This window comes from Pagrus major, chromosome 18 (genome assembly GCF_040436345.1).
Source record: "Pagrus major chromosome 18, Pma_NU_1.0".
In the NCBI taxonomy this organism is placed as follows: domain Eukaryota; kingdom Metazoa; phylum Chordata; class Actinopteri; order Spariformes; family Sparidae; genus Pagrus; species Pagrus major.
The window spans coordinates 29,272,449-29,560,806 of NC_133232.1; the positions used below are offsets into that span (position 1 = coordinate 29,272,449).

Consider the following 288,358-nt stretch of genomic DNA (forward strand, 5'->3'; position numbering starts at 1 on the left):
TCAGACATTTCCTCCGAAATACCGTGTGCAGCTCGTGTTAGCACCGAAACAACCAGAGGCAGGAGGTGATCAGATGCACCGATCTTATCTGACATTAAGTCTTCTTTCTGTTTGTCATCAGCAAACAAACAGAGTAAAGACACAGAGGAGGACACATGCTATGAATAAAGTAAACACTGTGCAATACTTCTTTTTTTTTTTTTTTTACTCCACTGGCATGCAAGCATTTCAAACTTAAATTCAGACCAACAATACAAGCTCTCTGATGTTTTTCATATAAAGCGTTTTAAAGAGATCCATAAAAAACAAAAAAACTAAGTAAGAATTTTGTTTGATTCTTCGGACTAATCCACAACACATGACTGACGCTGCCGGAATAAAATGCCACTCTGTTTTTGTCAGTTTCCCTGAAGTGACTTTAAAGTTCTTGAAACTTCAGCTACATCACAAAAATATTAACTTAAAAAAAAAAAAACACAGGTGGTGTAAATAAATGTTTCATAAGTTTCTTGGTTATTTTCCCAGCAGCATGTCTCAAGGGACAGCAATGTCATTTCATATGTTAACAAATATTAAATAGACTTCCATGAAACCTTCCCCCAGAGGATGAATGTTACTCACTTTGGTGATCCTCTAACGTTTCCTCCAGCTGCCAGTATACAGCCGTAAGTGACTTTTGCGGTTCTGAGGAAAATGTTGAAAGGATTTCCGTGAAAACTGGTGCGCACATCATGTCCGTTCATACTGAAATATGATGTCTACTAACTTTTGGTTATGACTCAAAGCTGGAAGCGAGTTTGCATTTTTGCACTTCCGGTTCCCTCATTTCGAAGTCAGTGGGTTTTTGGAATTGGTTTTTGGTTTGATACCTAAAATAGTCTGCTGTTAACACAAGTTTAAGAGGCTTTCATGTTTTATTGTATTATATAAAATATGGCAGTAATGAAGGTCCAGGGACAGAGGATGTCGTTTGTAAAGCACGCTGAGGAAATCTTGGCTTGACTTGAATGACACTAGAGAGGTTGTCTGGGACATTAAAGGTACTTACGCTGTACACGGAGACTCGTATACTCACTATGTAGTTGCAAACTATTCCAACTCTACATTACAACTTGTAGGTCAGTTTATAGTACACACAGTATGTGTAGTAGGAAGCTTATTGGTGGTGGCCTTTAAGTCATGCATCAGCAATGTAGTCTGTTTATAGGCTAACATTAGTGTTACAAGTGGTGTTCATCTGTGATGATCATCTTGCTTAACTAAACTTGTAAGATTGTTTTTGGCAGGCTCTTTGCAGAGGGAACCAGGGCGATGCCATCAGCCCAGTCACAAGGCTACACTGTTAGCAGTTAGCGTTTCTGCAAACCACGGACATTTGTACCTAACATGGTGTCTCACATTTCACATTTTATGCTTATTTGCGGGCTTTCACATCAGGAGGTGGAGGGGACGGGGGCGGTGTTAATATGAGCCACAAGGCTGCCGAGCGGATGACCGCACTTTGACTCTGTGGGGAGATTTCCGGACGTTTTTGTGGCGACCAAAACAAGTAGGCTGTTTTAAGCCAAACCACGATGTTTTTTAATCCCTAACCAAGTGTTTTTTGTAACTAAACCTAAGCAGAGTGTAAACACAGTGTTGTGACAAGAGAGAAAGAGAAAATTAAACCAAAACAACGTACTTCTCTAACGTTTACTCCGCCGATTGGGTTGTAACTTCCGGGTTAGCCTGCAGAAATACATCATCCCCTGCAGCACCTTATAGCTTACCTGCCAGGCTATGACATTCCCATCAGCCCCAGCTGTTCTTTGTGTTTATGGGCAATTAGCCAATGTTAGCATGCTGCTGTACACTTGTGATAAACATTACGTGATAGTGACACTGACAGTGTGGACGCGGGCAGAAAACATGGAGAGAAAGTGGATTAACAACATGCAACAAAGGCCCCGAGTCAGAACCAACCGCCATCTCAACCACTGGCCTGCTGGAAAACCGCCAATAATATCTGAGTGACCAAAACACAGCTTGTTGATTCTGTTTGTTGCCTTTATTCTACACATGACAATATATCATGTTGCTGATCTGATGTTTGTTTTTCGCCCTTTGAACCAGAGCGCTGCTGAAGCCCGTTTCAGAAGCGTCTTTATTTAGCTGTTTGTGTTGTTGGCCCGGTCTTTTATTTTGCTTGTTAAAGGTGGACAGTATCCGGCTCATTGTTGTACATGTAGGTGAGAGGCGCGGATGTGGCCGACCCTCCATTCACCTTCTTGGGCAGGGGTCTGGGAATAGCATTGTATGGTCACTTAGAGGGGGGGACCTTTGTACTGCTCGTTCAACGGCCCCAGCTCAGTGTATGATCGGATTTCAAGCTGCACAGATTCGGCTGGATGTTTTTTTTGTCGTCGATTCAGAGGTTTCCTGAATTCATTAATGCCTCTTTTTCGGTGATTGATTGCGTGATGTGCAGCTCTGTTTGCTTTGGGAAGGAGCTGTGGAAGCATTGAAGGAGGAGAGAGGTCATTTTCATAAATGTGACTGTTAAATGAGGGAAACAACACAGACACATACTGAATGGGTGTGGTGCTTGAACAAACAGAACATTTTGGGGTTATTATCCCATATATCTACCTCTGTTGCTCCTCCTGATGTTTCTCAGTTTTTTTCCTCTTGAAGTTAATTTTTTTTTTAGTTTTTTTCCTCATTGAAACTGAGAGTCAGAGGATAGAGGGTCCCATATGTTGTACAGATCATGGTACATTTTGAATATGGCCGATATAATTCAACACAGACTTCACTAAAGTCTTATAGGATCTCAGTTTAAGCCAAAACACAACATTTGTCTCATTCCATCTCGACTCATATCTTGCGCCCGACTCTCCTGGTGACAGATTTATATCCTCACATGTTTCATTAGTAAGACTTCTGATCAAAGGACAATAATAACGAGGAGTTATCTAAGTCACTGCATTGTAATTTCCTTAACTTCTTTGTTCAGTGGTGTTTATTTCCCACCTGGTGATTTTATTACATTCGACACAATTAGAGGGTATTTTCAGATTTTAAGTCTGTCTTAAAGCAAACCTCTCGTGCCCATGTGTGCAAATGTTTCAAAGTTAGACGAGTGAATGTATCTTCCAACGCTTCACCCATTTGCTGCCACTACGTCTTATAATAATGAAGATTGTAAATTATGTATTTTATGGACCCAAGCACAGCAGCAGAGGTGGAATAATTCATTATAAAGGGGGAAAAAAACTACAAGCAAAAGATGAATTCTTCATCATAAGTTTCCCATCTTTCCTGATATATAAACACTGCTGCTTGACTTCAGTGCAAAAGTAATTTGGAAAACTTGGAGTATTTCCAAATTACTTTATACTTCTACTTCACTGCAGTTCAGAGGGAAATATTTCACTCATTAACCTACTTTTCCACTGCATGTGTCAACTATTCAATCAGGAGAGATGTTGTTCTTAATGAATAAATATTTATTGCAACGTGTGCATCAGATGAGAAATATGAGGCGGTTAGGCCTCATCGTGACGTCCATCCAGAGGGAGGGTGAAGCTGTGAGCAGTGCAGGAAACCCGCCTGACAGAGCCAAGGTGCTGGTGGTGGTGACTGGATGAAGATGATTGGCTAAAGATCTGGATGTGATGAGCTGGACTCATTGGTTGTTTTAATCGAGGCAAGGTCTGGTTGGTTTCACTGGAAGAGTAAACGGTCTCAGTCAGCTGATTAAAGGTGCACTACGTAGTTTTGAGGGAGACATTTTAATCAGAAGAGAAAGAGCTTCCTTGACTGGATTTGTCATGCATCAAACCGGCACGCACTCGCAAAGAGTCTTTACAACAGCAGGCGCTGGTCTCGCACCGCTTTTGTCAAATGGGCCCGCTAAAATCAACCAAAACTGAAAGTTCCTCGTAGTCACTTTAATGAGGTAATAATACAAACTCAGAAATATTTATCTTTTCCATAAGTGAATAAACAAGCTGTTCTCTGAGGAAAGTAAGGGCCCCAGAAGACAAAACATAAACAAATTAAAACAGTATAAATTGTGTTGTCCTATAAGGTCAGTTTGTTTATTCAGTTTATTCAGAGAGTTTGTTTATTTAGTTTGTTTATGCATAAATAAAAAACAGTCAATGAAGATCTTTCTCTTCTGATTAAAATGTCTTTCCCAAAACTACACAGTGCTCCTTTAAAGAATAAAAGTACTATATTCACTTTTTTTGTATAAAACTGCATCTATTGATTATTTTTTTATGATGGATTACTGTTGTGTATTCTCTCCATTAATTGCTTGATTGTTTGGTTTGTAAAAAATGGAAATTGTGAGAAATGCTGTCACAATTGCAGATGATCAGTTAATTGACTGATTGTTTTATCTTCAATTTTCATGTTTCAGGTTCCTAGGTTGTCCAAAGTTCCTAATTTATGAAGTAACGAGTAACTTAAATTAGCAGATGGAGTAAAAACATTTCCCTGCTGCTCTCGGGCACCTCAGGACCAGAGCAGTCGTCATATTTCTGCCTGTATGGAAAATCACTGTGTGCCGGTGCAGATACACAAACCTGTTTGTTACCAAAAGAAAAAACTATGACAGTCATGAATCCCCTCCCCCTCCAACATCCTTCCCTTGTTTGTTTGATCTCTTTTTCTGGAAATAGTCGGAGGTTGTTGGTCTGTGACTGGGTGTTAAGTTGTGCACAGTAAATCCACTGAGGACAAGCGGAGACAGTCGAGGGCCCAACCTGTCCTGTGGCACGTTGTCCCGCCTGACACACCCAGTGCCGGTAAGCAGGGGCACTGCGCCCCCAGAGGAAGCCGTGTGTGTGGCGTCCTCCGGTCGTGACCAGGATGATTAACAGTTCCTTCCTTTCCTGCTCAGAGCGGCATTGTCAGACAGGCTGCCGACAACTTGTCCTGCAGAAGGAAGTCTCTCGCAGTCCAAGGAGCAGCGGAGGGGCTGGACACTGATGGCTCAGTCCAATATAAACAAACCTTTTAATTAAGGTTTGACGATTCAAATGGGAATAATTCTGTGAATCAACTTGATTGCGGTTAAGAATAGTTTGGAGCCTCCGGTCATACTTGCTTTTGGTTCCCAACGTGGGCGTGGGGGCCCTCTGAGAGGTTGTAGGATCCATCTGAGGGGTCATGAGATGATCTAAAGGTCCAGTGTGAAGGAGGATCGAGATCAGGGGGAAACAACTGAATATAATAAACAAAAGTGTGTTTTCATAAGTGAATAATCACCTGAATTGTGTTTTTGTGACCTCCACCTGAACACACAAGCCAAACACTGGCTCTCGAGAGGGGCTGTGGTGTATTTTGTGTCTTTAGCAGCCGCCGTTGGGGAAGACGAGGGGTGTTCAGTTTGGTTGCAATTTGTGACCTCACCACTAGATGTCACTAAACCCCACACACTGGACCTTTACAGGAAACCAAAGGAATAAAAAAATACTGTATTTCCACAATACAAATCATTTTTGTTATATTTTTGATTGTTTTAATGTGAACAACTGGATTCATTTCAAGACTTTAATTCTCTGTGTCATCCTCTGGTGGCACTGCTGGGAATGCAACATGTGATAAGGGGCTGTAAGCAGATGTTGCTTTTCTGTTTGTGTTAAGGTCCATTAAAGTGACTGTGTAGTTTTAAGTTTTTATTTGCCTGCTGTAGAGTATCAGGAGTGATGTGCACTGAGCTCTCTTCACTTGATTAAAGCACATGCTGAACATTGTTTTTGTCTGACTGAATGAAGCAATGAAACCGTAATGTTCAAACCATGAGTTGTTACTTTCCTCTTGTTCCTATTGTTGACTGTTTCAGCTTCCCTGTGTAGAATGATGTATGTGCAGAGTTTGACATTATGAGCATGATTTGTGACATCACAAGCCAATCCTGGTCCAGTATTCAGCGTACACAAGTGTGATGTGGACACTTGACGCCTTCAGTGCACAAACACTGAGAACGGACTTCACAGTGAAGCAGGAGACATCTCATGTCGAACAGTTAAAATGATAAAATAATAGAAATATCTGCATATTCAGATATTCTTGAATTTTTAATCATTTTAAGGATTTTAATGTGGTAAACATACATTTCTTTTTTTTTTTTTACTGCAAAAGTCGTGTCAGACACACATTAAAATATATGTTGTATGTCTTAATACATGTGTGGAGATCTTTCAGTAAATGGTCATATCATAACAAGAGTCTACCAGCTTTGTGAGGCTGGAAACAAACTGTTCAATAAATTAAAATTTGACCGTAAACCTCAAATATCAAGCTGATGGTGGAACTAGAAGAAGTCAGGGAATCATCAAACGTATTAGGATCCATCCTCTGGGTATCATGAATATCTAATATATATAAGGATTTCATGCAATTATGAGTCAAGACTGCAGGTAATGTATAAATATATAAATCTTTATTCATTTATTTACTTCATATGCTCAGTTAACAGTGTTGGGGAACATTACTTTCATCAATCTAACTTACAGGCACACTACAGGAACAAAACAGGAAAAGCTCGGAGGATGTGAGCTGCTGCAGGTCTTATTACTCACACTGGTTCTGTATGAAGAAATGCAGTAAAATCAAAAACACACTTCTCTTTGCAACCTCTCAGTGTAATTGTGAAAGCAGTAACTAAAATTAAACACAGGAATGTAAGAAGTGAACATGATGAACATTATGATGTTAGGATGGCAAGAAATAATATGGCAAGTACTGCAAATGTTAATCTATGTAGTTAAGAGTTAAATAAAAAAAAAAATCTTTGTAACATGTGACCCTCAACACTGTTTCACAATAATATACCTTTAGAATACACAAATTATACTTGATATAAAGTATCAGTGCATAATCACTTCCTCTCCACAGAAACAAAACAAACTGGTAACAAACAAAACAACAACAAAAAATCCACTTCATACTGTCGTTTACTCACTGACAAAATACTGTTTTCTTTAGTGGTCAACAAGCAAAAACTAGCTGCATTTCTACAGGGTGTGTGTACGCTAACACAAGCGTGAACAAGGTTTGGTCAACAATACGTTAAATGACAATAAAATGCTGTTACAACAAGGAGATTTTACACGTTGACAAATAACATAACAGTGAACTGAAGCAGACTGGTGCTAAGTTTTTGGAGCCTGCCCTGCAAGCTTTGCTGACACTTAGCACGAGACGAAGGACTTGAAACTTTATCCGCGTACGTGTTTTCTGCAGGAGCACGTTCCCTCAGCTTTACAGCAGCACAAAACAGCATAAACATCTGGAGTGAAATGTTGGGATATATCAGGAAGACTGAGCTTGAAAATCCTTTGGTTACCTTTTTCACATGAAACCGAACTGGATTACTAAGTAACAGTGTTTACAATCTAAATAAATACACAATTCATTTTACTAGTGCTTTTTGAATAAACTGTTCCTACGAAGACTTGTTCTGATCTCTTCTCACCTTATTTATACTTTGACCCAACAAAGACAACTTCTTCACTACCAGACTGGGGCAGGAGGAGGAATCTACATGTTCAGTAACTCTTCATTTAAATGCTTTTCGTGGTCGAGCTCTTACTCTCAGCACTACCCTGTTCCCTCCATTAACTTGTGATTTTTTTCCATAAACTGGAGAGCTTCAAAAACATCCACCACTTTACAGGAGCAATGACGCCTCAAATGAGACTTTGACTAAAAAAAAAATACAAATGTTTTGTTGCTTGGAGCAAAGCTTAATTTTAGCTGACCTTCACATGAGCGGATGAAGATACATTACAAAAAATATCTTCTCTGTAACTTTTTTCACAAATTGCTTTCCAGTTTTCACTTTTTCAATAAAATTAAGACTGATAAAAAAGTATCATTACAAACTCAGCTATCCTCTCTTTTTCACTCATCATTAAAGGTTGTAGTTTATTCAGATCGGTGGTAAAGTTGGAATCATGTGGTTTGTTTTCACAGTAGATGAAAGAAATACCTGAGCCTGTTTTCAGCTGTTAGATATATCACAGTGAACGTGGAGCGAACCAGCAGCAATAATGTCAGCCTACGTCTGAAAACTGGAAGAGAATCAACAGTCTGCAGGTTTCCTTTCTGCTGCACAGCAGACGCCCTGGATGTTGGCAGATGCAGAAGTTAACAGTCGAGTAGATTCATTTCAGAGCGTCCTTTCTAAACACTTTCAGAGGGAATGTCACGTGTTTTCCTCTCAGACTTTGCTACAGTCCAGAGATAAGAGCCAAAACAGAGGAGAACGAAGCAAAAGGCTTCAAGGCTGCCGGTCAGATTCTCTTGGGGCGGAGCAGGAGGTTACACAGGAGGGGTGGAGTAGCGCACCACGTAGTTGTAGTCAGGCGGCGGGCTGTGACACTCCAGACCGGCGTCCAAGGCCGAGTCGTCCAAACTGAAGTCCAGAGAGGGGACCGGAGGGGGGAACTTCTCCTTCTCTGAGTCACTCAGCACAGACTCTTTACTCTTACTCACTGCCTTCATCCTGAAAAACACACAAGAGATACGAAATGAATAAAACAGGCAGATATCACCACTAGAGTAATGAAACCATCTGTGTTCAGATTGCTTCTCTTTAAACTTCTCTTTCACTATGCTAGTTGTCTGTCACCGGGCACAAAAATGAAGGCGCACTGGCGCAAATTTTTCTCTGCTTTCACGTTTCCACTATCGACTAAATGAATGAACAAACTCGTGTTTTGTCCTGTGTTCTTGGAGTTGGAGTTGCTACTCAAGAGGAAAACCGAAAATGATCCAACAATCATACCACTTGGAAACACTAGGGAGGGAAAGTTTGCTGTCTGCTTCCACTTTAAAGCAATTAGTTGATTAACCAATTTGTGGATCTAAATAAAAATGAATTTTCAGCTATTTCGATAATCATTTTTTAAAGTCCTTTGACTTTAAATTGCCGAATATTCTCTGGTTCCAGCCTCTCAAACATGGAGTTTCTGAATATTCTTTGGATAGGTTGAACAAAGCATGACAGGAAATGATGACAGATATCTTTCACCATTTGTAACATTTTAGAGCTTTAAAAGATCAATTTATAAAGAAAATAATCAATAGTTGAGTTCCAGCTTCTTTCATGAGCTTCTGTTCATGAAAATAGACCAAAAGTCAATCAAGAATAGATTATCCAGTCACTAAAAAAACCTAGGATCCGGATTTTTGGAGACATGCAAGATCTTAATGTGAGCTTTGATGAAAAAGGTGTTGGTAGAGGGTACTCGGGTGCTTTTTCTCTTTGTATTTGATTATTAAAAATATCTTGATAAAAATGTCACTAAAACTAAGAAATCTAACGCAGACGTTATTGAGTTATTCTATTTTTGAACCTTTTTGTTTGTTTTCATTTATTTTCGGTGCCATGTGTGACAAATCCGTGTTTGGTTTTGTTTCTGTTAAAGGCTCTCTTGTTTGTTGTTGCATGTGTGGAATTATTGTGTTGTCTAATGTTTATGTTTGGTTTGTAATCCATTTTCCTGTCTCATTGATACTGTGTGATTTTAATGTTTATGTCTTCAACTTATTGTGTTTAAAAAGGACCCCAGCAAGATTAACAAATATTCTGAGGCAGCTAATGGGAGATACTACTGAAGAATAAAAAATAAAGAGACGCAGCAATGTAAGTTGGCCACATTATCGGACTTACACCGTAAACAGACACTCCTAATTGCAAAAACAGACAACAAATCAGCGTGGCGTGACGGGACGAGCAGCGAACATCCTGACCAAGAGGTGACACAGAACCCAGAGGGCTTTTTCTCTCAGCATGGAAACTGGAGCAGTAAAAAGGGTAAACAACTCTAAGTAACTGTGCATTATATCAAGCTTTTTTCTTCAACATCTTGACTTGATCGCTCTCACAATAGAGGACTGTTTTGATACTCTTTGACTTAAGAAAAAAAAAACATGTCAAGCCGTACAATCAGACAAAACTCTCCTTATTCAAATATGATGTAATCCATCATCCTGAGTGTTTCTGCTTCGCTTGATGCTCAGAATATGAGTAATTGCCTCTTATTGTCTTTGGAGGTTGCTATGGGTTTCCAGAGCTCCTCTCTCGGGGGCCCAAGGGTCAGCACCCAGCGGGGGTAAGTGACTCCGCTGTACTGGAATGTTGCCCTGATGACTAACTACCTGCTGAACTAGTCATCAAAAATAGTTCACAATAGTACAGTGTTGCTTTGCCAATGCCAAGCTGCAGGTACAATGGGCAATTAAGCAACAGGAAATAAAACAAGGTCAGCTTTGTCAGCTTTAGATGTGAATACTAGCTTCTTTGTCTTTAATGAGAGTGAGATGAATATCTTTGGGGTTTAGACTGTTGGTTTGTACAAAGATGGACGACCTTTTTGCAGTTTTGTTTACTAAAAATCTACTCAATCGTTGCTGAGGCAGCTTCTTCTGCAAAAATGTTCAATCAAAGTTGTGTTAGTGGTATAAAGGAGTCCGATCAGAGGAGTGGTGAAGGCCAGCGGAGCAACAGGTGGACTTCAGAAAGACAAAAGGAGTGCAGCGCTACAGCTAACAGGGGGAGGCCCTTGTAAACCCTTCTAAGTTCAAAGGTGGCAGTGATTGAGTGGTTGCCCAGCGAGGAAGTCCTCCCCTCAAAATGCACATCATTCTCCGCATGCCTGGGTCGACTCTTTCTTCCACACCGAGGCACTGATGACATAAGCAGGCCTGCAGTGTTGTAAAACTTCCCGACAGCGTTTTTTTTTTTTTTAAATGTGACTGCAGATAAATTATTTTAAAAAATGCACTTCTTTCGCTCTGATGCAACATGCAAACTGCAAAGTAACTAGTAACTAAAGTACCCAAATAAATGTAGTAGAGATGCACCAATTGATCGACCTGCGAGCAAGAGTGTCAGACATATCGGATTCTGTGCCGGACATATTCACCCCAACAAGAACGCCAGCCCAAACTGTAAGAAGGAAACTAAATATTTCATGTTTTTTACCCAAAATATGTGCATTCATTGCAGGGACAGGCCATTAAAACAACTAACAACGTGTTTGTGTATCCAGTTAATTAAAGGTCTTATGAAGAAAGGAAATTGTGGAGTAAAGATTACAATATTTGCACCCAAAATGCAGTGGAGTGGAAAATTTGTAATTCATTACAGTGCTTGAGTAAATGTACTTAGTTACATTCCATCACTGCAGGCCTGTAATGAGTCTTGCTATCCTAGATTTTTAACTTTTGCGATCTAAAAGACGCTGTGAGTGGGTGCGGGTGTCTTTAGAAGTGAGTTTGATGAGCTGTGAATTAATTAAATTGCTTCATAGAGTGTCATAAATCCCCAGAAGTTGTTTACATGTTCCCTCTTTATAATAAGAGCTTTTATATTGTTTTCACAAGTTTAAACTCTTTTCTCTGAAGAAGAGATTCAGGAAACATGTGAAAGGACAATTTACTTTACCGCTGTTCCTCCGTTAAATCCTTTTAAGTGGAAACCACGGTACTTTGAAGCAGCATTAATAACTGCTACTGTGCAGGGAACAGCAGAATAATACCACAAGGTTTAAAGTGTAATTACTGAGTTCAGAGGTTTGACCCTGTAAATTAACCCTGACACTGAGCTGCTGTAAACTTCATATGTAAGCCTTAAGTCACCTACAGAGGCCCTCATAAGAAAAAGATTTACAGAAATGTGAATCAGATTTGACTTTATCCTCGAATAACTCCTAAAGTGAGAACATATTGTCTGTGTTTTTCTCCTTTATGATCTTGCCCTTGCAGCATCTTTAAGTCATCAAAACAATCCGCACGAATCCACAGTAGAGACTTTAGTCCAAGGTCACTCATTTGAGGCAGTGTGTGTTTGTTACCTAGCGCTGCATTATGCCAGACAGCCATGACTCATACGTTAAATCCATCTGGGAGGTATCTCATTCAGGACTATTCAGTGAAAACAAAGAGGTTTTAGTGTGCGCTCTTAAAACAGCCAAACCTCAAGTGACGCAGCCGCTCTGCTTTTGTGCTCAGTCCTTCAGTTTGTCACCTTCAAGCGTTTTCTCTCCCTCTTCTCTTTTGTGTCGATGTCCGTACCTCATGGCTTCTCCAGACAAAAGGGAAAACTAGCTGCTGACGTCTTTTTAAGGCGGAAGAAACGTGTGTCTGTGTGTGTATGACAATTATAGCGTCTACATTCCAGCACAGAGAGGAGGTTTCCAAGCAGGTATTTTGCAGGCTCTTTAACTGTGATTTGGGCATGTGCAGGGGTGCTGTGTGGTGCAGTGTACGTACGCCAGAGCCATGATGCTCAGAGGTCGGCCCGCCAACGATTCGAGACGCTTCAGGGTCTCGATGTTGTCAGACGACAGGCCCATCCCGCTGTCTGACTGACCGCCCTGAAGATGATGATGCAGAGACAGACGAAGACAAAGAATGAATAATTAAACACCAAATGTCATCTTTCCTTCTTTGTCATCTGAGGTGAACAAATCACAAACATGTAAATGTAAATAAGTAAAAAAACATGGAACGACTAAACATAGTGAAATAAATAAAATATATAATAAAAGCATTTGCCTGTACAGGTGATTTGTTGGGGGAAATTTTCACTTTTATATGATATTTGACCATTTAGCGATCAGAACATCTGTTAAAGATTAAAACTAATCTCTTCACCTTTATGTACGTAATATGTTTTAAGAATGTTTTAATCTTTTAAGTACGGTAAGGATTAAGTACCAGAACTCAAAAAAGTTTGAGGCCATTCAGTCTTTGATGGCAGCATCCAGATTGTTGGGATTTTCCTGACTAAATGAGATGCGTCATTGGAATAACAATATTATGTAACAGTGTGGAAATAATGAATAATATGGCCAAATGGTAGCAGATACAAAATAAATAAAACCCGGGCCAAGTACAGAGCCTTGTGGGACTCAACATGACGTGACAGCCGGGGGAAGAAATAAAGTTAGCTTTCTTACTTTGACAGGTATTATGAAAACCAATTTTAAGCAATTTTAAAATTTACCCTGAATTAAAAATAATGTTATAACCTCTCGCACAGCTCAATCGTGCCATTACAAATAAAGACATTCGTGTTCCAGGCTGAAGTTTCTAGCTAACTGTCAAATGCCTGTCATTTAACTAATTGCCTGGCTGAGGATAAGTTAGAGTGCAGATTGTGTGTTTATTCCTGGTTTAGCTCCAGAATAAATAACTCACCCCGTGGTTCTCATTTGTCCCGTTTTCCATGGTAACCTCGTCAAAGGTTTTCACACTAGCAGGACGGATCTTGATGTTCCTGGCAAGAAAATATTTCCAGGGTTAGTCTCGAATATACTCATAACTGTTCTCTTTCTGTTTAGAGAATACTTTGATTACACTGGAGCCAAGAGGCAACGCTCAGCAACAAAACTGCAGGAACTTAATCACTTGAATCAACAATGTGTGGCATCTATGACATTGTACTTTGAAAACACACCTTGTTTACTTTGCATTTCAACACTCAGAGGCTAAAACGACTGCTTAATTCAGCTTAAGGGGTAACTGTCATTACTGCTTTTCAACACCTCCTCAATAAACACGCTTGGAGGACCTGTGAAAACCCAAGAGCTCAACAAATATTATTTTAAGTGCACATAAATCTTGAGGCTGGCTTTATGGTGAAATTCCTCACAGGAGCTACAATACTGAAAGCTCTCTGTCCGGCAAGCTTCTGTGTGTACACTTCTTATCAAGTGTGAATCTGGTCTCTCATTGTCCTCAGGTCAGACGTAAATGTTCTCCTGGTTGAGTTTAGTCTGAGCGCTACAGGAACACTAATTGTTTTGGATATTATTCAGCGCAAAGAGGGAAAATAATTTAGCTATTTCCTTTGCAAAACAAATTCAGCTGTGTTTGCCTGAGGATAGGTTTACATGTCTTTAAGATAAGATGTTCATAGCCAAGCTGGCAGCTTTCTGAAGGCTGTACTTTGAGCTAAATGCTAACATCAGCATGATAACAAGCTCACAACGACAATGCTCACATACTAATGTCCAGCAGGTGAAATATTTAACATCTTATCTGATAAAAACATCATTAGTTTTGCAGCTATTTGGTCAAAAATCAAAACATTAGACAGATTTAAATCTTGACCGGATGATGGTGCTCGTTGCTTGTCCAAAATTTCACGTCAATACATCCAACAGTTGATGAAACATTTCACTTAAAACCACAAACGCCAATCATGGTGGCGACCCCAAGATGCACTGAGGATAGATCTGAGACCTGATCACTCAGACCACATTCAGAGATAGTCTGGCAGTCAGTGACCACAATCTTGCAGCAGTGTGTTAAAACATGTGTCACGGGCCACACTGAAGGACCGTCTACTCAACTTGACGTGCTCCGGGAAACAACAAGAAGCCACAACAACAGGCAGAACGGATTACACGCTGTCTGATTTTTATTTGCTCCACTGTAATGCAAACTACGTGTCTTGGGTCTCGTCGGCTGCAAATGTTAGCAGCAGATGTTTGTGAACACAGCGTCTGTTTCAACTGATCTAACGACTGAACTAGTAAACACAACCCCCCCTGGCCTCCTTAACAAATCCTGCAATTTTAAGAGTTGTTGAGTAAGGAGAAACGAAGTTAAGTCGGGTAAAACCTCATAAACTTTGTGAAACGCTGCCTACAACAAATTATTAATTATTTGGGTGTCCCCGGGAAATTCAGTTACGGTTGTACGTGAAATTTTTTCTTTCTCCTTGTTAAAAACATTGTGTCAGTTTGTCCCAGTGATGTACGTGTTTATCTGCATATAGAGAAGGGAAGGGAGATCCGCTCGTAAGTCCACACTCGCATGTCAATGCCAGGCGTGAAGTGATGTGACTTAGAGCTGTCTACTTGAGATCAGATCACTCAGGACGAATGTGGTCTGTGGTCATTAAACCAGTGGTTCTCAAACTGTTTTTGGGCATGCTCGCCTTCAAAAGCTGAAAAAAAATCACCCCCACTCAACAAGCAACTGAGAAAAAAGGATCCAAGTTGAATTTTAGTGAGATAAAGATCAGCACAAGAGCATCACTCTGTATTTTCCACCTGGTCATCCTCACCCGCCCCCAGTTTGAGAATCACTGAATGAGATCAAGTGACGATATTTCCATCCAGCATTTCAGTCCAGACCAAACCAACATCAACCTTGCCAATTAGATATGTCCCTAGTGCGGCTATAGATGGAACAGCAATAGTTGTAAAAGCGGTGTCCATGTTCTCACCAGGTGTTCCCTGAGTCGCGGTGTGAAGCGGGTCGAGTGGGCGTCTCCTCTGACAGCACTGTGTTGGACGGGTCTCCCACCTTGGCCAGCAGGGCTGTGTTGATGGGTATGTAGTGCTTCCCCTCCTAAATCCACCGGACAGACACAGAACACATCAGAGTACAGCCTTTTACAGCCACGATGCAGATTATAAAGAGGCTGAAGTAGGTCGAAGCTGTGCGCATGCTGTACAAACACACATCCACAGGTCGTGGCGGGCAGCCAAAGAAACTAAGGTCATACCTAATAAATCCCACACAATGTTCTTAAAGTTGATGGAGGCGGCAGAGACTGTGACCGGCCTTCCTGAGCTGTAACAATAGCTTTATTAATAAGAGTCAAAACCCCTCCACTTTTTTTTTTCTGTGCAGTCTGAACAGTTTTTCATGAAGATATCTTCAACAGACTCATTTGTATTGCTGCATGCTGTAGTCTCCATGTGATGTGATGTGTGGCCTTGTCTTTATCTCTTATTACTTCATTGGACAATCTACAGTCCTGTGTAGTGTTTGCAGAAGTAGTGAAATATGATTCCTTTTCTTTGTCTGCAGTAATGTACAATCTGGACAAGAGGCCTCTTCTCCTCAGTGGGAACATGACTGTGGGTATCTCCTAGATTATGATGACTGGAAGTGATCTGTTCTTGTTGGGGTTCAGTTTCCTGAGGTCAGTGGTCGTGTCCAACTTTCTTCAATATCCATCAAACATTTAGTTGTTTTTTTTTACCAAGAAATGCGTTCTTGTGCTTAAATAATGTTGGTGGCTCATTCAGTGACACTGTATTTGATCAACCTTTATGGAGGTGAGGCTTCAAATACATTGTTCATATACATTTTAGTGGAGACGTCTTAAAGAGTCCACCTGATGCATGACATCGAAAACAGAACCAGACAAAGCCAGACTCAGCTCATGAGTCAGGTCTCAGAGACCTCTAACAAATCAAAGTGTCTGCTGTGAAAAAGGCCTGTGTATTATTATATAGAACAGAGCCTTTCAGTTTAACATGATTGCATAATATTCCCTTGGTGCACATTTGTTGGCCTGATTAGAACAAACTGCAGTTAACCTTTCTGACAGCCTCATAAAACCCCGACAATGTTTTGGTGCATCTCACTAACAATTACATTGCTTTTCCATGTGTTTTGAAGTGTGGTTCCTCTGACAGGAGTGATTGTGCCATTTCAAAGAGATCCAAGTGTTTGTGTTGAGTGTTATTTCCCCTCTCAGTTACTCTAAGCACCCCCCCCTCCTCCGCTGAAACCTCTGTAAGCTGCAGGACTCAGATCAGCAACGCTGCTTCCTGAGTATTTGCCGTTTTTGTGACTCATTCTGCAGAGCTAGTGGCCTGAAGTATGCAGGGATTGAAGCTTGAAAGATAAATATTGTTTCAGTATTCGTCAGTCACTGTTTGGAGGATCACTTTTAGTTTCAGACGAGAGCTCAACAACTTCATTCCTGCTCATTTTGAAACAATCCTGTCACACATTTCAGCCTGAACTCTTCCATGTGGTGTTGAAACAATCCTTGTTTTCTATCATACCTGTTGCACACTGGCCTGGAGCAGATCTCCCAGCCTCTCCACCAGCTCAGTGAAGGTCGGTCGCTCCAGTGGCTCCCCCTGCCAGCAGTCCAACATGGTCTGATATCTAAGAGCAAAAAATACAACAACAGAGGAAAACCTCAATAAAAGATTGGAACGTAAGTAACATGACACTCGGTACAGCCCCACTCTTAATGCTATGGTTGATGTATTATAAACTGTGACCAAGCACCTTTATGAAGTCAATTAAGTATTCTCAGTGCGGATAGTCCTTTGTCTTTTCATCTTTAATACAGAAACCTCTGTGCATTGACCTCCCACATCTGGTCTGCCTCTAAATCGACTGTCATCTAGAGCGTTCGTCCTGCTTTCTGTTTCCAGGTGATCCTGAGCCTCTGTGGTTGTATCTGATTCTCTCTCGGATTTGGGCGTGAGAGCACGCAGCCTCGCTCAGGTCGCTGACAAGCTGTCAGCATCTCGGTCCATGTGGGAAGACTCAGAGCCTTTGTGAGAGTTTCCATCACACAGGCCTGTCTCATTTTGTGAAGGATTTTAGAAACAGAGCACCACGGCTGCTGTTTAAGTTACGTTCACAGCATGTCACTGATTGGGATTGGACGGTGATGGATCCCTGTTCTGTTACCACTTTCCCCTATAGATATCTTAAGTTTTATGTACATAAAACTATTATGACTCCCTTTTGGCATCATATTTAGTCAATGAGGACTGTTGCTGCTGTACTGAACCCACTTCCTCTCCACCTCTCTGCCCCTCAGCGCTGTTCGGCCGGACTGAAAGAAGCCAAGCGTCTGTGATTCTCACGTTAATGAACATATCGTCCAGGTGGTAACCCTCCTAATGGTGACAGGATGTGGAGCGTATGATCACAGCCTTTATGCATATCATTGTGTATGAGTTCACAATTTAAACCACATTTCCTGCCAGAATAAATAGCCTGCCCCACATGTTTTGGGTCTTTTGGGAGCGTGGTGTTTCTGAAGGGGGGGCTGGTGTGTGGAACTGAGCTACTCTGTCCGGTTGGGCAAGTGTGGTAGGATGGGAAGTAAGCATCCTATTTATTGTCCTCCCACTCTCTGAGCAGCATCCGCTAAATTCCTCTGCAATGCATCAGGACGGGGGATCTTATTAACAGACAACATTCCTGATGAATCAGTGCTGCGGCGGCACAAATTAATTGCTCAACACTGCCTGGTGCCTCATGTGCTTTTCATCATTCATATATTACGAGGTCAAGGTGTCAAAACCTGGGCTTACAGACACATGTGATCAACTGCAGACCTCTGCAGGGGATCACCCCACTGACTCTGAGTGCATTACTGTGAATCCCATTTAAACTGATATCGGCAGGTTTTATCTTAGTTTTAAATAAGCGGCAGGCCTCACAGCCATACAGCCACGCAAAATATATAATCTGGCAGGGTCTGTTTTTGCCAGCGCACCGCCTGAACCGAGATGGAAAGTACAAGAGATTCTTGGCACCAGCAGGTCTGCATCTACAGACCCTCTGTTCATGACTAAAAACTACAGTCTGGATTAGATTTTATGTATCATTTCCAATCAGCGTCTCCTCTGCAAAGCGGATGAATTCATTCAGTTAGCTTGACTTGGCACGAGCTGTTGGACCTTTTGATATCACATCATTATTAAGGAGAAGTGCAGCATTATGCTTTCAAAACAAATAAGATTTGTGAACTTTCAGAGTCGCTTGAAAATGAAAACCAGACACAACGTATGCACACATGTTGGAGTGAGACTGTGAGTGCTGAGATCTCGATCAGCTGCACATTTGGTATTCCTGTTACAAAAAAAAAAGGTTTGTCTAGCTGCATCACTGACTGACAGCGCTGATACCAAAGAAGAGGACTCTCTGTTCTCCCACAGATATTTATGTCCATCACCTTCCACTAGAACCCCACTCACAAAAAAAAAAAACATCTCCAGTCTCTGGCTCTTGTCAGTGGGGTAACTTGGACTCCAGACATCACTTTTAATCGTGGTGCTCAGTTACATCTGCAGCACTGTCAGTCCCAAAATGCTTCAGAGCTTCAAGCTCGCCGCTGCAGAGCTAATCAGTAGCTAATGTTTCCTTGGAGCAGGATTACCCATGATTCTTATCAGGCACCCCTGACCTGCTGGTGCAACCGCAAAGAGGGAGAAAGGCACAATGTCTCCTTTTAGTCGTCTGCCGATATGGGAGCCTTTTACTCGCTGCCTTTATATTGTGAGGAGAACATACAGCTGAGGATATGGAAAACAAGACTTCTGTAGCTCCATGAATGATTGACTCAAGTCACCTTCCCAGTTCTCTTGAGATGGACAGCATGCAGATATCTTAAACTTGTGGTTTGCTGAAAGAAATTTAAAGTGAATGCTCACATTTCAGAGGAAGAGTATTCTGGTGCTCTCATCCTAGTCCCCTCTTTCAGCCTGCAGCAAAATTCTTCGTCAATTTGGACTCCAGGGTACGGGGAGGCACCTGGGAGAGGAGAGAGGGGTACAGAGTTATTTGTTGTGCACAAAAACATTACTTTACATTACTACGTATATGATATTAACATAATAAAATCCAAATGTAGGAATCTTATCAAGAAAGTTTAGTGCTCAGTTGAGCCATTACTGTGGTATTTTGTGGTATTTTTAAAGGCTCCAGTAAATCCTTGGGGCGTCATTATTCATAAAGCTGGTTCTTCTCTCTAATTTCCCAAATCTCACTTTCTTTAAAACATTTAGATGATCAACAGACTCTCAGTGACTGACTGACTGACACGTTGAGGTTTTAAAGGATTACTCTGCCTAATGTGCAGTTACAAAGACAACACCTGCCCGGTCTCTGCTTGCATTCTTGATTCCCTGCTGGGAACATTAAACTCTGTTTACTGGTGGGTGCGAGAAGCTTTCCAACTCTAATAATCTACAGCATCTCACAGATTTGTTTACGAGCTCTTGCAGACTGCGTAACAGCTGCTGTATACATACGTGTTTACCCAACAAACTGCTAGAAAAATAAAAATATGACAGATTTTTTATTAGATTTGGTTGGATTATGTAACTATGGTCCCCTCGTGACGTACAGTAAATGTGTGATATTGTTATATTTGGATTGCCGAGTCATGAACCTGCCAAACGTATCACTCACCAACCAAAACCACAGCTAATTTGTATTTGCTTATGAGCCGTAATGTTGGTAATAAAATTTTAATTTGGAGCCAAAGCCTACTCCATGTTGGCCTGCTGTGAAAACATACAGTCACACGCTGAATGACTGGGATCCAATAACTGTTTCTGTTGGTTTTGGAAAATAAAGCCAATTTAGTGTTATTAACACAATTTCCCGAGTCATTAAATCATATTTTTATTTGCTTGAATCCCCCACGGACAGTATAAAATATTGTATTTATGGCAACATAAATTTATATGGAAACCAGGGATTCAGCTGCTTCTGCTTGAAGCATATTTGTAGAAGCAGCTGATTGGACTCTTTTCACATAACTGCAGCTGTCAATCCGGCCAGATTTATTGTGATCTTCACCTTTTTAAAAATACTTTTTCTGTGCCGAGGTGAAGGCCATGTTGGTGTTGGTGATGTATGTTGAGCTGAATGATATTTCACCATCTTTTATAACAAACCCTTGACTTTCTTGACTTGCAAAATTATCTTATGTGTCATTTACGGCACAACTCAAACGGGATAAAACATTTATTTGACTCTCCCAATTGACTACTGTACAATTTTTTTATACCCAAATAAGGTCCTATAGGGGACACCAGAATCGGCGGGACTGTGCAAAGTTCAGGCATCAAAATAGGTATTAGTCAGGAAAAATGATATTCGAACATCTCAAATTGATAATGTTGTACAGCTTGTGTGACAAACAGCACACAGGCCTGGTTTAACACTTTACTAAGAAGCAGTTTTGTTTCACGCAATCTGAAAAACGCACTTGTGTTACTCTGAAACTTTTGACCTAGAAACACAATCAGACTGGACTTCTTTGCCATGTTTCTTGCTCATTTTGTATCCTTGTTTCCTGATTTATTTTTCTGAGGCCCCACTAACACTACCCAGATGTGTAAGTGTTTCTTTAACGGAAAATGTGGTGAGAATGTGTCGAGAGGAGTGAAGAAGAGGGAGAAAGAGAACAAGAGGGAAGACAAAAGGCAAAGTGTCATAATGACGTCAGCGTGCTTTACATTTAAAAGAATATACAATTTGACACACTTTTCTTTTAACTGCCGTGGGTGTCGACACAATATGGCAGCGATTCAACAGCAGCACCGTCAAAAAGTACAGAACAGCAATACATCCAGCTCTGCTTTTTTGCACCTACTCTTATGTTTCCCCTGCTTCCCATGGTGACATTTAACATACGATATTTCACGTTGAGCCTTGCTATAGAAACGTGTGGCGAGCTCTGTGCCACGGTGCACAGGCAATCATGGGCCGACACACAAAGGCTGCAGTGGTTTCACAGCAGGGAGACACTTTTACACTGCTTGGTTACAGTGAGTTTGTGTTGCCAGCTGGGACAAATCGGATAACTTAAATAGGAGGTGTTCTCTCATTTTAATGTCCCGTGCCTGTGCTTAAAACCCTCCAACTTTACTAACGCTTTGTTTTTTGCACGAGCGGCCTGAAAATAGTTTTCTCAGGCTAACAATACAAGCCCAGGCTCTTTGTCCCAAAGGCACAATTTCACAGTGGAAGAAGACAGTTATTACCCAGTGCATCTGGTGAGGCTATACAGCCGAGGGGCACCGAGTGGGTCCACCAAGCTCTCACTGAACGTCTCTGATAACTAGGGCTGGCCGTCATGGCCTTAAAATAATGATTTTAGGCTGTATTCCAAAACATGATATTTTAAAATTTCCTCAAAAGCAATAATCAAATATCACAATACCTTGATATTGTGACAAAATTGTACAAATGACTATTGGAGCTTTCACAAAAAGTTGGTAAAGGCAGGATAGTTTGGTAAGTTACTATAAAACGATATCCAAAATCTGAAGTCTATAGTCTCATATCACAATAACTATATAATATTTATATATTGTCCGAGCCTACTGATTACAGAGAACCTTGAGAACCTTATGGATGTTAAGAATAAACAAAAACTTGCATAAATGTAATCACTTAAATGCTTCACATTAACGCAGATCTCTTGGACTCAATCCTGCACATCACAAATATTCTTTAAACTTAATTCTATGGACTTTTGCACATTCCTGTGCAAAACTGTACAGCTCTATCAATTAAAAAGTGGTCACATAGTACATATCTTAAGTATCATATCACTCAGGCCTCTGTAGCTGCTTGACATTCAACCTAATATGACCCTAATATTAGTAGTAGTGTTGGAAATTGATATTTCAACATTTAAGTCTTTGCATCACTTATATTTATTTCATTATATGTAGATATTTGTTTGTTTTTTTGATGTGTGATTTTTGTGTAGTTCATTCGCTCCCATGCACGTTCAACAGTATGAACTATAAAACCAGAAGTGGTCGATGCTGATCCATTACACTCACCCAGAGAGAAGATCTCCCACATGAGGACACCGAAGGACCAAACGTCGCTCTGAGTCGTGTAGATTTTGTCAAAAATGGCCTCGGGTGCCATCCATTTGAGCGGCAGTCTAGCCTGAACAGGTATAGAGATAAAGAAACATTTGTATTGCACTTGAGAACAAATCTACAGTACTTGTAAAACAGCTTCTCAGCTTCATCCGAGCTGCAAATGTACTTTTGTACTACATCAATTACTCTTCAGACATATGATGATACTATAGGATATGATTGATTGTTGTGTCATTTTACCAGTGTTAAATATTATTGCTAGTTCTACTTAAAGAGTCTGAGTACTTTTTCCACCACTGCCTAACTCCATTTATCTAGTATTCAAACAAACACAATAATCTCAATAATTTTTTGTAACATGCCCAAGAACTGCCAAATTGATTTAGTCCTCATTTTTTCCCCCTGCCAAGTCAGTGGTAGCTTCCTGTTTTGCATGATTTATATTAATAAAAATGATTTGGAGCATGATTTTGCTGGAACACAATAAATACCAGACAGCTGGAAAATAAATTCTAGACTTTAATTAACTCACATCTCCTTTGCGCACGTAATCTGGGTCTTTGTAGATGTCTCTGGCCAGTCCAAAATCACAGATCTTCACAACGTTATTCTCAGAGAGCAGGATGTTTCGTGCGGCCAAATCACGATGGATGCACTAATGAAAAAAAGGGAAGAAACAAAATGTTATTCAATGCGACATTTGCACATATACGTTTTCAGCATTTAATTGACTTCACAATGGTACTCTACGGGCTACGAAGAATGGCTGCTGGCAGAGCAACACATGGTCAAGTCATCAGTGATATTACAATAGGAGATGATGCGTTCCATACTCAGGCTAAGGAACGGTCTGTAGCAGGTTATTTACAACAATGGCTTCATTCTCTAATCAGTCCCATCCGGCCTCAACAAAATTATGAATGACTTGAAAAATGAATGAATTCCAAGTTGATTTAAAAAACAAAACACTGGAGTAACAGGGACAAACACATCGATGGTTGAGTAAAGAAAAGGGGTTCACACTTAGATAAAAGAAGCCAAATCTTTTAAAAACTTCATGCATGAGATTTATGCACGGCAACATCAAAAGATTTGACTCCTCTCAAGAGTATTTTGCGTGTAAATCAGTTTTCTGCTTTAAACATACCAGTTAAACGAGGTTGAACATAGGGATCCTTCACTATATGAGCAAAATGTTTCCAAATCTAAATCAAAATAACGTGGTCTTTAAATAAAAAACAGAACAATTCCAACATAAATCAGGAAGAAAAAAAAAGTACCTTGCGTGAAGCCAAGAACTCCATGCCTTTTGCAACTTGGAAACTGTAGCAAATTAAATCTTCCAGTGTCAGGACTCTCTTGTATAAATCCTCCGATTCTGTGAAACAAAAGAACATAAAGCTTTCCCAGTGAGACTTATTTTTCAAATTGGATGTATGTGGCCTTTAGATCTAGAACAATAATCCTCCTCATCTTGCTTTTAAATGCAGTCAGCGTAATCAGCAGCTCTCTGCGCCTGTCAGATAAATCACATAAGATGAAACAGCAATGATTCTCAGGGGGGGAGTGTAAATGTAAAGCCCCGGACTAAAACACGCCATCTTAACAACCCATCCTGTCCTGTGCATGTTTCCTCCTACACGCTCTGTCTTTAAAACATCCTTTACAGACGAGAGATAAAAACAAATTACAATTCCTTCTATTTTTCAGGTGATACGTGTGGTTAAGGGCCCAGTGTGCGGGTCGGGGGTCTGACAGAGGAACTTCCGCTGGCCCACCTGAGTAAACAGCTTATCAAACCAGAAATAACACGTCAGAAACAACATGGTTGACGTGCCGTGCCTGAGTATAAGCGACATTCGGGTCAGGACAGGAAATAAACAGACGCCTCCCCAGACTCAGTGGGGTGACAGTGGCTCCTGCTGCACTGATTGTACTGCTGAACAGGAGGAGGAAACGTCCCATCAGACTTGGGCTAGAAAACAATCTGAGGGGAGCTTTCGTTCCCCGGGCAGGAGGGGTGGAGCAGAGGTGGGGCGTGGGGGTGAGTGGGGGACAGCAGGAGGGACAAACAGGGAAGGGGGGTTGAAAGGAAGCAAGACGTGCTTGGCCTTTACCTTCTTCCTCTTCCTCTGAGTCGCAGTAGCTCTTATCTTCGATGAAGCCGGAGCTGGCTGAGCTTCCGGTGCTGGCTACGCTCTCCAGGCGGCGCTTCATCAGCTCGCTCAGCTCGCAGCCCGATCCTGATGACACCACCTTACCGTCCTGGCTCTACATATATCATGTCAAATGAGATGAGGTTAAACGTTACTGCTGACATGCACAGGACTTTCCTATATGGTTGTCAAAACAGCCAGACTGCTGACAAGCTCATAGGGAATGATAAGAAAGCAAGGGCGCCAGAAAGTCTTGTGACTCACCTTGTAGACGAGGAAGTCGTCTCTCTTGCCTCTCAAATAGTTGGACAAGTTGCCGTATTTGCAGAACTCCACTATCATCATCAATGGGCCTGTAAAGATGGTATATTTCTTATTATTCCTCTGGCAATATGCAAGGACCCCTCATGTCTTTTTCTTATACATTATATATTCTATACCCAACAGCGGGATTACATTTTGTAATTGCTTCAGTAATAAAGCTCACCTCCAGGCTTCGTGCAGGCTCCCAGCAGATTGACCACGTTCAGGTGATGGCCGATGTGGATCAGGATCTTTAACTCTGACATCAGAGCTTTCCGCTCATTTGACGTAGCGCCTCCTGCAATTATGGAGGAAAGGTGCATTTGATTTTGTTGTAATTAATTCCTGATTGTTGGTGATGTTGATGTTGTTGTTGTTGATGCTGCACTTGTTTTTGTCAGACAGTTGCCACAGACACAAGGAGAATTACAGAAGGGACAATATCTAAAACTTTTTTTGTTGAAATCAGTAAAAAGCTTGTTTAAGTCACCAACTATTAAATGTCATACATCTCAAATATATAACTTTGTTTTTTTAAGAAAATCTGTACATATAAAATCTGATGTGATGATATTTTTTACATTTCAATACGAAATTCGGTCTGAGAGAGAAAGCAGGAAAAAGCCTGAACCCTTGTGGCTGGATTACTGAGGAATTTCATTTTGCGAGTTCATTAAATATGATGGAAAAACATTAAATATTGCTTCAGCGATAAGAAGCAGTGTTGATGGAGGAAATCCTTAAAGTTAAATGCCAACAAAATTAGAGAAACAAAACTGGAGGTGCTCACATTACATATCAGATCTTCACCTTGAATCAAGAAAATCAAAATTTAGAGGTTGTTTTATTGTTGTGGCTTCGACCGATCAGATATTTATGAGCTAGCAGCTAAAGCAGCCAGGGAGTCTCGCGCTAAACCACGGTCAATTTGAGGAGACCTGCTGCTTTCCATTAAGTTTGACCTAAGACTAACAACGGACTCAGAGAGCTTGTGATTTATGCTGAGACATGATAAATGGTATGACACTGACTACAGCCCTACATTTCATCCTTAGTAATACATCATCCCCATGTCACTTCTCGCTGATAGGTCTGAAGTGAGACTTTTTGAAACTTCGATTATTTTCACACATACAGCTGTTGTGAATGAAATAGCTGAGCATCTGCAGTCCAACCTTTTTTTTTTTTTTTGCTTGTTGGTTTTCCTGTTTTCATTTAGATCCAACTTTTATGGTTTATTGTGAATATTTGGAAAGACTTGGAATGGGATTGTAAATAATTCCTCTCTAAAAGAATCGAGACTGAGGACAGTTTCCAAATGTTATAATCTCCACAATGTGTCAAATATAAACATGTTTTCATGGCTCATTTTGTACTTGAATCTTACACTTTTGAACTCTTGTTCACCTGCAGATTTTGAACATACTGATCTCAGCTGTCGGATCTGCATACACTCAATCTTTTCATCCAGGAGGGGGTTAGAGGTCTCTAACTGCACTTTGCAAGGATCAGACATTGCATGCTTAGCTTTGAACCCTTAAGCCATACAAACATTAATTGTAGGCACATGTGGTGCTGTAGCTCATGAGTCTGTAATGTGCACAATAAATAAATCCTCTGCAGAAATGACAGAAAGATGTAATTCGTCTGATACTCATACAGCAGCAGATACTGTGCTAATGCTGGTCTGTCTGGTGCTTCGAGGATGAACCAGAGCCAAGCTAAAGTTATGTGAAAAAGGACAAGAGGTTATGTATATAAATGCCTATTTTTCATTAGTTTTTGACATCCTACCTTTCAGCATCTTGACAGCAACAGTCTTACAGGTTGAGAGCTTGTCGATCCCAAAGGCAGAGGCCTCCACCACTTTTCCAAAAGCTCCGTGGCCAAGAGTTTTGCCTGGCAAAGGAAGAAGGTATTTGATAAGTGGGACGACATCAGAGCTTCCTGTCCCTCAGGGGGAAAATCAGACTGGATTCCCTGTCAGTCAGGCAATAATGGGTCTGTAATTAAAACAACATGCTGGAGCTCTGATCGCCAGGCAGCTGTTTCTAGAAAACATACTGTTCACTGAAGACTGGATGACAGCATAGGTCACTGATAAGTAATGGAGGGGTGACGCTTTTTCCGTGTACCTTAATGTGGCTGTATAAATCCTTAGCATGAACCACTTTTAAAATGAGCCTTTGACCTTTAAAAAATCATTCTTTTTGTCATCTGCGAAACGTTCATATAATTCAATAAAGTGTGTTTAAACCAGAGATTGTAAATTCAAGATTTTAGATTCGAGATTAAATTTATTGTCCCACATTGTAAGAAATTTGCACTGCATGTCCGAATTAATATAAAAGACGAGGTGAGACAGAGGAAGAAACATACACTGATATTAATAGCTAGTAACCTATAGTACAATAGGTTACCTATGGGAGAATGGTCAATTTTGGTCAAAATCACTAGCAAAGTAGGGAGAAGCACATTTCTCTACACAGGTGGGGTCGTTATTCTGGCAGATCTGGAGTCTTTGACTATGTGATAGCTTGTTTTTTGATATTCTTTCAAACTGTGCCATCTTAACAGGGCTCTGCTTCTTGACCCGTTACAAACAGTCAAAATCACAACAATGCAGTCGCTGACGCCGTTGCCTTCATTCGGCTGATTTATTCTCACTTAAAAACAAAAAAACATTTCTTCATCTACCGACAGCTTTAACGAAACTTTTTCCAAAATTAAGTATTTGGTTTGGTAGGATTACACAGTGCTCACCTAGCCGAAGGCGGTCACGGGGAAACTCCCATTTGCTGCTGTCATATTGAAGAAAATCACTCTGCTCCTCGAGGGGACACTCGTCAGGGTCAATGATGATGGACGGACCCATCTTATACTGCGCTGGTTGCTGAAGGTGTTAGAGGACAAATTTCATGATCATCACAAAAAAAACTGAATGACATTCATGGCACGACGCAAAGTTTTGCACTTCTGTTTCATTTGAAGTAATCAGTTAGATGTGAAAATGTTAACATGACGTCAGATTCTTGCTCTATGTCGAAGGCACAACGTTTCCTCGGCTTCATCTCAGAAGGAGCACATTCTGTTCTCCTTTGAGGCCATATTGTACATTCAAACATGAGCTTTGCTCTTCCCAATTGTCAGGAAATGTGGAAATTATAAACACTGGCTAAATTTATCCTCCCATTCAACTGTATTTCACAAGATATATGAGTCAGTCGCTTCCACGAAGTCACTGGAATTCATGGAACAAATCCACAAAAATAAAACCTGATGTAGTTTCTGAGAAAAACATGCCATGTAACACCTTACCTTCCTCAGCTTGCGGATGAAGAGGATAAGCATGAGCCAGAGGAACGTGGCTGCGGCTCCTGTGCACACCAAGATGATTACCTCAACGTTTGGCTTCCCTTCATCCCCTGGAAAGAGAACAGCTATTGTAAACGACCAGAAGACTTCAGCAAAAAAGAAAAAATCCCTTTGTACTTTTTCATGATCTCACAAGTTGTCATATAAAATTGACAAGGATTTGATCAAAAAGAAACAATCTGTCACAAATGTGTAAACAGGGAGCCTGTTTTTGACTGAGAATGCAGAAACCTTTAATCTTTATTATTTTTTTTATTTCTGTGATTGATGGTACACAAAAAGGAAGTGGAAACACACATTGATGTTTATTTCTGGTTTGTTTGGGACATGGATACAGCGATTTTTCCATTACTCTTTTCATCCAAAGACTGTTTTTCTTCCCATCCAATGTCGACACTTTGAAAGCTAATACTCTTTGCATCTTCACAAAGCTTTCCTGGCTCTTATTTAATGCGATCCTTGACTAAACAGTCAAAGCAGAACTTGAATACAGCTTATTAAGGAAGTCTCTTTGTGGTGAAAATGGACAAAACTGGCCGCATGATATCTCTCCTACATTGCCATCCCCAACTTCACATGTCAACCTGCCACCAGTTTCACATGTAAAGTACACAGCCCTTCTCCTGCAGTTATCTACGGTGTGTTTCCAGTCCCTTGGCTGTTGCAGCAGTCAATCTCTTTGCACTCATTAGTGGACCTCTTAACACTTCACAGAGGTCATGTCCTCAAGGTAAGGACTCGCAGCCAGAGCCTTGATCATAAAACCCAAGAAGGAATTCACTTGGCATTCCTGGCAGCCACAGATTTTCTGTCAGGGGAGACTTTTCATACTGAAGCCAGAGCAGACCTATTTGTCATGGTGACAAGAAAACATGAATGCCAAGAAAGGCCTCTGACAAGCTTTGATTGGAAATGAAGAAAATGCAATGATGATAAGTGAATTTGATGTGATCTGTAGCCGAACACACACAGACACACACCACGTTACACTCAGAAGCCAGTATTGTAGATGCAACAGCATGAATTAACTACCAATTAACTCATTGTCAAGTCAATGAGGTAAAACATTCAATATATTGTCTTTGTAATTTTCAAGTGAGTATATGTCAAAAAGGATTAGCAAATCACACATTTATGTTTTACACAGAGTTGTATGTAATATGTCAAGGTGTCTGAAGGACTTACCGAGCACAGTAACAACAGCACTTGTTCTCGCGACACCCTCGTTGTTCTCGGCTGTGCACTCGTACAGACCCTCGTCATCTTTCTTTACTCTATCGATGGTCAGAACCCCGTCCCTTCCCAGTGTGATCCCTGCAACACACAACCTCTCAGTCAAAATGATACCATGAAGTTTTAAAAAGTCTGGCATTTAACACCGAGACGCTGAAGAAATGTTATTTTCTTCAGGCACTTTAGTTTGTAAAAATTGTGGATGACCTAGCTGACTTTCACTGCACTCTTTGAGCCAAAAATAATATTTTCTGTTGGAGGGGTTTCTGTTTGGCTTACTCATTTTCTCACTGTGTTTGGATTAGTTTGATTATTGTGTGCATGTGAATGCAAATATGAGTTCCTGAATGCAACTTTGTTATGATGTAAATGCGTTGTACTGTAATACAAGTAATGGCGAAGTCACTGCACAAACGTCTCCCAAAGGATCCTTGTGTAAATCGCTACGCATATGCAGGTAATTCAGCTTAAGAAGGGGCATCATCTGCTTTCTGAATCATAAACATTGTTTACTTGTGCTTTGGGAAAATATGCCTTATAGTGAAGAACTGTTTTCTCTGTCGGCGTCTTTCAAAGGGACTGACAGCTCCACCTGCTGATTATGTAGCCCTACTAATAAAGATTAGTAGCTTTCAGTCCTTCATCTACTTTGTACAGGGTACCACTGGCCGCCAAAATGGTAAAAGTATCATTTAGAATATATTATATGATCATAGCACACAGAGAACAATTCTCAGCTTACCAGGTTCTACTTTCACCGGAACACCATTTTTGGACCATGTGATGTTGGGATAAGGAACTCCCAGAGCGTAGCAGGCCAGCGTCAGGGTGCTGCTGCTGTTCACATCTTGATTTGTCAGGTTTTGACTCAGCCAGGGGCGTTTTCTCACTGCACAGAATTAAACTTGTTTAGACAGCAGCTTATTAGGAATTGCAATATTGTTTCCTGTGTACTAATCGTACAGTAATATACAAGCTATCACATGATTACACTTCAGCAGAATGACTAATTTCATGGAAATCGTGTTGCAATTAGAAACAACTAAAAAGTACAATCAGCTTCTCTTCTAACTTACCATCCACAATAAGCGCAGCTCTCTTGAGTTCAGCCTTCTTGTGAAGCTTGTACGCTTGACACTTGTAACCTGCGGTGCTGTTCTGGGACACATTATGCAGATGGAGAGAAAGAGAAATGGCGTAGCTGCTGAGCTGGAGACTGGACACGTTGGATGTGATCGTCTGATTCAAAGAGTCCAACCACTGCAGATCTGTGTAGAGGTAGCGAGCTGCCCGACAGGTCAAAGTGACGTCATTCCCCTCGATGGCCTCCTGAGGCCTGATGGTAACCTCCCCGGGCTGATCTAGAATGACAAAGTAGAGACCATGTCATCTGTTTTACATGCATGTAGAGAGACACGTATGCTGCTGGCCCGAGATCTTATTTTGGACACGTAACTGCTCGTCGCGAGGCCAGGAATGTCAAATTTGCAGTTATTTCCTGTTTCATCACTGTTAATTGGAAGCACGTTGCCGCTGGACAGAATTGCTGATGGCACTCCTGCACTCGTCCAATTGGAGAGGAGCTGTGTCTGGGCCCCAGGGGAACCAGACTGTGCTTGTTTATTCAGATTGCTGGAAAGCAGTCTATGTTCCGTAAGAGAGGACAGCTGTTATTACAATTCTGTCCTCTTTTCTAGCTGCATTCCTTCATCCTCCGTCTTCCTCACCTCTGGACGAGGGCACATTCCTCTTGGTAATTCTCCCACCATCAGAGACTAAATTTTGGTACTTGGCCTCCTCTCCTCAAATATGGGTTCACCTACATCCGTCCCTCTCCAAAAGCAATCCTTCTCCCACAGGGAGTTTGATTCACTGAACTTTTAAGGAAATGTGATTCACTTTGTTGCACAGTGAACTCTGCTTGTGTGCAGTGACACCTCATCCTCACTATCATTGCATAACTGTCTCGATGGATATTCACTTCGGGAACATTTGGAAATGCTCAGCGGCACATAAAGAAGCAAATTCTCATAGCAGAAGGCTCACTGAGAGAGAGGAATGACCTGCTGGCACCGGAGCAGGAATGTAGTTATTCATAGCTGTTTTTAAACGCGTGCCATTATAGCACTCCATATGGCTCAGGACATGTTTGCCTCTCTTCCGCCCTGAAGCTGCTCCGCTACAGTGGAAGATGGTTTCAATTAATGCCCCCCTCTGGTTTCTTTATTGCACAATACAATCTGCACATTCCTTCGCTGTTCTTGCAATTCATTACAGCGTGTACTGTGTGTAGATCATTTGAAAGAATCCGGTGCACGGTGTAATGTGCTTTGCAGTTACTGCAATGAAACTCAGCAGTATTTCTGCATGCACTTAAAGTGCAAGTCCACCAATTTTACACAGTAAAGTGTGTTTACAGGTCTTGGGGAGTAGTACTGCATAGGTGCAGAAAAGGTGTGTAAAGCCTTTTGTGGCTCCAGAGGAAGCTGCACGTAACCTGATAAATCACCTCCAGTGATGTCAGTCGGTGGTTAAGGTGTATTGTGGGTAATGTAGGCACCAGGTTTTAAAAAGCAGTCCACTGGTCTAGCATTGTGACCGATTTGTGTGTTCTGCCATTACTGCAGTGGCAACTCAGAGTCAACGACAATAGCCTGAATAAATAAGAAAAATTAGAGAAAAAACTTGAACATCTGCCACATTTGTGATGAAGAACGATGTTATATACTAACATTACTGTTAGGGGCACTAATGAAGTACAGGCTTGTCTATTTCACATCTCTATCTATTATCTACCTCATAAGTTGAAGTTTGCCACTACTGTTGGAGCAGCTGAGAACTGCACTGGTTTTAACATCGCTGTAAAAATCAAGTTATATAGAAAGTAAAGGTAAAAGTAGCAAATTGTTCACTTCCTCGGACAGCCGGCAATCAAACGTGCAGATACTGTAGACGCCAAGGTAGTAATGCCAACTTTTCTACGTCCGGTAGTTCCCCCCGATTTATGTGTAACACTGTTGGACCCATTATGGAGGGTTTAAAAACAAATTATCAAAATCGATACAGCAGAACCGGAGATAAAAATATTTTATTCAACCCTTTTCTTTTCAAAAACCTGGCACCTACATTACCCACAGTGAAACTTAGTGATTTATCAGATTACATGCAGCCCTTCTGGAGCCACAAAAGGCCTTACACTGCTTTTTTTCACATGTGCAGTAGTACTCCTCCAGACCTGTACGCACACTTTAATACATAAGTTTGCCGGAGTTACCCTTTAAACAGTTAAGCTTTAAATGTTGACATTTCAGCTGTTGTATTCCAGTGACCCACTTACCATCAACGAAGAAAGGAATCATCATTGTGCTGTTGCCAGCTTCATTGTGCGCCACACAGGAGTAATTTCCTGACACGCTAGCCTCTCCGATCACCAGGGTACTCACAGTCTAATTGGGATCAAAAAGGTGATTATTAGTGATTACTCAAAGCAAAATAAAACAGGTCGGGATAAACAGCAAATACTTAACTCCACCGTGACTTTTAGTGTGATTTATCCTTGGGGTTTCAATCACCATCAGAGCAGTGAGTTAACAGGCGGGTGAGAGGTCTGGAGCGAGCCTGGTCTGTTTTCTACTCTCCAGTGCTTCACATTAATGAAAGGATACATCTGGACTTTAAACCCCACTGAGTCTCCTTCAGACCTGCGCTGTAGATCTACTGCGGTGCATGTCCATTTCCTGGAAAGCACTTCTAATGCCACACTCAATTGTGTCACCACACCACTACAACATTTTAATGGCTTAAATAGACAAAATAATAAGTGAGACTTGGGTGAGGGCCAGACTGCGTGGGGTTCTGTTTAGTGTTCGTAGTGACATCTGTTTTTTGAGGGCAGTCGGCTGCATCAAAGAGAGTGAATGATGTGGGTGTATTGTCTGGGTGTATGCCGGACTAAACTTCCTGGGCTTGTCGGAGCGATTGTGTCGACTCTCAGACACACAGCTGTAGTCATGAAACGATTTCAGCCTCCCTGTGCATTCAATGTTCACCACACAAATATTCAGGCGGTAAAAGAATAAGTGTTAAAAAGTTATCATATTGTCCAATTCACACTGCTCTGACATTTGTCAAAACACTGATGGAGTGGCCTTATGGTATTATGTTACGGCTATTACTCACCATAATGTAACCCGAGCTCGAAAACAGTCATTTAAACGATTACGCACAGTCCCAAAGAGGAGACCTGACCAGACGCACTGTGACCTTTGTGCCCACGTCTTCACCCTGTGTTTTTCTTATATTATGACCCGGGCCAGTCTCCCTCTCTACTGGGCCTTCAGAGGCCCGGCCCCGACTACGTTCTTATTCACGGGCCAACACGATTTATGTGAGGTGACAGAGAGGAATTCACTTCCAACAAATCCTTCTTCTTTTAAACTGCTGCTTGTTATCATTGACCCTTAGTCCCAACCCTCATAAAGCACCAGCGTTTGGCCACAAGTACTTGTAAATAAAGTGGTGCCTCCCTATTTATGTCAGAGACATATTAGAACTGATGCCCTGTGAAAATGGCTAAATTTACAATTACTCAGCTGATATGATTCTGAGTTTCTTCATCTCAGAGCAAGAGTCAATAAATCACCCGGTCTTGCCCAAGAAACTTCAGGTGAAAACAGTGTTAGATCACTGATTCGCTCTCTTGCAGAATACTTGTATGCCGATGTATCTGTGCCCTAATTTGACCCAGCCTGCTGTGATGGGTTTCTTTAAACTTATCCTATAGACAGACTCGCGATGTGGTGGAGGCCTGCTCTCAATTATGTTTGGGGTGAACAGTTTTAGTAACAGGCTCCCACGGGACATTTGCAGAAATGTCTACAGTTTCCTCATTGTGTGGCATGTTTTGGGGTTAGCATGGTAATATGTGTCTAATGTTTCCTAAGAAAAACCGATGGACTGACAGAGCCCACGTTGTGTATAAATATACATATATATATATTGCAAATGAAGGTTATTCATCAATATGGCAACTTCTTCTTCAGATGTAGCAGATAACATGTGTAAAACCAAGTGATTTTCACATTTTATTCCTGGTTGCTTATTCCGAAAATAAATCCAGCCTTGTTTTAAAGCAGCAATGAAAAACAAAACTGCTTTCATGAGTTTTGGTCACAGTTACATAAGTCACAACTAATGCAGATAAAATGAATCCTTTTCAGCAAAGAGAAGCATTGAATCACTGCCAATAAGAGGAAAATTGTCATATTTATGGATGTCAGATGTTGAATCTGATTTTCAAGCCCCAGTCACGGGAGATTTCTGCTTGAATCTGAGCGAGCTGTTGGCCATTCAGGGATCTCTAGACATCTTCTAGATCCAGTTCTCATCAATCAGACTGTTGAGTTGGTCACTGTTATTTGTCCACCACATTTCATGGTGAACAGAGTATGCTACAAGTGCAGCTGTTTTAAAAAAAACATGTGGAAACAGTACATTCAAATTTAAACCACATACCTTGTTTTTTCCTTTAACCAGTTCAGGCTTGACGTTTATGCTCTTAATCCAGTTGTGGGAGTAATTTCCTCTGTTATCACCATTGACCAGGATTGGCTTGGTGTGATTGGCAATGCAACTGCAGGACAGACAAAAAGGCAATAAACCTGACCATCCAGTCATGCTGTCAGACAGAGGTACACGTTGGACATTAGACGATACAACACAGAAGAAAACTGCAGACTTTCATTTTTCATTGGGTGACTTTAAAACACATCCTGCTCAAATCAAACATTATAATGTACAACTTGCTATCCAGATCCTGAAAGGTTGAGGGTATTTGAACAGACCACTTAGTCTGATCTGAGTCCAGGCCTGGACCAGCTTGTCTGGGTTATAAAACCTAAAGAAAGCCTTGATTTGACCCCCACCCCTAAACCCTTCACCGCCCGTGGTGGGGAACAATCAGCCTGATGAGAGGAGAGGCAGAGAAGGAAACAGCAACAGCGACAGGAAGGGCTGTGCTGTGCGTCACCTCGTACAGGAAACCCCCCCTCCAGGTTCTGGCCAGAGGAGATAAGGTTGATCCTAAGACCTTGGCGGTCAACAAGGGACAGCTGATAACTTCTCAACCTGGTGATAAAGACACCCCATATTTCTGCCCCCTTCACTATCAGCCTCATTCCACATAGAGAGCTTCTCTAACCTCTAAACCCTCCCCACACTCAGCATTTCCCCTGCTCTCCAAACTCACAAAGATTTAGATGAGATACGATCTTGAAGGGCTTCATGTTGGATTTACAGTGACAGGTACTTTACAGGGTCAGGGCGGTATAAAACAAACATTTTGCACAATTGGCCTCCCACCAGGCTATGGCTGTTCCTCTGTCTCATTAGCTGCCTGCCATCGCCTGGCCACTGTTCCCAGTGCCAGCCCTGATTATCTTTATGCCTGCAGAAAGAGTTGCTTTGACCCAACTAACGCTCTGCTATTATTTATCACAAATCTGGCAAGTACAAGTGGGTGTTTGAGATAATTTAATGACTAAAATAATGGAGGCACGTCATGGATTAACATCAGCGAACATGAAACATAATTTGTTCTCTTTCTTGCGCAGCAGTCCACAGTGTTGTTTTTGTTAACGGTGTTGGGGCCTGATAACCCAAGGGTAATGGCCCATTGTTTTTCTGATCTTACGACTGGCAGGTCTCCTGCTGTCATTGACCAACCAGGATCTCTTTGTGGGTTCACTAGCAGGCCGGTATTCCTGCACGCTCAGTCATACATTCAGTTCTATTTGGCTCTGTATGAGCTCGGGGAATCTGAGATTAATATATTTCCCCTGTGATCCCCCGTCAATCTACACACCCACTGACCACAGACGAGAGGGCAGATCTCAAAGGCCGCGTTTCTTTGATTAATGTGTCACATTCTGGGCCGGAGTCAATCCTGTCAATGTAGATCTGTTCTCGAGTGGGAACCCCGGGAGGGTCTGGTGCCTCTGAACTCTACACCTCTCTACTGTTAAGTCTGTGCGTTTGTGAATGCAACTCCGGTACTGAGGCAGTCCTTAAAGCAACATTATGTAGAAAATTGGCATTTTGTGCAATTTGGCGCCCACCACAGTTTCTGAGTGCAACACCACTGTCGTAAATACAAATCCCAGGTCTCCCAAGTTAATGTAGGTGATAACTACAAACAAAACTCATTACGTCATAACAGTGTTATGTGTTGAAAACTTGTATCTGCCAGATGCTGTCAACAAGTGACAATCAGCATGAGACATGTGTTTTAAAAATGATTTCTCCTAATATCACTGCACAATTTGTGCAAATGCTGTGCAGTTAAATAAAAATCATATTTACAGCAGTAGACACATTTGCATTAAGTTACAGGAGCTAAGATTAACCTGAAAACTGGCAGCTTAAACTACAGTACACAACAGGTAAATGAGTGAAACACCACACTCACTGCAGGACCACTAAATGGTAGCTAGTGGCATGTAATAGATTTTTGAATTGAGTTATGTTAGGTATCCTTAACTAATGAAATTTGTGCTTAAAATCAGAAAAAACTTTCCCCTCGATTTGCTTTTACTTCCTCAAGATTGGATCAAGCTAACGGAGCATGAACACAGAAAATCTAGTTTAAACATCTCTGGCAACAAAGGGAGGGGGTGGTGACTCACTCTGTAAGCGTGGGGTCTGATTGACACGGTTGCCAGAGCCAAGTGATGGTTGGCAGGGGTAACCCGTAAGCAGTGCAGGTTAGCTGATGCTGCTTGCCAACCATGTAGGTCTGCACGTTCACAGAGGGTAGCTCCGCCTCTGAAATGGTTGGCTTCACTGCGAGAGGGAAGTTCACACACACAAAAATACAGAGAGAGAGAGGCAAAGAGAGAAAGACAACAGGTTAGATAAACCATCTGCCAGCCCAGCTCAGTGTGGACTCTCATAATGTCTTTATAATGAGATGCGACAGTCATGATGGATAGCCATGAAAAGGGTGCCATTGACACCGGTTCTCCTTTAGACAGCGTGTAATGGCAGGATGATTGGCTAGCCCCGGGGCTGTAGGTCAAAGAACAACCCCGGTGTGGCCCATGCCCAGGTCAGCAAATCAACCATGTCAACAGACAAAGATCCTAGTGCCACCTCAGTCTACATTACTTAACCATTTCTCTCCATTTTGAACTGCTGAAATAGTCACACTGCACATGCACATCATGTAAAACACATTCATAATTCGGAGCACTGCACTGTGACAGCTCTAAACAACTTCTGAACAAAATTTTAAATAGTTCCCTAATTGATACCAGGAATCTCTCTTGACTTTGTTTGTTTGTGTCTCTGAGTGTGTTTTTTTTTTTTTTTGACATTCCAATAAAGTGAAGTTGTGAGAAGTGGGACAAGACAGCAGGACCAAAAATAAAGCTTATACAAGCCAGAAGGGGGCTGATTTTTCCACGTTTTGGCATGCTATTAGGATTCCTAGATAATGTTTAAAGAATGCAGGGAAACAACAAAATAGCTCTGCCCCCCCATGGTAAACTTGAAGTTACTGACACACTTCCTTGAGCAGACTTCATTCAAGTTTACACCTAAACAATAAAAGATTTATAACCTCTAGTGTTAACAGTCATCAGTATTCTTTCTAAAGTCACCATAACAATGATTACACACTCCAGTCCTTGTTTATCTCAAGTTGTTCACATACTGTAAGGAACATGTTGTTTATATGAGCTGCACTGTATATACACATGGTGAGGATGCAAATAAATGCTGGTGACTAAGGGGGGCCTGGAGCGGCTGGAGTCTGCGTGCAGAATAGAGCCCGGGCCATTTACACACTGCGCCAAGCCCCTTCAAAAGAGCCCCAATAATCAACAACAGCTGCCCCTGCTACGTCAATCCAGCCCTGGAATCAACAAGCCCCCAAATTCCTCTCATTCTGGAGCTGCTACCTGCCGTCCAGTGAACTGTACTGAGAGCAGCAGCAGTACAGAGCTGCAGCCGAGGCACTGCTTCATTTTCTTAGGATTGACGGTCATTATCAGGTTCATGGCAGAGGCTTACCATTGACTACCAGAGTGTAGCTCAGATTCCTATACAAGCCCTTTGCTTGGTTGCCCAGGCTTATGGTGAAGACCCCAGCATGTTGCTTCTGCTGGACATCAGTGATGAGCAAGCTGAAATTAACCATCCTGTAACAGGTGGAATTCTTCTTGATAGCGACTCCGTCCTTATACCTAAAAGTTGGAGGCATGGAGAGATTTTTGAACCATGTTTAAGCAGTAAAAGGTACCCTGTCACAATAACTACTTTTGTTGGCGATATGCTGCCCCAGAAATAATTGCGATAAATTATGTAGTTGTCATTTTAAGACCATTTTATAACACTGATATTATAATAATAATAATAATAATAATGCAACTTTTTTTGGGTCTACACAAAAAGTTAATTTGGTTTATTCAGGGCAGAACAAAATCTAAACCATTACTTACCATGCTATCAGTTCTGCTGGTGGCAGAGCGTTGACCTTTGGCTCAAACACAAGCTTCTTTCTACCTTCTGTGACAGTCACTGTACCCGGTCGCTCATGCTTATAGGAGACATTGAGGAACGGATGCTCTGGAACAAAAGATTAATGACATATATTGAAGTCCATGCCAGAGGGAAAATGGATGTGAGCACAGTCATCATCATTTTGTTGTAATATCACTACAGTACATTTAGTTGTATTTTTATAGCTTGTGATAAACTTCAGACTCACCGAAGACAATGACTTTTGCTGAGACATTCTTGTGTTTCGTGGGTTCAATCTCAGCTCTGCAGCGGTAGAGCCCCTTATCCTCCATGGTAATATTTGGCAAGACTAAACAATTGCTCATTACAAGAACCGCAGCAGGGTTGTCTTTGGTCTTGATCATCTCATGCCGATTTTCCTGAAGGCAAAGTTAATGCCATGAACTCCACTACTACAACATCTGAGGATACATACAGTTTATCAAAAGTAAAACTTCTACTTACTTTCTTCTTTGGAAATTCCCATGTAAAGTTGATTCTTCCATTATAGGTGGTCTCACCAGTACAGTTGAGGACGAGGGTGTCTCCAACCAATACTCTGACACGATCAGGGGTGATCTTCACATTTTTTAGAACAGATGCTGAAAAATGGAGACGGATATAAGGAGACAAAAGTGATCAAGAAACAATGAACGTATATCAGTGCAATGCTAGGTGAAAAACAAAAATAATTACGGAGCTGAGGGAGAGGGAGAATATTCTGAGAAAAAGTCAAAAAGTCAAAAACTTTTTCCCCCCACAAATTTATGACTTCATGATCTCAAAGAATATTCAAGATCTTTTAACATGCATTTTGTGAGTTTATCTTGTAAATGTATCATTTTAATCTCAGAGACTTTTCCTGTTTTTTCTTGTAAATTTACTTTAATCTTGGACTTTTTTCATAAATATTCACCCCCTCTCCCAGCTCTGTAAAAATGTTAGTTTTTCCCTACAATCACCCTGATACGCCATCGTCAGAAGCAGATACGTCAACACAAGTCTGTCTTTTTTCATTTAATAAGAAAACTTGAACAGAAAGACTCACTTTGTCTCATTGGAATGTACATTGACTTGAATCCACGACCGTTGACCGTGGCGTGACAGATGAGCATATTATACATAGTGGAGGGACCGTAGGGAATCGTGAATCCCACCTTTGGATCCCAAGACATTTCCTTAGCAATCTTCTCTGATGCGGGTTGGAACTGCAATGATAGAAGAGTAGAGCAGCGATTTTTTGTCAGTACTCAGAGACATTTGGTGACACTTGTGATCTTCATTAAAGATCACTGAGCCAGACAGATTGGAGTGTAATGCTGCACTCAACTTCATTTAACATGTATCTAACGCTCTACTGGGCTCAGCTGGGGACAGACATCTGCCAGAGTGAAAGTCCAATTAGTTTGCATTGTTTTGTGATGTGTAACCTCGGTAATCATTTATGCAATGGAGCGCAAAACTTTGCGGATTCGGAAAAGGATGTACGTGCCTGCTGATGTTTGTTCTCATGCCAGAAGTGGGACTGGGAGAGGAGGCAAGGGAAGGGAAGGAAGGAAGGAAAGGGAGCAGGAAGGAGGAGTGCCAAAGATTTACCAACCGCAGGAAGGTCACACAACTACTATCTGTGCCATCTGAGTCAGAAGCGTTTGTCCACAGTCCACACTATGCCACATGTTCTTATTGTTGGCATGGCAACCCAACGGGGAGGTCTTCTTCACTGACGTCTTTTTTTTCCCCGTTCTGGTTCCTACAGCCCTCATGATAAGTTACCTGTTGTTTCGTGAGACTGGACATATTGTGCGCTGTTTGTCTCCGGCATTTCCTGATGTTTGTAAAAGTAGGGGGACTAAATTTAGTCAGGGAGTCTATTCTGAGAAAACACACTCTTGGAGCACCTTCCTGCTCTTACAGGAAGCAGACAGAGTGACTCCCTTCGCCGCCCCTGAGCTTCCCTCAGACATGCCACTGTCCCTGGTCTGTTTCTCTGTGCTAGAGGGTTTTAATGCACAAGGGGTGTGAGAACCGGTGAGATGCCTTGAGCACAGAGTGGAAACACTTTTGTTTTTTTTCCAAGAAAACAAGTAAAGATGCCTTGCTGTGGTATTAATAGCAATCTTGACTTCTTAGAGGTCATATGTTGTGATTTATTTCAAAGTCCAAGTCCTAACAGGTCTATATACCAGGCTCAGGCAATCGGGAGCACTGGGAGTATTCCTGGTCGCCTGGCAAGCTGACTGACCTGGAGTGTAAGGCCACTGTTAAAAGGTTAAATTAAATGTTTAAATCAAAGAGAAAACAGCACAGGGCAGGTACAGTACCGTCAGCCACCTGCTTTAAGCCTGATGGTATGAACGCTATCCGTCACACGCAATTAGCCACATTAACATACACATCAACACAACGTTCAGTCGGTGCACGGAGTGTGAGTGGTCACAGTATGGCAAAGAGATAGATGGCACAGGAGAGCGAGGGAAAGAGAGAAAGAAACTAGGATCGTGTTTTAAAATAAATAAAATATACTGGCAGGGCCACCCTCAGCACCCTCAGTCATGCCACAAGCCTATCATGAAGGAAAAAAAAAGATGCTTATATATACACAGATATAACCTGGACAATAAAGACCTGTATACTCTTCTGTCAGGTGGCGGTACCTGCAGTTACTCAAAGCTACCATCTTCATGGTGTTAAACATAAGTCCCGTCAGAGCTCTGAGGAAATGTCTCCAAAAGTGCACAAAAATTTTAAATACTGTATGAATATTTATTCCTTATGATATCCACAATCAACAATGTTATATAGTCTTTTATCACAATAATGCTCAACCCTAATAAATAGTACCATAAAACAACTTAACCTACAAGTGGAAGGCACAAGCAGAACATATGAAATGGTTGTCTTGATGAGGCCTTACCCCTGTCAGGGATACATTAGTATCAGGAGAAGACGTCCGGCAGGGGACCACCAGGCTGGTCTCATACCTGTAGATTCCCAGGATGTCTGGAGTCTGATCATGGGACTCCACAAATGGTCGCTCGGGATCTGTGGAACAAAAAAAACCAAACCAAAGTGAGTGAAATCTAAAATACAAGTCAGTCAGAAATGGCCCCTTACCTCTTGCCCTTTGTATCAAATTTACAGCTCCGGCCCCTGAAGAAGCTGTTATACTACAACTGAGTCTGGCAGTGCAGTCGAATAAGGGTAATGTGAGGGCATCCAACACAGAAATCAAATCTCGGATCAGTTCATTCTAAACTGATGAGGCAGCAGAGCACAGACAGAGCAATTAGACTAGTGGTGTTTTCCTACTGGGCAACCAGGCATCACACGACCGCTGTGGGAACTTCACGGCTACACAAATAGTCTGCGATGGGGGTGAGGTCAAGCAGTAGTGGTGCTGATAAAGGAACTATTACTTAAAAAGTAAGCGTGGAAAATGATGAAATAAACGGCTGAAGGGCTTTGAAAAGAGTATTAGAGTAAACACAGGTACAGCAGGCTGCTTTACAGACAGACAAACTGGGAACCACAGTCATGGAGCACCAGGAGAAGGAACATACATCTATATTAGACTAATATTTCATGATCCTATTTGATGTCTTTAAATTAACTGTTTTATAGTCTAAAAAACATCTAAGAAGAGTCCAGGTGAAATGTACCTTGTAATCAAAATTCGCTCTCCTTATGCTGCCCAGCACAATCTCCATTTGAATAATAATGTAACTGTAACTGGTGCCATGTGACGCTTAAGGGGAAACTTAGGAAAACAGTAGTCAGTGCAGGAAATCACAGTCAATGACCAGGGCTTCCCGTGCAATCAGGCTCAACCTTCCACCTTCAGAAAAGAAACCAGAGAAATCACTTCCTCTCTGTCTCTCTGTAGCACTTGAGTCTGACTACACGTAGATTAAAGTCAGCTTTCTGCAAGTCAGGAAAAACTATTTTTTCAACTTCTTTCTTTCGCTCTTTCACCCCTTCTTCTTTCTTGTGGGAAATATCAGATTACTCACCGACCATTTCATCCTGCCTATTAAGAGCCATTGTTTGTGGGCTCATTTCACCACCAGACCCGTCCACTGGCGTCAGCAGATTAACACACACCATGTCAAAGCCTCTCTTTTATCAGAGGTCTTTCAGAAAAAACAAACACAGTTAAATCCTGTGTCGAAGAGAAACAACTCAAAAAGAAAGAACTCTTATCAGTGTTTAAATTTATAGGCCAAATCTTTGTGCTTCTAAACAACATTACACTCAGTTTTTCTCATGCTGGAAAATGACTGACATTCTTGACTGGATATAATGTCAGTGTCATTAATCTAAGAGAGGTTTCTGCTCTCTTATTCCCACTGGTTCACTGACTGTATTTGATAAATAAATGAGCTATAATCTCAGAGCACTTTGCAGGCCTCACCTTTGACAAAGACATAGGTGGAGGTGCTGTGGTCGAAGCCATTTATGAAATATTTACAGCTGTAGCTTCCTGTGTCATTGGCAATCAACTGGGTGATGGTCAGTTTGCTGCAGTGTGAATGAGAGTGATGTCTGGAATCACACGGCTCCACCTTCACCCCCTCTGATGAGATCGATCGACGGGGATCACCAAGTGTCCAGTGCAGCACGCCATGACCTCTGACAGAAGCAAAGAGGGACAGTATTAGTAAAGCTCAGGACAATAGTGAATAAAAAGGCAGTTCATTTTTTTCTCCCTCTTACCTGTAGTGCTATGTTACCATCTAGATTGTTCTGGTGTGAGTTGCAGAGTTTTGGAGATAGCGATCGTAGAGATGAGAGTTTGGAGATTTGGCCAATATCTCCAAATCTCTGCAACTCACAACAAAATCTAGATGGATAAATAGCACAACAGGTACGAGGAAAAATATTCACATTTTGGGGTGAACTATTCCTTTAATCACATTTTTGTTATCTAGAAACAGGCACTGGATCCAAAACGTGGATTTTTTCTGAGAAAGTGTCACAGCTGGCAATTGAATTCCTAATCTTTTTTTAGCTTAGGATGGCAGCGGCTGCTTCTCCCTTTGGGACTTTTTGACTTGATATTAATTTTAAGTTTATTTCAAGTTAATCCGAGTCATCCGATAACTTGAACTTTCACATGGGAACATATTTTTTGTTGAATGATGTGCTCAGCTAACACATTCTTTCCACACAACATCAATTTTAAAAACTCTCATTAAAGAGATCCCAGAGGAACATCAAACATGTCTTGCATACCACTGCCTTCGCCTGCAGAATTCTGGGTCAGGCAACCTCCAGCTCTCATCCAGTGATAGACAACAAGACAGTACTGTATGGGCCAGGCCAGTATATGGCCTTGTAGGGAAGCATTACATTAGATAGACATGAGTTCCTGAACATTCCTTGCACGCTTACAAAATGATGCTAGACTCTCTAAATTCTTAACAAATGTGAATGCAGCACACTTGGGTCCCACCACCCCCAAAGGAAATTGCAACGGGCTGATAAATGCAGACCACCACCACTGGTTCCTGTTCAGGATTGTCCCAGCTTCTTTGTAGCCAGCCAGTGTTCTGAGGCCCAGCAGGCATGTCCCGTTTATTTTCCCCTGGCCTTTCTGACTTGTAGTGAGAGCGGAGTCTAAACATAATGGCTGCAGTGACAGTTTAGAAACAGACTCCTCTCCTGCTGACTGACCTCTGATAACTGACCAATTAAGGGAAAGAAAAATTAAGCTTGTTTAATTGTCACAAAAAAAATATGTTTAGGAATTTCTGGGTGACAAAATCCTATTTTTTGTCACACTAATCATATATCATTACATATTCATCAATAAACACAAATAGTATTTTTTAGAAAAATGCACTTAAAGGTATAATATGCAGGATTTTTGTATAGATTGGTTGTAACCACCAGGTTATATTGCTGTCTCTCCTCTGCTCTTGGTCTGTCATAAAGAGCTACAGGTCTGTGTGTCTGTTTGACTGAGGGTGGGACTGAGCTACACACATACACACATACACACACACAGGCAGGGTGGAGAGACAAAAAGTGGACAGGATGACGCTGGCGCCTCGGCTGCATTCATACAAAATCGGAGGGGTTGTGCAAAGGTTTGCTTTTTGTTGCTACTGCATTAACATGTGAGGAGCACTGCTGCTTGAGGTGGAGCCACTTTTAATATCTTATATACTGTTGGACAGTTTAATCTGTAGCAATGCATCAGAATTTGTAAACTCAAAATATGAATTTGTAAAGTATAAGGAAATAGTCAAGCAAAGTACAAGCATATCGAATTTTAATTGAAGTACAGCACTTCCACATATTGAGCCAGCAATAACAATTAATTGGTTCACTTGACATTGACTCAAATTTGTGTGTTGTTGCATACCTGCATGTGAGGCTCAACAAACCATCCTTATGAAGAACGAGGGGATTCTCAGATGGCAGAATCCTTGGCAATCTCTCTCTATCCCAATGACCTGTTGAAAACACACACACATTGTTGGAATCAGTACAGTGCTCTGCATGTGGGTTCGCTTTGTGCTGACAAGCTTCTGCCTCTTATGCAAGTCATTCTCCGCTGTGAAAGCACTAGGGGTGTTTCCGGTGCTGGGAGGGCAGGTTGTTGAGATGAGTAGTGGTCTGAGATGAGCAGACAGAAAGAAAGAGAGACGGTGGGATAGAGGGACGAAATGTGGAGCAGCTGGGCCACTTTGCCAGTAAGGTCAAGCCAGTCAGAATTGCAGAGAACTCAAGGCAAACACTGATGCGTTTCTTTGCATGCGCTTCCTCAAAAATCGACATATCAACCTTGTTCAGTGGATCCCAACTTCCTCTCTTTTAGCAACAAGTAATTTTTTCATGTACCGCTGGCCTTGCACTCTAAATGCTATTGTTACAATATCACAGGGGAAAATACGAGGTTGAGATGCTTGATTCAAAAGTGGCCTCTACTTGGTGTGCAGCCAGCTGTGTCTGTTGAGGGGTCTCTCTAACAAGTGATCAACATAGGAAACACAGTGATTCTCCCTGCTGTCCAGGAGGTGTCACAGTCCCATTTGTGACTTCCTTCTTTTCACTGAGCTCCCTGAACAGCCTTGTCATTGTGGTCAGAAAATAAAGTTTATTAAGTCGACCCTCCACATGTGACAGTCTTCAGGGAAAACTTTATTCATGGCCCAGAATCAAGAAAGACAACGGAGTTACACAACAACTTACTGCCAGGCTGGCATGCTGATACACAATGGATACACACGTACACATGAACCACAAACATTTACACAAGTACAGCTGCATTTATAAATGCAAACACACATACACAGAAAAACACATGCTCACACGCATTTTACTAGTATTTGCCTATTATCCAGAACAGCTGTTGTGCTAAGAATGAGCTGACGATGCCAGTGTTGGCAGTAGCACTCAATATCGACTTCCTCACAACATGTTAGAACATCATTGTTTTATTGTCCAAGGTTATGCAGAGGGGAAGGGATGTGGCTCATACTCTTTCATGCTGTGATGCCATGTGCTTTCAGCTGTGTATGAGATTAATCTGAAACAAGGTTCCTGACTACAGCTGAACAATATGCAAAAAAAAAAAAGTAAAATGTATCTTGATTGCGATGAGTCACGATTGTAGTGGTGATGGTCATTTTTGCATTTCATTTTTAATGAAAATACATAAAATTATGATTGTGATGATTATGAATTATTGTTTTTTTTTTACTAAACAAGCATGTTCCCTTACATTGGGAAAATGTGATTTGTAGACATGGGTATCTCTGTAGCACCGCAATGCTTCATACATAATGGTGACAGATCTTAACATTTATCAAAAAAAACACTTAGCCATACTGGGGGATTAATTGTTTAACCTTATTCCTAACCTTAAGAATCTACAATGCACAAATGAATATCTGTTGTTGATTTGAATGATCTAATTTTGGTTTTCTTGCATCACATCTGCAAAGTAGAAGGAGGTTATTTAATTGAATTTCTGGAAATGAGAACTTTGCAAATAATCAGTCGGAAAAAATTTGACCCCTGGGACCTTTTAAATACAATACTGGCAAAATAAAAAATAAAAAAGAATCATATGCTGTCTGTGAGACACATTATTGCATGTTCAAAAGGTCAATTTTTTTACTCATGTCAACACATGAATATGAATGCTGGCATCTGCTTGCAGACAACAACTGCAAACATCAGCCTGACCTTGAATTGCACCGGTTGGCAGCTTAGCTCTAAAAAACTGGCCAAATTTTCCCCATTCTCCCCAGTAACTCACTACAGATGGATGAATCAGCAGGGGCCTGCAGCAGCCCACTAAAAGAGGAAAAAAAAAAGCGGTTGTCTCTCTCTACACCCACGCCCTCAAAAACTCCCACCTGCCCCAGTGCCTGACCAACGCTGACCTCAGCAAGCGTCCCAACACCCCTAACCCTCCGTAACAGCTGTGTGCCGCATTCCTCCAGCAGAGCGTCTGAAAAATGCCAGAAATTGTGCTTATTGTGTTGGTTCAAAGAGCCCTGAAGCTGGTTCTCATTAGGAGCCATTAAGAAGAGGACAGGCATGGAACAAACAGCCTCAGGGAAATAGAGAAAGAGAGAGAGAGAGAGGGAGGCTGAGTGACTTCTGGTTCAGCTTCTCAGTCAACTGATGACTGACAACATCACACACGTTAACTTCGATTAGACAAGGATCACTTTTCTACGTCCTTGTCCTCACTTGGCATTGACGAAGGGAAGCGGGACAGGATGCAGTGTGTGGAAAACATTTGTGGCAGGTTCATTAGCAGTCAGGAAATAAAGACTAAGAATTCAAACAGTGTTGGATTCCAGGATCTTCTCTACACTGTTATGAAATGTTTGTGGGCCAGAAAATGCTATTCAAATATTTAGTCTGAAAGGATGGCCTAACAATGACAAAAACACAAAGAATTGTTCAATTAATCTTCGCCAGAGGTTCAGCAATGCAGCTTGCTTTTTAAAGGATACAGGGTCAGGAAAATTGATTTTGATCCAACATGGACACAAGATATTTTGAGCCCTATGTTGAGATGAACAGAGAAAAAAAGTCCATAAAAGTGAGGTTGTCTTAGTTAGTTATTACATTATTATAATACTTCTTTTTGGTATAAATTTCTAATAATTCTAGACTGATCTGAAGAGTTTTGATACTAATCCAATAACTGCATGGGGCTATCATTTTACAACAATTTACAGACTTAAAGGTAGCGTTTCCCTAGGTTTATGAAAGACTTAGGTGCATGTAGTTGACAGGGGGGTTTGGGAAAATTTCCACTAAAAAATATGCAATTTCACATCCTTTTATGCCATCATTATTACCATATCTGTGTACAAAAAGTTGGAAAAGCTAGAGCAGATAATAAATAATCAATTCTCAAAGTAAAACTTGCCAAAGATGTTACAGAGATGAGTAATGTGTGAAACTACATACTACATAGAGAAACTGAGAGAAAATGTGAGAGGGAACTACTTCAGCACGCTGCTTCATGTTGCGTAATAGCAACACACTATTACTGTATGAAATGACTGTACTGTCACTGAGTTAAACGGGAAACCCCAAGTCACAACCCTTCAAGTGCGGGAAATAATGTGAGGAATTCCCTTCTCTTTTGGTGAGAGTACACCTCATATCCCCCTGCATCCCGTCCCGTCATGAAACAAGGCGACTATCTTGAGAGTTGGTTTCTTTGGTACTTTCAAAGCAGAAGTAACAATACAACTTGACGATTGCCTTGTTTGACCTTGCCATTTTATTCGTTGTGACAACAAACACAAAGAAAGGGTGGAGAGTGAATTATTGTAACAAAAGAGTGCAGGGTCACTGTTGGTGAATCATCTTTGCCAGTCTGCTGACGCCACTAAGTTGGAGGACAATGTGTTTAGCTTGATCTAATGATCAAAACAAACTGCTCATCTACCACTCTACTGACTGTTCAGGAGCTGGACTGAAACTTCATTCTGATTTAGATATTGTTCAGATACAGCAGCCTGCTGTAAAAGTTAGCTTTGTCAGTGACATTACATGGTAAGTTGCCTTTAGTAAGGATGCACAATATGGATTTTGTATTGGATGCAGATTACCTGCTTCTCATGGGCAATTCAAATTTTTGTATTAACAAGTTCATAGCCTGTAGTTTATGCACACCTGAGGGTAAGAAAAGCTAAGATGAAATAAGTAAAGATGGGTGATTCATGGGAACATATTTGCAATTTGCAATCGTGTTGTCTTCCTCTGAAAGTTTAAAAAACGTCCACACAAGCGACGAGATGATGTAGTCGACTGTGACACAACCCAGGTGCAGCGGTTTGACTTCTTCTTCTTTGAATGAATCCAAATGTCCACCATCTGGACTTGTAGACTATCATTGTGAGGTACTTGTTCTCCACATTCATAACAAGTTATTATGGCAAATCTACAATGTCACATTCATATTGTAATCATTTGTGGTCAATTAAATCTGTGAACTCCAGTGAAGTCTGCAGCCCCAAGCGGACAAACTGGAAGGCTACAGAAAGTCAGCTTGAGGGTCATTGTGGACTGGATGAGATGTGAGCTTGCACTTGCAGAATGCAAGAGTCTGCAAGAGTGGTGAAGTCCAGACATTTGGTTGCAGCCTTCTTCCTCTGCTTCTTCTTCTTCTTCTTCTACTTCTTCTTCTTCCCAGTGTCCCTACCACCACCTACTGTATCTGAGTGTAATCAAAGCCTGTGATATGGCTCTATATATTGTGCTGATAATTTATCAGCCAGATATATAGCATGTATCCAAAGCCTTTAAGTTGAGATTCTCAAGACAAACAAAGAGACAAATGCACAAAATGCTTAACACTCTGGGGGGGAAATTATGACACATATCTTGAATCCCTGACAAGATTTGGGACAGAACCACCTGCCAAAATAAGGAGTAGCAGCCACTTCTCTGACTGTGTAACAAGGTCTAAAGTTTTCTCTCCCACATGGCCCTCCTGAAACCCCTCCACTTTGCCAACTGCAAGGTTAAGACAACAGTTAGGGAGAGTGCCTTTTTTATTAGCCGTATATTAGCCTTTGGAGATTTGGAGGCAAAATGCCCCAGACTCCTCTTAAAAAAGCAAAATAATGGAACATCTGGCCATGATGGGTGGCCATTCTAGGTTATATAAAGTTGAGTAGAGCCAACAAACAGGAATGGGCTGCAGGAGAGTCCAAAATGGTAAACCCAGAAGGATTCCCGATCCATAATGTATGATTAAGATGAGTAGGCGGACAGAAGCTCCTCGAAATTGAAATCTCATGCAGGATTCAAAGAAAATATATTGCTGGCTCAGGGTGGATACACCTAGTATAGACCAGATGCTGCATTCATCCCATAAGAGCAGCTACACAAAGCAATTTGTTAAGTTAAATATCCCTGTGTACGGGAATTACGTTTTCTGCTCTGCTGGTAAGTCTCCCGATCCAGGTGAGTGTGTGCGTATCGATGTGTTTTTGTTCTGTGCTGCCAGCACAGACCCAGACGTTCTGCCGGTGAGCAATGAGCCCCCGCTGCACTTGGTTGACCTCCCATCACTCCCATTTTCCACTCCATCTCAAGTGTCTCAGCAGGAAAGAAAAAATTACTCCAAAACAGATTAGACACAACATCAACTCACTCTGCAAGAAAGCTGGCTCGAAAAACATCCCGTTCTAGAAAAAAAGTCTATCACAGCTTAGTGTGGACTAACAGAGAACAACTGCGACCAAAAATCTTACATGGTAGCTTCCAGGTTCAAATTCAATCATCTCTTCAACCTTTACGTTTTTTTAATCATCCTTTGCTTCACTTGTCTTTCCACAATTTCTACTGACTGAGACAATATAAATCTACAGCTAGAGCCTGATCCTTGGGGTTAGGCTCACAAGTCTAGGACAAATTCACTTGTGCAACACAAGAGATTATTTTAGTAGAGTCCCTGAATAAAGTATGAAATCTTCAGACACAGTTCACTGAATTATTGCATGCTTCACACCCCAAGTGACATGCAGCAGTCTTCATGAATCATACTTGAGTAAAAGAAAAGATATTGTGCTAAAATATTACTTTAGTAAAAATTGTATATAAGTACTTGAGTAAATGTACTTAGTTACATTCCATCACTGATATGCAGATGGCTTAAAGTCATTAGCCGTTACACAGACTAGAGACTGGCTGGTACTTGATTTTTGGAGCCTGAGCCGATACAGATATTAGGAACCAAAAACAATCTGAAATGCATGCACTATGTTGTAGAGAGCTGCGAAAAGGTTCTTTCCGTCAGTCTGAGTCTTAATGCTTCATTTAAATTTGTGTGAAAAGGTAACAGATTATTGCAATTTCAACTTTGAGGCAGCTGCAAGTTAAGTATTAATAAATGACAGTAAAACTGTGAAGAAAGAAGAAGAAATGTGTCTCAGTAGAATAATCAAAGTCTCCCAATAATATAATAACTCTAATTTTATGACAGTGCACCATCACTGACAGGATGCAAGCACGACTTCACTGTCTCTCCACAGCTCTGTGCTTTTTATAACCAAGACAAATGTGTTGCATACCTCAGCATGAACAGAAAAAAACTTGATGCACCATCAATAACTAATGGCTCTACCAGTCAGTGGCTCCTATGCAGGAACAATACCCTCCTTTCCTCCCTGCCATTGTCTCGTGGATGGAGTTTGACATAGCTCAATATGAGCACAAGGAGCTCCGGGAAGAAATCTCCACTCAGGTAGCGTGTCACATTTCCGTGACCTTTACTCGCCAGAACAATTCCAGGCTGCCTTCTTGCCCCTACGTCCGCTTCCTCCTTGTGTCTTTCCCACGCTTTGTGTGTGGACAGTGAAGGAAATCTACTCAAAAACATCACAGACAAAAGCTTTACAGGCTGAAAGTGTGCATGAGTGTGTGTCCGTGTGTGGTGGTGAACGTGAACAGTATTTCCTCTGTTTGGATGAGCTGTTTATTTGGAAATGGTGAGGAAGGGTTACTGTGTATCTCAGTGGCACACTGGACCTGGCACAAGGTGGAGGGACATCCACCTTTTATACTCTATCTTGTTTTTGTAGAGTGACACTGACACAATGAGGCGGATTGTCCAGTCAGTTTCATCCTGTTCGCTCACAGATAACAATTGCTGGAATAAACTTTCACAAAATATAACAAAAGGGGTGATTTGCAAAATCATAAGGCTATCTAAGAAAACAAATCCAGACCAATCAAATCACAATTTCATGAGTAAAATCAGTTTTATATTAAGTTTTTTTTTTTTTTTTGGATTCTATCACCTGTCAGAGTCAACACATTTTATTAACTTGTTTTAATCACCCAATTACAACGGGACAAGGCTACCTCTAGTGGGCTGATGGAGGACTGCAGGTGCTTGACAGATAAACTTATGACACATAATTTATCTTAAACATACTGAACAAACCGAGCCAGTTATATTCACGTGCAATAATAATAAAAAAAAAACTTCCACAAATGTTAAGATAAATGAAAAAACTGTCGCATAAAATCAACTTTTCTTTACAGCTCAATAAAAAAGGAAGAATAAAATGATTATTGTTTTTAAAAAGAATCAAATGAATCAGCTCTCTGCTTCTTCCTCTACTCACTGAATCAAATATCTGCAGAGACGACATCCATGCATCCAGCCATTCATTACCACGAATCAAACAGTCAAACTGAGCCATGTTGTTAAAGTTTGTTCTTTCATGCATACGACTCTACTGCGTGTAAATCACGGATCTTCAGCATCAGCGTGAATGATTTCTTACCATTTGTGAGTGATGAACAACACAAGACGACCACGACCAGTGTGAAGCAGTCGGATGAGACCATCCTGCCAACTCTTCAGCTCGATCCAAACCGTGCGTAAGAAATAAAGTAATAGAGTCCCTTGCAGAGGTGTATAATTCCCGGTGGCTGACAAAAGTTTCTTCTAAAAAGTCAGTAAGTCAAAGAGTCTTATTTTTCTTTGTAGTAAATCCACACAAGCCCCTCAGGTGTACATGCAAGAAGCGGCAGTGATTCTCCCGTAGCCCATGACGCGTTTCGCAGGGGAGCTCTCCTGCGCAGCTGGGTAATCCAACTCCCGATCCCGCAAAGAGGAGACGGATGAACCGCTGTATCCTCGGGGCAGGTGCTCTCCACCACCACCCCCCAAAAAAGTTTAATGGATGGTGAAGAATGAAAGTTGAGTGAGTGGTAAATGAGTCTGTGACTTGTCTCTGGTGTAGCCCGCAAAAGCAAGATCAATCAGCTCCTGCCTCTCATGCGCGCCCTGGACAATTCCTCCTCCCTTTCGCCTCCTCTGTGCACTTACAGTCCATGCGTGAGGCACGTTTTATGGAGACACAGCAATGACGCAATGACACTTTTTTTTTTTTTTAGAGCGGGGTGCAACAGGCAACTGAGAAGGATGTCAGTCAGGAGCAGATATGTGTCTCGAGCAAGTCATTTTTTCTTGGACAAGTCCTTAGTTAAGGCAAGTTAGTCAACCCCACAAGATACTGCAGTCTGATCTGGTCTTTAAAGAGGGAAAAAAAGGTATCACTACGTTTTTAATGATGTTATTGTTAAATTTATCAAACTTTTTTTTTTTTAATTAGAATTATTGATATTCAGTGAAATAAATGTAATCAAACGAAACCAAATAACTTAATAAAAGCTTATTTATGTCTCAATTTCATGTCCATCAAAAAATATTGCCTCCCCATCACTTTATCCCCAACTACAGCCTTGACTACCCTCCTTTTCAAGTGTTTACTCATCTTTTTTATAAGTTTACCATTACTTAAGATTAGTGTTGTAAAAAATACCCATAAGTTATACTTGAGTAAAAGTAAAGATATTGTGTTAAATATTACTTTGGTATAAGTCAAAGTCACCCAAACAAATAGTACTTGAGTAAAAGTCTTAAAGTATCTGATATCAAATGTACTTAAGTATCAAAAGTAATGTTCTGGCAATAAATGTACATAAAAGTTCAAGAAAAGTAAATTAAATGATTATATGATTATTTTTTTTTATCCCATTGGCGTTTTTTTCTTAACTAACTGATGCAGCATGCAGTGTGCAAAGTAAGTAGTAACTAAGTTATCTAAGAAATGTAGTGGAGTAAAATGTACAATATTTGCCCCAAAGATGTAGTGGAGTGGAAATATGATGTAACAGAAAATGGAAACACTCAAGTAAAGTATAAGTATCTCAAAATTGTACTTGAGTAAATGTACTTAGTTACACTCCATCACTGCTTTAGATTGTCCAGTTACACTTTCCGAAAATCAACCATCAACTTTGGAGAGGACAACTACATGAAATCTTCCAGAGAGAGGCGCCAAAAGTAAAACTGTAACTCCGTCACCCTGCCAGCTAAGAAACACCACATACGTTTCCTAATCAGCTAGCCAGTCGCTAACACTCGAAACTAAACTAACTTGAAAATCAACCTGAATGGGATTTACCAAAGCATGTCAATCATGGAGTAAACACTGATAGCTGTGATTAATATGTGTCACCTTACTGATCTGTGGTCAGAGTGCGTTTTCTAAATGACAACTGGAAGTTAAATTATAAAGTAGATCATTAAACTGACCTTTGCATGTGGCGCTGCCTTTGATGAAATCATCTTACTGTGAGGTTAAAGGTAACGGGAGTTATCTTGTCTCCAATGGAAAAAGAGTCAAACGTAAACAATCAGTGTGATATCAGATCAAATCTATCTGACCGAGTGTTTAGAATAAATATTTGCTGGATTATTTTTAACTCCAGAAACAGGATATACTCTTTTTATATCACTGTAAATAATCCTCTTTTGTCCAGGAGTACCCTGCAGTGTGTGGATGTGCAGCAGACTGTTTTTTTTTTTTTTTTTATCGCAACAACAATTACTCTGCTGCTGCAGGTCACAGTGGCAGGGACTGTAAATAAGAACATCCTGCCCTCACCTTTCCGCCCATGTCAGGACTGAACAGCCACCATCTTGGAGACTCTATCTTGGCTGGCGGTGTGTCCTGGGAGAGGCACAGCATGAGTGGTGTAACGGGATGAGCGTCATTTTCCCGTCCCTGCAGCAGGAGAAAAGTGAAGTGGCCCATGAGAACATGGGAAACAATTTTCAGCCTCCTAGTCGTGGGAGTCCTTTTGGTTTGTGGGATTTTTGAGACCATATAGTCACAGCACAGGAATGCAAAAAATTCTTTTACACATTTTGAGTAGTTTAGTTCACTGTTTTAAGGAAATTGTAAGTTGTTTTTTTTCCCCTGAAATAACAAAGCAATGTTCATATGTGAGTGGCTAGAAACTGTGGTGACAAAATAATTAGCTCTATCCTACATGGTTTTTTCCGAGAAAAAAAAAGGTACATAGGCTTAGAGGCTGTTGGGTTATTTGTTTCTAGACTTTGATGAGACTGTGGGCACTCACTGTTAGAAAACAGTGGGGAAGCCACAGTTAAATCACACTCCACACACAGATTTGGGAATGAACCCCCAACATTGACAAGAGTCTCAAGAAAATGCGTACAACACGTGGACTGTCGAGTCTGACTGGTGCCACTTTGCTATAGGCTCATACATTTAAAGAGAAATAGATTAGCTCACTAAATGGATAAGGAAGAGCTGAGGCTTGCAAAGACACAGCCTTGTCTCCTACAACAATTTTCTTTGCGTGTCTTCACACGTAAAGACTTCAGTAAAGGAGACATTCCAATTGGGCCAAGAGGGCAGCAGATAAGTCTCCTGATGAACAATTGGTGGAAGTTGCTCGCTGAGAGGGCTGGATTTAAGTGTTTTATTTTAGAATCTGGAGTTCAAAACACACGATGGGGGACTGACTGGTTCTACACACACAGCATGCAATCTTCCTTTTGCCCTAACCGCAAAGTCTTCTTGAGTAAAGGAACCAGTAGGCATAAAGCATAAAGAGTGGAGGTGGTCTGACTGCGCTGCCCTGTTGATGAAGTGACTGTTGTCAGTCCTGAGTGGAAACAAGTCATTGCCACAAGTCTCCAGACCCCATACTGCAGCTTAGAAAGGAAGGAATATAATTTTGTAGTAGAGTAAATGCTGGTGGACAAAATAAGATTTATAGTCCACAGTGTTGGAAAAAAAAAAAAATTTTCTTGCAAGACAGCAATATTTTAAATTGTTGTTTTTCAAGCCAGGGTCATAGACAGAAGTCTGCACTAGATGGAAAACCAAAAGATTTCTGGAAACCAAACATGGATCAGATTTGAAATTCAAGTAGCTGGCTAGGCTCTCTGCAAAAGATTGTGAAGCTATTCATATAAAAGATTCTTATAAGATATTTTGTGTTCGATATCCCTTTTGTTGGATCAAGAAATACAAACAAAAGAACAAAATAGACAATATGGAAGAATACAATCTATTCAAATAATAATAAATAGTGAATAAATGCACACAATTAGCACATATAACTGTCATCTTTAAGGTGGCTTACAACTGGAAGTCTTGTTTTATAACAACAGAGCTCACTCTTAATAGAGTAAATCAACCTGCATGCTCTGACTACAAGTGGAAAGGTGTCAGGTTATCATGTCGACCACACTACCTGATTACTTTTGTTAAAGTGACCTGAAATGGCTGGATGAAAAAGCAGGGTACTGGTTTCCAAAAGCAGTGGAGCAGATGTACACTCCTCAAAATGAGTTAGGGATGTTGGGATCTTATAGTGTTTCACTTGATTGTTTATTCTGTGACATATCTGGATTTTTATTTTATGTTTTGTAAATATTTTTGGCCCCCCAAAATAATGCGACACACTGCGACTTTCATTGCATATCCATGCACATACATATATGCATCCATATTCCAATATCCCTAACTCATTTTGAGTAGTGTAGTATGTTTGTAGACATGCAGTAGAGTGAAATGAACACTTAGGCCTTCAGTTTTTGTTTGTTTGGCACTGCATTAAACATGATAAAAGTGAGATTGGCTCAACGTTTTAAACATAAAACCTTAGTCATTTGAAAATAGTAAAATATCTTAATATTGATAGGTCAGCATCAGATAATATTCAGCTCCTTCAGCGATAGACTGATACACCCCAAGTGTGTGAAGGAGAGGTATCGCAGGTCCTTCCTTCCTGCTGCTGTCGGACTCTACAACCAGCACTGCACCCAGTAGACCTCACTGTGCACTGTGCGATAAAAACTGTACAGGCTACATAACTCATTTCTCATTTTGGTTTGCACTAAATGGGCAATTTTCATACTCATATTTTATATTTGTACATATTTTGTATATACGATTCTATTTATATTCTTACCTTTTTATTATATTGTTTATTTTTTACTATTATTATTATTGTTTATTGTTATTGTTCATTGTTATATTGAGCTGTCCTTTGGCTGCTGTGATGCAGAAATTTCCCCATTTGCGGGACTAATAAAGGAATTTCTGATTTCTGGTTCTGATTCTGATTCTGATTCTGATTTTGATTTTGATTCTGATTCTGATTCTGATTCTGATTCTGATTCTGATGGCGCAAGGACACCAAAAAAGTCAGAGTAAACTAGCACTAATCCAAACATTAGCTAGGGTTCAGGAGGGGACGAGTTTGAAGGTAACACACACAGGAGGGGAAGAGTTTGAAGGTAACACACCTTCAAACTCTTCCCCTCCTGAACTTCGCGGGCTTGTGTCGGCCATCAATCAAAGAAGAGGCGGTGCCGTCAGCAGCCAACCTGAGAGCTTTCTTCTTCTGACACTTAAAAGATGGGGCAGCCTGTTTCTACCGTCAAATGTGAGTAACTATCCCTTTCACTTGGTTTAACTACTTTTTGTTGGCTTAAGATGATTTTGACTACAAATTCCAGTCGTAGTAACGTAAGCTAATGTTACTAGCTACACTTCAAAACTAGCTAACGTTAGCTACGTTACGTTCGCTAGCTTACCGCAAATCGGTACACCCATTGGCTAAAGCTAACAAGATAAGTTAGCTTTTTTATGCATGGTAATGTCTTATGTTTACTGTGCTAAGCTTCCTTAGTCATGAGCGAATTATGCTATAAAAGTGAGTTCATTTTATATTGGAATTATAAGTTATACAGTATGATGTACACATTAGACATTATACTATATAATATATATATGTAAAGCAGGCTAACAAGTCTTTTTTGACATCATTATTATTACTATTATCTGGCAATAAATTAAGATGAAGAGCCTCAAAACATTTGGTCTTTGGACAGAAAAAAAGTCAGTTAAAACTGTAATAATCTGAATTTACTGAAACATTTTCTGGTTAGGGCTTCTCAATTTAAACAAGAAGTTTGTCACTTTTCTTTACTTCCTACTGTTGAATACTTATGGAGCTTGCAATTGTGACAATCAGTGGTCAGCTATAACATATAACATATAATTAACATATACTTTTTAAAACGTGTGTTTCTAAATATAAGCTACCAAATATTTATTTTTACTTCTTTTTAAATTGCCACAAGAGACACATTAGAAATGAAATTGGCTACTGAAATGCAAACAATTTTTTTGGTAACCATCTGACTTATTACAAGAAACTGGTGCTCAGTAGAATGCATACCTCCGCCAAGGCCCAACAGTCCACTTTTGTACTCACTCATGGATACCAGCCACCTAAATATGGCTTTTTCATCAAGATCCGTGCATTATTCCACGAGAAATTAATGAAAATGTCAAGGAAAAAACACCCTCACCCATCTCGCCATGTTTAGAAGTGAAAAATGTAGTGTTTTCTTACTCACCAATACTTTGTAGGCTAGTGCTTCTTGTTTCTGCTTGAAACATTTCTTTTAGGGGGGTATATTTACTATGTATTGATTCTGAATGCACCCAAAAGGTAGTGACGAGATAATAGATTTCTCTTTTTGCCTCCCATGGTAAAATAACAGTCGCTATATGTATCAGACATCACAGGCCACTTGTTAGATGAAATGTCTGCTGTTGCCCTGTTTGTGTCCTGTTAACATGTCATTATGTTGCTTTTATCCATACAAAGGTCTCACTGAGCACCTGCTGCAGAAACATCTGACAGATTATGATGAGGTGATAGAGAAACTTTTCTGTGAAGTCTCTGGTCTGGAAGAATTCCCCAAAATATCAGATCCACAGGTAGATACAAGTGTGTGAGAGTTTGACTGTAATAATTATAAAAAACAACAAAACAAGCCAAAACAAAACATTTCAAAATGAGCAAACTGTCAGATGAGAAGAGAATTTCACATACTTGAGCTAATGTAACTCGTTAGTCTGGTTCTACCACAATTTATATGACTAACTGTGTCATAAAACTTTTTAAAAATCTTTTTTATCTATGAATAAGTCAAAGATTATTATTTCAAAGATAGTTGTCAAATATAAGTTGGCAGAATTTATAAGATGCTTGGTTATTTCTTTTTCCTGCTCACATTACAGCTTGAGGAGTGTGCCATCCAGCTGTGGAACTGGGCAGTTACTAAGAATGTGGGCATGACTATAAGTAAACACCAGCAAGCCAAAGGTAAACCTTTACTTGCACTAATTTTACTGATCGTCATGATACTTGAAAATACCCATATCATCTGAAATGTTGACACAACGTAGGCACGTCACGCTGGTGTCACGTTGCGTTCAAATGTTTCTCACCATCCTCACAGTGCTTCACGTCGCATGCAGTCTGCTGTACTGCAGTGAGCCTGATAATCCGACAGAGGGCGTCATCCGCAAGCAAATCCTGGTAAGAAATACTGTAGCCACCCTCAGTGAGAGCTCAGCATTTCAGGAGAAGGTCTGTCACTGTCTAATCTTTACAGATGGCCACCAAAACAGGGAGAACCTGGCTGGACTGCAAAAATCCCCAGATGGCACAAATAATCTTAAGACTTGCTGTCAAGGTGAAGAAAAAAAAAGAAGAAAATACTCAAACCAAGAGATCAAAGAGAAATATGGTGTCTTAACAAATTATTCAACATAAAATACCCTTAGAGTACAGAAACCCTCAATAGCCAACTAATGTCCAGAGGTGACGGCGCAGCTGACATCACTTCATCCAAGGGCGAGGTAGAGAAAGATCTGCTTCGAATTCTCTCGTGTCAGGCAGAATGGGTGAGCTGTGGCGCATGTGATGTTCAACACCTTCAATGTGAATATTTGTTCTTGTGATATTTGGCAGCTGAGGAAGCGCTATTCTGACAGACTTGCAGTGTGAAGTGTGAGACAGCTAAAATGTGAACTGAGAAACAATGAGGGGGGGGGGGATCTTATTCTGTGCTAATCAGGAATGTTTTATTGTTTGCTGACATTTAATAGGAAGTCTGTCTTTTGCAGGCCATAACTCAAGGCAATAACCATGAGGCTGTGGACTATATGCAGCGCTGTAGAGACATGCTGCTACGCCTACCAGAAGATGTAAAATAAAAAAAACTTCTGTTATCATAACAACACTTTATATTGTTGTTTCGCATTTAGAGCACATATTGCTGTTGGAAGTGAGGGGGATGTTAACTGTGAATGTATGTTTTCAATGCAGACTGCATATCTCTCCCTTATGTGCTACAACTTTGGAGTAGACGCTTACAATGTGAAAGAGTTTGAGGAAAGTGCATTTTGGCTGCGGTAAATATCATTTTTAATTACATTTTTACTGAAAAGTGCTGTGAAACAATGCAGTGTGAAAGGGATTTTTTTTTTCTTTTTCAGCCAAAGCTATGACATTGGGAAAATGAATGACGGATACGCTCCTACAGCTGAAGTCAAGGTAAGACAGTAAAATAAAATAGCCGTGTTTCCGCCCAAAATGCCCAGAACTTCCCGAAAACTAGTTTTCAAGGAATTTAAAGTTTCCTTCACCCTGTCGTTGTCTGCGTTTCCACCACAGTCTAAAGACCCGCAAAGATTCGGCATAGTAGTCCGCCGATGAGTGAAAAATTGATGGCTGTCTTTACTCATCACTTTTGTGCACAACTATCTAACTACTTTGTCATCTGTCCATCTGTCGTATGCTTTCTTCTCCATGTTGATGTGTCAGAGCACAATGAATGAAAACAAACTAATTTGCATATGCAGATTTTTTAAAATGGTGGCTGAAATAAAGCACTCGACCAAACAAAAATCTTCAGCGCTGCAAGCTGCACCCTCAAAGGTAAAATAATGCCCTTGAAACTTCAATTTAAGGCCTGGTCCCTGTGTTGGAAATGCACTGAGTTCCTCCAGATGTTCCCAGTTCCTGGGGAAAGTTCCAATGGGAAAAGTCCAGTCTTGTCTAGTATGCGAATTGGGTAGGAATTAAGAGTAATTTTTTTTAACTGTCTTCAATTTTCCTCTCAATAGGCCATGGTTTTGAGGCTCCTTGCCACTGTTTATTTAGAATGGGACTGTGAGAGGTTTCAGGAGAAGGCTCTCAATGCTGTCAGCTTAGCTAACAAGGTGGGATAAGATAAATCATTTGCACACTGGAATTTACATGTGCATTTTTAAGCATGCAAAAAAAAAGAAAGAAAAGCTGAGCCGCTCTGTACCGAATGACACTGTGCAATTTGGCAGGAATATGTGAGTGCATTTGGGCTGTGCTTAAAGCTCAGAATACTCCTGAGATGTCGGGCCTCAGACGATCGTATCAGAGCAGGTTAGTCATTACCCGACCTCATTCAATTATTCATACAGAACTTCATTAATGTGGGCTGCAGTGTGGTGTCAGTGGTCTGGGAGGTGAGAGAAATAGACTCAAGAATGAAATGTCTCAGAAATGTCTACTGATGAGTTTAATTTCTCCAGAAATATGAAGTGTCTACAGTGAGCAACAGTAACTACATTAACTACTCCTGAGGCTTTTACAAGTCAGGTCAGGTGTTCAACAGCGGTGTAAGACCCTTCTAAGTGTTACTGTGCGTCTGTGGGTTACTTCAACGTACTACAAGGAGTTTTTAACTTCTTATGAAACAGTCTCAACTGGCTTTAACACAAGATTTCGTGTTGGCCTAGCTGCTGGGCTTAATCTAGCTGTTTGCTTATTCTTATGAAGACAAAACATCTTAAATAGCCACAAATAGGTACATACCTCATGGCTATGCATCCTGCAAACAGCTGTGTTTAAAAAAGAAAAATACTATTAAAAATATGTTGCCTCTTTCTTTCACCTGCTTGCAAAACAAATACAGACCTCAGCCAGATTAAAGGATAAGCTCAACCAAAATGAAAAGTCAGTCATGCCCTCATGCCGATGGAGAGTCAGATGAAGTTCTGTAGTCCACAAAACATTTCTGGAGCTGTTTTGGTGCAAAGCTTCAAAAATGTTTTGTGGACAATGAAACTTCAGCCAATTTTCCATCGGCATGAGAGTGAGTAGATAATGACTGTGTTTCATTTTTTGGGTGAACTTTTCCTTACGATCTTTAGGACTGAAGGCGGTGGTGCTCTTACCGCTTTTGTCCACACGGACCACCATAATCAACAAAAAATTCTTCCTTGTAGCTGCTTTAAGTAGATTGAAATTCACATTTTAAAGCAGATCATAAAAATATATTTTCAGGACTTAATGAGATGCTGGAAGCTAAGATTTCTCTTGAAGTGTGTCTGGGCACAGTGAAACTACTCATGTCTGAAGACAGGTAAAAACTCTTCTCTAGTACTCTTTACTTTAGAATATATACACATTTTCTTTGAAGGACAGACTTACTGCTCAACTCTGAATGCTTTCTGCTTTGATTTTTCTAGAGAAGTGCTGGCATTTGAGTATTTGAAACGCGTGTGTCAGCACTTTGAGTCGTCCCCTGACCTGGGAACTGCTCTTGTCTTCCACGTTGAGCTGCTGCTGCAGAAAGGCAAGGAGCTGCTGGGCAAACAGAAGATAGAAGATATCATCACTGGTACTCTATTTTTGCATTCTGGTTGTAGCACAAGCCTGATTTTAATTAAAATGACATAAAAAAAATTGTACCAATGTAGGCAGTGTGCTCTAGATGTGCCTCTGTATTACCATTTTTAGTATTATTTGTTCTCCACCCACACAGGCCATTGCACAGGAAAACAGCTGACTCCACAGGCCCTCACATGTCTACATGTCATGCTGTGGGATAAAGCCTCCAAACACGTTGAGGTATGCCAAACACAACCTTGTTTATCCTCAATATCACAGGATATTTTATAGTGTATGTACACTTGTGTAGTTATCAGCATGTGATCAGCACTGTTGCCTCATAGCAAGAGGGCTGGTGGGCTGTTGTTGGCCCACCTGTCTCTGTGGACTGTGCATGTTTTTTCTGTGTTTGTGTGGGTTTGCATCGGGTGCCTTGGTTTTTTTTAACTACCTTACATTGCTGAATGTGACCTCAGCCAGTAGATTTCCAATGATTTTTGATTAGAAAGATCAAATCCAACCTGCTGTCAACATTAAGGGTGGTGTTGTAAAACAGAAAGACATGCATATCAGCAATACTCCTTTGAATTAGGTACTGTCCTCAGAACCAGTGGTAGTCCCTGGCTCCTTCATTGTAGCTGCCCACTGCCCCTAAATAGTTGTGATAGGTACAATGCACAGGGATAAATACATGTTAAAATAATGTTCTGTCTTTCCTTCTAGGCCAGGAACTATTCTGAAGCTCTTCAGTGGTATAACTACTCCCTGAGTTTCTTTAAGGCAGGTCAAATGGAGCCCAACTTAGCCAAACTGCAGAAGATCAGAGCTTCCTGTTTCCTGCAACTTAAACAGCTGGAAAAGGTGAGACAACTTGAGCCACAACAGCAAGTCGGGGAGATAAAAGTGTTTTCCAGTAGCAGAACTCGACAGCCACAATATTACATTTGTATACATTATGTAATTTATGTATGTATGTATGAAACATGTGCTTGTCAGGCCAAAGAAGCAATTAAAGAAGCAGAGAGATGTGACCCTGAGAGCATTTTCATTCAGTTCAGTGTTTACAAGATTGCAGTGCTGGAGAACAATGTGGAGAAAGGTACTTTAAAAAAAGAAAAAGCATTAGCTGTGAGATGAATATACAGTAAAAGCATATATCTTAGTAGTGTTTGAATACAGCTACATTTTCATATATTGCATATTCTCTGTGGTGATGAGGCTGTTTATTTTGCACCAGCTGCAGATGCAGTGAAAGTGATGGGACGTCTGTCCAAGAGTCTTGTGGCCAATGAGGACGGGCTGCTGGTGTCTGAGAACGCTGCTTCCAATCTCCTCAGACTGGCTGCTCAGTTTGCTTTAGAGGTAGGAGTCATCAACAGAGGCATTACATGTTTCTGTACACCAGAACTAGTTTTTTTTTAAAAATTTTGATACGTTTTTTTTTTGTGTCTGTTAGTGTCCAGAGTGAGTTTGCTCATTTCAGTTTAGTTGTTATTATTTAGAAGATGAAGACATCCCAGTCTCAATACACTCCTGATGCTTGTTGTGTTTACAAATTTGACCAAATTGGCAAACACTAAAACTAAAGACATTTCAAAATCCCAAAACGGATATATCGGGCTGGAGATCAAACATAATTATTACTACCTCCCCAGGCCTGTTGCACATAAACATACAGTATAAATATAGAAGTGTTGAAGTTCACGATCGCTGTACAAATAGAATTTAAGTTACAAAAAAATCAAAAGACAAACACAGCTTAGTGGACGTTCCCTTCCCACGCTACAGTCAGCAAACATACTGGACAGCAGCTAGCCATTAACATTTTGTGAGGGTAAGTAAGGTCTACAAAAGGTTGTTGTTGTTGTTTTTTTTTTTTTATAAATAGAAAATGTGGGGGAATCCTATTCTTAGTATCCTTAGTACACTGTGTGATTGTGATGAATATGACCGGTGGGTGGTGGCATTAAAGACAATGAGGATGTTTGTTCCCCTGTGACAGAATGAACAGCAGGAAACCGCCATGAAGGCACTGGAGAGTTTGTGTGAAAACTCCAGAGATGAAGCTCAGGTTCTGACTGCTCTCAGGTCTGTGACAGCTGGAGTACAGTCAATGAAGATTTTAATACCAAAATAAATAATTTACATGTATTCTTTTAAAACATGTCTGACATGAAAACTGTAAAGGAGAAGGAAGCCAACAAAATGTTTTTATTTGAGAAGTCCACTAATTAGACACATACATACAACAGACATGGGTGTGAAAGACATGGACACATATGGACACTTCAGTAATCAATGTGTTTTATCAAGGAAACTTTTCCAGTTACCAAAACAAGTACTTGCAGGTTGTCTTCAGAACAGAAACATTGAATTTCAGATACCACATTTTTATTTTCGTTTACTTTGAAACGTTCGGTGTTCATGTGTTGAGACCGTGTAAACAAAACATGATGGTGGAGTTTCACACATAAAGTGACAACATTTAGTGGAGATGGCTTATGTGCTGAGAAATTGTAGCGAGTCTGTTAGTTTTCCCATACACCTCTATGATCCACTGACCTATATTCCCCTGCTTCTCCACTGAAAGTGTGTCTCTGTATAATACAGTTAGTAGGTGAAATAAAGGAGGTCAACACCAGTTTCTCCATTCATCTTTTTATAGGTGTTTGGTTCGACTTGTGCTCTCCACAATGGAACAATCGAGTGATGAGATGAGGTGAGGGGAAGTACCTAATAAAGGTATGAAGTATTATTGATGCCGTTAAATTAACTACCTTACATCTTTACATGCAGGAATGCGGATGTCCTGCTGCCATATCTAAAAATGGGTGAGTACATATGCAAAAGGGGCTGGATTGCATTTTGGGAAGAAACGTCTCAGGTACAGTATCTAAATGTTTTGTTCGCCGTCACTGCAGCTCAGCAGAAAGTTTCACACCAGACCTGCTTGACTGCTGAGCAACGCACAGAAGAAGCTAACTGGTTCAGGAAGATTGGTACTAAGACTCCTTCTCTCCTTCTCACTTCAGTCAGACATCGTATGCTATCACTTAAAATCTTGCAGGACCTTTATTTTGATGTGTGTTCTTGTTACAGCATGGAACTCGGCACTGCAGTGTAAGAGCTGCCCTGACAGAATGAGGGATTTCTCTGTGCTCTCTTACCAGGCAAGTGTCCTTATTAGCTTTGTCAGGTGAATTGATCGATATCTACAGTATGTGGGTGTAGATCAATAACCCCTGAACAGGGATTTAATGTTGCTTTAGAAAAATAAACATATCACTTTAAGATAAAGAATCATAGTGACTACGTTTATTTGAAATAAACAAACATGATCCAAATTTGATGTCATGTTAAACACAATATTCAGTTTCAGGCCTTATTTTCAATATGTCAATAGTCCTAATCCCTGTGTCGCTGTGCTAACAACAATCACTTTTGGGTCAACAACTCACAGCTAATTTGCAGAGATATGTGAAATCAGCAAACACTTTTTTTTTTATGTTGTTACACGTTTAAATATATATAGTAAAACACGGGAGTCTGACCCCTCTGATGTTGCTGCTGTGCTTATTTTATGAACCATGTAGCTTTGCTAGCATCTTTGATAGTTCCCCAAGTGTGGCAACTCGGACTAACTGCTAGGTAAACTCAAGCTCTTTCTTCAGTCTGTGGCCCAACAGGTAAATTAGGTCTCCAAACTGACGTTGATGAAAGTGCTGTTATTAACTACAGTAATTATAAAAGCATAAAACCTGCATTTTAGATGACGACGATGTATTGAATTTGAAATAACACATTAGCTCACATACAATTGTCTTTTTTAGATTCTGTCTGTATTTAGGATTTACAGCACATTCTACATTGCGTCTCAATCTGGGCTTTTACCACAGTTTGTGCCACAGGGCCTCTTGCCTGTTTATATTGTGTTGTCATGGAGGCTTACACAAACCAACTAGAAAACCGTTTGCAAGGCTGGGTAGAGGTGCATGCTCTAATGAAAAGCTCACATTACTCATCGGAAAGAGAAACACGACTACTTTTAAAGATTATGAAAGACAGGTTTTTTGATCAGTGCAAAAACATTGCAATGCGGTCCTTCAAAAAGGTGGTGGAAGGGATGAAAGTGCAAAGCTGTGTTTGCATTGTTGAACAAGTCTGCCATTAGTGGGGATATCTAACTTTGACACCAAATGGCTTGAGCAGCACTAGCTGTTCCACTTTTCTGTATTTTGACGCAATAAAGACATGTTATGGAACGTTTATCTGAGTATGCACCCATGTTAACAGGAATATTAGTGGAATATTCATTTTCAATAGCCATGTAAATGGGTTAGTAGGAATATCATCTTTTTCAGAATTAGGGCAAAAACTAATATTTTGTGCATGTAAATGTAGTCCATGACCCACACTGATCCCATCCTGATGGTTATCGCTATCCTTTGACCTTACCCTTATCAGAATACCTGTGCGTGCATGAGGGTTTTTAAGTACATGCACTCATGCCTAAGAAAACCCAACACTATTAGAAACATCTGCTGTTGGATGATAAACTGGGATGAAGTACTTTATTTAAGGGAGAATGGTCAAAAATTGATGTTAAAAGAGGAGAGAATATGTTTCTTCTTGTGCTAAGAACCACCTTCAGATCACAAGCCAGTGTCTTACTTTCTTGCAATCAATGTGGAGGCACAGTAATTGAGAAATGCTATACTATCATGCATTAGTTCCTTTGTCATACATGTGTGCATCTGCATGAACATGCAGCTCTCCCAGCTGTGCCCGCCTGATCGCACACTGCTCATGGGCCAGAAGACATGTCTGCTCATGGCTGCTGCTGCCTCTTTGGAGCTCTGCAGGAAGTCTCTTCACGCTGACCAGGTGCGCAAACCCACTCCCTCTGCACATCTCCCACATTTAGCACGCTCTCCATCCACATGGATGGAAATTTACCAAGACCAGTGGAGAAGAGAGGTGACTAACCACATTACTGGTGCTGGCGTAGGTGTTTCATTTTAATCCCTCTGCCTTTGAAGAGGAAGTGAACACTAGATGGCGATGATGAATCCAGAATGCTTGTTCTGTGTTTTTCTGTTTGGTTCACAGACTGAGGAGCTCACTCAGGCACTGGAGCACATTCAGACCTGCTGGGAGGTCTGGAAAACCCTGAAAGCATCGGGTATCTTAAGCAGTGAAGAGCCACGTTTATTTGCACGTCTTCACATCAAAATGGAGGTAAAGAAATGTTTTCTCAATGTATACTTGCAGGAAACTTCCCAATGGACCCAACAGACACACTGCTGCTGCTGTATGAATTTGAAGCTCGTGCTAAGCTGAATGACCCGAAGGTTGAGACGGTACTGGAGTCAGTGTTGGATCTTGAAAATGTTGAAACCAAAGTGCTAGAAAGCATTGCAGGTATAAAACAACCCCCTGTCGCATTGTTCAAACACATCTCTGCTGACATGCCTATAGAAATGGAGAGGTTCTAGTATTTGCAGTCTGCTATCATCTTTCTTTTTCTTATTTGCAGCCTTAGCCATGGAGCCTCCAGCCCACTTCCCTCTGCTGAGCAAGAAGGCCTTGAGGGCCGCTCTCTCTCTGCACAAGAAACAACCACAGGCGGACCTCGCCAGCTGCAGGCATACCCGCCACTACTCACAATTGATTCACCATTCATTCCCACAAAGCTTATATTAGGATGAAAATGGTTTCTGATTGTGTGACTCTTTTTTCCTTCCTGTATCAGCATGTGCGTTCAAACCCTTATCAAGCTGTCCCTCCCGAGTGGTGTACCAGAGGTGGAGGCCCATGTGCTCGAGGAGGTGTGGTACTACTACGAGGAGGCCCTGTCCATCATCGCAGCCGCAGTGAGTCGGCACCAATCACACATCGCCATCCCTCGGCTCCCACCTCCTGTTCCCTCCAACAGAACTTCTCCCTGCTATATAATTAACCCCCTCTCCTCCACTCCATGCCTGCCTGCTGTTCTGGAAGCCTCTTTTTATCAATGGGCTTTCAGCCGCACTTCAATTAGCAGATGCTTCCATTCACCACCCCCTTCCTGCCAATTTGAATGTTAATGTGCTGTACAAGTCATCACACTGCCGGTGAGCTGCAGCTCTGAAGGAGGCATCAAATTATTGAGACATTACACTGCTTCAGAGGCAGTGCATATTTCCCCTTTCAGATTGAGTTATTACTCGAAAGCTGTGGAATTCTTTGGATCAAAGTGAAAGCCCGAGATTAAAGTGGTGAAAAACGAATGAAACTTTAGAAATGATAGACCTTTGAGTTTGTTTACGGCCTGTTTAAGCATGAGTAAAGGTTAACATACAGCAGAAGAGGATTGGATGAAAGTTACTCACAGGATTTTTCCACTAAAAACACAGATTTCCTCCCATACTTCTCTCACATCACTTGGCTCAAGTGAGTCACCCAGGTGGCCTCCGTTAAATGGCCTTTTGAACATCTTCCTGCTTTTTCTCTGCAGCCGGACGACTTCCCACAGATGGATACCCTGTGGTTGCTGACTCGGGCTTGGAACACAGGGATACTGCTGTACAACCTGGCTCAGTACCCCGAGGCTGAGAAGTGGTGCGGCCTCGCCATGAGCTTCACCCGCCACCTTGGATCCCTGCAGGAGAGTTATGAGACACAGGTACAGAGCTGATGGAGGGGGAGGAAGGGGAGACTGAATCATCCTGTTATAAATGTAATTACAAACCTTTAAGATCTTTTGAAGTTATACAGCTGTTTACCCACAGATGTCTGGACTCTACAGTGAAATCCTGGACAGGTTGAACAAAGCCAAGAAGGAACAATAACTGAACAGGGGCAGGTCAGCCAGGCATTAACTTCCTGTTCTAAACACTCAGTTTGTTGCAGCTTGATGTTTTTAACATGGTAAAATGTTCCATTTTAATCAGTTGTTGCTTTAAATGTGTTTAATTGTGGGACGTCCCAGTAGACTAGTGGTTAAAACACATGCCACATTTGTTCCTAGTTTGATTTTGGCCTGAGACTTTGTGCCGTTTTCCCTCCATTTCTCTCTCTAATCCCATGTTTCCTGTCCTGTTTTGTTAATGTAATAATTTTCAAAGCCACTGATTCATTAAAGCAGAACAACAAGCACATCAAAATCATAACTGAGTCACATATTTTATTTTCAAACAAATAAACTCTTGTCAAGTCCCAAAATAAAACCCAAAACAAAAAGTTGCAGGACTGTGTTCCCTCATGACTAGGACAGGGAAGACCATGAGGCCAAGTGTCCTGATAGGCTGTACCACCTGCAGTGACAGGAAGGAAACTACTGTACAATCAAAGGGTTCATGTTTGCAAGCACTTACTGCACAGATGTGCTAGAACATAAACATCATCACCCAAAAGTACAAACAAGAACCCTGACCCCCCCACCCAAAAAATAAAAAGCATATATGTCATCATTTCTCTCATCAGAACAAAGACCCTCATCAATTATACACACACAGAGGCATTCAGGTTCCATCTCGTTATATACCACAACCTCAATGGAAAGAGTAAAATGAAATCAAGTTCTTTGGGCTTTGACATGGCTGACTGAGGTATGAATACCACACACATTGTTAACAGTCAGCTGTTTTTCAACTAAACACCAGAGAGGACCAATTCTAAACTTCTAATGATGTATTGATCAATGCTCCTGGTTTCTGTGATATTGTGTAGGTTTCTGCCTGCATCTCTTTTTAATTATTTTACAATATATTTTTTAAAATCTATACACCCAGACACGTTCCACAAGAAATCACATGTAGACAGGCCCTACTTGAGGGAATCGAATTCCCGACTGACTAGTTAAGTTTTCCAATAGGCATTTGAAGAGAAATACCAACAATACAGCACATTTGTATGGAAATTATATCTCAAGAGTAGCTCAAACTTTACTTACCTGACATTTGTGGTCTATAAAACATGTTTGTCCCAGTTTGATTCACACATGCATGAAGCACAGGTGAGGGGGATCTGCTGGGGGCTTATTTACATTGTACAGCTACCACACCCTTTGAAACAGTCTGCAAGCAGTTTATAAATGGCTCTGTTCCCTTCGGTTATTCCCTGAACTCTGGTTTTGACACAGGTAATGACAGCTGGTTTAGCAGTGGTGCCTGGCAGGTGGGGACACCTGTTCAGAAAATGCCTGCAGGTACAGGTGCTCTGTGGGTGGGAGAGAGCAGGGGGGACCCAGAGGTGTAGGTTACCACTTCCTGTTGGGTCTGGCTCTCTGAAAAGAAGAAAAAAAAAATCTCTTTGCACTCGTCAAAAAGCTGAGGAGAACGTTCACGTCGAGGGGCCACAGCGCTCCTTCTTCGGACGTGCTCTCTCTAACGTACAGTGCCAAGATCTGCATGGGAGGGTGGAGCAGGTCATTTCAATCCTGGTGATGTCAAACAGCCAACTCAAAAGGTTATCACACCGACGGCCTTGAACAAGCTCCCCGCCTCACGAAAAAAAGAGAAGACACATAATACAGCCTGATTACACGGTTTAGTTGAAAACGCCTTTAACTCAGCGACAGTACTGTTAGTATTCGTGTTCTTTCACATTTGACAGCTATGCACTCTCCGTGTCATCGCCCAAACATGGCCCTTTAGTCGCAGGGGTAAATGGTATCTGTACGTTAAGATTCCTGAGCTGGTCTAGCTCACCCCAGACACACTTAGAGCTCAACACAGTGGTTCAGCACCTGCCGACGACAGATTCATATAGATACACAAAGCATATAGGTTAAATCAAACCCAACTTTAGTGTTATTTTTGGTAGGGGGACAGGGGGACAATCCAAAACAGGTTATATCGACTCTTTAATTGTTAGGACATCCAATACAATTATTGTCTTGTTCTACCCGTTTTAAGGCCACCATCATGGCGGCAGATAGGACAGTACCATGTGACCATTCAATCAGAAGAGAATCCTCTTGGAAGGCAGAGAGTGTAATAGGGTGGTCTGCTGCTCAACATGAGTTAGGAGGCTCTGGCTGTTCAAATTGTGATCCAAATGGCCAAATTCTTCTTTTAAATTACACAGGAAGGAAGGTTGAAATACAGGGGAGAAAAAGGCGCCCACAGAGGTGAGACTTTGTTTTATCTATTGCACTCAAGTCAGGCCCCCTGGTGGTTGGAGGACACAAAAAAAGTAAGAAAAGATGAGAATGTTTCCTCTCTTTTCCTTGCCAATAATGTGCAGCCTCCCTAACAGACAACAGGTAGTCACAAAACAGAATTTGTATTTGATGTAAGGCAGTTTGGTGTTTTGCAGAGAGCCCAGTTACACTTCTCTACCCCCGTCCTTTACACAGAGCAGCTAAAAACCACAAGCAAAAAATCCCACAAAGAAAGAAAGAAAAAAAAAAAAACTAAAATGAAATCTAACAGCCCTCCAAATTGACAATTCTAGTGAAGTGTAAAATGTGTAGTTTTTAATATGTAGTAAAATCTCAGTGGGATTTTATCATTTATCTTGTGATTTCATAATATAAATGTAGAGATTCACAACGCATTTCTTCCTCTTGATCTGCCTCCCGAGATGTCTTTATCAGCTGCAGCACAGACAACTGGCAGACGACCAAACAGCAAGCTGGTTTGTGATAAATAGATCACCAGTTTGTAGGCTCCGCTAATTTCCTCAGTCATTATAAACAAGAGAGATGACTCCTCGAACAGTACCATCAGCAGGGCTCGATTTTATCCAGTCTTTTTAAAAAGAAAAAAAAAAAACCTCAATTGGTCTTCACTTCTCATCTTGCGTGTCTTTTTAAACGTGATTTGATGAACATTTACAAAGTGTTCCAACTTGGTAAGATTTGTCTCTGTTTCCCTGCAACTTCTTTTTGAATCCCAACTCCTCTCTCTCCAGATTTCTGTAAAACATTCTGATCTTCAGTCAGTCTCAGTTCACAAAAGGATTTATTCCTTTTCCCTTTTGTTTTTCATTTGACAAATTCCTTTGGAATGGCATTTCCAGTCTTGAATGGATTTGTTGAGAAACTCATGCAGGGGTGTGCACAGTCACAGTAATGGTGATAAGACTTCTTTTTCATTTAGAGAGTAACATAATGATGACACTAAAACTTGATATGAAACATATCTGCAAAAAGGAGGTGAGGAGGGGGGCTATTTGGGCTTAGGTGGGGTCTCTGGGAGGCAGGAGGGGAGCTCTGCACCGACGCAGAGGGGACGGCAGGGAGCTCAGAGCTTCTCTGAGGAGGGGATCCAGATGTAGGGACCAGACTGCTCCTCGATGATTAGCTTGATCTTGTTGTAGATCTCCTCTAGTGAGTCACCCTGTACAATAGCTGGAGACACAAACACAGAGGCAGATGTATTGGTTGGTTGAAACAGAACTGGAGTTGAAATGATCCCAATGGTTGATTCAAACAAAAATGCCAAATATTTGCTGGTTCCAGCTTTTCAAATTTGAGGATTTGCAATTTTTTGGGTCTTAGCATTACAAATGTAATATATTTAGGGACAGTGATCAAACAAAATATGACATAAGATGAAGAAGCTGGGGTTTATGAAACTGAGAAAATGTTCCTTCTTTTCCATATGGTAAAGTTTATGGAGAAACTTAAAAAAGAAAATCCCAATCAATCGGAGCTGATTGACAGAAAATCAATCTGCAACTGTTGAATAATTGTTTTAAGCTATTTTCAAGCAGACATGCCAAACATCTGGTTTCATCATGTCTGGAAGCTGCAAATAATGATTATTTTCATTGTTGATCAATCTGTCGATGACTTTCTTGATAGATCGATTAGTTGTTTGGTCTATAAAATGTCACAAAATTGTAAGAAAAAAAAAAAAAAAAAGGAGATCGCATTAGGTGCATTTTCACAAAATTCTGACAGTTTATTAACCAAAAAAATAATTGAAAATAATTGATGGATCAAATGAATAATTAAAAAATCATTAGCTACGGCCCAAATTGGAACTACAAAGATTAATCACTAATCCAAAAGAATAAGGGAAAAGAGACCAACCTGTGAAATACTCTCCAAAGTCCTGCTCCAGCTTAACTGCCTTGTCAAAGACTTTATTGGCCTGCTCGTACGTCTGCCTCTTATTCATTTCCCTGAAAAACACAAGTAGATGGTTAGTATCACAGACACACTTACAGTAACTATTAATGTAACTACTGTATGTACACAAAAGGCTCAAACTCACATTAGGGCTTCAATGGATTTTGGTTTAATAAAGATGGCAATCGGATAAAGTTGTGCTTGCTGCAGTCGTTTTATGGCGTTCCCAGACACATCCAGAATGCAGTGTTTTCCCTGTAGGCAGGTAGAGATAGGTTCCCTTAAACTCAAAGACTTTAGACACACAAGCAGGCCACATATTCATGAAGGACTGACTGTGGTTTTTGTAAGGCTGCAAAAATATCTACCGCAAATTTACAATTTTTGGAAATGTCTGCTTTCCTATTTCCGAAAATGCTTGTGGGTACAACCCAAATACACCAAACCCCATCTGGTAACCCAATCTTTCAGTAAGCAACATAAATCTCGGTGCATACCCTCTCAGCCACAGTTCTGACGGACAAAATGCTTGTCCCATAGAGGTTCTCGTTGAATTGTCCTGCCTCGATGAATTTATTATCCTGAATGTCTTTCTCCATCTGCTCTCGCGAGCCCACAAAGTGGTAATCCTGGCCGTCCATCTCATTCTCTCGCCTTGGACGAGTCGTATCTGCGGAGGGGGAACGGAACAAGTTTATTTTTGACTCTGCTGTCATGTGTAGTGTACTGTCTAAATCTGGTTGTTGTCGTGAACTCACGGGGTACGCAGGAGCCAAACTTGTGGGGAAACTCAGAGATGAGGTCATCATTTACTCTGTCCTTCATTGGACCCAATATGATCACAGGCCTTGTGTAGTGGACTGCATTGGAGATGAACAAGGCAGGTGAGGATACATGTAGAAATATACGATGCATAGTTTGACTTGTGTTTTATGTAAGTGCTTCACTCACTTTCCTGTCGAATGACTGGCTCATAGGAGAGAATCGTGTCCTCCTGTCCCTCTGTAATTACACAAAAATCAACATCGGTTATTTGACATCTCTATTAAAGTAATACAATAAAATAATGTGGGCTGATGGAATATTAATCTACAGATGTCATTTCACAAGTTAATTTTAAAGACATCTATCATCTTATTCATCTATGTGGGCAGTGTAAAACCAACCAGAAAGACCACGAAAAATTAAGGTGACTCACTCGAACTGCTTTCACTGTCACTTGTGTTGGATGTCAGGCATTCTGTGAAAGCAGAGAGAGAGCGAGTTGCAGATAATCTCAAAAACAGTAAAGCCACAGTTAGATTCAAATAAATTATTATGGGTGAAAATGATTTCCACCTTCATAAACAGTAAAAAGTAGGGGAAAAAAAGAGCATCCTGTTTCTAGACATCTAGGCCATTAAAAAAAGGGGGGGGAGGTAAAGAAAGCAGAAGTCTTGTCTGGTGCGGCAGCCGTGCTCTCACAATATTAGGGAAGTGGTTTTAGGTGCAAGCAATAGGAAATTAAGTGTTTCCTGTGACAATATCCCAAATGACCCGCAATTCCCTCACCAATGTTTCCTATTGCTAGATCTGTGCCTGTGGCAGCGGATCTCATATCAGGGAAAAGACAAAGAAAACATACAGGCGTTACACCGTCCGCAGGAGGGAGGCAGGAGCTGGCTGACTCAGGGGAACGGGAGGGAAAAAGTGTTTCCAACCAGGCCTGCTCTGGTGACAGATATATTCCAGCTCTGTGTGACCTTATCTGACAAAACCCTGCTAAACATTTATTGTAAAGACCCCATAGGACATTCAGAATAAGTGTAGCGCTTACTCACCCTCCCTTGGGAATGCATATTTTATATGTACTGTGAATCTGAATAGGCATGCGTGTGGCTGTGTGTGTGTGTGTGTGTGTTACGTGAGCATGCACATAGGTCTGTGTGTGTATATGTCACTCTAAATGTGTGTGGTTTTAGCATTCCCAGCTGGGTCTGCAGTGACAAAGCATTTTTTTTTTTTTTTCTCAGAGCTCAGGGGACAGCTGCTTGACACAGTACAACCACACACTTACTCAAACTCTTTGATCCATAAAAGTCATCGCTTAACCCTGGGAAGTCCTAGGTGTCCCGACAGGTGAGAGCAGAAACCAAGAGAAGAGAGCAGACAGGAAGAAGAAGAGGTTAGTGAGAGTTTGGGGCAGAGAGGGTGAGGAGTGCTGTGTGGTGCTCGCCAGGCCCGCTGACACATGGCGCTGTGCTGTACTCATTAAGCCTGAGCCCCACTTTGTTCATAGTAAGCCACGGCCTTTCAATTACACAAGCCCAATCCCATTAAAATGGGATTTTGACCTGTTAAGTGTTAAAGCTTCAGTCCAGTTAATGAGATTCTTCTTGTTGTGGGTCAGTGACTGACTGGAGGATTGATCAGGACTTATACAAGGAGTAACATCACAGTGTTAGACGGCCTGTGTGTTAATGCAGTCAAGAACGTGCACACACCGAGCGCATACACACAGCTGGCAGCACACACAGCTGGACACTCCTCTGGAGCCCACAGACAGATGCACAGACACACCAGAGAGAACCCCACGTCTCCAGCCTGATGCCGGCTCTGCGTGTGGGGCATCTCTCTGGGACAGTGAGAAAGGGATGCGAGTGGTGCCATCACACACACCATCCCTGGAGGTGAGCGGAAAGATGAAAGTTGAGAGACAGAACTGAAGCATGAAGGGGAAAGGAGGAGAAAAAACAACACCCCACCCCCATCGATCACACAGCTGGTACTCACGTTCAGACTCCACCAACTCCTGCACAATATTCTCCTTGCTCTTGTAAAACGGGAACTTGCGTGAGAGGTTGAAGCTTTTTTTGCGCTTTACTTTGACTGGCTGCTTGTCGATGTGTGGGTGAGAATAGAGGGGGGGGAAGGGGGGGGGGAGGCAATGAGAGGGTGAAAACAAAAACAGAATGGGTTTCAATGAGGGTACTCGACGCCCATGCAAAAAAACAAATGAAATGTAAACAAACAATACACATCAAATAATGAAAATGAGAAGCAGGTAATGGGTGGAAATGAATGGAATATCAATGTGAAGCAAACAGGCTTCTGTTTACCATCTTAAACATTTTCATTCAATTGAATCTGCTCGCATTACAGATGATACAGACACAACATTACAGCTGATTTATACGTCTGCAAATTACATCTAACAGATCAGCCTCTGACAAACGTGCAGACATTTTCTTAATATCACTGAGTGCACGAGCTGTGGAGGTTACAGAGACCTCTCATCTCCTCAGAGCTTCTGTGTAATCTATACAGTAATACGAGTGCTTTTTGTGCTTGCTTCAGTGAGCAGGTGCTGGTCTCTTTCCCACACTCAGGGGGGGAAGTAGGCCATCTCCCTGGGAGCCCAGCAGCAGCTCTGAAGACAGCCTCTCTGGCACCAGCGCAGGGAGCAGCTGGCCCTCTACACTTACCCTGTTAGACTCAATCATGCCTGTCCTGGCGTGGAACTTGACTGTTTTTAACCTGGCCCGCTCCTTCTTCTCCACTCTGGAGGAAAAAAAAGGGAAAAAAGTTTAGGCTGGGCATGAATGGTAGGAGTCACATTAGCTTCGTCTGGCATTAGTGCGCCGCAAATGAAGAGTGAGTGTACCTTTTCTTGCTTGGAATGACCCCAATCTGCTCGCTCTCTCCATGTGGCGTGACGAGCCTCGCCTGCCACCACTCATCGTCAGAAGCATTTATGACATGGAGGATGTCCCCGTAAGAGAAGCTCAGGCCTTGGCTGGGCAGGCAGCTGTCCCTCGTTCGATCGTAGTCAAACAAAGCTCTAAAAAAAACACAAAGGCTTTGGTTACTCTCATTCCTTCCTCTTATCTTTATTTGTGAGCAGAGGTTCCACATGAGGGTTGGGGACCAAGGGCATCTTGTCATCACAGGGACAACAGAAAATATGTTGGGACGAACAGAGATCTTCTTTCGTACACCTCTAGGACAAAATGGATTTTATTTTGTATGTATAACTAACTGTCTCTTAGCAAATGACAAACTGAACCGAGTGTGTCTTCTCATGCTGTTACTATAGTTACAATCACCTACTGGCGAGAGGCCGATGAAAAATATGAGGCGTTAAAACCCAAAAGGATACAGTAAACTCATAATCGACAGGGGACGCATCCTATTTTTTCACTGACAATACGACACTGTAAAACAACAAATACACGGTGAAATCACCAGGAAGAGAGCTAGTTAGCTGTTATCAGCCGGTGGGCAGCAAAGTTCTACGACGTGTTCGGGCCCAGACACACCGAACCAACGTCAAAGAAGCGGCGGTGAGAGCCAACTGTTGCGTCGTCTTGTCACCCGTGTCTTGGCCAAAAAGCTGCACTTGAACACACCTCAAATGACTACAACCAACAGCCAACTAGCTTGTATGTTCCACAGAAAATAGAAAATAACTCTCCATACTCTATCTATCTATCTATCTATCTATCTATCTATCTATCTATCTATCTATCTATCTATCAAATCAAGAATAGGTTTGATAAAAGGTTGCAAGTGTCACTCGTGAAGAGGCAGAGGTGAAAAACAAGAAGAGACTGCGGTTAAAGGGGGAAACCATTGATGTTACATGTTTCCCTTTCTTTCTTTCTGCTGCCAAAAAGCCACTGACAAGGCACGACTAATAATGGTGCAGGAAAAACTGCAAAAATTAAGGCCACGACACTTACTGAAGGCCCGACACTGGCCAACAGCCAACTGCCCTTGGGCTACTATAGCTAATGGAGCTAACAGAGCTAACGCTCGACACATAGCAACACTGGGAGTTTCTGTTCAGAAAGAACATAAAGCCTTAAACAGTTAACAGTAAATGAATGTACTGAAGTATTTCAGCTTCAGCATCTTCAGTACTCTGTTTTTATCATCTACAGTTGTTAGTTCAAAGTATTAGCATTCAAAGTAAAGACACAAGATATTTTTTTACATTCATTTCGGGATGGTGGTGAATAAAGTTAGTCTGAAGACTTATTCCAGATGCACCAAGATCAAATTACTCTGTGTCTGCACTTGGCACAAAATGGCAGCTATGAATGTCCTGCATTACACTGTTGGTCTTTGTTACTGCTTTCTTTTACTCAACATTGCTCGCATGAGGACTCTGACTGTTATTAACAAAATGTAAAAATGTGGACATTAAGATGACAATGTAAAATTTAGTGACATGTCTTTTGGCGTTCAAGTGTTGTACTGAAACAGCAAGTGTCCATGTACCCTTACAAACAGAAGGTCACATTTCCCCAACAACATGTATATCAAAGCATGCCAGGCATTCATACATTTCCACTTGACATTTCTAACTGTTGTTGCCACATAGTTTCTACTGCAAACACACATTGTCTGAGCGCATCACTATCTTGTCAGACAGGTAAACCCACAGCCATTTGTAAAAAGGTATTAAGACCTGCTTTACTGGTTTAAACAACGTTTGACCTACAGGCCTATATCTACAGGACAAACACCACGGTCCAGTGGACAGACACGTTGAAATAAAAAGTGTATTTCCTCCTCTGGTTAAAGATTTTTGCTGAAGTGTTCCTGACAACTGAAACTGCAGCTTACACTGCATTAAGTAAACAGTCATGCTGAAACTGTCCTGATGCAATCCAGTGGAAGCTTATCTCAAAGTGTAGGGAAACAAGTGCACTTTAAACACACGGTAGTTTGACGCGTGATAGTCAAAATTCCAAGCTTTACCCAGTTATGGCATCTTAACATAATTACAGAGTGTTTCAAAGCGAGTGTGAGCACATGACACTTTTTTTGGTGTTTTTTTTTTGAGAACACCTTACAGGCTTAACGCCTCCACATTCTTCAGGCTGGGCTGGGAGGACATGGCGGCTCCTGCATCAGCCGGCTAACTAGACAGCCTTTCCAACATAACTGTGGGCTTAGTCACCCGCACAGGAGCAGGCTGGGCTCTACATGCCTCATAGGAGTTGGTCTATAAGAGAGGCATGACTCAGACTGGTTAACACTCCCGTTCTATAGCGGGCGTCCAATGAGATAACACCTATATACTTTTGATATATCCGAGTGAGGTCCATTGCTGCTGAACTTAAGCTAAATCAATCTAGTAATGTAGCTATTAGGCTTAGGTTAAGTGAGGCGCATTAGTGCTTCAGCAGAAAATATTGTGAAGCACTTGGACTATTGAGTTACATCACTACCTTTCACCTTCACCCCTGAGAGCCCTTTGCGACTCGCTGCATTTGCGTGAGCAGAAGGATGCCACCTGTTTTAATTCCTAAATGAGCCTCCATCCAGTTTGGCAACCAGCCCGACGTGTCATAACACAGGTCGCTACAACAAGCGTCACTGTCAATCTACCGTACACAAAGTGGACTCAATGTCATACAAAACGACGCCAGGGAGATGCCTGTCCATCCGCTTTTTGGATCAGCTCAATGCCCCAAATTAAATGCTTCCCTACCTATAGCTCAGCTTGAAAGGTTTATCATATGATCTATGTGATATATGTCATGCTGCTGCCCTCTGACAGCGAGGCTGCTTCTGACAACATGTGCTCTTAGGCTTTATCCCCCCTCACAGGCAGGTAGAGGTTTATTATGCAAGAGTGGTTATTTTGACAACAGATTTCAGTATTTGATGTTGTGAGTGCAAGCATGAGCGTGTGTGTGTGTGCTCCAGCTTTACCTGACGTAGAGGGAGCGTTTCTCACTGGTGCGCAAGGAGCCTGATCCTGAGCTCATGCTGCTGTTCATCATCTGCTCCCTCAGGTCGTGGATCTTGGACTCAAAGCGACTGTACTCTGCATTGGAAGAAACAAAAAAAAATGTGTCAACACAACCCCAAAAATAAACCCTTGAGTATATACAACCCCCTAAGGCTTCAAAGTCGACACAACCAAGGTTAAGGTGGTATTAAACATTTCGAATACAGAATGGACCCCGCAAATTTGTTGGGAGATCTGTGTCTCAGTTAGTGCTGCAGTGAGCCGGAGTGAATAGAGGAAAGGTTCAGCGAATCCTTAGGCTGATTAATGACCCCAGGAACAGATGGTTTATCACAGATCTGCCTTACACATCCAGTAATGTCTCATGTCAGGTAATTAATTATACAGATTAATTAAGTTCAACATGGGCTCTTTAGTGTGGTTAAAAAAAGGGAAGGCCTCCAACAATTTCCAATGCATGACCATTTGTCATAGGTGTGTAAATCCAGTCGCTGCTCAGGAGCCCAGGGATGATATATGAATCCACCTGGACCTCCTCATTAAGAATGCTCTCATTAGCCTGCTGTGCGCAGCGTGCTCTGTGCCCGGGCTGCTGGAACAAGCTAGGCCACAGCACCACACAGCACAAGGATAGATAAACAGACCGGCAGATGCAGCTAGAAAAACAAGAAGGCTAGGTCGCTCATGTGATCACACAAAGGAGACGCTGGGACCAAAAAACAACGGCACTGTGAGCAACCAATTTTGACAATTGTATGCTTTACACAGCTGATGAGATGACTGCAGAATTAATGTGTTAATGTTTCATGTCATTAGCAGTTTACAACTAGAGTCACATTGTTAATGGGATGTGATGATGTACACTATTGCTGTAATGACACAACATATCTACGTCTTTATCATAATTAGCCTATAAAAGAGCCAGCGCCAGAGAATATCATACACATTTATTCTACATCTCTCTTTTACTGCCATGCCCTTAGGGCTTCACTCCTACCTTACAGTTTAATCATCCATAGCTGGCAACACTTCCTATAATATCAACAGCAAGCGATCAAAGTCCAGATTCAGTCAAACAAGCCCACAAGTAGCCTTGAAAAAACACACACACCCATGCCTACAAAGACGATTTCGTCGAAGTTAGTCCGAGCTCCCAGGAAAAATCCTAGACAGGTGCAAAAACAAGCTTCAGGTCGCTGAACTCCAACCCTTTGCCGAAACCTACAGGGGATTCGAAACAAACACAGAAGCTGCCTCAGGCCTGGTGCCAGCTCTCCACCGTGGCCTCGGCTCAAAGGGTTAACAATACAAGAGTGACGCTGCAAGGTGAGGTAACCAGACACCGCCTGACTGCCTGTAACCAAGAGCAACATCCTAGCACTCCTGGAGCAGGGGCAGCACATGCGGAAACAACCATTCAGACTCGTCCACTTGGCTCTCAGGCACAGGAGACACAGGGGAATGGCAGCTAGAGAGAGGAGGGGTTGAGGGACAAGACAAAGAGCAGCTAAATAGACATAGCAGTCTTGATGCCCTGAGTCACAATACCACCAACCTGAAAGGCTGGCTGAGAGCGGTGCCGGTGAGATAGTAGCACAGGTGGTAGAGCTACATGCTCTGCCTGTTCACATTTCTAACTTTAAAATGATTCATCGAAACACTGGACATTCAAGAGGAGCAGGAAGAGGACCTGAACTACAACTGGCTTTAATACTCTGTGGGAAGTTGGGCTGGGAATCATACACTCAGCACTTATATATTTCTGCCACGCGTTGTTTACAATGATGACATAAAAGTGCTGGAAATTATGTGTGTATAGTAAATCCGAATATCTATGCAAGTATGAAAATTATCTCTCAATCTACATTTACTTCCTTCATATTGAAAGGGTTTCAGGTTCCAGTGATATTATAGTCAGATGACATGAGACAGTAAAGGAAGTACACACCTGTTAGAAAAGGAAGGATACAATACTTAAACAGCACACTGTGATCCTTTTCAGCTATATTACAACAGAGCCACATGAGAGGGACACATTATAGTGATACGGATGTTCGTTAACGTTTGTCCCACCTCAAATATCAATATCAAGCACCTGGGCCCAAATAAATGGAAACAAATCTTTCAATTTCGTTCACTGATTGCTGCTCACATTAATAATCAGGAATCGATTAATCATTAAAAGCCCCTAAAACAGGATGCCCTTTTTTCTGGGACCTTGGGTGCATGTCATATCCCATTGCTTTCTCTCTTCATTTCCTGTCATCTATATCTCCACACTTTGTTTTTGTGCTGTGTCAGCGCTGGAAAAAAAGGACCGGCTGAACCCATTATCATTTTGGTACGGGGGGAAAACACTCTGGCTTATATGCATTTCTTTGAACCGATCACAATTATCTTGGGCGCTGCAAAGCCCAGGATGCAGCGATGGTGCACTTGCAAAATTATAACACGCAGAAGAGGATATATATCTTATACCAAAAGCCTACTTCGTGTAAGTCTGACAGTCAGCTATCTAATAAAAAACAAGAGCTTCAAAAATGTTAAACTGTAAAACTTTTTACTTCATGGAAATTTTAAAGCTGACATGGTCTATTTTTGAACAAGAGTCCCGAGTAAATTGGGTATTTGACTCAGTAATGAAGTACCTGCAACTTATTTGAGTCATGATATAAAAATGACAAAATAAAAGGATAATGCAATCACTTAAATTTGCTGCGTCTGCCTGCTATTATTTCATAAATGGCCACAGATAACTGATGAGGTAAAACATGCAGCGAACTCAAATCTTAACCCATTCTTGTATCACCGATAAGGGCGAGAGCCTACAACAGCAAACGCTCATTACAATAAAAGAGAATAAGAGCCTACATCAAGAATCAAGAATTAGTCATACCTGCGATGTTGATTAATACATTCTTAAATGGTCCAGTTCTTTACAGTGACTCAGTCAAACATAAATCATTCATCAACACTAACAAGCACACCTTTTAAATGCTGGGAGTCCACAATTATTAAAACTCTGTCCCTTAAAGCACTTAATAGACAAGAGCTAGCCTATATTTTTAGGAGTGACCCACAGGAAGAAAAGACAGCTAATAGAAACTGGGACTATTCTGTATCTCACTCCCACTGCGTGTCCTCATTAGTTGTACAGCTTCTTTATTTTGGGGGACGGTCGCTTCTCTTTTGATCCAGTTATGCAACACAGAAGGCATGTACTTGTAATGTGAGAGTGTGTTATGTTCAAGCCAGTGAAGGCGCACACACACACACACACACACACACACACACACACACACACACACACACACACACACACACACACACACACACACACACACACCCTGCCCAATAATATACTGCATGAGGAACATAGACCCCTGGCTTTACTATTTCGACAAACGTCTGTAATGCACACTGGTGTGAGATTGGCGAGGGCGCACAGAGTTTAACATTTCCTCCACCGCCCTCCTCCCATTTCCTACATGCAAGATTTTGGTGTAATTACACTCCTTGATAGTGGGCAGCGTGTGGATATACACTCCTCACTTCCATTCCTTCGAGCTGAATGTAAGTGGTGATGTTCCAGTGAGCCACGAGAGTCAGGGGGGCCCCTCCTGCAGCAGCCAGTGTGCTCTGTTGTGGCTTCTTGAAGTCTTCAGCGCTGGCCCACCATCAGAGGCCTGCGGTCGCTCGGGTCCCAGCCTCTGCCCCTGAGAATACCCTCCAGGCAGTCTGCCCTGCATAAACTAGCATTCGGCCCTCCACTTCCTCCCACTTTCTGACTGTCCTTGTACAGCTCGCTGGGGGTTCCCTCCTGCTACAAAACTCACACGAACGACATGTCAAACACCGCTTCAGCATGCCAGCAGAATGACTGGCGATAGGTCACCAGAGGGGATGCAGGAAGTCAATCATTTGCCAGCACTCGACTCACGTCGTTTAGAGTAGTTAGGCATTGTGCACAAACTGATAACTGTCCTTCACTGGGTTACAAAGGGGGCACAGGCCTGAAAGCATGGTTTGGTATGGAAAACAAAGGTTCCCTTCAAATAACCACATTGTTATTCAAGATGCTGCCTGATTGGTCTGGCATGCGAGACAACATCAACTCACATGGGCCACAATGAGGCATTATAAATAAACATTTTGTAGCAGACGAAAAGCATATTGTCAGTTTTGATTTGGTTAGCCGCTCACTGATCCTGCGCCACTTCAACTTCAGTGACCTTGGAGAGTTACTGGACAGTTGAGGCTTGTGTTTTATTGAGAGAGAGAAATATGGGAATATGGAGTGAGAGCGTGCTACAACTTATGCCCCTTCACATTCCTGTCATAGTCCGACCTGAGAACTCAGCCTACATCTAAAGCTCACAATATCCTTCCCATTGTTGTTACAGCATTACTGTAGCGTGCTCGAGCAGAGACGTAAAGAACCGCTGAGACTCGGAGGAAAAATGCCACTGAGAAGCGGCCGTAAACACAAGGCCAATCTACAATTTGCCGTTACGAAGAAAGAACGGCACTGTTGGCCGGCCAAGAAATAAACTCTGCTTCAGTCAGCATGAAAATGGACTTGTGGTCGGAGAGTTGTACGTCCAAAGTCTGGTGTGGCAGTGACTTAATGTTAATGTAAAGAGGTGAGGTCACAGGTGAGGTCACTGCTTAAACAACCACCACCACCACCACGAAGCTGACACACACACCTGTCTGACCACACCTCTGTGTCCCCACCTTAAGGTTTGGGTTACATAAGCACAGCAAAGAAGAGCCTGAATGAATCCTGCTGCAAACATATTGCAACATACACCACTTAAATGTCCTCAAGACTTTAAATTGAGGAATTAAAAGCCACAATCCAAACAAATGCAGTTCCCAGGTAGAAGCAGCAGAAGTGTGTGCACTAACTACAGTAGGGGTGAGGCTATCACATGTCTGCCATGGTATCATTAATTTCAAAAAGGGAGCTATTTTAACCTTTAAAGCCACTTGGACGAGGTTAATTCTTGTTTTTCGGCGTCAACTTAAGCCCTTACTGTACCACCGGGGTGAAGCTACAGGTCACAGCTAGGAAGAGCAACAACCTCACGTCAGCTCAGTCGAGATAAACCTGTTCTGCCATCGAGACTCACGCACTTCGTTCCTGTTTCGCCGGTCAAGTCTTTTTTTCCACGATGTCCCGTCCTCGTCTCACCTCAAATCTTAAACGACACCGTGGGGGTTGTTATTACTTCGCCGTCGCTGCCGGTAGTTTCTTCATCCAGCCATTAGGGACTTCATGCGGCTTCTGCTCGGCTGCTGCTCCCGTTGTAGTCGAGCCCATCCCCCATCCGACACAGGCTGGTAGACAGACACAAGTTGGTCGCTTCTTTTCTTTTCTCCACCTTCAGTTTTTCAAACTTCCTTCAAACTTCCAGGCCGTCGTCAACTAAAGTGCGGCTCGACACTGTTTCGCCTCAGTGTCCTCTTTCCATCGCTGTCCGGGGGGGGGGAAGGTTTTGAGTCCACGACCAGCGGCTCGCTCGCTCACAGGAGCTCGGGAGTTTTGAACAGGGAGGGAAGGACAACAGCGGCTGGTTTGCCCGCCTCGCACTGCTCGACTCAAGAGCCGCCCCTGAACCTGAATACGTCCTGACGCCAGCCCTCCAGGAGCGCTGCCCTCATTTACAGACGCTGTGGTTTCTTTTTTCTTTTTCTTCTTATCACGCAGGTACATCTGACGTTTCACCACAGCGTTAAAGGGCCATTACAGTCATTTAGTACAGGACTTTATTAAAGTTAGAAACGTGGACTACCAATCTATTTATGTTTGACGATGCTGCCATGTTATTGTTTGTTTTTTTGTTTACATTTGACATTTTTCTTTTTTTTTTCTTGTATATGACAAAAAACATATAAAACTATGATTGCTTTGTGAGAGGCGTGTAATCTATCCAATGTGCACTTGGCAATAAGAAGGATATTAAAAAAACAAAACAAAGAAACATGGACTACAGCAAAGCAAAGCAAAGATATCCAGACTTTTTTAATGGTCTAGTGTGCTCCATGAACACAAGAGCATACATTTCCCATGATGCAACGTGACAGCGCCTTTACATCTGTGTACCCAATATCAGGCACAACAAAGGCAAAAACAGTTGTTTTGTCCCATCTGTGCTAAACCAATGTTCAGTGTTCAATGCTCTCGTCCAACTTGAGGCAAGAAAGTGAATATTTTCACCCAAAAATTTGGAACTTTTCCTTTAAACTTGATGCTTTTGTTTGAAATGCAGGTTTTCTGCAATAAATGTATAGTCCTGAGATAACCCTGTTTTTAGAAAACTACCTCCAGAGCCACAGAGGACATCGGCGACGTGTAAAGTAAACCTCGAATATGCCTCAAGAATAGACTGGATACAAAACCTGGCAAAGCAGTTGACTGCATGTTCTTAAAACCCCAGGTTTAACATGTGTCGTTTGGTTTTGGTAATTTGATTAGTTGTAAATTCGATAGGGAATTTGCATCAGTAAAGCACAATGTCAATGAAGATGGATCCCGCATTATTGGCTAAATTTGTGACCATGTCTTGTAGACTGAACCTGTGTGAATGAACCTGTGTCATAAAGGCATATAAGGCCCTATCAGATTAGCTGAATAGCAACGAAATCAATAGCTAACAGGCCAGATTGGCTCAAGAACACTTTTTTTCTTTCCAATACAGCCCAGCAAACCACTGCATTCAAGACCTATTTAGGCCCAGTATCATGGAGCATTCATGTGTGATACGAGACAGTGTGGCCTCACCTTCAGGCCTGTACTGAGCTATGATGGTGACAGTCTGTCCAGCCCTCTTCAGTGCTGCAGCCGCCTGCTCGTGTGTGGCATTCCTTAGATTCACACCATTCACCTGCAACAAATGAGGCAGACATATCATCTACCATCAGCAAGAAAAGATAGATAAGATCCTAAAGGTGTGCTGCTTGTCTAATTATGGAGATGTGTAGAGGAAACAAGTCTAACTGGATGGAGCCAAGGTTATTCTCAAGTTGGCTTATGTCATATTGACCTTCCAGAGATAAGATCTGTACTCGTCGTGTAAAGACCTAACAATAAATACAACCAGATTACAAGTATGAGTGAAAATTACTTTTACTGAAAGAAACAATCGCTGATTCTGAATAGCTTTCCTCAAAAAGTAGGAACTGTTTCACACTCATGTTGCAGTAAAGACATTTACTCTACCCGAGACTGAGTAACTTATTTTTTTCAAATAATGCCTAGCAATGTATTTTCAGTGAAAAAATGCATTGATATATATAAAAAGGCAGATATTAAAAGTAACACAAGGTTCTGCAAAGGCTAAGAGTTACGCAATACAAGTGAAAGGATTTAATATTTACTATATTGTAATTTATTGAATAGTTTATGGATTTAAAACTTTCTCTTGTCTGGCAGAGCACAACTAAACTCCCAGGGAGTTGCTCAAGGGCATTTCAGCGAGGCAGATGTCAGCTGGCTTTCTAAACACTAGACAACATTAATTCCATCATCATTTCCTGACAACAGGAGTCGGCTGATAATTTCTGACAACCGCCTCAGACTTGTTGTCAGACAGTTGTCGATGTGGGCAAACAGAGATCTTGAGGTTGAGATACTGACCGAGAGAATCCGGTCGCCCCTCCTCAGCTCGCCGCTCAGGTCAGCCGGCCCTCCTGCCAGGATGAAGGAGACGAAGATGCCTTCTCCATCTTCCCCGCCGACGATGTTGAAGCCCAGGCCTGTGGAGCCCTTGTGCAGCAACACCTTCCTTGGCTCCCTGCCAAACAGAGTGACAGCGTCAGGGTGAAGGGCAGGACAGAGAGTAAAGAAGAGGTGGGCAGAGAGAGAGATATGGCCAAAACGGAAATAGAAAGAGCATAAGCAGAGGGGTAAACAGAGGCTGTGTCAGACAACAGCCATCTTCTACTGGTTAACATTGTCAGTTGAGGCAGCTGCAAGCAGTTAGCCTGTAGATATTTTAAAGCGAGCAATTAAAAAAAACAAAACATTAAAACGATTTGACTACAGGACCACTCACAAGTAGAAAACAATCATTAAACATGTATTAATCGTGTAATCGTGTACTAATCATACTGCTAATAAAGATAATTTATATTACACTCATAACATTGTAAACAGTCCTGCAAGAGATACAGCAAATGCAATAAAACAAGCAGCAACACGATTGGATCCTAAAGCCTATCATCTACTGCCTATAGAGCGCTCTGCTTTGCGTACACGTGTACACATTTAAGCACCCACTCATATTAATGTACGCAGACACAATGAGCCACCTCCTGCTCGACAGACCCGCCGAATCTCTGCTTTAGCTTTAGCCACTATGACTCATCCTCCAGCAGGCTACCCAGACTGCCTCAGTTTTAAGATGCTAGTGAGGCCAAACCGCTGCTATGGTCCAGCAAAAGCCCTCTGAGAACACACTTCACACGAGTACAAACACACACACATCCTACGGAGCCCAACGTTTTTGTCTCAAACACTCAAACACACGCTCGCATACTTTACATACAAATGCACACATAAACATATGTCAGCATAGGCACACACACTCACACAGTTTCCTCTCTTAACAGAAAACACTGCATGGTTCCCATTAGTGGTCTCCTCCTGCAGTACTCAGCCTGCGGTCTACAGGAACAATTCCTCCTCAATCCCTAATGGCTGCGCTCAAACTTGCTGTTAAGACCATTTTCCCTTCGATGGCAGACAAGGCAGCATTCCAGACTTTCAAAATCATACCCATGACTGCGCGGAAAAAGCGTTGATTACTCCACTATTGGGAATTAAGAGCATTGGAAAGTCCTACTTAATAACACAGAGAAACTTCAGAAATTTTAACCACCAGACTGTTAAACTGTATTCACTTGAAATGAACTGAACCGAGATGCAGACCACTAAATAAGTTAGATCAATTGCAACATAATGAGTCTGGGTCTGTAGTATGTTTACTACAATCATTAAATATGATTGTAATGATAAATCTCAAAACTCCACTATGTTTTGATTTTTCCCCTATCCTTTTAGATCTTTTGATATCCAGAGATGAAAAACTAAAATAAAAAAAAAGGCAAGAGGCAAACGTCTTTAAATGTGCTGAAACGACTAACTTTGTTTCAAACGAGTGAAGCTTAAAATAACCTCGCTTCCAATCTTGAGTTTTCAATCCCAGCTCGATGAGGCACACATCCCTCCATTACCTTAGCATCCAGAACCGGTGCTTGCTTCTGAAAGAGCATTTCCTAACAGGCAGGCTCTTCACCAGCGGCATGGAAGATGAGATGTTGACTGTGAACATGGTGGCTATGGCACATCGCTCAGCTCAGCGTTACCTCCTCGAGCCCTCTTCCTATCTGGCCTTCCACTGAGAGAGGGGCTACGGTTTTAGAAGCTCTTGTGCTCGAGGCCTTGTGTTTCCCTATCTCATCCTCGTGTGCCGTGATAGGAAGCAGCTCCTCTTTGGCCTGTCACAAACGCTCTCTCCCCATCATCACAAGCGAGGCAAGACTTGCACTTAACCCTGACAATCCCGTGGAAATCATCCTCGTTCTGCAAGAAGAGGCCAATACCAGCCCTCACTCACATCTGGAATATCATGGGGAGCATCTGGACTCGGCGGATGTTTCTAACTGAAGGTTAAGCAAGTTTGATCCTCTTTCACACTGTGCTGTCCCCTCGTCTCTGCTCTGATGCTGCTGCTTTGGTCCCCCCCCTCCCCTCCAATACAGCACACCAGCATTCCAGTCTGTCAGTCGGGCCCTCTGGAGACTAGGCAGACTGATTCCCAGTAGCTCCATTCTAATTTGTCAAGAGTGTAAACAAACTGAGGAGCTCATGAACTGACTTTCACGACTTTCATGCCTTTGATATGACGCCCCCGTAATCTGTGACCTGGAAGCAGGATTCCCTTACTGGAAAAAAATGTGCAGACTACTGTGGAATATTTGGACACAAAGGCCAGCGTCTTTTTATCATCCTAACAAGGAAGGAGCAGTATGCGCGTGTGTGTTTCCGCATGAAGTGTTTGTCCATAGGATTTGTGGATCGCCTGGCCATTTTCATGGAAAATGGGAGTGAATTCCTACAGCTGTAAATGCAGGGATCAAGTCCTCCCTCCCTATCACAAGACCTGCCTCCCCTGCCTCCCCTCCCTTCCCCCCATTGCCTTTTCATCCATGCCAGGAATGTAAACAGTCATAGAGCGGTAAAAAAAAAGCTTTCTCTCTGCCCAGCCGTTTCTCCTGCGACTCTTTTCTCTAATTCAGAACGCGACCCCCTCTTCACTCCCAACGCCATATTTCCCCTGTCTGCTTCAGTTTGTTGGCTGAGGCGGTCGCAGCTCAATCCTAAAGCTGTGAATGGATATGTGGGCTGTGGGGTTCAGCGGGTCATGCTGTCTTGGACTCAGCCCAGTAATTGGCTCTGCTTGGCTGATTAATGGTGGACACTGCAGATGGACGCCATTTTCCGCAGACAGACACTACCTCTTGCAGCACTTTATCTCTCCCTTTTCCCCCAAATGGATCACATCAGCTTACGTATAGAGGCATGTACTGATAACATTAAAATGCTGCTTTATCGCTGTCTTCCTCTTCACCCATAGATTTTCTGCCTCTGCTTCATGGCCTGCGATTTTCTTCTAATATGACATTAGGAAAAATGTTATTACTGCTAAGGCTGTGATGAATGATTAACACCTAAGTACTCAGATGGATCTGCTGTGGTTACTTATATTTTAAACTCGCTTTTGTTTTCGCAGCTTTTAAAAAAAACGCCAACCAAAGGTCAAATTCCTCATTCCATTCCTTGTCGTTGGTGACTGGATTCTTGCACTGGCCAGTCAAAGGTTTAATGTGCGTGCGTGTGAGAGACACACAAAGTTACTGATTAGCTCACCTGCCGCTGCAGTCCACAGGCATCTGTACACACAAGTTTTGTCTGAGCAAAGCAACCTGACTAGAAGCATTGTTGTGTGTATGTTACAACTGCAGCTGATAGGGCGGGCGGAGGGGACCTGCTCGTTTAGTGATAGTGCGCACTGCACACACGCATGTTTACAAAAAACATGCAGAGGGTTTTTATCTCTTATCGAGTCCAGTGTGGACAGAGACAAGGATGCAAGGGAGTTATGTACAGTACTGACAAATACGAAGGGGGTAATATCAGATGGGGAAGGGTGGGGGTGTTGGGGGACGTGTCTGTGATGACACCACTGAGGGGGATGTGCAGATGGGCAGAGGGACGATACAAGCTCTGACTCACCCCTCACAACCAGCCAGCTCCCCTTCTGTGGAAGCCTGTGCTTACTACAGCATCCATCCAAAATAACCCGTCGCGGTCGGAGCCAATGGGGAAGCTGCCGGGGCTGGATGGAGGTGTCTGCTATCTGCCTGTCAGTCTGATGGAGCCGGACGCTCATCTGCTGTGATTGGGAGTCAGGTCGACCGTGATGTCCTCCCCAGACAACAACGCTGTTTTCTGATTATACAGCAGACATGACACTCAGACCCACCGGGGGGCGAACAGGTGCAGGCGTGGTCGCAGTATGTAGGACATTCTCATTCGCTCCGCTGATTTACGAGTTGTCTGGTGTGCAGAATGTGTACCCACAGGTATGCTCCCTTCCGTGTCATAATTGCGCACTGCACTTAAAGCTTGTGTGTTGCCGTGCGTGCTCATACGTGTCAGCACATCATGAGGCCTCAGTGTACAGTACGTGTGCGTGATTGGTGCTGGCAGCATGGGTGACGAGAGGGCTAAGACCTGAGTGCGTGGCCTGGTTTTCCCAGTGTGCAGATGAATCATGACAGCTGCAGGACTGTCTGTTGCTACTGGTCTGCTTGCCTGTACTGGATCAGGCTCCTACTTACCATTACATTTATGGTAACAGCAATGCTCTGTGTTTATATTTACATACATAGAGCAGCAGGCATGCAGCAGAATGTTTGTGTTGGTCGGGTGGCTGCAGCCAGCGCCCCCTTCCTCCTGTACTGTCTTTCCATTTTAAAACCGCAACAAGGCTTTAGTTACAGCAGAATGGCGAGACCAGAATCTCTCTTTCCCTCTCTCACACACTCTCACACTCACTGGAAAACACATATTTGCAGTGCATGGTAGACGATATAAGCTACACTCAACACAAACACATTACAGAGAAGCAATGGTTCACACACACAGACATCAGGGCATTCATCCATGAAGTGATGCAGGATGGACAAGACTGTGGATAAAATGTAATAACAAAGCGAAACAAAAAAAGAAGGACGCCTTTTGCACACTTGGTAAAGCCAAACAATGAAAAAAAAACGACATCGCTGTGAATATCATGTATATTATTATCTTCAGCAGTAACCACCAGTGAAAGTAGCTCTGGCCCGAGATAGAGGCTTAGTTTTATCGATGCCTCCTGACAGATGGAATTGAGCAGCTTGTGGGAGCGTGAAGCCCTTTCGGCTGCTCTCCTGTGGAGATGTGTTTGTGAAGAGCAGGTACGACTCCATTTTAAACTGCGATAAACAGGGCCGTATTGTTTTAGATTCATAGATGTGAGCAGATTAGTAGAAAATTGATGGACAAATAATGACTGCGGGGGTTGGACCTTTTAAAATATAAAAAGTAGAGCAGATTACAAAACAAAACACAAAAACAAACACAAAGGGCAAGAAATAATAAGCTAATTTCTTGTAAAACATTTCAGCACCACAGTCAGTTTGCTGTTATGGTATTCTAGCTTTTCAGCACAATTCATGTGAAATCATGAAAGATTAAGTAGTAATACTGAGCATGTCATACAAACAGAAAAAGCAGCAACATACTTAAAGCGACAACATACAAAGCAGCTCAGTAGACACGAGGTGGGGAAACATTTACATGCAAACACAGAGACAGAATGATAAAAATGCTCTATCAACACAAGTATCAGCCCACCACCCCCTCCCTCCCCCTCATCTCCTTCTCTTCTGTCCGTTGCCATCTTTCTCAGCTCAGTTTATTTCTTTTGCTTGTGTAATTTGTGCACAAAAATAGCGCAACACCTTGCTATAGAGGCAGGTGGCCTCCGCCTCTACCTGTCCCTACTCCTGTTTGATGCCAGATCCAGATGCTGAGCTATGCAGAGGAGGGTTAGCTACTGTAAGCAAGGCGTGATGGACTAGGTTAGTACCTGCCAGAGAAGGGGAGTGGACCTTGGCACAAGGGAGCAGGGGAAGGACAGACGCCTCTGTAGAGGGCCTGGGGCACCTTGCTGTCCCCAGGTTTGTGGATGACACTGTAAATAGGTTCAGCCCTGCTGTGGGGTACAGGAATCACAGTGAACGGGACAAGTGTAGGACACAAATAAAGCACACATACCAACAAAGATGCGACAAATGCACATACAAGTCATGTAGACAGCTTGTACAAGGACATTACAGGGCCACATAACGAACACTCATCCAGTAACACATGCACTCCACGACACACACACACACACACAAATGGGGGGAATACAGCCTCCTCCCCAGAGCTGTGGGTTAAGATGACTCAAGACCTCGTGGGACGCTCCAATCAAGCCTCTATGAATGCTACTTCTGATCCAGTACTTGGATAGGAGGCCAAAGGTTAAAACACAGTCATAACAAGTACAAGAAGTGACAAGCGGCCTCTCTGCAAAGTATTTGGTCAGCACACAGCCACCACACACTGTCAAGCTACAATACAGTATGCACCACCAGGGCACTGATGAGTTGAAAATTGTAAATTGTTTTGCCTCATGAAAACGCTTCTTAAGGTCGATTTAAACTGCTCTACATACATTTATCGTCAAATTAAACCACACTGTGACAACATATTTAAAACAGCAACAAAAAGAGTCTGCAAGGAACAAAGACAAACCCATGCAAAACTAAACATAACATACAAAGTTTGAGGGATTAAATCTTTAATTTCACTCCACAGCAATGTCTCTTCACTCACTACTACAACAGCGAAAACACAATAAGGCCTTTAGCTAATACCCACAAACAATCGACAGTATGTGCTACGATGACTCTCATCCACACTCCTGTATGAGTGTCATGCACGCAAGAAGAATCTTTCATGGTGGAAGCGGTCTGTAACCTACCTCGTGAAGTCTTCCTCCCCCAGCATGTGGCGGGGAACAGGTGAGTACCTGGACGGGGTGACCTGGGGCGGCGGGTACACTGGCTTGGGCTCCATTGCCCCCATGTAGTTGTGGCTGACGTGGTTGTCTACCATGGTTGGGAAGGCTGGAGGGAGGGCCAGGCCAGTAGGGGGATAGAAAGAATGATTACAAAACAGGCACAACAGGAACAAGGATCCACAGGTTTAGCAAGCACAAAGACCAAGTCCAACCTCACACAGCTGCTGGCACGGCTGTCTTAGTCTTTTTATATTAAAGCTGCAATATGTAAGAGTTGGCCTGCAGTTGAATTCATACTCCAAACAGACAGGGGGCAGCATATCACCAGAGTAAATGCTCACTGCAGCTGCAATTACCTAATTAGCTCACATAGCCATGTAGCTGGCAGGTCTACTACTGTGAACTCACACTGCAAGCACATGAGTGTTGGACCACTGGGGCTAGCTGGTTAGCATGCTAACTAAAGTAGATATCTGTGCAACACAATGCATAAACATCTTTGACAAAACTGATATTTCTTTACATTCTGTTGATCATTTTAGTTGTTAATAAAGCTACAGTTTTGCCAGATTATCTATGTTAAGACACTTTATTTGAAGGTCACAGAAAAAAAAATTGTGCATCTGAAATGTCAGTGATCCCTTCATGTAGTAAAACTGTACTGTACACTACTATGACAGGCAGGGTAGGTCAAAATTAAAAGTTGGTTTGAAAGCTATAAACAGTGTGGGTGATAATTTCAACATGTTTGACAAATCTGTGGGTTTGTTTAAAAGTAGTCAGATTATCTGACTGCTTCTGTTTTTTTATCCAATCTAACTCTTTTTTATGCAAAGTCTCCACGTTCCAGGATCTTAGCAATTAACTTGGTGACTACAATTATATTATTAGCATTAGGAATTGTAGCCAGCATCACAAAAATAAGAGCCAGGTTGTACGAAACAACAATTTTTCCCTGAGGAACCAAAATGACATTTAGGAAATTGGCTATTTTAGCATGTAAACTTATCTCTCTTGTTTCCTGTCTGTGCTAATCTTTACACAATAGGCAACTGGCACTCACTAATGACAGAGATATTTCAGTAATGCACACCTGATGTTGTCTATCAATCCTCTTATCACCGGAGAGGAAAAGTTGGGGACATTTTTCAAAAAATAACTTGTCCTTGAGCATGCATATAAAAGACAGATCACAGGCATGAAAAACACCTCCTTTTTCTATGAATTAACATTCTTGATGGAGGCAGCCGAGCATGATGAAGCAAGCGTTTCAAATCCAGATCACCTGACCACGGGTTACACTGTCAGAGTGGGGTTAAGTCTGCATTACGGGCTCGCTTAAACCCTGACAACTGCAAACATTTAGTATTAGAATGTACAAAAAGCCCTCGATAGCCCCCTCTAATACTAATTCACTGCTCGGTGGAAATTTGAGATGCTGCAGCTCAAGATCGTGGGCTCTCATGAGCAGGTGGGATGTGAGAAACCGTCCACACTCAGTGGGAGGCAGAGAACTGCGCTTGTTGTTGCTGTGGGTAGGATTGTGTGTGTGTGTGTGTGTGTGTGTGTGTGTGTGCGTGTGTGTGTGTGTAAGCATTCACTACATTCACTATGTGGGTGTCTGGGCATAGCAGTTTTGGGGAGAGAACAGCGATCCAACACGAAAATGCGTGCAGGCCCACTGAAACATCTCTGATAGAGATAAAAAGATAATTCCCTGTGAAAACGCTCTTACATGCACCTTTACTTGTAAATCACTCTTTACCTTGAGTCAAACATTATGTATAAATAAACCTGTTTGAGTTTTGGAGCCGACTGCTTATGGGTTAGTGAGTATAAAGTGTAGTTTCAGACTGGAACAACAAGAAGAGGTAGATACGTACTGCTGGAGTAGTCTGGAGGAGCATACATGTCGTTGAGGTGCACCGGTCCTGGCTTGGCCACCTTGAGATAAACCATATCTGAGGTGTTCTTCAGCGCAGCCACCGCCTCCTCATGACGCACGTCCTGTAGCACGATGTTGTTCACCTGAATGTTATGATTGTTCGAGAAAAAGACAGAGGAGGAAAAAGATCCCTGTATCAACACCTGAACACCTCGTGTCTTTGCTGCACAGTGACAACAGCAGACATCACAGCAGCCATCACACCAGCCAACACAATAATGAATCATAGCTCGAAGGTATTATGTGATTTCAGTACATTTCAGCAGCAGAGTGAAAGGTTGGTGTGCTGTGCAGCGTTAACAGAGGTCAAAAGCAGTAGGTAGAGGTTCTAAAAATGATCAGAATTTCTTCAGTTTTTCAGATTCAGTTCCCCGGAAATATACTGTCAGTCAAAAGTTTTTGAACACTCATCTCACATCTAAAGAAATGTGCTCTTTGTAAATACCTCACAGTACATATACTTCTATGCAGACTAAGAACGGGTTGAGATGATATATTATTACAAATTGCCTGGATTTTGATCAATCTAATTAGACCCCCTGAAGTGCAGTGTAATTGATACAATACTATAAATCTGTGTTGCATGTGTTCACCAGCGAGGTCCTTTCCACACGTACACAGGTATTTCCTAAAACAAAGCATTTTGGCTTTTTGCATGCACGCTAACGGCCTTGTAGGTTGCTGAAAATGGACCTTTTGGAAAACTATGACGCAGGCACACACGTTTATCATGTGAAATTTGGAGTGTGTGTGATCATATTGGAGTATTTGAGTTTGTACGTTGATGGAATGGATGTTAGGCCATATTGTTTAAATTTAGAGAGACACAAATGGACATTGATGGTACAATAATGGGAAAGAGAGGCAAAAGTGACAAACAGCATTATTAAATTCTGTGAAGAGCAGTCATGTTTCCCTGCTTTGTTCATAGTATTTCTGTAACTAAGCAACCAACCACAGAGCATACAATCTAATTCCTGTTTACAACGGGACGTGCAGGCCCAGTGTGCGTCAGTGGCCGTGAGATATGTGTTTTCAAATGTGTTAGTATGGATGGAGATTATTTTCGAACTGGTGCTAAAACGCTCGTCTGGATGGAGACCGTTTTTTCTTTTATAAAAACCCTGTTTCCAGAAATACCCGTGTTTATGTGGACAAGGCCTAAGACACAAACAAATGTCTCTGTAAGACAGTTTTAACTTTGTTTTCTCTGACATCTGACTGCTTAGTTTGTATTCTACTGTTCTGTAACTGTAAAGTTTTTTTTTAATTTCCTTTGATTGACTTATAGTGATTTGCTGAAATGATCTTACAAAAAAATCTGCAGAAATGTGACAAAAACACAAACAAAAAGGTGATTCATAAAAACAGAACTGCAATACCACACAATGTTTCTGCTTCATTTGTTTCAAAGGGTTAAATTGAGTGGGTGACAGTTTTTTTTTCCATATTTTCATTTGCGCTTTAATAAAAGCAGGTACACTGGAAAGGTCAAACCGATGTAAAGCCTAATCCAACAGGTAGGGTTTGCCGTGGCCAGCTGATGGGCCTTTTTATTGCCATGTCCCAAATGCTGCAATGGCTGTTTCTGATTAGCACTAACAACTATTGCTGAATTTTGTTGTTTAACTCGCCAGTGTACTGCTTTAACACCTCGAATGAGTTCATTTTGATTTGAACACTCAGTATGTGGCTGAGTCAGAGGGAGGCTCATACAGCTAGCAGGCGGTCTCCGGTCTGCAGCCGTCCATCTTTTTGGGCAGCTCCTCCTTCTATGATCTTGGTAATATAAATGCTGTTGTCTCCTGGGATATGTTGGTTGCCGATCCCTCCGGCGATGCTGAATCCAAGCCCTGGTTGAGTAATACACACAGTCACATAGTCAATATGGGCACGTAGATTAACGTCTGATATGGCACATTTTCCTGCTTCCTCCGTGCTGAATAGTTCACTTCTTCGTAAATACTGCTTTAAATTTCCATCTTCATTCAGCATGATAAATTCAGCATTAAGCTTTAGTAAACCTCAAGACAAGTGAACCAAAAGTGCAAAAATGCTAACTCATTTCTGGGTTTTAGGATTCAATCCTGCACTCTATTATGATAAGTGTGATGTGTTCCTGACCTTTGGGCCCTTTCAGCAGGTTGACCTCCAGAATCGTCTCGGGTGGGGCCTGCCTCCGTCGAACCAGCAGCCGCACTACCGGCCCCGCCTCCTTCAGGGCCTCCACCGCCCGGCTGTGAACCACCTCGGACACGTCCACATCGTTCACACGCAGCACGCAGTCATTCACCCTGTGGAGGGGAAGAGTTTTAATACACATCATGCAGACCGCCTTGTTAGTCAACGGATAACAGCAATGGAGTTAATTCACTGCACAGAGGCAGGGAGATACCCTAGCACAGCCAAGGTAATCAGAAAACTCCAAAAGCACATAAAAAAGCACTCCATATCATAATTTTTGCATGTTCAGACTTTGACTTTTTCAGTGAATCATAACTTTGAGGAAACACACAGAGCCTGGGGGCAGAGGGCTGTAGAAACTCTGCCTCCCACACAGCACTGCCTGGCGGGACACGCGGTGTTGGTGAGCATTAAAGAGGAGAGTGGGGAGGGTTGGAGCAGACAGAGGACGGAGGGTGCAGGAGGAAAGAACGAGGTGAGGAGGACGGGAGAACTTACCCCAGCCTCCCATCCATAGCAGCTGCTCCTCCAGGGATAATCTTGGTGATGAAGATCCCCGGATCATCAGGAATATGGGGATTGTCTAATCCTCCAGCAATGCTGAAGCCCAGGCCAGAGTTCCCCTGCACACAGGTTATGATTGGCATTTTCAGTAGAGACCAATAAACAACACACACATACACTTAGATGTAAGTGATGGACCTGATGTGGGCTCAAGGTCAGTACAATATGCCTCTTAAGTGTATTGGTATCTCAGAGGAACACGTGATCGATGCAAACTGCTCTGGGGATTTCTCCATGCATTTCTGATGTCCATTTTTGTAGATACGTGTGTGTGTGCGTGTTCATGTGTGTGTCCTTGCATGTGACAAATGATAATGGCATGTATTCCATTAGAAGAGGGCACTTCATTCAAAATGTCACGCCTATCCCGTCAACCCACAGAGAGGCACGGGCCTTAGAAATGCCCGCTGTCCACAGAGAAGTGGATTTATGATCTGAAGCAAAGATGAGTTAAGAAGCGTCATTTCTATTGCATGATACAGAGCTTCTCACTCTCTGCAGGAGACAGACACCACCACCCCCCGTCTCTCCTGGCCCTGAAATGACAAGAGGACCCATTTGGATCCAGTGGGTCCAGGCGCACTGCTGCATCTGACAGCCGTGGCCACAGAGACAGGCAGCAAACAAGACAGCTGAGAAAAGACCTCACTTTATTATTTTCTATAATTAATGAGCAACAGTCGAAACAAATTAGGACAGAGGGAGGATGAGGCCTCCCAGTGTGCTGCTCTGGAGCCGAGAGGAGTGCACTGGGCCTTACCGCCAAATTTTACACACCCACAGACCTTTTAAAGTGTGACTTTGCATAGCTTATTTAAGCCTCCTGCATGCAGAAATGCCACTTAGAGTGGAAGGGGCAGCGAGATACTGTGCATCTATCATGGGTTCGGAGGTGCATCTAGATGTGGGTGGAATAATGAGAGCAGAAACGTATAGCTCTGCCACTACACGCTGAACCGCCGCTGACAAGTGCAGTGGTGCCTGCTGAACAATTGAACAGGAGAGCACTTTACATTTCTGGCGTCTGCTGATGACATGTGCATCAGGATTATGTAAAAAGCGACGCCTCACTGGCGTTATTCTGCGCTCATACTCACATGAGACACCGTAAGATGTTCTCACTGAGGTGATGTAACAGCTATAACTTCATGGGCACATATTATCACAAATGATTCTCGTGCGTTTGCAGAGATGAAGATGTTTTTCTTTGGTTTTAGCACAATGAGCACAGAACGAGCTGCTTACTACCACCTAGTGGGGAGAAATCCATCCATCACGCAGAAAAAGGAATCAAACAGGAATGTGTAAATTGTGGAAAAAAGAGGTAAAACTCACCCTCTCTAAAATGATCTCTTCGTATTTATACATCCCATCACTTCCATTTACCTGTCAAGACAAAAAGCACGACAGTTAGTCACATCGTTGATCCTGAATTCTGTCATTTCCTAAAAAACATAGCAAGAAAAAAGAGAAGCATGCAAATGTTTCAGCTAAATCCTTCAGTGGAGAAAATAACGATTGACAAAATATACTTAAGATACTTTGATCAGATCGTTTTTCTGACTAAAAATACCAAAAGTGTCCTTCTTCCATATACACTGTGACAACTGCAGAATGCACATTCCCAACAAACAGGCGGGGTCAATAGGATAATGGTTGTCGGTCCACATGGCAAACAGCATGTTGCTACCAGGAGGCAGCCTTTTTATCCACACACACACACGCACACACACACATGCTCATGCACCGACACAGAGGGAGTGTGAATGAGAGAGACATATACTGTACAAAGAGAGAGAGAGAGAGAGAGAGAGAGAGAGAGAGAGAACAGATACTTACATAAGGGCCTGCATCTAGTGAGTCTGCGTTGACGATGATGGGGGGAGGGTTGGCCTGTGAATATGAAGAGATACACACATTATCTCAGTGTGTGAGGCTGGCAGCACACAGACGTAATGCGGTACACACACCATCACTCGGGAGCAAAGTGAACGGATGCCATGGGAACAGTCGGTGAATCTCCTTGGGGCTGAGACTGTGTGTGTGTGTGTGTGTGTGTGTGTAGGGGGGGATGTTGGGAAAGGTGTGAGGACTGAGAATGAGGGCTGGGGCAGAGAGACCGCTGCTTATTAACCGCCGCAGCCAGACGTCCTGCGGTCAACTCATAAAACACACCGGCTTGTGTTCCAGCCGTTGGGACAATACGTTTGTCCCACACCAGCTCCTCCCTCCACTTTCATTTCACACACATAAATAACATCATGTAGTATCACATACAATATGCATGATTTTATGGTTCGGTAGCCATTCGGTTTACATGACAGGCTACATGTGCGAATACCAGACCAAAGGAACGTCTCGATTATCTTTTTCTTTTCCTACGACTTGAATGTCGGGGTTGTTTTGTACATGAAATGCTGAAAGGATTTGTTCATTAATCAGTTACACAACTGACAGAGAATTATCTGACAACACTTTTGATAATCCATTAATCGTTGAAACTGTTAATGAGCAAAATACCAAATATTTACTGTTTCTTTTTTGCCTTTGACTCATTATTATCATTGTAAATTGAACACCTTTGCTTTTTGATTGAAGAAAACAAACAATTTAAAGACGTCACCTTCTGATATTTTACAGGCTAACCGGTTAATAAAAATGGAAAATTATCATTAGTCGCAAAAATTAGATAAATATAAATAAAGGTTTCATCTGGAATTAATGTTTCGTTCCGGCAAATGGGGATAAAACGGGAATCAGGGAAAACGGGGCCTGATTACTGGAATCAATGTATTTTTTTTTTTACTAATTACTGATAATTGATTAATTGAAATTAATTTAAAAATGTTCTACTTAGGCTCTGATGCAGTATGTAGACTGCAAAGTATCTAGTAATTAAAGTTATCAAATAAATGTAGTGGAGTGGAAGTATAAGTACCCCCAAAATGTACTTTAGTACAGTATTTTAGTAAATGTACTGAGTTACATTCAGTCACTGCATCTGAATACACATCTTATTGGTTTCTGGGAAAATGTGTTGAGTATTTTTTCATCAGGTAATGGTAAAAATTCAGATTTGATTGTTTGATGTTGAATTCTGAATTTCTAGGTTAAAATATTCAGATCTTTTTGTTGCCATTTAATATATTACATCATCAACTTAAAAAACATATTTAATACAGATTTCACGTGGGAGTTTTTTTGACCCTGCATAGTCTAAATTACATCTATTTAACTGGCGGCCGAATGTGGCCCTTAAATAACCTCATTCTGGCCCTTTGATCATTTTGTTAGTTGGCTAATTAGCCCATTCATTAGTTTTGTCCGTTGCACAGCTCAAAAATACTCTTATTTAATTACATTTCTTTTACCCAGGCTGTCTAAACAGAGTCAAACTGACAACCTACTTCTTAGATTAAAAGAAGCATTATTTTTCCTGCACTTCTGTATATACAATAATTATTTTTCAACATAAACAGAGAGAAAGAAAAGTGTGTTGTTTTAGCACATTTGTATTCTGAGCTTCTGAACCGGTCAGACATAGAGACTGTAAATCTTCGGCCTCTTAGCGCTTCACTTTTTTAAAAGCTGGCGTGTCTAAAATAGTGGTCGAACAGATCTGGTCTAAATGCTCCTTTTCGATGCTCCTCTCTGTGACGTGATTACTACTTTGGGGAAAACACTGATCACTCTTCATGTATTTGTTTTCTTAGGGCAAATGAAAAGGGTCAAATATAAAATTCAGATCACCCATTGGCGATATTGACCTATAGTATCATTGACGGCCTTTAAAACACAGTTAAAGTTCTTCACACTAATTTAACAGCTCAATTAACTTCCAGCTCGGCTCTATTGTGCCACCTGGTGTTTCTTTTTCCATGAGGCTATGAGACCTGCAGCCAGAGTGGAAGCAGAAGAGTGAAGAAGGAGTCGCTGGTTGGTTTGAGGAGCAGCTTGATGGCCATCCTCTAGTTCAGCACACTGGCTGTCTACTTTTCATTGATTTGATTGAGCTGTGTGGGTGAGGGGATGCTGACGGCGCTGCTCGGGGACCTTACACTTCCTGAGGTCCAACACTGAGGAGAAAATCACTAGCTGCCTATCTCACCACCACCCTCCCCCACCTCACCCAATCTCACCCTCTCACCTCTGTCTTAACGTATGCAGATACTGCCTGTGTCCAAGCCGCTGATTCTGATCTTCAACCTGAATCCTCACATAGTATAGATTACCTTGGATGCTATCTTGTATGAAAACTTTGTAGTAAAAGTACTAGTCAAAGTAGAGTATATATTTATATTTCTCTTGCACAGTTTGTTATCATCTGTTTGTATTTTGACTTATTTTTTTGTTCTATTTAATGATCCTATTTTATGAGCTTTTAAAATGATCATATTTCAATGTGATTAATTGAATTAGTCACATGTCTGTGCACAGTGTAATGATACATTTGCAATTTGATCAATGAAGGTTAAAAATGGTTTGGCGATTGAATTGTCTTACGTTATTTGAGCGTTCTAGCTTAAAATCTATTATATTTATATGAGATATTTGATTTAAAACATCACAAAAACTGAGTGTGTCCATCTCATCCATGTGCACATTCCTGTCAACGTATTTTATTTTTAGATGTAAAATTCTCAACTGAATATCCAGGAAATGTTATAAATCAAAAAATACATCTGAATATACTTCATAGTGAACCCTAACAACAAAATCCTCAATCATCATTGCATTGGTAATATTGCAATATTTATATAACGATGTTATATTACTGATATATGTTTATAAACATTATGTACGTACAACTAATTAAATACCTGACGAGACAAGCTAGCAACAAAAATCAGCCATATTGGTCTAATAAATCCAGAGACATTAAAGTGAACATGGTTTAAACAGTTAAAAAATGGCAAATCTATGACAGGTCACACATTTATATCAGCTCACTATCGTGACGTAAAATTACAGATAATACGACAGAGGAGTTCATCTATATTGCCAACCTCTACTCAGATGTTCCAGGTACAATTCAAACCCTCAGGATAAGATATGTACACTATTACAAACATCTATGATTATACTACTTGAGCAGTATTTAAAAGCCACTGAAGGGTTTTCAATCAAGCTACACGAGGCTTCGACACTTCTGCATCCACGACGAGACAGTAGCTTGAAACGCACTCTTAAGAAGAACTGATCCTTTGATTAAAATCATTCATCACCTCACAAGCAGTGCAGGTGTCACTTCATCTCTCCTGGTAATGACGGTTTGCTCTCCACATAAACAGAAGCTGTAGATTTGACCCGCTCCACTCGGTGGTGATGTGCTATGACTCTGGACAGCTGTGGCTGCAACCCCCCACCTCCTCCCTCCGCCCTCCTCCCTCCTCACTCACTCTCCTCCCTCCTCTCCCAGTCAGCACAATCAGGCCTTCGTTGTAATCTGCATATGGACTAACAGATGCTCACGTCTGTGCTTGTGTCTGCACATTTCTCATGAACGCTTTGCACTTTTTTCCCCACCCTTCATCTTAGACCCCAACTCATAACACATGCCCCAAATTCAGCAGAGGGTTTAATAGTAAAAAGCGTCTGTGTTACCGGTGCACAGCGGCCATGTTCGAGACAGTATTGTGAACGAAAAATCCTGAAGCCGAGGCCCGTACTGCAAGAAGTGATGAAACACAGCCCGAGGGCGACGCATGGGAATACATTGGCTACAACTGTCCCTCGGTGACTGACAGAATAAGCTACTGAATCCACTACCGAGACCACATGTGACAAAACACACCTGTTACAGTAATAATGCCTGCAGTGCTTATCATAAGTATCATAGTGGTGCCCGATGGGATCAGTGAACCTACAAGTCCGGCTGAAAGACAATAAACCCATCAGTCGTAGAAAACAGCAGTATTATCCTGGCCTGGGATTGCTGCGTAATCCCTCTATCGGAAACTCACATAACAAGCAAACAAAAAGGAATAATGGAAGATAATCTCAACATGAGTAATCTCAACATGAGTTTGTTTAACATTTTGCAATTTACAAAGGTAACTCGGATTAGGCTGGATTAACCCCCCCCCCCCCCCCACTTGGGACTGCTGGTTACCTGTTTTTTTTTTATCTGCCTTAACCCGCTGCCCAGAGGAGAAGGGCAGCTGATTAAAGACCACTGAAGTTTATGACACACAGGAGGAAGGATCTGTCTGCGCTATAATAGGCCCTCAGAGGACGGCAGGAGACAAACACGATCTTACAGTATCTGGATTTTTCCTACCATGGGAGGCAGGTTGAGGATCACAGAGGTGAAGACAAAAGCGGTCTCTTACAGATTGATGTCAAACCAGGAGGGGATGGGAATGTCTGGAAGTGTGTTTCAGGTGAATGTGGGTCAGACAACTTGAAGAGATTCAATAGGTGAGGCAGTAAAAAGTTGCAGCTACAGACCTGGAGCCTCATTTGTACAAATGTTCTTAGATTTCTACTTGAACGTCATCTTAACATTTTACTGTTTTTTTCAACGGTGTGCTTGCATTTGATTTATAAAAGATGCTGAGTGTGAAAAAACCTAAGTAAGCAGGTTTCTGTAACTTAGGGCCATACATTTCAAATCAAGTTAAACCGACAGCACCTGCCATGTGATTTCCCCTTATATAATGCATCGCAAATGAGGGTTTTAGCTGTGGACAAAAAGGAGAAAATCTAAATTTTGGAAGATGAGATCACGGCGATGGTAGAGCAGGCTGAAGCCTGGCAACGTATATTACTTAGTGGACTAAATAGTAGGTTGACAGTCACACAGCTTGAAAGTGTGTCGCTGCTGCACATTGTTCAAAGAACTTGTGCAAAGTTCACCACACGCTTGGACGCATACGTCACAAGCTGCAATAACCCGACATAACCATCAGAAAAATCACCTAAGTCAAGTCTAGACTTTGCTTTGAGATCATTTCCAAGTCAAAGGACGGCTTTATAAATAACTACTTCTATGTGGTGCTCTACTGAAGTCATCCTTAAAGTCAAAACTGATCAGAAGTCCGTTTTTATAAACAAAGCCACTGGACTTAAGTCAGACTAAAGTTTAAAAAATAAGGACTTGAAAGGGGGAAAAATTGATTCTTAATGCATCATGAAAGATGTCATGATGCAGAAAAGCCAATGACACACACCGACGCACCGTGCTGATGCTAGCTGGCTAACTAATGAATCTCAGCTCTGTGCCACTAAAAGATGAAAACTGATTGATGGATGGATGCCATGATATTATTGGTTGGTTCAAGCCTACAACAGCACGTCATGTTTGGTTTCACAAAATAGGTGCACAGTATGACCGAGGATGTGATCTACAAGGGTTAAAAAGGCCTTTTTCATTTCATCTCTACTTTAATAATGTTGCCAAGCTGTATGGATGACATGTACACCTGGCTGAGGTCCGATCCCTTTACACCTGGCATTATGGAGCATTTTTCCTTACCCAGGTGTGAATGAGCTCATCTTGAGAGATGCCCCGACTGCTTTAAAAACTGCTTTGTATAGTACATGTGTGAGACTGACTAAACACTGGATATGATCACCATAAAAGTCCTTTATTTCCTTTAAATTCAAACACTGACAGTAAAGGCTGCTCACAGATGCGTTGCTCTTTACTTCTGCCCACCTGCAATGCAGCGTTCAGGGTTACAGTAGCTTTGACACTACATGCACCCATACACACAGCCTGGAGACACTGAATCAAGTGAGCATACTGGACCTCCTGTGCACACAATGACAATGAGTCCAGACTGCCTCCCCAGCATGAGATCATTACAACAAGTCCCTACTGACCACCAGGAGTGATGAAAATTCACCCGCTACAGTGCTTCCTTTCTCTCACTCCCTCGTCTCATTCACCCATCTGTTCATAATAGTCTCTTATTCATCAATCCATCATCTTGCTCTTCTGTCAGTTGAGACTGTGTGTCTGTCTCTTGTCTCTCAGCATCACGGCGGATGTGTATCAATGTCCCGGTGGCATTGCACCACACAACACTCACTTGGCTGCGGACCCTCGGGACAGTAAAGCCACAAAGCATCCCACTGAACCTTGGCAAGTGCAGGGCACAGGCTTCATCCAAATTGTTAAATAATCAATGTGTTCCCATGGCAACCAGTGCTTGCACAGTATTGGCCAGCGAGCCCGCTTAGTCACCTCCCCCTGCTTCACCTCTCAGGGCTCTCACTGCAGTTTATGCGGCTCTGTGCTCGCACATGCATGGCCATGGGCTGGATGTGCCTGACTGCCTTCAGTGCTGCGCATGCACACACACACACACGCAGACTACTCAAATCCATACATCGCGAGTTAAATGGAGACAAGCTGTGTTCAAAAATGACATGGCAGCAATAGAGTGAGGAGGAGAGATTTAAATAAACATGAACATCTCTATCATGTGTGTTTAAAAACGTGAATCTGTCCATTTGACACACAGCTGATGGTCCTTTTACTGTGTTTCATAGGACACAATATGACTGAACTATCATCTACGTTAAAGTACATTTTGGGATATAGGCTTTTATGCATTCTTGCCTGGCGTTAGATGAGAAGACTGACACCACTTTCATGTCTGTACAGTAAATACGGGGCTACCGCCAGCAGCCAGCTAACTTAGCATAGCTTAGCATAATACCTGGAAACAGGGGGAAACAGCTAGCTCGGGTCCATTCAAAGCTAACAAAATATGCTGTTTATTTTGTTGTTTAATCCATCCAAAAAAACCACAAAGTGTAAAACAACAATTTGCTGTTTAAAGGGAGGATTTTTCACACTTTTAAGATAAGCTAGGTTAGCTGGCTGTTGGGGGTCTTCATATTTACTGTACAGAAATTTGAGCTGTATCAATAATATAATCTATACATCTGGTCGGCATCCGACACTCTCTTTTTAAAGCACACATATTGTTTTAAATGGCCGAACACGCAGCAAAAGCCTCCGTCACAAAAGTGTGCTACTGTGTCCTTATTTAATTTTTGTAGTGTCAAATGAGGACTGAGTAACCAAAGCTGCTTATTTTCCAGCCGTGGTTTGAAGAACATTTGAAGAACTAAAAAGTACAAAAACCGAAGAGAGAAAGATCACAGCTGAGCCCAGCTCTGCGCTGCAGACCGCTGCGCCCTGTGAGGACACAATGCCGTGAAATTTCTTATCAGTAATGACCAAATTCAGCTATTGTGAACACTTCTGTAATCTGAGGTAAAGGTAATAATGTTCTGTCATGACTGCGAGGAGGAAGGAGGAGAAGAGACTGATGTTCAGTCAGAGGCGGACTTATTGTTGTTGGGGTTGACATGTAGGCTATATGTATGTGTGTTGGGGTGTCCTTGTCCACAACTTACTATAGAAGCAAGTCACTATTGAATAATGTGAGTACTGCATACAGTATAAACTGCAATACTTTCCAAAATACTGCTGGTTCTGACACCTGCAGTGCATCATGGGAGCATTAAATGACGCATTATTGCTTTCTGTGTGCTTGGACCTAAACTCTCGGCAAGAAGGCAAACTACAATTTCCTCCAGTACTTTATATAAGTACCATTTTGAGGTATTTCACTTCCAATTTCTACTACTTTATACTTCTTCTACATTTATTTAATAGCTTCAGTTACTAGTTACTTTGCACATTCAGATTATTCAGGGGTTGATACGCTATTACTTGTGACATGTAACCAATCAGTGTTGTAGGCGGGACATTGAGTGCGACCACAGACTGCTGACTACAGACAGAGGACGCTGCTTCAGAGCCAAAGTAGAGCTTTTTTGAATTCATATATTTTTATCGTCAATCTACACAAAAACACATGAATATCGGCCTTTAAAATCAGCGAGACGGATAATCAGTCTATCTCTAATGTTAACCGATATGTTCTGGTATAAAAAACCTTTCATTGTACAGAACATAATGCAAAAAATGATGCTTGGGGTAATTTAATTTTAATTTATAATTACATTTACAATGAAGTGTATTGTTTCATTGCACTGATGTCATTTTTTCAACTGTAAGCATCCTGCCACCATTACATATGTATCTTTGTCACATGTGTTTGATGACCATGTTTAAGGGATCATTCCAAAAATGGCCGATACATCCATATCTGAATTTATTCCTTATTATTGGCATTGGCCCTAGAAATCCACGTCTCTAATCAAAACATAACAAACACTGACCGTCATAACGAAACATCATAATTTTAAAACGTACAGTAGATCTAATTTTTAAAACCCTGCAAGATGTGAACACAATCTGCATCCCTGCAGATGACAATAACGTCACACCTTAGGAAAGTTAAACCCCGGCTTTCTCCTAAACATGTCCACATTGCTTGTCATGTTTTCAAAAAACGCTTCGCTTGGTCGCAGGTAGAGTGGAGGGAAAGAACGAGGGGGTTGTGCTCAGCGACGGCATGCTGACAGGGCAATAACCCCTTCCTCTTTAGCAAACATTTCCACATCGGTGCCTCTCTCGCCGGGCACACCGACATGGCAGCTCAGTCTCCAGTGGTGACATCGCAGTGAAATATGACAGTCAGCCCCGCTCAGATGATGCACCCAGTCAGTCAAATGATACAGCCAATGCTGAAGGAAGCTCTTCCTTGGCCTACAGTCAGAGCTAATAGCAGACAGGAGAACAAGGCGCACTATGACGTGCTTATGTTATCTAAAAATGTAACGTCGGTCTGTTTTCTGATGCCTCTAGCGATACAGCGTTCATGTTTTCCTGCAGAATGTGGGATGAGAGACGCAGTCAGTGGTGCTGCTCTGATCCCCTGGCTCTCATTGGCCTCTCGTAGGCCACGCTGCAGTCCAATCAATACCTACTCAATTACCATGCACCCGACATCTCATTCACGCTGTGGCCCCTGCGCCGGAGGGAAGAGGGAAGGAGAGAGGCAAGGTGAGAGAAGAAGAAGTGACAGAAGGATGGAGCTGAGAGAGGATGAAATGATGTTTTACTGTCAAACGCGTCGAAACTTGATGTTGCATTCTTTGTTGCGGACAAAAGGCGGAATAATGAGATGTAATAAGAAAATCCCACAGCGGTAAAGGTCAACTGCTCCTTCTCTCCTGCGCTGAATTCATGCATTCATTTCAATAAAGCAGCCACAAGGAAATTAATTAGTTCACCCATAAAACGGCCCCATTAAAGCTCAAAGTTTTCTGATTTGAAGGCTATGATTGAGCATTGTGACTACACTGCCCCCCCTTCACACACACACACACACACACACACACACACACACACACACACACACACACACACACACACACACACACACACACACACACACACACACACACACACACACCACAGACGCACATTCATGAAACCATAATTAATAGCCCCGTCACAGCTGTCAGCAGTGCTCCCTCCTCATCTTTATGTAATATTACAAAAGCATGCTCTGGCTTACCTCTCTGTCATGCTGAGCAGCTCCAAATGAGAGCTGGCCAGTTTGACCTTCACAAGTGCAGCCACAGAGGGAAAAGTACTTAGTGTAACGAATATTCATACCAGTGGTGCACGAGAAGGCCTTCTACAAGTCTGCTAACAACTGACTGAACTATCTATCTATGTGTGTGTGTGTGTGTGTGTGTGTGTGTGTGTGTGTTCATTCATGCTATAATGTACATACAGTATGTGGGAAAGTGGTGTGCAACAATTACCAACTATATCGATTAATTGGTGGAAAGTAACGTAATACATTGTACATGTGCTCAAGTACAATTTTGAGGTACTTGTGATACTGATACTCACACACTTAATCACAATTAAACATTTGTGAAAAAGATATGTAATGGGGGAAGGGTGTTTTAGGTCTAACAATTAAAAATTACATCAGTGCAGCCACATCAGGCAACATATAGGCTGATCCTGATAGATCAATAGTATCAGCTAACTGATAAATTGGTCCCAGTCTAATTTATACTTCTATTTCACACCTTTAAGAGGCTAATATTGTACTTTCTACCCCAGTACATTTACAAGTTTACAGATTTAGCTGCGTAGTTTCTGTATAAACACAAATAAATGATTACTAATTATTATTGATTAATCTATGCGATCTAGGCAGTCTGTAAAGTAGCTAAAATTAGCTCCACCTTTACCTGCTGCGACATTAAACACATCAATGCGTCAATAATTAACATCCAACAACAAAATATATATTTAATCTGAAATGAGCCATTCTGCATGGTCATTTCGAAGGAAGTGCGTCTGCCATTGTGCAACCAAAACAGCAAGAGGACTTGTTTTCCTAGGTCGTTGTCCCCAGGTAACGATGAAACAACTGGAATAACGGAGGAATAAAAGAAAAATAACCCTGCTGATGGAGGAGGTGATGAAGCTGAGGAGGGAGGGTGACAGAAACCGAGGTAAAACAAGAGTTAACCGACAGCCATTCTTGCGATTGCGAGCGCTCTAGTGTTGTGCCAAAGACAAATATGCGTTCCCCTTACAACCAGGACAGACGATTCAAAACGGGGGGTTTGAAAAGTTGTCTATTTCTGCTTTAAGTAAAAGATCTCAGTACTTCTTCCACCACTGTTGACTTCCCAGTGCGGCACTTTCTTTCGATATGTACAGTACATGTATGTGTCGCAGTATGTAAGTGATTTGTCACTGTCACTGACTCATCCCCGCCTTTCGAATGCTATTGTTAGTGAGTGGGTGACAGAGCTACAGGAGCTGTGATAAGGTCAGTTGTCAATAATCATTACTGTTTTTTCTTATCCATACATTAAGTACTGTACTGTTTATGCAGGTCATTCAGTAGCGTCACGATCACACAGCACAGTAAAAAGTTACCGATTGTTCTTTGGCCAGGCTCCGTACTGAAGGCAGCGTGTCATGTGTGAGTGTCACCAGTATACTTGACATAATCCCGCCCCCACTGCTTCCTCTACATCAGAGGTCACTGCAGCGTGTTACCTCACAGCTCTTGACTAGTTGCTACCCCTTGTTGCTAAGCTGAGAGAGCTGCTAAGCTTGTTCCTCTCTGGTGTTTTGGATCCTGCGCTGAGTACCGGTGACAGTGCACAACCACACACAACTGAGTGCTGCCATTTTGATGCTTTCACCACCGTCACGTTGCCTTCCTCCGTCGACAGGGGTGTATTATTCAGCTGCTGCGGTGTCATTACAGAGAAAAAGGAATTCTTTAGGTTTATTCAGTTTGTTTGTGTTTCGGTGTGTGTGCCGTTTGGTCTGTGTGACTCTGTGAAGATGCTCATGGTGTTGCTGAGGTACCAGTCTTATTTTGACATGACAACGTGGGACATTTCTCGGTAGATATTGCCACTGACAGGTTGGAAAAGCATTCAGCGATTAATCTTTATGTTTTCCCACAATATTTAAATCCTAAAATTGAGATTGGGTTAAATATTAAATGTACACAATGTTTCTATGGGTAGAGGATGTCTGACCATAGAACACCGTTCAGATCGAAAAAGCCCTCTGAGGCGTTTTCGTTGTGTGATTTTGGCGATATTTTAATTTGCTCCGCTTCGTTTTACACAAGCACAGCGCCTGCTTATGTAATAGCGAATTGTCACAGAAGAGCTGCCGCTAAGCAGTCTGTATGTGGTATCTGTGATATCTTAAAAGTGGCAAATCCTTGTAACCTTGGCTGCTGGCTGAGGCGAACCAGCCCCACCCACATCAGCAGAGGGAGGAGGGAGAATACCAACTTCACTCAGTAGTCAGTAGTTTATAGTGTTATTGCTGTTGTGAATATGAGATGACTTTATTTTACTCCTGTTTCTGAATTTATTCTTTAAAAAAACTATATATTTTTACCTCTGCCAAGGCGGTTATGTTTCACCCCTGTCTGTTTGTTGGTTGGTTGGTTTGCCAGCAGGATTACACAAAAACTACAGAATAACGAACATTTCTCAGGGAATAATGCATGGATCTTGATAAAAAAATAAAAAAGCATGTAGATCCATACAAAAATCTGGATTTAATGGATTTAAATATGTTGTATTTAATATTAGGTAAGGCCTGATTGAAATAAAGAGGACTGTTGGGCCTTGGCAGAGGTACACGCTTTAAAGAGCGCCATTCTTGGTTAAAAAGCAATTATTTTTTAGCAAGAGACTATTGATAAAGAATCAAACCGATAAGGAGTATCAATTCGAGTAGTAGTATCAATAAAATCCTCACGATATCCATCCTTATGTATCAGTGTCCTCTTAGAAACCAATACACAATACAATACACCAGAAGATGTAGTTTGATGACATTGTGAAGTAGTGTGGGATCATCAGGAGGAGTTGTTGTCTTCATTGTTGAGCAACCATCATTGCTGATCTCACATGATTCAGACCCTTTTTTAAGGCAACCAATCACATATGAGACTGGGTGGGACTTGTCATCCGTCACCCTGGTAACCAAGAAAATGGAGGAAAAGCTTGTTCTGGTCGTGTCTGTCCATCCTGAACTTTATCTGACAGAAACTATCATTGCAGTATGTGACAGTAAAGTGAGCCCTAAAATATCACATCGCCAACCTGTAATCATAATGCCAACCTTAATGTGTCAAAGCGATCTCATTCACTTTAGAGAGTTAGATGACAGGATAGATACACGTTATAACGAGTGATATTTAGAGATGCTGGTGAATTTCGTTAATGGCCGGAGCCAGGCTAGTTGTTTCCCCCTGTTTCCAGTCTTTATGCTAAGGTAAGCTAACCAGCCCCTGGCTGTAGCTTCATATCTTCTGGACACACATGAGAGTGGTATCAATCTTCTCATCTGACTCTCTGCCAGGAAGAAAACGAGTGGATTTTTCCGAAAATGCCAAACTATCTATTTAAAATGATGTTAAGCTGCCTCTTTCTGCCTCCATTAGTCTTAACTCTCCCCCCCTTACATCCCAAACTTATTGACTACAGGAATTCACCGAAAAGTATCTAACTGCAGCTCAAAGGGAGCCACATAAAAATTAACAACCTGAAACAAGTTACTACCAGAAAACACACCGGATGGTCCACAACGCTCTGTACTTTTTCAATGCTCTCTGCTCCGTTTCACTTTGCTCTGATTCACTTTTGTCACCTTCATTTTCCTCGTTCCTTTCCTCGGCACCCAAGAACACAATCTTCTGAGCTGCAATTAGACCCTTCCAATTTTAGACTTATTCGTTTCTTTTAATTGGGAACATTGGACTGCGATTCTGCTTCATGGACTCAGTGATGTCACAAACACTCTCCCCCAAAGCCATGATGATCCTTAAACCCATCTGATGCAATTCATGGCAGAAAAACGAGAGGAAAATGTTCCTTTATTTCCTTTTATGGCCTTTTACACCACAAACCTTCACTCACAAGTGGACTTTATAGTTTTTTCTGTTTTTTTTAAATGTGGCTGTAATATTTTGGGCTAGAATAAGTGGAAACTACGGCCCCTCAGCTGGTGCTGGTTCACAAATCAGAATCATGAGACAGCGATAAAACAACAGCGAGTACTTAAAGCTCCACTGTAAAAATCCTACGGTGAAAATTGGACCTAAAGCCCAACGACCATTCGTCCCCACCTTCCAGCTTGTCACTACATACAGCAGAGTCACTCCTATCATCGTTGAGGTTTCATGCCTTTCTATAAGCTCCACTCGGGAACACCCACATGTTCACAGATCTCCATTCACTACCCATGCCTGAGTTTTGGCTCATAATAAGTGTAGGTGTTGCAAGTGATGAAGAATTACAGTAAGTAGGACAACGGGCGAGGCAACAGAAACAAGAGCCGTGCCTCGAGTTTCCCTGTGATAGTTATGAATACATGAGCACATTTATCCATATGCTGATGTATTTAGCGCCAAACAGCAGAGGGAGAAAAAAAAACAGGGCATTGTTTTAAACGTTTGTAGCACTTTACTGATTGCCAAATCAATCTGCCTCCCGTTGAGGGTCCAGATTTGCCCTTCTTCTCGGCACACCTCGGGTTGTGTTCAGGCACGACACACCAGCGTCCCCTAAAAAACGCTTCTTGGCCGAGATTAGAGCAGCAGCCATATTGGACTGGAGATACTGTGACACAATGATCTGAAAACACTCAAACTTTTAAGGATTGGATGCTTTTTAGGCTAACCTTTTAAACCTTTTAGACCAGCTGGCTGTTAAAACATGACGAACCTGTTCTGCTGGACTAAAAAATGGACTCCAGCCTTACAAATATTGTGGATGCAGTAAGGTTATCGGTAGTTGTCAGTTTCTGGAAGTATAAATATAAAATGCATGAGCGGTTAAACCAAAAACTTCCCTGAAACTGAAGCATAGCTTGTTACTGAAAGATAGTGTAGTGCTGAAACTACTGATAAAAACATTAATTAGTAACCATTTTGATAGACGCTTGAACGTTTCAGTCACTTCTGAAGCACATTTGTCAGTTCCAAATTATCATAAGTGAAGATTTGCAGCTTGCCTTTGTTTTATCCTTCTTAATGGAATATTTTTCACTTTCTCTTTGTTGTGCATTGGTTGGACCCTTTTTTTCTGTCAATTAATCAATTAATCACAAAAATAATCGACACATTAATCCACAAGGGAAATAATTGGGGCTACACCTAACAGTTATTACAAATATGGGCTACAATCCTGATTGTAGTGGAATAACTGCATTTATACATAATATAATAAATCTAATAAATCTTTGCACTAAATGAATTAGGGCACCGTCTTCAATCGAAGACGATTGTGAAGGACTCAGGTCGGATATTCTGCAACAGTCCAAAGGATGTGACCCGTCTCAGCACCTCTCTCCGCTCCGCTTATAGAGCAACAGTAGTGAATGTTGGTTTAGAAATTAAACAAACGCTTTCGTATCATTTTACAAAATATTTTGTCCTGATAGACGTAACATTGACTTAAATTTGAAATACATGTATTTTTAATAACACTTATATGTTAGAATTCAATACCATAGGTAAGCAAATGTACACTTGAAACTGGTATAGGCTACAAACAACAAAAACATTTTTGCGAATTTGAAATGAAAGATTATGAACCATCCTTTGCTCTCAAAGGGTGTTTAAACCTTAAATAATGTAAAGTTTGCAAAACAGCTCTTTGACAATACAATCAATAAGATTATAAGTATTGTGTTGGGATTAGGTTTTGTGCCGAGTGCTTAAAATAGGATTTAAGTTTCGAGGATTTGTCTGCAGTTAACAATAAAAAATTGCTTATCATTTAGTCAAACTGGATCAAAAAAAGGTAACACAAGGTGATGTTTTATCACATCACTGAAAACGAGGGGTGTGTCATTATATAAAAATGTATGTGATATAAGAAAAATAGAGAAAAGATCATTTGATTTCACCGCAACTTCTTTGTATCTACTTGGAGATGCGCCTCATTCCTGCTTCTACATTTTAGAAGCTTTAAAAAGACCAAACAGCTACCTTTATATTTATATATAAACATGACAGCGGTGAGAATGGCTGGCCTTGTTTCTTCAACACCCAAAGCTCAAACAAGAACTGTAATTTTCTTGAATTCTAGGTGCACGGACTGATGTTGCATCATTCCTCTCATTCAGACCCCCTCCCTCTTCCCCTCCCTTCCCTCATTCCTGGCTGCTGAGATATTCTAGTGAGCATATGCAGGGCTTGGATTTGGCTGATTACATAATTGGAAATTTTAATGGTGAATATTAATCCACAATGGCCCATATTGGGTTTTATAAGCAGGCTGATCAGGATCTGCAGGCTCTCAGTAAGCAGCGACAGTCTACGGACAATGAAGCTCTTGCCTGGAAGAGCTCTTTATATTACACAAGTGGCATGGCTGACGCAGCGGGGCACCACTATAACGTTCAATAACCCTGCCACCACATACCTACAGCACATTTTCTGCATTGCATTTTTTACCTTGTCATCTTAAAAGCATTTTGCGACATAAAGACATAAAGAGATTAATTGTTTCTCGACTCGTGCTCGTGTGTCAGTGCGGCAATTAAAAAAAAAAAAAGAGCTCTTGGAAATCCAGAAGGCATCGTCCGCCTGCATCAACATTGCAGTCTGTGGGTAATTAGCTAGCTGAGCAGCAAAGCTACTGTGCAGCTCTGACTGAGCCTGCACCATGGCAACACACAGGGCTGTGTCTGAGCACATGCTCCTATCTGCCCCCCCCTCCCCTTCATCTTCTTCCCTTTTCATTCCTCTTCCTTACTGGCTTCTACCCCTCTCATCCCTCTCTCTACACCACACCTCTCATTCTTCACCTCTTCCTCATCCCTCCGTCTCTGCCCTTCTCCTCTACTAGCCAACCCCCCTCCCCCTCCTTGCATCCTCTCCTCTCTTGCATCATCACAGCCTGAACTGACAACTGAAAAGACACTCACTGGCTCACACTCGGGGAGGGCTCGGCGTCGCCGCTTTCCTCGACATTCTGAACGCAGGACTGAGAATTTTGAGGCCACGCAGCGATCGATATGACACCAATCAGATGGCACTATGTATACGAACCAGACTTCGACAATTAATGTCCATGTACAGCAAATTTGAATTAAACATTTCGAGAAAACACAAAGCTGGCTGGATTACATAGAGATTACGCATTTTTTTGTATTTAATGTATCCTCAAGCTGTTCACTGCTAATGCTAAACTGATCATGTGTGCAGATCTGCTGCTCGCCTCTGTTTTATCTCTCTAAATAAATATCTGGTAATTTCTTTATGTTGTTTTTGGCTGGGCCCTTTATTTCTCCAACTAATCACAAAAATAATCACAGCATAAATAACTGGGTCTGCAACTAACAATTATTATCAATATGGGTTATCCTTATTGGATATTATTCAAACATATTTTGGTTATTATCATGGAAGACTAAGAAAACCAACAAATATTCACATTTGTTAAGTCGGTACAAGTGAATATTTGCTATTTTTTTTCCTGAAACAAAAAGTCAGACAACCTTTCTATTATCAAAACTGTTGATGTGAAAATGTTTCGAATGAACAATTGGTCGGGTCAACATACTGTATTTCTTATTGTTTCCCCTTAAATACCCAATACTGGCAGCTAAAGCATGATTAAAGAAATAATTCAAAATTTCAGGAAATTATATTCGCTTTCTTGCCAAGAATTTGATGAGAAGATCGATACCACTCTCATGTCTGTACGCTAAATATGAAGCACGATGCAGGAGGTCAGATTACCTTAATGACCACCAGCACATAGTTAGCTTAGCTTAGTTTAAAGACTGGAAACAGAGGGAAACAGTTAGTGTTTTATTACAGCACTTCAGAGGTACTGGTAGGTGGATTTTCTTTTTGCCTTTGGACCAAACAGCCTCTTACTTCCAGTCTTTAGCCAAGCGAAATATCTGCTGGTGGTAGCTTCGTATCCAATGTAAAGACATGAAAGGGGTATCAAACCTGCAAAAGCACTTTGTTAGAATGGCACTCAGTAGAGCACATACCTCCACCAAGGCCCAACATCCAATATCAAAATTAACAGCCCTGTTATCACTCTAAATTTTAAACCACCCATAACTGCTTAACCATAATATAAACTCAGCAGATTTAGGATCCACATCAAATTGTTCTCACTCATAGATACCAGCCACCTTAATATGGTCCAACCTCCTTGGTCAAGGTTGAAGTCAAATGCTTTCATACGTAACGAAACTGTATGACACTGAGTTTCAACTGTTACATTACTGATCTAGTCCTGCCCAAACAGCCCTGCTTCACCTGGAAGAGCAAAATGTGGAGAAAAAAAAGGCATCTTGCAGCTTTAAAGCAAGTTCTCTCCAGCCGAGGCTGGCATTTCGTAATAATGTTGTGATTTATTTCCAGCTGCTGTCTGAAACACATTCAAACAGAAATGTCTGCTTTGTTCTTCCCTCACATGTCTTGGCTTGTGGGACTCCAGCTCGAAGGCAACTCTATCTGTCGTTGTTGAATGGCAACAGTTGACCTTTTTCACCGCTGATTACGATTACAGAAAATATTTCTTGTGTCTAAAAATCATGGTAGCTTACAGCGTCTATGTTCGGGTTTTTTTTCCCTTGAACATTCGGGCAATTCTTCTTCACAGAAGTTGGAGAGAAGAAAAAGCATCTTCCAATAGACTGAGCATAAAGAAGTGTAGGTTTGTGGAGCATAATTTGGAGTAAACACTGTAAGATCAGATGTTAGGAATGCAAACTTCCTGATAGAGTGTATTGCCAGCAAATCTTGTCAAATCCCTCATGAGTATCTATGGGCACCAAATCACCAAATTACATATAAGGGGGATTCCTGAATAAAACCCATCTGAATGTAAAACAGAATGAACCGATTAATAGATTATCAAAATAGTTGGCCATTACTTTAATAGTTGACAACTAATTGATTCGTTGATCCTTTTTTGCAGCTTTATTTGATTTGCACCTATAAGCCCACTTCAAGAATTGCTATTCTCCCCAAGAGCCATGATATAATATCTATCTATACATCCAAAAGGTTGTTTACTTCATACATCAATAAAATGTTTAATATCAACCATAAACATCACTCAGAGATGCTCTCAGGTATTGTATAAATATCATAATCTTAATGATAGAGCTATAGCTTTCATGGTCAGTCAGACATAGTCAGGTATTTCAAAACGTCTTTTACTGAAAGCCTAGACGATCACAAACACCAACGCTGACCCTCCAAAACAAAAGATAATTACATCAGCCGTGAATGACGTTATCGTTCTTAATGCACAGAAGTAAGAATGTGGCTGCCAACTCAAAGGCTGGACCTCTGCCTGCTATACACTAACTTTCAACATTCAGTGGTAATTCAGTCTCTTATCTGGCCAGACTACATTTAGTGTGACCCTCAGCACTGCAGAGATGAGTATTTACCTTTTACACAGTTGTGACTGTAAATAAGAATCAGAAAACCTATCCAGAGTGCTGAACATAAACAAATAAGGTCAGGAGGAATGGCTCAGCTGCAGACTGAACAGAAATAGACTTTATATTCTAGGGATTGACTGATTATTCGATCTTATTGACTTGCCTGAACCTGGGCACTTCTGCATTACGTCATTTTGTAATCTTACTTCCGTTTTAGAGTACTACCACTACTGTGCTTAGTGTTAAAGTTACCCATGGATAGCACAAGAAATTACAGTTTAAAAAGCAAATAACATGTCATCGCCATTAGCATATGTGTCCTGCTGGTGATTTTTGAGAATTACTGGTTCGCTGAGAGCCTGGTTTCCAAACCAAGATGGCAGCAAACCATTAACTCCATCCATAAAAACATCCATCCAGAAAGCTACAGGTGACGTCACTCTACAGTTTATGCTGCGTAAGCCCATTTAAAATGATCATCTACACATGTAAAGGCACTGATATGAGTAAGAATTTGGATTTGGCTTGTATTTGGGAAGGTTGTGTTACAATGTGAAGAAATATTAACAAAAATGCACACAGAGGGAAACAAAAAGTAATAAATCTATAAAAGCAATTTCAAGGCAGAGATGTACTCAACAGTGTAATAAGATGTATGATATTAAGCTGGGATTGCTCGTATTGTTTATATCCATAACAGGGTGAGGGCATGGTCTCTCTTTATCTCTCTGTCTCTGAGATCGAGACGTGTGCTTCTGTTTTTCCAAACTCGGTGGGTAGAAGGAGTCGATTTTCACTAATACAACGTAATGACATGATAATAAACAGAGGGATCGTCTGTGCTCCTGTGCACATACAACAGGCATATGTCTGGAAAATGTTAGAAGTCCTCTTGTCTTGTCAGCTCAGTGGTGGGGGCGGGGTGACAGGAAGTCCACATGAGCCAAACATATGGTGTCACACTATACTGAATGTTGTTCACATACCAAGAAGCTGCAAATATATAATGCCACTTATAGATCCAAGTGGAGGATGACAATGTTGTTTTTTTTGGGTTTTTTTACGAACATAAAAAGATTGTAGAAATGGATATCATCTCAAAATAGCTTCATTTTTTCCCCCAACTTTGGGGTAAAAATGTTGCTGTAACAAAAAACATTAGCTTAAAAGAGGTTAAGAACTTACATCAAGGCAATCTACAGTTAAATGTGGGGTTTGTCTTGAGCCTAGCTTAAAACATATCACAATGAATGTCCAGTCCTGGCCAAATTCATCAGGATTATTAAAATAATTCATTCTGACCAAGGACCAAACAAATTAAACAAGAATCTGATGTTTAGCCACTTTGGACTGAAACTAGACCTCCATAAAAAGAATAAAAGCACGCTATCAAAGATAAGCGCAACAAATTTATGAATCGCAAAAGGACATTATTTATAACCTGGTTTTTAACTTTAGTTTAGTTTATTTTGACCATTATTTTTATGGGTAATGCTGAGATATGGGCACACGGACACACACAGCCTTGGTGTGTGCTGTTGCTTGCTTATGTTTGCTTACAGTTAATGTACAGCAAAAGAAATAAGGCTGTTTGGGGCAAATAAACACAAATGATGATGATATGATCAAACTTGCTTTCGCTGGTGGTGAAAACACCATTAGACATTTCACCACCACTGCTGATAAAAATCTAACTCAGATACAAGGACGAGGTAAGTTTTTAATGTTTTGTTCACAGTAAGTATATTCTTGCCTGGCGACCAAATGAAACATTTGGGATAATGTTAAGTAAATGCCTTGTCGTTATTTTATTTTAATGCAGAATTCTCACGTATTACATGTTTAAAAAACTGTGTAAATACTCATGCAAGCTTTACACTTCAAGATCCACTGTAAAGACACTATATCTTAAGCAAAATCCCAACAACCTCCATGTCAGAGCATGTGAATATAATGTCATCCCAACCAGGTGATGGCCAAAACTTTGAATATACTATCCAGATTGCAAAAAACACAACATTTAGGTCAGAGTAGAAGATTGAGCTATATGTGGACTGTAGATCAATGACATAAGAGATGTTGCTAGGATAAAAATTATGTAAGATTTTGGCGTTTGATAAAGCTCCCCATCACAAATACACTGACATTGTCTTTGACTCAAATATGCAATTACTTGCCAGAGATCCTACCACTGTATTAGGACACACCAAAATCAGTCAGTTTTAAACAATAAGACCTAGATATGGTACTCCTGTGAAGCACTGCATGTGCATAACATATGAAACTACACTAATCGTACTGAAGCACAGGTCTGTTGAGTTGTTTGCTGCTGCAGCATCCTCTCTGAATACGGCTCTACACCTGAAAATAAAGCCTTTGATTCGTACTATGTATGAAAAAAGAAAGAGCGGAGGAGGAGAAGGGCAGTGGAAGACAGGAGGGGGATGATAGAAATGAACACTGAAAAAAAAAGAAAAGAAAAAAGAAACAACTCACACACACACACACACACACACACACACATGAATACACACACACATACACAAAATGAGAGGCCAGACCAAATGGCTGAAGGGCTGCTTGGATAATGCATTAGACAGAGATGGCACTCAGAGCAGCTACACATGGTAAGAAATGCACTGCTTCGCCAAATGTCCTCCCCACACAAACACACACACACACACACACACACACACACACACACACACACACACACACACACACACACACACACACACACACACACACACATTCCCAGAAAATGGATGAAAGAACAACAAATATTCTGTTCTCTCTGTGATGATTTAGCCCAAAGAACGTGAACACGGTTCGCTAATTGGAGCTCAAAAGATGCTCGTACATTTTGATGTATGGCAGGATTTGATCAACCTGTGTGTTCAAAACCGAGACCGTGAACGCTAGAAATCTGCGGGGCTTCTTCTCTGTCACGTATACATGCAGGCTGAGAGAGCACAGTGTGTGAAATAGCTAAATAATGTTAGCGCTTTAGAATAAGGTAGTTACCAATGAATGAGTGTGGGACAAATCTGTTATTTGTAATCAAACAACAGCCAACAATTTGTTCCTAATAACTGAATCCAATACTATATGTTCACTTTGAAAAGAACGAGTTCATGTTTACAGTGATGTACATGAGTAGATTTAGCATAGTGCTGTGTAAGACTCATTTATAATCGTGAGCAGAACTGTTCCCTTTGTGTGAGCAAGGAGAAAGTCAACACGAACATTTTGGCACAGAGAAATGTATCTGAGTCTGATGGAGAAAAACTTTTGAAAGTCATCAAACACCTGGTCAGATTTGTACTCAAACTTTGAGAAGATAGTTCCTGATTTTGAGAATACTTTTGCTGGTTTAAGTTTAGGCACCCTTCTTGTGTGGCTGCTTGAATTATCCAACCGTTTAACATTTCGTAGAGAAATATTTTTGATTCCTCAAGGCAACATATTAAAAAAAAAGCAGTCTGTGGTATTAGTACTGACAAAATGTCATATGATAACCAATTCATTTGTCCCTTTTGACATTTGTGTCAAACGGTTGAAACTGAAGCCGCTAAAAGGAACTGTGACATATCATAATGTCTTCTGTGCACATCAGTTCACCAGTTAACGAGCTAGAATCGTGTGTGGCTGTATTATCTATTAATATGACATGTAGGTAAGAATGAATTCACCTAAATGTGCTCCGAATATCTCTCTAATTGTCAAATAAAAGCCGGTATCCAAGGAAGTAATAACTGCGATTAAAAAAACATTGAGGAAACATTGAATTACTTGTACTCTGATAGCTCAGACGGTAAAATCAGCATAATCTATATTTCCAGAGTCCATCTGCACAGCATCAGCTTACCACTCCACTGCTCTGACTTCTCATTTATTCATTTATTCCAATCATTTCTGCTACGTCATATTTCATCAAGCCGTGTTAAGTTGCTATAAATGAAACAAAACGCTTCCTGCAGATGTTTCAAATTAAAAGCCCACCTAGAATGAGAGAGATTACGCCCTTTCAGCCACAGGAAGGCTCTTAATGTGAAGCATCTGAGCAGGAAGTGTTTGGATTCATTGACAGCAATCTTAAAAGCAATTTACAAACAGTAAAATGGAAGCGACTGGAAAAAATGAGTGAATGAAAACAACATCTCTGTTTGAGAGGAGGCGCGGCTGTGGAAATATACATAATGTTGAATTTATCCAGACAACATGTAAACATGAAGGCAGATAAGAAAACAGGAAGGGTTCTGATGAATACTAACACATTGACATTTAATTTTTACAAATTAAGACTTAGATTGTTTTAAATAAGACCTGCTTCTTTATGCACTATTTCAGAATTTACAACACAAAATTGGAAATGCAGAATCCCAAATATTTGCCTATTTACATAAGATCTGCTCTCAAGTAACCTATGATTACTTACCATATAATCTTTCATTATAAATTATTTGGAAACCTATTGTATTCGTTATTCAGTAGCGAGCGCCTGTTTCTTTAGTGCTGTAACTACTACTGTGTACCTTATTGTAAAGTGTTACCAAAATAACAGCTGATATGATGGTTGAATAAAAGCAATAAAAGCACAAGCGCTGTTGAAAGCACCCACGCACCCCCACAAAAATGAAGAGGAGTCAGAAGGCTTAGGGACTAGCTCTTCTCTGATATTGATTGGATATACACATATTACATGGCAGCATGTGGGTGATGGAGCTGGTGCACCTTGCTGAGAATGTTAGCACATTCTTGCAACAACGAGTCAAGCAGAGCAGCAAAAAAAGCCTTTTTATCCGTACGTACAGCCTATCAAACACTAACGTCTGATTCTTGTAATTGACAGCTACAGTGGCGCAGCATTTAACATCTCATTCCATCAAAGGCCCTGTGTGTCCCTCGCTACTCTCTCTCACACAGAAAATCTGACGCTTCCATCGCTGAATCAGGAGTCCACTCTGCCCTGCACAGCACAGTCACATTTCTAGGCCAGTCGCTACTGTGATCAGCAAAAAACCCCTAAATAAAACAAAAGCAGGCAAGCAAACAAACAAACAGCGATCCCCTCCCTTTCTCCTTTCTTCTCTCCTCTCCTCCCCTGGCTGCCAGTGAGAGCCAGCAAGGGAAACAGGCGAGCTGATATAGGGCTGAGCCCTGGCAGGGCCTCTGACAATGACCATATGGATCACAGGGGCATGGCAGCCTCGGCTTCCAGCAGGACACACACCTCCACGCACATGATCTGCAGCTTCAGGCGACTGTACCTGTAAACTGTACAAAAGCCTGCATATACATCACAAGGCTGCAGCCAAAATGCAGTAATGAGTACACCATTCAATCTGCATTGGCAGAGGACACAACACATTCCTGTGAGTCCTGCATTTCACAGAGAACCTCCATGTTGAAACAATGAGGTTCAGTCTGTGAACGTGATGCAAGGGTACAGAACAATGGAGCCACTGAGTGGAGGCTTTTAAGAGAAGTGTAGGAGGTGGGCTTCTACAACACAGCAGCTCCGGTCCCGGGTCACATCTACAGCAGCTCCACATCACAGATCAAGCTCCTTCAGCTCCCTTAATGGTGGCTCGGCTGTCAAAGTCTCCCCTGCTAGCTCACGTCAGCTTCTGACTGGCCTTTTTCTCAGCCGCTCCGTCCCTGCCCCCTCTTACAGCGTATAAAAAGCAAACTTTTGTCAAAGTGCACATAAATATTGCAGTGCACCATGTCTCCCTTGTTTCGTAGCGCATTTCCCATGATTCACCATCCTCTCTTTACCCTCGAATTTTCATGGGTAGGGAACACTTTGTTTTTGGGTAAAGGTCTGTGTCGGGCATGGGTGTGTGTGTGGTGTGTGTGTGGATGTGTGTGGGAGAGAGACAGGCAAGCGCAGAAGAGAAAATATGATGTGGGAGGTTTTCGATAGCAGACAACTGAAATCAAATTGTGTGCTCTGAATTTGTATGAGATCGGTAAAATGAAATATCGGCACTCTAATCGTGATTTAATTTTCGTAGCAGTTTGAAAGCTGAAATACATTTTTTCAGAAATCGATTTCATTTTAACAATAAAAGTACAAATTTGCAAATACCAAAGCATTAAAGGGTTACTCCACACAATTGTTACACATTAAAGTGTGTTTAACGATTGATGATGAAGCCTATATTACCCACAATGCAACTGAGCCACTGAGTGACATCACTGGGAGCAGTTTATCAGATTACATGCAGCTTCCTCTGGAGCCACAAAAGTCTTTATACTACTTTTGTCACATATGCAGTAATGAAAATTGTAGTTATTAGTTATTGAGAGTTTTTTTCACATACTAATTTAAACATTTTGTGTCAAACTACAATTCAATTTTCTATTTTTTTCCTCGTTTTGCTATATTTTGACATACTGTATGGCAAAAAACAGTGACAAGAACCAATAACTGCTTGTACATGTTGTCCTTGTTGCCAAATGTGGCACCAAAGTAAAGGTTATGGACTGTGGCTTGATGGATTTACAAATCTGTACCAAATATAAAAAGCCATTTTTCAGTTAAACAGTATAGTCTGATATTATGGGTTTGCTATACAAAGCCTGGCAGCTCTTCGGCATGCTTGAAAATTGTTTAAGCTCATTAAGGTGAAACTACACTGAGCTGGATCTGATTGCCTGAATGTTTTCTTTGCAAGGTCACACAAGAGTAAAGGTTCAAAAAAATCCACCTACATGTACTCTTACAACTGTAGCTGCTCTAAATCTGACTGGAGTTCATAAAACTCCTGTAGAGCTGCTCACGTTGTTACCATCAGTGCTCACTGTGGTACAGTATTTTCAAATTGCTGTGCACAGTTTGAAAGAACACTTAGAAGAAATGACTAAAATCAATCACAATATTTCGCAGCAGATTTAAGCACAGAGGCACGTTTTAAAGCTCAGATTTTTAATTTAAAAATTCACAAATTATGGTGTTGGTTGAGTCCATGTTTTATGACAACTCACGACACCTGAAACAATTTGAAGGCGACAACATTAGATCTTTTTTTTACATCTCCCGTTGGTTCATTTGCTACTTACTGACTTCACATCGCACGGTTTACTTTGTGCTGAAGCTCTTTAAACATTTACACCTCACAAACATTATGTAAGTTCGAGACGGATACAAATAATGCAAACCAAAAATCATAAGACATTTGGAGCGCTTGTCTGTAACATGTTTCAAAACATTTCGCATTGTTTTGTTTGAATACAGGCTTTGAACTCCAGTGCAGACAGATTTCAAAGAGTAAATTACACTGTTTCAGCTTGTTTTGGCCTCCCACTGAATTTAAAAAATGCTTGTTGGGGTGAGTGTGGGAGAGAGGGAGGGACGGCATGAGGGAGCACCGTCCTCGGATGAAATGTGATCTGATGTCAGTGCGACGCTGAAGCTTAAAAGTGATGTCAGAGGTATTATGACATCACATGTGGGGTGAGCCTATACAATAAAGTAATTCATGATACGTAATGCATGACTCCTCTTTCAGTTGTATTTAAAAAGTATTTCTGTTTGAAATGCAATCAATTCAGTCACATTTTCAGGCTTTATGGTGGTGATGTTTCAATTTAAGTATTATAAGTGCTTATGATTCTTGGCAGATTCCATATGCATAAAATGAAACTGATCAATAGAAAACCGACTGTTACCTTTTTTCAGCCTCTGTTATTATTCTCTAGTCAAGGTTAAAAATAGTAAAGCAGCAAAGACACAAACAAAACTTGAAACACACAAAATGATCCACTGATGTTGCTTTTAAATCTGTGCACCTTTTTTTTTTCCTCCTCTCATGACTTATTTTTCTTTGACTGAATATAAAGTGGCTTCTTACACAATCACTTTCCAAAATTGTAAAAGGAAAATATTTTTAATTGTCATATATGCATTTACTCTTTTTGTTCTTTAAATGTGTGTATCCACGAGTTTCCTGGGGAGAGAATCGGTTATGGGTGATACTTCTGGTGTTGCGGCAGAATTAGCAATAATAGTAGTAATAGTGTCAGTAGTATTAACTCAATAAAGTCGCTAACCTAGATCTTCATGAATGACCAATCGCTCTAAGAACGAGGATTAGCGTCCTGTTACCAGGGAAAATGCCGGTTCTGGTTAAGTGACAGGGTGTGCCGGATGTCGCGGCCAAGGTGTCATGGGGGCTAGGAATAAGGGATGTTACTGTTGTTTGAATTTGAGTGTTGTCAATAAAGTTAGTGCATGATTTTACGTTTTTGTCAGAAAAGGGACCTTCCTGTTATTTTCATTTAATTTTGTACAATTTTCACTTTATGCTAAGATGCAAAAACAATCTTAAATCCCATACCACAACCAATCAAACCAATAAATATATGATCAAATTAATAATCAAACACAAAAAGAGCAAAAATAATCATACACATATGCAAAAAAAACACAGCATAACAGTAAAGAAAACGAATATATACAGCTCCATGAAAGAAGCAAAACACTACAGGGTGATGAGGCCTTTCGACCATCCAACACCTGGGATGTTGTCCTAATCTGCCAAGAACAGGAGTCATCATCCCGACACTTCTGGCAGGACAGAAATATGACCAAATGGCAGCCAACACCACACCACAACCTGTGACATAAAGGAGGTCTACAGCCAAAATCATAAAGGTAAACAAACAAAATGCTGTGAGTCTATTAATAACAACTCACTACAAAGCACTGCCTTCATGATGTCCTCGAGGTCAAGGTTACCTAGCCCCATGAGGAGTCCTCCTTTCATGAGTGGTGTCAGGGAAGACGGAGGAACGCTTTGTATTCTTCAGAAAAATCCTACTGGATCATATTTTGGGTCGGGCCATCCTCACAGCTCTAAGCTACCTCATCCATAATATCCACTACTGTTACATCTTATAGCCTTTCCCCATTTCTTAATTTTCCTACAATACTCTCTCCTGTAAAAGTGGGGGTTATGGGTATTTTATTCTATCTAACATTCGCCTCCCTGTTCTGGCTGCACTCATCGTCATAAAAGCTACCCCGAAATTGGGGATCTGACTCTAAAAAAAAACAATCGCGGAGTAATTATCTGTCACATCGAGCTGAATGTTTGACAGGAACTGCCATCCATCTCGGCCCTTATCACTCACCCTAGATGAAAAGATAATGTATGGATATGCTGAGCGCACTTTCATTCAGGTCACATATCTCTTGCCTTCTTATTCCAAGACAAGCTCATAGATAAATCTCTCTTGATCTGATGAGAATATTCCAGGTTTTAGATGGAGCCTTTCAAGATCACAGTAGGGGATCCAGCTCAAGACATTTGGACATGGAGCACATGTAAATCCCATCTGTTAATGCTCTCTGGGTCGCTGTTACAAGAGTGGCAAATGAATGAAATTCTCGTCAGACAGATGTACAAACCAAAGATACTGATAGATCAATGTGACTGTAAGAGACACACACACACACACACATGCAGGCACAAACACTTCTGATCAAGGCCCGAAGGCTTTCGAGTCGTAATCACCTTTGGGAGTGTTCGACATGGAACGCCCACCGTGCCTGTGCATTCATTTAAAACACCACTGCCACTACAGAGGCCTGTTATAAACAATGGGTCTGGCAAAGCATTTTGGACCAAATCTTGATGCTAATAAATAAAGTAAAATCTAATTAATATTTAAAGCCAATCACAGCCACAGAGCTGGAGAACACACAAAGACAGATTGGAGCCCGCGAGGGGAAAGAGGGAGCTTTCTGACTGGAGCTCCCAGTGGACTGAGGTCTCTACTTTTCTCAGATTTAAATTCAAAAGCTCTTGTTTTAAAGAATGTTCTCATAATCCCAACTGGAGTCATCCACAATTATCCGAGCAAGCTCTTGACAAAAGCAGCACAATCGTTTACTAAATAGATGACAGAGGAAACAAAAAAATTAATATGGCATCATTATGTCTTGTGGTGTCTAACGATTTCCTCGCACATACATGAAACGTTCATGGCTACAGAAGCCATTTAAAAATGTCAATGATCCAGCTATAAAGAGCCTACTCAGATAATTCTGAATGACTGTGCAAGGTTATTGCTTCTCATCGCATCCAAAAACACGAGTCGTTATGAAAGCTATAAGATAATAGACGCGCGTGTGTGTGTGGTTGGGCGTGTGTGTGATTACTGCCCTGCTCTCCGGCTCTGTATAGGTAGTGGGGGAGGGGTAGCATTCACATTTCTCACCCAAGGATGAGCAACGGTGACTGAGGAGAGCTGGGTGGGTGGGGGTAGCGGTGGTGGTGGGTGTGCATCTCCATCCCCATCTCCATCTCTATCCATGCAGTGCTGTATAGCCCGTTTACAGGCAAAGGGGAGCACACACTGGCCATTTACACGCCTGTTTTAAGAGATGGAGGGACAGATGCTTGTCCACAGTGTCAGGGCCTCGCTTGCTTTCTCTCTCTGACAGCACCACCAACTGCCTCCTCTTACATAACCCCCTCCCCCTCTCCAGGCCCACTGCCTGCCTTTATTGGCTTATTTCTCTCTTTTTCAACCTTTGCATTTTCACCCCACTGACTGCTGCCTTTTCTCCCCCATCATCCAACGCTCATTTGTAATTCCAGCTCTTTTTATTCCAACGTAGATACTCCGGGACTAAAGCCATGAATGCCAGGTTGGATAATTTCTCTAAAGAGTTTGTGTGATGCATATTCGCATGATACAGCGAGGAAGCAAGAATCCTTCGAAAGGACAGGACAAGACAGGATTCTGGAGTGTTTTATCCAATTGACAGGGCCATTTAGACAACATAAGATCTCTACATCAGTCACGATGTTTGAACACATTTTATCACGTTAATACTCATTTTGTTATATCGTAAGTTGACTGTATAACAAACATGCCAGAGAGGAGAAGTGGAAAAATTAGGTGGTAATACTGATGGAGAGCAAAATCTCCATGTAAGCAATAAATGCTTACATAATCACATCTGCTGTGAGCTTTCAAATGTGTGAAATAAGCCTGATTGGTCTGGACGCAGCTGATAAGAAAAAGATTTTTATGCAACACAAACCTAAAGAGAAAGTGTCAATCTCTAAAACCTCTCCTCGGATGTAGTAATCTGCTAATATCATCCAGGTTGCGGCACATATGTGGGCTCAGCTCAGGGGGATTTCTTCCACTCTGCCTCTGAAATTTCAGCCTCCATTTTACCCCCGTGCTTCCTCTCACCTTCCCTCTTGATGTTGCCTCACATTTCTTGCTCAAAACGCGAACACACATAAACGGAGGAACTACAAACAATGCAGCGGCTCCCACTTGCCGCAAATACGAGACTACATAGACACATACTCATGCACAGTGAGAAACATTCCTTGAATCTCATGCTCGCCGAGCTACCCTTCCCCCACCCCGAGCTCACTCTCATGCTCACATACATGCACCTTGGTTAATTAAAGTCTGTGCTTCTGAAGCGGTTCTGACCTTTTATCAACTGTGATTTATAAATACAAGTAAATAAAGGCAGATAATAGAATCAAAATGGAGCGTACGCAAAGAGGCGGTTTCATTCACACTGTGCAGCATGTATGACAGGCAGTGTTTGGACACAGATTACTGCTGATCCTCTATTTTTATGACAACACATTCGTTATTTAGTGATTCTTTGAAGCAAAAAAAAAAAGGCTTGCTAGAAACCGGACGCCAAATAAGAATGGAGCTGGTATTGGAGATCGATTTCATCATCTCTTCCTTTACTCTGAGCTAATGAGACACAATCCTACAATTAGTTGATCCCTGAGAAATCCATTTCTTACACGTAATTTCTCACAAACTCAATGTGTAATGTTACCGGCTTGAGAGAGAACTTAAAATAAATGCACACTGCATCTCAGGGCTGCTTCAATGAATGAAAATGCACCATTTTTTGGCCTGTGGTAACTGCATCAGCGTGAGCCTTTGACGACATACACTAGGTGTGTTAAATCTATAAGCATTAGTCATCTGCATCAAATCCAAACATGCAGATCATCTCCATGTGTGTGCAGTGAAACCGGATCAGTCCTGTTCTGTTCTCCTTCCAATAGAGGAAGCACAGTCGACAAATGGGAAACGGACGACTTGAGATGAATACTAAATATGAATTCTCCTCAGCCACAGCTGATACATGATGGTCTCTGTTTTACTACAGCAAACAGCTCATCTGATCCCAGTCTCCCCCGCCAGGCCCCACAGGCCTGAGCTATCTAACAGAGTGAAGAAGATGAGTTACCTGATCATACCACTCCCGGTTGGTACAGGTGCACTCGGGCCACCATCCTCCTTGTCCACTGGAGTTGTTGCCGTTTACTTTGGGGCCACCCTTGGATTGGCCCTTTGGGTTGGGGCCTCCAGGGCCTCCACCAGACATAATCTTGCCCTTACTTCTCCCCAAAGTGCCCCCTCCTCCTCCCATGCCTCCACCTCCCCCTGAGGCTGGAGGGGGTAAGGTCTGGCCTCCCCCATACCCAGGCGGGTATCCATAGGGCTCGGCCTGCCAGTCTCCTCCATATGACGGGGCATCCATCCTACGCAGGGCAGCCATACGGGTCACCTCATAACATTCTGGGCACTTGCAACAGTGGTGATGTTTGTGCATGCTGGCTGAGCTGGCTGGGGCTGACGCTGAGCCGAGCGGCGTGGCACTCTGTCTCTGCTGCCTCCTCAGATCTCACACAGCACGCTGTGATCGGCTCACAGAGCGCTAATGCCGACGGAAATAACACTAATCACAGGAATTTCTACAGATTTTCCCTTTTTCGTCAAATCCTGTCACTCTCCGCTTTATTCCTCACAGATGTAGAAAAAAAAAACGATCGAGAGGGACGGGAAGCAGCAACAGGAAAACAAAAAATACAAAATGGGCACGTAGTCTTTGTCCTCTTGACGTAGAAGATCAAAGGAAATATTCAAAATATTGTATACGACCACACAATCAGAGACCAGCCCCGATGATAGAAATTTCCTCTTGCTTCTCTCGGTTCACAGTGATGCGCATATAAATTCATAGATATATATATAATCTTTTGTTTATATATCATATATATTTACACACACAAATACATATAAAAATATTAATATAAACAGACAAGCACAAATACAGATATGTACAGGGATAAATGTATATATATATAAATATCTATATGCGTGTGTACAAATATATATATAGATATATAAACAATATGTATAAATAAATGATATCCGCAGATGAAAATCTTCCTCTGTTAATTCTTGGTATCTTCCCGCTCTGTCAAAAGCTCACGGTTTTCCTCCTGCGTTGATAATCGTTGTCTTTCTCTCTCTGTCTCTTTTCTCAGCCTGCAGAGAGGAGCTGAGCACTGGATCGCCTCTCAGTCAGCTTGCCCTAGATGTGGATTATTCAGAGGGATGCGAGCAAGCAAGAGGGAGATGGAGAGCGAGAGAGATAGGGAGAGAGAGAGAGAGAGAGAGAGAGAGAGAGGCAGGGAGAGAGGAGGGGGCTGATACGTAGCAGCATCCCTCCAGCACCTCAGCCCTGACAGCCACAGCCAATCAACTGGCAGCGCTGCCATCAGCAGCAGCAGCACCAACAGGACTGAGCGCTTCACTAGCTGCTCTTAAAGGGGCCGCGACATAAAACCTCACTGCTGCCCGCGCTTGGGTGAAAAGGTACTGCTTCACAAATCAAAGCGCAATGAAAACGTTGCATCCGTCTTTTTTTCTCTCAATAAAGAAAGGTCAGGAAGTCATAGCCTGCAACCTGGCAATGCCGACCCTCGATCCTCATCCGCTTATTAAAGTCTAATCCGTGTTTTTCATCAGACCAATGCAGCCAAAATCCAACTTACAGCGGGCACCCCTGTCCCTCCTACTGGTCACTGGTCACCTCCACGGTCATCTCTAGTTCAGCTGCAGACTTAACAGCTTTCTTGTGCAAGTGATTGGCAACCTCAGGCTCTGTGTCACAGCAAGCATCTGTAAATAATCTCACAATGGAGGCAGGTGCAGCAGAAGTAAATCCTTTTTCTCCTGGGTATCACTAGACCTGCCACTCCACAGAGGATGTCTTTGAATCACCGCGCATTACTTTACATCATTCTCTATCCCTCTTCCTTTTTTTTTTTGAGTATTACTACTAGCATAGCAGCACTGCTGCTGAATTATTGTATCATTAAGTCCTGCTCGTGTGTGGGATTGGGTCAAAATACACACAGAAAGAGGAAAACTGCAATCCTGAAGCCTCGTTCAAGAACCATAGGGGAAATATTCTATGTTCACAATGATGACATCAACACATGTGTACGAAACCAACAAGATTACACGCTTGGGCTTTTCGAGTGGGTGGAGGAAGAGATTGAGAGTGAGAATGTGTGAGGGGGAAAAAAAGAGAGAAGGAGAGACTATATGGCTTTCATGTATCTGTGGCAGTTATATTTTCAGTAATGCGAGAGGACTGACTATGAACCATTTAGCACGCTTTTGAATTTGTGGGTTGATCACAGCGAGATATAAAGCATCCTGACACTGAGGGTGAAGGTAGATTTTTGAGAGAACTAAGAGGGAATGTTACAATGTCGCCATTAAAGCCCTGCATATATGCATTATTAATGAAATGTGACGGGGAATGGAGCTGGGTGTGTCTGCATGGGGGAGAGTGTATATTTGTACATAGTCTGCATGTTACAGTACTCATACATGAATGGTAGTGTCTTTTTAGCATTCAGACTAAGTGGCTTTAAATTACATGCATGTTAATGTGTCTCTGTGCAACCTTCATGTTGTATTGAGCAGGATTTTAGGGCGAGGGCAGACTGCATTGTGTTGCAGCCCTACCAGGAGGCACACACAGCAGGCTCAGCCACACTAAATTACATGCAACAGTAACTATCTTCATTATAATGATGTTATTTCGCTGTAACCTACAGAGATTTGCCAAGCAAAAAGAGCAAAAAGAAGAGAAACTTGGGCATTTTTTTAAAAACAGAACCACCATAAACCACTGAATGCCTCATGTTACATTGTCGGATGCAGCCACAAACCCTGCTGAAGCCAATCAGAACGGCGAGGCGGGGCTTCGAGGCAGCGGCTTGAAAGGACGATGTAAGCATATCGATCACAGCACACATGACCGAGCACATGTTGCAACCATCCTTCCCAAGCCTCGCTCTGTCTCTCTTATAAACTGTCTACATCGCATTTACCACTCAGCGCTGTGAGAGGGTTTGCGGTACAAAAATAAACACACACTGTACAGCACACAAGATGAGTGAACGTCAGGCAGGATACACATAATAAAGGCAGGAGAGATGGACACAGATGGATCATCTGCACTGAATGAACACAGATAAGTCATCTGTATGGGTGGGCGTGCACATACACACAACGGCGAAATGAACTGTGTGTGTGTAGACGTACCTCTAGAATAGAGAAACCTCTCCCTTTAAATATTACATAATATAAAAATATATAAATAATTGGTCGATCTTTTTAGAGCCAATCAATTGTTCGTATCAGGAGGAAAGCAGGAAGAGGAATACAGGAAGTTAACATGCCCTAATCAAATTAGAGCTATTACAGAGGACAGAAGAGGTCTTGAAGGTTAATGTAGTGTTGGGGTAGATGTCTTAAAAAACATGTCATCGTTCTTTTATGGATGCGATGACATGTCTTGTGTCTTCTTAACTTCTGCTTCTTTAACAGTAACCGTTTCAACAGAGTGCTGATAATGTGAAATCCATCAACTGCAATCTTATACAGGTAGCATAAACACAACATTAGTACACTGTAGTGTAATAAGCACCATGTTCCTGCAAAAAAATACAACCTTTGCGCAGATTATGTTGAATTGTCATGAAGACTGTGCCACCTAAATTTTTGCTAGGCTCAACTACACACATATTTTCTCAGGTTTCCGTTTACACTGTCCCTGTATTAGATTACACATTGTGAAATTTAATCGTCAGTTTATAGCCTAATAAATCTGTCAGCAATGTAAGATTATTTTTCCACTTGTGACACAGCGCCAAGCAGAAAAAAAGGAATAATCAGTTACTGCTATTTCTTTAGTGGCTATACATAAATACCAGAGATGAAAAAATGTAAAACCCATCAAATACATTTAGCAATCTTTAGTTCACCTTCAGAAGTGAACATGAGAATGTTCCATAAATATGTTCCTTAAGATGGGGTTGGTAAGATTGGAGAAACCAGCAAGAGCAAGCTAAATTTGAAAGTATCCGACCCTCAGACTACACTGACAGACTCATATCTCTCACTGGCCAGCTGGAAGATGTGTGTGAGTGGCTACTTTGCTACGTTTAACAAACTCTCTAATGGTTTCTGTCTCTGGTTTGTGCTACTACGTTAGCTCCTGAACGGCCATTGTCATCGCCAACCACAACCAACTACTTCATATCTCACTTACATATTACAAAACACTTGGGTTGCCACTCAGCTCATTTCTAATGTGCGTTGTCAATGCTTTTAAGAATTTAAGTACGAAATAGTCGACTACGTAAAAGCTTTCCACCATTTTTGACAGGAGAGTGCCTTGGATTTTTCTTTTTTAAACTAGCATGTTAGCATTTGGAAATTTCGGCTGCATTTTCTTTGTCATTCTTGTGTGACTAGCTCGATAATAGCTTAAGAAATACATCTGCCTAGCCTCGTGGAAGACTCCGGTTACGCACAATGAGTGTATGGGCAGAGAGCGCGCAGGCAGGCAGCTACGTAGGCAGACAGACTACTTGCCGAATTGGGCAATTGGATGAGCTTATTACAGGCCTGCAACAGCCACAGATACTGTATTTTTTTCTTTTTGCTGTCGAAATGTTCAGAGATTTTCCACAAATATAACAAAAAAAATGCTTCTAGAATATCTTACGAACCCTAGCTTTAATGAACGGTGAAAACCTTTTTATCATAATCACTGAAACAACACTGCACAGCAGGGTACGATTGAACTGTTAGCTTGTAATTACACTCTGACTCTTACCAAATTCAATAACTACTCCTATCCTGGAGGAAATACAATAAGAACAACTTGGTTTTAGTAGACCCAGAAGAATAGCAATCTTGTAGGAGTCATGGCAATTTAAAAAAACAGACATTCACCTAACACATATCCATCCACATACGTGCACGAGTGAGTGGTGCTTGTGTGTGTGCGTGCGTGCAGTCCTTGATAAATGTTGTGCCCAATTAAACAGCTTAGACTGGAAAGATGTGGATCACCGGCATTAGGTGATTTATCTTGTGAAATGAAAGCAGTAACCTCTGACCTTCTGTTGACAAATGAAAAACAGGGAGCTGTGATTTATGGCATAAACGTGGAAATTATCCTGCACTTTTCAACAGAGATGCTTCTTCACATCCCAGCTTACAGCTTCCCCCAACACTCAGCATCCACTCGGTATCAGGCTGCACGGCCCTTATTACATAAACCCACCTGGACACCCTGTAACAAACACACACACACTAACACACACACGCTATAGTAATGAGCGTTACAACCCCCAACCACTGCACAGACCATGTATTGAGCTTTTCAGTCATTTTGAGACATTTCTCCGAGAAGCTGTGTGACTACTCCTTCGTCACCTGACCGGATGCAGCGCCATAAAAGGACAGTCGGTAGTGAGGCAGTCTTAAAGTGGCAGCTCCATATCAACACGTACTAAGCTGCTCTACTGTAGCCTTAACTAACTGCAAGAGGGGGTGAGGAAGCAAGTCTTATAAGTCTCTCTCAGGCGTCATTGCATCTTAGCAGAATCAACTTGTTTCTTACACAAAGATAAGGAAAGGAATAAATCCCAGAATATAAGAGAATCTTTACAGTGAAGTCCTCACTGCTGAATGAATCCTAGCTTTGTAAATGTGCAGAAGGGGGGTTGTGCATGGAAAAGAAAGAGAGACCGCAAGACTGAGAGAGAATGAGAGATACTCATCAGTTTTGCTCTAAAAGCCAATGTAACCTGCCGAGCAGCCACAACGACTCTCTCCCAGTGATGCAGATGCAGAAAACAAAGGCTACACAGCTAAGACTCCTATTAATAGGCCTCAGTGGCAGAGAACAGCTGCTCCACCACACACACCAAACACAGCACCTCCATCTGATGGAATAATGAGAGAGAGAAGCATACACATGGAGGGAAATGAGGGAGACAGGAAAAGAGGAATGCAAGATGGCAAGAGATTGCATCAGAGATGAATGGCTAAGGAACAGTCTGTGCCATAGACTTTGTGCATGCATAGAAAGACAGAAGCTGAAAGAACGAAAGAGAGATAAAGATTTTGGGGTTGCAAGTAGGAGGTTAAGAGATGAGAGGAAGGTGTAAGCAGTTGATAAAATATGATAAAAGGTGCCGTTGGTCCACGACAGACGCCATAACCAAAATGAAACAGAGCTTAGGTGCCCTGTGTGTGGGCAGAAATGCGATGACTTGAGGGGGCATTACTGAAGCATGGTGCTGAACAGAAGGGGGAGTAAAAATAGAGAGAAGAAAATAGAGAGATGCCGAGAAAACAACAAAGTGCTTATGTGTCCATGAGTGCATTGGAATGCAAAATAAACTCTGTGCAATTACCCGTTCACCTTGCCACAGAGAGAGAGAGGGAGAGAGAGGGAGAGAGAGGGAGAGAGAGGGAGAGAGCAATGCATCTGAAATCAGTGTGCTTGCTGAGTGTGCATCATCACGAATGTGCTTGATGCGTGTGTGTGCACGGTGTAAAAACAGAGCAGAAAGAGAGGGAGAGAGGGGGAGAGAGAGAGAGAGAGAGAGAGAGAGAGAAAAACAACAAAGACAACGAATTAAAAGAGGAATGAAAAAGACAGGATGAAAAAAAACAGAGAAGCGAGGAGAGAGATAGAGAGTAAAAGAGAGTCGGAGCAGTCTGTAGGGATGCAGGCGGGGGAGGAATGTGGTTTCCATGGCAACCCGATGGAAGGCTGAGCTCTGGGTGTCCGTTCCAGCTCTGCACTGCACCGGCCCTCGCCTCTCAGCCGCCCTGCTCTCTCTCTCTCTCTCTCTCTCTCTCTCTTCAGCCTCCCCCACTACATCTTTCTCTCCACACACACCCCCTTCTTCTCTCCCTTTCATTGCCTCCCTCCCGTTCCCTGCGCCTCCTCGGCTCCTTCGCCTCCCTCCTTCATGTGATAGAGGGAGTCACACACACACACACACACACACGCACACACACACCATATTATCCACACCAGAGTCAACCTGTACTGTCACTGTATTCTAATGCGGACGTTATCATGCGAGCGCACTGAATCCATGTGCTTACAGGAAGCATCTCCCTCTCTTTTACCCCTTCCAAGCCCCCTTATCCTCAACGCCTCCACTCATCCACCCATTGCACTAGTTCTGGGCTCAGCTGAAAAGCCAACGCCTGCGGCCACTGTGCTGCCATGTGCCACTGGCCGTGTTGTAATGGGGAAGGCATGTAACCACAAGGGCTTTTTACAACACAGAGGAACATGGCTAGCCTATGAGACACATCTCTGTCATGAAATACAAGGACATGTAAGCAGCAGGTTGACCACAACTTGAAAAAACTGTTTTTGGAAAATACACTCATTCGCTGTCTTGGCATGAGTTAGATGAGATGATCAATAGCACTTTATGTCTCCGCGCTAAATATAATGCTAGATTCTGCAGGAAGTTAGCTTAGCTTAGCATACACAGATTGGGAACAGGGGGACACAGCTTGCACAATCTGCAGCAGTCACAGTCTGACTACCAGTACCTCTTAAGCCTGCTTATAGGGATGCACAATAGGAATGTTTTCTCATGGCTGATACGGATAAGATAACTGGATAAGATAACTGATTGAATTTCACATTTTTGTATTTTAAAAAAGAAGTCTATAGCCTGTAGTTTGTGCACACGTGAGGGTAAGAAACTTTACTAAAGAGTAAAGATGGATGGTTTAATATTCCATAGCTCTAACAAGATTTGTTGTGTTAAAACAGACTTTTCTAAAACCTCAGAGGGGCTTGACCTGGGCACGCTTCAATGCAAAGACTCGATTAGCCCATTAAAAACAGAGAGCATTAGATTTATTTAGTATTAGAGAGATTAAGATTATTAAAAGAGATGATAGCAGTCTGGATTTTGTTACCTTTGGACTGCTTCCCCTTTGATTCTAGTGATTCTAGTCTAACCACCTGCTGGCCCTAGCTTTATAATTAGCACAAGAGTTCAAAAGTGTGTTCTTTTAAATTGTTGGCATCAGCTCGTAGTGACAGTGAGAGCCACAACATGGTATAAAGCATTAACTAATACGTTGGATTTAACTGTTTTACAGTTGCAGAGTGTGATGTCAAAATATTTTTTAAAAATGGCTATGTGTCACATAATTACTGTCCAAGTATGATTAAAAGCATACATGCTATTAATTACTGTGATCTGTACGAGCATAATAGATGTAAATGATGGTAGGTGTTAAAATGCTGTACAGGAAATGAATTAATTTAATTATTAGCATTTAATATTAACATTACAATAATCAACACATATTATAAGCAGGTCAGACTGAGGTGATTCTTTCCATTCAAACTGACGCTTTGTTATTTATCAGTGATTTCTCAACATTAATAAAATGTCCCAAAGGGCATCAACCTTTTCGAACACATATTTCATGATGCCTCTGCGAGACCTCGCTTCACCGTCATGGAGACTTATTGCCAGTATCGTTAAGAACAGCTTCTGTTAGCAGCATAGAGGAAAAGTGTGAAACTCCCTCTTTGCTTTGCTTTACTCACCTTTGGCATGTCGACATGGGAACGAGCCACCAAGCCAGAGACTCGCTCCACTTTGTGAGGGCTCCTCCTGCTGGTCACTCGTACCCGAGACACGCCCTCCTCCTCCTCTTCCTCCTGGTTGGACAAGAGTGAATAAAATCAGAGAGAGAAAACAATCCTCCAGCAATGATCAAGACACACACACACACACACACACACACACACACACACACAAAAGATCTAAAAGAACAGCTCAACATTTTGGGTAATATGTTCACTTGCTTCCTTGCGGAGAGTTAGATATGAAAAGCGATACCACTCGTAACACTTGTAGGTCACAGTCTCAACTTGAGAAAAAACATACATTTTTATTGTGCAGCAAACAGAATATTTCGATGGCTGCAAGAGACTTAAAACATTCTGTAAATACCTTCATTTCAGTGGTAAGTGTTAAGCGATGAGTAAAATCAGATGTTTAGCTCTATGGCTCGAACATAATAATACTACATGAAAGACACAAACTGGGCTAGCCTGCATGCTTAACATGAAACTAAACCCAGCAGATGGAAAGCTCAGCTTAGTATAGAGACTGTTAGCGGGAAGACACACCCAGCCTGGCTCTGTCTAAAAGCTATGAAAATCTGCCTACCAGCACCTCTAAGGCTCCCTTATTAACACATTACATCTTGTTTGTTAAAACATAGGAAAAACATCATGTGTAAAAACAATGATTTGTGATTACATACTGGAATTACCTCTTGATTTCAGCCTTGTTAAGACTCTAGGAGGTCAATGAGCAGCTCCAGGCTAAGTGTTTCCCCCTATTTCCAGCCTTCATGCGAAGCTAAACTAACTGGCTGCTGGCTCTAGCTTCGTATTTTAGCACACAGAAATGAGAGTGGTATATCCTCTGATCCAACTGTCCGCAAGAAAGCGAGTAAGCTACTCCTTTAGTGTTGTCTTAGTGTTGCTAAGAAACAGCACTGTTCAGCACTAAAGAAGAGAAAAGGAGGCTACAATTGCAAAATTGAAAATTTAAGAGCAAGACATAACACAGTGCTATTTGTTGTGGAAACAGTCACGTGCCAGAGCAGCACAGAACTCGACTGGGTGGTTAATATCTCGTACTTTATGACAAATGAAACTCAGCCAAAGCAGCAAACCCGTAACCAGTCACCAGAGTCTACAGTACCTGAAATTCACTGAGACCTTCCCCACAGTTCAGACCACACACACCCTTAACTGACAGCAGAGGGCAGCCTTTAGAGCAGGCCATCACTGGTGCAAACTTTTTTTAAAAAAGTTACCACTGAACAGGCCCAATGACTTTCCAAACAAGCGGTGCCTTCTCTCTCAGCTGATCCTGTACCTCCGAATCAAAATGAAAGCTGCTCGTGAGCTGAAGTTGAAAAGTGTTTATATAAATACACACAAAAGCCCTGAGCATGCAGGCTGCTGGCATCACTGCAACCAACAGGAGGAGAGCAAAAACAGACCTTCAATTTTACATCAAGATCAAGTTTATACAACATTTTCTTCATTTTTGCACTGCTATAGATCAAACATACTATGTCATATTTCAGCGATGCTAAGTGAGTTTCTCTGTGACGGCTCTATTCCCACATGGCAGCGCTGACAGGCAGGTCAACTGACACTGCCAGAGCCAGAGCTGCACACCCCCCCACCTCAGCAGCCTGCCTTGTCTAATAGAGGCAGCTAAGAGTAGGCCCTTTGCACTGTGCACATACACTTACACACTTCACATATACAACATTGTGCAGACATACAGTACTTACTATGTGACCATCAATAAATCATTTCAAGTCATGCAATATTCAAAATGTATGAAATGTTTCAGTTTCTGTTGGTCATTCGTTTCTTAGTTATTCCACGATTATTAGCATGACATGGTGATAAAATCATATTGCATTATTTTGACGGGTAGTGTGATTGTGATATTATTCACATTTAGCAGGAATTATCATTTATGCGTCACAATTTTCATTTTCATTGAAAGAAAAAGTATTAAAGTCATGAAGATGTGATGCTTGTTGGATATTGCACTTCGTCATACTGCAGTTTCGATTGATAATGATTACGACACAATAAAATCAAACAGAATACATCAAAAGATTCCTGTAACCAAATCACTAATTACTTCCTAATTATGAAATCAATTAGGCTAATACAAACAGCATCTTCTCTCGTGGCTTCTTTTATTTCCTCTCTAAAAGGAGCTATTCTCCACTCTCACCTGCTACTCTGCACCAAATCAGGGAATTTGCAGACTCATTTAGTTTCCCTCCCATCCTCCACTCAGGTGACAGCATGGCTAGAATACTGATGAGCACCTCACTGGGTTTCCATTAAGCATCTCTCTTTCTTTCTCCCTCAAACTTCCCCTTCCCTCTCTCCAGGACTGTGCCTGGGCCCCACAAGCAGCTGGGATCCAGAGAAGGAAGCATGGAGGAGAAATCAGGAGCCCTGCTGCAATGAATTAGAGGCTAGACAGGGTGGATCACAGAATACACAGAGAGGAGCTTTAGGTCGGCAGAGTAAAGTTCAAGCCGCTGTCAGAGTTTGTGGTTTAGATCCTCTACTATGGGAGTAACAGAAAACATGGCGCTGAAAATGACATCATGTGTTTCGGCAACAAGGAAGTGCAGAGGAAGAGGGAATATGTCACACTGTGTAGACTGACATCTGCTGCTTGTGATCTTCCCCTGTGTTTTATCTCATATATATGACTAGTTTATAATACGAACTTAAAGAGAGAAGGCCTGACAGAGCTGAAAGACCGAGACAGATTTGACTCTACATCAGCCTAACAAACATCGACCAATAATTACATAAAAGGTGCTAATTAGTTCAGTTCTCCCGCACTTCTCTGGGATCAGCTCGTCATGGACCAGTCACCATGACTGTTTTTGACTTGTCGATACCAAGACAGTCAAACACACAGTCAGAATGTGTTGGTTTGTGTTTTAATATGTTTATATAACAAAATGGTATCATGACAGATGTTGCACAGTGGATGCGCATTTGATTAGAGTACACAGCCCATTTTCTCCGACATATCGACAAGCTAATTATTCCAAAAATAACCTGCATCATTGTACTGATAAGTTTGCATCAGAGCTATTGAACATTTTTAGCACATTTATATCTGCTAAGATTGTCTTTTTAATCAGATATCTGTGGAGTTTGTTGTGATGTTAGGCCATATGTCCTCAAAAAATACCGACATGTGTTCCCAACCTTAAATCATAAATAACAGACTCACTTGTAAAGCCGTTTTTACATTTACATGTTTCCACACCAATACTGTTTGCACTACCCTCGCCCACAAAGTTTTCTATTTTCAATACAACTTTTCATATTGCATCTCAGTACATGTATATGTATGTATAAACTCTGTTCTACCTCATTGCACATCTTATTATGTGCAGCATGGAGGGGGCTACGACTGCATTTTATTGTGTAATCCTGTATTGTCTAATAAAAATAGTGCTTAACCTCGAACTTCGAGAAATGTACGCGTGAACCTATCAAGGTCAACCTTTTTTCATACATTTACTATTGTCAGCAACAGCAAAAGCTAAAAAAAATGTGAAGGCTGCTTAAGGTAAATTAGCAGCAATTCATACAGTTGCATACTGACTTATTTTAGTGAATCAATAACAGGGGTTACTTTTGCAATTGTAAGTGGAAATTTGGCATATCAAGTCAGTTGTAACATCTGTACACTGTTGTGACTGAAAGCTCATAAAACCTATGTCGCAAGCAACCGGACGAGTCTCAACAGGTAGCTAATAGTGATGAATACCCGATTGAAGTATTCAACTAAAGTAATGAACAGACGGCTAAAAGTAATGGGGAGATGGTTGAAAGAATCAGCTTCTGCCACAGTGTGAATACAGTCTCTTAACACTAACTATTGTATAAAAATATAATATCAATATTGGAGCAGTAGACACACCTTAGGATAACAGTATTCAACTTAAATAATCTACAAAGGTCGACTTTTATACAATGAATTGTGTTAAATAAATTTAAATCAATCAATTCAACTGAACCTTGCATTGTCAGAAATAGATTGTTCAATTGTTCTGTGCGGTCTTTTCTACACAGCGTTACAAATGCACATGAACTCTTTCTGTCACTCATTCAAGGTTTAGGATCAGTCACAAACCGGACAACACTGCCCTCTGCACTAAAGCTTTCATTTAATACAGTCCAGTAAATGACAAGTTTACTTCAGTTCCCGTGTTCAGCTGACCGTACATAATCCAGTTCAGACTTAGCACATGAATTTCAAAAACATACTGCCATTAAGCGATTGACTGGGAGGAGGGGCTGTTAAGCATGAAGGAATAATGTTAGATTAAATCTTTTATCTCGTGTGAGGATTGAATTTTGTATTTCTCTATCACCTTAAAAGTACAAAAAAGGGTTTGCACTATACCTCACTTAAAACACATGTGCGTTTACTGCATATATGTACACTTAATGATAGTTCTAGTGTCGAACCCAACAACCACACTTGCAGGGTGGCTTAGTCAAATCCATAGCCCTGCTCAATGATGACCGGTGGATCAGAAAGGTGACAGTGTAAACCCACCAGGACATCACCCTTTGGTTTGTGGACTACTGTTTTGAAGCTTCGAGTTTGGCACTGCAGCCGTTGGCATCTTGGTATTTTGGAACGACCATATTTGGATGGATGCTGGAGAGGATATCCTGAGGACACATCATGTTAGTCATGTACAAAAGCGTATCCTGCTTTATCGTCTATTTCAGTCTTAATGAGACCAAAATGTACAAAATGAACCTCGTGCTGCATTTAAGAAGACGTAAAACTAGTGACAGAGACGATAAACTTATAAGGAAACATTTAACTGACGTCATTGATCAAGTGAGAAGTAGGGTCATTTCCTCATAAGTTTACATACAATCAGTGTCTTGGTGGTACCCTGGTCTAAGATGTGAACCATGCAACTGCAGTGAAGTCTTTCTTTCTCCCATGTTTCTGCATCCCTACTATAAATTATGAAATAAAAGAGCAGACGCCAAAAACAATCTTTAAATAAAAACACATTCTGCTCCTGTTGTTGTTGTTTTTTCTTGTGCAGGGCATGGTTAGCTTCCTTTGTTGACCCAATTTTTTTGAGCCTTGATCAGCATGTTTGATGTCTCTAGATACATTTCTGCTCACTGAAGAGCTTTTGTGACACTGAGAAAAGCTTTAAAACCGTTTTCTAGTGGGCTCAGTTGAGAGTAACACTACCAAGACTATAATCCTCTATAGGCAAGGTAAATGCCAATTCCAATTTCTGTGGTGTTATAGTACATATGTAAGGAACTGCTAATATCATATCAGTAAATTATTGCATGTTTGCACGCCTCTTAATATACTGAATATGGATCAAATGTTTTATACAAACCTAGGTTAAGGAAATGGCCTGTTAAATTTCCTGTTGTGGAGAAATAGGCTCTTTGAGGCCTCTTCCAGGCACACATAATTTGATAAAGTGAGTCTGATGTTTCTGCGAAAGAAGTTTGTTCATTCAAAGGTATCAAAGCCGACTGTTGTGCCTTAAATTCAATTTAAAAAATTCCATTTTCAAATTTTGTTCTGTGCTTTCTGTGTTTGGCATTAATGTCAATCCATGCCCCCTACATACTGCATATAGACAAAGGTTGTGTCACTGTGACTGCAGACAAAACACACACACACACACACACACACACACACGCACATTAAGCAAGAACCTATAGTGTTTTGCTAATCTCTGCTAAAGAACAGGCCAAAGATCATTCACTTAATGGGCTATAGAAGTCAGCCAAAGATCAATTTCATTAACATTTTGGCATAGCTGAAGGAAAGTTATGAAGCGATATTAAATCATGCGAGTGATGTGAAGTCAGGGGTTCCTACCCATCCAAAGGCTATTAGAAGATCAGTGACATGGAACGACAAACAAAATTATCCATACTTTCAACCACTTAATTGATATTTCACGTGCTGAGCTCTCTGATGTTCCTTAGTAAATGTCTGCATGAGGCAGCTCTTCTCCCTTCAGTTCAGTTGTTTTACACTAAAATATTCTACATAACCATGTGACTGAAAACACTTGTTATAATGAGAGGACTGCCTGACTTCATATGAGCAGCCCACTGATGAGCAAATGGTAATCAGCGCTCTTTTGACACTGTCTAATTTCCTCTTCACCCTCTACCCATGTGTCCCTGCCTCCAACTTTTTTTCTCCGTCTGACACTCAGTCACCAGGTTGAAGTCATCACCGGCATGACTCACGGCAGCACTTCATCCATGTAGGAGTGCAGAGGATGCAGGTAGTGACACCTTGCGCTGGCTGCTGAGTAACCTTATTGCGCAGCCAGGAGGCAAAGCACAGCACACAACATACAATGTAAACATGAAGCATATTTTTCTCCAATCTATAATGTAAAGAAGAAAAAATTACCTCCCACGCATCCTGCCTGCTGTCTTCTTTCACAACTGTTTGTTCTTTGTTCAGTTGCAAGGTCACCTCGTAACACTCTTGAATATCTGTGAGAAAATAAAGACAATGAGGAGCTTATTCTTTCTTCACTTGGATAATTGAAAACATTAGTTGTGAGTTCCTTTTTTTCTCTGTAGTCTTTATTTCTAGTTCATAACTTCTCAGCCTTCTAAAGTGCAGCGCTCTGGTTGTGTAAAAGAATCCACTGATCAATCATGGGCACATTGGGAGATGTCTGTTTCCCTCAGTGGTGCACTGGGTGAAAATGTGGGGGTGGGAGCCGTCTGTTTATATGGAAGTTATGTCTCCACATTTGCAAGCGCCCTTCTTATCTTGTTGCTGAACTGTATGACTCAGGTACTGACTGAGTAAATCATCAAGTCAGTGCCCACATTATAATATTTCGTACAATCTGAACAACATGTATCACAAACATCAACATTTCTCTACTTCCTGACTCTTAGTTTAACATCATCACAGATTATGTTTACACTCTGGGCTCCATTTTAAGGGGGAGGGTACATGAGTTCCTACACATGATGAATAAATGTAGACACTGCCCCCTAGCTGAATAGTAGGACATCCATATCCTGTAACATGCTTTGATTTTGGTGCTATAGAAGTTATTTCCTGAACCTTTGCATCAATGATGAGGGATGATTGGTGATGCTCAATGTGATTGTAGAAGCAGTACAAAGGAACGTTACCTTCATATACATACTCGATAACACGTCACATGTTCAACGTGAATCTACGGGTGTTAAAAACTAGGGGTGAGAATCTCTAGCCACCTCAAGATTCGATTCCGATTCAGACGGCTACGATGCGGTTATGAATCGATGGTGTATGCATCGTAATGCATAAATTTTTTTTTATTTCTAGATTTATTTTTTCTTGTGTGACGACTTTTACCATTTTACCCGTGAGACAGAGGACATGATGCGTTCAGGGTCCAAACCCACAAACGATGGCCTGTTTCGATTTGGGTTTTAAATGTTCGATTAGACTTTTCTACATTGAGAAATAATATTTAAAGAGAGAATCGGGATGAATCTAGGAATCGATTTTGACAGAAAACAGAAAATCTATAGTCAGGCTAGAAGGTCTGTTAAGCTAACATCAGCTGCTAACATGCTCACAGAGACAAAGCTAACATGTTAATGTTTATATAGCAGGTATAACGATTGTCATAATCACAATCCTAGTTTAGCATGTTAGCATGCTAACACTTGTTAGCACAGAGCAAAAAGTAAAGCGGGTGGGAGTCTCATTAATTTCGCAGGTACTTGGTCACAAACGAAATTATTAGACAGATTTTCTAATGGTGACAGCCCTAAATGGAAGTTAAGGATAACCAATACGATTCAACCCAAATGGAAAATCAATGTCGGCTCTAAATTTCATAACAATCTATCCAATAGTTTCACTCAAAACCACAAATGTCAACCTACTAGTGGGGCAAGAGGAAACGTCGGGGTGTCACCAAAGTCAGTAGGATTCAGACTGTGGGAAACATGAATGACATTGTCAACCAGAGCCGTGCAGCTAGCAAGGTAAATAACACAACTAACAATAATACAAAGACTCATAAGAAACCAGGATCTTTAAAGGAGAAGGGTGGCAGAAAAAAACTGTATGCAGTCCCTACATTTTCTACATGTTGTAAAGTACTAATAGTAGTAAGTGTAGGGACATTCAAACATACATCAATCTAGCACGAGTACCACTGGTGCCAGTGGATATCCGCCTATCTGGAAAATGGCTAACAGATATCTATCCAGGACCGACTAGCAACTTGAGACATGAGAATGGAGTTGGAGTTGAGAGGCGACTCTTAATTCATCTGCCTATGAATGCAGATAATAATTGAAGATTGCATATCGGCCAGCGTGTCCCATCTCTTTCGCTCTCCGCACAGGATGTTTCACTGCATGCAACCGAAGCCCACTCAAATGTGATTGGTCAGTACTACTTGGACTACAAACAAAAACCAGAACACTTCAGATTCCAGATCTCGTCTGTTGCCTACAGATTCTGCATTTGAAGATATCTGTTTATAGAATAACATAAATAGTACAGCATGTTGCTCAACTCCTCCTCTGTGCTTTTTTAAGTTTTCTTTTTCTTTTCAGACTGAACTCCTCAGCTCTCCTCCCTTCTCCTCTCGTCTCCACTCATCACCTCTTGGCTCGTTACATGCCCGTGTCCTGTGGTCACCTATTGAGTGGCAGCCATTTGATGAGAATGCATTGGGACAATTTTGCTGATGTCACTCGCAGGCCTGGTTACTGCACTGTTGACATAAAGAGGTTGCTGGAGAGTTCATCAACTTCCAAAAGTTCAAAGTCAGAATGAGAAGAGCTACAAAGACACATTTGAGAAGGACAGCTTGAGAAACTGAACACATTTAAAACACGTCTTATTCTACTAACAATGTGTATCTTCTGTCGCAAAGAAAGTTCCTCACTGTGTTGTGTATGAGTGTGAGACAGAGAGATACGAGTCAGTATGTCCCAATAAGATACTGTGAGAACAAAAGTGTAAGAATGGAGCATGTGACTCATCACTGTGTCTGAATGTGGAGGAGTGAAGCCATGTGTGGGCAGAGGAGATTGTTGCACAGCTGAGTAAAGAGCAACCTCACTTACACAAACTCTTATATGCATGCAGACACACACATACTCTAGGCCTGCTTGCATATACACACTTTCACAGGCACATACAAACACGACACTGGAAGGCCTGAATATTGCTAACATACCTCACTTTGTCAATAGGTTTTAATTGTTGGTTGCTATCTTTTTTCTTAAATCTGCATCAATCGATTTTCTGACTCCTGCGGGCAGCAGTACACGATGTGAACAACATTAACATATCACCTGATAAAGTTGATATGGGGAAAGTGTTCGCAAAGTGTTTTACACATTAAGCAGACAAGAAGCAACACAAGCATTCGTTGGGAGTTGTGTTTCTCTCCGCTGGACAAGTAATAATATTATATTCACTAGGTCAGGTTTTGTGAAGTTTGGCTCCTCAGCTTCTAAAAGTTCACCAGCTAGACAATAGCCTTGTCTGTCTATTGTTTGGTGTTTTCGATAGCTAGCATATAGTGGGTTGATCAATATATATATTTTGGCAACTCCACTTTTTTTTGGTTTAAGAACTTGGTTTTGTTTATGCCCCCCGTGTGTGTCCTGCTCACTGGTCTGAACCGCTGCATATATTAAACTGAGTGGGAACTACGTGGGAAATAATGTTTTACCTCATCCTGATAACTTTGCTTTCTATTGGACTACAATTCCCAGATTCCACCTCTGTAGCATACAATCTGAATCTTCAGTGAGTGACTGGTGAGTGCTAAGACGCTGAGCGTGTCCTAAGACAGATACCTTGTAAGCAATTTTGTTCAAATAAAGTCTACCTCAGCAAGTTTTGCTAGCTTGCTGGCTAATGTTATACTTGTCTTTTACTTACAATCAAGCCTTCCAATAATAGCCCTGGCGTGTTTTTTGTATTTTGTTGTGAACTGCATAGCGCACCAGGGCTTATATATTTTTAAGCTACTATCAATGGCGATTATTGGTGTTATTGATGCCCCCTCCAGAAAATACTCTTCAAAAACTTGTGTCTGTGATTCCTTTTAGTATACTGGTCCAATAATTTATTGGTCCGATATTAAAAAATGTATACTATCTGCAATTTAGTGGTATCTGTGCAATTTATAGCCAAGAGAGCAGATCATATTTAGCCAAATTGCTTTAATCTCAACTCAGATGCAGTATGTGGCAGTATACACCTGTAAAGTTGGTTGCCAATAAACACAAAGGAGAGGAAGAAAAAAGAAGAAGAAGAAGAAGACGACACAATTTGCGACACATGTTCCACAAGGGTTTTGAGACGAGGGAGGAAGTCTACATTGTCAACGCAACAAATCTTATTGGAGCTATAGAATATTAAATCCTCCATCTTTGCTTACTACATCTTAGCCTTTCTTACCCTCTGGTGTTCATAAACTACAGGTTATGAACCTGTTTTTAAAATATAAACATGTGGAATTCGGCCATGAGAAGCAGGTAATTATATGTTATCGTTATCGGCTGAAACAAATCCATATCGTGCATCCCTAGTTCCCCCCCTAAAAGAAGCTAAAAGAAGCTAAAAAGCTCCACAGTGCTGAGAATAAATGTATAGTGAGGAGATAATCCTCTATGGGTTCATCAATATGAGTGACACCTTTCATACAGTAACTTGTTTGACCATTTGCTCACAAACACTGGTACGTTCAGCTTTAAATAAGCCTTGAAAATGTTGCATCTGTTAAGTCTTGCAGAATTTGCGCTTCAAGCTGCAACCCGGACACCTGGCTTGCTTTCACACAACTAACACTTTTAATTACATCGCTCATCTATTCCTGGCAGAGGTAACAAAACAGAGAAAAGTGCTCAATCAGGTCTTGAAGTGTTATAAGATCAGGATTCACAGTCACACAAAGTACAGAGAGGTTTTCTTTTTTTACTTCTCTGACTTTCGTAAAAATCTCTGAACTGTTCCAGCCCTCACAGACCACATAAATTCCTCTCCATGGAACAAAATACATAATCCAAGCCAGAAGTCTCTCTCACAGGACTTATTGCCAGATCTCTTTTTGATGTCGGGACTATTTTGGGATGGTCTGGTCGGAGCGCTGAGCCTTTTTGTCACAGTCATAGGGGGTTTCCTGCACCTTCTCCCCGTCCTACACACACTCTGCATGCAGGGTCAGCGTGTTTGTCTGCGTTGTAGGCCTCTTTTATTTGTCATGCACCCATTCAATTGGACTGAAGTCATCTCTGCATTGCCTGCCTGGGTGAATCATGCAAAAAAAAAAAAAAGCGCCCCCCTGGTTTTTTACATGACGATGAGCAACCCACCGCTCACTAGAATAACACATTCACAGGAAACTAGGTCACAATTTCAAGGCAGGGCAAACAATTCACCCCCTTGTCACCGCCTCGATAAAATATTCCCCAGGCATTTACTCTGTAATCTAACGTGTGTCTGTTTGTATGTGCGCCCCAACTCCCTGCGAACAGCTCCCCCCCACCACATGCTTCCCACTGCATGTTTGTATGTTGGAACAAAAGGATGGATGCACAGTTGAGGCAACCTTTGTTCGTGACTGTGCAACCATGCAGACATCCAATCAAGTGGCCAGTAGTGAACCTTCCTTCCCACACTGCCTCAAACACCTCTTTACTTCCCACAGAGCATCAAAGTTAGAAGATATCTCTTAAAGACAAATGCTGTACTGCGATGCCAACTGCAGTCTTCAAGAAAGAAGAACGCGGCAGCTTTTTAATGACAATACTTTCTTTTTTATTTCGTAAAGTTTTCATCCGAAGACGAAAAGTTCACAACATCGTCAGCACTCCCCTTTTTCGTCCCCACACCACACTTGACAAAAGCAACACAAAAATGGTCCGAACTGAACCGGTTCACATGGCCCTGAGCTTGTGAAGTCAAACACAACAGGAAAGGATAGGAGGATGAGTAATGTTTACACAGCACTGTATTCCTATTAGTGCTGTGAACCGGCTGCTCCTCCACTCTTGCCTCGCCTGATACGAACCACATGTTGAAAGAAGGGTGAAGCCTCATCGGCCCTGCACCTGAAACTCACTGACCACAGGCCTCTTCTTCTTCTTCTACCCTCAAACTCTGCACAGATGAGCCAGAGAGCCAGGAGAGTTGTGGAAGAGGCTTGGCATGGCAGCCAAGAGCAGTTTATTTTCCTGTCTACCTCGGCCTCGGCTCTGATTGAACATTCTTTGTGAGGAATGTTTGGAATCCCGATTTGGAAAGCTAATCCTCTGTGAGTCTCCCTCACTCAAATAAATAACCAGGTATATTACATCTGATGTCAGTGTTACTAGTTTACAATTGTACATTGAATTAAGCTGTTATAGAGATACCACTGTTAACTGTGTAAGCACCACCATCTCCTGTGATTAGGATCTTGATCTGGCTAGCACGAGCATTTGTTTTGGAGGTGAGTGAAAGAAAGATGCAACGTAATTTTAAAAAAACTAAACACAGCTGTTTGAAGAATACGCATTGATGGGGTAATTTATCTATTTGTGGCTGTGTAAGATTGTTTTAGCGACATTACTGCTCATACACCTAGGTTATATCTAATTCTACAGCTAACAAATTTGGTTGCTCCGTAATATTAATTTTCTTGAGCTATAGCTAAAGTAATCAACATTCCCTGGTAATGTTGTGTCGTCATAATAATAAACCAACAGCAAGATTTAGCTTGGCAGCAAGGCAAACATAAAATGCTACATCATAAGCCAGTTGTTCTGCTGCAATGTTCATGTTGTTTTGGGTGGTGATATATGATATACTGTATGTTGTTACTCGCACCAGGTATGAGTCAGTCAAATACTGACATTTTGGGTTGGTGTCCAGCTGAAGATGAGACTCAACAATCAGCTATCTTTCTCCAGAAAGTGACATTTTGTTGCTTTAATGTTTATCCCACAGGGGATGACACCTAGGTCACGGTGAAAATACTGATTAAATGGGTACAAATGGTGTGCATAAACATTCTTTGTATCATTCTCTGCTAAACTGTTGCTTTTAGCTGACCAGAGTGAGACAACAGGTCAGTATGTAACTACCCTACAACAAGGCAGAGAACCTACAACCATGGTAACTGCACTGTGTAGCTGTAACCGGGCACAGCAGTGCTCTGAGTTAAATGCCAGCATGCTAATATGCTCACAATCGCCACTTTCCCACCCAAAGTACTTGAAACGTAAAGTCCAAGAAAAGTTTCATGCAACAACCAAAGTAGTCCAAAGACTCATGACGACTAGGTCCAACCCCGAGAACAGGGACTTTTTGGGGTTTAAATAACGTCCCAGGAATATAATTTAGACCTGGTCACTGCAGTGGAAACGCCTCCAGTTCTTTGTGGTCGAAATGCGGCTAATCACAATGCTACCATGCACATTTTAAGCAAGTCCATGTATAATGTTGATCATATTCACCAAAGTGAATAAGACTGATGGGAGTATTGTTAGTTTTGCAGGTACTTGGTCAAAAGCAGCCCTTGAAATGGGACTTGTTTGACTGTTTAGACACATTTGGTCTCTGAATGATGGAATACAGCAAATGAGTCCCGACCACCTCTTGGGGTAATGTTCCACAGCCAACCTCTGTTTTCACTGAGGTGGAGAACAAGCAAAAACATCAACAAATCCTGTCTTGGCGCATTAAACTTGCATAAGTCTTGCACTACCAATTCTGAATTTAAATTATTAAGATTTATCCTCTGTAAAAATTGCACTAAGCCTCCCTGACAAACACGAAGATATGTGATAAAAGTGGGTTCAGCACTGGAAAAAAAACACCATACTCTATTTCTTTAACTGCTGCCTGAGCAGCCCCACCCCCCCAGCAGTGAAGCAGCAGTGGGTCAGCAGTAGCAACAGCAGACCCAGGGGCAGTCATCATTATGACATGGCTGTGGTAATTAGAAGGACCACTCAACCATCGCTTAAACCGAAGTAATGTGCTTTATCTGCCTTAAAAAGGATCTGAGGTTAAGATTCCCACTGGCTTCACTGAGCTCTTTTCTAAAACACCAAACATGTCATGAAGGTGTAGCTGGTCACAATGACTCTTCAGATGAGTCGCAGTAGAAACTATGCACACTTCAGGACACTTAAGGATTAGTAATATCAGTTTAGCCGGCGGCAGCTTCAGTAGATTATCATACTATAGCTTCCCGGTGACGGTGAATCTGTTTCTGTTTTTCTGAGCAATGATCTACATCATGTTTATATACTTCCTTAAGTATATGGGCCTGTTGTCAAAGTCAAGAGAAGAACTGTGCTTTCACAGCGTGACAAGTCTGGGCTTATAACAACTCAGTCTATAGATAGACTGTTGTGCGTGGCTTTATTGGGATTTCATTACAATCTGAGTACGTTACAGACGAGGGTATACAGCAAACCTTTGTGAGGCAAACTGAAAGGGCTCTTTCATAAGACTTAATTGGGAAACATTTAGACTCAGTTAACTTCCCATTCAAATTAATACAACCTGACTCTGTCGACATCCTGTGTCTGCCTGAAGCCAATTACATGACAACACAAATAAAACCCTATGATAACTAAGTGTGGCAAACCAAAGAAATAATGAAGCTGTAAACCATCTTCTGAGAGAAGGCAGCGTTAACCAGAAGTTATTTAGAAAGTCACTCCCGCAGAAACTGTGATGTAATTTAAGCTAGACAGCAGAATTTTGAAAGACTCTCTTCTGCAAAACAAGAAGTTTTACTGTGTTTTTCTTACCAAGAAGGGCTTGGAACAGCTGGCTACCCAAGATGGAAGACACTTTGCCCACGCTTGTCTTCAGGCTCTGCTCCTCTGGACTGGTCAGGTTGGCCTGGTAGCGTCTGAGCAGTCCCACTGCTCTGTCTGTGTCTGCCTCACAAAACAAACACATGTCTCAGGACAACAGCATCACAGAACCCACACATGCTGGCGGTCATTATCGACGGGGGTTGATAACATTCTTATGAACTGGGATTAAATACCATTTAAAAGGCAATTAATCCAGGGGTAGGAGATGAAAATATGACAAAACGTCTCATCAAATCTTTTAGGGGAAGCAACTTGGGGTGATTTTTATTATCAAGAACTCTACGGATAATTTTCCTAAGTAATCGTTTGCTCTATAAATGTCAGCAAATAGTGAACAATGACATGTTTCTAGAGCCCTGGGTGAAGACTAAATTGTCCTTAAAATATTATCACAATATTTTCAGCTTACATGGCTATATATTTTGAAATCTCATCAAAAGCCCTTCTTAAATTCAAGGACTGGGGTTTTCATGGTACGATAACCATCCCAGAAAATATCATGGTTTCATGGTATCACAATATACAGTATTACACAATTATTATCGCCAGTTACAATGACAGGTAAATAAATAAATACTGAAGTGTTATAGTATTATAATTGTCAGTTTTAATACCACAGTATACCTGTGGTTAGGACTGGACGCTAAAACCAATTATCACAATATTTTTTAATTACCAAATACCTCAGTGTCAAAATTGTAACACTATTGTAGGTACATTCACAAAATATTAACACAATGAGAGTTTTTTTATAATAATGTGGATATACAGACTATGTGGGTAAATGCATTAGTATTAGAAGAAGTCCAACAGTCTGGTAAGTTATAAAATTACGTAATGTTACTGTAGTGCAGCGTTTAAAACCAGGAATAGACAACACTTGTGCCATGTCACAATACGCAGATATCCCAAATCTAAGAGGACATATATCCTCACATAATACCTCTCTGGCCAAACTGTTTAGTACAAACAGAAGATATCATGAAATCATAATGATTTGTATTTTACTGATACACAGATGGAGCTGCTGCTGTTTGTTGTATCCCACTGTGGAGCACATTAAAGGTATTTTTCTCTTGCAACACGACTGTACAGCTGGTTGTTGAACCCGGTGGGTGGTGAGGAGCACAGCAGAGAGATGATGCACACCACGGAGGTAAATCTACTACTTCACAGTTTCCTACCTGGTCCTGAACATTTTGATCGAGAAAATAAATAAATAAATAAGAAGTAAACTAGCTGCCCGGAAGTTGCACAATTTCCAGTTACAGTATTTTGATTTTCATTCCCTAAGGACTAAAAAAAACAACAACAACTGTGAATCCCTTGAGAACTCCCTTTCTCAAGGGATTATAAGTAAAGTCAGTGGCCCAGTGAGAAACCTCTCTGGAGTAATGAGCTGACGTTTACCTCAAAACTTCAACTTTAACCGAGATTTACTCCAAAACTTTGACACGTGAGAGAGATGAAGAGCTGCGTTGCGTTAACGGTACTCACCATATTTATGCACCATGCTCTGGCCCACTCGAAAAGTCATGGAAATTACAGTTTTGGATGTTTTTTTGTTGTTGTTTTTTTAAAAGAAGGAAACTATCACAGGAATAGTCACGGATATATTTTAAAACCACAACTCTCGCTTCTTCTTCTTCTTCTTTTTCTTCTTCTGCTTCACAACACTGAGGTTTAAATCCAGGCTGTGGACACTCCCCGTCTGTTAACTGCAGCGGTCAGCAGTCATCCACACCCACAGACGAGAGGTTAAGATGTGACAGGAAGAGATTGTAAACTTCATCACAACTTTTCCAGAAGTTTTTTGGGCTAAACGGCCCCGGAACGTGACATGTTCCTCCTCCCCTCTCATGCCTCGCCTTCATGGGAAAACGGCCCATGAAGGTGGCGCAAGCCTCACTGGGGACACTGTGATGCCAGTTATTAATATATTTACACCACGCCGCTTGAGTTAGCTTAGACTGTACGTGACATGACATCATAATTAATGATTAATCAGTAGATGAAGCGTTTGATCCGTGTTCACGTGATTTATTTCTGTTATCAGCCTCACGTCGTCCATTTTCTTGCATCGTGTGCCATCTAGTGGTGCGTTCAGGTGGTGCTGGGAAATCACAGTTCAAACGGGAACCCAGACAGACTGTTTACAGGTCTTGGGGGAGAAGCTAGCTTACTGAACATATGAATAAAAGTTGTGTAAAGCTCGTTGTGGCTCCAGAGGGAGCCGTCCGCAGACTAATGCGCTGCCGCAGACGAGTGAGTCAGCGGGGGCTGCGGCTGAACACTACAGCTTTGAAAATGAAAAAAAAGTGGGCTCACCAGACCTCGGCAACCGGCTCTTCATCCCTGCTTCAGGCTAACGGCTCGGGGCTACGTTAGCAGCTGCTAGCATAACCGAGCCGAAGCTCCAACCGAACGCTCGGCGGGCGAGGTGCATTGTGGGTACTGTAGGCGTCAGGTAGGGACGTGCGAGATGAACGTGTGGGATGAAAAGGGCGATTTATGTGTTTCTGATACTGTCAGTTGTGCTATACGTCCCTTATATATATATGTATATATATATATATATATATATATATATATATATATATATATATATATATATATATATATATGACAAAAAAATATATATACATATATATATATATATATATTTACACGTTGTAATATCTGATGACATGATTAATCAGATTAGGGACTGAAGATAGTATGATTTTGCGTTTTGGGGATTCAAGCTAAATTAGATTTTACTATTTAACATCTCAGTGATGGAAACTGTAATTCAATCCTTCACTGGTAGCCTAGTAAACGTAGCAATATCACAATATAAACATAAAAAATCCTTTAAAATTCCCCTAAGTAAAATTATTATCAGCCATATGTACTATAGTTTGAAAATAATGGTATTCTTTATGCAGGCAAGATGGGCCCTGACAGTATTACCTTCCTATTAGGGGTCGAACAATATGGCTTTTTCAGGGCCGATACCGATATAGTGATTGTGATGCGTTACCAATCAGATAATGTTTTGGGCTGGACATTATGTGAGCGGATGTTGCATCAGAGCCAAGGTAGCACATTTTAAAATTATTTTATAGGCAATCTGACAGAAAAATCACTGATACCGATAATCAGATCAATGCTGAATAATCGGCCAGGGCCAATATTCGGTGGCTAATAGAGTAACAATAGAAGTAAGATGAGTTAAGTACAGGTTTATAAAATACTCATCTGCAATGTAACTTGTACTTAAATGTAGTGGAGCAAAAAGAATATTTCTCTCAGAAATGTAGTGTTAAGTACCCTAAACGAGCACCTGAGTACATGTACCTTGTTTCTTTTCACCACTGTAACACTTGCACTAGCATGTACATCAATCAAGCAATATTGTTTAAAAAGATATTTTATTTTATATTTATACTTATTCCAAAAGTTTGATTTTCCATTTGTTGCCTCAAAGATTTACAAAGGTCATTTGTGTTTCTTAATGCAAAGGCACAGTGCAAAAAAAAAAAAAATGCCACCCATTATTTCACAAAAAAAACCAGAAAACAATGACAGAGGTACACAAAATATGTTTTTAAAAATACTGAACTGTAACATAAGGCAACAAGGAGCCATATGTATGTTGTAAAGCAACTTGTCAAATGTATATGATGCATGTATTCACCTAATGACTGCTCTTAATTAATTCATTAATTATGCAGCAGAGAATTAAACACACGGACACACGGCAGTGTATAAAATAGCTGTAGTGCTTTTTGGCTCAGGTTACAGTCGATTCACATCTTTCCCGAAGTAATGACACCATGATATAAAGTTTTGTAACAAACGGCAATGACAGAAAATAAACGATGACGTAAAGTGCTAAGAAGAAATTCAGTGCAGTCTACAGTGCACGATGCAGGGAAACAATCAGAAAAGCGTCATATTTTCAGTAGCAACAGAAGAATGATCAAAACCCTGTGAAAGATAAAAACCCAGTTAACCAGCCAGACTTACACAGAACCCATAAACTAAAACTGCCATCCAGTGGCATAGGATGTGAGTCACATTTTTATAATCTCAGAATAAAAACAACATTCTTATTTATTCACATTAGCTTGTTTTCTTCGTGATCGAGGTCCAAACCATTGTGGCAGTGCAGACGACGGATTTGGATCAGGTGAACTACCCCGTGGCTAAGAAGGGATACAGTTCTTTTTCGTTCCAGGCTTGATGTTGGTTTCGTTGCCTCTCTGTTTCTGTCACAAAAAAGTTATGAAAAAAACAGACAAATGATTAAATTTGTGAATTCTAACACATCCATTTCAGTAAAAAGAGGTTGGTACCACTTTCTAATAATGCACCATTTATATTTAAGAGTTTATAAGCTGTAATAAATTGTTTTGTTTGTGGTTAATACACAACTTTGTAATCATTCACAGATCAGTCATTAGCTGGTAATGAGAACAGCATTTCCATTACCAGGTTGTGGAACAAATTTATAGCTAGTAAACGTTTCTGTTTAGTAATTATGATGTTAACGTGTTAATACATTAATTATAAATTATTATTATCCATCAGGTTTTGTAGTTTTACATGTTAATGAGTTGTTATTAAATGGGTCCATGTGATCAAATAGTTGCAGCGAAAAGGATTTGAGATAATTAACTGTTAAATGAGCCAATAGTTACAACTTATAAACCTCTTTGAAAGGGTGACTCATCAGAAAGCGTTACCAAAAAGTTAATTAATGTCTATTTACTTGGTGTAATTTGATCGGTTCATTTCATTCATTTCATCGCTGTTTCACTCAGAGGTGCAGCATAGACCATCAATTGCTCGCCTCGCCGTCGTACGCGTTGATAATTCCACCCTGTGTTGATAGGTGAACCCACTTTAGTCAAGATAAGAGCTGTTACACTGTGAACACTGTTTGCAGCGCCCAAACGTACAAAAAACTGTGCATACTAGTAGCTCGTCTCTTTCAGTAGCATTATTGCCAACATGTGAACTAGAGCTGAAGCAGTTAGACGGTTAATAGGTTAGTCCATCGACAGAAGATTAATCTGCAGCCATTTTCACAATCAGTTAATCGCTTAAGTCATTTTTCAAGCAAAAAGGCCAAACATTCACCAGATCTGCTGTTTTATATGATAGTGAACTGAAAATATTTGGGTTTTGGACTGCAGATCTAAAGATGTCACACAGGGCTTACGGAAAATATTCATATACATTTTATAGACTTAATGATTACTAGATTAATTGTGAAAATAATCTGTTAATTTATTATAATCTGAATGTACAGTACCTGTCCTGGAGCAGAAGCAGTGTGTTTTCCTGGTAGAGAGAGTGAAGTGCATGAGTCAGTCTATTTATGTCTCCACTCATAAACAGTTTTATAAACAGACATAAAAATAAACAGCAAACGTCTGCCACATCTTACCACTGCAAGATGAAAATTCCAATCATTATCACAATAGATGCAATGTCCACTGCAATCCATATTATTTGGTATATCCGAGGTTCCTGAAACACACAAACATGCCCATCGTTTCAAGGTGTGTCACATATTTTTGAGAACACCTGCACAAACTTGTCAGCTTCCAAATAAGTGCTTTAACTGATGGTATTTATTGCTGGTGAAATAAAGCACAAGCTACTAAACGCGCAGCTGTATGTGTTGCTCACCATGACCCAGTCAGGCTGGTCCATGTCTTTTAGGAGGTGGCAGGCGTTGGTGGTAACCGAGCTCGCCCCTGCACACCACAGCAGAGAGAACAGCCAACGCTCATTAACCACCCACAAGTTCACTGTAATGTTCAAGCTCCGAAGATTCCTATCAGATAAAAACACAGAGTTTGGCATGAAATGTAGGACAAGTAAGACTGTGCATGAATTATAATGTAGGTAAATAAATGGAGAAGTAGAATTAGAATGTAGGACAGTAAATATTTGTGTATTTGTGTGAGTTATTCTGCCTTTTTTGCCTTTATATTGATTTGATCGAACGTCTGTGTTTACTTCTATGCTTTGCATCAACAGACACTATTTCCACCAGAGATTGTTACCATCACCATAAGGCCTGACTCAGTGCTCTGGTCCTCTTCTCTCAAAAAATTATTCATCATCGAGCTCACTGTACCTTGGGAGGACGAGGCTCATGAGTGAAAACATCTACGCTACGTTGAGCAAGCTGCAGAATCACAACATCTCGGCTGGAATACCGTAGTCCATCCTGTGAGGTGGGGTTGCAGAAGTTTTGTGGCAGCATCTACCGCCAGATTGCTCAAAGACCTGAGAGTCAGAGGCCAGAGCCTGCGCTCTACCATCAAAACTGCGTCGGAGGCAGCAGAGAGAAGCAGCCAGTGGCGTTGGATGAAGAGGCAAGACCCCTGCTGGGCCCTGAAGTAGCGGGCCAGCATGACACAGAGGGGGGTGTTTCTGGGACGCCAGATTTCACTGTTGCCCACTTGAAAACTCGTCTGTGTCAGCCATCCATCGTCAGTGTAGCGTTCACCATAAGCATGAAGACTATTGTAAGTGTTGCACAAGGATATTGACAACTTGTGTCATGAAACCTGATCAGACGTGCATTTGCACCACATGTGATCAAAGTTGTAAGATGCCACGTGTTTGTGTGTAAACAGTGATAACTTATGCTGCCAAGTTATTTGTTTTATGTCGAAGACATGAAGAGAGCCTGTGTCCTGAAGCAGTCCTTGTACAGTGAGTTCATTCAGAACTTTCTCAAAACGTGTTGCTACACTGCATTTCATTCTTTGATATTTTCCTAACACTGGTTCGCCCATCCATGAAACAACGCTCCTGGGTTGGGACATTATTTGAATCTCATTCCCTGAAGGCCGGACCTGCGCCTCTATACTCAGCGCCAGCACTGTGTCTCAGCATGCTTCACACACTTCTAATTAATTCACTACTGTGCATGCCCCCTGGCACTGCTGGATAGATAATATGGGTGTATTTTGTTTCTTTTTTTTTTTTTTGTTGTTGTACCTGATTTCTTCCATTTTTAACATGCTGTATTTCACATTCAGGAAGGTTCCATTATTTTCCTGAAGCTTTTCACTGTCGTTGTAGACCTGGATGAAGCCTGGAGCAGTCTCCTTTACATATTCTCTTTTTACAGGAGGAAGCCAGAGGATCTATAAAAAGGAAAATACACACCTTAACAAAATATGAATCATTAAATATCTCATTCAAACTCAATTAGATAGATAAGAAGTAGACTTACCAGGCTTGGGTCGATGCCAGACCTAAAGATGGTGTCGACTATGTCCTCTGTGTCATTTTCCGTGTCGGGATTATATAGGTCAAATAAAACTGAGATGTTGTGCTCCTTGGCGAGGTTGAGAAGCTGAAGTAAGGAGGGTATAGTCTGATTCTTGGATGATTCCTTGTCCTCTTCAGAGAGCGTGGACACTGAGCGGAAAGGATCTGTCTGAAAAGTCAGATAATACTTCCTGTGAGTGCAGCATGCTTCATGAAAACACATAAACCTTGAGGAGCAAGCATGTGGACATGCATGTTTAAAGTGCAGCTCTCACCTGTAGGAACCATTCACCTGCATTGAGACTCTGTAATTCCTCCCAGGTCCAGTTGGTGCTGAGGCTGAAGTTTTTGTTTCGGAAGTTTTTGCTTTTAACGTTGGTCGTTCTCCGCAAGAAGTCGGACTCATGGTCATGCATTAAGAAGGGAACTCTGTCTTTACTAGGTCAGAAAAACAGAAGAAAAAGCATCTGTGAGATCAATAAAATCTCATTTTAAAGTTGCATTATGACACTTATGAGCTTTATTGAGCTCTGTGGGAAACTGTAGGAAAATCTGCACGAGCGTTGCAAGAATAACACCAAGCAAAGTAGAACAGTCATTAGAATTAATCAACAAATAGCATCTGATCATTTGCTAAACCCCTTCCCTGAACAACGCTTGTTCAGTCACAGCTTAGCTCCAGGCACAGCATGTCAAAGTGCGCACAAGGCTGTGGGGAGAGTGAACCTTGGTCGTGCCGAGATGGAAACCAGAGACCAGCGAAAGACCTCATTACAGCAATCATTTTCGTTGTTCCGTTACTAAGCGAAGGCAGGCGAATCTCACACGAAATGTTCCAGCCTGTTTGAATTGGGCCATGAATTACACATACAATGTTTGTCAATTTGAAACATGACTGTTAGTAGACTTAAGTATACAACTGTGAAAATACAGTACAAGGAAACCGGTCCCACATTTATAGTAAGCTTACAAAACTGACTTGTGGGTGAACTGGTTCGACTTTGTTTGTTGAACCAGTTCACCCACAAGTAACCAGCTATTTTCTTTGTTAGTGCTATCTAGATGGACCTTGCAGTCACAAAAAAAATTGCAATTGCTGAAACATGGCGATTTTCCAGCTAGCATCAGAGAAGCCTGCTTTTGTTTACCTCTGTCAGACATCAAGGAGCCATTGTTTCAACAACCGATCAGTGTGGGGGTTAGCAAATGTTCATTTAGTGTTATGGCTGTGTAGAAATCAAAGAGTACTACTCCTTAAAAAAAAGCTTCACTTCATTCATGTGCTTTGCTGTTATACTCAGCCACTAAAAAGCCTTTTTATATGAGCCCTGTTTCACTGTACCTGAGCTGTACGTCTGTCTCGAAGGCTGTCACGCCGCACTCGACGCTTTTGTTGAACGACATCATGGTGTTCTCTGGGGCCAGCTGAACACAGGAAGGACAGATGGGTGAGACACACTCGTGTGCTCAAAACACACAACTTACCCTAAAACTGTGTAAACACACAACCCCATACACAGTGTTAAATCAGGCTTATTGGTGACCCAGGAGCAAAGCGAACTAACAAGGACAGAGCAGCGTGACATATGGGGCCCTCACATGACTGGACTCACACCTGAGCCAGAGTATTTGAACAAATGCAAAGTCACTGAACACATTACATCAGTAAAGAGAAATAGGCCTAACATATAGTAAACAGAGAATGCTTTGCTCTGAATGACAGGAGAGTTGATTTTTTTTTATGTTTGGTTTGCTTGCCATTTTCAGAAAAACACATTCCCTGTCTTCCCAAGAGTGAGCTGAGAAGTTTAACACCGTCATGTCTGTCCATTGAATATGAAGCTAGAGCCAGGAGATAGTTAGCTTAGCTTGGCATAAAGACTGAAACCATGGGAAGCAGTCTAGTTCTGTCTCAGTGTGAAAATAAATGGTGTCCCACTGCCTTTAAAGCTCATTAATTCACATTTTATATCTCATTATTACTGTTCAAAAACCGAAGCCTAAACAACACTTTTGTTTCTACAGATTCTGCTGTCAGTGATCCGTATCTAATTCTTGGCAAGAAAGTGAAATGCATATTTCTCAAAATGTTCGAGCTATCCCTTTAAAGGATCCTTAAACTGTACCGCCCTTTGACAAACTGTTATAACTGGATTAACCATGACAGTTCATTCCAAAGGTGTTACTATTGTCAACAATACGTGCGGTTTCCTAAGTTTATTTAGGGTGTTGTCAATTATAACATGCTGCTCACCATCGGTGCACCTCGGTGGCCAATGAGCTCTGGTTTTTCAGGCAATTCCTGCCACTTTATCAGACAAGGAGACTGGATGTACAGGGGACACAGGAAGATGACGGCCGACACTGTTGCAAACACCACTGCCATGACGAACTTAGACCCTGAGGACAGCAAAAGTCAAACAATAAGATGATCCTGTTGAGTTATTTGATCTGCTTTGAGGCAACACGGGACCTGTGCCAAAGTCCCTTTAGAAGTGTGCGTAGATAATGAGTATTATTTGTACTGTGGGAGCGTTCTAATCTAAAGTATTATTTTGTCTGCCCTTAATTTCTAGTCTGGGATCAAGAGAGTTAATCTATGTTAAGACAAATGGAGCTCATTTTCAAAAGTTCCTCAGTGGTGACATTATGTCTGGATCACTGTTGCATCTGCACACGATGTTAATGATGTTGTGAATCATGTTAATGTGTGCTCTTGAATGAAATTCAACTCACACTTTTTCTTGGCCATGTCGAAGCCGCTGAAGATGAAAGGGCTCAGCAAGGTCAATGCCCCAACAGCACCAAACTGCAAGAAAGGACCTGTTGCCTGCCAAGACACGCATGATGTACACAGTAAAATAAGAGCCAAGACACTTATTTTCTCCCACACACACACTTGAGTCTCTAAGAACAAAATCCCGAAGCCGTGTTTACACCAAGCATCCCCGTTTAGATCAGTTTGTGCATAACTGGAATATTTATTTTCGTGGCTCCATTGTCAAAAGTTTTGGATCTCCATCCCGTCCTTTGTTTTTGTTACCGCTGTGTTGAAGTTCAAAGTGAGATGAGCCGATAATAAAAGGTGATCACTGATTGGTCACAGAGAATCGGAGCACCCACAGTGGTCTCGTGACTCTCGTCGTCTGCGCTCTGATGTAGGAATTCCCACACTGTCCTGTTTTTTCATCCTTTGTCTTGCTGCCTGCAGCATTTTCTCTTTGTTGTAATAAACAACCACATACTGAGAAAAAAGAACATGAAACATTTGATGTCCTGCATTGTGGACTCGGAAATAAAGTGTTTCTGTAGCGAGGGTGTGGTTGAGAGAGAAAAGGTTAGCAGTATGTTCTCCGTCTGGCAGTAAATGCAAAGAAAAGGTTTTAGTGCTGTTATGTGAGGCAAAAAGGGAGCCAAACACAAAACAATCAGCGGCAGGATGAAAAACAAACGGCGAGCTTTGATAACCAGGCGAAGTCCCACAATACAAAATTCAGGTAACTAAAAGGCAAACGACAAAAAGCGGGCAACAAAAAGGCAGCAAGGAGAAATCCAAGAAAACAAAAACGGAGGACAAACCATAAAACCACTGGAAACAAACCAGGAACACTGAACACACGAGGACCGGTGGACAGGTGATGCACACAAACCGACAAAGAGTGAGGGGAACACACGGGCTTAAAGACACAGGTGAGCAGAAAAAAGGGCGGGAAAACAGACAACGACAGAAAGTGGAAAGCAAAACATGACACCTGTGAGAAGAATCTATAAAGCAGGAAATAAATACCGAGACCTTGACAAGTGTGCCCGCAGCAAGACCAGAAAAAATGTTTCGTTGGTTATTTCGCAACTTTCAGAAAGCCGAGCCTGGGGTAACAACCCTGCCTGCATACGGGCTGCATGTGAAAACGCAAAACACATCGAGGGTTTATGTAAGTTCACAGAATTACAGAAAGCGTTTGGTGGAAGCTCTGCCATACTGTACCTGGAGTGAGAGAGGAACAGTCGGCCATTCTCGTTCCCACTTGAGACTGACTCCCGTGACCCCGGCTGCGATGAGTATCACACCAAAAAATAAAAAGATCTGTGTAGATAAAAAGCAAAAGACGTGAAAAATTGAATTTGAATAACCTCAGTAGATATTTGGAAACAGGTAAAACAGTTGCAGTACCTTGTGTACCCAATGTAAGTCGAGTGGTTCACCCAAGGCAACTTGAAACAGTGCGAAGAGCTGTGAAGATAGTGGTCAATATAAATACTTTGCTGTACATTGCATACATTGTTTTTTTTATTTAGTTATTATTCTAGACATCCAATCTCTCGCCAGTAATTAACATCCTGCAGCTACTCCATCATTACAGCTGAATTTCAACATAAAAGTCTCACCAGCAGCAGGACGCAGTAGCTGGTTATCACTGCGTAAATGATGATCACCACCATGAACCAGTTCACCCACCGTTTCAGTTGTTTGAAGCCCTCCCTGATAATAGAACAATGGAGGGCAGCACAGGGTTAGCAGAATAAAGGTCACCAATAAAGAAAAGAAAAGAGAGGATTCTGGGCTTTTGTGCTGGATTCAATGTGGGCTGTGTGTGTGTGCGTGTGTGTGTGCGAACACTCACCAGTTAACATCATCCTGGTCATTAAAAGTTACCAGACAAATGTACATCCAGCTCAGGGACAGCAGGGAGACCAGACTGACAAACGAGAACCAACAGCATGCACACTGTAAAGAAAAAGAGCAGGTGGAATATTAATAATTTTCACTTTCTGACACCTCAGAGCTCTTAAGCCCACAGCGGTTGGGATAATAATCACGGTCTTTTTGTGTGCTTTGTTTTGTATTAGTGAACGTGTTTGTGTTTGGATTCCGAGAGAATTTCATCCAAGACGACTGTGGAACAAGTCCAACATTTTTTCACTGGTGGTTTTGTTCCCTGCACTGTGCCGTGACAACAAGGAGACGTTTCATGCTCTTTCACCATCACCACCTCCACCTTCCAAAAATTATAGACTGCCACCAACCCCCCTCGCCCCTTTATAATCTTGCTCCAGTTAAGTCCTCAACGAGCCTGTTAGGGCCTGTGACTTTACTTATTTTTCTTGGCACACAAACGCGTATCCAGCTTTTTATTCACTGCCTCATTTACAATGTTTTCCTTCCCTGAAAATATGCAAACAACACTCTCGAAACAAAAGGTATTCGCTTCATTTTGTGCATTTAAAGCATTTACAGTTCATATGCAATATTTTATACTTCTGAATTCAGTGCGGTTGGAATGTTAATCCCTGATTACAGGGATTTGTAAAGGTTATGCTCAGTTGAAGTAGAAGGAATCTGAAATCGATGTAATTTTGAGTAGAGAACAACATCTCAGCCTTAGCTGAACTCTGTAAAGATAATTTCTTATTACTTGAAATGTGTGTAAAATTATTCTAAAACACCTGTCCCAGTCTAGCCCAAAGCAAATTCAAAGCTATTGTTAAACCATTTGATGTGCAGGCATGGTTTGGGCTCTTTTCAAAGGTTAGAAACTGATTTTTTTTCCCCCTGGCATTGATCTGTAGGAGTTTGAATACACTGAATCATTTCTTTATTTTTGTCGCCTACATTTTTTTATGCAAAAATAAGCCTGCAGATGACCTGTAACTGCCCCTATTAGCTGGAAAACACAATGCATCCATGTCATATAGTTGTACATGGTCCAAATTCAAATTAAATAACAATATAATTGAAAATGGACGCACAAAAAATAGCCATTTTATGACCTCAGAATACCCCTGCCAGAGGGTAACAGGGGCAAAAACTCATTATAGTTCTTTATTTCCTTATTTACATGAACTTTATGCATAAAAAAACAAGTGCTGAGGTGGAAAAACAGCCTATTCATAAAGCAAAATGCATAAAGCAGCATAAACTTGCATAAAATCCAAATTTATGGTTTTAAAAAAACTGTAATAAACTATATATCACTAGATTTGAAATCTCATTGGCCACATGATGCATCAATCTTCCGGAGGCTGGTGTGTAGGTGGCTCAGGAGAGAGGAGAAAGAAGAGGGTCACTTGTCTACACCATCACACAGTGGCTGTTTTAGGCTCTAGGGCGGGCATAGTGGCTCCTGTCAGCTGTCAGTCAAATCTCAGGAGCATGGTCCAAAAAACTGAAACATACACACAAAAACATCACTTAAAAAACTCACTTTTCTTTTAGTTTCATCCGGGCGCTTCCAGTGGCAGCTGTAGAACCACCTGCTGCAAACTCTGCAACAGCTTTCGTCTTGAGACATCACTTCTCCTCCTCATTCACGGCGTACAAAGTACTGATCCTGTTCGGTGCGGTCTGGACACCTGATACAGCCTGAAGAGGGACGGAGGGAGCACAGACAGCGCTTTCTCTGGATACCAACAAGAGGCCTGAACCCATTCACCTCTTTAAACCTAAGCGGAAAAAAAGATGACTGTCACAGAAAGCAAATGAGGGAGGGATAAAAAAGAGAGTTTCTTTGAGTATTAAGGCAACCCCTGCTCAATAACCCAACCTCAATAGAGCCTGTGTGCGAAAGGGGGAATAGCCACTGGGATCACTTACAATGGCCAACAGCATGGGGTATTGAGAGTAGCGCACAGACTGTCCTGAGAGTGAAGTCACACCATTGAGCCTCTGCAGCACAAACAGCTACAAACAGTGACAGGCAGATCCACGCACAGAGAGAGTGCAGCTGAAGGATAAACAGTTTGCATACTGACAGTGTGAACCGCACTGATAATGACTGCAGTTTATAGGGGTGGTGAATGATGGATATGTTCATGGTGAGATGCAATAGCCTGGGAATGGGTCACAGCAAGACTTTAGTAAACATGTGGGGACGTGCCATTGTGCTAGGTTTTGTTCCAAAAATATGGACGTGGGAAAATAGACGTTATTTGTCACCCACCGCGGAGGCACATTGAGCAATAAAGGTTTCTATTGTGAAAAGGGCTCTATAAGACCAACAGTTTCTCGTTAGACTTGATTTGACTTGGGGATTTTCCAGCATTCGTCTCACCTGGATGGTGCATGACTGTTTCCCCTGTCAAAGCCAAAGGGTGAAAAGCAAGCTCAAGGTGAGGGCATGGGTTACGTAAACATGAAGCTGGTCAAGCTAGAAAGTAACTGTCACAAATTATTCTCTTATTCTTAAAAGTAATTAAGAGATTATCAGTGAATAGGAGCACGTGTGGACAAGTCGAGAGGTCTAGCTGTCATGGCCATGAAACACAAGACGCCTTGTCTCACCGCATGAACGGAGCATTAACAAGGAAGTTTTAAACCTGACCTAAATGTTGAGTAATAACCGTAGTATGCACGAGCAACCAGACTGTCAGCTGGTGACAGGACGACAAAGGAAAGGAAATAGAAATGAACTCTTTACAATCAAAGAACAATTAAATACCTCATGGTTGATTGACTTACGACAGCGAACTTCTCATGTCCCAGTCCAACATACTGTAGCTGGAAGGCACCGCTGTTTATTTATCTAATGATACTTTAATTGTCGTTCTCGGTTCCAACTACACGCTGAACGCAACACATGCTTAAAAGAACAAGCGTATCATTTCAGACACTGGACAAAAAGGGAAAGGACGCAGTGGTACCTGCATTGTTGGGCAGATTAAAAGATAACACAAAGACACACCATGCCAATTTGTTAAGCAACACTGCTTTTATCTGATCGTGCTGGCAATGTAAACTGTAACTCGGCACCAAAACAAGAGGTGTAGAGATAATTATAAAAAAATGTGATGAGAGGTTGAATATGCAATAAAAATTCCACACATGATTGATGATTCTGCAGCAGAGGACACAGGTCTTACTCTTACTCTCACACTCTCAACTTTCTGAGTGAACAAGCGCTCTCCTCTTCCACTGTGACTTTCCTTGAGAAAAGATATCGTCTTTCATATCTCCACAACAAACCTTTTCTTCATCTAACGCCAAGAAAAAACACCAACACCTCAACAAGTGAATTTCACAAACTCTCAACCCCTTTAACTTTTAGTTCTCTTAGAGCCCCGGTATACTTAACACCTAAAGTCATCTGAGCCATCGATATTATAAACACCCACATGTATCTTCTTGTAAATCATGTGCCTTATCTGCACTTAGATTTTTATCTTGGTTTCTGTCACTACAGGAAGAGTATAATTTTTTTTAAACAGTATTTGATATTTTCCAGCCTTTTTCTGTGCTTCCCCCTGGTTGTCATTGTTTATCTTTCTTTCTTTCTTTCTCTTTCTTTCTTTCTTTCTTTCTTTCTTTCTGCTTTGCTGTTTTTAAATATTCAAATGGAAAAGAGTGCATGTCAAAACCACACAGAGCTGAGAGAGACCTTTAGTTGCTTAGAAGTTACCCCGGGGTCCTTTGTGACCTCGCCGACGATTATACGTCTCCCTCCTGGAGTGATCTTTGTTGGTCGACCACTCCTGGGGAGGGTAATTTCCTCCATTTGTACACAATTGGTTTGGATTGGTGGAGTCCAAACTCTTTAGAGATGGCTTCGTAACCATTCCCAGCCTGATGAGCATCAACAACTGCCATGATACGCTTTCACAAATGTGTGTTGTGAAGATCAGACTTTGATAGATCCCCGTTCTTTAAATAGAGCAGGGCGCCCACTGATTGTCTGATTGTCATCCCATTGAATGAAAACACCTGACTCTAATTTCACCTTCAAATTAACTGCCAATCCTAGAGGTTCACATACTTTTGCCACTCACAGATATGTAATATTGAATATAAATATCATTTTCCTCAATAAATAAATGACCAAGTATAATATTTTTGTCTCCTTTGTTTATTTGGGTTCTCTTTATCTACTTTTAGGACTTGTGTGAAAATCTGATGATGTTTTAGGTCATATTTATGCAGAAATCTATCTATCTATCTATCTATCTATCTATCTATCTATCTATCTATCTATCTATCTATCTATCTATCTATCTATCTATCTATCTATCTATCTATCTATCTATCTATCTATCTATCTGACTCATCATGAATCATAAATAAAAGCACATGGTCAAATTCTCCATATACTCACTCCGAAGCAGACTCGTTGGGTCCCAGCACTCATCAGTTTGCCTCCACTCTCCTTCTTCCCTCTCACACTTGTCGCTCTCTGTGAGCCCGTGGACTGAATGAGAATGCGGTCGCACATGAATGGGTGCGAGCTGAAGAAGGGGTGTAGCCCACACAGAGAGGGAGGATCCGATCCCAGAGCGTTTCAATGCAGGTAGGTTACAGAAGTGAAACTTGCAGGAAGGAATTGCACCATTTGTGACAGATATGAGGAACCCCTCCATACCAGATCACATCAAGATAAATAGATAAATGCTCTGAAGTGTGAAATCAGCCCAACTGAAATAAACATCTTAAACCCACTCAGCGGGTCAGGCTGGTTTGGTGTAAACTGGTTTTCTTAGCAGGGAAAATAAAGGCCCCTCGAGCCCCGGGAGCCAAGTCTTAGAGTGGAGAACTTGGAAAATGCTTCCCATCCTTTCTGCTGTCTAACTTAAAACAAACTTCTACTAAAAAACTACTACACAACATTTCAGAAAATACAACATTTGTTTTCTGAAAAGTTGTTGTATCTTCTAAAATGTCGAGTTTTGTGAAAGGTTGTGTTTTGTGAAATGTTGTGTTTTGTGAAATGTTTCCAAAATGTTGTTGTGTTTTCCGAGATGTTGTGTTTTCTTGTCTTGTCTTGTCGTTTATGCAATGTTGGCTTTTATGAAATGTTGTTTGACCCTCAGGGCCACTGTAATAATAATCTACAGAGGTGGAAAATAACAAAGTAAATGTACTCAAGTGCAGTACCTCAGTACAATTTTTACATACTTGTACTTTAGAGAAATCCATTTCTTTCTACTTCAGATTTTCAATGCAGTGCACTCAATGATACAACATATAATCACCAGATAGATATGATGTATTATTATGTGCAAGAATAGACTTAATTCATCTTTTACCTCTGCTTGTGAGTAAAGGTTTACATGTAAACTATTTCTACACTGTGGTAGTGCTACTTTTATTTAAGTAAAAGACCTCAGTGCTTTTTTAACCACTGAGTCCAAGTGATCACAGTGAGGTCATTAATTCCCATTTACAACCACACAAATATTAATTTTTTTGAAGGGTGTCAGCAATAATGGCCCCTCAAGCGCTCAATTCCTTCTGGTGTGGTGCACGCTATGTTTTCTTCTGCTGCACCTGGCAAGGTCCTCTGCTGGCACGTAAGTCTGGAGATATTGTTGCTCACCTTCCTGTCATTTGTCTGCCTCTCCTTTACAAATTAACATGCGACGGCCCCGAGGATCAAAACACAACAACTTTTCAGAAACATGACAAAATGTTGTGCTTTACAAAATGGCATTATGTTTTCCAAAATGTCGTTGTGTTTTAACACTAAGGACAGCAGTAGTCTGCAGAGGTGGACAGTAAATAAGTAAATCTACTCAATTACTTTACTTAAGTACAATTTTTACTTACTTTACTTGAGTATATCAATTTCCTGCGACTTCATATGTTCACTCCAGTGCACTAAGTTAATAATACAATACATAATCATCAGATAAATATGATGTTTTACTGTATTAGAATAACAGTGTATAAAATATTTTTTTATCTCAGTGCACGCAGACTTTTTATCTTTGTCTGCATGCAGTGGATGTGATCTCACATTTTTTTAAAGATCACCATCACCAATAAGGCCTTTCATATACAAAAATACTGATAAGATGATTGAGGGTGCAGAATAGTCTTTAAGAAGGATGAAGAGAGTCGAGGAAGGAGAGACTGACACCCATTTTAATAGAGTTTGAGACAAAGAGTCTCCCAAAGGAGCTGTAAGTTGGATTTGTTGAAAACAGTGTCAGAGTAAATACCACAGCCTGTGAGGTGTTTTAATTGGCAGGAATTTGGGCACGAGTTAAAGGGTTTGAAGGAAAGAAAAGATGAGCTAGGTGTGGTGGGGATAAGTATAAGGTGGGAGTGAGCTCAAAGTGTTGTACCTGCGAAGGTAATCTTCACAGTGTTGTTCACATACTGCGGCTGTGAGGTGTAGAGTGAAAGAAAGACTTTCTTGGACAGATGACAGAAAATAAAAAAGAAGAAATCGGTGACTTTTATCTTGTTTGTTGTTAAAGCAGCAGCAGCAGCAGCAGCACAACACTTGGCGCAGACAGCTTTATTGTTGGTAGAAAAAGAGAAACCAGACATGAAACCAGACATTGGGTGTAAACAAGAGTCCTGGCTAAAGCCCAATTCAGGAAACATTGTGAAGGAGGCAGATGTGGCAGAGTACTACAGGTGAGTGAACAAGAGTGTGACGTAGTGGAAACGTGGAGTGAGAGGAAAATAATAATAGTCGAGGAAGAGAAGAAGAATTTATTTGTGTGCCTGAATGATGATAATAAAATGAGTATACATAGATGCCAGTACCATATAAGAATCTGTGCTTGATTTAATGCTGGTTTCCAGGAATATTGCAAAAAAGAAAATGGTATTGGAAGGTTTCCCAAGAAAGACTCAGAGGGAGAAGTCATCATCCCAGCTTATGTCGAGTAAATATTTCTACCTCACTGAACACAGGAGACAGGTGTGGGAAATTTCAGGAAACACTATAAATACCTGAGGCAGCTTGACTGTAATACAGACGTAGAAACGCTTGATAATGAAATAAAACAAAGTACAGTATTAGCTGCATTGGAGTCCATTACTAAACATGTAGACAGAATAAAGAGGAAAGCAGTGCAGGAGTAAAGTAGGAGTGAGAAAGCATTCAAACAGACTAACATAATTTCCAGCATTTGAGCTCACACGTGTAAAATGACCTTAAAAGCTTGTATGCTGTCGATTTACACACACATTTTGGCGGCTTCAGAATATTTTGAACAAAACAAACCAAACAAGACCGATGTTTGTGGCAGACATGCGACTCAAGCTGTATGGTCCAAGTCTCAAACAGGTCCCACCTCAAAATACTGCAGTCTTACCTGCAGTGCTCGCTTTTTACAACAAGGCATTAAAACCTTGATCCAAAAGCATTACAGTCAATTGAATTTGTATTATAATTATTGATAATCAGTGGAATATATGCAATTGAACAAAAACACAACTATATAAAAGCTAATTAGATTCTGAATCTCTTTCCAATAAAAAGAAAAATCCCTTCCCATCTCTTTTAAAAAGTGAAGTACTGACAGTCAGACTGTAAAAAGCTAAGAAAAAAAACTAAATTGAAAACATGAAATGAACTCAGATATGTTAATCAAGTCATCTTGTCTCATCAAGTCCCAAATCTTTAATTTCAGAGTCTGAGTCATTCATTTCCTGTCAAGATAAGTTGCGAGTCATCAAAACAGTGACTTGAGTCAACTCAAATTTACGTCTCTGGACACAGTGACTCAGTCTCAACATGGTACATTTAGTAATCAACAGGATTTACTTGAAATAATACATTTAAGAGAAATAAAGCAGGGCACTGACGTCACATTCATTTGAGATCAGAGGGGAAAGGACAGTATATGGAGGGAAAAATTGATAAAGACTGGCAGCAGCACTGGGATCAGGAGGTAATGGAAAGATATACATGGTAAAATAGAGTGTGTGTTGTTAGAAATATGTGAAACAGAAAAGAGGACGCACATGTAAGATTAAGATTAGGAGACAGTCATCTGAAACACTCTCAGGTAGCAGAAACTGCAGAAAATGTGCTTGTTAGTTGCAGAAATTAGCCTGAGAGAGAGGACATGGTGCATTAAATGAAAGGATTGGGGGACTCACATTTCCTGACAGGCTTTATAAGAAAAATCTGGACATTATAGGACTTAATCTGCTCCACAGGATGGCAGTAATGCATCACTGCAGTACAAGCTGCTGTTACAGCTCAGAGACTGCAGGGCTGCATGTTGTAGCGGCTCCTCCCAGACAGCAGGTGGCGGTATTGAGCCTGATGTGAGTCATCGACCAACACAAGAAAAAGAGGGTTGTTGTTGCTAGCTGTCGAAGTGGCAGGTGAGATAATTTGCTATTTTGTGGCTGTCAGCCTGAGTTTACATCAACAGGTTAAGCAGTATCTTAATCTTTACCGTTCAGGTAATTATAATAGTGAATGCTAGCTTTGAAATGATGTTTGGTGAAGAGAGCGAAGAGTTTCGAAGTTAGCTAGTAAGCTAGCTGTAGCGTTAGCTGGCGTCTCATTGGTATGTAGCAGTGTAAAATGATCCACTATCGGCTAAAGAACAATTCACCTCATTTTATTGACATAGTCTGAATCAAATTTACATAATCAGTGTCACATTTATTTAATATTTGGTAGTATGTCAGCGGGTTTAGCTACTCCTGCTACTTTGTGCTGAATTAGATGACATACACTGTCATGTTTTGGTAAGCTAGCTCGTTTTAATGCTGCAACTAACACTATATGAAGAGCCTTAATTTGAAATAATGTGGGCTCAGCCTTAAGAAACTGTTTTGTGTAACACCGTCCTTCTCTGTCTTCTGGTGTGTTTCAGAACAAATGGATCAGAAAATCCCTTATGATGACTACCAGCTCCCAGTGGTCTTCCTGCCTACTTATGAGAACCCACCAGCATGGATACCTACACAGGAGGTATGCCACAAACAGTATTAGCAGAAGCACACTTTCTTCTTAAACCAATATATATAACCATGAATAAAACTATACACAATTAAAAGCTTTTTAACTGCATCTTCAGGTCTTCGTTAGGGGATAGGGATTAATCGACTACTTCGAAATGCAGGCGGGGGAGCCGGGAATCGAACCAGCAACCCTCATCAGTGTTTTCAATCATAAAAAGCGGCAAATCCTTACATGCAAGTAGCTGCAACCGGCTGATGTTTGACATTTTTGCTATCAAAATAGTCAATTTATTTTCTTTCAATCGACTAATCGATCAATTGGCTAATCGTTGCAGCTTTTATCGTAACCCCTGCCACTGCTTAAAGATTGGCTCTGTTGTTTGATGTGAAAGGCCTCCTTGATCTCTCTCCGGCTTTCAACTGCCTCCTGATCAGTGGCTTTGAATCCATTTCCAGTCAGTGTTGTTACTGGTTTTGGTGTGCACAGCAAGTGGATGTAATCTGTTTCCACGGAGACCAAAACATGAGTTAGTGGACAGCCAGAGAAAGATCAATGAGGCGTTCATATCCGACGTGAAGGTGAAGACTATGAGATGCAGTTTAAAGCTCTGCAAAAAGCAAACTGGACCTTCAGTTATATTTTTTGGCCCGTCTACTGTTTCCAAGAATTACAGTGTGCCGCATTCAACTTTCACGCTCAGTATAAGTTTTCTGCTGATTCACCCAGTAATCAAGGTGTGCAAGAAGATTCAGTCTCACAGTCATAATGGATATCATACCACCCTCCTGGATGTACATAGTCAGCTTTTCCTTTTCTTTCTACATTTTTAGCGGGTTCATCACCCTGACTACAACAATGAGCTCACCCAGTTTTTACCTCGCACCATCGTGTTGAAGAAACCTCCAGGAGCACAGCTGGGCTTCAACATCCGCGGGGGAAAGGCATCACAACTGGGAATCTTCATATCCAAGGTGTGTGTGTGTGTGTTTGTGTGTGTAGCCCAGGTGTTTGGAATGGCTTTTACTGCATCCATACGTACTGAACAATTGCATGCTTTTCAAAGTTGTACACATTGTGATTTCTAATTTCTGTGTTTGTGTGATGTGTTGGCAGGTGGTCCCAGACTCGGATGCCCATAGAGCAGGACTACAGGAGGGCGACCAGGTTCTCTGTGTGAATGAGGTGGATTTCCAAGACATAGAGCACTCCAGAGTAAGTCAGAGCATTAAGACAATAATACACAGTATCCATCCACATCTATATTACTGACATTGAGAGAGTTTATTTATTATATTGCATTAAGGTCTTTCTTCATTTCTTCCTCCTCTTCAGGCTGTAGAGATTCTGAAGACTGCGCGAGAAATACTGATGAGGGTTCGCTTCTTTCCTTACAGTAAGTACTTATTATGACAGTCTCTAGGTTGTGCAAATAGCGTTTGTACTCCTCTACCTTTGCTCTACAATAGTTCATATTGTTTGGTTTTGCCCATTGTGAAGATGTTTTGGCAGAGTGTATCCAGAAACCAGAAATATTACTGTGCAATCTCTTTTTATTGTAGAATTTGGTTTAGAATACAGAAAATGTCTCATAGGTGTTGTAATGCATTATTACTAAATTTGTGAATGTCACCGTTTTTCCATCTTCTATCCAGTGTCTGTTTATACAATTGATGCTCTTTTTATTTCAGTATTTTCGATTTTCTGCACAGTCCACAGTATTCTGTGACCATAAATATCAGTAAAAATCATGTACAGTAAACGAGTTGTGACTTATATATGTAAAATTAGCCATTTGTGCATTTGATAATCATAATTTAAAATATAGGCTTGTTTTTTTTGCCTTGTTTCCAAACAAACCTTTAACAGCATCAGAAAACATTAGTAAAGATACTGTTAAGTTAAGATAAGATGATGTAAAATATCTTTCATCCCAAAGGACGTTTTTTGGGCTCAGTTTGGGCGTGATAGCAGATTTCGGTCTGTTTTGAATATGAAACATGTGCCCTTCATCATCCCTCATAATGTTAATACTACAGTATGTGTTGTACACCGTACCAGTGTGGCGGTGAAAGGTTCATGTGTGTGAGTAAAAGGTGACATAAAGAACATAACTCGTTCCAAGAACTGAAACACAAGAATGTAAAGCCTGTCAGCACGTCGATACCATCGTGAGACAGTACTGACATACTGCAGCCGAGATAACGATCTCTCTGCATGTTCTCAACGAGAACAACAACTGGCTTTGGAGCCACTGACTTAGATCACTCTGGTAGGAGGTTACTACATATGATGATATAACTCTCATAGTATATAATGTTCTCTGTATGTTTCTTTTATCAGACTACCAAAGGCAGAAGGAGAGGACTGTACATTAGGTGGCAGCAGAGCGAGAGAGAGATGTGGACAGACGCTTCACTGAGCGTCACTACCCTCCTCCCACAGACTCTGGCCTCCATTCTGTCTCAGCTTCAGTATGACTGATGTATGACTAACAGACTCATTCAAAGTCCTCCATGTAAGGACAATCTATACTCTGTTACATACTCAGTTTCTTCTCTCACACCCCAATCTCCTGTGATGCATGATGGTTTCCACTCCGTCAGGATGTATTTACAGGAAGTGAGAGAAACAGAAGCTTAGTAGACATTTTACACGATAAATTATGTAACTGATACATATTTTCTAGTCATGCATAACATTTATAGACCACACATAATTTAATCATTGCCTTCACTCACTTTTCCACAATCCCTAATGAGATGTTTCTACTGTAGTCTTAGAGAAATATATAAATCAAGAACAGAGTAGCATTTGTGTGCACTGTACACATTTGCCTTGATGACACTGATATAGAGTAAAGATATATATATACACACATATGCTCAGCTGCTAGTTTATTAGGTATGCATTGCTAAAATTAAAGCAGTCCAATAAATCAGCCCAGCAATAAACCCTGCTGTCAGAAGTTAAGTTGTTCAGTTTTTGTTGAAAATTCAAATTGTAACAGTTTGACAGATACTTTTAACTCAAGATCCACTTACTGGCTTTGCTTCATATGTTTCTTATATTTTGTCCACCCCATCTTTATCAATGGGTAGACTAAATATTGGAAACGCTGCAGTACAACTCAAAAGCACCACAAACCACAGCTTCCAACACGGCCATACAGATTAATCAACATCTCTGAAACAGTTTCAACAACAGCTGAACATTATAACCCGCCATGAGCGGAGGACTGTTGAATTAAACTGCATAAACTGGCAACTGAGTGCATACACATTTAAGAAAATGTACATATGACTTGGTTTTCAGCACTCACTGATACATGTGGTACAAAGACAGCAAGGTGGTACGTATTTAAGAGCGTGTGATAGTGCAAAACTTCTGCTAAATTTTAATGATCTAAATATCACTGTGAATAAACTGCAGATCCAGTTTTTATATATTTAACAAGATTTTTTTTATTGTGTTGGAGATTGGACATTGTGTAAATATATTTCAGCGACTGCTTATGCATTATTTTAACACTGTCAGGTATTAATTGTGTTTATTTTTCACACATTATAACAAAAAAAAACTGCTTCTGGGTTGGATGATATTGTGGTTATTTCATGTATAAACTGAGGTGCCAAACTGTTGATAGGTGTAACTTCTAACGTGCTGATCTTTTACCTACACAAACGGGTATTTGGGGGTTTATGACCAATCAGCCATGATGTTGGAGGTGCAGATGAAGAGGTCACGGGCAATGAGATAGCACTATCGTTCAGGTTTTCACTCTGAATATTTCTTTTGTCGGTTCAAGTGCATGACAGCAGTAAAGTGGTGTAACCTGCAAAAACCATCATCTAACGAAAAAATGAAGACAGACGCTCCAAATATGCATTAATTAAATTTCTGAGCCTGAGAGAGGAGCTCTGTGGCAACTAAACCATCTGCAGGGACAATCCTTCAGCCCACAAAGTTTCAACTTCCTGTTTATAGCACGCTAGAGCACTTGGCTGGAGCGCAGACATGTAATCAGATGAAGAAGAGATAAATATCAACTTCATATCTTCTAAGCACTTTCTGAAATACCTGTCCTGTTTCATTGCACCTCCGACGTTATGACGGATAATATCGCTCAGATTTGTGGGTGGTTTCTGACGTCACTGCGGGTAAAAGAATCGCAGCACATGACAAAACATTGCGCCATGTCCTTTTGTTTAGTGGTGAAGCCGGTTATGGGGCGTTAACTGAGAATTTCATGTCCGCAGGATTTCATCCCAACTGAAGACTTTATCTGGTATTTTTAATCATTTCAGCCTCAGTGTTTCAAAATGTGTTAATCATTACAATCAGCAGATACGAGCTTCGGCCATAAAGTTAAACTGCATGCTTGAGAACATTTCGAATACTTCTGGATGTTACTGCGACTAACAATTGTGGAGACTGATGTAAATACCTTCCTGTTGCATCTCAACACTGTCTTACTCTTTTGTAAAGTAACTTGGTTAAAGTTTTGGTTTTACATCCGATGAACTAATGTGTTTTTCATCATTTTTCATAAAAGAACATGACATTGACATGCGAAAAAGAAATAAAAAGCTTTTGAACCCTAGTAACCTTTGGTCTGTGGACTTGAAGAGGCTGAACCAGAACTGGAAACAGACTGGTTTGTTCTGGTACAAGTAGCCAAACTCGTTCCACCTTGTAGGTTGGTTTCTCTCAACGCTGACTTGTCATCTTCAGAAGGAATGCAGTCAATAACAGGGATTACCAGAGCACGTTAACCATGTGAGGTTTATTTTTCTTTTTTGAAAAAGTATTCTTAACATCAAATATCTTCAGAAGAAAAAAACCTGCAGCTGCATTTCAGGGTCTTTTCTCCACCATGACTTCATCTGAGCGTACAGTAACTTCAAATAAATAAATAAAAATATCCTTTATGGTCATCCCAATCCTTCAAATAACAAAAATGCAAACCTATGATATGTACATTTTACAAGTTAAGACGACCTAACAAGATGTCCATTCTCAGAAATCAACAATTAATTCCCTCCTCGAGTGCCACTACAAGTCTAGGGTCTGAATAACTTATAATAAAGGATTGGATCGCATAGTTTTCGACTGTACATCTGAATAAATACAATGAACCAGCCTTCATGTGTCACATTAAACACGTAGTTGCCCACTAATTACAACTACATGTTTAGCAAAGATATGTTCACATTTGAAACAAAGTCAGTAGCACACGTGGTGATAGTGTTTTGTTTTGCATCAAGCTAAAAAAAAAAATGTATTTCTGTAGAACAGATTCAAGGTCAACGCCGAGAGCTGCTGCACAAACCCAGAACCTTTCACCAAAGCATGAAACCTACGTTTTAAACAGTAAATCTAGACAATAAAAAAATAAAAAAGTGACTGTTTTTAAGTCTGTCGAGTTCAGGCTTACACTTTTGATCGGATATAGAAGAAGGTTTCGTTAAAACACTGTCTCGTCTGTATTAAGAGGCTAATCGTTTTTAAAAATCTAAAGTGAACATGGTCACTCCTTCACTACTACCTTCACCTAATTTTCATTCACAGTCACGTGTAAAGGCAAAGAGCAACTAGTGGAGAACTACATGACTGCACTTCCTGATTTAAAATGTGCATTTTACAGCTGCACCTAAAAAGAAAAAAAAAAAAAGGCCTGACAGGTGGGCCATTGTTAATGTAGTGCTGTAAGTATGACACATTCAAACCCCAACATTATTTTAAAAAAAAACACTGGCGAGATGTTCAGCTTGGTTCAGCATGGACTGAGGTGAATGGCAACTTGATCTGTGCTCATTTCTGTCTGGTGTGACAGCTGTAAACACTTCATGCTCTTGCTCATCCCGAAAGGCACACAGACGCGGAAAAACTGGAAACAATTACAGAGTCTGAGGTCTCAGGTCTTCTCTTCGATTTAAGTGCTGTCCTCGCTGTCCTGAACTTCATCTTTAGAGGTCTCGTCCACATTTTCTAGCGAGTCTGCTCTCTGTATCGCCAGGTCGGCGGGGTTCATCATGGGCAGGGTGTTCTGCTCTGGGTACAGCCAGGGCTTGTGGTCGGGGACGTTCTGCGCTTTCCACTGTGGGTAGTTCTGTCCCGCCTTGTGAACACTCTTCATCACCTGGAAGGAGTGGGCCAAGAGAGGATATGATTATCAGAGGGCCGCAGTCCGACAATGAGGATCGTGCCACACCTTAGTCTCGGTCAACAAAGCTGAAGATAAAGCAGGTCAGAAAATACGGTGGAGCAGATTGTGTGGCAATCAGTTACAGGAGTCCAACTATTTATGGCTCTGACACAAACATTTTATCAAAGGCCTTTTACACTCTCAAATATAAAACAGTGATCTTGCCATTACGAGGCACATAAATTCATCACTTCACCCAGACGTAAACAAAACAAATTAAATCTGCGAATATTTGGATAATCACATAATCATTTAGACATTTAAGAAGCGCGAATAGCCAAAAATCCACTTAACCTCTCAAATGTTAAATATTTACTGTTTTTCGTGATTGTAAATTAAATATATTTAGTTTCCGGACTTGGTAGAAACAAAACATGCAACTTGAAGACGTCTAAAAAGCGGCTTTTCACGCTGCATGTAGCCCGGGGCTAAAATAATTCCTCGAACCTTCTTAGGCCTGACTAAAGGAGCCGTTTCCCCAGGGCTATCCTTGACCCTGGGATAACTTAACTTCACACACACACAGCTAACCTAGGGCTCTATGACTCATGCGTCACTTCTACTAGCCCCGGGTTAGATCTACGTTTGAACACGCGACAGAGTTTAATTTAGCCACATTTCACACTGGCACTTTTTGCCCCTGTGTTTAGTTGATTTTAGCAGGGGGCGCCCTGAAAACACGAGGCTAACCCTTCTCTGAAGCAGGCCCAATAGTACGCACCAAGCCCGAGGCTAAAGTTGGGGCTAACAGCGGTCTTAGCTTGGCGCTAACAAGGCTCTAAGAACGGCTTTAGCCCAGGACCTCAGTGGCATAACCTTGTGGTGGATGTTTTTACAATTTCCTGACACTTAACAGACAAAATGATGAGCATTAATCTACAATGAAAATAATCGTTAGTTGAAACCCTATTCTAGTCCCTCAGATTTAGGCCTCGTCCGAACATTTATGGATATTTACACCTTTGTTCACGTCCAAACAATCGTCATTTGACAAAATATCTCTGTAACAAACCTGTAGTTCAGTGTTTTACTGCGTTAAAGAGGTCAGTGTATCTGTTTAGTTTCAACACAAACACACACACACACACACACACACGACACACTTTGGCCTAAATAGTTTCAATCAGCGGAGGATATGAAACCTGGGGAACGAGTTCTGCCGGGACACGGAGCAGCGGCTCCAGCTGAGACGCTCTTTGTCAGCAATCTTACCAGGACAGGCCCTTCAATCTGGTTTCTATGGTTACCTTTGTCCTTTAAAAGACACATGAAACCCTCACTCCCTTACGTGCACACACACACACATTTTAATCGCCTCGTGGACACACACACACGCCCAAACCAATAGATTGTGTATTTTTAAACTCATCACTTTCATTGCTGCTGTTGACTCAATGTAAACAAAACGCTCGGTTGAGAGAGTTTATGACAACAGTTGTGTTTTTTACTTCACGTACCTTCGGAGCGAGCATTTTAGTGGCTGCGTTCACCACAACCTTCGGAAGAGAGCCTGCAGCAAAAAGAGAGAAAACTTTTAGAAAAGCAGCTCTTATAATGTTCAGCAACAGTGTGACCATGTCAGCGGTTGGTTGTGGGTTTTACCTTTGGGGTCAGCTTGTGAAAGGTATGTGAAATTACAGCTGTTCGGTCCTGTGGCCTGGATCAAATAACCGGTGAGGATGGAAACGGCTCTCACGAGTTTCTTGCCAGGAGGGTATTTCTGTAATGGAACCAGTTTGATGAATAATGAGGAAAAACCACAAGCAATTAAAGACAAAGAGCCGTAGAAATGTCACGTTGAAAGACAGTAGTTGCTTTGTGCAGGGGAGTGTGTGGAGGAGGTGTCGTACCGGGTGTTTGACTGAGAAGTTAACGATCACATACTCGTCATCCTTCACCTGCCACGATCGCAGACTCACCACGTCTCTGCTCGTCATTGGCGTTGGACATTGCCCTGCAGAGAAAACCACAACAACAAAAACATTAAAAAAAATCTTCTTTGTGAAAGACTTTTCTTCATTACTTCCCAATGTCACAACCTGAGACTCAACGAGTCCACCCTTGTTATGACAGTAAATACAGCGGTGGAACGAGAAGCCGCTCATTCTTCAGCCCCGAGGGCTTCAGCAGTTTACAAAAGTGTCGCCAGAAGAAACAGACTAAATGCAAATCGAGAGCGACTGTACTTCTACTTAACTACGGATACATTTAAAGAAAAATCTTGTTTGAGTGTGGATGTGGACAGAAGAGCTTGCTGATGGGTAAATAATGGCGGCACTGTTTATATTTCACTATGACTCAAAGAAAGGGGCCAAGTTTACTCCATTATTTACAATTTACAGCATTTTTAAGGAATAAAAGTCTTAAATAAAACTTTTTTTTATTGATTTTGTTTCGTTATTGCATCAAGAACTTCTTTAAAACAAAAATATAATGATTTTGATGATGCACCATCTTAAAATAATAACATTAAAGGGGCTCTATCTAAAGATTTACGTGTATAAAATCACTTTTCTATTGGCCACATGTGAGCAGATTGCATAGCGACGACCTTCTTCGTCTCTCTCAACAGAAAAGTTAGAATATTTTAAGGCTATATTGCGAAAACACAATGCGTATCTTGATATAACACCGTAGGGATGGTACAAAATATTAAACACAACGTGATTTCTGATGAATAACCATCAGTAATGCGGATACTATGAGGAAAGTGGGTAAAGGCAAGTATTAGAAGAAGAAGTAAGTTTGGAAAATGGCACCAAATCACTGTAATGCAACCTTTAAAACCAGGAAATGAAAACATATATGCCACGATGATATAACAATCTCCTGAATGAGGATGTGTACGTTAATCTCACATTAGGATATAACACCTACATCCTGCCCTGAGCATTATTCTTATATATAAAGAGATATAAAAGATATAAAAGAAAATCCTTCAAAATAAAACTCTACATAAACACTTTCCCCCTCTTTCAGTGTTTGTGTTTCTGGTGTGAGAGTCAACAGGTGCATCCAACAGGTGACTTTAACAGAGGACATATGATACACAGCACAGATTTAACAGGTGAAGAGGGGTAAACTCACATGAGTAGTAGCCCACATCAGCATTAGCAGACAGCCTGGCAATGTCAAAGCTCTCTAACATGGCGGGGTCCCACTCCTTGCGGTACTTGCTGTCGTGTAGGACGTCGTACATGGTGGCAGCTGACACATCTGTGACTGGCATTTTACACTGCAGCACACAGAGGACACACGGGGACACGTGAGACAGAGTCGATCACCTGTACAGGTGTTTTAAAAGTGAGAGTTAGGAGGAAACTCACCTTGATCTTGTGAACTTTGGGACCTTGCTTTCCTTTCTTTGCAGGAACCTCGACCCACACCTGCATCCCATTATTGTCATACTTGTTCACCCAGTTGTCCGATGATAAACACTGCTTTCTGAAGTCGGCAAACACCTTCTCGTCAGGTAAAATACACGAATGAATCGACATTTTTCTTTCTTTAAAAATCTGAAACACCTGCTCGGTCCTGAGTGTTTGAAGCGGAGGAGGTTTCACACCTGTGTGGTCGCGTTTGTCTCCGTCCGACTCAATATATAACGATCCGGTCGACAATCAGGTCGAGCGGGATTTTTGTCATTCCATCACACACACCTCTCCCTCTGACGTCACAGCACTTCCTGAATCCAGGTGTGTGATGCGGGCAGGTGTGACAGCTCCGCCCCCTCCTCAGAAACGACCCGAGAGGCCAATCCTGGTCCACAAGTGTTGACATTTACAGTATCGACACTGATACCAGAGGAGCTGTGAGTGGCCCAGAGAAGAAGAAAAGAGCTCGTGTGGTGGTTTTTATTGTCAGGAAGTGTGAAAGACGCACGTCAGGTGGAGTGAAGTGGTGGGCCGGACGCTGTGGGCCCTCAGGGGCAGTGGGTAGTGCGACTGTCTCAGTGCTGATGCATCATCACGACTGTTAAAACAGTAAACCAGGAGTCAGATATGAGCCTCAGTTCAGCCCCCTGATGGGATCTACATTTAGTTTTAACTACTGTTAAAGAAAATCAATAAAATAATCATAGTGATGACTCTGGGTCCACTGGGTCTTTATAGATCTGAAGATAGATCAAATGGATTATAATACAACAACAACAAAAGAAAAAGTGGTTGGCAACACTTCTTTATCAGCCATGTGTAGAAAACACACACACACACACACACACACACACACACACACACACACACACACACACACACATTCAGTTACAAGTACTGTAGGTATGGTAAGTCCATTTCTGCCATTTTCTTTTTTTTTTAAAAACAAAACTTGATGAAAAAGAAATTATTTCTGACGCAAAACCATGATTTTAAGATGTAAAGTCGAAATTATATTTAAGAACTTATGAAAAGTCATAAGAGTGTGAGATAACAAGTCATAATTATGATAAAAAGTCAGAATTATGAAAAGGGCAACATTTGTCTGGGAATTTCAACTTTTTAACTCATTATGATTTATCTCTTTATCATAATCATAAGAAAGTCGACATTATGGGATAAAAAGTCATTTGTGAGATAGTCATAACTATGAGACAAATAGTTGAAATTATAAGATAAAGTTATGACTGAAAAGTAACTTTTTAGCTGTTTCTTTTAATCTGACTTAATAGACTTTTTTTCCTCATAATTCAGATTTTCTTTAATCTAATAACTACAGCTTTTTCATGACTTTTTTCTCATAATGATCAACTTTCTTATTACATAATTAAGACTTACCATGGGAACATTATATATAAATATATATATATATATATATATATATATCATTTTTTTTCTTTAACTGGCAGTAATGGACTTTCATGTGAGATACAGATTGTGAAACAAAAAAACAATCATAGTAGAATGTACCAATATAAATACTGGAGGCTGATATGTTGAATTTTGTGACCAAGATCTGATAAGATCAGTAAAAGTCGCACAGTAAGAGTGTACAACTCAACCTCATGTCCGTACTTAGCCACACCTTACTTTTCTAACGAGTCATGCCTGTGATGCATCGGCTCATTAGTAGTTTCACTCTACTTTGGCGGACTGACTGGTTTCTTCCATTCAACTCCGGCGCCGTACAGATGAATCTTTTGCTGATACGTGACACATGAAGCCAGACAGAACTATGAATAAGCAACAAGAGACTGATACCACATCATCTGTAATGGAAGGAGGACACCACAGAGGTTACATTTTGGTGAAATATCTTTATTTTATTCCATGTGATAGGCCTACACTTGTGTTTCATTAACTCTCCTTTTTATACATCAGATAGTAATAGTACATTATTCACACAAACGTTGCTAAACACGAGTAGACAGCATATTTCAAATGGACAGACACGATTCAGAATAGCACAAAGCCGAGTATTTAGTCAGTGACAAGTAATAGAAGAGCTGCTCATGTTAAAATGGTTATTCGATGTAATCAAATACTTGAAATCCATTTTCAAAACATTTCAAAAACAAGCTACAGCAAACGAACAGTGTCTTTTGTTGTGCTATGGCTAGTTAGTTGGTTTGTGTTAAACTGTGTGTGTGTGTGTGTGTGTGTGTGTGTGAGTGTGTGTCTGGTGACGGTGCAGCCTTAACCTGCGACTGTAAACCGAGTTACTGACTACACACACTGCAGAAAGGTCAAGCAGTGCGACAGGGATAAAAACATTACCGGAGGGAGGGGGGGCGCCTAAGTGTTGCCTTTTAGGTGGAGTCCCAGCAGACACGCAAAACAATAAATAAAATAAAACTTTCAACGTGCGTGTCAGCGTCTGTACTTTTGGTCAAGCATACAATGTTATCTGTATGTCCAAGTTACAAAATAAATAAAACACATAAAACCAACAGTCCCTACACAGGCAATAAGCAATACAGCAAAAGGATACTGCAACTAACTTCTCTGCACTTTTTTTTTTTTTTTTTTACAGCAAGGGTGTTAGTAAGCGTTAGCCGTATCTGAGGACAAACTCTTTTATCTACCAGCTCTACAAAACAACTAGTGAAGCCATGAACCAGTCAGCAGGCTTCGGTTATATTTTTACAATATTGTGGCTTGATTCAGTGCACAACGTTGGTGAACAAACAAGCAAGGCATCTGTGTTCTTATCCATATAAATCCTGCATGGTGAGCATGCTGCATGTTTCTTGCAATAAGTGTAATCAACACGACAACAAATCGTCGATGAGATGGCGGGTTTACGTCGCAGCGGCCCGAGTGACAGCTCTCCATCAGTGTGGGGGAAAAAAAATAAACACCGGCCTATTTCATTTCCTACATTTTTGAAGGGGGGTTGTCTAATGACTGAAAACTCCTCCTCAGACGTGTTAGTACGCGTGCAGCTTATTTAGCAAACATTGGAAAGACGGTTGCTATAGTTTTAATGCAGACATCGCTTCAGGTTAGTAGCCTTTCTAATGAATGTGGGATGGCGTCCCTTCGATGAAAAAGGATATTTACGTCCTCATTACTCGGTTACACGTCCCTTTTTTACGGCACCGTTTCTCAAATTAAGTACATCTGGTCCACTAACACACTCGTTTAAGCCTACAGATGTGTCAGAGTCTGAACAATACCAAATAACCGGACTGTCCTTTTGAACCTAATGTGGTAATGTGAGTGTTAGCAATGATGTAAATTCACTGGTAAGTTCCTGTCTCGACTTCCTCAAAAACAAAACAAAAAGTCATGAAATATAATCAGTCATCTGAGAAGATAGAATAGTTTGAGGCAAACTCTCCATTTAAAATATATATAAAAAAAGTAAAATACAATGGGCTGAAAACTCAACCTTGCATTTAAATAATCCCAAGCAGTTTTACTTTACAACAATGACGAGAGTAACAGCACTAAGATTCTGAACTGTGCAATAACTCATGAGCGGTTAGCTATGTCAGTCTGCAATCCTATATAATGCCATGCAACTGGATGAAAATCTGAACATATCATTGAACTTATTCCTTTGTTTTAACTGTTTACTTTTTAACCTTTTTTTTTTTCTTTTTCCAGATAATCTGTTTCAATACAGTAATGCACATCCACACGGTTACTCTGAAAAGTCACTGGGTTGAAACGGGGAGGGAAGGAAAAAAAAAAGAGAAAAAGAAAAGACAGGTCCTCCATCCCAATGGCGGTGAGCCAAGGGTGGAGAGAGTGGCCACTGAGAGACAAGCTGTTGGTGGGGAGGAGACAGGCTGGGTGAGGGTGAGGTGTACTAGCATGAGCAGCTGCTCTCGGTGACAGTCATCTCTGGCTGTTTCTCCAATTTGATGTCGATCACTGAGAGGACTCGGTTAAGTAACATCATGGATGAATTTGCACATTTCGCTTCAGTATTTTCTGCAGCGCTGCCATCTCCTCAGTTAACACCGTCTCTTTTCTGAGGAGTAAACTAAGAGGCGTGTGCTACCAGCTTCCCACATTTCCTACAATTATAGCAATAAAGCCATGCCAGTAATAACTTAGCTGTGCCCATAATCATCCTACTAGAGGAGAAAAAATGATCTGACTTGTTTGTATTTCTATAAACCAATCACAATCATCTTGGGAGGTGCAAAGCCCAGGATGCAGTGACGCTGCCCCTGCAAAATAGTGTCTGCCAACAAGAAAGCCAACATCTGCCAGCTTGTTTCTGTTCATACCGTTAGCGACGAAGTTAGATGGCGAGCTCAGATGTTGTTCCTGTAGAGACTGTGGGGAGTTTGGCAACGCTAACATGCAGATAGCGAAAGGGGACGGAAATGCTGACTGAAATAGTCGGCCAATGGCAGGCTGACACCCAACGTCTACATCCGGTGAGTTAATCTACTAACAACTAAGGTTGTCGCAACATTTAATAAAAATCTGACATTTAATGCCTTCAAAGCTGCGTCAATGTCTCCTCGTGTTATCAAATATCAATATTTTTCAAGGTACTGCATCAAAGTTACAAATTCCAGCATCGTGACAACATTACATAATAATAACAATTCACATTAAAAGCATTTTTGAAAAGGATACTGTCCTCTTTGCTCTTCTCTGGTGTGCTGTCCATCCCAGGCAACGCAGCAGCAACACGACGGAACAGCTAGAAGACAAAGTCAGACGAGTTTAAGTGTCGAACATGTTTGAAAAAATGGGACATAAAGTCAAATGCTGTCACATAGTGGTGGGTGATTTGGATACAATTTTCTATCCCAGTATGTGTAATTTTACTGCCTAATTGATAGATATCATGGTATAGTTATTTTTCTGGAAATTCAATTGAGAAACTGTTTTTAAATCGCATTCATACAATGCAGTCATTTACATCCAAACACAACCAGAGACATTAAAAAGTACAGCTGCCTCACGTCACCCACCCCTACTGTAAAATAGGCTGCACACAATATAGACAGAAAGTGATCCAAGTTATAACTAATCCACCCGTACTAAAGATATTTGATTGAATAACAAGGCGAACACAAGAAGCAGTTGAAGCAGTAGAAAAACGTGTGATTATAACTCCCAGCATGAAAGTGAAGGTCGCCGTGCTATAACCTCCTCCGCTGAGCAAATCCATTACATTCACAGAAAACGCTTTGAAAGCTGCAGAAGTTTTTAGTGAATCACACAAAAAAGTACTCGAGCAAACAAACGCAGTGGCCGTAAACCTGTGCAGACCAAGTGAAGTAACACTGAAACATCTAAAAGCAAAAGCCTGTGGAGGAAAAAAGACAACCAATACAGGAAGTACTGAGGGTACTAAGACATGTCATGATGCCAGAAGAGAGGGGGGGGAAAAGGAGGCGGAAAGAGTTAAGTGTAGACTTTAACAGCAGCATTAGCTGGACTACCTCGAGAGGGCAGATTCTCTACCTGTTTGACATTGTAGCCAGTCTTTGCGCTGGTTTCAATGAACATGACATTCAGTTCCTTAGCTCTCTGCTCGCCCTCCTCCGTGGTGATCTGTCTGCTCAGGTAGAAGCAGAGAGGGGGGGAAGACGGACGAACAGACAGATGTGGAAAAGAAAACGCAAAAAGAGGACAGGCCAAAAGGAGAGGGAGGAGATGGAGAGAGAGAGAGAGAGAGAAACAAAGAGAGCTCAACACAGAATCTTGTTTTGAGTAAAAAAAAGAGAGAGAGAGGTTAGTTTAGTTATAACATACGCAGACACAGTGGAAGACAAAAGGGACAGAAGCTGCTGTGCTGAGTCAAAGATGAAGCAGCAGGAGAAAAAAAAAACGGGATCTCATTCACTCCACAGCCACTCTGATCCGTATAATGAACACATGGAGGGGTTTATTAAATCCCAGATGGCTCAGGTCGGCCTCCCTGACCTAAAGGACATAACTACTATCAGGACTATTTGTCAGCATTAACACCGGCTTGTCGCTGGACACCAACCTGTTTGACGTTATAGCCAGCCTTGGCACTGGTCTCTATGTACATCACATTGAGCTCACGAGCTTTCCTCTCTGCCGCCTCAACAGAAACTTGCCTGCCACGGTCCCACGGGAAGGGAGGGAGTGGGGGGGAGGATGGGAGTGGTGTGGAGTGTGGTGTCGAGGGGGAAACACAAAAAAAAAATTAAAATGACATGGAGAGAACAGAGCAGGAAAGGAAAACAAAAAATAAAAACATAAATATGACCAAATCATAAGAAATAAAGGTGCTTAAATCCTGAATAAAAAAGCTGGAGTGTGTAAAAAATACCAAACCAAGGGGATGATAAAAGTCAAAACTGGATGAAATGCACTGAAGGGAAGAAAAGTGGGATTTGGCAGAGAGCGTATCTACTTATATACTATAAAATAGGACATTATATTAGCCGACTCTGCCCTGGACTGGGAGCTCAGAGCACCAGGGGAGTGTTGGTGTTTACTATCAGACCTCTTAGGGTACAAAATGGCAAGGGGCTAGCTGGGTTAGCATGCTAACTTCAACAGATATAAGGTAAGACAGAACGTGTAAGATATTTCTGCAACACAGTACACAAACGTCATGGATTAGTTAGTTAATTTCTAAATGTTTTAAACTGAATTTCTTACATCTGGCACCTTTCCTTGCTAGTTCCTCATTCACCACGTTGCTAGCATTGTTTTAGCTCAGCCGTCTAGTCGGCTATATCAGTATACTGGTCGGTTCACGTAACGCAGATCTGCTAATCAATGAGATTACATGTAGTTTGGACACAGAAGAGGATATTAAACACTGAGGTCCTGACCTACATTCATCAGATCGCTCACGCCTACTTAATAACTGCACGCTACGCTAGCAGAATTATACATTTAGTCTATTTAACAATCATCCTCCACACATCTCACACACTCACGTACCTTTTATCTGCCAAGTCTGTTTTGTTTCCAACAAGCATGATTATGACATCACTTCCTCTCTCTGTTCTGACATCATCAATCCACTTTGAGGTTTGCTGGAATGAATTTAGATCTGTGGATGAAAAAAAACAAACAACAACAACACAGAATTACTGTAAACGCAACCACAAAAACACATAAAACATTTGTTCTCACTAAAGTTAAAAGTGCGCACAGGCAGTTATTGTTACAGAGGTAAGAGCATCCTGTGTGTAGTCGTTTTAGTACGCAAGCATAATAAGAGGAGAAGCTTGAAGAGGGAAAATATCCTGAAGGTTATTAGCAGAAAGATGTGAAGTAGCAACTATGCCAAAGTTAACTGCGGTCGAATTTCTCTAGATCCTACAGAAAGGTTAGAATACAGCCCTGACTCACTGGTGATGTCATAAACAACCACGGCAATGGTAGAGTCACGGATGTAGCTGGGAATTAGGCTACGAAAACGCTCCTGTCCAGCAGTGTCCCATAGCTGGAGCCGGACCTGAGGATTGGAGCGGAAAAGGAGGTGGAGATAAGGAGGGGAAAGGCAGAACAAGAAAGTGGAGAATAGGACAGACATAAAGGAACTGCAAGCCAAGCAGCAGAGATGAAAATGGCCTTTTTTTTTTTTAAATGGAGAGATGAATCATTCAAATGCGGCAGGGTCGGAGATGACCAGCGTGCAAAAAAACAAAAACCAAGACATGTGAAAGGAAACCCCGCTGAATCATTATTTAGTAGAACATTTCTTCAGATGTCACCTCACCGGGCAAGATTCTCTATTATTCCTTTCATCAGCCTCATATATAACAGACCCCCCTGGACACCCGCTGAGAGATGTATCACTACAGCTGATGCACACAGCTGGAATACATCCTCATCATATTGTCCAGCGGGGTTTGCCAAGCTAGTGAAATTTTCTTTTTTTAAGCCCCTCCACATACTAAGCGGAGGACAAGGAGGTGAGGCGAGGCCATGATACCTACTGGCTATGTCATAAACCACCACAGCAGCGGCTGAGTCTCGGATGTAACTGGGGATGAGGCTGCGGAAACGCTCCTGTCCGGCTGTATCCCAGAGCTGCAGCCGAATCTGTGGCCAGCCGTGAAATGAAAGTGGAAAGGATGGGATGGGGGGGTGGGGGGCGTTTCATGATCCAGCCGGGGGATGGATGGAAGGAAAACAAAAACTTGATGTAACGATGGGAACTAATAACATGATCACACGTGTCACAAAATGAAAGTCTAGCTTAATGTAAACAAAACAATGTGAAATGGTGAAAGGAGAATAAACGGTGGCTACTACTAAAATGAGCTCATGCATGCTTTCAGCTTTTCTAGCAGTTTGAAAACTACACAAGTAGACTTTAATCACACAGGAGATATCTTCCTCTGACGTCACGCTCGGGGTGCGACGCTCAAATGCTGTTATCAAGAGGATATAGTGCTGCAAATCACACAGACAGCAGCAGCATCAGCGACTGAACAGACGGTGGACGGTGCGAGTATCAGGAGCATCCTCGGGTCATTCAACTCCTTCCTAGCTGACATTACCGTAAAAGAGAAGTAAAAACAAGCTCGCAATGTGACGTTGACTTTGTCGTCTCTTAGTAAGTAATGTTAGACGGCATTATACATACAGGAACATATTTCTGTAACCTTCAATTAAAACCCCTTTTCTATCATATTGTGCAACATTATCAAATGGTAATCTTAGCTAGGAAGTAGTTGCATGCACCAGTAGCTAATCGGTTATCCAACATGTTATTTTACTTTGAAATACTGTCTTTTTTCAATTGCTGATCGATCAGGAAGCGGTGAAATGATAACAACACGCGAGCTTCCCACCTCGAGTGTGATGTCAGAGGGAAATGGCCGCTGAGTGAATAATGAAAATTGCAATAAAATACACAGGGCTTACCGTGCGATCTTCTAGGTACATAGTTTTTGACAAAAAGTCAATGCCAATTGTTGCCTGCAAAACAATAATTGCATTAAAACATCGTTACAGGCAGAGAAAAGTCATTTGGTGAAGGCGTTCGGCCACATTACACACTAAACATGATCTTTACTACTGAAGGGAAAGCACAGGTGGATCTAAAAACACCAACAATGGGTCTGAATACGCTCAATCTGTGTGTTGGTGTGTGTCTTTACCTGATAAGTGTTGTCGAAACTGTCATACATAAACCTGGTGATGAGAGACGTCTTCCCAACTGCACAAACAGACGACAGACATTTTTAATATTTGATCTTGTTATTCAAAAAGATCACAATCTACAGCACCCAATCATATCAAGTCTGATTTTGTATAATAGGTGGGGAGACAAAAAATCATTATGAGTCAGTGACAGCACATAGTGAGTACGTAGCTGCTCTCATTGATGCAATGTGGACTGCTGAACCCACACGCTGAGCTGGCACTTCTGGGTGGAGCCACAACATTTTGCAAAATGAAAATGGCTCAACTTCTCGCAATTTGTTCCGTGATGAGAGACTGTCACTGCGATATTAGACAGTCGCCCCTAAAACACAGTCACGCACAATAATGGCAGTGCTAGACCACCGCAGGCTGACGTTAAATGGTCGGGGAAGAGGGGCCGACTGGTTTGGACCCACCGGCCGACGTGGCTCTGCAAGGTGCTGCTGTGGGAAGCTAACAGCTAGCTAGCTACATAGGAAAGTCAAAAAGCGCTACGCTGACATGTATGGATGGATTTAGTGCCCTTCACATACACAGCCCCGCTGTTTAGAGGCGACATAAGTCTTGACGGCCACGTTAACGCCTCATATACGTCCTGAATGCCAATATTAGCTAAAGTTACTGCTCGTGTATTTCAGCCTAGCACAGCTAACTGCTAGCTACAAGTAGTTAGCCTGCTACCGAGGGCTACAGTTACGCTGTAGTTAGATGATGCTGATGCATCACAAACTAATGGCCACAGTAAGGACAGCGACCCTTGTTTGAATCTGACAACAACTCAATCTATGGACGAGTCACAAATGTTAATGACATAAAACCGGCAACTCTACTTATTTTTGGGCGTTTATCGTTACGACGAGGACCGAGATGTTTGGCTAGCTTAGCGACTGACCGTAGCTAACGCTAGCTATGCAATGACATCATCACGAGTCAGAAAATATGTTATGTCCGCTGTCTTTTTCTGACCCTACTCTCTCTTAAACACACGGTCGACACTGAAACACTAAATCGCTTTGTCTCATCGCTGGCCCATCACGTCCTAAGAGTAACTCTACCAAGCTAGCCAGCAGCAACTACCCAAAAAGCAGCTAGCTAGCCAGCTACGTGAATCTTAGCCACTTCTTCTAACACATCCGACCAAAATTAAACACTCGGTTCAGACACAATGTCCCTTTTCTTACCGCTCTGTTCGCCCAGAAAGACGAGCTTGAACTTTCGTAGAGGGTTGCCAAACTCTCCGCCGCCGGTCGTGGTCGACATTTTTGACAAAAAATAAACAGCTAACTAGCTGACACGGCTAATGATGTGATGTCTAGACCGGAGAGGAACAAGTAGTGTATCTTTATCCTGCGTTAGCTGAGCGCTATTGTTTTCTTAGACGTGCAGGAGGGAAACAGCGCAACCGAGAGGAAACAGCAGGTACTGCAACGTCAAGTCTTATATATTATGCTTATTATCATATCTATTGCTGTTATGTGTCTAATACAGTTATATAATAATCAATATTTCCCTTTTCTCATTTGTTCTTCTTATAATAAAGTTCCCAGTTATAAGAAAGAAGTCTTGACATGAAAATACTGTTCAAAAATAACCATGCACGAGGAAATAACTGGGGGGGAGGGTCTGTTTATTTACTTCACTTGTCCATAATGAGTTACACAAGTAGTATTTCAGGGTCATTCGTCCCACAGCTGCACATCCAGTCATGATATATCACAGCATTAAGATCTGAATGATAAATAACAATCTGCAATGTTTAGTATTCACAACACGTGGAAAGAAAAAGTCTACCCTCTACACTACGCACAGAGGAAAGTGTACAACACGTGTTTAGTTTTTTTATTTAACGCTACGATGGCATTCAGAGAAACAGTTCAGACTCTTTCAGATGATGAGGTAATGCCTGTCAAAGGTAAGTATGTACAGGTGAAGGAGGAGCGTCGCAGTGACTCGTTCGCACTTTGTGCTTTCCTTCGTTTGGTGTTGAGGTCCTTTGTGTTTGTGTTGTGTCGTCAGAGAGGCGATTTTCACCTCAGTCTTCCACGGTGTCGAATGAGATGTCTGCCCTGTGGGTGTGAAATGGACAAACAGTCAGTCACAACGCCGAGGCGAGCCGTGGAAATGGATTTCATCTAGTTTTATATACAACCAAGGGTCAAGCGGGCTGCTACAACTTCCCAAATCAGCATAAATGCTCCTGTTATTAGTTAATGGACGATTCAACAAAAATGTCTTCTTGGATTTGGAGCAACAGGGTACGCTTCACAACCTCACAAAACTCCTTTATATGTATCGTTGAAATGTGTTGTGAATGAGATCTAACATTGAATTCCTCAACATGCAGTGTGTCCCCTTGAAGAGGTGGACACTGTAATGTGTGATGAACCGAAGGTGACCTCACCTGAGCTAAAAAGGCTTTTATTCCAATTTGCTGTGGTTCAAAAAAACAAACACACAAACAAACACAGAGGAGAAGAAAAGCATGTCACAAACATCACAGCCACAGGCGAAGACATCATCTTTTTGCAGAGACTGTTTCATACTTACACTTCTGCTCACACGGCAGGCGACGAAGGGACGACAGAAGAGGACATACGTTACGTCAGACATGTGAATCAGATCAGTCTTTTCTTTATTTATCAGGAAAATAGCATCTTTGTGCACAAACAGCGCGCTCACCTGCAGGTTTTGGGGACATCAGGACCAGAGGGAGATCCAAAATGACGTCGCTGGAAATAAAAAAATAGGTTTAGATATAATTCACACTGAAAACAGGCGACGGCACATGAAGGGAAATCGATATTTACCTTCCTGTAAGGCCACCCAGCAGACTGAGAGTAACAGAGAAACAATAAAAGACACCGTTAGTCTGCACGACACGTAGAAGTACAACGTAAGAGAGTATTTAAGTGAAGTTGAGCCTCACCCTCCGCCAGACGCCACCAGAGTGACCCTGACTTTGTAGGAGACGATGATGCCCTGCATCTCCTTCTCTCCTTGACTCCTGCGAGGGGACAGGAATAGTTTATCTTTCAGAGCTTGAGGATTTGGTCTAAGACACGTTAAGTGGATGACACAATGTTAAGTTGTATCACCAGCACTCTGTAAGAGGATGAAAATGTGTCCAGGTGCTCATTGTAAGCTCTGTTTATGAGTGACTTACAGGGTTGTGGACGCAAGGTGAGTGTCCTCGTCTTTTAGCCGCCCGTCGACTGAAAGGCCGCGTTTCTCTTTGTTGCTGGACAGCAGAGGGGTGATTTGGAAGGATTTATCCAGGGAAGAGTTGGCGTTTATTGTCTCTCTGTAGGTGAAATAATGAATAAATAAATAAATAAAGAATAAAGCGTAGTAATAATAGAAAACATTACTAAGATTGACGAGCATTTCGTTTCCATCCCGATACCGATTACCGATCCGATACCGGTATTTTTCATTTTATTTTGTTATGACTTATTAGAGCTGCATGATACCAGAATAAAACAACATCTACCACCTACAATACTTTCGATTTTAAATTAAACATCACAGTGAAACAAGGATTTTCCAGATATTTAAAGCCTCACCCGAACTCCTCGCAACACACTGTCTTGCTGTAGGTGTCGGATGAGTAGAGCGCCACGTTTGTTAGCTGCTCAACTAAAAGAGAAAAGAAAAGACATCTCCGTTAGACTCGTCAGTCAAACTCTACCTACTTGTATAAAACTTCAAACTTCTCGCTGCTCACCTGAGACTTTGATTTTCTTCACGACCTTGTTGGTTTCATTGTTGACTTTTACCTTCACGGTGATCGGGTCTCCGTGGTAGTAAACCTAAATGTAAGAATGATTTCTCGTGAGTAGCCGAGCGACGGTCGTTGTGTTTATGATGCAGAAAATGTGGTTCGTAGACTCTGACGTACCTCTTTTTCGAGGGAGGCCTCCAAGTTAAGAGGTTTGTCGGTCATCATGAACTGCTTGCTGATGTCGGCCTTGGGTCCGGCCTTGTTGTTGGCTGGCGCGAACTGAATTTTGCGAATCATCAGGCGACATGTGTCCCTAACACCAGGAAAAGGACAAACAGAGAGTTAGGGTTCGTCCTCTGTATGTATCCTACAGTTTAATGATGACATCATGGTGTGACTGTGGGCCTGCATACTTCTTTTCAATGACTTCTTCTGCGTTGCAGGCCACGTTGGCAAGGTATCCTTTAATCTCAAAGTCCACGCCACAAGCCTAGAACAAGAAACAAGACCCGAGTAAATAATCTGTCATAGTCGTGTATAGGAGCGAATGGAAATGGACTGGTCGTGGTACCTTGCCAGAATCATTTGGGCCCGGCTGTAAGGAGACCGAGCACGGGAGATCTGTGGGCATCTGAGGGTAGAAAGCAGAAGCAACGGTGAATGATCGATACCACGTTTGACTCGAGGGAACGGGAGGGATTTCATTTGTGTTTACCTGGAAGGTAAAGGGGTATCCTTGCTCTCCAACTTTCTTCATGAGGAACTCCATCATTGGTGTTTTGGCCGTGGTTCCTTCTGTAGGAGGATACACCTGAACGCGCTGGATCCAGATGTCTCTCCTGAAGGACAGGCCCATGACGTCCAAGTCCTCGCTTCCGTAGCGGAAGGCACAAGCGAGGTAGACGAATACTGCAAACAAAAAGGGGGATATTTATCTTTGTTGCACGTACATTTATGTTTTATAGCTCGTACCACCGGCAGATAGAAATACCTTTTCTGCCTTCGAGGCCGGCAGGGTCCACTTTAATAACACCCTCTGCAAACAAGAGGAAAATCAAAAGCATGAGACTTAAAACAAGACATTTGTTTTATTGTATGTGTGCAAAATTCGAGGACGCATCGACGGACACACACCAACTATTTCCACTGAGTCCACATGGTCGACAAAGTCTCTCTTCCCCAAGTACAGGGCGATCTGAGAAAAAGCAGAGAGGGTTACAGTTACTCCTACGCCAAAGGTTACAAGAGTTTGGGAGTTATTTCTGGAAGTTGGAAGAGCAACATACAAACTGCGCTCCTCCCTACACCAAAGAGTTGCCCTGTAATGACTGTATTATAGAGGCCACTTACATGTCCGTTGCCGCTGGTCTTCTTATATACTCTGGAAAGAGAGAAAAGAGGGGAAAAAAAACTGTAAATCAGACTATTACTTCACACTGATGTATCTGATAAAAGTTTTCTCCTTATTGTGTCAAGATCCACGTCTAAAGTCTTCCTCGGGCAGCAGAGTCGTCCACCCACCACCTCCCTTAGTTGTCATTTCCAATTACAGGACGCCTCCCACCCTCCACCCGGCTCCTGTGTGCATGGATTAGTGCTCAGGATGGGAAAGCACCTGCTGGCACAAGCAGGTCTAATCTGGACATAATACATATAACTGTGATTTGGTAAATAGATTATATGTAGGTCATGTATTTTTGTTTTTATAAATGTAATGGAAATCTCTCCGATTAATCAAATGTTGCAGCTGAGAGTAAAATCCTGAATCATTATCCCAAAATATTGAGTGTTTTTCTTAATATTCTCAGCATTACATAACCCCGTGAACCATAAAGAAACTAGTAATCCTCGGTGGTGTTTGCTTCTTCGGTTGTGTGCCGAGTAATCCCGTTAAAACTTTTTTCTTTTGTCTCGTAAACCTCTCCTCCAAGATCAAATCCACACAATCCACCTTAATCGGGATTTATCCGTATCCTTGAAGGTGCAGAGACTCGACGGCCAAGATGTTCAATAACACTTTGATCTCCACGCAGGCCCTGAGCCTTTTCTTGATTTCTTTAAGAGTCAAGTTTCAAAAAATCACAAAATCAAAGTTGGGCTTTAAATTAACATAAAGTTACAGTATGATTCAAGGGTCGTTGACTTTGGGTAGCCTGTTCATCTTCAAACAGCATTGATTATCTCTTTTATGGACGTTTTTGATTGTATACTTTATGAAATGTCTTTTTGTAGTAATTTATCACCTTAGAAATTAAATTAAAAGCTTTTACCCTCTGTTCTGAACCAGTCACTGTGTCAGGGTAGCTGCTGAATTAACAAGCGAATGAGTCGAAACTCTCTATACTCACTTTGACATCTTGACGGTAAAGTTACAGATCCAGTCTGTGAATAAAAAAGATAAAAAGACACAGTTAGTAAAAGGCGATACTGATAAATTCACTGGTTACATTTGGATTCAGAGCTAAAGATTATTTTCTTTATTAATCGCTGTCATAGAGGTGAACAGAAACCAGAAAATATTCACATTTAAGAAGCTTTTTATTCTTAAAAATGACTCGAGCTCAAGCGATCATCATCAAAATAGTCTGTAGTTGATATAATAACTGACAACTGACACTGATGAAGTTCATCCACTCATGACTGTCTGAATAACTTCCCAGTAGAAATAGTTTCTTTCTGTATTTACAACTGATTGAAGTAATTGAAATTCCCGTCTTTGCAAAAACTGTTACATCATTATCCTGAGTTATCGTCATTCAAGTTTATTTCCACTGATCAGCAAAAGAGAAACCGCTCACTTACCGTGCCCTCGGTCCTGTCGGTGAGTCTCCTCTGCTGGCGTCTGTAATCCGTCACCGTGTAAGTGTGTGAGAGTGCCAATCACTGCCAGCCGTTTGCTTTTATACGATGACCTCCCAACCTCAGAGCCCTCCCCTCAGCTTACCCAGCAAGTCAAAGAAGGCTGTTTTGGAGAAAATCTAATTAATGCATTAAGACGCTACACCACAGGGTGTGTAAAAATAATGTTGTTTTCAGAAAGAGAAGCTCAGACGGGTTGGCAGTTATGGAGGTGGGATGTATATGTAGAGGAGATAACGGGCCCCTTTTTGGATCCAGCTCTTATTTCTGTGCTTAATATTGTATTCTCAACATTTTGCACATGCAGTCCTCCATGTTTTCCTGTAGTTAGTGCAGGAACAACAACATCATCATGAATTAAATGAGTCTACTAATGCACGTCACGTGTAGATCTTGAGGGAAACGTTTTCTGAAGTCTGTGATTATAAAAAAAAACTTAAATTAAATACTGTAGCAAATAATTATTTAAGCTCTTTTGTGGGAGCTGTGAGATACTACCAGAGCCTCAATAAGACTGTGTGAATGGACGACGTGTGAAATGTTCAAGGACTTCCTTTCTTATAGCTTAGACAGGAGAGCGGTATTAGTTGGATTTTGGTTGTTATGGTAGCCAGGACGACAGATGGCTCCCCTACCGAGCTTTATGCAATCTGTGCTCATGGCAGGTTTACAGAAATCTAAGTGACCCTGCTATGTTAATGTAAGCTACCTTGTGGTGTTGAATTGCACAGATATTTTCAGGCCATAACTTTTGTAATATTTGACTTAAAAAAACTCCCTGAAACTGTTTTGTTGCCTCATTAAACTGCAGCTTTCAGGTCCTCCGAGAGAATCACATTAATTGGCGGTGACCTTTTTAAAAGGTCAAGACACAACCATAGATGTAAATCCGTACGGTGGCTTGCTGGAGGATTTTCTCGCTTCTCTCCTGGATTGCCACACCTTGGCAGTTCGGGATAATGAATTAGATTTGTGGATGTTTGTGCTGGCCTCCGTTCAACTGTCATAGTGGGACGGGGGTTTGGGATCTCTTTAAAGCTGCCCGGACGACACAGTGCACCATCAGCCAGGAGTTTTACATTCAAAACACAAAGTTAGGCCGTTTATCTCTACACATGACCTGCAGCTTCACTTCTTACATGTTTGGATCTGCAGTAAATCCAGAACAAGCGCGTCTGAGACTTGCTGTAGTGTACCAGATGTCAATGTAAGAAATCCAAGCAAACAATTATTTTTGGAAGAATGGTGATGTGTGGGAGAAGAGGCTCCTTTATGTGAAACATGAGGCTTTTATGTAACAACAAAATCACAGCCACGTTTTTGGGTAGAAAATGGTCAGACAAACTATTGCCTGGACTGGAATTTTAGTTACTTTGGAAAAAAAAACACATTTAACATTTCCACATTCAGTCGTCTAAAATGAATAGACCTTTGTTATGTATTTTGTTTAGTTGTGCGCTCACATTATCCCAGAAAAATGTCGCTTTATTCAAGGTAATACTGCGTTGTATTCGCTCGTTGTTGCTTTAACTTCCAGGTGAAACATCAGACGATATGTCAAGAGAGCGAGGAGGGATGTCGACGAACGCTAACTGAGACTCTAGGAGCAGAACTAGAACCGGTGCGTTTAAAACCGCTTTTTAAAAACACACATGTTCAAATACAATTAAGTTGTGTGACTCATATGTCACATTTCTTGAGATAAAATTAGTTGTGTGACTTTTATGATAATGGTGTTTAGTTTTATTGGCCATTTGCATGAAGATACAGCTACTTCCTTTTGACCTATTTGGGCTCTCAGCGGATGAGGGGCTCCCCACAGTAGGGCCTGTGGGCAAGTTTAATTTGACTCACCAAATGTCATTTTACAATACAACACAACACAACACAACACAACACAACACAACACAACACAATGGGTGTTTGCTTTTGGCCAGTGGCCCACCATTAAGTTTCAGTTTTGGCGTTCGAAGGGGAAAAGTTTGGCCACTTCTGATGAAGAGAAAATGAATGTGAGGCATTTGTCTTGTGTTCAAAGGCAATGCCGGCAGCTCTCCAAGCAGCTGGCTGTGTTCATGCATGTGTTCACAGGCCTGTTAGGGGTAGAGACAGGTTTAATGTCAGTGTAATTGTTAGCCATTTATTTACTGTGTTAAGTGAATGAATGAAAGGTAACTAAACTATCTCCCTGTGATTAGATTATCCTGTCGCAGTTCAGCTCTTGGACAATGGCCCGATGAATCAAAGCGAGACGTCTGTTAGGATATAAATGTAACTCCCCGTCTTTTATTCACTCTGATCGCTGGCATTTTCAGATGCGTCGCCGCGATGTACAGTTTCTATAGGTGTTGTGTAAGTGTTTTTCTTTACACCGTTACATGGAATTGTATTTCCGTATACCACTAAATAATATCCAGGATAAAGACGCTGAAAACAACTAGAGTAATCTTATTTTCTGCCCTGCTTATGTTGACCTTTTCTATCTTGAGCTCTCTTCCTTCAGTTTTGTCTGTGTGAAGTTACAGTCGCGTAAGCCCCTTACAGATAATCTGGTGCCACTTTTGGCAAGCACTCCAAATAGACGGTTAACATTGTCCCTTGATGGGACTGCTGAGTAGTCTCAGTGCATTAGAGCGCCACGGTATTACGTCTTCTTAACAACCCAGTCTCTGGCAAGCTGCTGAATTGAAGGCAGTCGTACAGCGTCGGATGCCAAAAGGAGCGAACACTTTTAGATTCTGAGCCAATCAGTGTGATGTGCTGTCAGTGTATTACAAAGATTTGTCGCTGTGCTGCACTATAGTAGCCTACGCACCACTGATTTGAATGTAAAACACACACACTGAGTAGGAACTTAGCCTGAATGTTTTGTCAGGTACAGGGAGCTTATAGCGCTCTGTTGATTATGGTCTTCGACTCCCAGGTGACCTTAGGGGATTGTATTTTTAGCAGCTGATGCCGTAACTTTAACAGTTTGTTTTTGACATTAGTTGCAAAGATAAGATTATTCATGGAGTGACTTACTGGGGAATTATATTGTTCTTTTAAAAACGTCTTTTTAGTTTCCTGAGAAGAAGACTTGTCAACACTAAGGGTAGAAATCCTCTACTTAAGTAATGGTTAACTAATGCTTGACTCATGATGATCTAAGTCTTGAATTAAAGCAGAATGTAGCATGAATTTGTTGCATTAATTGCATTAAAGTTTACTTAGGGAACTGTCTTTATGTTTATTATGTCATAGGGTTGCACGGAATAATCAACTAATAGGCTATTGAGAGCTTTTGAGATGGTCTTCTAACAACCAACCTGAGTTATTATTGGTTATATATTTGTTTCATATTGATTGCAGTAGCTGTGAATGCCCTTTTATGTAACGTTTGCATCTGACAACCAGTTTGTGAAAAGAAGAAAACAGAGAGACTGAGCAAATACATGGGTCTAAAATAAACTTTTATGTAGCTGTAATCCAGCTCATTTGGTTGCATATAATTTTTTTTATGATGTATCTGTGAATTAACATTCCTGAACTGATCTGTTAACTGTGAACTAATCACAAAAGTCATAACATCATCATTTCTTAACGGTGAGCAACAGGAATTCATGCTACAATCTGCATTAAATTACCACGAGTCATGGATTAACTAAGCATTACTTGATTTTAAGTAAGCAACCTTACTTTTACTACCGTCCTAGAACCCTTACTACATTATGTAATCAAGGCCTGGCTTGCTGCCTGGCCTTGATTACATAATATAGACTAACATGCATTTCCACGGAGGTACTCGGCAAACTACAGCTCTGCAAGCTTCTGTCTGACTCGTTTAAATAAAACAATGCTAATTAAATTCAACATCCGATCCGACAGGCGCCGAAAATGAAAGCGAGCAGGCGGAGCTCGCAGTGTCAGTGTCTGTCTCAGTGTCCTTTCCAATCCAATGTCTGCATAAGCAGAGCAGCATTTGGTAGAACTGGATGGAGAAGAGAGAGAAGAGACAGCATGGCTCTTTGGATGTCTTGTGGTTGGTCAGTCTCCCACTTTGGTCCATACTCGAGTATCTCACCATACTGACAGTAAACTGGATACAGATGTTCGCGGTCCCGAGAAGGAATCCTAACATTGATGACCTTGACTTTACCTCTAGCGCCACCATGTTGACATTTTTGCTCTTTGGTAAGATGTCTTGACAGCTATCGGAGAGACCTCCAGTGTCCCCAGAGGATCAATCCTTCGAAGCTTCAGTGAGAATTACCTGTGAATGCTTTTTAAACTCTGACAGCCAGTGGCGACGCAAACAATAATATTTTCCCTAATCTTGTGGTCATCATTTGCTTGGATACTTTGCTAATAATGAGTTAATTAGAGACAAGGTCAGGACATCAGCCCCCGTCTCCCCAGTCCCTCCTGTGATTGCATAGGAGCGTCAAGGTTGCACTCACAGTTACAGTTCTCATGGGACTGTATTTGTGCAAACAGAGAAGTAATGCTGTGAGGATGGTTTTCCGCCTGTTCATGCCGAAGCAACATCTCCCGCAGAAATCGAATACTGACTTGGATGTTGTGAAAGTATTTAGGACAGCCTAAGTTCATGCTTCCCAGAGGATTAATCCTACTGCTTTTGGTAATCTTCTGACTTTTCCCTCTAACACCACCATATGGTTGACATTTGAGGTTTTGAGAGGAAATGTCTCATCAACTATTGGATGACTTATCATAAAATTTGGTGCACACATTCATGTTCCCGTCAGAATGAATCGTAATCACTTTGACGATCCCTTAAAACGTTCATTTAGTGCCATCATCAGGTCAAAATATTCATTTGTCCAATATTATGGTTCAGCAAAACTAATAATATCACCATCAGCCTCAGCTGTACATTGTGTTTAGAGCCAGTTAGCAAAGATAACAGTAAACTAAGCGGGGTAAACATGTTTTCATTGTCATTGTGAGCATGTGGATGTAAGTATTTAGCTGAACAATGGCATCCTGCTGTATATCCTTCAGTTATGTGATGTAGAGAGAGCTCAAATCAATATGAGGAAGAAGTGATTACAGATTGAGGGTTTGTATGTCATCAGATCGGGTCGGACTTGCGTTTGTTTGCTTTATGGGGGCTGCGGTCGGTGGTCGGCGCATTTCTGCTGAGTAGTGAGAGGCAGAGCAGCAAATATGGGACCGAACAGCTTCCCACAGAGTTGTACGCTCCAGCTAATGGAGAAGGAGGGAAGTAGGAGGGCTGGATAATGGGCGATGTTCTAGGAGAGCAAAAATAAGAGAGTGAAGCATGATCATAACCATATGGAGGCTGCCTTTTTTTTTGCTGAAAGGGAAGGAGTGAGCAAAGAGAGGAAGGGAAGTTAAGGGGAGGAAAAAAAAACAAAAAAGGGTATGGACAGGAAAGAGTAAGTCAGCCAGAGGATGAAAAGTGTGAAGATTAAGATGATAAAAAAACAAGGAAGAAACTGAGGATCAGCCCACCTGTGTGTGGAAATCTGTGTTTTCTGTTTGGGAATTTGAGGAAAGAGGCTGAGGGAGGAAGAAGACAGGGGAGGGGACTGAGAGGGAGGGAGAGAGAAAAAGGAAACAGTCTGCTGTTTTACACACTGGTGGTGAAGTTGAGCCCCTTGCAAGAATTCTCCTGGCTATGTCCGCCATCTGGAATGTCGAGTCACTTCCTCTGTCTGCCCTGGGCTCTAACGAGGGTTGTCCTCTCGCCTCTCTGCTCCCTCCCTCTGCTCTGACAGCGCTCTGAAGAAACCGCTGGAGGCCACGGCCAGTGACGGACGGGACGCCACCGACAAGACACACACGCCAGCAGAGAGACATCCAGCATGAAAAGCGAGACCCCCGGAGTAGCCCACATCCAAGCAGACACACTCTAGATGGAATCTGGGCCTGGAAGAAGCAAAGACAACTGCAGTCATCAGCTGAAGTTTTTGGAGGGTGTTCCTATTCCCTTATATGGCAACAGAGCTGGGAAATCATTTGAATTAGTCTGGTTTCTGTTGCATGCCTGTCTGGTTTTAGTGCTGACTGAGTTCCATCTGGTATGTTTCTGTCTCTGCTGTGTGCGTGCGTGTGTGGGCGCCGTGTGTGTGGCTTGATTTGTTTGTTTTGCCATTCTTGGTTCTTCTTTTCCTGTTGTTTGCATGTGGGGTTTTTGTTTTGGGACAAGAGGAGGGCTTGTGTTTGTGGTTAAGCTAGAGGCACCATCATTGCCTCAGGGGTGGCTGCTTCATTCAGACTGAGCAGCACCTCTCGCTGTTTTTCCTTCACCCCCTTCCCTCCCTCGCACCGCTGTGATGGTCTGTGTTTGTTGGAGCAACACACCCACCTGGGTGCAGCAACTTGCAACCAAAGACTGACACGGGCTCTGTCTACTATCAGAAAAGTGGACTGGAGCTCGTGTTGTTGTTGGAGTGGACCCATCTCACGATCAGCTGGATGTTTCTTTCTTTTATGCAACAGGATGTGTGACCCAGAAGGAACCAACAAGGACCCAGGAAGTGCTAGCTGATACAGACAAGGTGTGCGGTTGTCTGTTTGACACTTTAATCATGAAGAAAAGGATCATGGGAAAGCTCTAAACACTGCAGTGGAGCGCTCGACACACTCCGGCCGTCAGCGGAGCGCCATCTGAGCAAGTCTGACACAACAAACTTGCTTTAAGTTCATCACCTCATGTGGATTATTTTTAACATATCTCGAAGCAGTGATTGCCATGGCGACGGCAGCATGGTATCATCGTGACATCAGCCGTGTGCACGCAGAGGACTTGCTGGCACGGGCGGGGAGGGATGGCAGCTACCTAGTGAGAGATAGCGAGTCTGTGCCAGGAGCCTATGCACTGTGCCTGCTGTGAGTAGACACACACACACACACACACACACACACACACACACACACACACACACATACACACACACACACGTTCACCCAGTGGACAGACAGTTTATCTTATCACAGTCACACATAATTGCCAATCTGAGGCACTTCAAACTTAAATGGTTCTCAAAGTGGGATCCGGGGACCCTCAGGGACTCTCGAGGGGGTTCCAGGACGTCACTAACAAAAAGGGAAATCATTTATTTTCACTATTATTCCATCCGTATATAACATATGAGGTTAGACAGACAGAATGTGACTATTTCGATCGTAGGTTTCAGACACTTTCTGTAATAAAAAAAATCGAAAAGCAAAATTCTTGTGTCAGGTGGTGGATCCTGGGACAAATACCTTTCAAAAGGGGGTCCCTTGGTCTAATTTGAGTCAGTTTAGGGGTCCTTGATGTGAAAAAGGTTGAGAACTACTGTCTTATATGGTACGTTCTGTACATGGCACCTGCGAGCTGGTGCTGTGAATGTATACAGCTCTTGTCAGTAAATCTGTGTAGATCCAAACTCGGAAGAAAAGAAAAATGCAAGGGAGTACGACTCCCCAGGAATCGTTTTTATAGAGGCTATTCGATTTTATTTGAAATGTCTAATCTTATGTGTTCCACCTCCTTGAAAATATTTCATGAATGATTCACTCAGGATGTCTTGAAGCAGTGAATGCTGCCCTTTGTGAGGAGAAGCCGAAAATGGTTCCACTTTATGTAGATCTAGATACCTAATCTTGTGAAACTTTTAGATTTTGGCCTATAAGATTGGAAACTATTCATAAACTCAACATTTCTGCAGAATGTCCCCATCTGTGAATTGATTCAGCAGCTTCACTCCCTCCCTTCACATCCATCACTTTCACCATCATCTGCCAGCTGAAGACTGGCTGCATACGGGCTGCGCCAGCCTCACACATACACCCTCATCAGACTGTCCTGTCCGAACACAGTCCACCTCTGCCAGTCAAACCCTGGCCCAGGACTCCCTGTTTCCCCTCTTACCCCTCTTTCTTCCCTGGGGCCCCTGAAAGAGGGCGGGAGCTCCGGCGACCGCACTACGCTGACTGCTCATCAGCCCGAGCCAGATACATTCCTGAAAGCTGAGCCCGGCCGTTCATAGTGCTCCCTCTTTCCCCTCGTTCTTTTCTCAATATGTCATCCCCTTTTTTAGTTTTATTAAATTTCTCCACACAGTTGTATGTGGTCATTGTGCTGTCACGGTTCCCCTTTGTTCATTTGATGTACAGTAGCCGACCGACACAAACTGCCATTCAGCTTTACGTACCGCCGGAAAACTGATGGAGATGATGATCTAAGTGTCTAACTAAAAAAAGAGCCACGTCATTAGAGATTTGTAAAAACAACTGGCGCCTTGTTAAGAAAGTTACAGTGTCTTTAACGACAGCTAAACATCTGGTCCTTATTTCAGCAATACATTTCAGTACATTTTCCCTTTGAATGTTTGCTCAGAAGCGTGTCGTCTTAATTTGCAATGCTGTTTACGACGTTGTTCATTTTGGTTTCCACAGGTTCCAACGTCATGTTCACACCTACCGTATCCTACCCGATGCAGACGGCCTTCTAGCAGTTCAGGTGAGCGTCCGTCGCCACGTGACACTGAACTGACCAGGAAGAGGAAGAAGGAGAAACACAATAGATGCCTGAAACCTTGGCACAAACTGTTCACGCAGAGAGAAAAACAGAGGGATCAAACAATGGTTTGTTATTGCCTGTTCTAAGGAGAACAGGAACATGTTTGTGCTTCCTCTCTGTACGGGCTCTGTGACGACTGCAGCAGCCTTGTTGTCTGAATGGCATCTCTGCCATGTGGCCGCATGCTTGCAGCATAGGCTCAGCAGCACAGAGGAGAAATTGTTTTTATGTCTCAGAGATTCCTACTCAACCCACACACTAGGTCATTGACCAATGGGTGTGCGTATTTGTTATGTGTGTGTATGAGGGTGTTTGTATTACACATAATGAGCCTGTTGGATGTGGCAGAGTTAAAGCCAGTGATGGTATGTGTCTGTTTTTGATACCCGGAGCAGGGGGCCATTTAGTCAGCAAATGATCTAATTATTAGGCGATAAAAATACACACAAGCACAAAGTTTGCAACACACACACACACCCACACACACACTGTGGGTGAGGCAAAGCGAAAGAGTGAGAGGAGTAAACATTTTCAGGGCCTAGACCGCAAATCAACTGTGGCTTTCTCAACTATGTCTGCATATTAAAGTCCAATAACCAGTTTAATAATGATTGTCTGGCAGTCCTTTTCAAGCCTTTGACTTGGGAAAAAAATCCTCTGCTTTCAAGCTCTGCTTCTATTTCAGTTGTTTTTCCACTGCCATCAGTATAAACCTCCAGTACGTATTTTCCCTCACTGGATTTTTTTTTTTTTTTGCTCCACTAACTCACAAGTCGCATGCTTGCCTTTTTGTTTTTCCAAGATGGCTGTGGAGATATTTCGGGCCCTACTTTGTCCCTCACTGTCTCTTATTCCTCGTCATTTCTTTTTAATTGCTTTTCAAGAGATCCTTGTGGTACAAAAAATACTATTTGAAGACTTCCTGGCAAAATGGACGTGTAGCTCGAGCCAAAAACGGGCTCTTTCACCGCAAAATAAAAGCAAAAGCCTAAAAAGGAGGGTACAGGAAAAGAGCCTGGTCAGTATTGTGGTCTAATGTGTGTCGTGGTTATTTTGTGCATGGGACTGGTAGCATTGTGTGTGTATGTACAACACCTGTGCACAGCATGTGTGTTTTTTTAAGCTTCATTTTTGCCTGTACTGCTTTGAGTGCCACTGAAGTGTATCTGTGCAGGTTTCTGTGGAAAGTTTGAGAGTAGACGTTCCTTTTCTTGTGGCTTAAATGTGTTAACGTATGCAAGTAAAAACATCCTTTTTTTCTTTTATTGGGTGGGTGGGCTTTTTAGACTAACTGGGAATGTTAAACTACAGTCAACTGCTGCCAGGAAGTAGCTGTCTATGATGTCACTTTCCTTTCTAAATCCCCCCTGGGGACGCATTTTATCACAGCAAATCATCTGTGTGCGTTTTTTTTTTCTACATGCAAATAAGTGCTTCTGTTTTGTTCTGCCGAGTAAGATGTGGAAAGGAGGCGGTGAGGGGTGAGGGGTGAGGGGTGAGGGGTGAGAGGTGGGGGGTGGGAGCGCTGTGCTGAAACATCCACACACAACCACATAAAGTACACAAGTCAGGACTGGGTAGTTATTTCACTTTATGTTCAATTTAATGCGTGCAATACAAGATTTAGACATTGAATTATAGCACAAGAGGTCTTTCCAGGGCTTTTTCAAAGAGCTTTTGTGAAAGAGCTTTATCATCTCGGTTTTGTAAAGGAGGTTAAGAATGAACAAGGCAGTGAAGTTGCATTTAAATGGAACTTAGTGAGGCCTTGGCTCTGTAGGCCACAACTTCTCTGCTTTGTATTCACTTTGTATTACTCAAAGCAAGGATGTCAAAAGGGAAAAAAAGAGCTTAATTGATTTGAACTTATGTTTTCTAAAAAAAAATGTGTTCCTGAATGCAACATCAGCGTGTTACATGTCTTATTATCTACATTTAATTATAGTTTCTTTCATCTCTCCAGTTTATGTGTGCAGCAATGACGGACTATCAGACTATTTAAACAGTATATATACTGAATGACCGCTATCGTGTGTTTGTGTCTCGCCAGACAACACAGGGCGTGCAGGTGAACTGCTTCCGGACACTCGAGGACCTGGTGTTGGGGTACCAGCATCCCCACAAGGGCCTGGTCACTCCTCTGCTCTTCGCTGTTCCCCGTGATACGGACACTGGGGATGAGAGCTCAGGTGGGCCCTCTAGCTGTCACCCAAAAGTTAGATACATCTACATACGATACACTACATTGTGCATTTGTGCAGTGATGGAAGACGTATTGAGATTTATTGCTGAAATAAAAGTACAAATACCACACTGTGAAAATACTCCATTACAAGTGAAAGTCTTAAATTCAACTAACTTACTTGCTTATGTAAAAGTATGTGAGTATTATCAGTAAAATGTACTTAAAGTATAAAAGTAAAAGTGCTCATTCTGCAGTAAAATGCTTATTTAATTATTATATTGGATGTTTTTGGATTAATATCACAGCTGCTTTAATGTGCGTGTTGTGTTTTACTGCTGTAGATGTTTAAGGTTAAGCTCATTTTACCTTCTTTATATACTGTTGGGTAGTTTTATCTGCAGCACTGCAGCATAAGTCTGTAAGATCATCATACGTTTGTGAGAACTATGCATCTCTATAAAGTCAGTTTTTCATGAGCTTTGAAAAAACAGCCCTGTTTTCAGCTTTGTGATGAAGCATTTTCAGCTAATCCAAAAGGGTTTTTAGGAAGTAGGAGAAAAAATCACCATGTTTAGTGATCCATCATGTTCACCGGACAGGGGAGGTATTAAAATTTGTGATCAAATAAATGTAGTGGAGTAAAAAGTACAGTATTTCCCTCGGTCAGTCAGCCCTCAGCGCTGCAATATTCATGACTTATTATTAATGATATTTTTGTTGAATATGTGCACAGATGATGAGAAGCCGTCTCCAGTTCCAGCCTCTGTCAACACGGTGCCTTTCACAGGAGCACCAGCAAAACCAGCCCCTCACACTGTATTCCTGGATAAGTTGCAGGAGCTGAACACATCCAGGTTTGATTATCTGTTTCTCTTTCAAAGATGTTCCTTACATAGTGCCTATCTATGCTGTGCATGTATAGCTTTCCTTTTTATTTCTTTCTTTCCTGTGTGACAGTATTCTTATTGATTTGTAGTGATAGCCATCTGTAATGCTCTCTGCGAATCTCTGCTGCTGATCACTATCCTATTTAAATATGCACCTGTTTGCAATCAAGCATAGAGAAAGCCGCATGTGAAACACTGTTTGCTCTTTGAACTTTTTTATTTCTGGCCTATTAATAAACAGCGTTGCCATCTGCTGTTAGCAGAACTACTGCTCTTGTTCTGCTTTATTTCTCAGCTGTCAACAAACCTTAGTTACCTCCAGAGAGTAGAAAAATGCACAGTTCATGACATATAAATATATTTTTATCCTGTTTACAGCACTGCGGGTGAGGTGATCGGTCTACTCAATGACTACCTCTTCAGTGAGCTCCCTCTCGACATTGAGAACGTGCATAAAGGGGCAACAACTCTTTGTCACCTCAAGCGTACTCTGGGCACTGCCTGCCAAGGCCTGAACAGGTAGGTGTCTTTTTATTGTTAATGATAAACCGAACGTGAAAACTAGGAGCAACTTTATACTGCATTATCAGAGCATATTGTGTAAACTGATGTATGCTCATTAATCAAAAGTTGTGTATTGATGTGATCTACAGTGAGATCGATCTGACCCTCTCAAGTCTGGAAACCCTGGCCAAGGTCTTCGACCATCCCAGCTGCTCTTTAACAAACACCAAGGCTCAGGTACAATAAAAAAACATGCAGTACGATGTGGTAACACAGTACTGAGGAGGACAGAGCTGCATGTAAATGAACTCATTGCACCTTTTGTCTGGTATGTTTCAATCAAGGGCCCGGAGATGGAGATTGACAGCCTGTTGTGTAAGATTTCAGCTTTGGTCAGCCTCCTTTCTTCATTGGAGAAAAAGGTTTGTGTACGCACACAGTTATCTATTCGTGGCTTAATAATAATAATGATAAAGCAGTGATTTCTAGCTTCATGATTACTTACAGGTCATACGGTCAGTATTGTGTTAAAGATTAAAGCTCAGGAGAGAGTTATAGTTCTTGAACAAACAACTTGACAGCACTTGTTGTCACCTATTCTGTTGTTATGCTTCTACATTACTAACAGGACAAAAATAAATCTCACAGTTCTCGCAGTCAGTACTCAAACACACCAGTCTTGTTTGTGAAGGACGACACTGTTATATTGTGACACTGCAATAATTATCTGCTCATAAAGGTATTAAAAGCGTTACAAGATGCGGTGACCAACCACAATCTGGCAGTGCAGCCTAACCCGCCCCCTCCGGAACCGACACCCTCCAGTGTAACACCTGTAAAGAACCACGACAGACAGCTGCCGGTCCACTCCTTCCAGGTAAATCAGGTTGAAAAATGCACTAAAAAACGTCTGTAAAAGGCCCGTTGTTCGGTTATTTGTTTAAAGATATGATACAAAATAAGACAAATCATACAACTGATCTGTTTCTATGTAAAGAGTTGTTTTGCTTTGTGTCTCCAGGTGAAGATGGTGAGGTACGGCAGGCAGACTGTTTCTGTTGATGTGGACACGGGAGTGCTGCTCTTCGACAGGAAGGCTGGTTCGTTTGGTATAGAGAGGGTCTCACATGACAGAAGTAAGAAAATATATACTTACATTCACTATTGTAACATTGTAACATCGCTCTTGCTCGCAAATAGATTTTATAACTGTCCAGTGATGCAATGTAACATTTCCTGAAGTACAGTTTTGAGGTACTTGTACTTACTTGAGTATTTTCATTCTCTGTTACTTTATACTCGCACTCTTTCTACATTTTGGAGGCAAATATTGTACTTTTCACTCCACTACTTTAGTTACTAGTTACTTTGCAGATTGCATGCTGCATCAGAACCAAAGCAGCACATTTTGATTCATTTATTTTACCCACAATCAAATTAAAAAAAACACACTGACTCCATTAGTCATAAAAATGCTGAATATGGGATCCGATAATCAGCCAGCAGGATGATTGGTTGATGCATTTTATACAGTATATTCATACGTGTTCAATTTTGATACTCGAGTACAATTATTGCCAGAAAATTACTTTTGATTCTTAATATCAAATACTTTGAGACTTTTACTCATTTACTGTTTGTTTGGCTGACTTTCACTTTTACCAAAGTAACATTTTAACACAGTTTCTTTACTTTTCCTCATGTATGACATTTGGATATGTGTTTTACAACACTGTAACTGTCTGCTGGCATGTTTCTTATATATCAGTCCTTCAGATTGTCAAGTTCCAGAGCAGTCCCGCCAAGGTATGCCTGGTTGTTGACAGCCACCACAGCACACCGCGGGAGATGACGTTTGAGAGTGCACGGGTAAGAAGGCAAGACGATGTGTTTTATTATAAACTGGAATCCTCTGTTTTCTTCCCCATAATTCACCGAGTGACTCTGTGTCTCTCAGAAACGTGATGCCTTCTGCCAACTCCTCCAGCTGATGAAAACCAGGCACTCTCAGCTGAGCGAACCTGACGTGGTCTCTGTATTTGTTGGCACCTGGAATATGGGTAACCGTAACTTTGAAGTGTGTCTCTTGTGCTGAATTAGATTTTTTTTATTATTATTAAATGTTGTTTTGTGTACACAGGTGGTTCCCCTCCTCCTCGCAGCCTGCAGACGTGGGTGACCTGCTGCGGTTTGGGACACACCCCTGATGAGTCGACCGCCTTGCTCCCTCATGACATCTACGCTCTGGGCACTCAGGAAAACCCTCAGGGGGAGAGAGAGTGGACAGAACATATCAAAGCAACCCTTCGCAGCTACACTCACATTGACTTCAAACAGGTAATTCTCCTTTTTAGGCTTTTTCCAAAGTCAGCTGATTATTTATGTCTAAATAGCATGCACTGCCCATAAGAAGAAAGAGTGACAAGTTTGCTAAATCAGTGGAGTAAAGCAGTTGTTTTCTGGTGGGATAACATTGTACATTTTATTTCAAGATCAGATATGAGTGAAGCCATTCCCAGTCAGTATCTGCTTTGATTAGACACATTTCTCCCAACCAAGATGCATATTGTTAAAACAACTAATGCATGACCTTAACTCTTAAAATATATATATATAATTATACGTTTTCATTGTTCACCATTGTCTGTTAGGTAGTTTGTTGGTTGTTGGTTGTTAACAGATTCACAATTTTTCAAACAAATGACAACCTTTGAATAACCTTATACTACATAATCCAATATTAGTGTTCTTCTATTTTTCACAAAATAAGAAACTATGTACATTATATTGCCCCTCGCTTGGCAAAAATGTAAAAGGTTGATGAGAAATAGAGTCACAAGATCACTTCTTTGTGGTTGCAAGACAAGTTTTGTATTTGATGGACTAGCTGAGTGTCAATTAAAGGTATTTAAATAAAAAACTATATAAAGCACGACTCATATTGCTGAAAGTGTACTTTGTAATCGTAGGGTCAACCTTGGCATTTTAGTCTCACTACACTTGTATTTTAACATCATTGTATAACCGTGATTCATCCATTTTATAGCACTGTGTGTGTGAATAGATGAAAAACTCTTTCTTCTTCATTTCAAAGGCCATTCAGCCTCGTGTACAACGCTGAACAAAACACATATGTAAAGTGTGAGGGAACTCACATTTTTTGGTTGCAGGAAAATGTTTCAGCATCATCACAGATTATAAGAAAGGTCTGTGAGAGTTTCTGATATTTTGTAATAAACACGCTTGTGGAAATGCATCTAAAAATATCACCTTAATGATAGACTAACGTTTTGATATATTTGTTTTTATAAATATATGATCTGAAATGACAACGACGCTTCATCTCGCTGTAAAAGTGCATCTGTTACTTTATAGAAATGGGTCAAATCAATCAGGAAATCTGTAATTAAGTGTTCTTTGCCTGGTTGAAAACTGTTTTTGTCATCTATTGTAAAGTGAAGTGTCGTCCTGTAGGTGGCAGTACAATCCCTCTGGAATATGAGGCTGGCTGTGTTTGTGAAGCCGGAGCACGAGAGTCGCATCAGCCATGTGAACACAGCCAGTGTGAGGACCGGCCTGGGGAACACTTTGGGTAAGCTGCCCTGCATGATCTCATCAAGTCGTGGCTGACAGCCAGAAATATAAGTGCATGGACGACAAGAGCAGAAATGTGTTTTTAATAATCTGGAGGTGTGAGGTTGAGTGTCTCTGTTGTTTCAGGTAACAAGGGGGCTGTTGGTGTCTCATTCCTCTTCAGTGGAACATCTTTTGGGTTTGTTAACTGCCACCTGACCTCTGGAAGTGAGAAAGTCCTGAGGTATGGTGTGTGTATAAGTGTATGTGTGCTCCTTTTTCATTGCCACACAGTATTAAAATTAATTATTAATTAAACTAAAGGTTTATTTGACAGGGACGACGTAGGGACGGCATTGTTACATCAAAATAAAATGCTACTGATGCAATGTAAATGGGACTTCTAGCCGCCCTTGTCCTTGGTTCAGTTTGAATAAAAACAACACAACACTCTCATGAATGACTCATGAGTACTGACAATAAAACAAGGCATAGACAAGCAGCCACTCGAAACAGTGATTGTAACAACAATGAACGAAAATAACAATGAAGAACAGAAAAAACAGCTTTATTGTCTTGTTTATTGTCTTATTGTCTTATTGTAATGTACATCATGTTCAGGAGGAACCAGAACTTTGTGGACATCCTCCGACTGCTCTCTCTGGGTGAAAAGCAGCTCGGTGCCTTTGACATCAGCCTACGCTTCACCCACCTCTTCTGGTGTGGAGACCTCAATTATAGACTTGACTTGGACGTGCAGGTCAGACCATAAATTTAATGTCAATTAAATAATAGTCAATTGAGAAGTCCAAGACGTTGACGTTACTGCTTCTTCCTGACTCCAGGACATCCTGAAACATGTGTCTAAGAGGGAGTTTGAGGAGCTCATGTGTGCAGACCAGCTGACCCGAGAGAGACACAAGAGGAAGGCCTTTCTCAATTTCAGTGAGTTTCAGTTTGCTGTTGGCCTTTGTTCTATAGTGAAAGCTATAAATGTCAGATGGTTATTGTAAAAGCACTTCGATGCCAGTTTGTACGGAAGCCCTGTGAGACAAAAAATCCTGATGATCCATTTTCTAAGTCTGTTGTATGTTTTTCTCTCCTGTATTTATGACTAAACAACACATTAACAAAAAGCTTCTGCCAGGGTAATCTTTCAAACTTCTTTTTTTATTTTTCAATAGGAGGGAACTTTTTTTTTCAGGTGGAGAAACAAGTTTTTCCAGGATCATTATTTTTTTTTCATATGCGAAAAAGTGTTTGTTGTTACAATACTGTTTCCACGACAAAACCACAGCATTATTATGGATCCCACTGCTTTTCTTGACCTGACCTACTCTCTCTGATTGGCTTACCCTGATATTCTTACCCAACGAAGGCAATCAATTAGACCTGGAGGGATCATGCCAAGAAAATTAGTGGGATCCATAGTAACGTGAGGTGCACTTCACCCTCTTTTGGCCGAAACAAGTATTACAACAACAAACTTTTTTTTTTTTCACCTTCCCACCTGTTTTCCACGAATTGTTTAACCTGTTAAAAAAAAGTAAGGAGTTTAAAAAATGTTATTCTGGCTTTTTTTCATTTTTTCTTAATTCTTAAACACAGTAGAGAACTTGCCTCTCATGGTTACCATATTTTTTTTTTTTTACAAAATAAATGATAATAAGATGAATACAGGAGAATTTCATCATGATTTGACTCTATATTTTTGCGTACCTCACTCTGTGCTCTTTCTCTCTTTGTCATGGTTAAGAGGAAGAGAAGATTGCATTTCCACCCACCTATCGGTATGAACGGGGCTCCAGGGACTGCTACCTATGGCAAAAGTACAAGACTTCAGGAGTGAGTCATTTATGTTGCACAAAAGCACCTCAGAAAAACAGGATGATGTGTCGGTAAAACATTCTTTCATGTGCCGGACAAAGGATGCATGGCTGCAATTAAAACAATATCTGCCCCTCTGAGTAGCTGCCAAAAAATGTCAGGAGGTTTGTAGCCGTACTAGAGGTTCTCAGGGACGCAGTGCCAGTATGTTGGTTGGTCCGACACTTTGATCCAGACTGAAATCTCCAACAACTAGAGGATGGATTGCCACAGAATTTGGTCCAGACATGCATGTTTTCTGGACAGTGTATACTAAAGAGGGATTGGTGATGTTAAGTACAGCCTTAGAAAATCAATATTGCAGCTGTAGACTCACATGAAGGTACCTCTTTGACCTCTTTTGTGTTTTAATCGTTACTCTGAATGACATTTTACAATGCAATGACTTTATTTTTAAATATGTAAGGCACCATAGCAATACTACTAATAATAATGTATTTATATAAAAGCAAGGTTACAGTGTTTTACAATAAAAACATATATTAAACCCAATAAAACCTAGCACTTGAGATATGAACAAGATAAAAATAACAAAAAAGTACCAACAGTTAAGAAAAAGGCCAAACGATAAAAGTGAGTTTTAAGAAAAGATTTAATGGAGGATGAGGGAAAAGGAGTTTGCCTCCTCAGCAGGGAGTTTCCTGGGACATATAACCAAGGTAATTGACATATAAAGGAAGAAAAAAGGATAAAAAAGACACAAACAGCAACCTCATAAATAAAACCAATCATATTTTCAGCCTGTAGATTTATTGCATTTTAGACCAGCAAAGTGAAACAACAAAGAAAAGACCCCAGAGGCGTTCTAAATATACAGTTAAGATATTTTTATGTGCAACTAAATCCCATTTAAGGGGCCTGTAATTGGCTTTGACAGCTGCTGCCATGACTGCTAAAAATAGGAGGTAAAGAATTAACCCACAGTCTAAAAAGGGAACGCCTGGCATAACAGGAATGAAGGCCCCCTTCGTTACATACAGTTTGTATAATGTGGCAAGTTCATTTGAGGACAAAGAAACATATAGTGTGTTCTTGATTTGTACCTGAATCTGTCTCTACAGGTGCGAGTCAATGTCCCATCGTGGTGTGACAGGATTCTGTGGAAGTCCTACCCAGAGACGCACGTCGTTTGCACTGCATATGGTAAGCTTTAAGTAGAAGTTAAATACAGCATAAACAAACCGTAAAAAAAGGGGGGATGCTTAGGCCACAGGTTTTTGATGCAGCATTCTCAAATTAGATATCTGAAGTAGTTTTTTTCATCTGTACCACTTTAAAATGAGAGCAACCCTCAAAACGAATAACGGTCAACCCCTACATCCTGGTCTGTGGTCCATAAAGAAACAGAGTCATTTCCTCTCAGCCCGAGCTTCTGTTTCTGACTAACCTCAGGAACAAAACATAACTAACTTGGCAGCACCAAAGCTGCTTTTTGTCTGCTAAATCACTCTTTTGTCACGTCTTGCAAAATACGGCTGACAGCTCATCTGCCTCACAGTGCTGCGAGATCATTTTAGCCCCAGCACATATGAGCTATTTAGTGTTCTCATTGCAATTATAATAATAAAGTGAAGTGGTGGATTTGTCTCTCCAGGTTGCACAGATGACATCTTCACAAGCGATCACTCACCTGTTTTTGCCACCTTCGATGTGGGAGTGACGTCACAGTACAGCTCCAAAACAGGTGCCGTCATTGTTGTGGACACAAACAGACAGAATATGACTAAATCCCTTCATCAAGTGAACAGTACTGTTATGTGTTTTACTGGCACAGATCTAAATTCAAGCATGGAGAAGGCCTGGATAGAGCTTGAAGGCATCGAGGCCATTGTGAAGACTGCAAGCAAGGCAAAGTTCTTCATTGAATTCCACTCATCATGCCTTGAAGGTATGACATCACCTCAGAAAGACATTTTATATAAAGTATTACGCAGCACAGCGGCTAAAATGCATTCATGTCTTTCTTGGCAGAGACACGACGCTCGAGTGAAAATGACTCACAGAGCTGTGACGTTCCCGGCTTTCTCAAACTGGGCTGGTCTTTCAAACAACTGCCGAAGGTTAGAGGCTGAAATGGCTGAAATGATTGTTTGTTTCTGAAGTCAAGTTGTTAACTCGTCATTTGTTTTTTCTGTCACAGCTTCTTCCAATCATGTCTGACATGGAGTTTCTTCAGGATCAGCACCTGCTGTTGTCTGTCAAGTCATGTGATGGGTTTGAGTCATATGGTGGGTCACAGTGCAAATTAAGTTTGTCTAATTAACTCCATTCCTGACATCCTCCTCAGCTGGTTACTTTGCTAATGTGTGCACTTAAAGCAACATTAGGTAACTTTTTTCACCTTAAGATAACAGCTTCAAAATCATTTTCATGGCACAGTGTCTTGTAACTGGGTGAATGGTGTCTCTGTCTCAGCCACTCCACCCCCCTATCACTTGTTTCTGCACTATGCAGCTTCAGTGAGAGGGTCGGATCACAGGGTTACATACATGTTTACTTCAACAAAGTTTTCAACACATAACATTGTTATGACGTAATGAGTTTTGTTTGTAGTTGGCACACCAAATGCCAATTGCTTTAACTTTAACCCTCTCAGTTGGTTACTTTACGAATGTGTGCCCTTAAAGTGACCCCAAAAATCACATGATCTCTTTACATTTTTCCACAAGTGCTCTGTACTTATCCAGATGGTTTGATTTTATTTTTTGATACGGTTTGCAGATTTCAGCTTGAGCTCAAGCTCCAAAAGTCTGTATCCAAATCCAAGAGCTGGGCAGCACCATCTTTGGAAATGACACGACTATTTGTGAGCAGTTTCATTGTGGAAAAAAGTAGTTTAAAGCCTTTTGTGGCTCCAGAAGCGGCTGTGTGTAACCTAATAAATCACCTCCATTAATGTCACTCAGTGGCTAAGTTGCATTGAGGGTAATGTAGGCACCAGGTTTTGAAAGGCAGTCCACTGGTCAAGCATAGCGCTCCACTAACACTGTTGGACTCAGACAGCAGAAGAAGCAACATCACCTTTTTTATTCCAAGCGTTTTTCTTCTAGTGCCTACATTACCCACAATGCAATTTAGCCACCTAGTGACATCACTGGAGGCAATTTATCAGGTTACATGCAGCTTCCTCTGGAGCCACAAAAGGCTTTAAGCTACTTTTTCCACATCTGCAGTAGTACTCCCCAAGAGTTTTGCTCCAAATCAAATACAGTTCACCTCCAATGTAGCTGAACTACAGTCAGTAGGTCAAACACTAAGGAACTTGTGTCAAAGTCTAAGGACATGTGTCTGAAACTGTCTGGATGGACACGTTGCACTCTGCACTCTGCACTCTGTTGCGGCTCAGGGTGAGATGTCCGCCTGATCTAAGTACTAATCTCTTTTACAGGTGAATGCTGTGTGGCTCTGCGTTCACTCAATGGTGCGTCCGAGCAGTTTGAGACATTTCTGAGTCACCGAGGTGAAGAGATGGGCTCCATCAGAGGACGGGTCAGGATCCATGTGCCCAAAGACAGACGAGGAACGCGAGAGAAAGTCTACGGTGGGTCAGCCGGAAGTGGTCCTTTCTTCCCCTCTGTCTTGCTTGCACTATCACTTCCCGCTAAACTTTCATCTCCGTTCCTTGACTCTCCTGCCAGTCTCACATTGCTTCCTCTATTTGGTTCCTCAATGATCCCTGGCTTGGCTTTACACTTGCTGGTATCTATCGTCCGCTTCCTCTTTTGGCTCCTGATTGACTGACCAGATGCATCCTGAGACACTGAAAAAGGACAGATGGGTATTGTGTCACAAGGTCAGGCACTTCAACAACACACATAAACACAACTATGCTGTGTGGTTGCAAAGTGGCACAACCTTTGGCCTTCACAGACTGCACAGACTTTGAGGAAGCCTCGCTTATTACGAAATGCTTAGTTATTTTGCTCTGTTTTTTTCAGAGTGGTTCCATTTTGAGAAAGATCCTGGGAGGGGGCACATGTCTCCTGCTCCTACACGGGTCCAAATAAACAGGTGAGGACTTCTTCAGTAGAGCCGAACCGATACTTGATTATTAGGGCCGGTTCCGATACCAAATTAGGAAGTGAAAAGGTTTAAATAGAACTGAGAACTAATTCAATGTGGGAAAGTTCAAGACTTGTATGTGCATTGCAGGTCGTCTGCAGCTCCTCCGAAACTAACTCCAAGCAGCTACACCAATCCCGCCTACTTCATCTTTGAAGGTGTGTCAGTGGCGCGCAGGGTGGAGGAGGCTCTGCCCCAGCGAAGGGACCCTCAAGTGATCTGGTCTGGAAATGAGGCCTTGCAGCTCCCAAAGATCTCAGGACGTCAGGGCTTTGACAGAAGACCCTGTCGCAGGTCAGACTTTACAGAGATTGAAATTCCAGCTGTCTTGCCCCAGTACACTCCAACCAATGACCTTCCTACACCCCAAACCAACTCCTCTTATCAGCTCTTCCCAGCCAAAAACCCCCCTCCCATACCTCAACCATCAAGTAACGCCCCGTCACAGTACCAGGAACAGACTTCACAACCCAAAGACAAATACAGAGGTAAAAATATTGTTCAAGACTCCATACTGCCTGAGAAGAACCTGAGAAACTTGTACATGAATCACTCGGCAATCATCAGGGAAAAGGCCAGAAGGGATCAGCTTCTCCCAGAAAGGACCAATCCTGTCCGGCAAACCAAGGCCCCGTCTGCCTTCCCCTACATCCCCACTCACATAGCACAATGTAAGGTGTCCGTCCCCTGGATGGTGGATCAGCAGCCTCCTGGACCTACTGGAGACAACTCCCTCACTGCTCTGCAAATCGCCAAGTCCCTCAGTGAAGTTGATTTCTTCCCTACAGAGCAGAGAGGCCCATCCATACCCAATCACAGGCCAGGTTATAGGAACGGCCCTTCCATGCATGGAGACAGAGGCTACAGCTGGGAGAAAGAGGTAGGACAATGCTCTCAAAGACAGTTATTGAACAACGTGACTCCAAGTTCTTTGTAAAATAAACAGGTCTTCTTTATTTCAATGCAGGTGTCTGTCCTTCAAGGTGCACCCGAGACCGTACGGGAGCTTCTCAGTGCACTGGGTCTTCAGAAATACACCCTGGGACTCAGCCTTAATGGCTGGGATGACCTGGATTACTTCAGGTAAAATGATTGTAGATAACATGTTCCACAAGCAGTACTTAGGTTGACTCATTACAGCATTTCATAGAGCAGACCTATTTAACTACTATTTTAGAAGTGCCGAGGAGCCAGACATTTACATTCCCTAAGTCTGACCTGTAAAGTTAAATGTGTTAAAACAATACACTTTTTTCTGCTTTGTTTTATTTAGTTTTCACCATTGGAAAGAAACATTATATGTACAAAAGTAGGGGAAAAAACACAGTGTACCTTTTTAATCGAGAAGTAGGTTGTCGGTTTGATTCTCATACAGCCTGGGTTAAACCCTTTTAATGAAAAAAATGAAAAAAATGTGTATATTTTTTACTCGGCAGCAGACAAAACTAATGAATGGGCTAATTAGCCAACTAATTAAATGATCATAGGGTCAAAATTAGGTTATTAAAGGGCCATATTCAGCCCATGGGGTACCAGTTCAATAGGTCTATCATAGACAGACAAATAATGGGATGGGCTTTACTACAAACACAGAAAAAATGTCTTTGTAGTTACAAGAGCCAGAAAATTAACCCAAACTAGAAGATATAAAATACCCAGATATAAAAAAAATGACTTTTTGTAGCTGCAACACATACAGTCTGTGGTTTGGAGACGTTGAAGTTGAGCGCAGTGTATTTAATGGAGTTCAGCAAGGAGTTGGTGGTGGCATTTTAAGCAACTGAATGCTTCCATTCACATGAAAAATGAAGTTAATCAAATGAAGTAGTCTATTGGTGTCTGTACCTTTAAGGGTACTGGTTTTGTAATTTAATATTTTTAACAATATCAGCCCCAGTCACATCAGTACAGTTTGAGTTTTCTTGGAGCCAACATCTAGAAGCCATTTAAAGCAACTGCAACTAAGGGCTTTTGTGCATCGACATCATCACTGAGACATCATTATATTAGTTTAACTCCACTTTTAGTGTTGGATAAGTGTGCTATGTACCTCATCAGAAGGATAATGACAAAACAGGAAGTGCTGGAGTAGGCCTATTGGCACCGTCCACAACTTTTGATAATGAGAATGCAAAAATAACCGTTCTTATGCTCCTGGGTGGGAACGTGGCTTTTCATTAAAGCTGTCACCACCAAAACCAGTGTCCGCTACGACCTCGTCTTTGACTTTTTTCCAAACACATCTCTTGGGTTCTGCTTTCACAAAATTAAAACACCAGAATCCACAGAACAGAATAAAAAATACAGCACGTGTGATATGAGTAACTGGAAACATTGATGAGTAACCCAAATCAATTGATGGAGTCGAGATGTGTCGAGATAAAAATGTTGTGCCCTTTCTGCTCCCCACAGTGGTATCACTGAGGAGGATCTACGCGCTGCAGGAGTGACGAACCCTTCACACCGACGCAGGATCCTCGAGAACCTGCCCAGGAACTGGAACTGACACACGGAGACGAAACATGTTAATGGTACGAAGAACTGGAACAAGCATTAGATCCGAGATCTGGAAGGAGGACAGATTGATCGGAGATCAGTCACATCAGCTGGACTTTGCCACGGCCCTGCCATCTTTTCATTTACTCGATCAATGCTGTAACAATACGTATGTCTGTGTCAACACAGCAAATGGAACATGACGCAGGAAGTACTCGTTGCAGGCTCTGCTTTACTCATCTATCCATTTTGAAGGATAATGAAAAGCTTGGCGATAAGAATGGACAACCTCCTGTATGTCCAGTGACGGACACTTGTACAAATACAGATTAAAGCATTAAGGTGTCATTGATTTTGTTTAAGATGAATTTTTAATGACTATAAAAATATAGTCCTTCAATTTCCAGTGTTCACTTGAGGCTAGTGTTTACCATTCACCTTCATCCCCTGTACTGTGTGCTTTCCATTACTGAGCCTGCATCTGAGCATGTAAAAGCCCTCTATTAAACCTATGGAGCATAAAATCCATAGCTGTACATATCTACAGGAAAACTGTCTGTAAAGTTGGGATAGAAGGACCTGCCGTATCTCATTTTGTTTACTGTCTCATACTGTTGCTATCATGTCACTTAATCAGTACCTGTGTCCACTGTGCGTGTTTTATGCAACCTTTGTAAAAGTAAAGTGCATAAAGCAACTCTTGACTGTCACCAAGCAATCACAAGTGTTATTTCATGCTGTAACGCAGCGGTGGAAACATCCCGTCATCACACATCATCACATTTAAGGGTAGTTCTGATATTCTCTGGGCACTGTTTTAACTATTACACTATTTTATTATATTTTTTTATTATATTTATTTATATATTATCTATCATATATCATTTTTAACATGTTAGTTTTGGATAAAACACCAAAGTCACACGTTAACAAACAAATAACTGATTGAGGCAGCAGTAGACCAACATCTCCTGTGTTATTCGAGGTTAAATTTCTGTTTGTGTCAATGGAGTTTGGTGGCTTTTAAGAGAACGTTATAACAGCTGTTTGTGGTTGAAGGAAAAGCTATTTTTACTCTTTAACCAAAGAGTTATCTCTGTAGGGATGCATGCCATTCAGTTGTCAGACACTTGTAATATTATTTTGAGCTTGTCAGTGGAAAAACAAGCATATACAGGATGGTGAAGTCGCCCCCCAAGGATTAAGTTGCAGCCATTGCAGCCCATTTCACAGCTGTCCGCTGAGGTGATCTACCAGACCAGTTCCAGATATGTAAAGATAGACCACAGGTTTAAAAACATCTGAATTACAGTCATTAAAGTACCAACGCACTGTGTATTACCAGCTAGGTTTAATCGAGCATCGTAGTCTTCATTTTCATCAAGTGTCTGATAAGCAGCGAAGTTGACTGCTTATGTTTTCACTTTGTGAGTCTGTGCGTGTGTGTGTGTGTGTTATCAGGGCAAAATATTTGGTTCTAGAGACACCTACTGTAGCAGGAACTAACATGGAAGCAGTTTTGAGTATTTTGCCAAGTCTTTATACGTCTGACATTTGTCAGCACGATAACATCATACAGTCATTAAACGTTACAGGTGTGTTGTTGAGATAAAAAATGAAGGCTGAGTTCAGAGATGGCTGTTTTCCAAGCAAGGGTGCCAGAATTAGGGAGGGAGGAAGTAGGAATGGGCACATTGGCCCTCCCCTCTTTACGACCCTGAAGCCCAATTCCAGTCATTCCCATCCACTCTTGTGCAGCTGGTATTGTTGTCTCTCTGTCTGGGGGCAGATTTTGTCAGTGCATTAGCACCACAACCATGCAAGATGAAGAATATCAACAAGTTTCCTTGGGAGTTTACCTTGGCGGGTGCTTGGGTAACAGTTACGGGTGATACTTGGCGTGTGTACCACCAGTATCATGATAAGTACCAGCGGCACTTTCAAGGCTTTAGTGGGTTAAGCAATAATGTCAGTAAGTATTCACTTGATAAAGTTGCCAACCAACATCTTCATGAATTAATCATACATCGCACCAATCACTCTCTTTGGTTTATGTGACTGGACTCGTTGGACTAAGTTGGAAAGATGAGATCAAAATGAAGGCTGAGTTAGAGGATGGACACAGTCAAAGCGAGGGGGGCGGGGGTAGGGGCATGCCTTCCAACCCCCGTCCTCACACTTTATGCCCCCTGGCCCACATCGTGGTCCTGTCTTGTTTGTCTGTGGACAGATCTCGTCAATGTGATAGTGTCACAACTGTGCAAGATGCATTCATGAAACTTTTCAGGCGTTTAGTAGAGACAAAAATGAAAGCAATGTCATAATGTAGTAATCAGTAATAATGTAGTACTCATGGGTCACAATAAGAACATGTTGACGGTGTTGCAGCTGGTGTGGTCTCTAGTTTCTTTTACACAGTTAGTATTTGACATTTGCTTTGACATACATGTCGAGTCTGGAAGTTCTTTGTAGGGAATATTTCCTCAGAATTGATGACAAAGAGTCACTGCTCTTGTTAAACAACTCATATAAATATGATAACATCAGTTATTTCTGTGAGAACAGGATGGCTGACATTTAGGACATGATCTAACATGTGAGAGTGGATTTTGTCAGCACCGGTAAATAACAGATCACAGCAGAACGAGATGTAATCTCACCTTAAAATAACTAAATACTCCACTCAGCGTGTGACTTACTTTGTTTTTGCATGTAGCATTCAGTTTAGGCGGTTACTTATTAAAGCATGACCAAACACATCCCTCTTGTCTTTTGGCAGCAGGTATGTGTCAGCGACCGTTGAGTCACTGCTACAATTACTGGTGGTGATGTCATCACCTGGAGGGGAGCTGGGAAATGTTGGCAACATGAAAATCAAAGAGAAAATCTGTAAAGTGTTGAATGTTTAAGCATAATGAGTTACGCTTATGTAGACGTAGTAAAAGTTATAAATAGACGGGATGTTTTCTGACTGGATCTATGAATATGCAAATATTTGTCATTTTAGAAGTTTACATTCACAAAAAAAAAATTATTTGTACTCTTTCTATTGGTGCACTGGAGGTTTAAAATGTCCACAGCAGCCTCTTCAAAGTCACATACTGGACCATGCTTGGTATCCAAACTAGTGATGTCCCCGTGGACGCGGCTGTAAAGGTAACATCCAAGTGACGTATTAATTATAAAGTAAAACACATCTTTGAGCGGAGGCTGACTTGGAAAAAGTCATTTAAGAAGCGAGAAATTAGTTTTTAATCTGATAAAAGCAGCTTTGTTTGTATGTTGACATGTTTTCCATCTGAGGGGCCGCAAACCGACACAGCACTTTTAACGGGTCTCTGATGAAGAACATGCTTTGTCAGTGGCCCACTCACATTCCAGACATCCTAACCACAGAAACCCAATACAGTACACAAACACAGAACACTTCCACCACCGAGCTGACCTGTACACACAGACACACACATTATGGGAATGGGCTCAAGGGGTCTGGACTTTTCCATTTCTTTTCACCTAAAGTGCCTCTCATACTTTTAAGTTGTCGCTCTTAAATGAACTTCCTGGATTCATCTGGTGTTGAGCTAAACTTTACAAGGAGACGTGCTCTTTGCATGTGAACAGAGTCGTGTTTATTGTGCGACTGTAAATCTCAATCTAGACCATAAAAGGGTCATTCACACCAAACTTACTGGGTGTGGATATGATCTTGCTCGCCCTGCCTACTTTTTATCTCTTTATGATCAGACCTCTAAATTCCTTATCACATAGATTTTACAGCAAAGGCTTAGATTACTGACGAGACAAGTCGCTCACAGCTCCAGAGAGTAAATGTTGTGTTTTTTTAACAGCCGTACGGTACAGCTGTGCAAATATTCTACGACATATCAGTATCGACTGCCATCAAGTGTTATTATGGGAGTGAGTTTTTACTCCCATGACACGTAAAAAACCAATGCTGGAATGAGTATTCACATGATTTAGTTAAATTGAGCAATATCACACTGGAGTTCTTCATTTAAACTTTTACTTAAGCAAGTCATGTGATGTTAATAGTACTCACAGTATCCCAGAGTGCTGCTGCTTCACGAGTTAGTCAGGGTGTTAACTTGTAAGCAGTTTTACAACATTGCGGCTCCACACAGTGCTGAGTCCGGCTACTTTATGGTATATACAGTTTATTGCAGAGTCTTACACAAAGACTTCACTTCTTAAAGGATGAGTTCACCCCAAAATTCAGTCATTATCTTCTCAGCCTCATGCTGATGGGAGGTCAGGGGATGTGTTCGTAGTCCACAAAAACATTTCTGGAGCTTCACAGCAAAACAGCGTTGCATATTAGTTTATTGACACAACCTGGTGTTGTATGATGAAAAATCTTGAAAGTCATACAATTAGAAAATATTTATAAGGAAGAAACGTTGCTCTGAAATGAGGAAAATAGCACCACAGAAAGATGTAACCGGTGTGCCAAAAGTTTATTTTTGTGACTTGCTTATCGATTTATTAGTTTAATTGCACAATCTTGTGTTGTGTGGTGACAGATTCATCTTGAAAATCTTGATTAAATCTCAGTGTGGAAGTAAACTGACGTCTGAGGTGAACCTGCAGCAGTAGCCCATGGATTGGTGTTTATGTGTAGACGATCTCTGATCGCAGTTTCAAGTGGTTCAACTGAATTGAAAATGACTTCTCACACTGAAGGCTTTTTATGGGGGCGGAAGTTTTGTCCACTCAGCAGTGTGACTTCCCATTTCAGCCCCTCACTGCTCTCCATGTATCCTGCGCTCAGTGCGGACCGTCTGTGCAGCGGTAGGTGCCATGGAGTCCGACACGACTTCAGCAGGGAAATAACTTTTGGACGACAGAGGAGCTGAGAGGAGCTGAGAGGAGCAGCGACTGGAGCTCTGGAGAGTGAAACTGGTGGAAGGAGACGACTTGCGGCAGCGCTGGGATCAGGATCAGGAGCGGCGCGACAGCAGCGCGTCTTTGGGGTCCTGTTGGGGTGAGTAACCGCAGGGTCACAGTTAATATTGTATGTTACATGTTTAACACGTGTGTTGAGACCAGACGTGCTTAACTATTAATTATTGGTCTTCACTCGGATCAGTCGACTATTAACCAACAGTGATGGAAAGTAACAAGTGCCGACTCCCAAATACAACACTGAGGTACTTGTACTTTACTTGAGTACTGACATTTGTATGCGACTTTTACTTTGACTCCACTGCAGTTCAGAGGGACATATTGCACTTTTTACTGCACCACTTTCACTCGACAGTTAGTAATGTGTTATAATGGTCAAAGTTAACACTTTAAAAAATCCAGGAGCTACGCAGCAGTGAACTATAGCCTGTAAAAAACAAGCTCCACCTTTTCCAGCTGCAGCTTTAGAGTATTGTACTACATCAATGATTACAATCCAGTCGTATAAAGTTATTTGTTTTTGTACTTGCTGGAACTTTTGTACTTTTACTTTTGAATGCAGGAGTTTCATTTCTAACTGTATTGTTACTTTTACTTTAAAAAAGTAAGTAAAAAGTAACTCCTTCACCACTGATTACTTTACAGCCCTACTCCTACTACTATATATTATATTTTAGAGTGAAACTCTGTAGCCTGCTTTTTACACCACTTGATATTTCACTTCATTGCTACACACAACAGTAAATAAAGCCTTTAAAATAGTTCCCCCTTAAACGCCTACACCAACATTAAATGTTGCTTAGATGCATTTAATATTTTTGGAAGTATTGTATTTTTCTGAAAGTATTTTACATTATGGCATCCCTGCTTTCTACGGCTGCACAATCAATGGCCGTATTATCTAAATTGGAATAAGGCTCAGTGCAATTATTTGATTCTGACTGACACCAGTCAGGACATGTCTGCGTACACCTTAGCGTTTACATATTTTGTGATCTCTGCACAGCTCTCAGTAAGCATAACTCAACAGATAACAGATAACTCTCTAAGTAGGGCTGCGCAATCAATCTAGATATGGCCAAGTGCAGAACCCAAATAGCAGAAGCTGATAAAGCTCGAATGTGTGTCAGAACAGCATCGAATGAAGCACCGTGGTGCTGCAGAGATGTCCTGGCCTACAAATGTTGCTGTAAGGAAACATGTTTGTTTGGCACAGACACTAGCAAATGTCACATCGCCCTGATTTTAATAGATTTTTCAATGAAAATGAAAATTGTTGTACAAAAAAAGATCATTCCCACTAATCTTGGATCATATCGTCATCATTTTTGACCACGTCGTGCAGCCCTGCTGCTTTTATTTCAGTAAAGGATCTGAACATTTCAACTAACAATAGTTTATTATCCATTAATCTGCAGATTATTTCCTTGATTAATCACTTGTTCTATATAATGTCCTTCACAGTTTCCTAGAGTCTCAAAACTCACAGAGATTTAGTTTACAATCATGTTTTATCTTTTTGATGTAAGAACACAGTTGCCTTTTTAGTTATAATTAATCTACATGTGTGCTTTCTTTATAAATAATAAATAAATAATGTATAAATTAATATGTTTTTAATATGTTTTGTTAACCTCGTAAACCTGTGCTTAGGGCCTACACACGTGATTATGTTAACAGCTGTATGTTTCTCTTTGGTATGTTTTTAGGCTTTTTGTGTTTTCTATGGTCGCTGCAGCAGAAATTGCCCGCTGCTACCAGAAATAAACTTGACTTGACTTAAATATCTTCCTCATTTGAAGGTTTGGTCTTCTGCTGGCTTGGGAGAGCTACACTGGGAAGTCACCTCATGATGGAGTCGGTCATCAGCAGCCCCGGCACACACAACCATTCGACGGTGTTCACCTCAGTCTTCAACTCGAGCTGTCGCTTCAATGAGGAGTTCAAATACATCCTGCTGCCGGTGTCCTACAGTCTGGTGTTTGTGTTTGGCTTCGTGCTCAACGCCACAGCTTTGTGGCTGTTCCTAAGGATGCGCCCGTGGAACCCCAGTACTGTCTACATGTTCCACCTCGCCCTGTCCGACTTCCTGTACGTCCTCTCCCTGCCCACCCTCATCTACTACTACGCCAACCGCAGCCACTGGCCCTTTGGACTGGCTGCCTGTAAAATAGTGCGCTTCCTGTTCTACGCCAACCTGTACTGCAGCATCCTTCTCCTCACCTGCATCAGCGTGCACCGTTATCTGGGCATCTGCCACCCCATCAAGGCACTGACGCTGGTCAAGTCCCGCCACGCCCACATGGTGTGCGGCATGGTCTGGGCTGCGGTGACCTTGTGCCTGGTGCCCAACCTTATGTTCGTCACCACCTCCAGGAGGGACAATGACACCCTGTGTCATGACACAACCAACCAGGAGTCCTTTGATAATTACGTGGACTACAGCTCTGTTGTCATGGTGCTCCTGTTTGGCATCCCTTTCCTTGTCATTGTGGTGTGTTACTGCTTGATGGCGCGGACCCTGTGCCGACCCAGAAAAGGATTATCTTCAAACAGACAGGGCGCCGCCACACGTCAGAAGTCCATCAAGCTCATCATCGTGGTGTTGGTGGTGTTCGCTGTGAGCTTTGTCCCGTTTCACATCACACGGACCCTCTACTACACCTCCCGCGTGTTAGATCTTAACTGTGAGGTCCTCAACATCGTCAACTTCACTTACAAGATCACCAGGCCGCTGGCGAGCGTCAACAGCTGTATTGACCCGATCCTGTATTTTCTTGCTGGGGATCACTACCGGTCCAAACTCATGTCTGTTCTGCCGGGAAAAAGAGAGACGACGAGCAGTCAGGCACAGCCGAACAGTAACCAGGGCATCGATCTGGTCTATAAGAACCCAGGACTTAAAGCCAGTGGAGAGATCGACAGATAGTCGGAAGTATTTACCGGAAATCTGAAGATTTCTGGGGCTCTAGCGAAGCTAACATTTCTAATGAGGAAGCACCTGTTTGGGTTTTCTTTTTTTTTGCACTGAGAGGTTTGGATGAGAATCATTTCACTGTATCACTTTCTTACAGGGCATATTTTCACTTCATCAAATCTCTGTAATTAGGGATGCACGATAATTTGGCGGGCCGATAAATTATCCGCGATACGGTAGTTACGAGTAGGTTTGCTATCCGACGCACGCTAGCGGTTCAAAGATGTCATCGCACATATGGACATTTTTTTAAAGTTTCAGAGAAAGACAACACGATTGCAGTTTGCATTACGCGTCCTACGAGTGAGTACGAGTAGTACATTAGTGTCCATTCAACAGGCATTTGAAAACTGCAGGAAGTTTTCTCAAGATAACCCAAATGCCAAAGCAATTATCGACAAAATCACGGAATTTATTGCACTTGGCGACCAGCCCTTTTTTTCTGTGGTCGATGAAGGAGGATTTCACAGGTTAATGGCACATTTGGAGCCCAGGTATTCTCTCCCGAGCTGCCACTCTACTTTGCTGGCGTGTCCCTAGCTGCCCTGTATGATATGGTCGCCACACACATTCTCGGTCCGATTGATAACAAAGTAAGCGACATAAGTTTTACTTAATACAAAAATAGAGGCTTTGCTTTTACAAAAATGTTAACAAAAATATATTTTTTTATCGGTTACTGGTCGCAAGAGGCAGGTAATTATCGTTTATCGGTATCGCTTGAAAAAAAAAGTCCATTTCGTGCATCCCTATCTTTAAAATCTGTGGTTAATGGACATTATGTTTCAATTACTCTCTTTTTTATTAAACTTACTGTGTTTCTAAAGCTCAAGTTAGTTTTTCCTAAAGATTCTGAGCCCTTTCCTTACGTACAGTCTACTGTAAAGGCATTTTTACATGAAGCTCAAGCTATAATAAACTGTATTTATGCTGCTGTATACTGGAATAATGGGAACAGAAACTGAGATACTTGCAGGTGCATTAAAGTAAATCATAGATCATTTATTCAGTGAATTGTCGTCATCTTCGGTCAGGAGATGACCTCAATATTAAAGATCATATCTGACCGGAGATGACAGACAGCCTGGCGCTGCCTCAGCAATGAGACACTTATGATGAGGCAATCCTTCCTGTTGTATCAACAATGTCTGCGTGTTACCCAGAAACACTGCACCTCCTGATACCAGCTGTTTTTGTCCTTCAGCGTTCACAGCTGCCTCTCGTTCCACTGTGCAGAAAAACAGAGCGGCTGATCTGGACCAGGCGTATCGTTTCAAACCTCCCACGCCTCATTAGAGGGATAAGGGGTTTTCCTTTTTAGCCTTCTTACCTTTGGGATTGTTACATGGAATCTGAAGGCCTTTCTCTCTCAGGCTTAACTCCTTGATAGTTTTGCAGGATGTTAACGCAGAGTTGGAGGGTATTTACTTTGTCCCTCAAACCTTGTTTTAACGTTAATGTATGCTGTTTCATCATACAGCTCTGCGTCTCATTGTGTTCTCATCTATCTGTCTAGGTGTGCCACATGACTTACTGGTGTGTAGTGATGCAATGCAATGATGCTTTCCTGTCTGGTCAGATCGATATCTTTAAGCTCTAACTTCTCATTCAGCACGCCCCTCATTAAAGGAGCAAACTCATCTACGAGTTCAGTGGAAAGGCGTTTAATTGACCACTTCTGTAAAACCTGCACCTCATGTGTTAGACCGAAACTAACTGTAGTTATCGTGACCTGAACATTTGCAGTACAGCTGATGTTTGGGAAATGAAAGTGGAATGTGTGACTTCGACAACGCAAAAGTATTTTTTCGTTGGAAATAACAGCAGCTGTGAGCATGAGGGGCAAACAAAAACACTACACAGACTGTTATCATCCCAACGGCAAGAAGATGATGCAGGCTGCTATTTGGATGAGGGAGCTGGAAGAATAAACACAATATTACCAGTGAGACAGTAAAACATGATAAGAATATTGATTTTTTTCACGTAAAACCTGCAGTATATCCGCACTGTGTGACACCCGCTGATGTGCATTTTATATTAGCTTTTTCCAGTGTTGTATTTATTTATTTACCTGATTTTAATGGCCGCATTGACACATTAGAATAGGTTTGATGTTTTAAGCATCATTTTATACACATAATGTAAAAAAAAAAAAAAAACCTAACCACGTATTTTGTGCCTTTGGAAACTACTGAAACTTTTTATTGAATTATTTGTCACATGAAAATCATTGCTCATAAGGGACCATAGACTAGGGTTCCTGTACATACAAATTGCATGCATCACAAGCTATATACAATACACATCACCACTGTCTTGCAAAGAAAAAGAAAAGAAATAATACATCTACAAAACAAAATAAATAAAAACAGAGTTAATGTGTGTAGCTCATCTTACATCCTATCAAAGCGACACTGCATATCCCAACCAACAGTGGAAGCCTGCGCTGTGAATCAAAGTATGACCTTTCTGAAACTTCTGGATTTTCACAGGAATTTAAAATAAAGCTGTGAGCTTTTAAACAATATATGTCCACACCACAACAGTTATGAATGACCCATTTGCCAGTTGAACGAAGGAGGACCGATAAACCTATAAAATGCAGTAATGACTCCATATTGTCTATAATGTACAAACAATAGATCATCAGAAACTGTTAATGAGATGTCTGAGATGTTGAGTGGTGGAAAGTAACTAAGTACATTTAATCAAATACTGTACTTAAGTGCATTTTTGAGGTACTTGTACTTCGCTTCAATCAGAGGCGAATATTATGCATTTTACTCCACTACATTTGTCTCAAAAATGTAGTTAGATACTTTGCAGGATTAGAATAATAATCCAATAATCAATAAATACATTATGAGGAAATTCTCAAACTACGCAGCAGACGAACTATAGTAGATGAAGCACCTTCACCAGCGTCAACATTCAAGTGATAGCCACAGTGATGCATCAGTATTTATAATCCAGTAAAATAAAATAGATTATTCTGAATGCCTTTGTGCATATTTTAATACTCAGGTAAAAAATGTAATGCACAACTTTTACTTTTGACACTGCGGTGATGCCACTCTTTACACCAGCAGGCCTTCAGCAGCATCTTCATGTTGAAAACCAACTCTGAGCATGTGAAACAAATAAAGCTCAACCTGATAAAGATCTGCTAATTTGACACATGATCTGTTTTTTTTTTTTTTTTTTTTAAGTGTTAGCAGACAACAGTGCAGCTCTGTGCTCATTCACTCCTGTGATGTCAGCTCATGAGCGCCTCCCTGTGGTGGGATTTTGTCAGGAAGTCGTGCTCAGTAGCAGGTCAGAGAGCTCAGCTGGCTGTCTCGAGTGAGTTAGATAGCTTTACGCACGAAAACTGCAAGAAAAGTCTGAAATAAATCACATTTTTATTCAGTTAAAAGTGTCACTGCAGCATGCACATGGCGTATTTTGGCTCCTCGGCGCTGTCTCACAGGCAAAGAAGGAAGACCAGACGAAGATGAGCCAACACACGACCCAGAAACAAGGTAAGATGTTGAGGACATTCAACACGAAAAGCTGCAACAACAACAACAACAACAACAACAGAATAAATAAATAAACAAATAAAATAAAAGTGGTTATGAAGTGTCACAGGGTCACAAAGGTAAAAAACCCCACTCCAGTCGAAACAAAGTCACATTATGAAACATGTATTTGTCTTCAGTGTTCTGCAGAACTACAGTCAAGTGTCTCGTCGTGTCTTCAGAGCTCTGTGTCTTTGCAAGTTGCACGACAGAAGTCTGAAGAGCTCAGACGAGGGTTCAGATGGAGAGCAAACTTTAGCAAGACAAAACCAGAAACATCTTACTGTTGGCAATTACAAAACAAAAAAAGGTCCATGTGATCTGGTCTGAGTGCAAAGATGATGAATGATCATTGTGGGGAAAACGCATTCTTTCACTTTCACTGGCTCTGTCTGCCCTTGATGTGTTGATCACAGAAAAAAAGTTTGCAGCGTCTTCAAAACTTCTCCTTGAATGCTGAATACAGGATCTGGACTGAATAGAAAATCGAGCTAAGTGACATATTTTCTTGATGTTGTGCCACACTCTCTGAGCCGTAGAAGTATCCTCCTCTGCTGCATTCATTGACAGTTCATGAGCACTCAGGTCCACTGAAGATGCTTGACCATCAAACTGAGAAGGAGTTGTAGTAGCTGACTGCTGTGATGTGTTAGGAAACTCTTAGTCCCAGTCATTTCTTCACTTCATATAAAAGGTTTCATCAAATTAAATCAAATATTGATCTAAACCATGAGGTCATGCAGGTGTTTGATTGATAAATGGGTTAACTGTTCTCTTAAAATTATTATTACAACCAGATTTAAAGTTAATCTTTTATTGCCTGTATAACTTTAAAATATTGCTAATTATAGTAACTGAACTTAACACTTCAATTGATATTTATATAACAGAATACATGTAATGGGATTACCAAATTAGAAAACTGTGCTCCGGTAAAGTTACAGATGTAATAATGGATACATTCAGTAAAAAACAGGGGGATTACTGACATGACTATAATTTAAAAAATACAAAAACAATATGATCTACTAGTCTGTAATCCTGCACATGTGCACTTCACACAACATCATTAAGATTTAAAATAATAATAATTGAATTGATATTTATTTTCTCTAGTCTTTATTTGCATATGTTTGGTGTTGAGGTAATCCAAAAGTTACAGAAAGTAATCAAGTTACTGACTACAATTTTCTAACAGGTGATTAGTAACTGTGTTTTCACCCCTTCAACCCTCTCTTGTCTTGATTGCCGGCTGATGACTGACTCTGTTTTAAGTCAACCCAGGAGGCAGCAGGGGAAGTGGAGTTAAAATTACGTTTTAATTTTAGGATATTGATATTTGTCCGACTTAATAATAGACTAAACTTTTTTTTATTGTCACATCAGTGAGAATTCACGCATATCGCCCCCGGCCAACAACATGAAAAGAATGAAATAACGCATTAAAAAGACTCGTGTGTTTTAAAAATAACAGGAACAATCCCTCAGGCTAATTATCATGACCCTATTTTCAGGCTTAATAATTAATATCAAATTATGATGTTAAAAGGTTCAGTGAAGTAGAAAAGATGAATTTTTGTCTGAATTTAACTGAATGTAAGTGATGCAGATAAATGAGGCTGTTTGACCCACAGCTGCGGTTTCATTGGCCTTCTTATTATTTAACGGGTTTATTTGGATCTGTGCGCGTCTCGATTCTCCAGCTCTCTCCCTCTTCATCGACCGTCCTGCAGACAAACACCGCTGAATGAAACACTTGATGTCCTCAGCCCAGTGAAGATGTCTGTGCTCAAGGACGCTGTGGATAGCGATCAATGATCAGACTCAACGATGTTTGGAGGGAGAGAAACATTTTTTTTTGTCATTATTCTTTTATTCAGTCAGAAATATAGAAAACTAAGCTGTCTGTGGAGCACGTCTCAGACTGCTTTGACGAGTCTATTCAGCTGCGTGCATCCATCATGATTGAATGTGACAAAGTAGGCCTGTCTTAGCCTTTAATACTAACTTTTGAACAGTTTGGACAAGCTTTCATCAGTTCAAAGTCCTCACCAGCTGTAAAAACTGTAACGCTGGCTCACATTTGCAGTTTCGGAGTGTACGACCGAGGCATTATGATATTTCAAATAACAAAAATTAGAAAAATATAAGTAATTGCAGCTGATAAACCTATTTTGGACTCTTTAAAACCTCTGTTTAGTTTTTTTTTTTTAATCCAAGAGGATAGATAAAGGTTTCCATCTATTTCCTCCCCCAAACACTTCAAGGAAATATAATCTTTAACCGTTCCATCGTCAGAAAATAAAATGTAACTGCAAGTACAGACGTATTCATAATTGAGAGCTGATATTCCTGTTAGAACATTTAAAAAAATATATATCCTTCACTGTGTATTGATTGTGAGATACACCCACGCCTCGGCCTAAAGTGATGCATTTGTTGAGCCTTGAACATTTTTCCCTGTGTTTTTCTCTTGTTTGGCAAATTATAAGGCAGAGACGACGAGGGATTTCAAGGACGCGTGGACTTCAATTTAATCGAAGAGGCTGAGAGTGGAGTGGAAGAGTGACACACAGAGGAGAGAAGTTCATTATTCTGCTGAAAAGGAAACCAATGGCTTTCACAGTCGCCATGGCAACCGGCCTTTCTTTCGCTGTCAGACCTATGATAAGGTACTTCACAGCATTAAGCACAATTATTGCAAGGTAAAAAGGGGAAATATTGCTTTCCAATGCTAATAGATGTTAGATATTGATTGGCGTGGCGCTTCATATGGACTGTTTCACCTACCTGGCTCCCCCCGCGCGACCTTTGTTGAAATCTAATGTAGGCTTCAGCCGCCCTTGTATCTTTACCTTGATATCAGAAAGAAATTAATACTTGTGACAGAGAGAAGATGAAGACAGATTCAGCAGTGAAACTGTGAGATAAATCTCGAAAATTGCAACAAAAAGAAAAAGCAGTAGATGTTTTTTTTTTCCTTTTTTCCAAGCTCCCTTTGTTGCAAAATGTCTCATAACATAAATACTAAACACCCGCTTCCCATCATTAGCATGTCATTCTGTTGTCAAGTGACCCTGCTGGCGCTCTCCGCACAATGGCGGGTCGGCCTTGGCAGCGGTGAGGTCAGCGCCAAGCACAAGCCCAGGCCATGGGGGGTGGTCGGTTGGTGGCAGGCTGCAGAGCTGGTGAGAGGATGGAGGATTAGCATTGTGGAGAAGCATGGGAGCTGTGTGCGAGGAGGGATTGGGTGGTGGTGGTGGGGGGCAAATTGTTTTAACCCCTATTACAGCAACTGCATGGCGCTTCTCTTATCTAGGCCGCTGCAGCCACTCATTAATATTCCGTACATATGGCACTGCTTTCTGTATCATTGTCTATTAATGGGAGGGATAATCGCTCATTCAATTATCAGGCAGTCAGCAAAAGACCAACCGTGCCTGCGCACCCCTGGTTCACACAGTGGCACAGCCCAAAACAGAGGTGTGCCAGTGAGAAGGTGAGAGCGATAGCAGGGATTACAACATATTAGCTACTTTAATAAATCAGGCGCCGGGGAATGATGTGAAGCGAACGGTGATCTGTTGGCGAGCGAGAAAACATGCCTGAACTTTGCAGCGACAAAGTGGAACAGAGGGCAGCGTCTTGCACCTTCCTCCCGTTAGACTCTCTGGCGCATCAGACTTCACGGCCGTGATCCATGTGACCGTTTCGGAGATGCTTTTAAACACTGAAGCGACTCCTTTGTGGCGGTGACCCGTGGTCGGAGAAGGCAGTCGATAGCTTGCGTGATAGACTCTGGCGGCCGGGCTGAATGAAGCTTGACCCTGATGTGTGCAGGCCAGAGATCTGTGAAGTGATCAAATGTAGCCTTCATCCCTGTTGATCTGTGCTTTGTGGCCCCGGGACCCTGCGCTGTGTGTCTCCCTTCTGCCAGGGCCACGGCCTGGATATGAGGGGGTTACTGATAATAGTGTGACCTCTGGCTGTTTTGACCTGAAGAGACCTTGTTGAGTCAACACAAGAACGGAAAGAGCGAGAGAGAGGGAGAGAGTTGGAATGAGGTTGTTTAGTTATCCAGTGCTCTGAGTTTTTCTTCAGGAGGTGGGCCAGGAGATTGGGAGTGCAGAGCTGTTGCAAGCGGGGGTGTGAAAAAGATAGGAGGTGAAATGTTAACAAAATCTTATAAAATCCGTAGTTTGATAAATTTTCGCATTTTGAATGAACCGAAGGCGGCTGTGGCTGTGGAGGGGCCTTTGTTGGAGGTCCCATTTTCTCTGGCAGAGCAGCACGCTCACAGGGTCAGCGAAGTTACGAAAGTAATTAAAGCTCGGTGATTCACTGCCTGCTGCAGAGAAAAGAAAGCAAGCTGTCATTCTGATTTAGAAAAATAAATTACAATTTTAATAATGGGGGAGGATGGGGGTGCGAGAACGTCTAGAGCCTCGGTGGGTTGGGGGGAGGCGGGGGGGTGGGCATGTTGGGTGGGAGGAGGGGTCGAGGGGGTTGCTGGCTGCCTACTTATCAATAGTTGCAATTTTTTGAAACCGCATCGGTAGTACATTGCGAGAGCACAAGTGCCCTTAAAAAAAGAAAACCCTGGAACATTAACATACTGATTTCATGCGCATGGCAAAGGGCCTGAGCCAATATCAGAGAGGACTCAGCACTCCTATTGTCTGCTGGGACTCTGGTCCCCTCTGATATGAAAATTCAATTATTTTATAACTAGATCTGGCGCTGCGTTTTGACAGTCGACAGTAGCGCCTTGCCAGCTGCATCAGTGTGGGGGACCAGAGGCTCCTGATAGCGAGAGGGAGGCCTTTCAGACATTGACATGTTTTTGGGGGACAAGATTGCCTAAATGTGTTGCATTTAAGGACTGAAAGTTAATCTAATGCACCACCATTATCTCACCCAGGTAATTCCAATACCGTCCTCAATCTATGTTTACGCTCATGCACGCAGCCGCATACTCGCGCAGCCATTCATTCTTGAGCACTTTGAATCTGATTCCCAGGCTTTTCTGCATCCAAACAGGTAATGTATTTATTTATTTTTCCGCGGGGAGCTGGAAACTATATGAAATAGAAGTTGTTTTCTAAGAGACATCAGCAGTTTCTGTGGGAGGACACACAAGAAAACATCCCCAATGAGAAATGGTGCATGGTGTCAAAAATCTTGTTTGTAAAGGAACAGTTCCCCAAGTACTTTCTATACTTTTGCACATACATAGAATAGTTATATACACTTAACTGTCAAATTCCCCCCTAAATTTTCAAAAATATCTTTGTCTGATATCACCATCTGTATGTACACTGGATATTGTGTTCTTATGTGTCTTTTAAACTCACGGTTACCTCCATGTTAATGCTTCATTCGTGCAGACACCCAAACTTTGGAGGTGCTACGCGCACATCCACATAAGCTGGCCCTATTTTCCGAGTTTGTGGGACAAATCCTTTCATTACCTCGGCGGCTCATTGTGAGCGTCCTGAGGGGGGTCTGTTCAGATTAGGGAACAGGAAGCAGCCCCCTGGTATGGCCCTCTCATACTCAGACCCCACTGTGTTGCGCTTATTAACCCAGCCTGGGAGAAGACGTACCTGCCTCTGCTCATTAGGCTGCCGTGGAGTACGCGCTCAGCCCCGCAGAAGAATGGAACATTAATTAGTATTCTCTGCAGGGGGAACTGCCATTAGCACTTAATTAGCAGTAAGAGTACCATTCAGTCAGGCGGCCAGTTAGTGTCTAACACAATATGTTCTGTGTCTTTTTCCCTGTGTGTCATATGAAAGAGCTTGTTGTTTGTGCATGTGTGTCGAGCGGAGTGCTGCTTCCGTATGCATGCGCCATATATGTTTTACTATTTTCCCTTTTTCATGTTCGTTTTCTTTTCATGTGCAGCCTCAGACCAAAGATTTCACAGCTTGTTGTCTTTCTTTGTTTATTTCTGGGTTAGGGTTAGGGTTTTTGTTCCGAGCTTGAACACGAGATGATGCATCTGAAGGGGTTTATCCTGATTTAATACATTTGATTTGTATAGAAGCCGGTTTTCAGGCGCAGTCTTCCCTCTGTCTCTAACAGCTTTAACTCTCTGTGCTGCCCTCTCGCTATTGTTGACCCCCATGAGGGCAACCGCTGTATTCTCATCCACCCGCCCGCCCGGCCCGGCCCGGGGTGGTAAAGTGGGTGATTCGGGGATTGAGGTCAACTTTTCCACATTGGTCTCAGGGACGTTCCTTTGATCTGCTGAGTAGGCATTCTTCTCCTCTTTTCTCCGTGTTCTCTGTCCGGCACTGTCACCGCCGAGGAGGACAAGGGAGGCTGTTAACCCACCTCGGTCCACTCCTCGGCCTCACCGCCGCTCCTCGCCCCTCCTCCACCTTCCCCGCCGGCAGCTTTTGGAGGCTCAGGCGGACGGTGGCGGTGGTGGTACCTTTCACTTCCCGAAATCTGAGAGGCGGAGAGCTGTCATTTGCCAATTTGGCCTGAATGGGGAGGACAGCGGATTGAATGTCGTTTTCCCACCAGGCTGCGCCATCCAGACCAGCAGGGGAGGGAGGGGGACGCAGGGAGCGGGGTGTAATGCTAGAGTAAAATTAGAGCTTTGATGGCAGCTAATAGTGTGTGATGGGTGGCGCTGACGTGGATTTCTAGTAAAGACGCCACAGGTTCCCTCTCTCTCTCTCTCTCTCTCTCTCTCTCTCTGTCCTGCAGCCAAGCGCTGACACACCTATAAGATTATGCGGGCCCGGCCTTCCTTCTCTCTCAGACCTGTAATTTCTCCCTGATCAATGTAATTATACATCTCCAGCTCCAAGCCTGCCTATGTCAAAGGGCCGGACCGGTCCTGTTTCTCTGCTCACCTTCCTCTCGCTCTCACACACAGTTCTGCAGAACAAGACTAAAAAGATTTTGTTACTGAAATCCTCCACTTTACATTAGTGCTGAAATGTTTAACTCTTCCGTTCTCTTTCCTGGATATCCTGAGCCCTCTTCTTTTTCAGTTCCTCATCTGTAAGGACAACATACGTTAACCAACATTTCTGTAAAGGTTCCAGTGTTAGCCAGAGGGCTCATTTTCAAGTGCAGTCCTTTGGTGAGATGTTTTGAGACGTATAAAGTGATCAAATTTACAAGGTGAAGATAACAAGAGAAACAAAGTAAGCAAAAAGCAAGCCGTGCAGAGCAGCAGTAAGCAGCTACGCACACTCGTTCAGCACGTACAGCGACGCTACGGATCAACACATAGCTAAGTTATACTGACCATGACCGTCTTTTGATGCATGCAGACATGGAGAGCAGCAATAAACAGTAAAAGTTTAAATAAAGGATGAGAAAAGACATGCTTAACATTGTTTTAGAAGCTTGACATGACTTTTCTATTCATGTAAAGTTTCAGAAGTTTGCTCCAGAAAATGATGCTTAATGCAGAGGATCTCCGTCTGCTCTGTATCTGTGTGCTTGTTCAAAATCCCAAATAAGTTTATGTTACATGAATGCTCTTTGATAAGAGGCCTAACTGACCCCAAACATTAGTGTAACCTCTGCTTGTGAATGACTTTTTATTCGTGCATATGACATAAAATAGAAAATATTTTCTAATTTGGTGTCGGAACAATTTCTTTATGGTCACATCTGTTTTTTTGTCATCTTCATCAGGGAAGAGGTACCGCCTCACTGCTCTCCTGCACATGTTTTTAACTTTTCAAGGTTAAAAGAAAAAAATGTAAAAAAAAAAAAATGGTTTGATTTTTGCAATTGTTATTGCATGACCTGGAGTATGTGGGAACACTGAGGCAGGTATTCTCTATATTAAGATCCTTGTCGGTAATGAGGCCCTTTTAAGTCCTTATAAGATGCTTATTAACTGTTTATAAGACTATATTTGTTAATATAGCATCATAATCTTTATTATTAGATTATGAAATTTATAAGCCCTTTCTTATATTAAAAAAGTGATTATTTATAATTTTATAATTGTTAATAAAAGACACTTATCTCATTTATCTAAAATGTCATTGCCAAACCTTTACAAAGCTTTTTGGTCACTTTATTAAGATTAACACATACATTATTATGAATTTATGAGCAGTTTACTGTACAATTATTAACATTGGGGTTAGGGTTAGTCATCATGTTATAAGCAGACACAAACGGTTTTCTGCAGAGATCCACGATTAAAATCTGTGGAATTCAGGGTTAGTGATGGACAATATTCATTTAAGATAAGAAAGATTGTTTTTAAGCAGAAATAAGCAAATATAATACATTTAAACAAGCTAAAATGATTTCAGACAGGTTGAAATAAACATTTTGTTCTCAGTTCCTCAGCAGGAAATCAGTTTTTTTTGTGTTTTTTTTTTTTTTACATATTGTCACGCTGCAACACAAACTTTGATCTTAACACAAGACTGTCTCACACATGCACAAGAGGATGGACTCAATGAACTCAGTGTTCTGAGTTTTACGCACAGCAACACTACTAGTTTAAAATATAAGAGTTGTGTGCCATGTGGGTCTGGTTACAAGTACTTAAAACGCCTTATTACCTGTTAAAATAATGTTTTTTTTTACAATGACCTTAATATAAAGCGTTACCAGCAAACCCAATTTCCAAAAAAATGGGTTATTAATTAGTCAGTTGACAGACAACTAATCAATAACCATTTTTATAATTAATAATAAAAAATGTTTTAAACCAAATAAACAAGTTCCAGCATTTGCAGCTTTATTCTATCATCTTTCAATATAAACTGAATCTAGTGTGTATTTCAGGCAAAAGTAAACAATAAAACAAAACCCAGCACGCAGCGGCCATTTGTTGCCTTTATTTCCTTAGTTGCAGTGCCTCTTGCAGGTTTATCGCAATAGTAGATATAAAAGCACAAGTTCTGTGGAGGTGTTTATGTTTACCGAGGCAGCTTAGTGAACTTTTAGCTACTTTGAGTTCACAGTATTGTGCTAAGTCACTAAAGGAGTGGATGTATTTGTGTTGTTCTGGGTGGGAAGGGTCTCAGGTACTGCAGCTGTTTCCTTCAGGGGGTTTTTCTAAAATCCACATTAATCACTCAGACCCTCCCTCCCAGCCTGCTGCCCACCGAGAGACACGAGGAAACACGAAACACAACACTGTGACCCGCCTCGGGGCTACCAGGCACACACACACACGCACGCACACGCACTACATTAGATGTTTTGATAGCTTCTGAGGCACGAGCGGCCCTGTGATGCTCTGACATATGGAAGCTTACAGGCGTCTTAAATATCCATATCAATCTGCACACTTGTCAGCTTGACAATGACGGAAACAGAACACCATTAACACCGTCAGGCGGTATCATCCTCATCTGTGCAACATTAGAGAAATAGATGGAGGACATTCCTCTGGACGTAAGCCAAGCCGACGCAGAGCTAAATGTTAGCTTTGACTCACGTTTTCTTTATAACTCCACCAGAGTGTTGTGTGGGTTTTTTTGGAGCTTCCTTATTTGGTTCAAGCGTCAGAAATACAATATCCAGTTTTTAAAACGGATCTGATTGCATTGATTTCATTGTTCTGCTCTTTCTTGGTAATGCGTATATGCTTGTGACCGGTGTGAGGCGATTGTCCTCTTCCTGCTTGCACAGAAAGCATTGTACTCTGCTCTCCCGGGATGGGAGATGTTTTGTTTTTCGAGCTCTTTCACACAAGCTCTCCCTCTCTCGTCACAATAGCCCTCTCTCCTCTCGCCCAGCGTGGCAACCCTTTCAAACGGGGAAGCTCCAGGTCAGTTTCCCTTGCCAAGTTTTGCAGCCTGCCATGTTGTCTATTCTGCTCAGCTATTTAAAAAATGTTGAATATCAACAATGGCTTTCACTGGTGCATTGTCAACTTTTGTATGAAGCAATCTTGGCTGAATGAGATGGGTCCCAGAGCAGGGAGAGCTCAGCTGCAGTGTGCACTACCACACCAGTGACTGCCCGGCTCTCTCGCTCTTTAGATTTCTCTCCGCCGTGGTGCTGCTGGTGGTGGTGGTGGTGGTGCTCCCGTCTGAATGGCCACGGTTGGAGTCTGGGCTCTGGATGTCACTGCTATCTTCCAGTGCATGGTGCTGCTCTTGGGCCTGCTGACAGCCAGCTGTTGAAGGTGTGTCTAACAGAGGGGACTGGGAAGCAGCAGCAGCCTCGGGACCAGTCAGAGCTCGGTGAGTGTCCTCATTTTTGTGGCCAGAGTGGGAGGAGGGTAGTAAAGAGAGGAGAGAGGAGGGAGGGGGTGGAGGGTGGGGGGGCGTTCAGGGAGATGTTGCAGGGAGCTTTGTGTCCTGTGAGTTGTGTTTACTGTCTCTCTTCATGGATATATACTTAACGTGTCAAGTCGTCCTCTGATAAAGACACGACATGTCACCTGTTGGTCTGGATGTCACTCTGATCAGACTTTAAAAAACAGAGAGTTTGAGAATATTGACTTATGTAAAATATCAAACTCTTTCTGTCCCGTCTCAGAAAATCAAAACTCGTTTATTCGCCCAAAGCCGTTCATTCTGCAACCATTTTGACACTTCAACAAAAAAACCCAAACTCCCTGCGACACTAAAGTCGCGCCTGATACGCACGCTGGATGCATCGGGGACTTCATCCCGAGGCTCTGTGCGCTTACACAAGCATGTACATCTGTGTCTGTGTAAGTGAAGAGAAAGATGAAAGCAGGAACGAGAGCTTGCCTCCAGATAATAGTAGCTTAGGCTCTTTGTGCCGCTGTCAGCCAGGAGAGGAGCGAGGCTGGAAATCGCTCCAATGCAGCGGCAACATCTTGTATGTTTCATTGACATATCAGTGTGAGGGGCAATGAGCCGTCGCCTCTGCACTCCTCTGGTCTATGTGTGTGTTTATGGAAGTGTGTGTGTGTGTGTGTGTACAAATAGGTGGCACACAAAGGCGTAGCTCTTTATGATTTAATAGAGATGGAAGAGAAAGCGTGAAGAATCGAGCGCGGTGATGATTTTGTTGCTGTTATTTTTCTGCTTAATTTTTTCTTTTGATTTTGATTTTCTTTTTCTTTTTTTCTTTTGTGGATCATATTCAGAGGTTAAAGCAAAAAAGCGAGATAAGACACTAAAATGTATTATCAAGCAACGATCTCAGGGATATAAATTAGAGCTGCAACGACTTATCAATTAGTTGTGTCTGTAAAACTGTAACATTAAACACCAACAATTTCCATAATCAATAAATCAGTTGGAATTATTTAAATGAAAGTCACAATTTTCTGATTCCAGCCTCTTAAATTTGAGTATTTTCTGGTTTATTTGCTCCTTTTTGACAGTAAACTAAATATATTTGGGTTGTGGGCAAAACAAGACAGTTGAGGACGTCATCTTGTTCTTTTTGGACGTCTTTTACCAAACAACTAATCGATTAATCAAGAAAAAAATGAATAATGAAAATAAACATTAGTTGAGCCCTAGTGTTGTGTGCACCACAGTTTTTTTCTGGATATTTACTCCTCTGTGACAGTAAACTCAATATCTTTGGGTTGTGGACAAAACAACACATTTGAGGATGACAAGACAGATTATTTGACAATATAGATAACCATTCATGCAGCCCTGGAATAATTCAGTTTCCAGTTCAGTTCAGAAGGAAACTTTAGGAAATTTAAAATGTTATTGCCACACAGTCATCTCCAGTGTGTTTTAATTGGTTTCTTCATGTAATATTTGGTTTGGAAATTGGATTTGAACACCAAATTTTTTAAAATTCATAATTCAAACTGAGCTGTCTCTAAAAGTTTTACCACTTAGACACTAACCTCATGTAATAACTGGTCAAATGCAATAAGAAGAATTCACATTCTCGACCCACCTTTTTTTACCTGAGCGCTCTAAATATCCCAGTCTCCATGAACGCGGTAGAGACGTCCTACCTTCTCCAGGACCTGTGCTGTCCTCTGCCTCACCTCTCTGAGCTCAACCCAACAGCAAGGTGACCAAATTCATCTCAGAGCAGCCCCATCCATTATCTTGTCAACACAGTCAGCTTCCCACCTTAGTTTGCTCTTCTCCCAGAAGACTCGCTCTAATGAAATACGCAATAATCACCGCACTCATCTCGTCACGCTCAAGGTAATTAATATATTTAGAGGGCGATGGCTAACTCTTAATTAAATCATGCCTCTTTTAATGAGACCTTGACTGGGACTAAATTTATGACCACTATCTGCTTTATCAAGTGCTCTGCACGCAACAAAGATTTGTCATTTTCTTCCCAAATCACAGCTAGATTACACACAATGGTACTCATGATTTATATATCAATTTATGCTTGTTTGTTTCTTTATTTAAGGTTTAATAAATTACCTCTTATAATTACCTAACCTAGTTTTGGGCCCCTAAAAGCCCCAATTAATGCTCAGCGCCGTATCGCTGTTACATATTCATTCTGGAGGAGAATACAGATAACAACTTGGTGGCATTAATCATGTTACAAAAATTGGGTGTATTTAATTAATTAAAGTTACACTGCAAATTAATTGCGCATCCTCACAATATTATCTTAAGCTAATGAAGGCCTGACAAAGGGACTGTTTCATTTTTTAAAAAGAGGCTAGATTAGTGGGATCTCAATTATGGCTAAAACAAAAGAGGGCCGCTTTGCTCGGGCATGGCGCAAAGCAAAAAGTGACGACTCAGCACTTTCTCGCAAACAAAAAACGGAGAAAGTTTCCATTGTTTTTGCAAAAAAACTGAACATGGCAATGATTCAAAAGATACATGGGAAATAATGAGCGCTGTAATTAGCCAGTCGGGGCAATAACAGTATTTAAAATGATCATCATATGGAGGTGCTTGATAATAACGCCATTCACAGGCTGCAGAACACATCTGCTCGCTGACAGACCGTCATAACTAAAAAAAAAAGACAAGGAAAAAAAAGAAAAAGCATCTGGAGGCCTAATTTATTTAAACTGTGTTCTCTTTTGTTGCACGTATACAGAGTGCATTCTGGAGACCACTCCGCGACAGACCCTTGAAACCAGCAAACGAGATGCAACGCGATGGATAAAAAGAGATTTCACAGATTAGAGGTTCAAGTGTGAGCTGAGGAAGTTCAGGCAGCAGACGCAGGAGTGATCATGTTGCTTAATCCAGGCCTCAGCCAGTGGCTCAGAAGGAAAAACCATATTTATTGAAATTTTCTGCCTAATTTAAACTGAATTGAAATTAGCTCCCAATGGATAGGAGCGTATAATTCACAGTAATTTGGTATTTTATTTTTTCATTTAACGCGTCATATACCAAATGCTTTCATATGAATGTTTCTCCTAGTCTGCCAAGTAAACGTAAAGAGTCTTTGTCTAAGAAATGACTTTAAGGAGCTAATAATCATTGTGTATTCATTTAAAAATGCCTCCACCGATGTCCTCTGCTGTGATAGAATTTCATTTGCTGTGAGCTTCATTAGTCAATAACCACAGGGAGAAAAAAAATGCTTGTGTCAATTATGTGAACTCCAAGGGTCAGTGAGTATATGAATTTTTAACTGAACGCCGCTGCACATGATTACATTGAGTGGCTTCGTAAGAATGATTAACCTCGGCCGTGATTTTCCACGCACTTATGTGTGGAGCGTGCTTCAGATCCAGTGCCTTTTTGAAATGTGCATCCCTGAACGATAAGCAGCAGCTACAACCCCCGAAGAGGTGATGAAGTGAAAAACTATTCCCTTTGGCTAAGTGAGATGGAGCAGAGTGTTGGGTGGTCACGCCTTGTCTGCTCATGACAGTGGCGGGTTAAAGAGATTACACTGGGTCTGTGTCAGCAGCCTTGGCCTTGCTCACGCAGGAACATAATGAGGAAGGACATGCTTGGCCTGCCGGGGAGAAAAAGAGGCTAAAGTTTGAAGCATTCTTCACAGACGGCGAACAGCTTTTTGCATGTTGTTTTACAAGCCGAGGTCAATAAGTAAGGCCGGTTACATTCCGCAGAGTTGAACGAGGTGGCCGCTGAGTGCGGACATATCACTTCTTCTCGGCTTCACTCCCCCGGCACCACAATGAAAACACAAATTGCTCTGCTACAGTGGAGGCAAGAATTCAGCGTTCTCCATTAGCCTCGAGTCCTCCTGACAGACTCGCGACACTCCACTAAAGCTCTCCTCAAAATCGATGCATCTGTCCTCTGAGCATGTGTGTTTTTTTTTTTGTGGTTTCTTTTGAAGGTTTTGAGTGACAGTCCCTTCACCTAATGACTGAACGCAGGCGACGGGCCCAGAGATGATCGTCGAGGTTGCATCCCCAACATGTGGTGAGTTTTTCTGATCCTGGCGTCCTTTCGTACAGCCGCTCCGTGATGAAACAATTGGGGGGAAGTGATGACACACAGCAGCACTTAAGAAAATCAGCACCTGGCCTCTATTTATTCTCCGTCTTGATGCAACTCTCCTTCTCCTCTTGTCTCCCTCCTCTCTGTCAGGAGGTGAACACTTTAAACCATCTGCAACAAATCTGTATATTCATTTCAAGGTCTTCATCTTTTAATTGGACCAAATCTGCACATATGTATTGTTACATTTGAGTATTTAATTTTCCAACATTATGAAAAGAAAGCTTAGCTGGCCGGAAAAAATATCTGCAGTTCTTTAAAAGTTGCATTCATTTGTTGTCTGCTTCTTGAAGAGTGATTGTCTAATTCCTGAGACGTCTCAGGGGACTTTTACCAGCTGCAGAATATCCTCATATTATTATTTATGCTACGAGAAAAAACTTTGATAAAGTTCCTGCAACAGTTCTGCCTCTGCGATGCTATCAAATCAGGTTTTTATCATACCTGTTGCTAGACTAGCTCATAACTTTAACTTCTGAATGTGCCAAAAATGTTTCCAAAGCAGCATCCAGGAATTAATAATAATAATAAAAAAGCATTTTGAGGTTTTTTAGGCAGCTTTAGCAACAATTTCCTGAAATGAAACAGTGAACCATGACTGGAGATTGCAAAAAAAAAATAAAATGTGAGGTGATATAAAATATGTTTTAAAGGTCTGAAGATATGACAGAGTAAAAACGCTCCCTCAGCCATGACTCTGCGTTACGCACAGGCATTAAACATTTAAAATCTATTTTTATGAAGTTTTTTTTTTTAGTTTTTTTTTAGTCGACGGCAGCTCTTATGGGTCAGATAAGTCAAATTACCATCAGGAATACTACACCCTGCTTTGTGACATAAAGAGATGATAATAGCAGCACTTTTATTCCTCTAAATGACCCGTGAATATTATTTTACCTGTGTTGAACGGGGAGGACGCGACCATTCACGCCGACACAATAGGAACAGCAGACCGTGCGTAAATTGCATCTTCATTTGCATTCCTCGTCCAAAAAAAAAAAAAAAAAAAATCATGCAAATCTTAATGAGACAGTCTCCATTGTGGCTGTAATTGAAAAGCCATTCTTTGTTAATTACTGTTTCTCAAAGGCCTTGTCCTGCAGTCACTGAGCTGAAACAAAAAAAAGTTATTGATTCTGGAGGTCGCCAGGTTTTTAAAAAAAACACGGACTCGTGAAATAATGTTGTTTATTGTCGGTCGGAGATGTGACTTCTGATTATAAAATACACCTCTCCGTGTTTGGAAAGCGTCAAAAATAAGACGTCAATAAAACCAGCTTGTAACAGCAGGCTTTGACGATAAAAAAAAAATAAAAGGCAATAAAAAAAGGCAATAAATTACAAGCTATTATCAGTTACTTATTTGCAGCTGAATGGCGGACATGCAGCGCCTGTGTCCCGTCGTGTAATATTGAAGTTGAGCGCATTTGGTCCGTCATGAATTGAAATTGTGTGGCCATAAAGCTCCATTGACAGCCGGGCAAAGGATGCGGACATGCGGGAGAACTGAACCCGTTTCAAAGGTGGGATTAATGTCGTTTTGTGTCAATTAGTCGACATGAATAGATTCAAATTCCCGTAAAGCTCTTTGCAAATATAACTAACATGTTTTTTTTTTTTTTTTGGTTGTTGGCTTTATTTTCCAGGCCCCGAGGCCACAATTAGACTTTAGCCTCAACAAAACCCTTTATGTCCTTAATGATTCCTGTCAGATTTAACATCAGTGTGAACGTTAATATTTTGCTTTCGATAATCCGACGAGAAACACAATGAATTCATCTGATTCCTCCTCAGGAATGGTTGTGAGAGCGTCACGCTTCACGCACAATTCATCCAATTTTTTTTTTTTTTTTTTTTTTGAAACATTAAATTAGGATGGAGCTGATTGCACGCAGGTTACATCCTCCCATCAGGACATCCACATATTTCCCAACATTCAACAGTGGGATCCTGCAGCCGTGCGCCCTGAGAGCCCCTTCGGGCTGTCAGGCTCGTTGAGTCTGAATCGGAGCAGACTGCGCTGGTGGTCCTCCGTTCCTTAATTAGGAAATTAGCTGCACAGAGGCCCTCATTACCAAACTCCGGGTTACTACTGCTGTGTTTTTTTCTTCCTCTCTCTCTCTCTCTGTCTCTCCCCCTCTCTCTCTCTCTGTATCTCTCTCTCTCTCTCTCTGCTACCGGTCAATTTCCATAAGAAGATTACAAGCGGATCAGTATTGAGATGTGCCCAGATAAACAAATAACTGGTTCCTGAGAATAGACGACTGCTAATTGGACGTTAGTTTTATTGCTCTCGCTCTGTTTGTGACGCCCCATTGAACGCGAAAATTAAATTCATGAAGTGATGTCTCTTTTCAGCTGATTTACTCACTAACTAGCTATATGGCTGGGGGTGGAGGGTGGGGGGGACTACTATAGGCTTTCCCAGCCTTTAACGTAACACATCATTTTGCCTTGTGTGCCGATGTGTGCAGTTTAATCTCAGAAGTCAGAAACATCATTAACACGTTGGTTTCTGTCTGCCTCTGAGTTTCTGAGCGTAATATACGCAAAATGTGCTTTATTCTTAATGCGATACGTTTTTGTAAAAAAGCGTTGGATTTTGGTGTTCAAACAGAAACTTTTATTCATTCTCGAGGAGAGAGCAGAGCAGCAGTGACTGACATGTTATCTGGTTATCGATAATTGGGAACAAGCAGCTGATTAAAGCTTTAAATCAGAGGGAGCGCTCCTCGTCATTTAGGATTTTCAACTAAATAATCGATTTTCCAAACGGAGTCTTGCATCGCAACGTTTGCTTGAGATTAAATAATGAATTATAAAATAAAAGTCCCTCAGGTGGATGTCTGATAAAACGCAGGAGGCCTGCGGTCGCTGCTGAATTTTTTTTTTTTTTTTTTTGATTTTAAAGCTGCGGGAGGTGAAACGCTCCTAAATGCACATACCGCAACGATCCCCGCAGAGCTCACGCACATACTGAGGTGTTAATAGTTGTTTTCGATGGGCGATTCGCTCTCAATCATTAGCAGGTGTGAGGTTTGCCCTGTTGAGCTGATCGGAGGCGGCGTTTCGGGGTCGTTTGTAAGCGGACACATGCAAACGAGGAGAGGAGCCTCTCCACGGTGATCAGTTTAATAAGCATTAACAGAGAGAAGAGAAAACAAGTCAGCGCTGAACACCAGCTGAAGGCTTCCAGGAGCGACGGGAGCCTGCCTGAGTCTCCAAACTCCCAAAAAAAAAACTTCTCCTGTGGGATTGAAGAGATGGCCCGTCCCCTCCACAAGAGGTCGTTGATGCATTAAAGTTTTGGACTGCGGCTCTCTTCTCTCTCTGCAGACACAGACACACACACGAGCCTCTGATTTCATTTGTCACAGAGAATCAGGGGGCTGTTAGGTGAAAACACGTCGAGGTGATGTGATCAGATAATGAGATTACACCATATTAGTCGTTTGTAAATCAATATATTTGTATTCATAATAGGCCGCCAGCTTTGCTTACACCTCATACTGCGCGTGTTTACGCGTAGATTAATATTATTCTAGAGGGAGTTAAATTTTATTTTTAAGGGAAATTGAATTATTTCAATCACTTCTTGTTCTTTAAATTCATCCAGCGCCGTGAGAGGCTGAGGAAAACTTCCGAGCAGGTGGTCCAAAGGCTCCTCATGAAATAAAAACTGTGTTTGGAGCATTTGACAGCAACTACATCTCCCAAAATAACACTTTTTTAAAAATATATATATATTTTGTGACATGTTTGTCAGCAGGTTGATATTAACGTTTTTTTTTATTGCAAAATGCTCATTTTATTCCAATATTCTGCTTTTTACTTTTACAGTTTGCACTAATTTCACTCCAGTTTTTCCCCTGTTGGGATTCGCCTTTGTAATTTATTAGTTTATTGATATTTATGACTTAATACTCGTGTTTCCCTGCAGCACATGTACACTATCTTTCGTTTAATATGAGGTGAAGTCCTCATGGTGTTATAAAACTGTGCCTCTGTGCGTTTTGGACTCAGTTTTATCCAGATGAGTCCGAAATGTGAAACAAAAAGTTGATAAAATAATCTCTTTGTTGCAAGAAAAAAGATTTTCACTGCGATCTTTGCTGTTTTAATGTCAAAAATCAAACCGCTGCACATGTTTCCGTCACTCGTCTCCTGAATGTTGTGAACACATATATATAGAAAAAACATTTCTCGGCTCTCAGGTTGTTGCGCTGCGCTGCTGTTTTAAAACTTTACCTCTCCCTCCTCCTCTAACCAAAACACGGCGCTGTGCATGCGGGAGCTGCGCGCTGATTGGCCGCCTGCTCCTCATTGTCATGCTGTCAATCCACATCACATGGGTCCGGCCCTATTAACAGATGAGCTTGGCGAGCAACTTTACAGACTTCTGTTTCAGAGCCGTGGGGGACAGAGCAGCTTTGAGCGGAGAGAAACCAGAAGCACCTGCAGACACATTTGCCTCTTTGGGCACAACTTTTTTTTCCCCATCTTCTTATGAGACTGGTCAGTATCTCTACCTCTTTGACTTTTGGCGCTGTTTTGTGAACTTTTTTTTTTTTTTCATGTGCCTGTGAGTGAACACTAAAAGCCGCCTGAATGTATAACATGATGGAAACCGAGATCAAGACCCCGCTCCCGCAGTCCGGCTCGGCGCAGGGCGCAAAGAACAACAGTGTCAGCGACCAGGAGCGGGTGAAGCGGCCGATGAACGCCTTCATGGTGTGGTCCCGGGGACAGCGGAGGAAGATGGCTCAAGAAAACCCCAAAATGCACAACTCCGAGATCAGCAAGCGGCTCGGGGCTGACTGGAAACTTCTGACCGACGCTGAAAAGAGGCCATTCATCGACGAGGCCAAGCGTCTACGCGCTATGCACATGAAGGAGCATCCGGATTATAAATACCGTCCCCGCAGGAAGACCAAGACCTTGCTCAAGAAAGACAAGTATTCTTTGCCCGGAGGACTGTTGGCGCCAGGAGCCAACGCCGTCAACAACTCGGTGTCGGTGGGGCAGCGGATGGACGGTTATGCGCACATGAACGGGTGGACGAACAGCGCGTACTCCCTCATGCAGGACCAGTTGGCCTACCCTCAGCATCACAGCATGAACAGCCCCCAGATCCAGCAGATGCACCGGTACGAGATGGCAGGGCTCCAGTACCCCATGATGTCCTCGGCGCAGACCTACATGAACGCGGCTTCCACGTACAGCATGTCTCCGGCGTACACGCAGCAGACCAGCAGCGCCATGGGACTGAGCTCCATGGCGTCCGTGTGCAAGACCGAGCCGAGCTCACCACCGCCGGCCATCACGTCCCACTCCCAGCGGGCGTGTTTGGGGGACCTGAGGGATATGATAAGCATGTACCTGCCACCCGGCGGGGACAGCGCAGAGCATTCCTCCCTGCAGAGCAGTCGGTTACACAGCGTCCATCCGCACTATCAGACCGCAGGGACTGGCGTCAATGGGACGCTACCTCTCACCCACATCTGAGAGCAGCAGAAAGCAAAAAAGACTGCAAACTTTAAAAAGAAAGAAAGAAAGAAAAAAAAAAAAAGTACTTCGGATACTTGAACTTTTTGGTTGCTAAAGAAAACAACGTTCAACAGTTTTATCTGCATATCTCTCTCGAGTTGTCCATTTTAAGATGAGTTTTTAAATGGACCCACACTGAGCGTTGAAGCCCACCAGAGTAAATTGCATTGCAAAGAGGCTTTTTATCACAAGTATAAGCAATCAACCTTATGTAGAAGAATTGGACTTCTATATTTTAATTAATGCCATATTTTCTCTCTATGAAAAGGCATGTGGCCTCATTAAGAGAGGCTGGTGTGTTTCAGAAAAGCTGGATGGAAAGTTGGTTCATAAATGTTTACACTTAATTTGTAGAATGTCAGTTGTCTCGACTGTGTCCAAAATGTTTTGTAGTCTCTCTCTCTCTCTCTTTTTTTTCTCCTCCTCCTCCTCCCCCCTCATGACCTAGGTTTAAAAATGAAATGTTAAGACTGTGCGGGTCGCAAACGCAAGTTTTATTTATAGTGAGATTTTTTGTTTTTCTTTTCTAGCTTGTGAACCCGATGTGTTTTTTTTTTTTGTTTTTTGTTTTTTGTCACGTGAAAAATGTTCAAATTTTGTTTTTGTAAAAATGTTATTTTCTGTGATGGTTTTGACAGTGTCATGTTTACTCATTATCCTGAACGAAAAGGTTTATTTAAACTGACGTTTCTACATATTTTAAGACCATCCTCTATTCTTAAATGCTGAATAAATTTGTACGAAACATGATTTTGGGACTCTGTCTTGTCTTTTTGTGTGTAAAATGAGGTCTGGAAATAAGATTTTGGTTGTTTTTGTTTTTTAATCTCTGGGGTTCAGGTTGAATCCCCAGCAGTGATTATTTCTAACTCACTGAATAATGTTATTTTCACATTTATAATTAAGTACAGTGATATTTTCACTTTCCTTTTATCTATATCTTCATTTTCCTTTTTAAATTTGGTCTTCCACTTATCTTAAGATTTAAAGAATAATGAGAGAATTATATTTTTCTTTCCTGAACTTAAAAAAAAGCTTAATTTTTCACTTTACATTCAAGAATGTAATTTTACTTAATTCTTAGGCCTTTTTTGAGTTTTTATTTCTGATAACTGGTCAACAATTTAACAGGCTCATCATTTTGGGAATGAGCGTTAGTAGAAAATAAGGGTCGAGTTAATCTCCTCTTGCTTTTTGAATTAGTTTATAAAATATTTGGTGAAAGACTATTTGTCTTTTAAGTTTACCTACTCACGTATTTACTTAGTGGGGACACTTTGAGTATTTAATTCGACAGGCTGTCATCGCTTTGCTGCTTCAGTCAGCTTGAGTGTGTTTTTATCACAATAACTCAAATAGAATATTTCTACTTTCTTATAAAAATAATAATGTAAATAATCTAAATGAATAAGACCAGGACAAATAAAGGGTGTGAGTGTTGCGTCACTTCACATTTAAAAGTGGTGTAAACTTAACATATAAATGTGTATATATATATATAAATACACCCCATGAAACACAAGAGCTGCCAGCTGAAAGTTGTTTTTAGAAAGTTTTGTAAATTTACTCAGTGCTGATGTGACAGTTTATCTAATTTGGAACAGAAAACAAGGTAATAAACAACTTTAAAGAATCCAATCAGTATTTTAATCTGAACTGTTATACGTGTTTATGGGGGATTTTTCTCATTTAGCCTTTCATACACAGAGAAACTTTTCTTGTACTCATTCACATTGGTTTTTAAACTCTCCGGGCACTGTGACGATCCGTCCGCCCTCTGTTTTGGTTCTGTTAAAATCCAGTGAAGACTCAAAGCAGCTGTCCTCTCCGTGGTGGAGTTTATTTTTCAACACATTATCTTGAATATCAGCACGTTAAACTTCCCCTCAACGCGCTCACTGTGGCTGACACTCTAATAGTAATGCAAAGGTGTGCGGTTGAATGGACCGGCAGTGTACTTAAGGATAAATAAGCTGCGGCCACCAAGAGGGCCGAAGCAGTGGCGGTCCTGCTGGCCTTCCCACACTCCCTGTAGGACTTGATCCACGGCTCAGCACAGCGGCCTGGATTAGCCCCACGCACCTTTGTGGAGGGAAAGATTATCCAGACCTCCCTGCATTCACTGACAGGGTCTTAAGTCATTCTAGCGTGCCAGCAGCCACCCGTCACCTAATCACACTTTCCAACTCATTTTTTTGTAATTAAGCAGCTTTTCTCTTCCTGCTCCCCGGTGTCAGAGGTGTTTGCTGTGGGCCGGACGGAGGGACGGTTTTCTAGTCGTTTGTGAGTCTTTGAAAAAATTATGTAACCTCAGGATGGATTTCACCTGCGTGAAAACACCGATATGTGAGTTAACTTTTAACCAAAATGTTGAGATTTTTCTGCTCAGCAACTGATACAAAAAAGTTTTAAGGATTTCAGTTCAGTCAAATATGTTTTCTGTTCTCTGCGATCGCTGCTTTGCTGATCGCATGTCAGAGTGATTTAGGTGCGAAAATCTATGTTCGGGAAAAGGTGTGTGGCATCGAGCTATAGATTGAATGTTCTGGCAGTGAGGCCATCCGAGTTGGACTCCCCACCACCACCACCACCGCCGCCCCCCCATCCCCCCTCGCTCTCCCCCTGCTGAGCGCCCAGAGGGCCTCTCTCTCTCTCCTGTCATGTGGAGCTCTGTGCCCACTCAGCAAGTGCAGGCATATCCCACTTCCATCTGCCTATGACCTCACAGCCCCTGTTTGTTTAACCCCCTCTCCAAAAACTAACCTAATTATAGCCCTGTAGAACATGGATTCAGCGGATTCCCAGTGGATTCTGCCACTGTGTGTCTGCGCGTACCTATGTATGTGTGCAGCGCATGCAAAACTCCAGCTTAACAGCGGCTGCGCTCCAGGCCGTGTTTCAGTCGATCCTGTTTTTAACATGTCGTGTCGCCCCTCTTGTGTCGGAACATGCCCCGCCAGTTACATGACTTGTGGGAGCATATGTGAACAAGGTGGTAAAAGCAACAACAGCAAGTTTTTGGGTGTCTCTTTTGACGTCAGAATGATGAGTGGAAAACTCATTACACAAATCTGGCTGACAGACTTGACGTTGGTGACATCACTGGCTCGCCTGCTTGACCTGCTTGGCAACTTCGAGCAGCAAGGGGGACACACCTTCTGAGCAAATTCTCCTCGACTTGTCACGTAATCTCAAACTCCAATCTGGAAACACCTCTGATGTACAGATCAGACGTCACCTCACGACATAGTTTGAGTGCAAATGGATGCGTGTTAGGGACTGCACCTATGACACAGTCAGACTGTATTGATTTGCTGTGGCTGGGATCTCCAGGAGGGCCCTCTGAGCTGAGCCTGGAGGGGCCTAGAGTGTCCTGTCCAGCCTGGGCAGGCCTGTCCGGAGAGTCGTGTGAGGTACTGAGATTGACAGCAGTGCGGTGTGTATGTGTGAGCGTGTAGAGGTGCGGGGGTTGGGGGGGGTGGGGGTTAATCTCCCTGAACTGGGGCAGATGTTGTTAACGAGCTCCTCTCAGGTCGACTCCCTGCGTGGGAAAATGGCATCAAATCCTCCTGGGGTCAGGGCTTTTGGGCTGACCCACTGAGAGCCATCCCTCTCCACTGCACCGTCCCTCTCAATCCCCTCTCCATTCACTCACCCACTCACTCTCCCTCACTCACCCGAGACACTAGAAAATCACATTTGACCGGTTCTCTACCTCGCCTCTTTTTAAGTACATCCCTGATTTTCAGCTCCTTGCCTGAACGTATGTGAGACATGTTCCCTGATGCAAATGTCTCATTAATGATAGCTGTGGTTGGATCGCCGTGCCTTACACAACCGCAAGGAATGCCGAGTGGGAAATGCTTCAAAGACAAGCATGCCGCCACTCAAGAAACTGCATCCGCCCAGCAGCCAGTTACTCATGTTTATGTCAGCAGAGGGTAAATCAATTGAATTCAGCCCTTATAGACTTTCAGGCGCCCGAGCTGCTATAGAGTAGAGCACATAAAGTAATTAAATGTTTAATTTTTTAAAGGGACAGGTCACCCCGAATGCAAAAATACATATTTTCCTCTTACCTGGATTGTGTTGTGTGAGTTTAAGTGGTACTGGCTGTGGAGATGTCTGCCTCCTCAGCAATGTCTCTTTCCAGAAATCATAATCCACCGACCTTGTTGTGAGTAGTTTTCATGTAGGAACTATTTTCTTTTTGTGTCACCGCTAAGATAGCTAACGTTACAGCTCAGCCGAGGAGGGATGCACCCTGCGCTGTCTCGAGCCTCTCATCCGTGAGTCCTTCTGCATGGTGACACAGTTTCGATAATTTTACAATTGAAACACTCATGTTTTTCCTTTTTTTATTATTTCACTGTGAGATGCAGAATGTTGGGGATACGGGTCGTAGAGATGTCTTCCCTCTCTGAGTGTAATTGAACTAGAGGGCACTTGGCTTCTGGTGCTCGAAGCACCTAAAAAATACATTTAAAAAAACTCAACAGGAGTGTCTTTCTCCTGAAAACATGACCTGGTTACTTAAGATAATAACAACTGTCAGTTGTGAGTAGTTTCATGTAGGAACTATTTTCTTTCTGGAGAAAATAGTTCCTACAGTATGCTCCGAGTGAAACATGAGTGTTTCACTCGGAGCATACTTGCCAACTTTGAGACCTTTAAAAGTTAGGAGGATTTCGAAACCAAAGTGAGAACTGTGTTTGAAGGACAGTGTTTTCTGCATTCTGTTGTTACTGAAATAATTAAAATAACAAAATAAAAACAGCATCAAATAAATTTAATTTCACTTCTAATTCTCAGAGAACAACGCAGAATAATTTGCCCTCTAGCATAAACTTGCCCCTGTCCTTTAAAGAGTGACTCCACGCCACTGCCCTATGTCTGTCAGCCTCTCGATGGGGATTGACACCCTGCGATTGAAACAAAAAAATCGATGTGGCAGATTTCACAGCCCCTTTCCTTTAAAATTTTACGTAAGAAACATGAATTCTTCTCTCCAGGGCGTCTGACAAGAGGCTAGCTAACTAAGCTTACTGACGGTACAAGTCAGCTGAGGAGAGGCACACACGAGTGCCCTGTCCGTGAGTAGATGCACGCCTCCTTCTGTGCAGCAAAACGGTTGATGGGTGTAGTTTGGTAGGAAGAAAATAGTTCCTCCATGAAACTGCTCACAACACGGTCTTTGTATTATCTTTAGTTAACCGGTCATGATTTCTGGAAAGAGACATTGTCTGTCAGTTTTTTCAAATGTATTTTTTGCGGGAGCGCTTTGAGCACCACAAGTCGAGTGCCATTTACTTTCATTAGAGAGAAGGCAAACATCTGTGTTTGGCTGATATCACCAAACCAAACTAGATAGATAGATATATAGGAGGTAAGAGGAAAAATATGTATTTTTGACTTTGGGGGTGAACTGTCCCTTTAAATTGTGAAATGATTGAAACTGAGGAGAAGAGAAAGTACCGAGCACCTGCGAGCATGCTGTTGTTTGACCTGTGTACAGACTGTACACACCGTCACATGCGCTCACTCTGATGTGGCTACTTCTCATCAATCATATCCGGAATGGGCACGTCTCTTTAGCATATCATGTCAACATGCCTGCTTTAGGGGGTTTATCCTGACTTAGGTTTTAATGCGAGGGTCATCCATTAAGGTGTCTGACTCTGAAGGTGTGTTTACTTTGTCCCAGCAGGTGTGTGTGAATATGAGACGTGTCAAATATGAGACGGGATTACCGCCTCTTTTGTCCAGAACAAAACAAACACAAATCACACGAACAGCCGAAATGGGAGGATTCTGTTTTCTCGCTGCGCGTCTTGTTTGTTTAGAGAGTTATTTCTGACGAGGATCCCTTTGACATTTTTTTTTGTTCGGCTAAGCGCTGCTGAGGTTTACTCCAACTTGTTTTAGCTCGTAATTGTGGTTGGAGGAAGATGAGTAAAACCACACACATGCACACACACACACACACACACACAAGAATGAAACTGGATTGAGAGGCCTCTTCCTGAATAACCTGTAAGGGCAATTACATACAAACGGTTGGCTCTAGTGTGCGTTAAGGAAAGCTCAGGCACCGGGCGAGACACTCTAGTGTGTAAAAAGTGTGTCTGCTGCAGATGGTCCCTTTCTGTAGTGCGCATCACTTTGTCTATGAACACTGGAGCATGTAGCGTTGCTTTTAATTTGCCAAACTAGGGTTCTGACCTCACTTCTGACCTGTCTTGGAAGCCTTAAAAAATTGGGCCAAGTGCACGTGTGCTGATGTATATACTATGCCTAGGGACAGTGAAGAGAGTACGGGACCGCTGCAAGACAATGCAGAGTCAGGGGGGGAGAGGGACTTAAGGGGGTGACAAGGGGGAAGATTAGGCCTCTCATCTAGGCCACAGATATTGATTAGTGTTTGTGGAGGACAGTGAGAAGGAACACGGATTGACAGAAACACAATGGCGGTGTGGTGACTGCTGCATCAAAAGCCCTCTGATCATATGGCTATTGTCAGGAGCTGCGTGTTCACCCAGTAACCTGTAAACACACACACACGCAAACACACATACACAACAAACAAAAACATACACGGTTGAGAAAAAGGTAACAAATGCACCCAAAGTGCGAATAAAGATTTATTTTCCTCGGGGAACTGTTCAGTTTCGGGGCACTTTAGTGTAGCACAGTCTGTCTGTGTGTGTGTGTGTCTGTGTGTGTGTGTGTGGTTTATGGGGGTGTTACCCTGGGAACATGGGGGGAGGTGGAACACACTCGGCTACGGGTCAGTCCTGACTGACTCTGTCACTTATTGATTAGTTGCCATGGAGAGTTAGTCAGGCCATCTCTCTCGGAGGTGTGTCCCTGAGGGCCGGCAGCACTGCCCAGATGAGCCTGTGGAGGCTTTGTCTGCAGGGGGTGAGAGTGTGTGTGTGTGTGTGTGTGCGTGTGTGTGTGTGGCTTCTGTACACTGTGTGTGTGTGTGAGAGTGTGACCTCGCTAACTCTCACTCGCGCTTCCCTCCTCTCTTTGACCCCCTGTTGTGGTACTTTTTCTTGCACTTTAGGAGCTCCTGCACCACTCTCCCCAGCTAATCTGCGATATCTAAAATGAATCAATGTTTATGCATACACCTACACCCAAGGGGGCTGCGATAATGGGGATTGTAAACAAATTGTCCAAACTTATTGAGCTGTGAAATCCCCCTTCATAGCCCCTGGATTTGCCTACTCATATGATCCCCTCTCATCTCTGTTCTTGTATTGTCATTGTTCCCGTGAAGAAGGAGGGGTGGCAGGGAGTGGGTGCAGGAGGGAGATGGATGATGGTCAGGACTCGGTGGTGCCAGAGGTCCACCTGCAGTAGCTGACGACTTCACTGACAGCCCAGCAGGAGACAGGGAGGGTGGTGGTTTTCGCACCTCTCTGGAATAATTAGGAGGGTCGGGTGTTTGGGGCAGCATGCCAGTGTTTCCTTTCCGAAGCGAGGTCGAGACTGAGAGATAAAGATGCACAAACATGAGACAGAACCTTTAACTTCTGGACCAGCTCTTGTACGGCTGAGGCCTGGGCCTCATTTATGAAAATGTTCAGACTTAGTCTTAAGATCATTTCAGATGACGTGAACCTGTTTGATTCATAAAAGATGCTGAGTATAAAAAACCTTGATTAAGCAGGTTCCTAGAATCCCATTTGGATCTTACACACCTGTGATCTATAAGTCTCAAATCACCTTTAACTGACAGCACCTGCTTTGCAATTTCCCCCTTTTTATAATGCAGAACAAATTAGGGTTTAGTCAGACAAAGCTATGGACCACAAGAGAGGAAATCTAACTTTTTGGCTGATGAGATCTCAGGGATTTTCATAGCTCTGATCATTTTTTGAGATGTGATAATAAAATTCTATTCACTAAGTTAACTGCTGAGATCAGGGAACATGGAGACTTTGAGGAAAAATAGTCATACAATCGTACGCGTTTGAAACAAACTTCCAGGTTATCTAAGCATATTTGGAAAGAGTCGATGAATGGGAACAGTGACAGTATGACGCAAACTGTTGTTTGTGAACAGTCATCAAAGTTTACTGACTGAACTCCTCCTTCAACTTTTATGTTTTAGTTTTTCTGTGTATTACTGTTATTCTGCGAGCATTCACTTTTGTTTTTTTCCACCAAATATTAAGTGATTTAGATAATCTGGCTAAACTGTTGGCTGGTTTACAACCGTCTTAGAGCCTGAATGCGCTTGTTTCTTTCCCTGTTGGACTTGTTGTGACAATGTCACCATATTCCCAGATCTCAGCAGTTACTTTGGTGAGTGCGGTGTTATCAAAGCTGATAGAGAAGAAGGTCCAAAAGTGTGAAAATAAGACCTAATCTTTAACAAACTGGGCTTCTTTGTCGATACTTATTCTAATAAAGCATCTACAATTGGCTGTGAACTTTCTTAAAATTTCAAACAAAAGTAACATTTTAGACTTTTGCTCACTTCACTTTCTTAATGACTTATTTTGATCCGCTCCCCTTTTACAGGACTTGCCTTGTGGTTTACTGGTGCTATATAAATAAACTTGCCTCGCTTTAAAATTGTAAATTTATCGTCAGAATAATGCAAACTTCTCCTTTCAAGAATATGCGCACAAACTTCTTACCCTGAAACTTGACGACGGGCCCCCACTATCCCTCCCTAATATCACACCTTGGATGCATAAACATGCCTGTGCTCCACACATCACCCCTCCCCGGGGGGGCGGCATGGCTTTAGTGCCGCACTGTGACACCAATCAGGGGAGATGGCGGGCTCCTTTGTCATGCAAACACCAATCGCTTCTTGTCTTATTCAAATGTCTGCCCTCTCTCTTTCTCCTCTCCCTCACTCTCGCTCAACCCCTACCCCGCTTCACCCTCCACCCCCGACTTCAGCCCTCTCTCTCTCTCTCTCTCTCTCTCTCTCTCTCTCTCTCTGCCTCTCCCTCCTTCTCAAGTCCAAGTAAATCCTCGCTGAGAGGAGAGAGGGAGCCTCCAGGCCCGGGGCTGCTGAGGCAGGCCTCTCTCCTGGGGGTCAGCCTGTGTCTCAGCGCATGGGGCTGTTTCCAGGCCCAACCAAGTCCATTTCATATTCAAATGTTACAATCAGGCCTCTGACCCACAGGGGGCTCTTTATGGCTGCGGCCCCAGGTCGCAGGGTCAAGATGGTGATTTAATAGCTCAGGCAGAGGAAAGAGCGGGGGAGCCAAGTGATTTAGGGGATGAATGAGTAATAAAAAAGCATTTTTCCTAAGTTGTCATGTAAATTTCAATCCGTATTCAATATGAGGCTCCCTCCACACTAGAGGCCTTCCTCAATGGCTTTCTAGTGGACTTTAGTCATTCAGAATTAAGAAAGTCCATTTTCTGCTTTTACTCTTGACTTGTGGTTGGTGTAAACAGTAGCCGACGGTGAAGCGGCCGAGGATTAGGGATTGAGATAAGGGGACGTTAAAGAGTCATCATGCTTGTATGGTGCCACTGTGTCTCCCATGTCCTCATGCTCTGGAGTGGCCTGTTATTCCTGTCCCAGAGGGTGTGTTCCCTATAGCAGCTCCAGTGACATAGGTAGGTTTGAGTGTTTATTTACGTATGTGTGACAGAGAGCGAGCTAGAGTATTATTCTGGTGTGTATAGAGGGTAACTCGTGTGGCCATTTTGTCTACAGGTGGGATCGTGGAGGCACAGACAGAACTTTGACCCGGAAGGCCGAGTTTAAAATGAGTTCAGTGACAGTTAGGTGTTTCTTCACTGGCGTTACACCATAATGTGAGTCACAGGTGGAGCACAGGTTATGGGATGTCCTGAACGTCTGACTCATTTCACCCACAAACAAACCCTTCCATCTCACAGCCTCTTTGATGATGAGCCAGATTTTATTTCGTTCCTTTACATTATCACGATTCTGGTTTTGAGCCCAGTCATGCTGATGTTTGTATTTTACTTGGTGAGTCACCTAAAATATAATGATTTATTTGAAAAATGGACACAAATGAAAATCACAGCATGTAGAAAAAAAAAAGAAGTGGTAAACAGCAACGATTACAGAGGTAAACAAGTCGCGAGTGAATGAGTGACATCTGTTTTGATGTTGTTTCAAAGACATGACACACCCGACCAGAACACCTTGTTAAACAACATCCAGTTACAATAATTAATCCGACTTATTAATCTAAAATATGCGGGTGTAAATTCTTACATACAGTATGTCACCACCGTTTGATATTTTGAAACGCTGTTCTAGTTGCATAACAAAAAAATCTTAGATATTAGGCTTTAACTATAGGTTGTTTGGAAATAAATACAAATAAAAACAAAAGTCACTTCTCAAACAACTATTTCACTAACTCCCATTTCACCCAAATCATTGGCGCTTGTTCAGTTTCCCATATTGATTGTGTTCAAAGAGACAGTGTATCCGTAAAGCAAAATCAATTCCACTTTTGTTGTCACTCAGATCACAGTACCACAGACAGACAGAAAATGAATTAGCAACAAGTTAGTTAATCGATTGATTGTTTATTAAAGCTCCTGTTGGTAGATATTTGATTTTTGAGTCTCATTCCCAACTCGTCAAATACTGATACTGGATAATACCCGATCCAACCTACGATCCCAAAGCTTCAGTATTTGACAAGCTGGGAATGAGACTGAAAAATCAACTATCTTACCAACAGGTGCTTCAAGCAAAAGATGGCTGCGTCGTTTTTCACAGTTTCATATCATTTTAAACTGAGAATCTTTGGGCTTTGGACTGTTAAATAAACACTTTTCTTTATTTTCTGACATTTGAAGACCAATAATAATATTAATCAAATGTTGTACTTTTTACTTCAGTGACTAGTTACTTTGCAGATTACATACTGCATCAAAGTCATAGTGACAAATCTTTTAAATGAATGTATTTTATTGACAATCAGATAAAAATGTACATGTAAATATATGTATAATTTACTTTATTTATACTTTTGAGACTTAAATACATTTAATATAACATACTTTTAGACTTTTACTCAAGTACAATTTGTATGGGTGACTTTCACTTTGAGGAAAGTAATATTTTAACAAGATATCTTTAAGTTTTGAGTAACCGAATACATGTAACAGGATTACATAATCAGGACAGAAAAACAAGGTGACTATATTCCGGTAAAGTCACAGAAAAAAAGATGTAATTAGATTACAGACGCATTCAGTAAAAAAAGGGGATTACTGACAGAATACAAGTCAATTTATTGAAATTTCTTTTCTCTAGTCTTTATTTGCGTGTTTGGTATTGGTATAAAAGTTACAGAAAGTAATCAAGTGACATTACCTTAATGTAATTAAAGTATTTAGTAACTGTATCTGAATACAATACACACTCCAGTCTTGAAACATAAATCGTACCATACTCTTCTACTCATCCTCAATATGCTAAACCCATGAAGCCTCTAAAGATCCATTTTTTAATCTCTTTTGAGGAGTCCCATATTGTTTTTTCTCTGTAGCTTCCTCTAACAGTGTCATGGCAGCACGGTGAGATGAGGGGTTGAGGGGCCGCTGCGGGGCAAGGTAGGGCAAGCCTCAGTGGGCACAGCTGTAGCTCATAGTCATTACTGCTCCTCTGCTGCTTCAGAAGAAAAGGGCCGCTCCCGCCACATGGCCACTCTGCCACGCCTGCCCCCTGTCCCCTGCCACACACACCCAGGGAGGCCTGGTAGTGCCAGGCGGCACCACTCGCAGTTTGCACTCCTGTCACGTGTGGCAGGGTGGTCGAGCAAAACAGTGAGGTGTTGCAGGGTAGGGACAGGGCCCGGGTGGAGGCAGGGGGTGAGGGGTTTAGAGGTTAAACCAGGGTGGGGGCTCTGTTCCTTCCTCTCTTATCTCCCGACTGACCATTCTCGTTCCCATCCCCTCCTCCACCCTTCCACCCCCCTCCTTCTCTCCCTTTTGTGGCCTGTGCACCTGCAGCCCTTGAGTCTGGGCAATAAAGCTGAAGGATTTGTCTACTGGAGGTTGGAGGAAAAGTGGGGGAATCATTAAGCACGGCGAACACAAAAGCAACAGGTTCCAGCCGGGGTCGTTTGATATGGTGCTATGCCATATTCCCCAGTGATGGGCTTGATGTAATGCAGTTTGACACAGGAGGAGTGAGTTTAAGCAGATTTGTGTCCAGATTTACACCCTGGTTGGGTTAGTGTCATTATGAATCAGTTTGATCTGACACATGATCAGCTTTCAACCTCTGGCGTGCTTTTACTTCCTTTTGGGGATTACATGTATGTGAAATGATCTCAGCTGTCCTATGAAAACCACTTATATCCATTAGGTTGTGAGCTAAGAAAAGAGTGTTCAGCTGTGTGATGATGCACTTTTTAAAGGTTTGTTAAGTTTAAAAAGTTTTAGGGTAAGGGTGAGTAAAACCCTACTTTGACTGACTTACTAACCCCTAATATATATAAAATCTAAAGAAAATAATAATCTTGACAAAAATACCTTAAATGGGAGTCAATAGTGAGTTCAGAAAATCTTACTGAGGCTTTTATTTTGTTAAATTTAATACATCGATAAATATAATCCAATGATATAATAGAAAACATTACACTTAAATGGGCAATTCTACATAATACTTCACTTTTAGTGCTTTAATTATATTTTGCATATATTGGATTTATTTAATTACTAAATTCAATGTCATGTCTTCACATTGGCGTTGCTTCTTTTACTTAAAGATGTGAGTACTTTTTACACAGCTGATTAACAGCAGCAGTTTAGTTTTCATAGTGAACGCCAACTGTAAATTTAAACTTTTCCAAATTTGTCCAGCTTCAACCCTCCACGACAAACACTGCTCATTGTTATCGGTCATGTTTGGAGGATCTTTGAAATCTGAACTGAGCTGACGTTTCAGCGTCATTATAACCCCAAACTTCTCACATTGTGTGTTGAACAACGCTGTCAGTCGGGCAGACAAAATACACTTACAGAAAAAAGATTCCACTAAGTCGTCCAGTGATGCTGCAACACTAAAATGTGAGTTTTACAAACATACATTGTGTAGTTAATGGTTAAATTCATAACTAAATGGACTAGAGTGCTTTTGTATACTTAACCTCATGTTGTTTCTCATGCAAATGCATATAGTAGGTTATGTGTCCACGACCTGAAACACTGATTAGACCATTTAAAGCAACAAAATATAACTTCTTAGAGTAAGAAAGTTGATCATTGCAAATACTGATGCTTTGGGTCGGACGCCAACCCAAACGCAACAGTCCTTCTCCAAGAAGTTTCATTTTGTTGCTTTAAAATAACGTGAAAATACATTAAAATGTCTTACTCGGGTTTTTGATATCACTTTGGATGTTTTATTACCCGATGTTCAAAATTAAGCACACAGTGGCAGAGCGCTGGTTGTGATTACAGTTCCCCTGTGGGAGAGCTGGTTTTATACTCATGAACCCACATGAAGGTAAGTGTGCTACTTTGCTACCACACTGAAATCGTGTTTCAATGAAAGTCGAATATATATAGGCAAAGTAAAATTGTTCTCAGCCATGTTCTGTGGAGTCTCTGTTCAATTCCCCACCTGTTGTAATGTTCAGTCATGTAGAACTTTTCTCTCACCCGTTGCATGCCAGACCCCCCACATTGTAAATCGGCGCAGAGGGAAAAAGATTCAGCTCTTTCAGAGTGCGACCATGAAGGCAGAGGAAATCACTCTAAACGGTCTTAATTCTGCCATTAGATGAGAGGGAGCGCTGAGGGGATTGGCTGGCCCTATGCTCCATATTCACAGAAGCAGGATGAGGCTGGGAAGCCTGCTGAGAAAATGGTGTCGTAATCAGGAGCCGGCAGTTCTGCCTGATCAGGTACACTAGCCCCTCTTCTCCTTTCCTCAGACCCCCCCTCCTCCCACCACCTCCTCCTTCTCCTCCTCCTCCACCCCCTCATTTCTCTTCCCTTCCCCTGCCCCGTAAGGAGATCCTAATAAGAGTTTGGACGTACTGAGCTCCTCTTATGTGAGGACCTGGCAGGAGGGAACAGAGATGAGGCCTGAGGTGGGGGTTGAAGCTGGAGGTACGGAGTTGTGGTGGTGGCGGTAGGATGGTGGTGTGTGGGGGGGGCTCGTTTTTTTTTTTTTTTTTTTTTTGTTCCCACATTTGATTATTCAGGTTGGCTGAACTAAATTCTAAACCCATAAAATTCGTATCCCCTCTGGGGGACCATTTGCATATATTTCAGTGCCCCCTCCCTCACATCCCAATTCCCCCTTTTTCTCAGAAAGTGAAAGAGAGGGCGAAGCAACCAGGCCTGTCTAGGCTTTAAGATGTCACCGTGGTGTGAAATATGGGCGAACAAGCAAGGTCTTTGAAACTCAAACTAACCCCCCACCAGCGCCTGAGCTGCTGCCACACACACATATACACACCCAGTCATCCTGTTGCCCTCCACTGGTTGCTATCCTTAAATAGGAATTAAATTTCAGTGTGTGGTGACACGTTCTGCAACTTTATTCTCAACTTCTTGCACCTGTGATTCTCTGACGATCGCGGTGTGCTGCAGTGTCTGTTGACAGTTCCATTGAGTCATGGAAAAGAAGACGCTGCTCTTGTTACAGTCTGTCGTCTCTGTGTTTTTATGTTTGTGTACACTTATTACTTTTTGAGCTCACTTTCACATACGTGGAATCATCTGTCTCTCGGCTGTGTGTGTGTGCAGCTATGTACAAAATAACGTAAGCCGCGACATGCCATTGTATCAGCGGGGCAAACTGCTGGAGGCCAGGAAGAGTTCCAAATATTTGATAAACATGTCAAAGCCTGGACTTGTAATCATGCCAATTTTACTCTTACCGTTGTCGATGTAGGGGGATTAATTTTCGCACAAAAATGTTTTGAAGCCAGGTCTTAAAATTCCGTTTAGGATGTGTGCGCTCGGCAGCATAAAGATGAAGGGAACACACATGTAGCTGGGCAACACAGAGGCAAGCTGGATGAAGGCAGGGCTCCACATCACCAGTCAGCCATAAGAGACACCTGTTCGTTTGTTTGGCCAGTGAACTCGAGGTTTTGTTTTTCACCGTGCCAGCCAGGCCCGCTGGCACTAGTTTTACTGCCCATCTGTATGGACGGGCGAAGTTAGACGATGGTCTTTGAAATAGAGGAGGGTGGTGGTGGTGGTGGGGCAGGGGGGAGTTGATACTTGATGGCATTTTGGTCACATGGGGCGAGTTGCTGTCATCCTTTAACCCTCCCCCCTGGACCCCTTTTCCCTCCCCCTCCCCGTGCCCACTCCCTGGTGCACAGGCAGAATGCAGTGTCAGGAGGGTGAGCACTGAGCGCCCATTGTGTGTGCTAACCAAAGCGGAATGCCCGGGTGACAAAAGGGGGAGGAGTGGGCTCAGGGCATACAAAGCCAGGGGGAGGAGAGGGTTGGAGGAGGATGAGGATGAGGAGGGGAGGGAAGGAGAGGGGGGCAATCTGCTGGGGGCTAAATAGACCCACTCAGCCCCCAAAACTCGAGGCACCCTAAAAATCTTCTCCCACCTCCCCCCCTCTGGCTTCTCACCCTCACCAGGCCTCCCTGTACAGTACGCAGGCTGCTGGAAGTCACCCGTTTGTTTCCCAGCGGAGTGAACAACGAGAAGCTACGACGACTGAACTCTCAAACTATTAAGTGTTGGTTTTGGTGTTATGACTCATAGCCCTGAGGTCTAAAACAGGATGTATTTGCCAGCTGTAGCCATGGTTCCCAATCTCTGTCATCAGTCAGGGATGTCCTGTAAGCCCATTGTATCACAGTCAGATGTTTACAAAACAGACTGGGAACTCTTCGCTGCATGCTAGCAAACATTTTGGGAAAGTTTCAGGAAAAATAATAATATTTTATCAAATATAGAAACACACATACCCACTTTTCACCTCTTTTTTACTGTGGTGTGAATGACTTTTCTCACAATGCGTGTGCCCGCGTATACGTGTTCGTGCGTTGGGGGGGCACATGTGCATGTACTCACCTGCCTTTTCTAGAAGCTGAGAGCAATCTAGTCTGTGTAGTATCGCACGTCAAAGCCAGCCTCTCAACTCCCACACAGGACCTGGGGCAAGAGTGCGGCCACTTTAAAACACACAAGACAAACCCTGAATTAACTCTCCTTTTTTTTTTTTAAACACCGATATAACTCCTGCAGATGCAAGTAGGAGCAGATCCACTTTGAACGGGGAACTTACAGCTGCAGGACCTTGGCACTTTTAATGGCAGTCACAATTGGCTGTTAAATCTCTCTTTGAATCTCTTTTCAAAGCTTATGAGCTGAAGTCTGATGCTTCGACATTAAAAGTGTTTCAAACGTAGAGCAATAACTTTCACAGGTATCATTGCATTTGCATCATTTGCATCCCTTTGGCTATGATGTTTATGAACTTGGAGTAGTAAAGTTTGTGCTGATAGACTCCGCCAACAAATTTATTACAGTCGGAAACCAAGGATCCAAAACTTTGATTATCTTAAAAGTCTTCCCAGCAGTAGTTGAAGGATTTATTTATCATAAAATCCTTTATTTTATTATCTACTTTTACTCCCATTTTTCTCTATTTCTTGGCTTTATGCCTTAAAATTGGGTTATTTATCCTATCAACTGATGGTGTGGTTTGAGGCTTCATCCAACAGATGGGTTAAATTTGGTGTCACTTGGCTTTTGTACAACAAAAGCAAAAATTATAGTAAAATCAAATGGATGCTATTCCTCAAAGATCTTAGTTGACGTTTCAAAGTAACTCGTCGGAGACATTATATTTATCTGTCGTGATGCACCACCCAGGTGTGGATGCTTCCAGGGCCAGTGAAGCCACGGGGTCACTTTGAGGAGGCCTTTTTGTCCCTTGTCGTCCTTCCTCTTTTCCAAAATGATGAGCGGGCAGATCAAAGGGGACGCTCTAAAGAAAACTCTTAATGGTGACCCTCCTCCTCCTCCCTGCTTCTCTCTCCCACTCCCCTCATATGCACACTTAACATCTGAACTCCCTCCTTCTTTCATTCATGCAGACCTCAGCTTTTCCCGTCAGATTTACATACGCTGCTGCAGGGCAAAGGTAGCTTCCCGTTTTATCTGTGCTGAGTTCATAGGAAGTAGCTTGCTGAGTTGTTTTGGTTCATGTGTTGTTAGTGAAACACAGAGGGTCAAACGCAAGCCTCGGGGGCACGTTGAGGTCACAGAGTAAACCTGGCAAGGTCGATCCCAGCACCTTTGTGATCCAACACAAAGTGTGTTTTGCGTGTGTGTGTGCGCGCGCTGGCCTACCCGTGTGCTCATGCATGTATGCACATCAGTGCATGAATGTCAGGTGAGTTTGTGCTGTCTGTGCGGGTGCAGTCAGAGCCTCTCCATCAGTGCTGACTCCGGCAGCCATCATTGTTCTCGAGCTGTAAATCACCCTGCTGCAATCAGGGCCCTGATCTAGGCTTCTCTGAGCCCTCTCCACTCCAGATGATTCCCCTCCTGATTGGCCTAACTGGACTCCTGTCTGTGGTGGCAGATTAGCATGGATTGTTTTTTCCCTGTGGCATACAGATTGGGCCATGTTAGCATTCACACCTCCACACAGCGCAAAAAAAAATCCTCTCTCTGTAGAGGAAATCAGACTTCACTCACAGCTTTGATAACTTTTAGAGGAGCAGAAGAAATTCAGGTGTCACCTTACAAAATAATGAATTTTCAATAACATAGCCTCATTTTTACTGACACTGTATCCAAGAGGTGTTTGTGATTTAAATTAATTTGAAGTCTTGAAGCTAGCGTGTATATGTCCTTTTTAAAACCTGGGTTAACCCACTATAAACAGGTTTGACTCCTTTCCCATTGCCGGTAGATGAGTTTGCCTTTCTGTTATTTTTCCTTGGTGTGTCACTTTCAATTGACACAACTGCGCTGGAAAACAATAAACAGCAGATCATGTATGATCAGACTACATCGAGAAGACGTTAAACTTGTTTTAAAAAAGGTTTTCATTCTGAATCAGACACGTGGTTTGTTCGGAGCTGATGGTGGAAGTTGCTTAGAATCGAGATGTCCTGCTTATTTTACGTCTCTTTTTCAAACTCAACAGCAATTGAATGATGCTTGAGCGCCACTTGAAAATTAAATTTTTCTTTGTAGTCGATTGGTGCTGGAGCAGAGTCATTTGACCCTGGAGCGAATGCCGATTGTACCCTTTCCCACTGAAGACAAAGGCCAAATGATAGTGGGTGTTAGTATTGTATTCAGGGTGAAAGGCGTATTAATTTGTGTTGTCGCCATTGTATTATAAATATGGTATTTCCCTTAATTAGTTCACACCTGGTTTGTATAAAGGTTCATACACAAGTGCCACTTTTTTATTTAGTGGTATATTGATGTAGTAGAGCTGCTGTAACTTAATTTCACTCAGTGTCAGTATTACTTTGCAGGGTGTCCTGGGTGCATATATTAAAAACAGACAACAAGACAATTAAAGTATAATCAATACAAATAATTCATCTAGTTTACAATGATTTTTGTCCTCTGTAGGATCAGGTGATACCACATGTACCTACTGCAGCCAACTACTGTGGTCATTTATTGTCCCAGTGGGGGACGATTTGCCTGAGCACCCTGTCAACAGCAATCAGGGAGTGACCAATGGTTAGGAAGGGCAGGTCCATGGCCTCCCATTGAGAGAGGCCTGCTTATCTATCAGTATCTATGCAGTCATTATGGGAACGACAGCAACCTGTGATAGGATGCCACGAGCAGTTGGATAGTGAGACTTGTAGGCTATGATCATGGTTGGGATATTTATGTTTTAATAGGAACATGTGAGATATATCGTGTTTTATGTCGATATCTTTTTTCCTCCAACAAAATCTCTGCTTATGTAACGCTTACGTAGATACTGTATATGTTAATATCAGAAAGTCTCGTCTTATTGATCATTTTTGGCCTAGCGGATGGCTCTAAATACTACAGTGTGAGTCGAAGGCAACACACACACCACTTGCTTTGTCTCCCTTTGAGGGGCAGCGAATCAAATCCTCCCCAAAATCAATTTCCATTGAAGGAGAGTTTCGGCCACAAAGGCCTTTTCTCAAGACATCATCGAGACACGTCGTGAGAAAGTACTTTGTGAATGAAATGTTGACGTTTTTAAATAAAAAAAAGTGCAGAGGTGGTAAGTGTGTGCGGGAATCACTCTTTTCACTGGAAATCTGCATACTACAGTACCTGAAGTGTCAAATTGTAAGCTCGTTGATTTGAAATTTCCTGGTGAAATGCACCTTGGGAATCATTAGGCACAGAAGTTGGTACATTTTGACTGAGATTTTCATGCACGGTTGTTAATCTGTAGGAATGATGATTGAGAGAGTTTCACGCATTCTCTGCATTCATTCCCTGACTCAGGCAACTATGGGAAAAATGAATGGGATTTTTTTACTTCCAGGGGCGACCACACAGTTATGTTTTCATGGAGACGGTCATTGTGTTGGCCTCATGGAATCCTGGTGACATCACAGTGATTTCAGGCTCTGTGTGTTTTAGTGATCACGGGGATCACAGGCCTCAAGTGTTGATCCTTACAGTGGATGACAGACATGACTAAAGAGTGACAGAGACAGTTATAAATTCTGGTCAGAGATGTGTGCGTGGCATGCATTATAATTCTGAAGTTCATGGAGAAGAGAAAGCACCTTAAAAGGTCAAAGCATCAGCAACACTTCATGTTTCATGTGGGCCCTGACTAAGTCCACATGCATAACAGATTGGACAGGTGTAATGGCTTTGTATTGGCATATTGTGCCTTTATCAGAGAGCTTTCAGTAGAGAGATGACCGGAAATTAGGTTAGGAAGAAATAAGGAATGACACGCAACGAAGCTCCCGAGCCGGATACAAACTGGGGATGTTGTGGTTCAAGGTCAGCGCCTTAATCCCCTGGTCACCAAGAAACATCCTGAAGATCCTCTAGACATATCCAACTGATTTGAACATGTGCTCGCGAACATAATTGTAAAGATACATTATGCAATACTGAGCTAAACAGTAAACACAGTCCTCATGTGTAAAGTTTTACCATTTACTGTTTTGTTTATCTGGATCCACACTGAAAACAAGAAAAAAACAGAAGAAACAAAGCAAGAGTGAACTGCCCACACTAGCTGCTCTGTGAGGCTTGTTAGACACTTATTATGTTCCCAAATCCTGGTTTAGAGTTGTGTGAGCATGCTGCCATTTGCCAGTTAGCATTAGCCACAGTTGAGGTTGATGAGAGTGTCATTAGTTTTGCAGGTACCGACCTGAAAATTTGCACTTGTGTTTCATGGTGGTGCTCGATGAAACACCGTCGTCAACATCTCTTCATCGTCTTCATTAACTCTGTTTAATTAAGCTCTCAAAACCTCTTTTTCTTAAGTCATTCAAGTCACAGTGTAGCCTGAGCTGCGTCTCAAAGCACATTTACTTTCTTTTAGAACCAAAAATCAAGTCTAGTTGCCATTACTCAAGATACTTAAGACTTCCTGACTTACTTCCTTAAAGGGGCACTGTGTAGTTTTGGGCAAGAAGGGTTAACTCAGAATTTTAATGTTTACAATATTAATGAGGTGATAATGCAGACAAATAAACAAGCTGTTCTCAGAGGAAAATAAGGTCCCAAGAACACTGTTTGAAGCTAGAAAGGTGGCAGGGTCCGCCAAATATAAACAAAGTGAAACCGTATGAAACTGTGTTGTCCTTTAAGGTCAGTTTGTTTATGTAGTTTGTTCAGGCATAAAAAAAAAAAAAAACAGTTCATGAAGATCTTTGTCTTCTGATTAAAATTTCTTCCACAAAACTACATAGTGCACCTTTAAAAAGTGAAAAAAAGAACACGCTACCAATACAGTAAGAATATTTCAACAGAAATCAACATTTTGAAATAATGTGTCAGAGCTGGCTGTATTTCGCAACAACAAAGGATGAAGCAGATCGCTGCACTACAATCAAATCCCGATTTTAGAAATGACTTGAAACAAGTACAACAAGTTTTTTTTTAATTATTGTGAACAAGTTGAAAGAAGAACCTGCGGTGGCATTTGTTTCATTTGTCATAAGAAAATAACACAAAAATCTGGACTGGAATCTGCACCCATGGGTAGCAGGATTTTGAATGCGGTTGCTGCTTAACCAAACAGTGACAGAGGATGCTGAGGACAAACATGTCACCAAGTTATGAATCAGAGCGAGAGAGAGAGAGAGAGAGAGGGAAATTGCCTCTGGTGTACATATCCTCACGTCTGATAATCCCGCCTCATGTGTCTGAGCGAGACTCTCTTGACATGGGCGTAATGGTAATTATGGTGATTTACGACTCGTTCCTCCAGTTGCTACCATTATATCACACGGGCTGTGTGTGTTTTTTCAAGGAAAGCCGCTGAGTGGCTCTTCATAATTCTCTGAAATGAGAAAGGCCTCACTTTGATTTGGACCAACCGTACATTATTTGTCCACTCGGAGCGGTTTTGTGTGCGCACTGGCTTTGCTTGCACGATAAAGGCGGGTTTCTCACGCTTGATCGTGTACTCGAGTGTTTGCCTAATACTCACGTGTGTCTGTGTTGACGCATTATGTATGTGTTTGCTTATTGTGTGTGTGTGTTTACCTTTGCAGGGTGGGGCGTGGGGTCCGAGGGGTAGACGAGCGAGGAGGTGGGTGGGTGGTGTTTGGACCTCATCTCCCAGGAAGCTCTCTGTGCTCCAGAAACCTGAGCTTCAGCCTGTTAAGACAATGAGGGGAACACGTGAGACTCTGGCACATGGTGGCTAGGGTTACCTGCTCGCTCTGCCTTGCTCTGAACTTTTGGCCCTTGGAGCAAAAACCTCCCCACCCTTACGACTCCTGCCTTGCTCCACCTGCCTCCCTGCTCTCTGTCCACCCTTCATTCGGTCCCTCCCTTTATTCTGCACAGTCCTGTTCTTTCTCGAATCATTTCTGCCTGACAGGTTTGTGTCCTTCGTGCTGCAACTCCTTATTTCAGCTGCTCATGCAGTTGTGTCCCCTACTTCTATTTCTCACTGTCTTACGAGTCATCATTACTAACGAGGTACTGAGTGAAGCGCTCATCGACAGAATTCCTCTGTTGTTTTTTTTTCATGTTTGTGTGTTTACTGTCTGTCTCACCAGACAAAAGGCCGTCTAGGCCTCCGCCATCAGATCTCCATCCATCCACAGTCCATAGGTGAACTCCTTCCACCAGCCAGGCAAACCTGACTTTCAAGTCTCCCACCCACATCTATTGGACTGCTGTCCTCTCACCTGTGCAAATATGAAAGAGAGCGAGAGATGAAGAGAGGGAGGGTGGAAAAGAGTGAAATGGAAAGATATCCCGGCCTTTGGTTACTGGGTGGGGCGCAGCAAAGAATACCGCACAGCTGAGCAAACCTCCATAGCCATAGGACTTCACCTGTACACTCTCCTCTGTTTTCTCTCTTAATCCATTCTCTCTTTCTGTAACCGGCCCCACAGCGATAGTGCGCTTAGGCGTTCTTTTATGGCCACTGAATAGAGATTTCCTTTGAGGTTATGGAGTTGATACACTCTCCACCGTCACTTTTGTGTGCCGTGGTCACAATGCAGAGTGATATACTGCCCTAGGGGACACATACTCTCTTTAGAAGTGTTCCCGTGTAGGTGTGGGTATTATCTGGATATCACTCAGGAAATCCTTTTATCTAACGATATCCGCTGGCAGAAGTTTGACTTAATTTGGAAATGTAACGTATAATCTTGATTACACAACATTAAACCAGCTTGATGAGTGAGGAGCCCCAGCTGGTGATATGGATGGCAACATGTTTAGAGGATAAGTCTCAAAAAATATGAATTCAGTCATTTTCTGCTCAACCCCATGGCGAGTTGTCCACAAAACATGTCCGGAGCCTCACAGCGAAACAGTGTAGTCGCAGCATTCTCTGAAACAACTGCAGTAAATGGGGACTTGTTTTAAAGGTGCAATATGTAAGAATTGGCCACCTATCAAATTCTTACTCAAGACAAATAGGGAGCAGCATATCACCAGAGTGACCAGTAATTGCTGCCAACTATAGCTGGCGTTAGCTTGTTAGCTCATTTAGCCGTGCAGCTGGCGATGATTTTGAAGCACTAGGGAAGTGTTGGTGCTTAGCATGCTACCTTCTGTAGATATCTCCTTAACATGATATTTTCTCCTTTAAAATGTGAAAACACAACCGAAAAAATAAATGCAAATGTCCGGACTTCACCACACTTGGAGACTTTGCAGGCATGTTCGTGGGAAGTCTGTAAGTCTTTGGGGCTTTCCAAACTCACAGTTCATCCAGTTCTCAATGGCCCTCAAGCGGACTTTCTGCAGACTTCCAGAGAGTCTGCTTGGGCAACTTCATGCAGACTTCACTGATTTAAATACCCACAATTCACTGCAATATGGACGTGACATTGTAGAACTTATATTGAATGCGTAAAACAACTTATTATAATGTTACTTGAGTAATTTCTAGGCTAAAAATAATATTCAACCACATCATAATACAGAAATATTTAGAAGTATAGACTGTAGAGGCGATCAAAATGTATTTTTATTGTTGTAGTCTTTCGGGCTGTCTATCAGTGGCTTATATTTGCCCTGCATTATCACGCACTCGCAGACATGTCAAGATGACAGTGAACACGTCACGATCCAGAGGATAGAAAAAATTCATCCGAACTGATTTGAGAAGACATTATTTACAACCTTGATGGGATGAGCGCTAACGGTTTTAGCTGAGCAACTACAGTGAAGATTTTGGCTTAAAATAGGGTGTAGATAATGTCTTGTCAAATTAATCTGGCATCGCTGGGATTCTGGAGGTTTGTTTTACACCGGATGAGCATGAGTCCCCATCTGCTTCAGCTGCTGAGAATGTTGCAACCCTGTTCTGCTGTGAAGCTCCAGACATACTTTGTGACTTTTCCATCCGCATGAGGGCGAGTAGATAATGACTGTATTTTAATGTCTGGTTGAACTTATCCTTTAATGAAGTAACACGAAACTGAGTCTCTGGACAATTAAATCAAACTGCGAGCTCAAACTGTGGCACAATCAGAGGGGAGACAAACTTAAGTTTTCTAAAAAGAGCACCACAAACACATTTCGCACACATTCCTGAAACGCGTGACTGCTGCAACACAATGTGTTCATCAGCGGCGATGTGCCTGGCTGAAATGTCGGAGCAAAGCAAAGATACCCCACATGCTTGAGGAGAGAAATGTGTTGATATGAATCTAAACGGAGACATGAAAGAAGCAAAATCACCAAATTGTATCCAGTGGAAATACCACCCAGGTGAAGAAGTAGATAATGTGTGCAGATACATAGATTTGGGTGTGAGCAAGTAACTGTGAGTTAAGTGATGTACTTTTTTGCTGCCTTGCTGTTCAGCGCGTTTAATGACTGAACCACACTTTGACACTTTGAGTTGACTGGACCTGTGTTTGGTTTGAAGCTGCCAGGAGTTTTTTAGTGATGGTGAGAGAAAATTGAAGCATATCACATGAAGGCAGGCACACTCTCACACCTACTTGCTTTCTGCCTCTCTTCCCTCTCTCTCTCTCTCTCCCTCTCTCTCTCTTTTTCTATCTCTCTCTCTTTCTCCTCTGCAGGTTTGGGCCTGAAAGACGTGCCAGACCTGCTGCCAAAGCATCGGCCTCCACCTCACCCTGCAGACATGGATGAACACACGCATGCATACACAGACACGCACACACGCACACACACACATACTGTGAAAACCTTTGCATATCTCTCACACGTCTTTTCAAGCATGTAAACATACTTCACTTCCTCATATTTACATACATCCAACACGCATATCTGCCCCAGCCCCTCTCTCCCGTGCGCCCACAAACACACACATTCCTGCTATTTCCACACTCTGTCTATCTCCGTCTCTGATGACGCAGTCGTGCCGCACTTTCACGCCTTCTGTCAGAGGCAGACACCGATCGAGCCACATTCACACGGTCTTCCTCGGCGCAAACGTAAACACACGCATGTGTTCGGTTTGTCAGTTGTCTCTCAGGCATGTCCTATTTTTAAAACCGTGAGCACACCTACACACATTCTCCCATGCTTGGGCACACCCACCGTGGCCCAGGTAAGACTCTCCTCATCTCAGAGAACACCCTGCACAGTTGTAAGTCAGGGAAAATTAGTCCGGTGAAGTAAATCTCGACACCTGACACTAGTGGTCTGTCTTTAAGGTTGTTTGCGGCACCGCCTCCATACTTAATGGTACAGCACCTACTGATTATTGCATGCTCTGAGCTAGTCTGGTAATTGCACAGCACATACCTGTCCGGGGTGTAAGCCCATCTGCTGAACATGGGGCCCCTCTGGTACACGGTTCACCTTAATGTCGCAACTGGGTGAGGGAGCCTCCCATTTGTCATTTAGTGTCAGTCCTGAGTCTCGTGTCCTAAAAGTCGTAAAGGTCACATCTTAGGAAAAGTTTTCAATCAGAGGATTTTTATGAAACGTTTTGATTTTCAGATAACCAATAACCAGGATCTCACAAGCTTAAGACAACACGGACAACACGGGTTTTGGACAGTCCCTTGGCACGTGAATCAGGGCACAGTTCTGTGGTTGTTTTCATGACTTCTGAATGAGTCACAGTGTTGGTTGATAGTGACACCTGTGATAGCGCAGTGTGTTGTCTGTGACCACAGAAGCCTTATAAATATCACTTCAGACGACTCTTTTGAAGTTATTTTGGGCGGTTTGTTTTTATCAATCAGTCTCTCCTTTCAAATCAGAAACATTGCTTATCTCTGTGTCGTGTAAGATTATATCAGTAGGTGGTTTTGGCTCCTTTTGCTCGTCATACAGTTACAAAATTGCTCCAAAACACCCATGCTTACTTTAATAAATAATTGTATTTAATATGTAATCAATAAATGTAATGTCTGGGCATTAGGTTTTCACTCTCATGAGGCCATTGGGACAAATTCTTACCGTTAAACTCTTTAAATGGCTCGGTAAGATGCTGAATGTACCTCGATGAACAAGTACAGGGAAAGGAGAATTATTTATTGCTTTTATTTAAGAATGGACGAGAGAGTTAGAAATAAACGAAGACCGACAGAGAGGTCAGACTAAACTAATTTTAGAGTATTTACCTGCTCGTTCTTGACGACGCCAACTGGAATGAGGAGTGGCGACAGAAGCTCGTCACACGAGTCCGAAAATGCACTGAATGTATTATACAACCATATTATAGTGCACAGTTCAGTTAGAAGTAAACAGCAGCAATTTTTGACGTTTGTTCATTTTTTCAAAATTCCATTGCCCTCCACTGGATCATCACATAAACGTCCCTTTTATTTGTATCTGCCTAAAACAAACAAGCACAAAGAAGACAATGAAAATCAAAATGATCGTATTGTTTGCTCACTCAGTTTTGAATAAAAGTGGATTTTTTCAAATTTACGTAAATTAATCATGACATTAAATTGTGACCTTGTGGATTTTGTGTACACAGAAAAGACGAAAATTAAGGTTTTAAGGAAACATATCTAAGCTGTGCCTTCATTTTCTAATGTAAGCAGTTTACTGCATGAAACACAATAAAACCCTCTATGTCGGCATTTCAGTTCAGTTTAATTCAGTTTATTTCGGCCATCATTGTACGGATGCACATACAGAGAAATAACAAAAATAACAACTGCAACAAAAAAGATATTGACTGAAGAGGTGTAGGCTGAAGCTTTAGCATATGTTACCGACCCTTTTTACATATCATATCAGCGGCATGAATAAAACATAACGGGAACAAAAACAAAAGTTCCAACACTTTTATTTCAAACAAGCTCTGCACTGAGTTAGGAAGCAAGTTATTTTGTGCTTTGTACATTATCTGTGCAGTTTTATGAGCAACTAGATAAAAAAAATTGTAAAGCATGTAAATAAATATTAAGTGCATTGGTTGGTTCATACTAAACTGATTAGAAACATGTATATAATGTGGCCGTGACATGAGAGCAATAGTGGAAGTGATTTCTGGGCTAGTTTTTCATAATGGTGATTCATTAGTGTTATGTATGGATGCTAGAGGTCGGAGGATGACGGTGAAGATAGCACAGAAATAACTCAGATGAGCTTTTAATAGACCATTGACATGTTAGTTTGAATGACAGGCTTACAAATGTAAAGCTGCTTTTTTTCCATGAGTGGGGTGTCCTCTACCCCCCCTTTTACAAATCTCCTGGTAGCTGCGAGGTGGTGTTGTGTTGGTTAGAAGGTGGTTGTTGTCGTTACTGATAGCCACAGGCCTGTGGCTCTTCCTGGGTGACAGTTACAGGAGTTAAAACCTGTAAATCTTCAGGAGACCTCCTTCCTTGCCTCTAATTCCTCATTACCTCACGGTAGGTTGTCTTGGGAGAGATTTAGAAAGCCTGCAGGGCTGCTTCAGCGGAGGAGAGTGTTTTACTGAAGTGTGTGTTAACCTGTGTGGTGAGTGTGGGGAGGCACTGTGGGTCATGGCTTTAGGCCAGGTGTGCGACCACGGACCACAGGCAGGTAACATCATACGGGGTTTCCATCCTTGGTCATGTGTGTAAGTGTGTGTGGTTACGTGCTTTAGGCTAAAAAGATGCTGCTGACTAACTTTTTCAACAACCACAAACTAAAATAAGAAGAACCTGAGGGATACAAACTATTTCTCAACCACTTCCGTCACTGCTCAGTATTGTGTCACCTCTTCTCCACTCTGTTAATTCTGCCTAAATGTTTACAGACTAATGAAAGGCTTTGCTCATGCGTTCAGTCTCCATCAGTGTAACCTAACACCCTGCAAACTCATCTATCTATTTATCTACCTGGCTGTCTGTGTCTTAACCTGTGTCTTTAAACAAACCCATAAAAATCAATGTTGGCACCCAACACTGTTCAAACAAGAACTTTTTCTGAGTTGGAGCCTGCAGGGGAGCCTGGGAGCCTCATGTCATCTGTTTACTAGCTCCCACTAGTGGCAAAAAGCAGTAGTAGGTAGTCTCTGTAATACATTTAATATCTAACTAAAGAGAGGTGTCTTGCTTTACTGGTATAAATTCAAGTTAGATCTCTGCATTCACACAAACCTTAAGCACAGTTTTTTTTAAATACAAATGAATCATTAGTTTAAAATAAACTTTTATTTTAGTGTGCTCTTCCTTTCTTATCTTCTGTCATGAAACAAGAATGTACTGACAAGTGGGTGTAATGACTTTTTTCCCTTTCCTCACATGTCCGTCCTCTTTGTGAGTGCATGCCGTTGTGGCGTTGAAGTGAATCCTTCAGCGGCTTGTGTGATCCCCTCTATGGCATTGTGTCTCCAGCGACAGTGTTTACTGATAATTGAGTAATTACCTGTAAAAGATAGCACTCCCGTGGTTCTGTTCAGCTGTAATCTCCCCAGTCTGCGTTCACTGCGGATCAGGTTTTACCTTGGGAAGAAGCTAAATGCAACAGATTAGAACCACTCTCTGTGTAAATGTGTGTGTGAGAGCCACATACTGTATATACAAAACCACTCTCATGCTTATCACTAAACTCAGAGACTATGAAATCACAGAAAACAAGAAGGTGTCTAAAACTAATTTGCCAACTCCGACAAGATGATGGTCGGACAAAATCATACGACGGTAATTTGACATTCCTTTGTGAGTTTCACAATCCCGCAGTGAATGGAAAGTTGTAACAGGCACTTTGTGCGTACACTAGTGGCCTCACCCACAAAGGCATTTGAAAGACAAACAGCAGTGCGTGCTGCTGGCCGGAGCTCCACAGCAGTGAAAGTGGTCGTTCCTTTTTGAGTTACGGCAGCCAAAGTTCAGCATAATGTCCGTGTCATTACAGTGCAAAGAAACCTTTGTGAGTCAGCCCTGTCCCTTTCCTGCTCTTCTGAGGCTATTCTCTTTCTCGTAAAGAGTTTGAACTTGCTCTTCCTCTTCTTCTTCTCTTTCTGAATTACTTTTTCTCCACAGTCTTTCTCTTTCTCTCGGTCTAATTTTGTATCTGTCTCTCAGCGTTAAAGGATAGGTTCACAGTTTTTGAAAGTTTGTCTGAAAACAACAGTCAGGTGCCCATCTAAACATTTAAACAGGCCCGGCAAGTTGTGCTCATTCCTGCTGTTCATAGCGGCTGTGAAGAGATGCCTTCCCACTGTGCTTTCAGTGTGAGGGATGGTGGACAAAATCTCTATATGGAGCTGATGAGTCTCAGTCAGTTTTGTGAAAGTACCCGAAAGTCATACTTGAGTAAGAGTAAACATATCATGTTAAAATATTACTTTGGTATATTTACATGTATGTATATACTGTATATTATGGGTCAACTGATTATCAGATACGATATTTAGCGTGTTTTGTTTCATTAGAATCTGTGTTTTTTGTGTCTGAATGCCGATAAAGTTAATTAATTTAAAAAAAATTGTGACTTTGACTGTGATGCAGTATGTAATCTGCAGAGTAACTGGTAACTAAAGTTAGCAAAAAAAGTAGTGGAGTAAAAAGTATAATTTTTGCCTCCAAAATGTAATGGAGTAGAAGTATAAAGCAGCAGAAAATGGAAATACTCAAGCAAATTACAAATACCTCAAAATTGTACTTAGGCACAAGTAAGTATTGTACTTGAGTAAATGTAATTAGTTACATTCCAACAATGGTCTCGGTTAGATAAATCAGAACCAGCTTTATTGACCAAGTATGTGAACACATACAAGGAATTTGACTCCATTTGTTAAGTAGCTCTTAGTTACTTAAGGTAAAAGGTAAAAAGTAAAAAGTATCCAAAAGTCATATTTGACTAAAAGTCAATTTGCATCCAGAACGTAGTAGAGTGGAAGTATAAAGTAGCAGAAAATGTAAAAACTTGAGTAAAGTACAAGTATCTCAACATTGTACAATACACTAGAGTTGCATTTCATCACTGGTCACAAGAAGATAGAAACAGACAGACAGATAAAATCAAGGTAAACAAAGTATTTGAACAAAGATAGTGCTGAAAAATACTGAAAAGTAGGCAAAGAGCAAAAATGAAAAACATCATGTAACATAAAATGTCTCTATCAGGGGGTCAAAGGAAGAACTGATACTTAATGTTGGACCAGGGGCCGAGAGAAACGCCTATTGTACTGTATTATATTGTTAAGTTACACCATCGTCCTGTATGGAAGCCCTGAGAGGCAAGTGAGGAGAAAGTTTCTGGTAATCCATTTTCTTAGTGTGATCTTAAATGTTGTCTCTTCTGTGTTTATGACTTGATAACAAAAACAAAGTGTGCCAGGATAATCTTCTAATTTTATCATTACATTTTTTTCATTTGTCCCTTAGGGCTTCCGTACCTCCTTTAATTGACCGACTTCCTGCACAAAGCATCACTCCGCCTGCCATGCTCA

The 288,358-nt window shown here is 41.7% G+C and overlaps 11 protein-coding genes across 20 annotated transcripts; 5 read left to right on the forward strand and 6 right to left on the reverse strand.

Annotated features, from left to right (window-relative positions):
* Window positions 1-6,414: 6,414 nt before the first annotated feature.
* Window positions 6,415-53,325, reverse strand: kdrl (kinase insert domain receptor like). Its single transcript, XM_073486644.1, has 30 exons — window positions 52,828-53,325; window positions 45,414-45,504; window positions 43,458-43,675; window positions 41,961-42,088; window positions 40,095-40,254; window positions 39,512-39,648; window positions 39,255-39,426; window positions 38,986-39,112; window positions 38,558-38,730; window positions 37,171-37,327; window positions 35,003-35,120; window positions 32,826-32,934; window positions 30,565-30,849; window positions 30,231-30,377; window positions 29,441-29,569; window positions 28,199-28,305; window positions 27,644-27,773; window positions 26,675-26,779; window positions 25,065-25,178; window positions 24,842-24,930; window positions 24,539-24,692; window positions 23,702-23,799; window positions 22,954-23,076; window positions 22,374-22,485; window positions 19,221-19,320; window positions 16,824-16,929; window positions 15,245-15,369; window positions 13,207-13,285; window positions 12,277-12,380; window positions 6,415-8,503 (listed from the first exon to the last, which is right to left on the reverse strand). Exons 1-30 carry the CDS (start codon window positions 52,889-52,891, stop codon window positions 8,320-8,322), a joined length of 3,945 nt encoding a protein of 1,314 aa, XP_073342745.1. The 5' UTR covers window positions 52,892-53,325; the 3' UTR covers window positions 6,415-8,319.
* Window positions 53,326-57,792: 4,467 nt separating this feature from the next.
* On the forward strand, window positions 57,793-69,717 carry tex11 (testis expressed 11). Its single transcript, XM_073486573.1, has 29 exons — window positions 57,793-57,820; window positions 59,054-59,166; window positions 59,470-59,554; window positions 59,691-59,770; window positions 59,847-59,927; window positions 60,019-60,138; window positions 60,361-60,441; window positions 60,563-60,648; window positions 60,733-60,790; window positions 61,363-61,458; window positions 61,576-61,657; window positions 62,561-62,639; window positions 62,746-62,897; window positions 63,042-63,127; window positions 63,611-63,748; window positions 63,884-63,986; window positions 64,125-64,249; window positions 64,890-64,975; window positions 65,553-65,606; window positions 65,684-65,718; window positions 65,809-65,886; window positions 65,987-66,057; window positions 67,658-67,771; window positions 67,997-68,069; window positions 68,159-68,308; window positions 68,424-68,532; window positions 68,640-68,760; window positions 69,384-69,551; window positions 69,658-69,717. Exons 1-29 carry the CDS (start codon window positions 57,793-57,795, stop codon window positions 69,715-69,717), a joined length of 2,712 nt encoding a protein of 903 aa, XP_073342674.1.
* Window positions 69,718-70,032: 315 nt separating this feature from the next.
* Window positions 70,033-157,922, reverse strand: dlg3 (discs, large homolog 3 (Drosophila)). Of its 4 annotated transcripts, XM_073487724.1 has the most exons (24): window positions 157,629-157,922; window positions 156,060-156,191; window positions 147,679-147,764; window positions 141,213-141,326; window positions 101,407-101,460; window positions 100,903-100,953; window positions 99,502-99,626; window positions 98,944-99,113; window positions 98,536-98,672; window positions 96,758-96,902; window positions 94,836-94,980; window positions 88,337-88,493; window positions 87,482-87,584; window positions 80,655-80,769; window positions 77,593-77,769; window positions 77,414-77,489; window positions 76,722-76,821; window positions 75,148-75,189; window positions 74,901-74,951; window positions 74,708-74,809; window positions 74,447-74,619; window positions 74,095-74,204; window positions 73,911-74,002; window positions 70,033-73,223 (listed from the first exon to the last, which is right to left on the reverse strand). In XM_073487724.1, the coding sequence occupies exons 1-24, from the start codon at window positions 157,666-157,668 to the stop codon at window positions 73,117-73,119; spliced, it is 2,604 nt and encodes an 867-aa protein (XP_073343825.1). In that variant the 5' UTR covers window positions 157,669-157,922; the 3' UTR covers window positions 70,033-73,116. The 4 variants fall into 4 exon arrangements, with proteins under 4 accessions (XP_073343825.1, XP_073343826.1, XP_073343828.1 ...); XM_073487725.1 differs by lacking the exons at window positions 141,213-141,326; window positions 147,679-147,764; window positions 156,060-156,191; window positions 157,629-157,922 and adding an exon at window positions 132,699-133,213; XM_073487727.1 differs by lacking the exons at window positions 87,482-87,584; window positions 88,337-88,493; window positions 94,836-94,980; ... (8 more) ...; window positions 156,060-156,191; window positions 157,629-157,922 and adding an exon at window positions 85,892-86,267.
* Window positions 157,923-159,876: 1,954 nt separating this feature from the next.
* On the reverse strand, window positions 159,877-172,575 carry gdpd2 (glycerophosphodiester phosphodiesterase domain containing 2). Of its 3 annotated transcripts, none has more exons than XR_012180439.1 (17): window positions 172,499-172,575; window positions 169,619-169,856; window positions 168,038-168,141; window positions 167,802-167,895; window positions 167,587-167,646; window positions 167,401-167,499; window positions 166,152-166,245; window positions 165,670-165,815; window positions 164,758-164,840; window positions 163,691-163,853; window positions 163,378-163,584; window positions 163,140-163,288; window positions 161,814-161,961; window positions 161,569-161,651; window positions 161,434-161,462; window positions 160,238-160,384; window positions 159,877-160,103 (listed from the first exon to the last, which is right to left on the reverse strand). XR_012180439.1 is itself a non-coding variant. In XM_073487403.1 (17 exons), the coding sequence occupies exons 2-16, from the start codon at window positions 169,703-169,705 to the stop codon at window positions 160,916-160,918; spliced, it is 1,629 nt and encodes a 542-aa protein (XP_073343504.1). In that variant the 5' UTR covers window positions 169,706-169,856; window positions 172,499-172,575; the 3' UTR covers window positions 160,340-160,384; window positions 160,888-160,915. The 3 variants fall into 3 exon arrangements, 2 of the variants coding, with proteins under 2 accessions (XP_073343505.1, XP_073343504.1); XM_073487403.1 differs by lacking the exon at window positions 159,877-160,103 and adding an exon at window positions 160,888-160,998 and having other exon boundaries at window positions 160,340-160,384; XM_073487404.1 differs by having other exon boundaries at window positions 159,877-160,384.
* A 3,845-nt stretch (window positions 172,576-176,420) lies between these two features.
* Window positions 176,421-181,661, forward strand: pdzd11 (PDZ domain containing 11). 2 transcript variants are annotated; one of them, XM_073487642.1, is made up of 6 exons: window positions 176,421-176,472; window positions 176,973-177,070; window positions 177,892-178,032; window positions 178,175-178,273; window positions 178,394-178,454; window positions 179,402-181,661. In XM_073487642.1, the coding sequence occupies exons 2-6, from the start codon at window positions 176,978-176,980 to the stop codon at window positions 179,434-179,436; spliced, it is 429 nt and encodes a 142-aa protein (XP_073343743.1). In that variant the 5' UTR covers window positions 176,421-176,472; window positions 176,973-176,977; the 3' UTR covers window positions 179,437-181,661. The 2 variants fall into 2 exon arrangements, with proteins under 2 accessions (XP_073343743.1, XP_073343744.1); XM_073487643.1 differs by lacking the exon at window positions 176,421-176,472 and adding an exon at window positions 176,605-176,660 and having other exon boundaries at window positions 179,402-179,516.
* A 164-nt stretch (window positions 181,662-181,825) lies between these two features.
* Window positions 181,826-186,861, reverse strand: stard14 (START domain containing 14). The gene is made up of 6 exons (XM_073487220.1): window positions 186,593-186,861; window positions 186,354-186,501; window positions 185,117-185,220; window positions 184,869-184,986; window positions 184,724-184,776; window positions 181,826-183,200 (listed from the first exon to the last, which is right to left on the reverse strand). Exons 1-6 carry the CDS (start codon window positions 186,761-186,763, stop codon window positions 182,994-182,996), a joined length of 801 nt encoding a protein of 266 aa, XP_073343321.1. The 5' UTR covers window positions 186,764-186,861; the 3' UTR covers window positions 181,826-182,993.
* A 1,636-nt stretch (window positions 186,862-188,497) lies between these two features.
* Window positions 188,498-197,185, reverse strand: rab41 (RAB41, member RAS oncogene family). Of its 4 annotated transcripts, none has more exons than XM_073486653.1 (8): window positions 197,002-197,185; window positions 195,775-195,833; window positions 195,539-195,592; window positions 194,605-194,710; window positions 193,601-193,712; window positions 192,669-192,762; window positions 191,303-191,369; window positions 188,498-190,582 (listed from the first exon to the last, which is right to left on the reverse strand). In XM_073486653.1, exons 1-8 carry the CDS (start codon window positions 197,078-197,080, stop codon window positions 190,518-190,520), a joined length of 636 nt encoding a protein of 211 aa, XP_073342754.1. In that variant the 5' UTR covers window positions 197,081-197,185; the 3' UTR covers window positions 188,498-190,517. The 4 variants fall into 4 exon arrangements, 3 of the variants coding, with proteins under 3 accessions (XP_073342754.1, XP_073342756.1, XP_073342755.1); XM_073486655.1 differs by lacking the exons at window positions 192,669-192,762; window positions 194,605-194,710 and adding exons at window positions 192,140-192,233; window positions 194,015-194,120 and having other exon boundaries at window positions 197,002-197,158; XM_073486654.1 differs by lacking the exon at window positions 194,605-194,710 and adding an exon at window positions 194,015-194,120 and having other exon boundaries at window positions 197,002-197,158.
* On the reverse strand, window positions 190,590-201,913 carry arr3b (arrestin 3b, retinal (X-arrestin)). Its single transcript, XM_073486652.1, has 15 exons — window positions 201,890-201,913; window positions 200,892-200,922; window positions 200,676-200,736; window positions 200,533-200,577; window positions 200,257-200,450; window positions 200,113-200,172; window positions 199,955-200,031; window positions 199,719-199,854; window positions 199,545-199,629; window positions 199,384-199,456; window positions 198,984-199,121; window positions 198,747-198,824; window positions 198,628-198,651; window positions 198,500-198,549; window positions 190,590-191,180 (listed from the first exon to the last, which is right to left on the reverse strand). Exons 1-15 carry the CDS (start codon window positions 201,895-201,897, stop codon window positions 191,089-191,091), a joined length of 1,152 nt encoding a protein of 383 aa, XP_073342753.1. The 5' UTR covers window positions 201,898-201,913; the 3' UTR covers window positions 190,590-191,088.
* Window positions 201,914-208,230: 6,317 nt separating this feature from the next.
* inppl1b (inositol polyphosphate phosphatase-like 1b) lies at window positions 208,231-227,240 on the forward strand. The gene is made up of 27 exons (XM_073486297.1): window positions 208,231-209,258; window positions 210,813-210,876; window positions 212,987-213,125; window positions 213,855-213,975; window positions 214,387-214,527; window positions 214,662-214,749; window positions 214,857-214,934; window positions 215,252-215,389; window positions 215,534-215,648; window positions 216,281-216,381; window positions 216,470-216,572; window positions 216,653-216,849; window positions 217,987-218,104; window positions 218,233-218,329; window positions 218,707-218,845; window positions 218,931-219,030; window positions 219,842-219,930; window positions 221,034-221,115; window positions 221,567-221,656; window positions 221,747-221,860; window positions 221,944-222,032; window positions 222,113-222,200; window positions 223,361-223,513; window positions 223,911-223,983; window positions 224,125-224,914; window positions 225,002-225,117; window positions 226,447-227,240. Exons 1-27 carry the CDS (start codon window positions 209,122-209,124, stop codon window positions 226,538-226,540), a joined length of 3,654 nt encoding a protein of 1,217 aa, XP_073342398.1. The 5' UTR covers window positions 208,231-209,121; the 3' UTR covers window positions 226,541-227,240.
* A 4,071-nt stretch (window positions 227,241-231,311) lies between these two features.
* LOC141013536 (P2Y purinoceptor 4-like) lies at window positions 231,312-235,256 on the forward strand. Its single transcript, XM_073487291.1, has 2 exons — window positions 231,312-231,532; window positions 233,256-235,256. The coding sequence occupies exon 2, from the start codon at window positions 233,303-233,305 to the stop codon at window positions 234,380-234,382; it is 1,080 nt and encodes a 359-aa protein (XP_073343392.1). The 5' UTR covers window positions 231,312-231,532; window positions 233,256-233,302; the 3' UTR covers window positions 234,383-235,256.
* Window positions 235,257-256,791: 21,535 nt separating this feature from the next.
* On the forward strand, window positions 256,792-258,636 carry sox3 (SRY-box transcription factor 3). Its single transcript, XM_073486942.1, has one exon. It carries the CDS (start codon window positions 256,968-256,970, stop codon window positions 257,862-257,864), a length of 897 nt encoding a protein of 298 aa, XP_073343043.1. The 5' UTR covers window positions 256,792-256,967; the 3' UTR covers window positions 257,865-258,636.
* The last annotated feature ends 29,722 nt before the right edge of the window (window positions 258,637-288,358 follow it).

Bases quoted from the DNA above. Each gene is read 5' to 3' on its own strand.
- kdrl (XM_073486644.1), bottom strand. From the start codon at position 52,891: ATGGTCTCATCCGACTGCTTCACACTGGTCGTGGTCGTCTTGTGTTGT. The intron at 32,935-35,002 runs GTATGTGGTTTA...GATCCCAATTAG, and splicing joins TGGTTAAAGGAAAAAACAAG to ACTGTGAGTACCCTGGTGAT. The intron at 27,774-28,198 runs GTAAGGTGTTAC...TAACACCTTCAG, and splicing joins TCATCCGCAAGCTGAGGAAG to CAACCAGCGCAGTATAAGAT.
- tex11 (XM_073486573.1), top strand. From the start codon at position 57,793: ATGGGGCAGCCTGTTTCTACCGTCAAAT. The intron at 59,928-60,018 runs GTGAAGAAAAAA...AAATACCCTTAG, and splicing joins TCTTAAGACTTGCTGTCAAG to AGTACAGAAACCCTCAATAG. The intron at 65,607-65,683 runs GTGAGGGGAAGT...CTTTACATGCAG, and splicing joins CAATCGAGTGATGAGATGAG to GAATGCGGATGTCCTGCTGC.
- dlg3 (XM_073487724.1), bottom strand. From the start codon at position 157,668: ATGACTTTTCGAGTGGGCCAGAGCATGGTGCATAAATATG. The intron at 76,822-77,413 runs GTAAGTGTAGAG...ATCGACAAGCAG, and splicing joins GCATGATTGAGTCTAACAGG to CCAGTCAAAGTAAAGCGCAA. The intron at 73,224-73,910 runs GTTGGTCTCTTT...TTGTGTCTCCAG, and splicing joins CTTTGGAGAGTATTTCACAG to CTATTGTACAGGGTGACTCA.
- gdpd2 (XM_073487403.1), bottom strand. From the start codon at position 169,705: ATGTCTCAAGACGAAAGCTGTTGCAGAGTTTGCAGCAGGTGGTTCTAC. The intron at 168,142-169,618 runs GTGAGTTTTTTA...TTTTCTTTACAG, and splicing joins CGGATGAAACTAAAAGAAAA to TGTGCATGCTGTTGGTTCTC. The intron at 160,999-161,433 runs GTACTGTACATT...CTATCAACACAG, and splicing joins CTGCTTCTGCTCCAGGACAG to GGTGGAATTATCAACGCGTA.
- pdzd11 (XM_073487642.1), top strand. From the start codon at position 176,978: ATGGATCAGAAAATCCCTTATGATGACTACCAGCTCCCAGTGGTCTTC. The intron at 177,071-177,891 runs GTATGCCACAAA...CTACATTTTTAG, and splicing joins CATGGATACCTACACAGGAG to CGGGTTCATCACCCTGACTA. The intron at 178,274-178,393 runs GTAAGTCAGAGC...CCTCCTCTTCAG, and splicing joins AAGACATAGAGCACTCCAGA to GCTGTAGAGATTCTGAAGAC.
- stard14 (XM_073487220.1), bottom strand. From the start codon at position 186,763: ATGTCGATTCATTCGTGTATTTTACCTGACGAGAAGGTGTTTGCCGAC. The intron at 185,221-186,353 runs GTGAGTTTACCC...TTTTCTCTGCAG, and splicing joins TGATGTGGGCTACTACTCAT to GGCAATGTCCAACGCCAATG. The intron at 183,201-184,723 runs GTACGTGAAGTA...CACTCCTTCCAG, and splicing joins CTAAAATGCTCGCTCCGAAG to GTGATGAAGAGTGTTCACAA.
- rab41 (XM_073486653.1), bottom strand. From the start codon at position 197,080: ATGTCGACCACGACCGGCGGCGGAGAGTTTGGCAACCCTCTACGAAAG. The intron at 192,763-193,600 runs GTACGTGAGTGT...GGACCGTGGCAG, and splicing joins ACAGACTTGGCAGATAAAAG to GCAAGTTTCTGTTGAGGCGG. The intron at 190,583-191,302 runs GTATCCTTTTCA...GAGTCCTCTCAG, and splicing joins AGAGAAGAGCAAAGAGGACA to TGATCGACATCAAATTGGAG.
- arr3b (XM_073486652.1), bottom strand. The intron at 200,451-200,532 runs GTATTTCTATCT...TTTTGTTTGCAG, and splicing joins CGGCCTCGAAGGCAGAAAAG to TATTCGTCTACCTCGCTTGT. The intron at 199,122-199,383 runs GTGAGGCTTTAA...TTTCACCTACAG, and splicing joins GTGTGTTGCGAGGAGTTCGG to AGAGACAATAAACGCCAACT.
- inppl1b (XM_073486297.1), top strand. From the start codon at position 209,122: ATGGCGACGGCAGCATGGTATCATCGTGACATCAGCCGTGTGCACGCA. The intron at 214,750-214,856 runs GTACAATAAAAA...GTTTCAATCAAG, and splicing joins TAACAAACACCAAGGCTCAG to GGCCCGGAGATGGAGATTGA. The intron at 221,861-221,943 runs GTATGACATCAC...CTTTCTTGGCAG, and splicing joins CCACTCATCATGCCTTGAAG to AGACACGACGCTCGAGTGAA.
- LOC141013536 (XM_073487291.1), top strand. From the start codon at position 233,303: ATGATGGAGTCGGTCATCAGCAGCCCCGGCACACACAACCATTCGACG.
- sox3 (XM_073486942.1), top strand. From the start codon at position 256,968: ATGTATAACATGATGGAAACCGAGATCAAGACCCCGCTCCCGCAGTCC.